This window comes from Mytilus galloprovincialis, chromosome 2 (genome assembly GCF_965363235.1).
Source record: "Mytilus galloprovincialis chromosome 2, xbMytGall1.hap1.1, whole genome shotgun sequence".
NCBI classification, from domain to species: Eukaryota; Metazoa; Mollusca; class Bivalvia; order Mytilida; family Mytilidae; genus Mytilus; species Mytilus galloprovincialis.
The window spans coordinates 103,907,843-104,151,010 of NC_134839.1; the positions used below are offsets into that span (position 1 = coordinate 103,907,843).

General features: G+C 32.6%; 10 protein-coding genes across 21 annotated transcripts in view; 6 read left to right on the forward strand and 4 right to left on the reverse strand.

The window, feature by feature from the left end:
• The window catches only part of LOC143065205 (uncharacterized), an 8,041-nt gene extending 7,595 nt beyond the window's left edge, over nucleotides 1-446 (forward strand). The window contains exon 7 of the mRNA XM_076238625.1: nucleotides 258-446. Within this exon, the coding sequence (XP_076094740.1) occupies nucleotides 258-353 (96 nt within the window). The 3' untranslated portion in view covers nucleotides 354-446. The remainder of the gene's footprint in view (nucleotides 1-257) is intronic.
• A 1,676-nt stretch (nucleotides 447-2,122) lies between these two features.
• On the reverse strand, nucleotides 2,123-7,462 carry LOC143062591 (uncharacterized). The gene is made up of 8 exons (XM_076234255.1): nucleotides 6,982-7,462; nucleotides 6,228-6,390; nucleotides 5,556-5,756; nucleotides 4,942-5,142; nucleotides 4,243-4,640; nucleotides 3,632-3,886; nucleotides 3,124-3,222; nucleotides 2,123-2,626 (listed from the first exon to the last, which is right to left on the reverse strand). The coding sequence occupies exons 1-8, from the start codon at nucleotides 7,450-7,452 to the stop codon at nucleotides 2,123-2,125; spliced, it is 2,292 nt and encodes a 763-aa protein (XP_076090370.1). The 5' UTR covers nucleotides 7,453-7,462.
• A 10,268-nt stretch (nucleotides 7,463-17,730) lies between these two features.
• LOC143065206 (uncharacterized) lies at nucleotides 17,731-27,147 on the forward strand. The gene is made up of 7 exons (XM_076238626.1): nucleotides 17,731-18,029; nucleotides 22,154-22,244; nucleotides 22,935-23,053; nucleotides 23,510-23,594; nucleotides 25,153-25,250; nucleotides 25,803-25,929; nucleotides 26,925-27,147. The coding sequence occupies exons 1-7, from the start codon at nucleotides 17,863-17,865 to the stop codon at nucleotides 26,982-26,984; spliced, it is 747 nt and encodes a 248-aa protein (XP_076094741.1). The 5' UTR covers nucleotides 17,731-17,862; the 3' UTR covers nucleotides 26,985-27,147.
• A 5,853-nt stretch (nucleotides 27,148-33,000) lies between these two features.
• On the forward strand, nucleotides 33,001-38,258 carry LOC143065207 (partner of Y14 and mago-like). Its single transcript, XM_076238627.1, has 3 exons — nucleotides 33,001-33,168; nucleotides 34,735-34,831; nucleotides 37,698-38,258. The coding sequence occupies exons 1-3, from the start codon at nucleotides 33,111-33,113 to the stop codon at nucleotides 38,212-38,214; spliced, it is 672 nt and encodes a 223-aa protein (XP_076094742.1). The 5' UTR covers nucleotides 33,001-33,110; the 3' UTR covers nucleotides 38,215-38,258.
• Nucleotides 38,259-41,999: 3,741 nt separating this feature from the next.
• LOC143065208 (tRNA-queuosine alpha-mannosyltransferase-like) lies at nucleotides 42,000-59,470 on the reverse strand. Of its 4 annotated transcripts, none has more exons than XM_076238630.1 (11): nucleotides 58,850-59,234; nucleotides 55,891-56,088; nucleotides 54,464-54,631; nucleotides 53,720-53,883; nucleotides 51,618-51,855; nucleotides 50,922-51,031; nucleotides 48,426-48,570; nucleotides 47,686-47,756; nucleotides 44,535-44,626; nucleotides 43,034-43,219; nucleotides 42,000-42,293 (listed from the first exon to the last, which is right to left on the reverse strand). In XM_076238630.1, the coding sequence occupies exons 2-10, from the start codon at nucleotides 56,073-56,075 to the stop codon at nucleotides 43,103-43,105; spliced, it is 1,290 nt and encodes a 429-aa protein (XP_076094745.1). In that variant the 5' UTR covers nucleotides 56,076-56,088; nucleotides 58,850-59,234; the 3' UTR covers nucleotides 42,000-42,293; nucleotides 43,034-43,102. The 4 variants fall into 4 exon arrangements, with proteins under 4 accessions (XP_076094745.1, XP_076094746.1, XP_076094744.1 ...); XM_076238629.1 differs by lacking the exon at nucleotides 58,850-59,234 and adding an exon at nucleotides 59,397-59,470 and having other exon boundaries at nucleotides 42,001-42,293; nucleotides 55,891-56,084; XM_076238628.1 differs by lacking the exon at nucleotides 58,850-59,234 and adding an exon at nucleotides 59,339-59,458 and having other exon boundaries at nucleotides 42,001-42,293.
• A 21,684-nt stretch (nucleotides 59,471-81,154) lies between these two features.
• LOC143065210 (pre-mRNA-processing factor 40 homolog B-like) lies at nucleotides 81,155-134,155 on the reverse strand. Of its 6 annotated transcripts, none has more exons than XM_076238632.1 (26): nucleotides 134,097-134,155; nucleotides 129,009-129,065; nucleotides 127,882-127,990; nucleotides 127,104-127,208; nucleotides 123,449-123,531; nucleotides 122,960-123,070; nucleotides 122,507-122,627; nucleotides 120,892-120,910; nucleotides 119,861-120,040; nucleotides 114,683-114,791; nucleotides 114,165-114,302; nucleotides 110,228-110,319; nucleotides 109,345-109,453; nucleotides 105,825-105,975; nucleotides 105,464-105,597; nucleotides 104,786-104,900; nucleotides 104,387-104,478; nucleotides 102,702-102,818; nucleotides 99,100-99,156; nucleotides 90,260-90,340; nucleotides 88,552-88,728; nucleotides 88,009-88,126; nucleotides 87,527-87,577; nucleotides 85,587-85,657; nucleotides 84,656-84,742; nucleotides 81,155-81,843 (listed from the first exon to the last, which is right to left on the reverse strand). In XM_076238632.1, the coding sequence occupies exons 1-26, from the start codon at nucleotides 134,100-134,102 to the stop codon at nucleotides 81,748-81,750; spliced, it is 2,586 nt and encodes an 861-aa protein (XP_076094747.1). In that variant the 5' UTR covers nucleotides 134,103-134,155; the 3' UTR covers nucleotides 81,155-81,747. The 6 variants fall into 6 exon arrangements, with proteins under 6 accessions (XP_076094747.1, XP_076094750.1, XP_076094751.1 ...); XM_076238635.1 differs by lacking the exon at nucleotides 134,097-134,155 and adding an exon at nucleotides 131,890-132,115; XM_076238636.1 differs by lacking the exon at nucleotides 134,097-134,155 and adding an exon at nucleotides 131,324-131,348.
• LOC143065211 (uncharacterized) lies at nucleotides 130,223-178,513 on the forward strand. Of its 4 annotated transcripts, XM_076238639.1 has the most exons (14): nucleotides 130,223-130,558; nucleotides 130,890-131,036; nucleotides 157,385-157,461; nucleotides 158,603-158,698; nucleotides 162,805-162,903; nucleotides 167,098-167,196; nucleotides 169,256-169,455; nucleotides 170,253-170,610; nucleotides 170,846-171,037; nucleotides 171,441-171,706; nucleotides 172,597-172,846; nucleotides 174,139-174,523; nucleotides 175,115-175,165; nucleotides 177,570-178,513. In XM_076238639.1, exons 3-14 carry the CDS (start codon nucleotides 157,417-157,419, stop codon nucleotides 177,869-177,871), a joined length of 2,343 nt encoding a protein of 780 aa, XP_076094754.1. In that variant the 5' UTR covers nucleotides 130,223-130,558; nucleotides 130,890-131,036; nucleotides 157,385-157,416; the 3' UTR covers nucleotides 177,872-178,513. The 4 variants fall into 4 exon arrangements, with proteins under 4 accessions (XP_076094754.1, XP_076094756.1, XP_076094755.1 ...); XM_076238641.1 differs by lacking the exons at nucleotides 130,223-130,558; nucleotides 130,890-131,036 and adding an exon at nucleotides 146,269-146,308; XM_076238640.1 differs by lacking the exons at nucleotides 130,223-130,558; nucleotides 130,890-131,036 and adding an exon at nucleotides 150,618-150,675.
• Nucleotides 178,514-180,089: 1,576 nt separating this feature from the next.
• On the reverse strand, nucleotides 180,090-196,370 carry LOC143065212 (endoglucanase 4-like). Its single transcript, XM_076238643.1, has 12 exons — nucleotides 196,238-196,370; nucleotides 193,006-193,192; nucleotides 192,438-192,738; nucleotides 191,836-192,006; nucleotides 191,390-191,577; nucleotides 190,088-190,247; nucleotides 189,172-189,283; nucleotides 183,704-183,854; nucleotides 182,936-183,080; nucleotides 182,291-182,462; nucleotides 180,645-180,817; nucleotides 180,090-180,166 (listed from the first exon to the last, which is right to left on the reverse strand). Exons 1-12 carry the CDS (start codon nucleotides 196,315-196,317, stop codon nucleotides 180,108-180,110), a joined length of 1,899 nt encoding a protein of 632 aa, XP_076094758.1. The 5' UTR covers nucleotides 196,318-196,370; the 3' UTR covers nucleotides 180,090-180,107.
• Nucleotides 196,371-204,233: 7,863 nt separating this feature from the next.
• Nucleotides 204,234-206,765, forward strand: LOC143065214 (antistasin-like). Its single transcript, XM_076238644.1, has 3 exons — nucleotides 204,234-204,387; nucleotides 204,725-204,826; nucleotides 206,650-206,765. The coding sequence occupies exons 1-3, from the start codon at nucleotides 204,333-204,335 to the stop codon at nucleotides 206,730-206,732; spliced, it is 240 nt and encodes a 79-aa protein (XP_076094759.1). The 5' UTR covers nucleotides 204,234-204,332; the 3' UTR covers nucleotides 206,733-206,765.
• Nucleotides 206,766-216,910: 10,145 nt separating this feature from the next.
• Nucleotides 216,911-241,454, forward strand: LOC143065215 (neuropeptide CCHamide-1 receptor-like). Its single transcript, XM_076238645.1, has 4 exons — nucleotides 216,911-217,065; nucleotides 219,370-220,357; nucleotides 239,115-239,235; nucleotides 240,289-241,454. Exons 2-4 carry the CDS (start codon nucleotides 219,509-219,511, stop codon nucleotides 240,354-240,356), a joined length of 1,038 nt encoding a protein of 345 aa, XP_076094760.1. The 5' UTR covers nucleotides 216,911-217,065; nucleotides 219,370-219,508; the 3' UTR covers nucleotides 240,357-241,454.
• The last annotated feature ends 1,714 nt before the right edge of the window (nucleotides 241,455-243,168 follow it).

The following is a 243,168-nucleotide window of genomic DNA, read 5'->3' on the forward strand; positions in this document are numbered from 1 at the left end:
AACAAAGCTTGAAGATAAAAAATGAATAAAATAGGACTGTATATTCATGAGACAAGGTGATGGTATTGATGAAGTACTATATTTTATTCAGATAGTAAACGTCCAATATTAGTTCTTATTCAGATACAGGTACAGTTATACATATGTGGAGTGGTCCGTGCAATAATTGAGATTATGATAAATAAAATTCACTAATGTGTAAAATTTAAAAAAAAACTAACTATATAACTTTATATAATGTATGGTATTTCTTGTAGGCTGGGGTAGTTTATGTCTTTACATGTGGAAGAAAATCTGAATACGACGAAATTGACGAAAAACAAAGAATAAACCAACAACCACAACAAATCTAAATATATTGACTCATAGAATGTCGTTCTCTGTGTGAACTGTTTATTCTTGTTTATAAAATGACTACTGTGTGTAAATGACATAATAAAAGATAATAACGAAATTATGTGAATATTGTTCTATAATAGTCAATTTGAACATAACCCCAGATATGTTTACTGTACGTTTGTTTCATATACAAATCTCCATCTCGAATTACTGTCATGTTTTATGTTTTTCGTACGAAAATGTCAGTTCTATAAATGGTAATATGATGATGTTTAAGTGGAGAGAGAAGCCAGCTTGTACTTCAACTTTCACGTTGTGACGACTTATAATAACTTCTATTTTACGGATATTACAGGATAAGAAGAAATAAAATCCCCAAAAGTGGGTCATATTGAAATATATTTATCATAAGTCTGGTTCCAGTGCGTACAGTGTCAGTATAACACATTTCAAATGTTTTTTTTTCTATTCTCTGTCTAAATTTGTCATCTGCTATTTAAATATCTGCAAAAGAAACTTTTTTGGAATGTTTTATGATAACATAAAAATATAACTTCTTTATTATTCTACGCATCAGTTTTTTTCCTTTTCTACAAACTAAATTCAATCGAATTATATTGAATGCATGTCTATCCTCTTCTCGATACTATAGATCAGACAACAGTTACATTGTATCTGCAAATGAATGTGGAGATATATAGTGAATATATTATATGTAAGGTGTGACCGAGGCTTAAAATGTAAATTAGCACGTTTCTTGCATAACATTGAAGTTAAAAGAAAATTCAAAACATTTGGTGAAAAAAGTAAGTGAATAACCTTTTATCATGTTTATGCTTTTACCAACAAATATAAAAATTACAACAATATAAACTTGTTAACAGTGAATTTACGTGTTGGAAACCAAAATCACAACAGAAAAATATTAATATTACACCAAAAGGAGTAGTTATATCACATAAATGAAGAAATGAGTCTATCGTGTAACTGTGGTTACCATTTACAGTACAATATTTGACACATAATGACATGTTATTAAGCTGGTATTCGGCCAACTTCTACACTTTGTTCATAGTTTGAGTGTAGCGTAATACAAACGGATTCCATTTAGAATTAAATGTTTGGTTGTTTGAACTCATTTGAAAGTACCAAACATATCAATCTTCGCAGTTAAGCATAAACAAAATGTCATACTGCTATCGGCAACAGGGTAGACAAAAAGGGTATAAAGATGAAACATATATTAATATGGTGATATATCATAAACGTACGTTCCTGTTACAAAAAACAACACGACGCTGGCGGTTATTTTTCTAACCTTTGAAAATCAAATTTAAGAAGTATTTTTCAGTACAATTTATTTATTATTATACAGAATAAAAAATATATGGAAGTTTTTACTCTTGAGCACCATTTTATTGGCCACGAAGAGAAAAAAATAAAGAAATTTTTGCTTAATAACCCAATATTTTTTTATCGACATGGAAACATGAGATACTAAGTATCGCACCCCAATAAATACATGTTTCAATATATTCTTGTATATGCACACTGGGTTTGTTGAAATAAGTTGCTATTTCAAACTGATTGGTTACATTAAGCTGACATTTTAACAATTATAAAGAATAGCAATCCTTAATTATCATTTTTACGGGGTTTACCAGTCCATTCAATCGTCAATAACGTATTTGACTTTCATGTTTTCATCTGAAAGGCATTGGTCGAACGGTCATTTAAGTATTAATTTGCACATAGACGGCTAACTCGAATAATTCAGCGCCCTCTATCGGTCAGCATCCTCTCGGTTCCAGTCCATCAAACCCTCTCTTAAAACATTACATGCATAATTAAATTTGAAATCTTCCTTTTTCGAGCTACAGGTGGTATTATCTGAATTACAACTGGTATTTGTGTTGCCAGCAGGATTTCCTTCTAAAAGATGTTCGAAATGCTTGTACTGGCAAGTGTCTTTATGCTTTTGTCGGCACCTTCCATCTATGGCAAATGTTTTCGGACAGCCAGGGTATCCACATTTAATTCTATTGTCATTTTCAGGCTGATCTTTTCCAACTTGATCAAACTTGAACTCTTCGGTTGCAATGAAATCCTTAACAATGTCATTGGCAAGCTTATCCAGAAAGTATTTTTTTTCTGTATCGTCTTTTCCAACTATTGCATCAAAGTCATCTAATGATGTTAGCCCAAGAATCTGCAGTGCTGCTAACAGAATGTGACCTTTCGTTACAAACCTTAAAAACTCCCGACAATCATTCACTGCATTCTTAACCTACAAATAATAAAAAAATAAATAAAGATGCAATCAGGAGGAAAATTTTGACCCATTTCTTTAAATACATGTATGCATGAAAAATTTGTCGTCATTAAGCAATTATCTAGACTGTTAAGAAAGGCTGTATAATACCATATATGTTGTAGGGGTGTTTTAAAGTATTTTCTCGAGCATTTACACTGAATCTACTTCTTTATTATTTTTCTCCATAGCATAGCTAAACTACATTTCATAATGCATGCCAATAAGTCGATATTATATTATATTCAAGCACATTTCGTTTTTATTCGTATGTCATGGTATGGTAATGAAAACTACAGAATGTGAAATTTTTTCGTTTAAGTAATTTCACATTGATAACAAATTTTGCAGTCGTATAAAAATGGATATGAACTAATTATTTGTGATTTGATAATATCATGACAATGCATATATCAATAAATCAAGTTAATAAACAAAAATAAAAATAACCACACACTGATTAATGTACGAACCTCTGAATTAACGCCACGTCTGTCGAATTGATTCCTCAGCTGAAACAGAGTTCCCTTTTCTCCTGATGAAGATCCTTTATACAAAAGGTTGTATGATTCCTGAAAAAAAGATAATCATGAAATAAATTCTCATATTGTTAGTTTCTGAAAAAACACATAGACATATATTTGTTTACTTTTAATATAATTAGATTTATCTTTTGAACAATTGAATGGTATTTCTTACATGTACATTGTACCTGTTAATTAGCAATTACAATTTAATAAAGTTCATAAATGTAGATTACAATTAAAAGATATTATTTTTATGGTTGAAAGTACATCTCTTTTATGTTTATATTAATAAAATCAAAAATACTTGCAATGGTTGTTCCAAAATTAAACTGTTCAAGCAATCTTTCTTGAATAATCATCACTGTCAAATTTTAACAAGTGCCTTTCTTCCCCCCTACATTTAATTAATTCTGGAAAAGCCTTAATACAATTTCATAGTTTGACTTGCACCTACCTGTAAAGATATAACATGACCGTGCCAATCTTCACTTTTCCAAGTAAAGCCATCCAACCTATCTTCAGCTGTGATAGCATCAAGCCTTGCACGACTAGCTGCTTCTCCCCTCTCAACACTAAGAGCGTCACCACCAAGTAAAATAGGCATCATTTTACCGTCTTTTGTTCTTGGTACATACTGTTGAAGGTGCTCAACCACTTGTATCATCTGCTCTGTTATGTTTTCATCTTTTTCTAGTATACCCAAGGGAATCTGAAATGAAATTATGACAAATATGTAATAAAAGAAGTGTTATTGGTATTACAACCTTTAAAAGAAATGTCAGTACTAAAAATCAAATTGAATTTAATTCACAGAAGCAGATATAAACAAGTTTTGGTAAGATGACCTATAGTTGTTAAATTCTGTGTCATTTGGTCTCATGTTGAAAGTTGTCTCATTGGCAATCATACCACATCTTCTTTCCAATATGTCAAAAATAAAATTACATATATCATGTTTATATATAAATGCATATTCATTTAAAGTTTTTACCCCTGTATAATCATGCTGTTTAATCAATGTCCTTTATTTTAATGCATACATATACTTGAATTACATGTACTTACAACATTACTCTTTTCTGCTGACAACTTTGAATATGGGTGCTGTATGTGGAACTCAACTAAGTCTTGGCTATCTTTAAGTGTTGGTACAAATTCAACTAATGCTCTTTTGATCAATGTTCTGAAATTTGAATGCAATGCTTCATAGTCTTCATGGTTTGGTATAAAGGCTTCATTGTGAATAGACAAAATGTCTGCTTGTGGATGGAGAGCATCTTTGGTGTTGTCCGTAATTCTATGTTGAACTGCTATTGAATGGACAAGATTGTGAGTTTTGTTGCTGGTTTCCAGTGTTTTATGTCTAGTCTTTTGTCGACAATTTAAGTTGTCCATCACTATTTCAAAGGAGGTGTTTCCAGAAATTGCTTCATCAGCAGTTGTAGTGAATGGTGAATCCATATCTGAAAAAGAATAATTGTTTTATATATTTCAACTCTATATTATTAGAAATGGAGTTTCATAAAAATGACAATATAGATTGAATAGTTTATGTACCTTTAATCATGTCTATGTCATCTGTTTAAGGAAATTAAAAAAAAAATAAAAAAAATAAAGTAATATGGATATAATCAATCATTGAAGAAGAAAATTTCTTTGCCAATTCATTTACAGTTGTTAAGCATATTTTGATAAAGATCAATTTGTAGAAATTCAAATTATATATATATATAGTAAACAGGTGGAAAAACCAAAATATCATACCTGGACTAGTGTTATCCTGGAGTATAAAATTTCCTGGAGTTTTCTGTAAGGACGTATCCATGTGTACGTCACTGTCAGCTGCAGAGGTTGAAATTGGTTCAGCTGTGTAGATAACTGGTGATTCCTCAATGCATGTATACGGTGTATTAGGAGTCACTAGCTCGTTGTCTGTTTCAACTGTGTGGGCATAACAGTGATCACCTTCAAAGTGATAAAAAAAGTAATATGTTTAAAAAATCAAAAGTGAGTTCATGTAACTGACTTTAAAATGCTTAGTTTTTACAGCACATTTCAGTCAGTATGTATCTAATGATATCTTTGGTTAGCTTGCTTGTTAGCTGAACCGTGAAGTCATTGTTAGGTAAGGTAAACTTCCCTCCTTTAATAGTAGCTTAGTCCTACAGAGAGATAGATTTTTTATCTGTTGGGCTAGTCTACTATTAAAGGAGGGAAGTTTACCTTACCTAACAATGACTTCACGGTTCAACTAACAGGCAAGCTAACCAAAGATATTACCATTAGCTACATACTGACTGAAATGTGCTGTAAGTCAAAAATTAATGCAAGCATGCGTTATTTACTATTGAGAATCCCAAAAAATCCAAATATCATACCTGGACTAGTGTTATCCTGGAGTATAAAGTTTCCTGGAGTTTTCTGTAAGGATGTATCCATGTGTACCTCACTGTCAGCTGCAGAGGTTGAAATTGGTTCAGCTGTGTAGATAACTGGTGATTCCTCACTGCATGTATACGGTGTACTAGGAGTCACTAGCTCGTTGTCTGTTTCAACTGTGTGGGCATAACAGTGATCACCTTCAAAGTGATAAAAAAAGTAATATATTTAAAAAATCAAAAGTGAATTCATGTAACTGACTTAAAAATACTTAAGTACCTTGATCAAAAATTAATGCAAGCATGCATTATTTACTATAGTGAAACACTGAATAGGTGGCATAAATATATTAAAGATCTATTTAATTAATTATATAAAAAAAAATAGCAAAAATTTCTAAATATGATTTTAACCCATCTTTTTTGTTAAATTGCCCATTTTTTTTTTGGAAATCTAAATAACTGACAGATTGAAGTTTGAAGTTAAAAAAAATCATTCAGTACACACATGACACATATGATTTATATATTGGGTAAAAATAATGAACATAATGAATTAAAAAGAAACATTAATTTCAACATAAATGTATTTCATTCTTCTCAATTTTATGACTAATTAAAAATATTCATAATGACGAATGACTTGAAACATTTTAATATTTGAATGCTTACTTGATGATAAGTCTTGTCTGCTAGTGTCCTGGTTGTGTTGATCAGAAACTGCCTTTGCCCAGTTCTTAACAGGGATATCAAAGGATTCACATATCTGATCTATCCGACTTAGTGTGGACTTGTAAGAGGTGGAAAAGCCTGCTCTGTTAAATGTACTGTACACCTATAGAAAATACATGTAAATAGTTTATTAATTAAAACAGTTTATCCTACATGTATATCCATTTTAACAAGAATGCATCTACATACATGTATATGAATATATTTTTTTTTTTTTAAATTTAATAACTATGGGCAATACTGTATAAGACAGCTGCTACATGTAACTGTTAATATGATACATATACTTTATTCAGTATAGGTTTGTCTCACTGTTGAAGGCTTTTTGGTAACCTAGGTTTACCATTTCTCATCATCAGGGCATTGGTAAATTAGTATTATATAAAATTGAACATCTCCTTTCTTCTATAATAAAACATTTTATGTAGGTTCTCGCAATTTGAAAGTAATAATCATACATGTACAGTACCTACTAGTTGTCTCATTGGCAATCATATCAATCTTTTTTTTTTAATAACACTGTTATTCTTTTTCCAAACTTCATTCAAATAATGTACACAGTCATGAATCTTTATTGTACATGTACACTGTATATAAATGAAAATGTTATCTAAATTTGGTCAAATGTTGAATACATTATATATATATTTAATACATGTAAGTATACATGTACATTAATTAAAAACATAATTACCCTTGTCCTAACATGTCCTCTAAACATAAATACACTATTTATGGACTGAACAGCATTCATCTGATGGTTTCTGTTGAACAGTAAAACTGCCATACTGGAAACCACTCTTGGTGTTTCTTTTTTCTTTTTAAGGCTGCCGGCCACTATGTTCAGGATCTCAAGTGTAAGTGGACAGTTTCTTTCCAACTCTTGATTGGCCGACTTCCAAGAAAATCTTGAAATGTTGCTTCCTCTGAAAGTTGACTCTTTGTTTTTACATAATGCCTGCACCTCTCGAGAAATATTCTTCTTGACAGTATTGACAAGTTCCTTTTTAGCATCTTCTATTGTCAACAGATGATTCAGTGCTGTTTTGTATTGCTTTTGGACAATGGAACGACATGCCAATTTACCAGGTCCTTTTAAGTCTGTTTTCCTTGAGCTGCCCTTAAACTGTAAATGTACCTGAAATTGAAACGCAAATATAAACATTGCTTCATATACATCATAGTAAAGTAATCGTTATTTAAAGTCAGGTTTCATATACATAATATACAAAATGTACACTACATTAACCAGAAACATGCCTAATCTAAATCAATTTTTATGCATATATGAAATAAATGAATCATGGAAGGGACACACATCTTGTATGAACAAAATATACATGTACTGATGTACAAAATTTAAACATTCTAGAAGCTAGCCTGCATATTGAACTCAATGTAAAATGTAGTCATGTTAAGTCTATAATTTTGAAATTACATCAAACTCATCTTTTCATAAGGGAAATCAATATGAATATATATTCTTTTTATTAACAGATTTTAACATGTGCACACACATGTGCATTGTACAGACAGTACAAGTACATGTACATATGTATATATATATATCAAATACAATATTGAATTATTTTATTTAGAAAATAAAGGGTTGAAGTCTTACCTTAGGCTTAACTTTAGGACCAGGTGACTGTGTAACTTGTGGTGTTGGTTTCTCATCTAGAGATTTACATGTAGATGTAAACTGGAGCCTCCTCCTATTCTTCTTTGGGGTCTTTGTTGATGCTTTTCTTTTAGCTTTTGGTGTACAACCAGACTTTGATGGCGTGAAAATATTCCTTTGCCTCTTCCTTGCTGTTGAGCCTAAACATGCTAAAGCTGGTGTTAGTGATGGAAGTGGTAGTTCTGTATCTTCGTTTATCTGTTCATCAGCATCAAATTGTTCTCTACTGACTGACAAATTTGTACTCAAATTAATAAAATTTGTTGATGTTGATGCTTTTAACTTGTCACATAAGTTTCTACATTTGTTCAAACTCACATATGTGGCTTTCAGACTGTTAAAACACTGACTGCAAACGAAAAAACTTGTCTCATCATATCCGATAGCATTCCTGAGCTTCACCTCGTCTACTTCGTAACAAAAAGCCAATGTTTTAATTAGATCAACGTCTTTATGTTGTTTTCCTACACTTCTTCTTCGTTCCTCTTTAAGATTTTCTACATTGAAAACATGCGTACAATGTACACAACACGTTTCTGAATGCTCCATTGATCATGTTGGTAAATATTCCTTTCGCTCCGCCTTTTTTTTGCGCCAATTTTGATTAATTCTATACCCACAATTCATAGCGTTATTTAAATTTCCGGTTGAAGGATTTAATAGGTGAATGCATCCAGGCGTTAATGTAGCGATCGATAGTGAGTCGGAATATAACGACTGGATTATTCGGGTTAATAGACGGCTGCTGTTGTCCGAAGTACTACCCAATAGTAAAAACGTATTTCCAAGAGGAACATCTAGTTTAAAATTCAATATCAGCACTCCTGATTTCTTTCAATCAGACAGGAGGTGATATTCCAAAAAAGTTCTAAAAGCCTAGTGAAATTCAAATATAACAAAGTTTGAATAATTTGATAAAGGAAATTATCAACAGTTTCCCAGTTGTTAATAGCATCAAAATGTCAAGGATTTCCAAATTTCGGTTGAAGACAATTTAAAAAATAAAATTGAAAACTGTTTAAGTAAACTTTCCATCGAAGAATTGAATAAGACTTCGGTTAACAGTGACACCTGGTGTATGCATATTTCGGTAAAGTATTAAGAACAAAATGTACACCCCATATTGAAAAGCTGATAACTCTCCCTCGTCCATCTTGTTCGATGACTATGGACAACGAGGATAATCATGTTGATTGGTATAGAAAGCTACACCAGACCACACAATGAGATGTTACAATGATAGTGAACATGCATTTAGCGTGGCAATATTCTTTTACAGGAAATCAAAAATAACTTTCCCATATTTGAACCCGGCACACCATAACAGACATTTCGTCACATACTTAGCAAGAACAACAAATGTACTTATTATTTTTTTTTCGTTCTGCTAAATATTTCCAAGTAGAAGTAAAGTAAGCAACAATCAATCAGCATATTTATCTTGTTAAGCAGAAATACGCACACAGAAAATTTGATACCCTATAACAGTTATGAATAAATTGAGCAGAATCAGTCAAAGATCTACCATCACGTGGCATTTTACAGGAGTATGAAGAAAGATTGGTCAATTGTGAGTTCAAAAAATAAATAAGATATATAGTACGACATGTCTTCCCGATGGTCGTTTACGTAAGCTATATAAAAAAAGAAGATGTGGTTTGATTACCAATGAGACAACTCTTCATAAGAAATCAAATGACACCAACATTAACAAAGTAACTATTGGTCACCGTACGGCCTTCAACAATGAGCAAAGCACATTTAAAAAGATCGAATAGTCGGCTACAATAATCACCGAAATAACACATGTAAAACAATTCACACAAAAGCACTAATGGCCTAATCAATGTACAAAAAATGAACGAAAAACAAATATGTAACACAGCAACAAACGACAACCACTGCATTACAGGCGCCGGACTTGGGACAGGCACATATATACTGAATATGTTGGGGTTAAACATCTTAGTGAGATCCCCACCCTCCTTTTATCTGTGAAATCGGTGTAACAGTACAACATGAAATACATCTAACAAAAACACAGAATAGACGTGGCCGGGTACTTGTGTATCCCAATAACAAAAAGACACCAAGTACATATCTAAGAATACTCGCAATTTCTGGAAGCTAGTTCACATCCAATAACAACTATAATAAAACAAATCAGGCATCTAAGACTAAATAATTCATCAGTGCACATCCAAAATCCAAAGAATTTAGTGCAAAGACTTCATAAACCGTCAGAGAAAAACATGACATTGTGTAATGCCAAGATACACAAAATATGTAGTTTGCTTTTGATTTACTGATAATAAAATCAATATTAATACCAATGAAAATAATATTTAAAGATCTAATTACAGTGTTGAATTGGTAACCTTTTAGAATACGTTTATTTCAAGTATTGATAAGTTTACTAGAATCGTTTCTAAATTTCCAGGCACGGTAAACAACATTTTCGTAAAAATGAGGATGTGCTATCCTGTTTAGCATGTACATATATCGGTTAAAGAAAACAACTGAGGGTATCAGTCAGATCATGGAAGTAATATTACTTCCATGGTCAGATTTAATGTATGACATATGCATAGGTAATTGTCATGAATAAACATGTAATATTTGACACTGAACGTCATTCATCCATCAACCATACAAACTGTGATTACTAGTCATAGGACAAAAGTGAGCTCCCATTAAAAAAATGTCCCATCATTTCAACTAAAATCGATATTTTTCAAAAAATGATTACCAAGTAACTCTATGAGCGATGTTTATAAAATAAGATGCAAAAATGTCTGAAGTTTAATTGTTTATTTGGCTATAAATTTGGTGAGGTGCGTTTTTATTATCTAATTGGTTAAACACAAATGCAAATTTTTACAATTTTAATTTGGTTAAAATACGTAGCAAACTTTTCAAGAACTATTTTTCTTTTTGCTCACCTCGTCATAAATTTGACATAAGAATGACTTATATCATGGCCAAATAAACAATAAAGCTTCAGACATTTCTGCATCTTTTGGTATCTATTTTATAAAAATCGCTGATACAGTTACTTGGTAATAACTTTTTGAAAAATATTGATTTTAGTTGAAATGATAGGGCATTTTTTTAGTAGGAACTCACTTTTGTCCAACGACTAGTATATCTTTCAAAAAATTATAAAGCAATGTTTCGGGGTTGTTTTTTTTTTTTATCAAATATAATGTGTATGGTTATTAATACTTTTTTCCCACCCCCCGAATTATATACGATATAAAGGCAAAGTAAAAGGGCACTATTTCGAATTTTGTTGAAAGTGTTTACGCATTTAGAACGTGTTGAGTATCGTCTAAATAGCGACAAATATATACACAGTTATAGTCAAATAAAAAGTTGTGAAATATGTCTATAAATAAATGAAATATTTCAAAAGCAGCAAAGAGTATGATTTTTTTCTATTTGAATTACCAATTTATCAAAAATGCGTCCATATAATTTAGTTTAAAAAAAATAATTGTACTCTGTTTTAAACTGTTGAGATGTACCTTGATTTAATTTCATACAATTGTCTATGAACATTTAGGTTATCCTTCAACGTATTCACGTCAAGAGAATTTTTATACAATGTAGAATCATCTGTATATAAATCTTTACACAAAGAGGCAACACATATGATAGTTTAGTTGGATTAAAAGAGGGTTTCGGATATAGCCTTGTTATACGCCAGATTTTATGTCTCAAATTCATAATTCATTCATTCATGTGTTTTCAATCTGAACTTTTTTTTAGGTTTGTTTAAATATAAAGACTCGAACCAGTCGGGATTATTTCTAGAGATTTCCAACTTTTTCAGCGTAGAGCAAATTGCGTTTACTGTGTTTTATCATTTGAAAAAGTGAAAAAAGAACAATGTTGTACGTACATATGACAAAGTGAAAAAAAGAACAATGTACATACATTGTATATTTGACAAAGAAAATAAGAACAATGTTGTGTATGACAAAAAGCAAAAAGTGCAATGTTAAATTATTAAGAACAAAAAGTACAATGTTGTATATGACAGAAAGAAAAAAAAGAACAATGTTGTTTATGGCAAATAGGGGGAAAGAACAATGTATTACTTTGGGATATCATAAGGCATATTTTGTTAACAGTGAAAAACAAAAAGGTAAAACATGCTACACAGAAGAACAAGTGATCAGTATGCTGGAGTTTCTTATTGACAACATATTTGTTGAGTTTGGAGGTAGACTTTTTCAACAAATTGTCGGCATCCCTATGGCAAAAAAAAATGTGCGCCTCTCCTTGCTGACCTTTTCCTTTTTTCATATGAATCGGAGTTCCTTCAGACACTTGTCAAAAGCAAGAGGATCAAAGAAACCAGATAATTTAATTTTACTTTCAGATATATTGATGATGTTCTTTCCATAAACAATCCGAACTTTTCTGATTAGGTCCCATTAATATATCCCCAGAACTAGAAATTAAGGAAACAACAGACACAGCTTCCTTCGCCTCATTTTTAGACTTATATCTCGAATTTGACTTACACAGTCATCTTAGTACCAGAATCTATGACAAACGAGACGATTTTAATTTTGAAATTATAAATTTCCCCAACCTTAGTAGCAATATATCAACTTCACCTACATATAGAATATACATTTCCAAACTTATTCGATATTCAAGAGCTTGAAGCTCCTACTCAGACTTTGTAAAACGTCATCAGTGTCTGAGCAGAAAGTTGATGAACCAGGGGTATTGTCAAAGAACGTCTCGTCCTTTTTCTAAAAAAAAAAGTGCATCGGAAGGTACCAAGACCTTGTTGATAAATATTCCGTATCAACTTCGATAAATATTCCGTATCAACTTCACAAATAATACATGATGGTCTTGATGTATAGATTCTGCGTACTGACGGTTCATCATCTTAACAACGTGTTACATTGTTTTTTATTTGTCTTTGTTCTATTATTTATATTACTTTTACTGTTGGATTGTTTTCTGTGATATCCATTAACGTGGATCGGTACTTATACATCCCGTCAATGTGTTTGTATTATCTTTCATTTTTGCTGGTGTGTTTTCTATATGCGACTTTTTGTGTTTCGTTGGTTCTTATAACGTGACTCTGCACTTTAAAAGATCCTGTCAGTATGTTATTGTTCTATAATATGTCATTATGTTTTATTATACTTCACGTTAAAATGCCATATTTTGATTGGCTAATACGAGGGTGTCATTTTACTCTATCACATAGCTGAGAGGGTGACAATTTTTTTGAATGTTACCCTCTCGTCTAAACCAATCAAAAATCGACTATTTAAAGGACAATGGATTGATTTACATCAAGTAGATGAATACAATGCTTAAGTTTTACGTTTTGGATCAAATTTTATTATTTAACTGTCAAAATAAAAAAAAAAAACACATCTTGTTGTTTATTTCTAATACTTGTAACGTTGTAATGTACGTGACGTCATAGAAAATCCTTTTGATATAAAATTAATCTGTAAAAGACAAAAATGGTAGGACGTTCAGTATAATAAATTAAATAACACATAGCTGAGAGGGTGATAGAGCAGATTGGTACCCCTTGAAAAAGCATTGTCAACCTTGGCTTCGCCGCGGTTGACAATGTTTTCTCGGGGTACCAATCTGCTCTATCACCCTCTCAGCTATGTGTTATTTATATAATATTTCTATTATGAGTCCATATAACCCCCCTTGGAAATTCCTGACTACGGGCCTGAAGTTCACGCATCATTGTAAATATAACTGAATTTGATGAGACTCGTTCAAAGTTAAAGGTTTAGCGCTATACAACCAGGTTGAATCCACTATTTTCTACATTTGAAAATGCCTGTTCCAAGTTAGGAATATGGCAGTTGTTGTCCATTCGTTTTTTATGTGTTATGTCATTTGATTTTGCCATGTGATTAGGGACTTTCCGATTTGATTTTCCTTTTGTAATTTTCCTTTTTTGTATATAACAAAGAGGGAAAAGTACACAAACAGAAAAAAAGTTATATTGGTTTTATCTGATTGCTTTTATTAAACTGATGAAATGACTATTTATTTATCAGCTCATCAAACAAATGAGATACACACAGTATTGATCGTACTACTGACCTTGACTTATCGCGATACACAACATATTTTATCAATCAACCTTGAGGGTTTTCATTTCATAGATTTGATCTTGATAATAAGCCCTTCTTTTCTGTTTGATATCTTCTCCAAACAAAAATCATCGGACAATTCTTTCTTACGTATGCATGGCATTACGGTGTCTATTGGTTTAAAAGACTATTTTTACAAATTACATATAGAAGAAGAAGATGCTTTATTTCCATAAAATGGGCTCACAAGGAGCATAATATAATATCATTATACTATTATTCTTTTACAAATATAATAAACACTACAGTATACATATTTACAAACACAAATAAGAAACAACAGTTAACATATATTAGTACATATATATAGTATATATAAAACATTCGTCTCAGGCACACCTCTAGAAAGTTACAAAAATTAATACTGTGGGAAGGCTAAATATATCTAGCTGAACTGCAGGAGGCACCAAGGGACGGTGCTATATGGCATGGTGGGTGCATTTAAAATGTGTATTGGGACATTAATGATATGGTAAGATATTGTAAGAAGTTGCACATAACTGGTATGTCATCCTCGTGCCTGGTGCAGAGGAGTCGGTACTATTTAAAGTGTGACAACTGCAAGAGGCACCAAGGGACAATGCTAATTGACATGCCAAAGTGCACATATTATGAAAAAGATAAAATATTTCTAGTTTAATCAAAAATATCACAAACCGAGAGGTAATAGAACTTATACGATGTGTCCTGTACCCCACCATGCCAACCTCGTGCCTAGTGCAGAAAGCCTGATTAAAATATTTATCTTTCAAGTTATTTGAGGTGCACCTGAGACATATTCTGTCTTGTCGGAAAGTACCCTGATAGCGACCTTGTTTAATTCTTAGTCTGTGAGAAGAAATACGCAATCTAGTTAAATTTGTCCTCTGTTCAGGTGATTGTAATAAAGTAAGATATCTTTCAAGACCAAAATGAGTCTTAAAAGTGCTATAGCTACAAAGCTTCCCATCAGCACAATTGTGCATTTGGTTTATCCACTGTATTTCATAGTGCTGATACAAAAACTATTTAATTAAAATTTTGAATCTAAAGTTGCTTGCAAAGGCTAGACTGTCAACCCCATTAACTTTTTTTTTCAAATAATTTAAAGATACATACCAAGAGGGAATTTTTGATTCAAATAATAGCTTTGACTCTAAATATGCATCTTTTAGTAAGGGAAAGGATGAACCCAAATTTTCAAGTCGGTGCCAGTATCTGATCATAGATTTAATGATATCAAAATGTAAAGGAAATCTCCAAAGTTTTGAAAGAGTGGCAAGGTAATATGCTCTTTTCTCCACACCTAGTTATAATTTACCAAATATCATAAAAATTATGACGATTTAATAAAAAAAATATTTGATGAAGCAACACATGTTAATAGTGATTTTATGTCTTTTGATGATAAACAGAAATTAGTGTTTTTATTTACAGATCATAATAAGATTCGTAGCTTTGCCAAAGCCTGTAATCTTATTTTAAATAGACGTAGAAATGTTTTATACTGTAAATAATGTTAATGTCAATATGTTTTATAATAGATGCATTCTTTATATAATTTTTAATGTTATAGTCTCTTGTAATTCTGTACAGAATGGCTCTCTTTTAATATTTATGTATTTTTACATTTAATGTAATGTTGTATTATATATTATTGCATTGAGAGATGAGACTTAAATAAAATATTGAATTGAAATATGTAATCTGTCTGAAAGAAGTTTTGGATAGGCTTGATCAACTGTAGAAGTCTGAGAATTTATTTTTTTTTTCAAGGGAAAAAAAATAAATTCCGAACTATACAAAATAATGGGTTTAATTGTATGATCAAATACTTGGAGGCTGTTTTTAATATTTGGATTCAGTGACAAAAAGTCCTTTTGTAGCTTGTAGTATGCTTTCAATGCCTTATTGTACAATTCCTTCTGAGCAAAGGAAAAAGATCCTGATGCACTAAATGTTATACCTAAATATTTACAATGTTGAACACAATCTATCAACATGTCATTAAAATAAAAATTATGTTTTATATGCCTGCCTGCTTTGTTAAATACCATCACCTTAGTTTTTTTTAGATTAATTTTCATACACTAATCTTTACAATAGTTATTTAATTGATCAAGTTTACACTGAAGCCCCTTTTCCGAGGCAGAAAAAATGACAATATCGACAGCATATAATAAACAATGAACTGGCTTTGAGTTAACCAAGACTGGATCAGGTGACTTTTCTAGATAATCAGGGAGGTCTTTTATTAAAATTTTCATAAAACATGAAAATTTCAGTCTTCTTTACAATTTCAAAATATGCTTTAATACATAAATCAAACTCGTTAATGCATGGGATTCAAAGTGTAGACTTTGATCAAACATATTGAATATAAAGAGCGAGACATGGAAGAGCCCGCATTGTATATAACCTAGGTAATAATTAAGATATATTTTGTTTTATTTTTAAAATGTCCTGAATATGCTACATGTAATATAAGAAAATTATATTTATAATACAAAAGCATTTCTTTCAGTTATTTGTCAACAAAGAATGTAAAGGAATTACTAATTTAGGAAATTTTAATTTTCATGTATCCCAGTAGTGTAAACAACTGTTTTAAAGAAACTGTCAACATTTATAACTTTATAATTACATTAGATGTATGTTTCATTATAATACTTTATTCTGATTGGCAATTGCATTACTCAATAATTACATTAGATGTATGTTTCATTATAATATTTTATTCTGATTGGCTAACTGCACATCACGTGTTATTCCGTAAGCAGTTGCATTGCTCAATACAACTTTTCACTCATGATATTACGTGCTCCAACAATAAAGTGCACAGGTGAATTAAATAATAAAATATATAGAATTCGTGTTTTCATGATCATAGCTAAAAAATGTAATTATAAGTATTGAATGCCTCTTTGTAACTTTATAGGGTTGTAAAAGCGTTGACCGTGCGTACATTTTTAGAATGAAGCGCTTCCGTGCTTCATACAAAATATACTTCGGTCAACGCTTTTACACCACAATAAATTTTCAAAAAGAAGCATTCAATTCTTAAATAAAACTTTTCATTCATGATAACACGTGGTCCCACAATAAAGTGCACATGTGAATTAGATAAATCAATTATAAAATCGTGTTAAACTTTTCATGATCATAGCTAAACATGTAACTATAAGTATTGAATGCTTCTTTTTGTAACTTCATATGGTTGTAAAAGCGTTGACCGTGCGCACATTTTTACTGGAATGAAGCGCTTTATACAAAAATGTACTTCGGTCAACGCTTTTACACTCCAATGAAGTTACAAAAAGAAGCATTCAATTCTTAAAATAACTAAACATGGTGCCAGCATCGGCAATACAATCTGAACGCAAATTACTGTTCCAAACACCTGATTTCTGCACTTGGCTGAAATTTCGTATTTTAGCAGTTGATAAATCGAGCTATATCTTTACAGTCTGGGTAATTATGATAAATATAGTTTATGCATGTCACAGGTATATATATATATATAGTGAAACAATATTCACTTCTCATATCAATTAAAGATAAATTTTGCTTTATCAAATCACATGTCAAACATCACGTTAATCTATTAAAATGGACATTTTAGGGAAAACTAAATATTCATAATTGCAAAAATGAATGTCAAATTGAGCTATCTTCAAAGGAAAAATTCTTTAATGCATTAAACGTTTGCTGAGAAGTGGAACAACTGCAACTTTCGTTATCCGTAAATTGTATGAAGATGACTGACTATTCATTATTTTGCCTTTTATTGATTGTTTCACTATTGACAGCAAGATGTTATGGGTTTACTTGTGTTAAGGTAAACTCATGTAAATGTAAACTAGATGATGGGACTGTCATCGACTTATCACCGCTGGGGTTGACGAGCGGAAACCCGAAGTAAGTTGAAATTAATCCTGCAGTAAGTTTTGATACGACTGACAACTTGATATTTTTTCATGTATCCGATTACCATTTCTTCAAATGGTATTTCGTTAGAGAGTTTTGAAGACAAAATATTTTGAAATCAATAACACAAAAATTAAGCAACGTGATAGCAGGTCCATGCTAAAAGATCAAATTGCTCCTCACCCGATGGTTGGCCGGATTGCTTTATTTGTTATAGTTCTGAATAAGTACGAAAAAGTTGTCTTTTACATTCAGCACACAAAAATAAACCAAAGAGGACAGCAGAAAACTGGCGAGTGGACTACTGTCTACAATTTTATAATTGACACATGTGATATGACTTTTCTGAATCTTTTTCTGAAAATAAATCAAAGGAAATAATTTTTTTTATAAAGAATGGAAATGGGGAACATGTCAAAGAGACAACAACCCGACCAAAGAGCAAAACACAAAAAAAGCTCAGTGAAAATGGAGTTTGTCAGCTTATTGTTTTTGTTGTGATTCTATCCGGTTACAAACATGTTCATCGTCAATACCAAAAGGCGAAAAACATCATTAGGGACCTGTTATAAAATGACATCCGTGAAATAGATTTGAAAAAATCGCTAAGTTTTCTTTTTACAGCGGATGGCAGTAAGGGCATTCCGGTGTATTGTTATTGCCTAGATTTTGATTACGTAATATTCGTTTGTATAAACATGCTGAATACGCAGAAATCATCGAGTGCAAAATAACAATCCTTATATTATCGCTTATTATTAATTCATTTCTTCATTGAATACTCGTCAAATGCTTTTTAAAGAAGACAAATTTATAACATTAAAATGTTTTGTTATAAATATATATATACATATAAGTTAAAAAAAAAACACATATTATTATCTTTGCACACGCATGCGGGAGAATAACTCAAGAACGTTTGCAATCTTAAGGAACAATAACTCTGCATGGGAGATTAAACTTTTTTTGCGGGAAAATATGAAAGCCTTCTCAAATCCAATCTATTAGAAAAATCGAATTATTACAGAAGAGTGTCCACCATGTACTTGCACCGCACTATATTAATATAGTAGAATAGAATGATAAACAAATGCATGATCATTATATATACATGTAACTACTATTATTGTATAGCAATATAATATTTCCCACAGAAAGTAACCAAAAGTTAGCGTGCAATAAATTCTAATATTGCACTAGTGCAATAAATCTTCAAAATTCATGACGTCATCAACGACAAATTCTTAGTTTAAACCAATTTTTACTTTTAAATATTATATTGCTATACAATAAAAGGGTTATTGCATGAATATTGGGGAATATTGTCCCTCGTAGAACATATATTGCACTCGCAAGCTCGTGCAATATAAAATTCTACTCGGGACAATATTCCCCAATATTCATGCAATAACCCTATAGTATAATATACAAATTTTAATATAATATATAACAATAAACCAGAATATACTGATTTGTATAACTACAATATACTAGTAATAGTCATTACGGTGAGGATGAATTCCCTGTCATTAATTTATCACCCACGCACTAACTTGTCTCAGAAAAAAAATATATATCTGTACATTAACCTCACGTTCAGGTATAGAGATGTGATTTTATTTACTGGGACAACAGTCTATGGAAAGAGCGAATCGATAAAAACGTTTCTTATATCACATAGCGATATTGTCTCATATAAACGAGTTGCATTGATATCAATTGTAAATATGCAGACATTCCATGCGGAAAATGTTGTTTTCGGCAACGAAAAATTAAAAAAATACGAACTTTAAAACTTACTGCTCAAATATGCACAACAATTGAGTATAAATATGCATTCAGACGTTAGTTAAAAGCAAAAGTTTATGTCCTTGTAAAATTTGATGTGCTGTATTTTTCTTATATACATAAATAAACAAATGCTATTAATTCTAGTATCAATGCGATACTTTTAAAATATCATAGCAGTATTTTTGTTATATCAACATTAGTACTTATTAGTATTAATATTAGACTGCTGTACCCATTTTTTGACAATTTTACCTATTATGTCTGTTTTGTTAACGCATCGTTGTAAATAGAACAGAATTTGATGAGAATGTCATACACGCGAGAGGTTTAGCGCTATAAAACCAGGTTCAATCCACCATTTTCAAAATTTGAAAATGCCAGTGCCAAGTCAGAAATATGACAGTTGTTGTCCTTCCTTTGGTGTGTTTTATCATTTGATTTTGACATTTGATAAGGGACTTTCTGTTTTTGAATTTTCCTCGGAGTTCAGTATTTTAGTGATTTTACTTCTCAGTAGTATTGTATGTAAATATAAGCAGTTTTTAGACCATTGCTAATTTTTTTAATGTCAAATGATGCTATTCAACCATTTTTAGCTAAAACTTTATATCAAATGTTTTATCGAAGAAGATATTGTGTATAGTAATATTTTAGTACATTTAAGTTCTAAATGTTTTATAATATGTGTTATATTTTTAAAGTGTCTCATAAGTCAGTAATTTTAATTGTAATCTTTTAATTTTTAATTGCATATTATGTAATTATGTATTCATTGTGTTTTATATTGGTATGTGACACTATAATAAATTATCCTGATTCTGATTTTGATTCTTAAATTCAAATTGTTTTTGGTATCATCTTTCAAATTTCTTAATTGGTTTTGGAAGCAAAAATAATCAAATAAGGGTTTTATAAACAATGTCGTAATAAAATGGCTAAGTATCAAAATTATTGTTCACACAATTATATAACATCTAGCAAATTTTATAATGAACGTATCGAAATAATATATATCCGATATTCTCCCAACGCACGCATGGAAAACTTTCTTTTTTGGTAACAATGAAACTAACTTGTGCCAAAGATGAATCATACTGTCCTCGTTCAGATTGATTCGACAAAATCTGATCTGTACTTTTGAATCTCGTTTTTTATACAAATTAGACCGTTGGTTTTCCTATTTGAATGGTTTAGTTTAATACTAGTAATTTTTTTGGGTTCTATATATCGTGGTGTTCGCAATGAGACAAGGCTCCGTGTTTAAGCCCGTACTTTGACTGTGTTCTCGGGCCAAAAGGAAGAAGTTTATTTGCAAGGCCTCTGAAAATTGAGTAGAATTAAGAATGGAAAAATAGTACTAGAGTACTGAACACCGGATGATCGTAAGTTGTTGTGGATGATCACAAGCACTTGTCCTAGAAAATAATCATATATGACCTGAAACTGAGGTTAATGTACCGAGATATATTTTTCTGAGACAAGTTCGAGTGTAAATGGTGAATAAATGACAGGCAATTCAACCTCGTCGTAATAACTATTACATTGTATAGTGATACAAATCAGAATACTCTGGTTTGTTGTCATATGTTAATTTATATAATCTAACATGTTCGAAATAATAAGTTCATGTAAGCGTTAATTTTGTTACAGGTACTAAATTCTAGTAATATTGATCATCAAACATTAAACCGGTCATGGACTAAGTTTGTAAATTATGTTTGCAGTTTTCTTGACATGCATTGTGACGTGTTATCGTATTCATTTTATATTAGAAAACTATAGCAGTTATATTAGAAAAGTATTGCATTCATAAATTTTTGATATTAAAAACACATCGCTATTATATAAGACAAACATCGCATTGATATAATAAAATATAGCAGTATCTTTGACTTATAGGTGATTTTGGCAAATGAAAAAATCGTGCATTTATGTTTCATTTATTCAACAATTCAATTTTCTCGTATAAATACACCTTGCTTGTTATTATATAAAATAATTCATGGAAATTATACAGCAGACCTATATGTCACCCTGTTTTACGAAAAGAGTCATTACTTTATACCGAAAAATCTGCCTTTCTTCGTACAAATGCTAACATTCGTCTGAAATTTCCCACAATGCAACTCGTTGATATGAGACAATATCGCTCGTTGATGTTGATATAAGAAATGTTTATATTGATTCGCTTCTTCCATAGACAGGACAAGTGCTTGTCGGACCATCCAGGAGAACTTGCGGTCATCCGATGTTCAGTACTTCAGTACTTTTATTTCTTTTGTGTTTAAGTTAAATTATCTTTGCATTTGTTTTAATTATTACAGATATAAAGATGTTCCTGACGCCGGCGCCGGTGACGTATTTTCGTACAACCCTTGTTACAGTTTTACAGAAAATGCGTGTAATGATGTTTCAGTAAGTTCTACAGTAATCACCATTTAAAGCGAATCGTGACTGGGAAAATTATTTCAATAAGGCATGATAGTATTAACGGGTGTTATTCGGTAAATCGAGAAAAAAAGATCCCGAAAGAATATCTAACGGTGGTCAGAGACATATATAGAATCATGTCTATGCGGTGGTCAAATATTACAATTGGATCGTGAAAGCTCTGGTATAGGATCGTGAAGGAAATCTTATCGAGAAGACATATATGCAAGGTCAATTTCTAATATAATTTAATGAATATTACGGAAAAAAATACCAAAAAATAAAACTGTCTGTCAAAATGGTTCAACATTATGATCAGTATCTGAGAAAAATGAAGATTTAAAAGAAAAACTACAAAAGGCAGATTCAGTGCTACTCGACATTTCAATGACATTAAATATGTAAACAAACAAGATTTTTTTTCATAAAGCAAATGACTAAACAACTTTTCTTTGAAAAATGTCATTTAATTTTAATGTTCAAATGGTTTCTTAAGTAAGTTTATGTTAGCATAATCGAAAAATTTTCAAAAAATGAAAATAAAATATTTACAAAAAAAATATTTTTTGGATCGTGAAAGACCGCGTACCACTTTTTGAAGATCGTGATAAGGGTCATGAAAGATTTGATGCTACGAAAACGTTAATTTGAATATACCAATAACCCTTTTTCTAGGTATGTCAGATACGGAATGGTGCTGGGTTCAGTGCAGGAACACAAGATAGTGCCAAATTTCAGTATGATGAGCAAAACGGCCTGGCTATTGTGTATTCAGCAACGAGTGATGTTTTGAGGTCAGTATATTGTGTTATTAAATTCAATATGAAAAAGGTGATAAATGTACATGTGATAGAGGACGAAGTGCATATCACTAGTATTGGCATTAATACTATAAGTTATCGGATATCAGGCATTTTGGTAAATCGTATCATTTAAGATATTTAAATATAGGGAAGTCCCGGAAAAAAAGAAACTGTCAAGAATTACTGTACAGGAAATCGGCTAGAATTCTGCGACTTAACTATATGCAAACCGAATGAATAGAACGGGACCTTTTCTTGAAAATTTATATTTAAGCTGATTTAACATAGATATGACTTTTTTTTTTATTTTCCTTAACAATCAATTTTAAAATTCTTTGATTAGCATTTTGTAATGATCATATAACGAAGATTCTTTGGGTATCAATCAATACCATAACGGCATTCTTTGCCAAGTCAACAAATACAATTATTAAAGTTTATTTACAGAACTACATATACTTATCTCCAATGTGAACCTGATCAGGAGGGGGCATTAAGTGTGCTGGGTGAAATTGTACCTGATGGTAACTATGTAAGTGTTTTAACATTTAAGAATTGAAATCTCTTTTTTGTAAATTTATTGGGGTGTAAAAGCGTTGACCAAAGTATATTTTGTATGAAGCGCTTCCGCGCTTCATACTTACAATGTGCGCACGGTCAACGCTTTTACAACCCTATAAAGTTACAAAAAAAGCATTCAATACTTATAATTACATTTTTACCTATAGGATCATGAAAACACGCCTTTTATCAAGTTTTTATTTTATTTACCTGTGCACTTTATTGTGGGACCTCGTGTCATCATGAATGAGAAGTTTTATTGAGTGATACAACTGCTTAAGAGTAACACATGATGTCCAGTTAGCCAATCAGAATAACGTATTGTAATGAAACATACATCTAATGTAATTATTCTAATATGTTATACAATGACATAACATATACGTATTGCAATTATGTTTACATAGCCTAGCTGTTAGTGGAACGTACAGGTTCATGCTCATCCTTTGTAACTTTTTCGTCCGATGGTTGTTCCTTATAAAAAAAGCACTTGGCGAAACGAGTTCAAACACGACAGAAATGTTATTGAAATTATTAATGTTCAGTCCGAAGTTTTATTCGAGTTATATATTGCACTAACTGTGTTCTGGCCAGTAATTTAATTTGCCGGTAATTTAATTTTGATTTGAAAATTTTGTAGATTGAGGTTCTGTTTGGTAGTTTGGTTTGGAATTGGGTCTCTTTAAACACTTACTCCCCTACAATTAAAAAAACAAGTTTTCATATGACTACTTGAACGTTATACACGAACTCTAAACCAAACGTGACCCCATTGAACTATATTTCTTTTGTTCTTTCTACGTGAGTTCTATCCTATTTCTACCAATTTGCATTACAGTTATGTTTTCGATTACTTTAACCTTAAAACGTAAATATTTAACAGCAGATACAACGCTAAAACAAACATCATAAGTCAGAGCTCGAGAAATAGAGAAAATCATGGTCCAACTAAAATAAACTAAATAAATACTATTAAAAAAAAGGCTCAGAAAACAAAAGATTGGTCACCACAAATTTTAGTTAAACCATGCATGGGGTTAACAGAAATAATACAGCAGCAAACAGTGTCAGTCTCAATAGTTATACCAGGATTATAATTTAGTATGCCAGACGTGGCGGTTTCGTGAGTTATGGATCAGCTTTTCAACTGAACTATATAATGATAAGGTCTGTCTACCGGATGTTGTTACATATTTATATACATTGAAGGAAGCTCAACTATCGTTAAAAAGTAGCCATTCTCTTTAGCCGCAAAGTTAAGTTTGCGTATGGTCATCATTGAAGATTTGTATTTAAAAGTAAGGGAGGTCATCACAAATGCAGCAGAACTTGAAGTTAAAAGGCTTATTTTTCTCTTCTGGGGATGCCTTGCATGACATGCATCTTTTTGACATAAAGTTAATTATAAAGTGTTTCGTGAAATCACTAAAACTAATTGTTCATATGGTGTATAGTTTTTTACTTAATTTGATTCATAATTAGATTATGTATAAGGGATCATTTGAAACTACTTTCTTTATTGTTTTCAGTATCTGTATTTGGCTAGCAAATATGCATGTCCAACTAAAGACACATCCGGTTCTAGTGGTGGTGGTGGTCTGTCGGGTGGATCCATTCTTCTGATTATGTAATTACTATAGTATACAATCGAAATATTAAGTTAATTTTTGTATATTTAAGCTTCCATGCATTTTAAGTCGAATCAAAGATAGAGCTCTTCAGGTTTGGTTCGCAAAAACTGAGGCACTCGAAAACAAACGGACAAAATGGAAAAACGCTGAAAATTACCGAAGATGCTATCTCACACAACGGATGAACTTTTCAGATCTTTAGATTGATTCCACATGAACCGTTATGCAAAAAAACGGTATATTTTACATTTGAAATTGTCCTGTCAGTTGTTAGTTTTTGTGACAACGCAATTATATTCGAATCTTAACCTGTTTAAAATGGAGGAATGTCTAGATATTCGAGCAAAATATGGGATATTTATATTAAAAATTCAGATATATTGACGATAAAGTCATGATATAAAACATAAAAGGCCTGTATTTACACCTATCAATTATTCAAGCACTCCTCGTGATCTAAGTCAAGAACAGGCTCTAATTCATTTCTAATATACCAAAATATATATCAAGCTTTCAACGCTATGAAATGATTCCATTACCAATTTCAGAGTTGTTGTGTTATTATTTGTTTACCTTATTGGAGGGTTAGCATTCCAAACAGCTGTGAAAAAAGCAGAGGGCACAGATAGAATACCTAACTTAGGTTTCTGGGTGACATTACCAGGCTTGATTAAGGTAAGTATCATTTATATTACTTCGTTTGCATTGCTTTATGGTTAATTATATGCCTTTCTGTTCAAGCAAATATTGAAAAGAAGCTGCCCAATTTTGTTATGCAGGTATATCTCAAGCCTGTCAACACAATTATATGACCTACCGAATTAGACTTATCACCAGATTTGAAGTAACATGAGCATCACAGTGGCTGCCACATGTGGAGCAGAGATCGGTTTACCAGGGTACCTGAGATTAGATACCCACAGGTTCGATGGGGTTCGTGTTAGTTGGTTCGTGTTGCACAGTCTTTTGTTTTTATGTTGTGTTTTGTGTTCTGATGTCTGTTTGTATGTAGATCTAATTCTTTTTTAGACATAGAGTTGTCAGTTTATTTTCGACTGATGAGTTTGAATGTTCTTTTAGTATCTTTCGCCTCTCTTTTATATATAGCTGGTTTCGAGCTAAATTCAATATTATTCCAAAAACTTTCGCTGCAATGTTTTACCTTTGTATATAACTGGGTTTGTGCCGCTAATTATATTATGCACGAAAGTTTATAACATACTTTAATGTCTATGTGCATTACCGCTGTTGGTATTATGCATGCAAGTTTTGAGCATACTTTAGAGCATGTATACTTGTATTCATACCACAGGGTTGGTGCCGCTGGTGGTATCATCAAGCAAGTCTATAGAATACTTTAATGAATGTATTGTATTCATACCAATGGGTGGGTGTCGTTGATTGTATTTTCCACGCAAGTTTATACCATACATGCCGCTATAAATGTATAATGTTATAGTTTATAATTATCATACATCGATCGTAAATATAAAATATGATAAGATTTGATAAGAATGACAAAAGAGTAATGAACAAAAAGACATATTCACACTTTCTAAACGATATCGCCATTTGATTGTATTAATAAGTCCTCATAGTTAATATGAAAATATATGATTTTGTTGCATTAGTTTTTTTCGTCAAAAAATAATTTTGTTATTATTTTTCAGGAAGGATTTTCGTTTACCTTCAATACAGCAAAATTAAAGGCTGGATATAGTTCGATATGAGATACTATGAATGAATATGTCGATTATGGAATAAACATTTGAAAGCAATATTTTTAAAATGTGGCTAATTATACATGGAGATGTATTAGACTATTGCTATTGGCGGATCCTGTTGTATGAACATTCAATATAAAATATATTTGTTATAAAATAAACATGTTTTGAATGATTTTTCTCCATTTCAAAATATAAAACCGGAATACGACAAGACCCCGTTATTTTAACAACAAAATTTAATCAAATCCAAAGCTCGACTATCATTTCGGAATTTGATGAATGGATTTATTTGCAAATAAAATGCAAATTCAGAAATAACACATACTAAAGCGATATAAATATTTATCATAATTATGTTTAGTAGTAAATACAGTAGTGATAAATAGCCTGCTGTTTAATCAATATCGCGCAACTTTGATGCGCACCCTTTATCATACCCTTTATCACACCCTTTAGCACACCCCTACCCGGCCTTTATCGCACCCTTTATCACACCCCTAAAAAAAAAATTTTGCAACTTTTTAATTAACTCCGTTTAATTTATGCAAGCTTCGGATGAGTAATTGAGCAGTTCTTTTAAAGCTTTTAAAACAAGACAAAAGAAGAACTGAAGGTAACCCAGGTGCTAGGGATCAGTAAGCAGTTCATAGTATACTCTCCGGTTGAAATATATGATAAAGCGTATAAAACATGGCAAAATCCGTATCACATGCCGTATCACCCACGACCAATATCATCCCTCGGGCCTAAAGGCCCTTTGGCTGATATTGGTATCTCGGGATGATACGGCATATGATACTGATTTTGCCATGTATTATTTTCTATTTATAACCAGCTTTTTGTACAAGAACAACACAATAAGTCGCATATTTTTCCATGCTGGTTCACACTTGTTACACTGACAAGGTCAACCTACCCAGTTTGACTCCAAGCCTACTATAGTATGTACTCTTACTCCTTGATGCCACGTGTGCTCAGTAAAGAAGCAGCGAATACCAATGTTCAAGTCTTTTGTCTTCTTACTAGATTCGCAGAGAATAATACACGACAAATGAAACTCTGGTGTATCAAAAATCGATTCGGCAATTACCACTTTAAATGCAAGAAAAAATGGTAAATATTTGATTCAAATGAACTCACCGTATGCATTTTAATTCTCATAAATTTTAAGGAAATCTCAAGGAATTGAAGGAATTTATTGACTAACTACTGTATTTCAGAAAAACCTTGATATTGAAAATTTAACTTTAACATGTTATTGAAAGTAATAATTGCGTGATAGCTAGTTTTATAGGAGTAATCATCATCGTGAACGCTTCAGACCCCATTCTTGTAATGACCAACACACTTTGAGTATCGAAAAAGAGATACACCCAAAATAAATCATGTAAATAAAACATTTGAAGGCAATATAAGAAAACCAAATCAAGAAATCGGCAATTATTATTTGGATGGATTCTACTTCAAATTGCACTAATTCTATTTTGCTATATGATGTTGATTTTGTCATCCAATCTTACTCCTTTTCCTTGATTACTCGCTTTGGTCGAAGTTTTTGTACTGCAGTCTTTTCCTTGGTAGTTCTCTTTTGGCGGTTTTTGACCTGCAGTAAAGATTTTCAAGATTTATGTGTGCATAAAAGAAGCCAGTAATTACACGATGAATTTAAGTAAGTTTTGTCAAGGATTTGTAAACTATACAAATCCTTGGTTTTGTGTCCTTTATGATATCCGATTTTTATATTAAATAAAGTTATGTAATGATTTACTTACGTTGTTTAAACAAAACACATTACATCATGTACAATGTACTGTTAGTAAGAAAGATCGAATGGAACTACGCCTTCAAAGCTAGAAATAAAAAATAGCGGACCTCTTTCTGTTACATCCGTCGAAAGATCAGTATTGTAGGGTTGTTGCATGAACATTGGGGAATATTGTCCCGATGAGAATTTTATATTGCACGAGCTTGCGAGTGCAATATATGTTCTACGAGGGACAATATTCCCTTATATTATTAATTCGTATATTTTAACAAATTTGATTCGTTTAGAGATAGTCACATGTTAAACTATATTTTCGAAGGAAGAGAGAAAACGGCGGATAGCAAAAAGCATATTGACCGGCAAAAAGCATATTGCACGGTTATTTTTAGAATATCTAAAAACCGATATATACTTTGTGACGTCATGTAATGAATTTCAGGATGTTGTTTAACGTTTTGAAACAAATGATATCTGTGATCGATTATTTGACGAAAAAAAATCTTCAAATACATAAGATATAAAAAAAAAAAAAGAGCAAATGAAATAACAACTAATATGTTGTTATTGTCAAGGAGACAATGTAATATCTATAAACTTCCAACAAACCTAAATGACGATTTTGATACAAACATGGTCGAAAATTAATAATATAACAAATATAGCCTTTGTATGAGGTCAATACAGGATATATCGACCCAAAGAAGTATATCGACCTCGGACTTCGTCAATATACTTCTTTCAGGTCAATATTATAGTATTAATGAATGGGTGTTTTTATAATGGCCCGGTCATATGTCCAAGGTCTGTAATAATGGTCGAGGAAGTCTTTAATGGCCAAAGGCAACGCAGAGGGCTATTACAGACATCCGAGACCATTATTACTGACCGGGGACATATAACAGGGCCATTATAAAAACACACATTTCTTAATACATTTATTAACCAACTCATTTATTAACCAACTGAACAAAAGTGTATGTGTTGCTGCTAACTTGATGTACTGTCTTACTCTTTTAATGACAGTTTAGTTTGAACAAAATAATTTGTACTTCACCATTATAAAGCTTTAAATATACCAAATATCCAAGATATTAAGTTGAAAGAGATATGTGTTAAAAAACAGGATGAACAGTGATCCCTTTATATGGTTCTTTAATGTTGGTTGCTGGTTACTAAATAAAATAAAATACAAAAAGGTATTATACTCTTTACAACTTAGTTTTATTAACTTTATTAAAAACCCTAACAGGGCTTAATACAGACAAACTGGGCATTAATACAGGGCCATTACAGAAAAACAGGGCCATTACAGAAAAAACAGGGCCATTACAGAAAAACAGGGCCATTACAGAAAAAACAGGGCCATTACAAAAAAACAGGGCCATTACAGAAATAAACAGGGCCATTACAGAAAAACAGGGTCATGACAGAAAATATGTAATTTTTAATAAACAGTCCCTTTTGGCTATAATGCACTTAGTTGGTTAATAAAAGGATGTATCGACCTCATATGAGACAAAGGCTATATTTGTATAATATTCATGCAATAACCCTTTTATTGTATATATAGCAATATAATATTTGAAAGTAAAAATAAATTAATTGATTTAAACTAAGATTTTGTCGTTGATGACGTCATGAATTTTGAAGATTTATTGCACTAGTGCAATATTATAGTGCTATTAACTGGCTGTTTCTGTATTGGCACTGGTATAAGAGTCAAGGTTTGCTGTATTGGCCTCGAGACCCGTAGGGTCGAGGGCCAATACAGCTGACCGAGAATCTATACCAGTGCCAATACAGAAACAGCCAGTTCATAACACTTTTATTAAATGTTTTCAGTGTTCCACATGCTGATATATACCCGTATTAGGGCTTATTTGCTCATATCATTTAATAATGGAATTTATTGCCACGCTAACTTTTGGTTACTTTCTGTGGGAAATATTATATTGCAATGCAACAATACGTTATACTGTTCTATGTTTGTCCGTCGTAAGACAGACGTCAGTTCAAAACATATCCTCTGAAAACTAGAATGCGAAATGGAAACACTATGGAGAATCAAATCATCACGGTACATCTCCTGTGTAATCACAGGACCTATTTGTACTATGTAGTATTGGGATTTATTTTATTTTAATCCGATTAGGGACTATCCGAACAAACAATTCCCAATATAACACTGTCTGATCGGAACGTAAACGTCACGGCATTGATGAGATGTTGTTACCATTGAAACTAAATGCCGCAAAATAAGTTAAAATCTTCTTTTCTGAAACTACTATCAATCAACTTAGTCGTGTAAGGAATAATATATGAACGATCATCATCATGAAGTCAAATGATCTGAAATTTAGTTATGATCTAACAATAGTATGGCAACCAATACATTGAAAAACTGTTGTGGTCATTTAATATTCCGAGGCCTGTTGTTCATAATGATAACGTAAAATGTTGGTTAACCCAAAATAAACTATTATGGCCAAATTGTGAACTTTTGATCGACATTTAAATAGCTTATAGTACCAACTAACGACAGGAGTCATTTTATGCCAATTACTTGGGGTTTTTTTCTTCGGCAGGTGGGTATCAATAGCGCCAAGTCTTATTTTTCAAATGTATCAATTGCTCCAATATTCAGTACTTAATTGCGCCAATTTACCTATACACATATAAGTTATCCTACATATTGATATATGATATATTAAATGCTTGGCGCAATGATACCAAGTAATTTTAAAACACGTGGCGCAAACATAGCATTAGAGACTTGAAAAAGTTGTGGCGCAAACGGATTTCTCCCGACTAACAACTATACGTATAATATAAAGTATGCCACTGATGTCAATACAAACAATATTAGTTTCAGGAATAACCTTGCGGAAGCAAATTTTTTGTTCTTCCCTGACTGGGATTCGAACTCGTGCTACTGTACTGAGATATCGTGGCACCAAATCGCTTTGCATAATGCCCGACCGGCTAGACCACTCAACCACTTAGGCTCTACAAAAATAAAGCTTTCGGTGGACGTGTGCTACTCTTCCTGGCGTCAGTTTTTATCTAGCGTCGTAACAAATCCTGTTAGTTAAAACCATGTTACCAATTATAGCTTTGCTGTTACTTTTTATCGTTTTCATGATGTTGTAGAAAAGAATTATGCGCTTTGTGTGATGGTCCTTTTGATTCTGTTGACAGTTTTTACTTTTTAACTTTTAACATTATACTTCCACAAAATCTTATCAGACTAAAGTTGTCCTATTTAATTAAAAGGAGTAGGTCCAGTAAGACCCCTTTTTGGCCCCAAAATATAGCAGTTTTACAAAATTGTTAAAATGTAAACTTTTAGTTATTTATTAGACAGAATTAATTCTGCTACATAAATATAGGCTGTTTTTGACAATACAATGCACATATATCGGGTGGTGGCACCATTAAGTCATGCTAAATTACTAAAATCTTCACAATTCTAGCATTTTAGTTAAATTTTTTACGGTTTCCGGGTAAAACGAAAGTGGTCGCATTCGTGTTCATCCTTAATATTGAAATGGAAGTTGTATTTGATGATACTACATAACATATATAAAGGTTGAGGATAAACACGGATGCGGCCACTTTCATTTTTGACAAAAACCATCTGAAATGTGACATTTGCGGTATATTTGGTAGATTTTTCATATTTGAGCTTGAATTGGATCGTTTTTAATGCCTAAATCATTTTAAAATCTTACACATACACTAATTGAATCAAATGAAATAGACACTTAAGTGATTAAAAAGTGGTCAAAATCTTTCGTCAGATGAACCTGAAATTTGAGGCCAAAATCGGTCCTTACCGGACCTACTCCTTTATGGTCGTACTGTAAATCTGAATGCAAATATGTTTGCTGAAATTCATTTAAAGCCTTTTTTAATGAGAAAGGTAAATATGCTAGATATACTTACTGGAGGTGTGATGACTTTTCAGTAAATATTCATTCAAAGTTAAAAGAGAAAGTGTCAAACTGGAGAGGAACAAAACATTATCTAAAATGACAAAGGTTAATGAAACATAAATTTGAAAATACATGTGGGAGAAAGGAGAAGATGGATGGAGAGAAGTGAGGAAATGGATATTCAAAAGTCTACCCCTCAGGCCTGTGCCCTCGTATGCATGTACTGGTAGATTCCTCCGTTATTCGGAGACCTCTCTCATTAACAGGAAATTAAAATGTGAAAAACGGAAAATTACGGTGTGGTTTTAAAATTATAATAAAGCACATGGGAGATAACTTCAAATTTTTTATTAAAAAAAAATCGTGAGTGTTGTGGAACTGAAATCATTTAATAAATATCCAGGGCATACACATTTTTAGTATTTAGTCATGACAGAAAAGGAAACATACATAGAGAGAACAGGTGTTGTAAAAGACGAAGCGACAGGTAATAATTGAAAAGAATTTTCGAGGATTTTTTACCCGGTTTTGTCGGTTCATTGCAAATTTGACTTCAGAACCAAGTGAAGTCTACGTCAGATTTTGTCTAGGGATGTCTATGTGCAGTTAAATTTGTACAAAATATTCCATAAGAAATTAACATCTTACTTTTTAAACTTTGTAAGTGTTAGGTACATATTTTGCAAAAATTACAATAATATTCCACAAAAGTCAAAAGAAGCAGTCTCACCAATTTGTGAAGGTTTGTGGTCTAGTGGTTAAGACCGATGGCTACAGGGCTGAAGGGCCCAGGTTCGATTCTGATTCAGAGCCGTGGAAATGTCAGTATAATAAATAAGCTTTATTTAACATCTAACATTTAAGTCGGGAAGGTTTACAAACAGATCTAAGGACAACGTAAGCTCTATTGAGCTTTTAACCGATATTTCAGTACATCACAAGGGTGATTTTCACACTTCCACACATTTTTCTGGTACCCAGACCTAGTTTAAACTAGAATGGGTACTTTGGGGGCCTTGGTTAGTCAAAGTTGTTCCCTGCTTTGACCTGTGATCAATCTTCTGAAATCTCTCCAGTTTGTCTGTTTCCGCCAAGTGGCCAGGTGATTCTCTCAAGTACTTTGGCTACCTCTACCATAATAACAAGACTTCCAGGTGTCCTAGCACTCCCTTTGTGTTGGGTGGGGATTGATTGTACTTTGCTTTGGTTACCAGGCTGGAGGTCAAGTTCAATAATGACGATTTTGACTTTTACCGTTCAGGAGTTATGGTTCTTGAAAGATTGAAAAATGGTGTTTCCAGCTGTGTCCGTGCATTTACGCATGAACTGTTTTACCAAAGCTTCCCAAATTTTAATATGTTGTTACTGATGACAAAATAGAGGTCAAGTTCAACATTGTTCAATAATGACGATTTTGACTTTTACCGTTCAGGAGTTATGGTTCTTGAAAGATTGAAAAATGGTGTTTCCAGTCGTGTCCGTGCATTTTCTCATGAACCATTCAACCAAAGCTTTTGAAATTTTTATATATATGTTGTTACTGATTGCAAATTAGAGGTCAAGTTCAATAATGACGATTTTGACTTTTACCGTTCAAGAGTTATGGTTCTTGAAAGATTGTGAAATGGCGTTTCCATTCACGTTGTTGCATTTACTCATGAACCATTCAATCTAAGCTTTTCAAATTTTAAGATGTTGATACTGATGACAAAATGGAGGTCAAATTTGATATTGACGATTTTCACTTTCACCATTCATCAGTAATGGTTCCTGTGATATTGCCAGGACACAAATAAATATTAATAAATCCGGTTTGCTATCGTTGTGACAGCCTCTTGTTTTATACTTAATCTGAGTTGCCATTTATTATTGTCGGTCTGAGTTGACTCTGGGCCTACTTGTATCAAACCCCTATTCACCAAAGGCTGTGGAGGGATGTCCTATAGTCGTTTACTGTCTGGGACTAATGAATACCTGTATGCTGATGTTCTGGCATATGGTGCAAGAAATTGTGTTGAGTTTCCTCTAAACTGTCTTTAACTCTTTATTGCAGGTGAATTGTTCATTCCTGCATCAAGGCGTCCAGATGGTACATGGAGAAAGCCACGTAAAGTGAAAGATGGATATATTCCACAAGATGAAGTCCCAACGTAAGGCTTACATTTGAAAGTCACATTTAACATGTTTAATTTGCATCAATAAAATCTGTGTTAATATTCTTCTTGGACCATTTTAAGAAGACATAGAAACATTGTAACAAGTACTTTACTTCATATCATTTAATGTCATGAATGTAGTATATCTATGTATTTTAATACATGTAGTCTCTTATAATTCTGTATAGAATGGCTCTCATTTTATGTAATGTTGTTTAATAATTCATAAAAATTTTGAATGTACTGATTTATGTTGATAGATAACTTTGATAAAACATTGAATTGGTGAAAAATTGTGCGACACATACATGATATAGAACATAATAATCAAAAGTGTCTCCTTTGTAAATTTTCAATTTGTTCAGTCTAGAAAAAAGCTTGGCTTTGATTATGTTCATACTGTACAAATGCACAAGATAATTGAGAAAAGGACCAATTTTGCTAATTTTGTCTGTAGTAAGGAAGCTTGTTTAGAATCAGATATGGGAGATAATATAATAGTCCATGAATGGTACTAATACAGCTGACTGAAATGTATAGAGATGTATATGTCCAGCTGTCTGCCACACTGGTTTTAGGAAGTAATTGAGTTGTTTGAATTGAGTGTATTGTACCCATAACCACAGGTTTAGATTTGTTTGTCTTATTTGTTCTTAATGAACAAGAGTAATCATGTTTATGGTCCTTGATGGTTTAAAAAAATCAAAGTTTTTCATTTTCACAGATCATATTTAGAAATTTATTTTACTCTCAAATAACATGCATTTTTTTCATCTATTGGAAATAGATGTTTGTGGTTTTCAGGATGATGAGCCCCTACACAAAAATGATTGAACAATGTTGAAATTTCACAGTACCAAAATTTATCCATGTGTCATGTGACTTCTTTTTCAAAAAGAAGGCCATGTGCATATTATGGTATATAGAAGAACTGTGTATTTTGTCTTCTTTGAATATACATTGTTCTTAATGTTATCAATTAAAGGTTAAAATACTGAACATTATCTGAATACATTCATGACACTGACCAGGGGCGTAGCTAGAACGAATCGATGTGCAAGCAACGATCGCCGAGCAGAGCGATGCGAAAAAAATTTGGGACACTTTTATGCAGAAAAATGGGTTTTTTTTTTGGTTTTCGGTGATAGGACGGTTAAAAGATGAGGCCTATATGTAGAAAGGACTCATAAAAAAATTATGAATGTAAAACTATTCAATAAATCTTCTGAATAGAGTAATACATAAACAACACATTTGTGATACAGAATTTACTCAAAATTGTCCAAAATCTGCTCTTAGGGTCTAGACAGAAACAAAATTCTCTATTACTTTGTCATATTCACACTGAAATCCCGATGAATATGCAGTAATGATAGTAACTGTTCATTGTTGGTCGTACATTTGTTTTCAACATACGAAGTACACTGTAGCACTCGTGATATGTTATAAACCAGTGAACGTGTTCAGCATGGAGCGACCTCCCAAGTGGTTCTCATTTGGGGTCTAAGCGTGATGCGGGATTGCCGATTTTTTGTAAGCGTGACACGTGAAAGTCAAATTATTGTGCCGTGAAAACAAGCAATGAAGTCTAGCGGGACACAGGAAATTACAAAAAATGATAATTGCTTATATATAGTGTAAGCGGGATACGGGAATCTGACAAAACAGTAAGCGGGATCTGGGATCAGAACCCCCCAATGAGACCCCCTCCCAATTTAATTCGTCAGAATTACATGCAAGGTCAGTTTCGTATGTCTCAGACAATGTTGAGATTTGTTCGTTTGTTATATTTCCTACAACACGATGTGTAAGCAACACGAAGCAGATACAGCGCAAAGAAGCGATTTTCTGATAATAGTAGACGCGACTCCACTCTCCAGTCCCCTAATATGGTCTACTCTATAAATGCAAAAAATAATGAGACTTTCCAATACTGTTTTGGCGTGTTTGCAGGGTGATTGGCTCCGGTAGTCTGTCTACCACATCGCCTCGGCATATTTTCAGCGATATCGAAGGGTTCTGATAATTCTAATGCCGATTTGTACATCTCATTCCAAACTGATGAAACGTACACTGTAAAATGTGCTCCAAAACAACATGTCTTAGACTGAGTATTACAAATTCATATCTTGTAAAAGATACAAGTTACTGTCCGATTTTGTCATAATCTCCAATGAAACTTTTATTTTGAAACCAAATGCCGTTATTTAATGACATTTCATCAATTAAAAAAGTCACAACATAGGTGTTTCCTTTAACATTCAATTTATTAATTTTTTATTTTGCCATTTTTTTATTTTTGCATGCCAAATCGATGTGCACGCAACTGCGTGTTAGCGTATAGGGAGCTACCCGCTGCTGACTATCTTTCAATCATCTTGATAACATGTACATGATGTACTGGTATTGAAAAAAAAAAGTTCAGCATTGTCAAGTTTTCAAAGATTGAATATTGATCATGGGAGATAACTGTTACAATAGTAGCAAAACATTGAAATGCACTTATCTGCCCCTGCCAGTGTGAGGTTTACCATTAAGTTTTTGGCCATGAATACTATTAAAGTTAATAGACAATCATGTGATGCTTAATGAATATCAAGTATTTAAAACATCTGATATTGATTTTTCATCCTTTCAGCACTTGTTGATGATACACTGCTAGCTATATATATAGCCTGTAGTTGAACATGGACAGTAACACATTTTCATTTAAAAATATGCCAATGGACGTTTAGCCACAAGCAATCAATCAATTCGAATAAAAATTCATTGAATTATTAAACCGGCCTAAAGAAGGAAAGAAATAGTTGAATTATTATAGAGACAAACAAAAATTATATACCATATTTCTTTTTTTCAGGTATGAAAATAAAGGTGTTCAATGGATGAAGAGTAAACCTTCATTACCACCTGGCATGAATCCTGGACAGGAACCACCTAAAACACATGTACAGGAAGACACATCCACCATGTCAAAGTCAGCGAAGAAAAACATGAAAAGAAAAGAGAAAAAGAAACAAGGCCAAGGTGAAGGACAGAGCAGCCAAGTAGATCACCTAGCAGACTCATTAGCTAAAACAGACATAAAAACAAAAACAAAAAAATCTGATACAACAAAAAAATCAGATTTAACAAAAAAGTCAGAATTAATATCTGTGAAAACAGTCGAGCCTGAATCAAGTGAAAATGACAAAGCCTGTATTGAGAAAAAGTTGCGTAATGTGAAAAAGAAGCTCAAACAAGTTGAGGATTTAGAAGCCAAGATAAACTCGGGTGACTTGAAAGAACCTGAGAAGGAGCAGTTGGAAAAAATAGCCAAAAAATCATCATTGTTAGCAGAAATTCAAGATTTACAATTAGACTTAAAAGCATTATAATCAGAGTTAAATGAAATAAAAATGAACTTATATAATTGCATCTATGACCTTTGTCTAATGGTTTGTTTATATTCATATTTTATTTTTTTTAACTCAATTTTATGTGGCCGGAGCTCCAAGTGAGTTGGTGTACATCTAGGATAGTAAGTTGCCTTTTAAGTCCCCTACAGACAAAGTTAAAGGGAACTATAGTTTTGCTCTATGTCCATCTGTCAGTATCCATCCAAAAGTCTGGCAAATCAATTTATCACACTTTTTCCTTCATCCTTGAAGAATATGATTTGATATTTGGTATATAGTTTTTTTTTATGACCAGTTATTGATCAAGTTTGAATTTTGTTCTGGTCTGATAATTTTGCACAGAGCCCAAAAGGTCAAGTGAGCTTTTCTCATTACTTGGCATCTGTTGTCTTCAATTAATAGATTTAAGAAATTATGGTATGAGTGCAAATGAGACAACTCTCTGTCCATGTCACAATTTGTAAAAGTAAACCATTATAGGTCAAAGTACTGTCTTCAAGACGGAGCCATGACTCACACCAAACAGCAAGCTATAAAGGGCTCCAAAAATTACTACCTGTAATGTTAAACCATTCAAACAAGAAAACCAACAGTCTAATCTATATGTAAAAAACAAGAAACGCTTACAACAATGTATGAATCATATCAACAAACAAGAACCACTAAACATCAGGTTCCTGACTTAAGACAGGTGCAAACTAATGCAGCAGGTTTAAACATTTTAATAGGTACCAAGCTTCACCCTTACCTGAAAAAATAGTGTAACATCACAACATTAAAACAAATTAAACCAAACTTGACTACAATCATCATTGGGGTATCTAGTTTAAAAAATGTGTCTGATGACCCAGCCTGCCAACCAACATGGCCTACATGGCTATAAAAAGAACAAGGGGGTAAAATGCAGTTTGGCTATTATCTTTGAAACTAAAGCAATTAGAACAAATCTGACAATGGGTTTAAAAATATCTGACCTGAAATTTTCATACGTTAACTGGCTGGTGGGTTGCTGCCACTGAATTGGTAATTTTAAGGAAATTTTGCAGTTTTTGTCTCGATTGACAGAGTCAAAAAGCTAGTCATTGGTATGCTGTATCAGTGGCATCAACAATGTATTATATGTTGTTATAAGGTCTAAGGTATAATATATACTTTTGCTTAGTTTGCATGTACTAGTTTGTGATTAGGTCAGTTTATGGGGAACCACTATTAGTAAGTTAATGATAATTAATATGCAGTTGTATAAGCATTGGCATATCTCATTTCCATGGAGATTATTTGGCCAATTCCCTCATTCATGGTCTATTGACTTTGAAATTTTTGCTTTGTTTTTGTTGAGCCTGCTACTTTTGTCGCAGAAAGCTCGACACAGGGAAAGTGATCCAGCGGCGGCGTTAGCTAACTTCTTAAAAAGCTTTATATTTTAGAAAGTGGAAGACCTGGATGCTTTATACTTTGTATTATGTATATGGATGCTTCATGTTACGAAGTTTCTGTCAGTCACATGTCCAATGTCCTTGACATAATTTTCATGGTTCAGAGACTAATTGAAAAAAAAGTTAAGATTTTTTGTAATGTTGAATTCTCTCTTATAAGTAATAGGATAACTATATTTGGTATGTGCGTACCTTGCAATGTCCTCATGCCTGTCAGACAGTTATGAATTTATCACTTGACCTTGACTTCATTTCATGGATTAGTGAATAAGGTTAAATTTTGGTGGTCAAGTCCATATCTCAGAAACTATAAGCAATAGGTCTACTATATTCGGCGTATGGAAGGACTGTAAGGTGCACATGTCCAACTGGCAAGTGTCATCTGACCTTGACCTCATCATGGTTCAGTGGTTATATATAGTTAAGTTTTTGTGTTTTGGTCCGTTTTTCTTATACTGTATGCAATATGTCTACTATATTTGATGTATTGGATGATTGTAAGTTGTACATGTCTTGCTGGAAGGTGACATCTGGCCTTGACCTCATTTTCATGGTTCAGTGGTCAAAGTTCAGTGTTTTCGAGTTTTTGTCTTTTTTTCTAATACTATATGCAATAGGTCAACTTTTTTTGGTGTATGGAAATATTTTATGATCTATATGTCAGTCGCACAGGTTTTATTTGACCTTGACCTCATTTTCAGGGTTCATTGCTCAGTGTTAAAGTTTTCGTGTTATGGTCTGTTTTTCTTTTAAACTATAAGCAATAGGTCAACTATATTTGTTGTATGGAAGAATTGTTAGCTGTACCTGCCTGCCTGTCATGGTTAATCTGACCTTAACCTCATTTTCATGGTTCATTGGTAATTTTTTTTATTTTCTTGGTTAATGTTAAGTTTATGCGACAGTTGTAACAAAGTTTTATATTTAGGACTATCAACATAATATCAATGATATAAAGTAAAGAAGGCGAGACATTTCAGTGTGTGAACTCTTGTCCTGTATTAGTTTGTGATTAGGTCAGTTTATGGGAAACACTAGGGGTAAGTTAATGATAATTGGTATGCAGTTGTATAAGCATTTGCATATCTCATTTCCATGGAGATTATTTGGCCCAGCCCCCTCAGTCATAGTCTATTTACTTTGAACTTTTGCTTAGTTTTCATGTATTAGTTTGTGATTAGGTCAGTTATGGGAAACCACTAGTGGTAGGTCAATGATATTTGGTATGCAGTTGTATTAGGATTGGTATATTTCATTACCATGAAGATTATTTGACCCTGCCCCCTCAGTAATGGTTTATTGACTTGGAAATTTTGCTTAGTTTACATGTATTAGTGTGTGTTTCGGTTTGTTTAAAAGGAACTTCTTATGTTAAGTCAATGGTATTTGGTATGCAGTTGTATAAGCATTGGCACATCTCATTTCCATGGAGATTGTTTAGCCATGTACCTTTAGTTATGGTTAATTGAATTTGAATATTTGCAAAACTTACATGTAAAAGTGTCGCTATTTAATTTCAATATTTTAATTATCAAAATTACAAAAAAGCGAGACATATCACTGTGATAACAGTTTATTTGTTATTTTCTTGAATATTAATATAGATTGAGGTGAACTGTAAACAGTAATAATGTTCAGCAAAAAGTAAAATCACAAAAATACTGAACTTAGAGGAAAATCAATTCAGAAAGTCCATAATAACATGGCAAAATCAAATAACAAAACGAATGGACAAAAACTGTCATATTCCTGACTTGTAAGAACTACAAATAAGTCAACATGACCAAAATTGTTAATTGACCCCATCAGGAGTTACTGTCCATATTTTAATACAAAAATCTTCTCCTCTATACTACTTCAGCAAATTTAAACAAACTTGGCCACAATCACCATTTGGGTATCTAGTTTGATTTTCTTATTTTGTTGCTCACCTCACAGTTCTTGTAAAATTATAAGAACATTTAAAATAAAAATTATTGAAGTTATTGGGCTTGGACAGACAAAATATGAGGAGCAGCTCGATACATTAGATTGCTGTTCATCTATTTTATTTGTTCTGTTCAATGCATGTTGCTTGGTTTATCACATAAATCAAAGGATGACTGGCTAAAATTGATTCAAAATAGTTCATTGGTTTCAGAGAAGATTGAAAGTTTTTTAAGATCAAATAGTGTTTATAGAATGGAAACCAAATCATTAAAAACATTCCATTATGCTATATTGCACATATACTTTTTTTTATTGTATGTAAAAAAAAAAAAAATAGTAAATCAACATAATTTTATTTAAAAAATACAAAGTATATATGTCAATAATGGCCATCATTTGTATGGTATATAGTATTAAACAGTTCTTTATCATGTTTATATAATGTTTAAGCATCATATTTTTTTTAATTAAGGAAACTTTGACTCAAGCAGTGTTTGTTATGATCCAATATCTAGTACAACAATTGGTATGTTACTGCGTGTCCTGTCTAAAGAATCATGGTGACCAGATTTTAGAATGAACCATTTCAACCTGCACATCAGGATAAGCATCTCATATTTAACATTTTTGTTCAACCTTGTTTTTACGATTGCCAGATAAACTTGACCTTGAAATCTTGCAGCATCACTGAACCTAAAAAAATAAAGATTAGTTGTTTAAAAACAATATATAAACTTTTGTATTGCATTTGAATTTGGTTTACTATTTTTAATTTTTTGCCTCCCAGTTTACATTTTTTTACAACAACATCTATAATACCAATAGCCTTGGTTGGCTATACTTTGTGGATTAGATCCATGGTCAGGTCAGACTAAAGACTTCAAAAGGTTGTGTCTTCTGCTTCAATCATATTCATGCATTTAAAAGCAAAAGCAACAAATAGTCTTACTGCAGACTATTTAATTATGAACTAGTACATGAAAAATCCGGATAAGTCACTGGAAATCTATGATTTTTTTTAATGAAGTATTTACATTAGTAACATATCAGACAGTACGAATGTGTTGCTATTCTATAAAATGACCAGTCTTTGTTACCTTTAAGGGAGTTCAGATAATGGTATACAGTAAATTCACAAATTATTGTGTGCATTTATTATTGTGACTTTGTCATTTTAGTCTTAAATGCGATTTTATTTTTTGCGATATTGAGAAAAATCCTGTTTAACTGATATATATACAAAATTTCAAAATGTGAGTTTTAATTATTGCCATTATAACCTTGTCACATTTTTCCCAATAATAAAAACTGCAATAATTTCTGAATTTACAGTATACAATGAATTAAAGTCTTTCAGTAATGATGATTTTCCTAAGGATTTATTCATAATACTTTTTATGTATGTATTATTCAATAACTTCAGAAATATTTACCTTCTATCTCATGTTGAGGATACTCTTGGATTGATATTTGTTGTCAAGATAAACCATATTTTCATGTTTTCAAGTGACATCCTCAGTTTGTGCACTATCTAACTTCTCTCTGTCATTGTTTTGAATTTTGAGAAGATTGATATAATTTTGAGCCATATTTGTCCACAAATATTTTTCTACTTGTACCTACAAATAGAAAATATTCATTTTATAAAACTTTGAGTTTAAATATTAAAAACAATGCAAACATTCATTAGTATTTTACTGATGTGTATATTTTGTTTCTAGTATCTAAATATTACACATTACAAGCATGGTTGACGTGTTTATTCTTGTTATAAAACTTTCATATACATTGAGTAGCGTCAAATACTTATCAGACCAGACTTAAATGTATATTTGCATAATTCCAATTATCAAATGTTTAGGAAAAACAAATATAGACAGCAACTTAAAACAACCACTTAGTTACTGGCCATTTGACAACATAGCTCTGCACGACATCTTTAAAGTGATGTCATAAGAAAGATATAGTTTCAGGACCATTTTGACTAGATCAAATAAAATTTGGCAATGAATAGATAAACACATTTATCCTGCAATTGGGTGTCCTACTATACAGATACAGCCCTACAGATATCGCTATGCTGTATCTGTGTACTATACAGATATCGATTTAAAGCTCCGCCCACTGCCGGACTGAGTATTGTTTGAACCTGTGTGACCTCAGAATGTGTATTCCAGTTGCATTCCAATGACGATGACAATTGTCGATTTCAAAACTTGAATGTGTACGAGTGTGTTACAAAATCAACCATGTCAATTTCAGCATGCATGTTTAGTGAATATCAAGTCTGAAGCGTAGGACAACTTGTACACTTCTGTTTCAAATTTGGCAATGTTTTGTTATTTGTTTTTATTGTTGAAATTGGTTGTTATGTTAAAATAGATAATTATTCACCTTGAGCGATGTATTATTGTTGACCATTCGAGATTCTTTTTTGCGAACCCGTCTTCAGCGTAATGTGTGATTTTGATATTACTACGCGGGCCTCAAGGGATTACAAATCGAAAATAAATGTTAAATATGTTAGTTTTTGTGTCTTTCAAAACACAAACAATATACAGAATTAATTGCAGGATAAAGACAATAACTGTTTAGTGTCTTTAAATATCAGCTGTATTTGTACTCGGCTCGAAACAGGTGTAGTAGCTCGCTAAAAGCTCGCATACACCTTGTTTCCTAGCCTCGTACAAATACAGCTGATATTTAAAGATACTAAACAGTTATTGTCTATATACACTGTATGTATACAACCAAATGAGTTCACAAAACAAGTATATGTTGGATGCAAATGTATACTCTGAAAGTAATTATATGATCAAAAGACAGTACCTGTATAATAGATTATTAATTTGACTGAAACACTTCTATCTTTATCTACCCTAGTTGTGTAATGGACTCACAAATGTCATTCAATAATGCACTTTTAAATATTACCTGACATATATGGTCTCTGGCTAAAGCAGGGAATTTACAAAACCGTCTTAACGATTTAATTAGTTGTTTACTGGTATTATACAAGTAAAGATCTACAATATAAAAAAATTGTATATACCATTTTATGAATATAAATGGCCTTGCCTTTAATTGTTTTTGTTGTGTTGTTACATCACTTTCCCAGGTAAAAGAGAGACTATGTCCAAAGTCTTGAACCTATAACTAAGTGGATGATGTTGGTTGCTGGGTATTACAATTGTTTTTCTTTAACTGTTTTGTAAAGAGATCAGGCAGTTCTTTTTCTTTTACTGTTTTGTAAAGAGATCAGGCAGTTCTTTTTCTTTTACTGTTTTGTAAAGAGATCAGGCAGTTCTTTTTCTTTTACTGTTTTGTAAAGAGATCAGACAGTTCTTTTTCTTTCTTGTTGAGTTGTTTTGTAAAAAGATCAGGCAGTTCTTTTTCTTTTACTGTTTTGTAAAGAGATCAGGCAGTTCTTTTTCTTTCTTGTTGAGTTGTTTTGTAAAAAGATCAGGCAGTTCTTTTTCTTTTACTGTTTTGTAAAGAGATCAGGCAGTTCTTTTTCTTTCTTGTTGAGTTGTTTTGTAAAGAGATCAGGCAGTTCTTTTTCTTTCTTGTTGAGTTGTTTTGTAAAAAGATCAGGCAGTTCTTTTTCTTTCTTGTTGAGTTGTTTTGTAAAGAGATCAGGCAGTTCTTTTTCTTTCTTGTTGAGTTGTTTTGTAAAGAGATCAGGCAGTTCTTTTTCTTTTACTGTTTTGTAAAGAGATCAGGCAGTTCTTTTTCTTTTACTGTTTTGTAAAGAGATCAGGCAGTTCTTTTTCTTTTACTGTTTTGTAAAGAGATCAGACAGTTCTTTTTCTTTCTTGTTGAGTTGTTTTGTAAAAAGATCAGGCAGTTCTTTTTCTTTTACTGTTTTGTAAAGAGATCAGGCAGTTCTTTTTCTTTCTTGTTGAGTTGTTTTGTAAAAAGATCAGGCAGTTCTTTTTCTTTTACTGTTTTGTAAAGAGATCAGGCAGTTCTTTTTCTTTCTTGTTGAGTTGTTTTGTAAAGAGATCAGGCAGTTCTTTTTCTTTCTTGTTGAGTTGTTTTGTAAAAAGATCAGGCAGTTCTTTTTCTTTCTTGTTGAGTTGTTTTGTAAAGAGATCAGGCAGTTCTTTTTCTTTCTTGTTGAGTTGTTTTGTAAAGAGATCAGGCAGTTCTTTTTCTTTTACTGTTTTGTAAAGAGATCAGGCAGTTCTTTTTCTTTCTTGTTGAGTTGTTTTGTAAAGAGATCAGGCAGTTCTTTTTCTTTTACTGTTTTGTAAAGAGATCAGACAGTTCTTTTTCTTTCTTGTTGAGTTGTTTTGTAAAGAGATCAGGCAGTTCTTTTTCTTTTACTGTTTTGTAAAAAGATCAGGCAGTTCTTTTTCTTTTACTGTTTTGTAAAGAGATCAGGCAGTTCTTTTTCTTTCTTGTTGAGTTGTTTTGTAAAAAGATCAGGCAGTTCTTTTTCTTTTACTGTTTTGTAAAGAGATCAGACAGTTCTTTTTCTTTCTTGTTGAGTTGTTTTGTAAAGAGATCAGGCAGTTCTTTTTCTTTTACTGTTTTGTAAAGAGATCAGGCAGTTCTTTTTCTTTTACTGTTTTGTAAAGAGATCAGGCAGTTCTTTTTCTTTTACTGTTTTGTAAAGAGATCAGACAGTTCTTTTTCTTTCTTGTTGAGTTGTTTTGTAAAAAGATCAGGCAGTTCTTTTTCTTTTACTGTTTTGTAAAGAGATCAGGCAGTTCTTTTTCTTTCTTGTTGAGTTGTTTTGTAAAGAGATCAGGCAGTTCTTTTTCTTTCTTGTTGAGTTGTTTTGTAAAAAGATCAGGCAGTTCTTTTTCTTTCTTGTTGAGTTGTTTTGTAAAAAGATCAGACAGTTCTTTTTCTTTCTTGTTGAGTTGTTTTGTAAAAAGATCAGGCAGTTCTTTTTCTTTCTTGTTGAGTTGTTTTGTAAAAAGATCAGGCAGTTCTTTTTCTTTCTTGTTGAGTTGTTTTGTAAAAAGATCAGGCAGTTCTTTTTCTTTTACTGTTTTGTAAAGAGATCAGACAGTTCTTTTTCTTTCTTGTTGAGTTGTTTTGTAAAGAGATCAGGCAGTTCTTTTTCTTTTACTGTTTTGTAAAGAGATCAGGCAGTTCTTTTTCTTTTACTGTTTTGTAAAGAGATCAGACAGTTCTTTTTCTTTCTTGTTGAGTTATTTTGTAAAGAGATCAGACAGTTCTTTTTCTTTCTTGTTGAGTTGTTTTGTAAAAAGATCAGGCAGTTCTTTTTCTTTTACTGTTTTGTAAAGAGATCAGACAGTTCTTTTTCTTTCTTGTTGAGTTGTTTTGTAAAGAGATCAGGCAGTTCTTTTTCTTTCTTGTTGAGTTGTTTTGTAAAGAGATCAGGCAGTTCTTTTTCTTTCTTGTTGAGTTGTTTTGTAAAAAGATCAGGCAGTTCTTTTTCTTTCTTGTTGAGTTGTTTTGTTAAAAGATCAGGCAGTTCTTTTTCTTTCTTGTTGAGTTGTTTTGTAAAAAGATCAGGCAGTTCTTTTTCTTTCTTGTTGAGTTGTTTTGTAAAGAGATCAGGCAGTTCTTTTTCTTTCTTGTTGAGTTGTTTTGTAAAGAGATCAGGCAGTTCTTTTTCTTTCTTGTTGAGTTGTTTTGTAAAAAGATCAGACAGTTCTTTTTCTTTCTTGTTGAGTTGTTTTGTAAAAAGATCAGGCAGTTCTTTTTCTTTCTTGTTGAGTTGTTTTGTAAAAAGATCAGGCAGTTCTTTTTCTTTCTTGTTGATTTGTTTTACATTTTGTTATGTTTTGGTCTTTTATATCTTCCTATACAGTAAATATGTGTTTTGATCATAGTTGAAGGCAATACTATGACTGATAGATGCATTCATGCACATAATAGGCTTTGTTGAATAGTTGTCTCATTTGCAATTATAGCATATTGTCTTATTTTAATATCAATCCACATTGATCATTGTACAAGGGATAAAATAACGTTTATCTGAATTGAAAAATCATTTGCGAATGAAACATAGGATTCAAGCAGAAGTACTGCTGTTATCAGGTTATCTGAAATGAGCTTAAGAACGTGACATATATATGCTCTGATTAGTTTAAAAACAATATACCTGGGAATATTTCAGGATAAACAAGTCTATTTGGACACATTGGGTAGCAACCATAATATACAGCTTCTAACCTATCATAAAAATATCAATACTGATCCATTAAAAACTTTCATTAAATTTTCACTACAGGTACATGTATATCTGTATAGTGCATATTGTAACATGTTTAAATAACACTTTATTGCACAAGCATAAACATTCAATATCTATAATAACATATATTACATGATACAACACAAGGACAGATAGCAGAGAGTAAATGATATGACAAATGAAAAGTTATGAAACTATATGCAGGGGTGGATCCAGCCATTTTAAAAAGGGGGTTCCTAACCCAGGACAAACGGGGGGTTCCAACTACATGTCCCCATTCAAATGAATTGATCGTCCAAAAAAAACAGGGGTTCCAACCCCGGGACACCCCACTAGATCCGCGCCTGATATGTTATCTTATATTCCATTCAGTTTTTATATAAATTACAAATATTGTTATTTGATAGTGGGAGACTTATAGTCAATTTTACATTTATTTGAAAAGTTCAAGATTGCTTTTTGATTGAATTTATTGCTGTCCAGTATACATTTAAAACAGTATCTGTTTCAGCATGTAAGCTAATACTACATTCTCCAAATAAGGTTTTATTTAGACAGTACTTCATCTATGATTTTTTTAATCGCCTCCCCATGTTTTATTTATACAGAAACAATTGATATCATGGAAATGTTCTCAGTATACTTACATGGAAACTCCAAAGAATTCATGTACTGCAGTTGATACTACTACATCAGCTGACTTCAGTATGTCAATATAGTCTTTTCTGCTCTCCTGGTAGCCCCAATTCACTATATGTCTTTGTAACTTCTCTTTAGCACTATCAAATACCTCTAAATTCATAAAATACAATGTTAAATACCTCAAAATTCATAAAAATGCAATGTTAAATACCTCAAAATTCACAAAATTCAATGTAAAATACCTCTAAATTCATAAAATGCAATGTTAAATACCTCAAAATTCATAAAATTCAATGTTAAATACCTCTAAATTCATAAAATGCAATGTTAAATACCTCAAAATTCATAAAATTCAATGTTAAATAACTCAAAATTCATAAAATACAATGTTTAAAACATCTTAATTCATATATTTAGATATCCCCAGACTCAGTCCAAATCAGAAAAATTCTACCACAAAGTGTAATGTGAAAAGCAACATTTTTTTCATTATTTAAAAATATTTAATTGAAATTTGGGAATTTGACATATTTTTAAAAGAGCGTAGGTAATTCCTTACAAGTAGTCAAATATAAGATGTATTTAATCCAGAGAAACTTGAATGAGTCGAATTTGGAGCTCAATGTTGTGAGAGTTACATCATAGACGATGTGATGTCAACGTCAGCTAGGATAGTAGTCCCATTCAACAATGTGGCAGCCTAGGGTTGATAAAATTGTTAGTGGATTTAAAATTTAATTACAGGCATCATGGATAATCTACCGAATTTGATATTTTACAAGGAACAACCATGACACTATGGAAAACATGCTTGAAGTTCCCTGGTGTAATGGGTAGACATCCCCAGGTATGTAGGTTAGTAACAACCCAGGGCTATGGGTTTTATTAACCAATCAAAATCATAAAAGGTTTAATTTAAGATTTAAATTATTTAATTAGCAAAACAGTGAAATTTATATTTTACACCTCAGTTATCACACTGGTTCAAACTAGATTTTCGTTAGTATAAACTCTTGCATTAAATTTACTCACTATATTATTTCGCTCTTTTTATTGGATATAGACTTTTCCTTTGTTGTTAATTGTTTATTTATACTATTGCAAAGAGTTTTCTTTACATTTTTGAATTTGATATTAGTTGAAAAAGATGACATTTGCTAAGTTGATATTTACTTCTATTCTTCCTAGACCAGTTGATCATATGAAAACTGGAGCTAAAGTTAATAAAGTTAATACTGAGTTAAAAAGATTGTGTAAAAGAAATAATTTATTATATTGTAATTTGTATAGGAGTTTCTTACTCGACAATATTACAGATTCTTCCTTATTTGCTCCGAGAGATGGGCTTCATTTAAATTTTGCTGGTACAGAACTTTTCAGAAAAAAGATAATCAATATTATTAAGCATCAGAGTATATAAATTGTAGTGTGTTACAATTGTGTTTTTTATTTACTTCATACATGTATATTGTTTACTATAATTATTCTTTTTTCTCTTTTCAGAGAACTTGCATCCTGAATATGATGCTGGTTTTCCTCTAACTACTCAAGATCTACATATATTTTGAGTTGGTTTGCTGTTTTGTCCTTTCATTATCTATACACATTTTGAAAGGATGGAGCTTATTTGAAGTGAGAAAAAAGAGTGATGATAGTATGTCTGGTTTTTATCATCATTAACTGTTTTGATAGTTATTATTTTATCTTTAATTTTTTTGGCGGCCTTGCAGGCTTGGTGAATGTTTGCCAAAAAATTTGGTTATATATCTATGTTTATGTATTTTCATTTGTGTATTTAATTATTTATGATATATTGTATTTTGTAATATATTGAAAAAATATTTATATCAGGCAATACAAATTATACCTATTGACTTCCTTTTATATCACCCACTTGATAATTGGTTTAATTTAAGATTTAAATTATTTAATTAGCAAAACAACGAAATTTATATTTTACACCTCAGTAATCACACTGGTTCAAACTAGATTTTCGTTAGTATAAACTCTTGCATTAAATTTACTCACTATATTATTTCGCTCTTTTTATTGGATATAGACTTTTCCTTTGTTGTTAATTGTTTATTTATACTATTGCAAAGAGTTTTCTTTACATTTTTGAATTTGATATTACGTTGAAATTACCCACCCTCCCTCCTTCTTAATTTTTTTTTCCTTTTATAAATTTATAGCGGCGGATGTTTGCCAAAAAATTTGGTTATATATCTATGTTTATGTATTTTCATTTGTGTATTTAATTATTTATGATATATTGTATTTTGTAATATATTGAAAAAATATTTATATCAGGCAATACAAATTATACCTATTGACTTCCTTTTATTTCACCCACTTGATAATTATATATTAAGCGGGGAATAAGACATTTAACATATCTTCTGAGATCATTAGCAACCAAATTTACAAAATCAGTTGATAGAGAGTTGATAAAGTGAAAACTATAAGGGCTGAGTGCATCCTTCATCTGTTGCACTTACTACCTGGTATATCTGTAAACCGTTCACCAAGTACAGACAAATCAAATCCACTTCCACTTTCAGATAATGATGTTACAACCTCAAAGAAGGTATCTGGATCTTTGTCATGCTCCCTGCAAAATATTCATAAATGTCCTTAAATTTGTGGGGAAATACAGGTACAAACCTTACAAATTAAAGTTAGTTTATAACTGCTAAAAGCAATGACATAGTATTTGGTTAAACCAAACAAAATGTAATGAACGCCCCATCAATTAGATAACAGAAGGACTCTGCAATTTGACTAAAACCATGTCATCAGGAACAAAAAATAAAATCAATTTTTTTAGTCACCATTATACACTTATAAAGCAAATTTTTGTATATGTATTTTTGATCACTTAACTAGAAGATATTGTATAAATCTAAACTTAGGCTTTTTCAGCATAATCAAGGACATTTATAACAAATAAGCCATGTGAGTTTTGACACTAAAATATTATGATGCCTTTAAAGTATTTCCATACAAGTTCATAATCAATTGACACCTTTTAAGATGAACAAATAACCCCTAAATTGAATTTACTAAGTTTCTGAGATGCAGAAAATCCACAACTGAAACGAGATCACAAGATCAATAGAACAGAAAAAGAAGTTAGAGTTATAGGACATTTGGAGCCATTTAACCAAATGTAAAATATATTATAAATATGTATTTACCATCTGTGTGCCCAAACAATATGAAGTGGCCTCACATGGCTGCTATGCTTTGCTATGGGTGGACAGGGGTCTCCTGCACATGTCCGGTTGCCTTCCTTATCCTTTGTGTCGGAGTCCTGTGATTTTATCAGCCGATCACCAATTTGACATTGGCTGTCTGATAATATATTATCAGAGTTGTTCATATAAGCAGATGGTTCAGGCTTTAAACCTTCTATAGATTGATTACCATTCCTGTCTGAATAAGACAATAAATATCAAGAAAGATGAACAAAATAAGCAGTTGACATAAACATATTGCATTTAATTTAAAACATAAAGATTTTGGTTTGATCAGCCTGGAATTGAAAGTTTTCAAACGATGTCTTTTAAAAAAAAATGTTCTCATTGGTCAAAGCTCATGTATGAGGGTAGTATTAATGCCCTTCCGTCAGGCGTCAAACAACCATTTTCAGCTACCGTTTGCGTCAAATTGATTAAAATTTTACCATGATTTGTCAAAATATCCTTATCGGGATTCGTCAGAAGTCTCAAATAATTATCCTTACAGTTATTTTTGGACAAAAAATATTCGTCAAAATCATTCAATTTTTTTATCGTCTAAAAGAAAGTGCATATTTTATCGTCATGCACCAAAAATTACCCTTAATGTCATTTGTCAAGATTATTCGTCATGCAGGTACCCCATTACCACCCTCATGTATGTGCTGCCATATTGGTCTTATTCAGTGTTCTTCTCATATTACCACAAGAGTGCACACGCTGAAATGTCTCGCCTTCTATACTAATCATTGATATTATGTTGATAGTCCTAAGTATAAAGCTTAGTTTTATTACAACTGTCTCATAAACTTAACATTAACCAAGATAACTAAACAAAGATCAATGAACCTTGAAAATGAGGTCAAGGTCAGATGAACCATGCCAGGCAGACATGTACAGCTAACAATGTTTCTATACAACATATATAGTTGACCAATTACTTATAGTTTAAGAAAAATAGACCAAAACACAAAAACTTAACACTGTGCAATGAACCGTGAAAATGAGGTCACCGTCAAATAAAACCTGCGCGACTGACATAAAGATCATAAAATATTTCCATACACCAAATATAGTTGACCTATGGCATACAGTATTAGATAAAAAGACCAAAACTCAAAAACTTAACTTTGACCACTGAACAATGAAAATGAGGTCAAGGTCAGATGACATCTGCCCGCTAGACATGAACACCTTACCATCATTCCATACAACAAATATAGTAGACCTATTGCATATAGTATGAGAAAAACAGACCAAAACACAAAAATTTAACTATAACCACTGAACCATGAAAATGAGGTCAAGGTCAGATGACACCTGCCAGTTGGACATGTACACCTTACAGTCCTTCCATACACCGAATATACTAGCCCTATTGCTTATAGTATCTGAGATATGGACTTGACCACCAAAACTTAACCTTGATCACTGATCCATGAAATGAGGTCGAGGTCAAGTGAAAACTGTCTGACAGACATGAGGACCTTGCAAGGTACGCACATACCAAATATAGTTATCCTATAACTTAAAATAAGAGAGAATTCAACATTAAAAAAAATTTGAACTTTTTTTTCAAGTGGTCACTGAACCATGAAAATGAGGTCAAGGACATTGGACATGTGACTGACGGAAACTTCATAACATGAAGCATCTATATACAAAGTATGAAGCATCCAGGTCTTCCACCTTCTGAAATATAAAGCTTTTAAGAAGTGAGCTAACACCGCCGCCGCCACCGCCGCCGCCGCCGTAGCCGCCGCCGGATCACTATCCCTATGTCGAGCTTTCTGCAACAAAAGTTGCAGGCTCGACAAAAACTTAAGTACAGACTAGAGTTTTTATAAACATTTAATATTTAGAATTACAAAATGTCAATTTTGGCTGTTCTTGTGTTGCAGTAAAAATAATACAAATGCTATTCTGGAATACATGTAGTAAGTAATGAGTGAAGATATAATTGACTTTTTTTAGACATAATATTACCTGTAAAGTACAATACCTGACATTACACTACTATAAAGATAAAAAAAAAAGTACAAGTCCTGACATTATATTACCTGGAAGGTCCAAAGGAAAGTACAAGACCTGACATTTTGGTCTAATGACATCTTCTAATGTCTTGGGTCTGTGATCAGGTATCAAGTTCAGAAAGGACTTAATCGATGATAAAAATGATTCCATGTTGTATTTGGAATTAAAAACCACAGTATCAGCTACCATACTGTAATATAAAGTGAAAGTTTGCTATGATTTGTTTAATCTGTTTTGAACAAATTAGGTAAAATTTTTCCTTTTTAGTGTTAAAAAGACACATGATTTGTAGTAAAAGAAGCTATTACAAAACATAAAATAAATTTCCTTAAAGCATTTAAACTGTCAAAGCATTTAAACTGTCAATCGTGATTTATCTGACAGAGGTCTTAAGTAATAATCTGTTACCTTTATTTTACAAAAGAATTATACATCAAACGTGATTTGTTTTTATTGTCGTGAAGAAAATGTACTTTTTATTGTCATGCACCAAAAATGACCATTTATGTCATATGGCAAGGTTTTTTTATCATTATTCATCCTTAAGGTAACCTCAATAACGACCCTCCTATTTATAACATTAGTATAAATATTCTTCAAGTTTCAATCTTTTTATTGTGGGATAACAACTTACCATCAGTTATAACCATATTAGATATCTCAATCTTGCTGCTTTTTCATTGAATAACAACTTATCATGATATAAGTTCAATTACCACCATATATAAGAAATCTCAATCTTGCTGCTTACTCATTGGATGATAACTTACCATGATATTATCTGATTATAACCATACTGGAAGTCTCGGTCTTGCTGCTTTTTGATTGGATAAACCAACTGATTTTCATGGAAATACAGTATCTTTGTGAGTCTCTGCAAATCTGGTCGTAAGGCAATAAGTTCTGCTAGATTTAATACTGAACTGGCAAACAGAGTCCTGCAAAATGATAAGTAGGTAAAATTGAAAACATGGAGAAATGTCTCACCTGCTCTAATGACCATGATTGGTTTACTTTGAGTAGTTTCAAGGATAAAGGTTTTTACATAAGTGTACACTTTATAACAGTAACCAAGTTAATGAGTCATGGATACATGATTTTGTTATTACCAATATTTGATAATGGCAATTCTAATATGACATTCTTCTAACGCATTGGATACAAAGCAATGTTCTTATTCCAATAAAACATGGGCTGCACTTGATTGACATCACAAACGAAATTGCAACGTCAGACGAACTTTGAACAACAACAGAGATCAAAATGGACATTTTTGTTGGTGTTGCTAGCTGGGAAGTTAAGTAAAAAGATTCTAAAAGTAAGTTTAAACCTTTCTGTTCTTTTTTTATAGATAAACTGTTGATTTTCTATAACTTTTTGGTACATCAAATCAAAATGGCGACATTTCGAGAGTGTATTATAGCTCTGGTTTGAAGTACCAAAGTTCAAAATATTTCTATTTGAATCGAAATAATTCTATCATGCCATGCTCTATGCTCATTTAAACATGGGTAGGCATTATATTTGTAAACATTTAATACTGAGCATTGATATTGACAAATATAATGCCTACCCATGTTAAAATGAGCATAGAGTATGGCATAAAATGAACTAGCTATCAGTAACTGTAAATTATATTTCCAGATCAATACTTTGATTAATATGATTTTTATTAATTTTAGTTTCCTGTGTATAATTTGGAGTTTAGTATGACATCAATCATCACTGAACTTGTATATATATTTGTTTAGGGGCCAGCTGAAGAATGCCTCCGGGTGGGGGAGTTTCTCGCTGCATTAAAGACCTAAATTGGTGACCTTCTGCTGAACATTGTCTGTTCTATGGTCGGGTTGTTGTCTCTTTGACACATTCCCCATTTCCATTCTTAATTTTATTAGAGTCGAACTGATGAGTCAAGTCTTTTTCAACTGTTTTAAATGTTCATGATGTTAGGGTGAGGGTTTGGTTTCTGTAAATATGTTTAACTCTACCACATCCCTAATGTGTCTGTTATATGATGAATTGAATATTGTAAAAGTATAGTAACCCAACAAAACAATGAATATATTGAAAATGCTAACTGCTTCCAATGATTTTAATTTGCTTGCAAAGCCTTAAACATGTTAAATATGTTAAAGAACATGACTTAATTTGTTTAATAACTGAATATCAGTTTAAATCACATTGATAATCAAACCTGTATTTATGAGAATAAGAAATTTGTTGACTGAGGTATAAAGCACTAGTTCTTGCTCTCCAGTGCCATTTCTTGGCAGGCATTGTCATCACATCACAGTCACTGATCTTAGACTGAAGTAAATCTACCATCTGTTTGTGTGATCCACCATAAAATGGTTCAACAATAAGTATCTCTGCCTTCATTATTAGTATCTATCTAAAATAAAAAGATAGTTTAAATTTGCATGATTTGCTGTATTCCAATTATTGTCACACCTATATAATATAGTGTCCTAAGGTCCAGTTAGCCTTATACAGTCAGGGGACTTATTAAAATAAATGATTTTTAATCACTTATTTGAGTAGCAAATTCGATGTTTTGTCACAAATTGTGATTTGTAGTTTTACCAAAATTTTAAACATGTAGGTTTAGATAATATCTTTTCATTAGTAAAATTGTAAAAAAATGAACTTTTTGCTTCTTTTAAGTAGCAAGGTTAATGCCTTTGATGCTATCATTTAGCTGCAAATTCTTTTTTAGTTTAAAAAAGGCACTGGCTACGGTTACATGGAAATGTAAGTAACAATAATAAAAATATTATTGTTACATTGGGGACTAAATGCTGGAATGCATGGTTGGATAAGGAACCAATTAATTAGGAATGTAACAATAATTATTGAGGCTACATTTACATTGCGTTATTGTTACATGAAAAACAGCAATGTTCGATGGGACTAGTAATATGTACTAAATAATAAAAGTTGAAGACATTATCTAATATTTACAATACATACAAGTATAACATACAATTTTTTAATTTTTTTATAGTACGTCCTCCATGGATTCTGAAATCGGACTAGGATATCTCTTAAACTGAGTTTTACTATGCGTAGTGTTGTGCGTTTGTTTTTTCTACATTGGCTAGAGGTATAGGGGAGGGTTGAGATCTCATAAACATGTTTAACCCTGCCGCAATTTTGCGCCTTTCTCAAGTCAGGAGCCTTTGCATGGCCTTTGTTAGTCTTGTATGATTTTTTAATGTTAGTTTCTTGTGTTAAATTCGGAGTTTAGTATGACGTCCATTATCACTGAACTAGTATACATATTTGTTTAGGGGCCAGCTGAAGGATGCCTCCGACGGGTGCGGGAGTTTCTCGCTACATTGAAGACCCATTGGTGACCTTCGGCTGTTGTCTGCTCTATGTTCAGGTTGTTGTCGCTTTGACACATTCCCCATTTCCATTCTCAATTTTATACATGTATACAGAAGTTCACAGTGTTAGTTCACAGTTAGCAAACTTTGCTTTTGATGTATCAACTTTTGGTAAGTGCGTTTGTATAGTGTATGAAATTTGTGTCTTGATATTGTTTCAGTTTCGTTTCAAACGCATCCCATGCAAGTTTTAAATTTTTTACCCAAACAAAATTAGTAATAGGAATCTCTTCATCTTTTGTTCAAAGTATAATGACAGTAATACGAGTAGGTGTGCAGTTAAATACTTAACAGTGAACAGTTTTCTCAGCCCGAGTTTTCAACAACAAACCATTGAACTATATTTTTCGCCTTTGGCACTACTAATTTGAAGTAGTATCTTTAAGAACATCAAATCCATTAATACCTAAAACTATTTAAACACCATTTGTTAAATAATAATATTTATTATTTATTATTATAACAAGTATTATTTAGTAGACATGAATGAATTTAAGCAACAAAACTATATACTAGAAGATTTAAGTTTAATAAATCAAGCGTACATTGCTGTTTTTCATGTAACAATAACGCAATGTAACCGTAGCCTCAATAATTATTGTTACATTTGTAATTAATCGGTTCCTTACCCAATTTGGCATTCCGGCAATTAGACTCCAATGTAACAATTATATTTTTATTATTGTTACATTTCCATGTAACCATAGCCAGTGCCTAAAAAAAATGCTATAATAATGGCTTTACATAATGAACTGATACTTTCTAAACAGATTTTTCCCAGCAGTGGCAGTATTTTTCCTGTAAAGTTCAAGGTTTCATCAATTCTACTGTTCACAATAAAAATTTCACTGTTCTAGGGTGTTGAAATTAGTGGGAGTTATTAAAATAATGATGCTTAAAGAAGTGATTTTTGGGAAGGAAATTGAGGTATGATACTTCATTTTTTTAATCAAGTGATTTTTATGTCATTAACCCAGATTCCAAGGTCGTCATATCAACACAGATGTTGGTTCTGATAATTATAGCAACATAATTAGTATGTGGATCATTAGTATTCTATACATGTATTTAAAGCTACAATGAAATTAAATCACTTCTTCTAGTGATAATTGTGTACTACTTTTAAAATAGGTGATTATTAAAGAAAGACAACTCTTACTTCCAACCTTCATGGACATAATGTTACTTGAATCAGTGATTTAGAAAAATCACTCATTTAAGTAAGTCCCTGACTGTTTTAGTTTCATAGAAGAAATTGGAAAAAAGATGGGATTGTATGAGCTATGTCAAGTGAGCTTAGAAAGTCCTCAAAACATAGTAACCAATGTAATCATTACTCCAATGAGGGTAACAAAACAAGATACCTATATTCATGATATTCACTCTGGAATCATGTGGATGTTTTGTGCCATATGTATGTATGTTCCGTATCTCCCTCCTTTAGTAGGAGCACCACCATGGGTTATGGTGTAAAAAGGAAGACATTTAACACACTGTATTGGTACAGATTTAATGTGAGCATTTGCCTATCCAGTCTCCCAGCCTGGCCGTGACGGGTCTTACAACCAGAAAGTTAACCTTCCCCAAAACAATAAGTACAATGTAATAAAGCATACGAACACACCCACTCACCTGACTCGCTCATCCTCAAAAATATAAAAAATGCATAATATAAAAAAACATTATATACAAAATAAGGGATAAGGTCACCCCGGATGCCGCACAAATGCCTAGACAACGAACGGGAAACCGGAGAGGACATACTTGGAATCCAAACCTATACCGCTAAATGCCCAGCTGTATTCCTGGTAGAGGAAAGCCGAAAATCCTATGATAAAGGATCTCGGAAAGAAACTACCGATCCATTAGGGGAACAGCTAAAACCCTCAGACATCAAATAGATTGGTCTGATAGTTTCCCACATAGAAACTACTAATGGATCCCATCTGACTACATGTCTCAAACAAACCTGAAAATATCTGCAGAAACCTTTCTCAACAAAAAAATATAATCCAAATCATAAAATATACGATGTAAGGATAATAATATTTATCCATGAAATCAATTTGACAAAACAATTTCAATGATGTTGATGGATTGTCTCTGCAAAAATTTTCACGTCCGCTCTCATCGGCATGCTCGACTCGAGACTCGAGATTGATCATACATCTAAACGAAAGGTACAGATAATCAAGACTTGTTTTAAAATATTCATCAGGTTTCAAGTCCAAAAAGTAATACTGCTTTCCTTACTTTTTATGCTTCGCTATTAAGGTTGGCTTAACACATGTACATTATCTAGAAAGCATACCAGGCTATTACAAATAGCATGAGAGATAACCAACTAAAAAATAAGAAATGGTGGATCCTAGGAATACTAGGGAGTGAAACGCGTTTTTTAGAAGTATTTTCTGAAAATCTCCTATCTTCTGTTTGTAAGCCTCCAATAAATAGAAGCACCTCCACATTGAGTTTAACCCTTTACTGAAAGATACTGTACAGCAAATACCCATAAAGGGCCTTTTATAAATCATAAGATATCACATAAGTAAGTAAAGTAAGTAAATTTTATTACATATCTAAAACATAACTGTAATAGTTTAAGCTTTAAATCTTGTAAATATATTTCGGAAAAGGGCGAAAGATACCAGAGGGACTGTCAAACTCATTGATTGAAATAAACTGTCAGACAACGCAATGGCTAATGAATAAATACACAATCAGAAAAATAAAAGTACACAAGACACAACATAGAAAACTAAAGACTAAGCAAAACGAACCCCACCAAAAACTCGGGGTGATCTCAGGTGCCCCGGAAGGGTAAGCAAATTATGCTCCACATGTGGCTACCGTCGTGTTGCTCATGTTATACAAACCCGGCAATTTAGTTTAATTCGCTAGGTCATATACTCGTGGTGAAAAAGGAAATGGGTTGTAGTTACGACATAAGGAACTTATCGGATATAATATGTGAAATGGTTATTCCATAACGGTCAACCAACTCGTGATGGTGTCTGTAAAATTTACTACGGTAGGATTTCAACTTCACTATTTGGAATTCTTGGTTTGATAGCTTCCTTGTGAGCAGCAACCATCTAACAAGGAAATCATGATAGGAAATACGTTGTACACGCCTGGGAATATCATATCAATTGGGAGATATATATTCCGTATGCAGGCGCTGCTGGAATGTTGCCAAATAGAAATGGAAAGTATACAATTGGGAAGCTGAATTCATCTCTTTTGTCGTAAAGTATTTTTTAACCGACTCTCATTGTCAATTTCTAGATGTAAGCAAGGATTTGTATAGTTAACTATACAAATCCTTGATGTAAGTCAATATATGAGGCAGACTTATAACTGTATCTGTTGTATCCTTTATCTCTAGTTCGATGGGATAGATGCGTTCAACATAGTCACCAAATTTTGAGTTATATAGTGAGAGAACATCATCTATATAGCGGAAAGTAAAGTTTAAAGATATAGCTAACTTCTTATCTTTCTTCCTTAGAAGTTGCTGTATGAAGTCAGTCTCATGATAATAAATCAAATCAAATCAAATCAAATATTTTATTGTCATATAAACTTTACAGTTTGTGACCAACATATATTAATACAATAAACACAATAAACATATATACATACATATTAAACATACAAAATATCAACAGCATTAAAATTTATAACAACAAACAAGTTGTTAAGAGTCCCCTGCCCTCAGTTCTAATGACTTTTTCAAGAAGGATCCTAACTTATTTGTTTGTAAAGGCGATGATGGATTTAGTAAATAATGAATTTTTTCTTCTTCATTTAAATTATTAAAGTTATTATTTTCTGTACATATGTGATGAAAAAATTCATTTCTTAGAGTTTTATTATACTCACAATATAGTAAAAAATGTTTCTCATCCTCTAGTATTTTACATTTATGGCAAAGACGTTCCTCTCTTGGGATTTTAAAATATCTCCCCTTTTCAATCAAGAGGGAGTGATCACTTATTCTAAATTTAGTGATTAATCTCCTTATCTGAAAATTAGATGTATTTAGATAATATTCTAGTTTGTAATCTTTTTTAAGTTTTTTATAGAGAAAAAATTTACTTTTATCATCGATGTTTTGAAATTTATTTTGAATTAAATCTTCATATCTATTTTTCATTTTTAACTTTATATCGTTTTTTATTTTATTTACATCTTTTATGTCCTTACAAGTAGAAAGAATATTAAGGTCAACGTTAGTCTCTTTAACAATATTTTTAGCATATGTATACCATGAGTAAGTTCCTGTCAAATCTAGAGACTGTGCTAGAGAAAAAGCTTCCTTTAACAATGGATTAATATTATTATTATATAGTCTAGCTAAATATAAAAGGGTTTGTGTTTTAATAAAACATTCTATAGGCAATCTTCCTAATTCAACTCTTGCTCCTAAATTGGATGCATTTTTTCTTATCCCTAGAGTAGATTTACAAAATTTAAGATGCATATTTTCTATGGGGGTTTTGTCTATAAAATCAAGTTGATTAATTTCTTTTCCTGAAGTTAAGGCTCTGCTTTTGGCTCGATGAAAAGAAATATATGTATCCAAATATGTTACTTCTGAATTATAGGTCATAATTGGTTTTACTAAAGAATCAAAAAGATTATTTGCTACTTTTATAGGTAGATTATTCAATGATTTAGTATATGATTTTATTGCAAAAAATACTTTTTTTGCTTTTTTTGTCAGCTCTAAAGTACTTTGTGATAAATTTCCATTACATTTTATCAACATTCCCAAAAATGAATATTCTGTTACACTCTCTATGGCTTTATTCTCATAGTAAATATGTGATGTTTCACTTTTATGTTTTGACTGACTAAAAATCATGGATTTAGTTTTGTTTGTATTCAAAGAGAGTTGCCATTTGTTACAATATAATTTAACGTTATTTAAACTGTTTTGTAGACCCTCTTTTGATTCTGACAGGATTAAAAGATCATCCGCAAAAAGAAGGCATCCTACCTTACTATTTATAAGTTTAAGGGGACTTGAATCATTTCCCTCAAAATTTTTTACAATATCATTTATAAAGACATTAAATAAAGTGGGACTTAGTGTGTCTCCCTGTTTAACCCCTCTAGCAATATTAAAATATTCTGATACATAATCTTTATATTTTAAAGATGATTTAGTATTTAAGTATTGTTGTTTTATAACTCTATAAAAAGACTTGCCAACTCCCATTTTACATAATTTATAAAGTAAAGCAGTTCTCCATACTGAATCAAAAGCCTTTTTCAGATCTATGAAGCAGGCATAAATCTTTTTTTTCTCTTTATGTAAATATTTATTAATCAAGGACTTTAATAAAAAGATGCTATCAGCTGTTCTGTGATTTTCTCTGAAACCAAACTGACAATCACTTAATTGTTTGTCAACAATCTTGATTAGCCTATTATTTAATATGGCATTAAAAATTTTTGGTAGATTACTTATAAGAGAAATGCCTCTATAATTATTAGGGTCTAACTTGTCACCTTTTTTATGTAAAGGGATCATGAAAGATAATTTCCAAGAATCTGGATAATTACCTGTCTTTAAAATCAAATTAAAAACTTTTACAATAGAATTAATTATCACAGGTTGTGAGTGTTTGAGTATTTCATTCACAATTCTATCTGGACCTGCTGATTTGTTTACTTTAAGGTTTGAAATGACCAGTTTTACTTCAGCAAATGTAATTGGTGCATCAGTTTCCATATTCAATTCAATATTATCTTCTATAATGTTTAGTTCATGTTCCAGTTTATTTACAAAGGATTTATCATATGAGGCTGGTGTACCCTGATCCTGAAAATGTTTTATGATTTTATTTTCATTCATTAAAATTTCAGGAATATCTTCTTCAATATTTGGTTTCTTTTTTATTGCCTTTAGAACATTCCAGTATTCTTTTGGATTATTTTTTAAATTATCTGAAAGTGATTTATAAAGTTTTTGGTGATATTCAAATTTTTTCTGTTTAATCATTTTTTTTAGTTTTTTACATAATTCAAAATATTTAGATTTTAAACTTTTGTCATTTAAGTTATTCTTGATTTTATTTCCTAAATAGTTTATTTGTCTTTTTGTTTCATATACTACATTATCTGACCATACTTGTTTAATTTTTTTCTTTTTCTTTTTTGTTGGTTTAGATATGACTTTACATGTATTTTCTGCAATAGTTTGTAAAATTTTGTTTAGTTTTTCAGTTGCACCATCAACGCCTAGTTTATTGCTATCAAAATGTTCCATCTCTAAATCTAAAATTTCCTTTTTAACATAGAAACAAGTCGACAAGAAGAGGACATAATTGGTTCTCATTGGAATGCCGACAATCTGTTGAAAAACACGTCCCCAGACGTAACAAATATGTTGTCAATCACGTACTAATAATTAAGCATCTTGATAATGTCAGTTTCAGAGAATTTTGAATCAGAGTGATTCTTTACAAAGAAGGATTTATACCTCCCCTAGAAAAAATCAACGCCACTGTAAAACCTACTTAACAACTGTGTGTGACTGTACCAGCCTAAAGGAAGTTTCTGCTACGGGGATATTAAATGGACATCACCTTCAAACATAACCTTGTCACCAACCAACAAGCTATTTTTGATACTGCTGACTGGTCATGGTCAAAGAAGAATTTTGACCAGGCAAGCGCCAGGCAAAAATGATTGATCATGAGAAAAAAAGTACCCATGCATGCCTGGCCCAAGAAATCCTCGCTAAAAATTCCGGTTGACCTCCTACAGCACTCATTATTAGTCGAAGATTTGATTTCATTCAACAAACTAAATATTTAGCTGTCATGTTATTTGCTCTATGGAATGTCTGCAAACTTTCAACGGAGGCAATTTCTTGGCATACCCCATCTGCACCAGTGGCTGCTTATCATCTTTATAACACTACTCCGTGACATAGTATAAGTATAAAAAAAATAGTCGTGATGTCCCATTGCAGTTCAGCAAGGACTAGTTCGATCAATCTTTCAAATGTACTGTGAGCACAGCAGACAAAAAAAGCATGACTCTTTATTGATACAAGCCTCATCCAGCAGCAAAATCTGTGTTAAAACGATCATCATGATTCATTTCCACCTGCCAGTAACCTGAACACAAGTCTAAAGTTGAAAACCAGGTATTGCCTGCTGTTGCTCACCAGGATTAAATATGTCATTAATCATTGCGACAACTTCTGACAAATATTTACTCTTTGAGAAAATCTAGTCTAAGCATCTCTTCAGCTTTCACTGATGTCTACACATATAGTGTTTTCAACTTTAACTCTGAAACATATTATAGCACAACACCAGCATATGGAAGTACTTTAACCTTTTCTTGTGAGGGATATCATGATACTCTTATTGGACATTTACCCAAATTAAACAGTCCAATAAACTCATCATTAATACCAGGATAAAACAGTTGGTTGGCCGTTATGGAATAATCGTTTCACAGATGATATCGGATATGTTCAATATGTAGTAACTACAATACCCTTCCCTTTTCACGAATGTGACCTACCGAGTTAGACTATTTACCGGCTTTGTAATAACATAAGCGTGTTGGTTAGTCTTTAGTTTTCTATGTTGTGTCTTCTGTACTATTATTTGTCTGTTTGTCTTTATTATTTTTAGCCATGGCGTTGTCAGTTTATTTTCAATCTATGAGTTTGACTGTCATTTTGGTATCTTTCGTCCCTCTTGTATTTCCGCCAGACGCGCATTTCGTCTACAAAAGACTCATCGGTGACGCTCGAAACCGAAAGAGTTAAAAAGGCCAAAATGTCCCCAATTGTTTGATTGAGTTTTCTAGCAACTGTCGAAATTGTTGTACTTTTTATTTCCGTACACTTTCCAAATGGCGAATTTGCAATTGCAATCATCCCTTCGTAAATTTTACGGACGCCATCACGAGTTGGTTGACCGTTATGAAATAACCGTTTCACAAATGATATCGGATATGTTCCTTACGTCGTAACTACAATCCCCTTCCATTTCATGAATGTGACCTACCGAATAAGACTATTTACCGGATTTGTTATCACATAAGCAACACGACGGGTGCCACATGTGGAGCAGGATCTGCTTAGCCTTCCGGAGCACCTGAGATCACCCCTAGTTTTTGGTGGGATTCGTGTTGTTTATTCTTTAGTTTTCTATGTTGTGTCATGTGTACTATTGTTTGTCTGTTTGTCTTTTTCATTGTTAGCCATGGCGTTGTCAGTTTATTTTTGATTTATGAGTTTGACTGTCCCTATGGTATCTTTCGTCTCTCTTTTACAACATTTTTTTGTATTGCTTCAATTGATTCCAAAGATAGTTTATGAGTTTGACTGTCCCTTTGGCATCTTTCGTCCCTCTTTTAATTATCTCTATAGAGCTTATCACTACTCGAGGATTTCTTTCGTTAGGAACATTGTTGTGTTGAATGGTTGAAAGCAAATGTAGCTAAACGAACAGCTTCGTTTAAATGTGTAGTCTGCAGAAAAATTTTGTTGCCAGGCTTATTTGCTCTATTCTAAGTCTTGTTTCAATTATAATTTATTAATGAATTTCATGAATTAAGATTTAACGTCTTTCACGTAGCGCTAGTTGGTATGTGAAGATATAAAGTTTCCTCAATGCCAGTCTCATTTTAGGCAAAATTTCCTAGGCTGTTTGTTTCCGTTCACGAGACAGACCACGATATAGCTCGGTTGGCTGGCTTCTAAAAGTACACCAATAATTACTTTTTAGTCCAATCAAGCTATCTTTGATACTAACTGACCATATATATATATATCTTTATTTCCTCCAATAATGAAGAGCATTAGTTAGATCGATGGTTAAAGTAAAGTTTGAAGATAGGACAGTAAATTTACATACAATATATCACAATTAACCTTTGCACATAAACGCGAAGAATGCGTAACAAGAGAATAAAATTAAATGTTTATCAGCCTAAGAAAGTAGCAATGTTCACACAGTAGAATCTTATACACAACTAATTGTCTAATATGTAGAAATTGTTCTATTCAGCTATTCAAGTCGCTAACATCCATTATATGTTGGTGATGCAGGCCTTTTGAAACATAGTCCGTTCATCTTCGTTTAGATCAAAGTCTGTATGACATGATAAGATGCATGCTAAAAAGTCTTTGTCAGTTAAACTATGTAAATAGGAACTGAATTCGATTGGACCTATATCTATTTAATCACACCAAAACTTGTCCCTTTTTGACTGGAAAATTTCACAAGAGAGTACGATGTGAATAGTTATATCACCGAAAAACCTTCCGCACTTGTCATACAGAAAAAACGGTTCTTCATATGGACGGGTTAAGGTACATAGATTGACAGTACGGCACTGTTCTATAAGTAATGGATGTTTTCGGCTAAAATTCCAAACAGGATGAACACCTTTTGAAAGTGTATGTATACGACTGAAGAATTTAAAATCTTTGTCTATTTGTGTCCTGAAACGCAACAACGATTCCTCGGTTTCTTGGACGGCAACTTTAACTTTCTTCTTCCATTGAATGTAAGTTGGGAAATGACCTGTACTCAGGTAAGTATCAAAGTCTGACAATCTATAGTTGACCAAAATTCTATGTATATCAGGAATAAATCCAAGCTGGTGTTTCACACAGTTATATTTAAATTCCATAGCTCGGGTAAGAAATATCTGCTTTGGAAGCATTGAGTCTTTCATTAATACTAACTTTCCAAGAAATAATAATTTCCGTTCATCTATGTATGACTCGGCGGACTTCCATCCAATCAACGCATTTACCATATCAGATCTAGTTTGCCTTGGTAGTCCCTGTATTGATTTACACACATATCGCTGTGCACGTTTTAGTAATAAAATCTCGGTGTTGGTAATTTCGGTCCACAATTCACATCCGAAAAAAACTTTCGTGAAACATACCTGACGAACTATACGGTTACAAGTGTCAATACTGATAACAGAAGGATGTAAACCTGATTTGATCAACCCTAATGCTGAAGATCTTAATGTTCTGCAGGCTTGAAGTGTTCTGTCCATATAATTAAGGTTACTGTTAAATAGGACTCCTACGTGCCTAGCGGAAATTTCCAATTGTATGCTGCTGTTGTACAGTAGAATATCCGTATGTTGTTTTGATTTGGAAAAATTAAGTTGAATGCTTTTTAGTGGATTAAACTTAAATTTCCAATCAATGCTATAATTTTTGCATATTGTTACCATCGTCTGCATGTTACAACAGTTAGTACTGATCAAAGCGATATCATCTGCTTGAACGGGTGATGAAATATGAATGTCAGTTATGAGTATGCCACGTCTACAGTCGGAAAGCTCTTCTAACAAGTCATTAATGTATAACAAATACAATTTAGATGATAAGCTGCTCCCTTGGCGAACACCACGATAAACTGGGAAGAAACGTGAGATTTGTCCGTTGTAAAGAACTGCACTTTAAGCGTCCGAGTACATATTAGCTATAAGCTACCATAATTTTCCAGTTACTCCATATTCAAGCAGTTTGTACAACAACCCGTTGTGCCAAACCGTGTCAAATGCTTTTATTGAATCAAGTAAAACAACTATAATGTTTCCAAGTCTTTCAATATGGTGATAAATGGATTAATGGATATTGAATGATGTATGTAAATGTAACAGGGTCGATTCTTGGGTCAAGTAATAATAAACTCTGTTTAGGGTTCGGATGATTTATTACCAGTAGTAAAAAAATAAACTCTGAAACAACAATATTACAATTATAAATAACGGATCTAGTATAAAACTCAAGTACCCTAAGTTATACATTATCCCATATATTTATGGTAAAATACAATGCACTTTAATACTGTGTACTATATAGCGAATACACATAATAGACATTCAGTGAGATGATGTTACGTGTACTTTTAAATCTCATTGTTATACACTACACAAGAATGTAACCCTTGATCGTAAATAATATACTATATAGTGTTTACTGTTTTACTATGTGTACGGTACAAAACTAAAGTTAAAACTGCGAACATAACATTAAACTGATCGGAACATAATATATTGTTTGTTCTTTACATACAATTACATTACAACAATAATTAAAATGTAGATACTATTCTCATAAAGACTAATTAAGCCAATATATTAAATATGCTTAAAACCGCATATTTAAAGGGAAATAATCCATAACGTCTTGTTTACAACATTACATAGTTAAAAATAGATTGACTCTTACCACTTGTGGAGTGAGTTCTTACTGGCAAGGACAAGGCACAGTTCACAATGTATACTCTGTATATAATTACATCAATGGAGTCCTAAAACCAAAATGCAATCATAAACATTCGGACTCATAAAATATTAAAATATACGATATGACAAAATAACTCCAGTTCATTTATAGTTATACTTCTATCATTACAATGTATAATATAAGTGTACTAATAAATATCCACTTTAACACTTTTCCTTATTTTGTCTAATATGCCGCCATTTATGAAATATAAATTATCTGTATCAATAATCAAATAGCTAAGCAAATATATTGTTCTATCGTGACAAATTAACGGTAGATAATAAAATACATGTAGCACGAAGCTAAATAAAAGATTCTCGGGTACATCTATCATACTTATGTAATAAACAAACTTTACAAGGAGAACGCAATCATATAATACAAACTTTGCTAAATTTGTCATTTACATGTGCAAATATTAATAATATAATAAAGAAGTTAACTTACATCAATATGTAATATGTTGTGTCCACAATGAATGAAAACATAACAGGTAATAATTCGGGACACACAATATCGTGCGACTGCAATTTTCAAATTCCCGTTCAAATCTACCTGGTCAATACAAAATATAAATTGACCGCGAAATCACAATGACCAATCAGATACGTAATTTAAAGTAAGAACCTTTTGAATATTCATGAACTAAATATAAAAAGTAAAGTGTAGATTTGATTTAAATAATAATATTCCTTTATCAAAATTCAAGTTAAACGTTTATAATAAATACAATTAATTACAGAACTTTAAAGATATTTTTACTATTATTTTATAGGCTAAAAATGACACTACTACATTCTCCCCTATGTTGAAGAAAATGACTTCCATGTCATTGTGTCTTTCTCCCCTCTTATGACCTTGTCGTCCTCGTCAAGCTGTTTACATTTCAACTGTTCTCAATAATCTTGATGATAGCCCTCGATAGTTCAATCTCTAGACCTCTAAAACGTCCTGTTTCTGCCTGACTTTCTAACCAATGTACTTTAGCTAACCAATCTGGTTTAGTTGTAGCCTGCTTTGCTGTAGTTACATAATCTTGCAGGTACTTCGGTGGTTTTCGATTTCTATGAGGTCTAGCAAGTGTGGTAGGTTCTGGTATGTGACGTGGTGGTGTAGGTAAGTATCTACGTCTTCTTTCCCTAACTGGTTGTACTCTTGTAGTTTCATCATGTGTGGGTTCATCTGCCATTTCATCTAGAGATGGATCCTCCGTCAACGCACTGCCATTATCTGATTCTAAAGTGTCATCTTCAATATTCTGACCAGTCGCTGCAGGTTCAACATCCTCTGTTCCAGGGTTAGGTTCTTCAGCAATTACTATGTCTGAAGGTAAAGCGTCCTCTACTAAACCATTAACCTGGCTACTACCAACGGCATCAAGATCGTCACCCGTGTCGCTGATAGTTACATCATCTACCCTAGGTCTTTCCACCATATCTACTTCACTGTCAGTGTTGCTAGGTGTACTCCTCCCTGTCTCTATTATCCAATACCCCTGCTCCGACTCCTCATCTGATTCCGATGCAGACATCTTTTCAATGCTGTTCCCAACAGACTTCGTCGGTGGCCGTCCAGACCTCAGCGGTTTACGCCTCTGTCTAGGTGCAGGAGCTATCTCAGACTCAACAGTCTTTGGCAGAAATCCAATTGGAAGTAGAAGATTGCGATGAAGTGTCTTCTTCCTTCCAGTTCCGTTTTCTTTCTTGACCTCATACACAGGTATCTCTTTGTTAGGCTGATTAACAATCTGGTATGGATCTTCTTCCCACTTGTCAGCTAGCTTATGTTTCCCGTCGAAGGCCAAGATCTTTACTAGGACTCTATCGCCGGTTTGTAAGATGGCTGATCTAGCTTTCTTGTTATAGTTGTGTTTTTGTCTATCTTTCCCTATTCTCGAGTGTTTTGTTGCCAACTCGTATGCCTCTTTCAATCTTTTCTGTACGGTTTCAATGTACTTCGTCACTGGTTGCTTTTGTTCATTACCAGGAAGGTTGAAGGCGATGTCAATCGGTAATCGTGGTTCTCTACCAAACATAAGGAAGTACGGCGAGTATCTGGTAGTTGTCTGTCTGGTGCAGTTGTAAGCATGTACCAATCCAGCAATGTGTGCTTTCCAATCTTTCTTCTGTGTTGTTTCCAGTGTACCTAACATACTCAGTAATGTTCGATTGAAACGCTCTGTAGTTCCGTTGCCCATAGGATGGTAAGGTGTAGTACGTGATTTCTGCATGCCTGTGATGTTACATAGTTCTTTAATGATGTTCGATTCAAAATTGGCACCTTGGTCACTGTGAATACGTTCTGGCAATCCGTAATGTACTACAAAGTGGTTGAAAAATGCTTCGGCAGTAGTTTTTGCTGTTTGGTTCTTCGTTGGAATCGCTAAGGCATACCGTGTAAAGTGATCGGTGATGACAAGAACATTTTCAAAACCTCCTTTGGATCTTTCCAGTGATAAGTAGTCCATGCATACTAGTTCAAGTGGTTGGTATGTTTCAATGCTAACTAGTGGTGCCCTTTCATTAGTTGGTGTTTTCCTCCTTATACATCTGTTGCATTGTGTAATCCACTGATCTACATCTCTTGTCATCCCATACCATACAAATCTATCTCTGATAAGTGACAGTGTCTTATCTCGCCCTTGATGGCCCATGTCATCGTGAAGTGCTTTCATTACTTTCGGAAGGCAAGTTTGTGGTAAAACAAGTTGCTTAACTGTTGTGCCATCAAGTATAGCTTCTCTGAATAGAATTCCATCTTTAAGTTGTAATTTGTCGAAGTTATTGATGAACCATGTATTCTCTGGTGATCGTTCAAGTTGTTCCTTAGTTGGCTTGCGGTGTTCGGATACCCAATAAATCCATTCTTTAATTCTGTAATCGCTCTTTTGTTCTGATTTGATGTCAACCAAATGCTGTGCTGGTAACGATGTATCATCAACAGTTGCAAGAGTATTCATCGACAAAGTATCGACGAAAGGTTGAGCATGCTGAAGATTGCAGATGGCTTTGACAGAAGTTGCATCTAAGTTGGATGGTGAACGTCCAAGTAACTCGGGTAATCTTGATAAAGAATCAGCATCGGCATTCTTGGAACCTGGTCTGTACATGATGTTAAAGTTGTACGATGCTAATGCTGCAATCCAACGGTGTCCAGTTGCATCTAGTTTGGCTGATGTTAGCACGTATGTTAGAGGATTGTTGTCTGTCAATACTGTAAAGGTGTTTCCATATAAGTAGTCGTGGAATTTCTCGGTGACAGCCCATTTTAATGCCAAAAATTCTAATTTATGTACAGGATAATTTCGCTCTGTCTTACTGAGTCCTCTACTGGCGTAAGCAATGACACGCTTCTTGTTTTCCTGTTCTTGGTATAATACCGCTCCTAAGCCTTGCATGGATGCATCAGTATGTAACTCAAACTGTTTATTGTATCGTGGAAATCCAAGTATAGGTGGTGAAGCTAGTGCTGTTTTAAGTGTTTGGAAAGCTTGTTCTTGAAGATCTCCCCATATCCATGATTGACTGTTTGGATCTCGGGGTTTTGGTTTGCGTTTCTTTGACGAGCTTTTCGGTGGAGGCATTAAGTCGGTGAGTGGTCGTGCTATTTTCGAAAAATCTTTAACGAACTTTCTGTAGTATCCTACAAATCCAAGGAAACGACGGACTTCTTCTGGTGTTGTCGGACGTGGCCAGTTGGTTACCTTGTCTATCTTTGCTGGATCTGGTTGTATTCCATCTTTGGAGACGATGTGACCTATATATTTAACTTTCTCTTGAAGGAATGAGCATTTCTTTGGTGATAATTTAAGGTTGCTTTCTCTTAATCTCTGTAATACCTTCTCTAATCTTACTAGATGTTCCTCATACGTATCGGAGAATATAATAAGATCGTCCAGATAGATAAAGCAGATATCAAGATGTAGGTCTCCTAGTATCTCTTCCATTAGTCTCTGATACGTTGCTGGACTGTTGACTAATCCAAACGGCAAGCGGTTAAATTCGTAAAAGCCTAGTGGGCCGACAGTGAAAGCTGTTCTCTGCTTATGGGACTCTTCTACTTCTACCTGATGGTACCCGCTCTTCATATCCAGTACAGTATATAGCGTGTTACCTCCTAGAGCGTCTAGTATCTTCTCGCTGCGTGGCAAAGCGTAGGAATCCTTCACGGACCTTTGATTAAGTTGTCTGTAATCAATACACATTCTGAGTTTCCCATCCTTCTTTCGACAAAGTACCACATTAGATGACCAAGGTGAGTGTGAACGTCGTATTATTCCAGCTGTAAGTAGTTGTTGTAGATGTGTACGAACTTCATCAAACATGGCTGGTGGTATACGCCTATGTCTCTGCTTGAACGGTGTATCATCAGTAAGATCAATTTTATGACGAACTGCATCTGTATGACCAATGTCGGTGTCTGACATACTAAAAACATCTCTATACTGTCTAAGTAGTTGTTTACCTTTCTCTAACTGTTCTTCACTGAGTACGTCTGTTGGTAAGTGAACGTCATTCAAAACATCATAAGTTGTATCATCTGGTGTATCTATATCAGCAATGGAGACGGGTTGCAGCTCACAAAGGATAGCGTTCGGTGAAACTGTTATGGTTCTCGTTGTAACATTACTGATATGTACAGGTATTAATCTGTTGTCTCTGTATTGGTAGTTGACAAGAGTTGGAGCTATGTCTAAGTCTTCAGGTACTGCTGCCTTGTGTGTTGGTTGAAGTATTCCACATACAGGATGGTACGGCAACTCATGGTCCATATAGCCTTGAAGCATAACATCTTTATTCGGTGGAATGCGAACAGTCTTTCCCTCTGCGCATTTAATCAATGCTAACCTGTTGTTTCTCTTGTTGAGTTCTTTCTCTCTGAGTAAAAGGCATCGAAACGTCATATACCATGGTGTAATCAAGTTGGCGTTTTGCAAAAACCGATGACCAAAACGTTGTTTCACATCATCCATAGCTCTATGCAATACGTTGGTACCGAGTAGCAAAGGTACAGCCTTGTTGTAGTTGCTATCAGGAACTACCAGTAGTAAGCAAGGTTGTGGTAAATCTGATGGTGATGCTCCAGGTAATTCTAAATCGACAGTGATGTAACCATGATACGGTAAGTTCTCTCCATCAGCACATTCAATGTGTAAAATACGGTTAAGTGTCTGTATAGTATGATCAGGTAAGTAGTTTCGATGAAATGACTCGCTGACAGTGCTTACTGTGGAACCTGTATCTAATAAAGCTGTAGCTGGAATACCATGTATCTTAACAGTGACTTCGTTGGTGTTACCTATTAGTTGGTCAGTGACATCTTGTGTTGACTGTTGCTGTTGGTATGCATATGTTCTATCTTCAGCGTTGATCTGCTGGAAGGTATAGGCTTGTCGTGAATGGTCTAATCGTATACGGCAACCAATGGCTATGTGATCAAGTCCTCCGCATCGATAACATACGATAGGATCTCTTGGAATAGGATTAGCAGTAGGTGAGTAGTTTGGTTTGGCTTGGTTGTCAAAGTCGTTGTCCCAGTAGGGTCGTTGTCTACGTCTACGACGATGGCGTTTCTTCTTTGGACCATACTGTTCCATGACTAATTGGAAGAATGTAGTAGCCCCTTACTTAATAAATGCCAACAACAAAACCGAAAATGAAAAACAAAATACTTTCACTTCCTTAAGCCTATGTCTATCAAAGGTGTGTCAAAAAAATTGTAATACAACTATAAACTACATAACCACCACACTAGAGTATCATAATTACAGTAAATCAAAATGGTAAATTTTAATCAATAACTAATACTCAATTCTATAATTACTAAAATACACACAAATTAAATCAAATACACATGAGTGTGTATTGATAAATAAGTACTACCAAATATTAAAATGATTGAGCATCATATGCAAATGAGTGCACCTCAATCAAATTTTATTTATAAGTGAATAATTAAAAATAATTCAAGTCACTTATTTCTAATGTATTTAATCAAACTATAGATTTTCAACCTCTGTCTAAGTTCAACACAGAGTAAAGGTACTATATACTATAACTGTATACGATAGTGTTGCTTTCTGTATAAAATGTACTTTTAATGTGTAAAAATATAAGTCAATAAATTCTACAAGTACATCTGCACTCTCCTTTTAATGTAAACAATCAATCACCAAGTGATGCTAATGTCCAATGAACAAAACAAAAAAATTTTAAATTCAATGTTCGAATGTAAAATGTTCAAGTGTGAAAGGTCAATATGTAGGACGTTAACAAAAAAAAATTCAAAGTCCAAAAGTGGATGAATGAATGAACAATGTCAATGTGTAAAAATGTTTAAGTGTAACTAAGTTCAAGTTGAACTGTGGAATACCAATAACACTACATGTATGTATGTATGTATAATATGCTATCTATCAATGTATGTTGCTGTAATAAGTGTTGATGTTGCAATACGATAGAGTAATCGACCAATGTATGCTATCTAATTAAAGTCTTATTTATGTAAACAAATTAATGTATGTGTAAAATGTTTTTTTTTTCAAAGTGTGTAAGCAAACTATTTCAGTATACAATTATAATATATATATAAGTAAAAAGCCTACCTTATAAAGCTAAGTTACTTTTCCAATTCCAATCACAATAATATGAATACATTTAAACAACAAAAGTTCTATTTTCAATTTAGAAAATCAAAAAGTCTAAGTTACTAAAAGTAACTTCCGGTTTCACAAATCTTCATAACTGGAACACGGTATAAAATGTTAATGTAAATAAACACATGTGGACATCAACGGATGTAAACAATGGCACGTGCATCTTCGGACATCTGCGCATTGTTGGTAAACAAACATCACGTGGTCTCGTCTGTCGTCTGCTTCGGTGGTCACACACACACACTGGTACCCTAATTCGACTGTGCCATCAATCCATTAAACTACGTTGGGCGCCATTTTGTAACAGGGTCGATTCTTGGGTCAAGTAATAATAAACTCTGTTTAGGGTTCGGATGATTTATTACCAGTAGTAAAAAAATAAACTCTGAAACAACAATATTACAATTATAAATAACGGATCTAGTATAAAACTCAAGTACCCTAAGTTATACATTATCCCATATATTTATGGTAAAATACAATGCACTTTAATACTGTGTACTATATAGCGAATACACATAATAGACATTCAGTGAGATGATGTTACGTGTACTTTTAAATCTCATTGTTATACACTACACAAGAATGTAACCCTTGATCGTAAATAATATACTATATAGTGTTTACTGTTTTACTATGTGTACGGTACAAAACTAAAGTTAAAACTGCGAACATAACATTAAACTGATCGGAACATAATATATTGTTTGTTCTTTACATACAATTACATTACAACAATAATTAAAATGTAGATACTATTCTCATAAAGACTAATTAAGCCAATATATTAAATATGCTTAAAACCGCATATTTAAAGGGAAATAATCCATAACGTCTTGTTTACAACATTACATAGTTAAAAATAGATTGACTCTTACCACTTGTGGAGTGAGTTCTTACTGGCAAGGACAAGGCACAGTTCACAATGTATACTCTGTATATAATTACATCAATGGAGTCCTAAAACCAAAATGCAATCATAAACATTCGGACTCATAAAATATTAAAATATACGATATGACAAAATAACTCCAGTTCATTTATAGTTATACTTCTATCATTACAATGTATAATATAAGTGTACTAATAAATATCCACTTTAACACTTTTCCTTATTTTGTCTAATATGCCGCCATTTATGAAATATAAATTATCTGTATCAATAATCAAATAGCTAAGCAAATATATTGTTCTATCGTGACAAATTAACGGTAGATAATAAAATACATGTAGCACGAAGCTAAATAAAAGATTCTCGGGTACATCTATCATACTTATGTAATAAACAAACTTTACAAGGAGAACGCAATCATATAATACAAACTTTGCTAAATTTGTCATTTACATGTGCAAATATTAATAATATAATAAAGAAGTTAACTTACATCAATATGTAATATGTTGTGTCCACAATGAATGAAAACATAACAGGTAATAATTCGGGACACACAATATCGTGCGACTGCAATTTTCAAATTCCCGTTCAAATCTACCTGGTCAATACAAAATATAAATTGACCGCGAAATCACAATGACCAATCAGATACGTAATTTAAAGTAAGAACCTTTTGAATATTCATGAACTAAATATAAAAAGTAAAGTGTAGATTTGATTTAAATAATAATATTCCTTTATCAAAATTCAAGTTAAACGTTTATAATAAATACAATTAATTACAGAACTTTAAAGATATTTTTACTATTATTTTATAGGCTAAAAATGACACTACTACATAAACACGATAGACACTGTTGATATGCCGTTTGTTGTGGGTTTGGAAAGCCGGGTTAAACCGCTTATCTATCTTATCCCAATTTGCTATTCGAAAGATGTATCGGTTATGTGAGCGCTGCTTATAGTAATATTGTTTTACTAACGAGTTTGTAATGACAATGTCGTGGTCTGAAAGTCCTGGTAGTTGAATTGACAAGGGACGAGTTGTTTGTGAATACCAGATCCAACAGATTTCCCTCTCTGGTTGGTTTGTCGTGGATTTGGACAAGGCCATGTTCAACAGATATAGGCCCATAAGTGCTTGTTGTACTTCTTTGTTTGGAGCCTCTGTTTTTATTTCCATATATACCAGTCAATGTCTGGGCAGTTGAAATCTCCAGCGATAATAATGTGTTTAGGTTTTTTTCTATTGATCTTTAAGATTTGTTATGTCTTTTTATATTGCTAATAGGCATGTAATATGATGCGATGAAAAGGTCTTTGCTGTTTTTGGGACCTTTCAATTTCGCAGTTTGTGACAGGTTCAATGAATTTAGTTGAAATGCGATCTTTGTTTATACCTTGGAATACTCCGCCCCAAAGAGTGCATCTATAATTTCTGTAGATTTTAAAATTATCTGGGAAGACATCAGATGATTTTGTTTCGTCTTTCTTCATTGGCTTTCCTGGTTTTATTAATGTGAGCCAAAATTCAGTGCCACAAATGATGTCTGGTTTAATGTAGTGTATTGAAGCTTATAGTTCAGCCTTTGAATCCACGATTCTGCGACAGTTTACCATCATAATACGTAGGTTGCCTTTGGGTGGTATTTCAAGTACATTTGAATTGGTGACTTTGGTGGAGTTTGTACTTTGTATAAGGTTACTGTTCTTTTTATTGTTTCTACTATGACGCATTTAAATGGATTTTGGGCTACTAGTGTGCACTTGGTTACATACTGAGGAGTTAAATGCGCTGTCTATTGAAAAATCGTTTTTTGAGAGTGGTGAGAACATGTTAGTTGTGTACAGTCCAAAAATTGTGGTAGGTAAACGAGTCTAAATTTTAGCACATAAACTGCACATTTGATCTATGTAGTAATTCATAGTCCTGACTACAATAGTTATCAAAAGTACCAGGATTATAATTTAGTACGCCAGACGCACGTTTCGTCTACATAAGACTCATCAGTGACGCTCATATCAAAATAGTTATAAAGCCAAACAAGTACAAAGTTGAAGAGCATTGAGGATCCAAAATTCCAAAAAGTCGATACAAGATCTGTGATGCCAAATATTACAGTCATTAAAGCATACGCTTTTACATGACCATGTGACAAATCTGTCACACAAACCGAAAAGACTTATGGCGATATTTCTGTTTTGAGGGCCAGGATTTTGTTGGATGTCTCCTGCTATTAGTAGAACTGGATTTAGTATACATCTTTTCAGATGATTTGTCCAGGTCTGTGTATAGATGTATATTGGTGACAGATTTGGTTTCCATACATCATATTTGTGTCAGCATGTTGGCTTACTGCTCTTATATAAGGTGGAAGACTAAAAGCGTTTTCTTTTTTATCCTTTCCTTTGTTATTAGATGCTTGTGACAAAGTATTTTCCATTTCAAATCCAAGGAAAAAGGATGAGAACGAACTGGAGACCGTAGTTACGCAATTGATGTCAGAGATTGAACTTCTATAGAAGCGACAAGAGTAATATTGATCATCAACAGTAAGAATAAAATGACAGATCTGATACAACATACACCTGATGAAACTATAGCATATAGACTATTGGAAAGGAATCAGAGAAGACAGAAACATCAGAAAATATGTTGGAGATGCGGATAACTTGGCCATATTGCTATTGGATATAAAGTAAGACTGGATAACTCTATGAAATTTGATCGAGCCATGAATTATCAACTAGTCACAAATGATTATCAACCAACACCAACTACATGCAACAAAGAAGAGAGATTATGCGGACCAGCAAATGAAGTTTCAATCAGCATAAACGGAATTGATACACAAGCATTGCTGGATACAGGATCATCGGTTTCAACAATCAGTGAGTCATTTTACAACAGACACATGAGATTTAAACCGATTGAATCACAGTTTGCACTTCCCGTAGACTTACCTGAAGATATCAATGCCTTATCTTGGTAACATCGAAGTAGACCTTCAACTACATGGAATATCTTCTATAAGTTCATTATATCCAGGCATATTTCTAGAAATACCGGACAGCGAATACAACACAACTGTACCATTTTTGACAGGAACAAACATCATGTCAGGAATAATGCAGGGGGTTGAACAGAACACTGAATCAAGGTATTTACAAGAAGCTAATCTACATATTCCATGGTATTTGGCGTTCCGATTCATGAATCTTAGAAACAAGGAATTGGAAAAATGTCATAACCGATTAGCAGTTGTGAAATCCGCCGAAACACACTCGATTACAAGACCAGCTAACTCACAAGTTGTAATCAATCGATATTTGGACAAACAGCTTCAACAACAAATGTGTGCTATACTACAACCAGCTTTTAATTCAGCTTTACCAGAAGATTTAGAAATCATGCCAACAGTATTTACTTACGATTGTCACCAACGAGGAAATATGCCCGTACACATATCAAACGTCACAACAAGAATCGTAACACTACAACCACAAGCTCTCATTTGCGAAATTCAACCAGTTGACATTGAAGATATTGTTACACCGGAGGACAAAGAATTTAAAGATATCATGAAGGACATTAAATAACCAATTGATGACTTAACAAATGATGACTATGAGAGAGGAAAAGAGATCATACATAGATACCAAGATATATTTTCTACTGGAGACGACGGTATTGGGCACACTTCAGCAGCATGTCACCATATTGACTTGATAGCCAATGTTTCCTTTAAGCAGCGTCACAGACGAATACCACCATCTATGCTAAATGTATGTCACCATTTACAACAACTGTTATCAGCAGGAGTGATAAGATCCCATTCACCCAGTCACCGATTGTGGTATTTGTATGTATAAAGGATAGAAAGCTTAGAATGTGTGTAAACTACCGTCAGCTTAACCTAAAGACCATCATGCGCTTCCCCGTATTGAAGAGATTATGGATTCATTAGGAGGCAACACAGTGCTAGATATGAAGAGCGGAAACCATCAAGTAGAGATCGAGGAGGAACATAAACAATGCAATGCCTTCACCGTTGGACTGATAGGATTTTTCGAGTTCAACAGACTTCCATTTGGACTCTCCAACGCACCAGCTACGTACCGAAGACTCATGGAAGAATGCTTAGGTGATTTACACACAGGTATGTGTTACATTTACCTAGACGATCTTATTATCTTCTCGAAGTCCATAGATGAACACCTTGTACACCTAGAAAGAATTTTCCAGCGACTTTGTGATGTAAATGGAGGATCTAATTAACATAAAAGTTTCATCCAAATCTGATATACCATGCATTCCCTTGAGGTTAAAAGTGATATAAATTGAGGGTATTTTTGGTGATATCTGAGAATTGATCTTAATAGATCAAAATCAATAAATAGGATTCTTCATGCCATGAAACAATATCCAAGTAAGTTACCCACCAATACTATGTATTTTTTTTATCATACTGTTACAGTAAGTTTATTCGTTAGATACCAATTTCCTTGGTTTTCATGGCTCAATTAATTTCTTGGTTCAACAAAATACAACAATTGTTATCCAAATCAGCAAATGGAAGGATCATCATATATCTACATTGTGCCAAGTCAAGAATATGACAATTGTTTTTTTTTAATGTGTTAGAGCTTTTGATTTAGCAAATTGTTACAGAAATTTCCATTTAAACTATCCTTGTAGTTCAGTATTTTTGTAGCATTTTTTATGTAACGTTTTTCTTTAAAGTATCTTGTTTACGATCCATTTAACAAGAGATGAACAAGTAGGTGAAAATTACCACAAATCAGTATAAAACAACGTAAGAGTATTTCAAGAATCTTTGTTTCTGATGGCTTCATACCGACCGTGCGAAAGCTGTATAGCCAGTCAAGGTTGTTAATATCTTCCATTTGTATGACTTCACTTTCTTCACTTGATTTTTTTCACAAAACTTTCCCCAAGAATTAAAGAACCAAAGAACATGTAACTTTTGTTTAAACCACGAAAATTTATACCCACAAATAAAAGTATTTTCACAGGATATAAATCTAAATGACTGATGAGTAATATGCTCCATACTACATGTTTCTAGTGCATGGTACAATAAAAGTGTCTGAAATACTGTTCTGTTTTATTCAATTTTGAAGTATAGAAATCGTATTTAATGAATAAAAAATAATCAAATTGTCATATAAAACATGTATAATTTTTAAGACTCAACTATTTTATTATTTTATTGCCTTTCAAATTATTGTTTATTTACATGATTGACAAGAACAATTTCTAATAGATTCCTCAAGAGTTTTTTGCCTGCAACTGGTTCTGTTGGTGTAAAATTGTAATGTTGACTACCAAAATAACAATGTTCCATTTCAACATTTGACAAGTTTACAATACTGATATTTAGAAACAGACGGTAGTCTCACCTTCCACATTCCTTGCACAAAATACTAAAAATGAAGTCAACTATTTTTAATAGTTGGTGGTGTAAAAAAATTAGAGTTATTTGTTAAATCCTGAGATCTTTACATAACGTGATTATACAGATTTTTCTGTATGATACAAATTCTTAATTTAAACCCATTTACAAGCTGTACACAATATATGAAATATGAAATGACATCAACAAAACAAACCTAATACATTTATGATAATTTAATGACAATATGTGATTGATGATGATGATGTACATATAACTGTCTCATCTATATTCAATAGATATTAATCTGAACACAATTAAGATAAATTCTAAAATCATTGCCACTGTTTTTCAGACTTCTTGCCATATACTGTGGCACATCATTGAAATTGTTCAAGCATCAGCCTCTAACTGTTGTAACAAAAGTCTTCTCTTCTTCTCTAACTCTCCTTCACTGAGATCACTACCTGATGACGCCCAATCATTGGCCTGAAAAAACAAATATTATTACTTGCATACTATTAGAATAACAATGGCAGTTAATTTGCCTTCAATTTTCAGATTTATTAGGTGTGCTTAATATTGACTTACAAACTAGAAATAGAAAGTAAGCATTAATGAATAGAACTAAGCTTCAAGACTATATAAAGAGATAAATTTTCTCATTGTGAAATTTAATATTCCTGTAGCAGCACGCAAGCAGTGCATGGAATACATATCTCTCAGTAAAACCAATATTTTTAACTTTTTATTCCTATCATAAATTCCTTTCTATTGATTCAAGGGTTCTTAGCACCAAAATTGAGGTCCTCTCTTTAAAAGTTTTACATAAACAGTTATGATGTTATTCATTTTAAAGGGAATACTAGCATCTGTGTCATAGATGACTACTGTTATGTTCATTTTAAAGGGAATACTAGCATCTGTGTCATAGGTGACTATTGTTATGTTCATTTTAAAAGGAATACTAGCATCTGTGTCATAGATGACTATTGTTATGTTCATTTTAAAGGGAATACTAGCATCTGTGTCATAGGTGACTACTGTTATGTTCATTTTAAAGGAAATACTAGCATCTGTGTCATAGATGACTATTGTTATGTTCATTTTAAAGGGAATACTAGCATCTGTGTCATAGATGACTATTGTTATGTTCATTTTAAAGGAATACTAGCATCTGTGTCATAGGTGACTACTGTTATGTTCATTTTAAAGGAATACTAGCATCTGTGTCATAGATGACTATTGTTATGTTCATTTTAAAGGGAATACTAGCATCTGTGTCATAGGTGACTATTGTTATGTTCATTTTAAAGGAATACTAGCATCTGTGTCATAGATGACTATTGTTATGTTCATTTTAAAGGGAATACTAGCATCTGTGTCATAGATGACTATTGTTATGTTCATTTTAAAGGAATACTAGCATCTGTGTCATAGATGACTATTGTTATGTTCATTTTAAAGGGAATACTAGCATCTGTGTCATAGATGACTATTGTTATGTTCATTTTAAAGGGAATACTAGCATCTGTGTCATAGATGACTATTGTTATGTTCATTTTAAAGGAATACTAGCATCTGTGTCATAGATGACTATTGTTATGTTCATTTTAAAGGGAATACTAGCATCTGTGTCATAGATGACTATTGTTATGTTCATTTTAAAGGGAATACTAGCATCTGTGTCATAGATGACTATTGTTATGTTCATTTTAAAGGAATACTAGCATCTGTGTCATAGATGACTATTGTTATGTTCATTTTAAAGGAATACTAGCATCTGTGTCATAGATGACTATTGTTATGTTCATTTTAAAGGAATACTAGCATCTGTGTCATAGATGACTATTGTTATGTTCATTTTAAAGGAATACTAGCATCTGTGTCATAGATGACTATTGTTATGTTCATTTTAAAGGGAATACTAGCATCTGTGTCATAGATGACTATTGTTATGTTCATTTTAAAGGAATACTAGCATCTGTGTCATAGATGACTATTGTTATGTTCATTTTAAAGGGAATACTAGCATCTGTGTCATAGATGACTATTGTTATGTTCATTTTAAAGGAATACTAGCATCTGTGTCATAGATGACTATTGTTATGTTCATTTTAAAGGAATACTAGCATCTGTGTCATAGATGACTATTGTTATGTTCATTTTAAAGGGAATACTAGCATCTGTGTCATAGATGACTATTGTTATGTTCATTTTGGCATTGCTGTACATCTTGTCCTATCTGCTTTTTTGAAAATAACTTATGTATATAAAAATAACAAGATGAGGTATGATTGCCAGCGAGACAACTATCCACCAATGTTCAAATAAAGTGGATGTAAGCAATTATAGGTACATTACTAGTACATGATAGTTATCAAAATATCAAAGAGTGTAAGGCTGAAAATAAAAAATAAAATGTAACATTTCTTAAACTGTTGTCAAAATCATCCAATCAATATTTCAGTATAGTAAAGTACACATGATATCTAATAATTCACACAGTGACAATTCTACTAAATATGATAACTAATAATTCACACAGTGACAATTCTACTAAATATGATAACTAATAATTCACACAGTGACAATTCTACATGAAAGATGGAAGCACAAAAAGTCTCAGTAGGACAAAAACAATCCTATAAATTCCAAAACGGAAAAAAGGGGTATAGTTTGATGACAAACAATTGTACTACTTATGAATATTTTTGAACATACAGTATCAGAGGAGGAGTTATTATGCTACAAAAGGCTTTTAAAAATTCAACATCCTATATCAAACATCTTCTTATCAAACTGTCATTATATTATGGTCCACTTAAGATGATGACAAACAAAACCACTTAGTATGAACTTTTTAGGTAAAAATGTCACTGAGGAGTTGCATTCATTTAATAGGCCTAAAATAGTCAAATTCTAATAATTATGGCAAAATAGAAGGTCAAAATGAAAATTAAGATATTCTTAACACTTTCAGGCAAATCATCTGATAGGTGTAGCATTCACATGGTTTCATTATGCTACACTAGGCTAATATATTGCCAAAGTCCCATAAGTCTTGCCAAGGTGATTGATCTACATGTATAACTATGGACATTTGGTATGATTGTCAATGAGGCTACTATTCACCATAAGGAACATGTTGCTATCCTGTTTTAAGATAGAATTTAAAACAGCATATCCTTTCAAAAAGATAGGTCAACAAGAAACTGCCTGCTTCTAAGATATATCTATAGTAAATAGAGACTTTTCTACTGAGGACAAAGTAAAGACTTAAATATGAATATCTTGCAACCTTTTCTTTTCGTGTTTCCTGCTCATTTTTGTCTTTTTTCTTTTTCTTTGAATGTTCTTCACCACCACTCAAACTTGATTTAGATGGCTACAAATATTATAAATATGTCAAAGCAGAAGAGCCATCAATTAAATTTGCAACCTCAACGTTGAAAAAATTAACATGGAAGGGAGAAAAAAATAAAAAGCCTTTGAAATTCAGATTCTAATCATGTGACATAATTAATTAGTGCTAACCTGTAATGATGTATGATGTGACCCAAAGAGGTGACTGGGGGTATAGAAATATTTTCATATAGCCTGCTTCTACTAACTGTTATTCAATAATAGTTAGGTTAGGACATCTTATGTCAATTTGTTAATCTGTCAATGCCCCAATGCATTTTAATGTCAAACTATTAATATGTTTATCTATCATATTGTCTTCTTGTCAATGGATCAACTTATCAATATTTAAATTACAATATTTACTGTTGGGTGTATTAATAAACTAAGTCATTACTTGAGGACTGTCAAGACACCACATGTAAGATAGATATAAGATAGTACGGCATACTATGAAGGCAAAATCAGATAAACGGAACTTAATAACAAACTGCTTAATGAATTTTAAATGAAATTAACCAGTCAGCTGATTATTGTTATTATACAGAGCTGTTCAAGGAAACAACTTACTGTAAATATAGAACACTAATGTCTTTATATTATACAGAATTGTCAATAGTATAGCTGTCAATGTAACTGTAAACATAGAAAACTAATGTCTTTATATTATACAGAATTGTCAATAGTATAGCTGTCAATGTAACTGTTGGTGTACTACAAGCAAAAGTTCACATTTTAGTTTAATACAAAGAATATTCTTTCTCCCATTAATAATACAACAAACTAATTAGTGAATCTACAGAACACACTAGGATGTTATAACTTACAGATCTCGATACATGTTTCTTCTTTTTAGACTTCTTTTTGTGTTTCTTTTTACTGTCATCCCTTTCATGATCTATAAGTATAAAAAGAGAAAATCTTTCCAAAATGTACACTTTTACATGTTTGATTGTCACTTATTGTTCCTGTTTTATGTTAATTATTATTGTCCTGCTTTCATGAACAAATTCATTACAGGACACCTAATGCCATTCATTAAATCCACTCTAGGTTGATGGTCACCTTTACTTTTCACCTCTTACATTGATATTATACAGAGAACATTGTTGGAAGTGTACTGATTGATATTTTATTCTTAGAAATAAATTTTGTTTTTTTAGTTGTAATTGACTTTGAGCTAGCTTTCAGTTACTGTGAGTACTCTAAGATCTGTACTACATCTTTTTTGTTTTTGTTTGTTATGAATGTTTAAATATCCTGCCGTGTTCGGTCTGTGTTTTTATTAGATGTTTGTCTGCTTTGTATCAATCTGATGAGATAAGCTCTTTTCAACTGATTTATCTTATTTGTTATTTTGTGCTGCTGTCATACAGAAGTCCAAGGTTACGGGTAGGGCCAGCAAACATGTTTCACCACATTTTGTAAGTGCCTGTCCCAAGTCAGGAGCCTGTAATTGAGTGGTCGATGTCTGTTGTTATTTATCATTTATTATTTAGTACAGTTTGTTCTTGTTTTGGTCTGTTGCACAACTTTCCCATGTTAAGTGGGAGGATTGAGGCCCACTAACATAGATCATAAATGTTTTTGTTCCTTGTTTTGAACATATATCTGGCAGTAACATTTCTCATTATGAGTTTTATATTTATCATTTCTGACCCTTTATTAGCTTGCTAAGCAGTAAGGATTTGCTCATTGTTGAAGGCTGTACAGTAACCTATAATTGCTAATGAACTCCTAAATCATTTGATTTCTGATGGAGAGCTGACTCAGTGGCAATCGCATCACATCTTCTTATTTTTATATTCATCCCAAATTTTATATTCAAACATTTTGGACAGGAAACATTATTTGATTCTAGCCACTACATGTATAGGATGGAGACCCATATTTCAAAACATGCAAATAACCATTATATAAGCAACAGGAAATTGAACAGTTTGGATAAAAACACAAATTATTTCACTGTCTTTTATCCACATCTTTTCTGACATTTAATCATTTTTATTACTTACATTTGAAAGAGATACGGACAAGATCTGGTAAGGATTTCAGTTAATTAAAAAATAAAAACAATAAACTAAGTTAACTACTAATATATGTCCAATACCTTTGAACTGTACAAATAAACTAGCAAAATTCTAAAAAAACAAAAAACAAAATAATCTGGCTCTTGAGCAAATGATGTACTTTTTAAACGAAATAAAAAACTCATTTCTCTAAAAAGGAAATAATTTTTTGACAATCCAATGTTAAGAAAATTTTCATTCAAATAGATGATATTTAATTTTACTTTTATAAACAATGAAATGTTATAAAGATGTCCTTTACTAAATAAACTTGTAAAATAAAACCCTGTGGAACCTAAACCGTGCAAAAACCTGAAACCTGTGGACACTAAATTCTGACAAACATTACAATTGTGAATAAAATAATCATAGATACATGTACCAGGATTGAAATTTTGTAAGACGCATGGTTTTTCTACATAAGACTCATCTGTGTTGCTTGAATCTAAAATAGTTTAAAAGGCCAAATAAAGTACAAAATTGAAGAGCTTTGAGGACCAAAAATTCCTAAAAGTTTTGTTGAATACAGTTGTTCTAAAAACATTTTTTTAAGAATCCTAATACCTGTTTGTAACATTGAAAGTAAACATAGTTTCTAATCTCAATCAGCTGGAGGATCTGGATAAAATTCAGTAAATACTGTGTAGCTTAACAAAACAAATCCCAACAATCATGCTTTGTTCCTGTTCTGTACTCACATTTAACACTGCTTTGAGAGACACAAACGTCTTCTCTCCTGCCCATGTATCCTAAATTTCATCACATGTAGTAAGTACAAATAACCATGCAAAAACAAAAGTTTGATGAAATATATCTTTCACCATGAAGTCATATATTTAAACTCATGCAGGGCAATCTTGTCAAATTAAATTGAAAGAGTATCATAATATTACTACTTTGTTCCATGGAGACTACTTTTATGGTTAATTTCAGAGTTTTGTCTTTACATTATAAAGAACATAGAATTCAATGTAAATAACACTTGACCAATAAAATACCAGGGTCAACAACAAAAGACTACATCTGTTCCTTAAGGAAGTTCTTTTTAAAGGTTAGTTTATGTAGTTAATGTGAACTATAATTGAAAACTGGATGCAAAGCACAATAAAATTGACAAAAAAACAATAAACATACTAAAACATGATTCAGAGGTGTAACTTGAATTTGTAAAATAATTTACCTGATTCAGAGACATTACTAGGTGACCTTGATCGGGATTCTGATCTGTGTTTTCTTTCTTTTTTCTTCTTTCTGTGTCTACTGGAAGATGCTACTGTTTCTGCTTCAGACTCACTTTGCTGAAATTCAAATCAGTGCATTGGTATCTAAAGCAGTACAGAATTATAAGGTAATATTCCATGTTTCTATGTTTACCCACTGGATATACACCCACCAGATTGACCCTTTCAGGTACCTTTCCACATTTAACAACTAGTTGTTATGATTTCAGTAGCTGATCATGTCATTTACATACATACATTTAAACTAATTCTCATAAATAAATTGCCCATCTTTTTTTTTATTGTTTTGGAGAATGAGAAAAAAGTAATAATTATTATCAACATAACAAAGCCTTTTGAAATAGGGTACAATTTAAACGCTAGCATTTATGTTCTTTCTTTCTGGTTTAGAACTTATGCATGATTTACTCACTGATTTGGATTTTGACTGTGAACGTCTAGTTTTGTGTTTTTTTTCTAGAATTTATGCATGATTTACTCACTGATTTGGATTTTGACCGTGAACGTCTAGTTTTATGTTTTTTTGTTTTTTTCTTCCTTGAATGGTGATGACTACATGATTCCTCCAGAATTTGTTGATATTCTCTAAACAATCGTATCCTTTCAGACTCCACTGTTACAGCTTGATAGGCAGAGTCCTTCTCTAATTTTTCTCTAACCTACACAAAAAATTATGTTATTAATTAACAACTTTTAATACCAATGCTTAGTGTTAAGGTAAGGGTTTTCTCTAACCTACAAAAAAAATTATGTTATTAATGAACAAGTTTAAATACTAATGCTCTTATCCAATGCAACTTCAACCTAAATATTGTAATTAATCATGAGGTAAACTGAAGTTATTATCAGACACATGAAAAATTTTGTAAGTTTTGGTAAACAAAGTTCCATAACTCTGATGAAAATAATCATAACAGAAAGGTTACTAGTCTTTATGGAATCTTATATTGTATACAAACTCGAAAAGGATAAATACAAGCATATTGGAGTTGCAACAAGACAAGTTCAAAGAGACAGAGGACAACATTATATTAGAATATCTGTCTAAAACTGGCATATAAACATTACATTTTTATTTTACGAAAATGTTTCTACCAAGCAGTTATTTATTTTTGGAGGTAACACACCTTCTGAGAGAATTTTGCTTATCGCCAATTAACATAAAAAATGTGGTGCACACTGAATAACATGCATAGCAGGTTATTAAAAGTATGCACCACATTTTTAACTTTATTTATCACAGACAGAAAAAAATATTTGTCATTCCTTAAGTAGAAATTGTTCAAGATTTGCAACTGAAATGAAGGGAAGTTAATTAAGTAATTTCGTTATAAATATAAAGGTTCTTTTCAGGATATGTATTAGAAGTAAGTTATGAAATTCAGTAACAATAACAAAGGAGTAGGTTCAGTAAGACCCCTTTTTGGCCCAAAAATATAGCAGTTTTACAAAATTGTGAAAATGTAATCTGTTAGCTATTTACTGGAAAGTAAAATGCTTCTGCTCCATAAATATGGGCTGTTTTTGACAATACAATGCACATATATCATGTCCTAGCATCATTAAGTCATGCTAAATTACTGAAATCTTCACAATTTTAACATTTAAGTTAAATTTTAGACAGTTTCTGTCTTAAATGAAAGTGGCCACATTTGTGATCATTCATAATATTGAAATTGAGGATGAACACGGATGCGGCCACTTTCAATTTTGACAAAAACCATCTGAAAAGTTTTTTGGCATATTTGATAGATTTTTCATATTAAAGCTTGAATCAGATCGTGTTTTAATGTTAAAATCTTTCACATACACTAATTGAATCAATAGACATTAAGTGTTTAAAAAATGTCCAAAATCTTTCGTTAGATGAACCTGAAATTTGAGGCCAAAATCGGCCCTTACCGGACCTACTCCTTTCAAATACTTCATCTCTTTTGATGAAAACATTCTTCAGTTTTAACAGCTCACAAGTACATTTACGTAAAGTTGGTTTGTGAACTTTCTTTATATGCATGTGTGGGGTAAATTACAATTAGACAACCCAAAAACATAACTTAACCAAAATACAGATTAAAATTATTGCTTCTGCAATTTTTTTGTCGTATTTTACAACAGAAAAAGAAATGATACAGAACAGAAACATGTGTAGTTTTATATGGGTTCACAATGCATTGTATGATTACTACTCACATCTTCCCATCTTGAAGTTTCATCAATCTGTGCTGGGCCAGATTTCAACAGGTTTCTAAATGAACTCTCTATTTTTCTCAACTGTTAAAAAAATAAATGAATAATTAAATCAACGCTATTAATAAACAAGTTAAAGTGATTTAACTATCATTAAGTAATTGATTTGCATTTACATAACTGGTATACAACACTGTTAGATATCAGAAATGGGTTTGTACCTTTTTCACTTCTATGTTCATATCAATATCTCTCTGATTTAATCTTTCAAAATGTCAAGTAACCATCAGATTAATTCTTTTTGAAACAGCTATCAACAGGTTTAGTTGTACATTTGGCATACACTTGTATTATCTATTTTTGTAATGTCTAGTATTGAACAAAATATGGTGGATAATTGGTATAATATATATTTCCTCAGATAGAATTTTCTTATACTTTGCCAGAATATAGAATTTTCCTGGCTTCTTACAAAAATATAATAATCAAAGAGCTGATAGCTCTGAAGTGGAAGAAGGTGAATAAAAGGTAACTTGAATTACCATAAAAGCAGCCCCACTAACCCAGGCTGCTTTGTTCCATTATCGTTATAATGTATTTTTTTTCTTCAAACAAGAAAAGGTCATAAGTACATGGATTTCCCATCCGTACAATCATTTTCTATGTTCAGTTGACTATGAAAATTAGGTAAAATCTTTAATTTGGCAGTAAAATTAAGAAGATCATATCATAAGGAACACATGTGTACTAAGTTTCAAGTTGATTGGATTTCAACTTCATCAAAAACTACCTCGACCATAAACTTTATAACCAGAAGCAGGACGGACGGACAGACTAGAAAACATATTGCCCACAAATGGAGCTTAATCAAAGAGCTGAATAGCTCTGAGGGGAAAGACGGCCCTTGTTTCTATTTTATTATGTTTTTGGAAAGGGGGGGGTATCTTTTGATAGTTTACATATGAAGAATGAAAAAGAGAAACGCTAGAACATGTAGAAAGGTTGACAATATTGAAATCAATTGTTGTTTATGTAATTTCATTTCCTTAGTTTAGGATTCAATTTGGACCAATGGAAGTGATCTGCATCTTCTAAATCTAAACATTTGATTAAAGTTGATAGTTAATTATCTAAAACTCAACTGAATTCTGTCATTTCACAACAACTACAATATTTTTTGAAATCTTGATTGTGTACCACTGAACTGCAGGCTAGGGCCATTTTCCATTTTTTGTGACAGTACTCTTGGATTTTAAAGTTTTTTCTTTAGAAAGTGTGGACTGAAAAATCTATTCAGTTTTAAATTTCCATTGTTAAAGTTCTTAGTTACAACTCTCATCACAGGGAAACAGGTACTAATAAAAAAAACCAATATGAGTGATGTAAACTGTGTGAAGCTTGTTTCCAAATCATAATTTTGAAATATTTGTAAATATAAATATGTTAAAACTATAAAAATGCAAATTTTTTTTTTTTTTTTTTTTACCATTACAATGATTATGTAGGTACACAAAAATTTAGTTTTAATAGAAGACTACTAATCCAATGAAATGTCACATTTGAAGTGTTTAAATACTTTAACTTTTATTTTAGTGGATAATTACTCATCAATTGAGGTGCTCCTGAATTGGAGGAAGATTCTCAGAATTTTTACAGAAACAAGTGGTCTCACTAATTAACAACAAAAAGAATTTTAGCGACAAGAAGCGACAAGAAGAATATGTTTTTCTTGTCGCTAAATAGTCTTCTTGACGCTTCTTGTCGCTTTTTGACGCTTCTTGTCTCTAATTAGTGAGACCCGAAAAAAGTAATAAAATCGTTTCTTTCCCCTGTGTCATGTAACCCCACGATCTTTGTTTATTTTGAAAGTTGTTGACCTACAAATTAAAGTATTGCATGTTGATGTTTAAATCATCTACAGTAAACAATATTATGTTTAGATTTAACAAATACAAATTTGTGATTAGTGCACGATCTCTAAGAATGATTTTAAATAACCAGTGAACTGGTGAAGGATATCCCTGCTTCTTCCAAGAATGACGTCACTATAAAATACAATGTAGGTTGGATATATTTAGAATATCTCGTCATACTAATTTTTCCGGATTGTTAAATAAACGTAAATAGTGTAAAGGAGAGTTCAAGATACGATAATTTCGTGAGAAACAGAAGGGAAATGTGTAAAAAAGTGTTTAAAGTCAAACTATTCATTTCTGGGTCTCCTTCTCTTCAATCTAAGTAAGATTTGTTGGGGGTTTTCCCACACTATAACATGTATAAAAACAAAATGAATGATGTGAGGGAGTGTCACTCTGGTCAACCCCATAGGGGATGGACGGCTTGAAGCCGTCTTTCCCCAAAAAAGTAAGGCGTTACATACCCGCCAACTTTTGAAAGTTCCCAATTCCCATATGGGTTTTTCCTGCACAAATTTTTTTTTAAAGGTTACAATTTTTAGCGATGTATTTTGCACGATCTGGATTGTCTAGAAAAAGTGTCATATTTGTATGATTAATTTACATGCCTTTTTCTTAAGTCTGTTTGCATGATTCTAGTTTTAATTCGGTAGAAAAAATATACATAAAGCTAGCAGACCAGGCAGGGTTTATTTTCCAGAGTAAGAATATTAGATGCTTGTTGAAATTTCCAATTTTAAATTATGCACAAAGATGGACCTTTAACAGGTTGGGAACAACACTCCAAATGAGATTAACCTACCTGGAAGATCAGTATAACCCACTGTAAAAAATGAGCACCAAAAAAGTCATTTATATTCATATTATTTGATGAAACTTTTCCCCAAGAACTATGCATCTATTAAGTACTGAATAGTCAAAACATGTCAAAAGAATTTTCTGTTGTTTCTAAACTTATATCTTTTTTAATAATTTGACCCCTCATTTAGAAAAGTTGTTCCAAATATGAATTTTCCCACTTTTGAGTTTAATAAAAATCTTCAAAATGTACTTTATTTTTTTTCAACAGTAAAATGACCCCTTGTTTTAGGGACAGTCCCTCATTTAAGGGACACCACTCATAATTGGGGTGGGGGTGGGGTGGGGGGTCCAAACCTAAATACAAAAATAAAATATGTTACAACCAGTATTATGTCAATAAATTGTCAATAAATTAGTGAAAAAATACTATTTACTATCTTTATCATGTTTTTGGTAGTACAGTAGACTCCAGCCAATGGGATACCCAGATTGTCAGCTAAAAATATCTGATTACACGATATATACACAATATATTGTATGATGTGACTCTGTACTTATGTATCTTGTCATACTTTGAATGACAAAATTATTTTATGATGTGACTCTGTACCTATGTATCTTGTCATACTTTGAATGACAAAATTATTTTATTCATTAATATTACTTTTACTGTTAACCAACTTTTTTTGTGATATACATTTTACGTGACTCTGTACTTATGTATCACGTCATACTTTGAACCACACTATTATTTTATTTATTATTATTACTTTAACTGCTAAGTCAGTGTTTGTTATATCTATTTTGCGTGACACAGTATTTATGCATCCCGTCATACTTTGAACGACAAAATTATTTCATGTCTACCTGTGCGAATTTCAAACGCGCAATTTTACACCAGTACCCATACCCTCCTTCCTTGATGGGTGCATTTTACATAGACAAATATAATCGTATAATATAATCAAAATGAGGATGTTAATTTGATGTATGCCTTTTTGTGCTTCTTCGTTACATTTGTTGTTTTTATAGTGATTAAGATGATAACACAATGTTGACTGCTGTACCCCTATTTTTGACATTTTTACCTATTATGTCTGTTTGTTTTGTTCGCGCATCGGTGACTATATAATGGAATTTGATGCGACTGTCATACAAGTGAGAGGTTTAGCTAGCTATAAAACCAGGTTCAATCCACCATTTTCTACATTTGAAAATGCCTGTACCAAGTCAGGAATATGACAGTTCTTGTCCATTCGTTTTTGATGCGTTTTGTTATTTGATTTTGCCATGTGATTATGGACTTTCCGAATTGATTTTCCTCTGAGTTCAGTATTTTTGTGATTTTACTTTTCAACAAGACGATGAATGTATATTCATTAAATATTCTACAATAATAAGTAGATCTATTGCTTAATATGTGAAAGGGCTGGAGGATTGATGGAGTGATTTTTATCAATAACATCACCACGATGTTTGTGAAATAAAATTATCAGCTGATTATGTAGCTAATGAATAAATTTGTTTCCACTTGCAGTTTTTAAATCCTATATTTATTAAAATCAATTAAATGTCCTGAAGTATTTATGTAAATTATTATCTTCCATCCATAGTTTGTCTTTACTTGTTTAGTAAACAAATTATTTACATTTTCACACAGGTAAACTAATTTGGCTATAAATAGATTAAAGCATGTCTGTGTAGAATCTCTTATCAAAAATCGTAATTTTTATAATTTTATTTCTTTAAATAATCAAATTTAAATTTATGAAAATATTCATGATTGATAAAATAGTATTGCTTGAAGTTTACGCTTTCAGAGACTATTTATGTTTAGGTCATGGTTCTTCACATAGTTGTAAACAAACCAATATGGCCGACACACGTGATTACCTTTGCACATGTGAAAAAAATATTTCTGACAAAAGTCAGATTTCTCTTGTCAAAAGGAATTTATATTTATATTGCAATACATTCTTCAGAAGGAGGTACATTGGGTTTCAATTATATTTCTTTTTCTATGAGCTTAGATTTTAATCACATTCTCCAAACAGCAACGTATTGCTCTTGTAAACTGAGTCTTGAATAATTTTATAAATAGATTCAAACCATTTGGAGTAGAAGGGCATCTAATTCACATGACAAAGGAAAACAATGAATTAAGACAACAATTTAATAAGAAATATATCCTTTTTATTTACAAACAAGAATGTGTCCAAAGTACACGGATGCCCCACTTGCATTATTATTTTACATGTTCAATAGACCGTGAAATTGGGTAAACAATCTAATTGGCATTAAATTAGAAAGATCACACCATAGGGAACATGTGTACTAAGTTTCAAGTTGATTGGACTAAAACTTCATCAAAAACTACCTTGACCAAAAACTTTAACCTGAAACTCACACTTTAATTTTCTATGTTCAGTGGTCCGTGAAATTGGGGTCAAAAATTTAACTTGGCTGTAAAATTAAAAAGATCATATCATAAGGAACATGTGTACTAAGTTTCAAGTTGATTGGACTTCAGCTTCATCAAAAACTACCTTGACCAAAACCTTTAACCTGAAACTCACACTTTCATTTTCTATGTTCAGTGGACCGTGAAATTGGGGTCAAAACTCTAATTTGGCATTTAAATTAGAAAGATCATATCATAGGGCACATGTATACTAAGTTTCAAGTTGATTGGACTTCAACTTCATCAAAAACTACCTTGACCAAAAACTTTAACCTGAAGCCAAAAACTTTAACCTGAAATTTGCACTATCATTTTCTATGTTCAGTGAACCGTAAAATTGGGGTCAAAACTCTAATTTGGCATTTAAATTAGAAAGATCATATCATAGGGCACATGTATACTAAGTTTCAAGTTGATTGGACTTCAACTTCATCAAAAATTACCTTGACCAAAAACTTTAACCTGAAGCCAAAAACTTTAACCTGAAATTTGCACTATCATTTTCTATGTTCAGTGAACCGTAAAATTGGGGTCAAAACTCTAATTTGGCATTTAAATTAGAAAGATCATATCATAGGGCACATGTATACTAAGTTTCAAGTTGATTGGACTTCAACTTCATCAAAAACTACCTCGACCAAAAACTTTAACCTGAAGCGGGACAGACGGACGAACGGACGAACGAACGGACGAACGAACGGACGAACGAACGGACGAACGGACGCACAGACCAGAAAACATAATGCCCCTCTACTATCGTAGGTGGGGCATAAAAAACAAAATCTTCTTGTCTGCAGGATTGCAAATTCGTAACTTCAAGGGCGAACTTGTAAACAGGGCGAGTTGTCCCGATACCAAATTCACGCATGCGTAATACAAATATCTACAGTTAAAACATCCTGTGACAAGTAAACAAATAACGTTCATGTGGATGAGATGAAATCTGATAATTTACCTAAATAAAAGGGTCATATTTACGATAGTGATTGTTTTTCAATCCTAATTTACAAATTAAATGATTCAGATGCCTAATCATGTGTAAAAATCGATGTCAGGAATCTTAAGTTGTTATGAGATTGTAATACACGAAACGAATGCGGCATACGGAGGCTCAATGCCAAAGATCAGCCCCTTAAGTCTTCAGAAGACTTGACGTCTTCTTCCACTAAAAAATTTCAGCCTGTGTGCATTTTTTCAGGCTACAGGTGCTTCGAAACTGCCAAAATTAACATAGATTGTTTATGAAAAAACACTTATTTGTAAATAATGATAGAAATTTGAAATAGAATATGGAAATATATATTGAAAAATATGCTTTTTAAAATAAAAATAAACAAGAATGTGTCCACAGTACACAGATGCCCCACTCACACTATCATTTTCTATGTTTAAAGGACTGTGAAATTGGAATAAATTCTCTAATTTGGCATTAAAATTAGAATGATCTTATCAAAGGGAACATGTATACTAAGTTTCAAGTTGATTGGACTTCTACTTTATCAAAAACTACCTTGACCAAAAACTTTAACCTGAAATTTGCACTATCATTTTCTATGTTCAGTGAACCGTAAAATTGGGGTCAAAACTCTAATTTGGCATTTAAATTAAAAAGATCATATCATAGGGCACATGTATACTAAGTTTCAAGTTGATTGGACTTCAACTTCATCAAAAACTACCTTGACCAAAAACTTTAACCTGAAGCCAAAAACTTTAACCTGAAATTTGCACTATCATTTTCTATGTTCAGTGAACCGTAAAATTGGGGTCAAAACTCTAATTTGGCATTTAAATTAGAAAGATCATATCATAGGGCACATGTATACTAAGTTTCAAGTTGATTGGACTTCAACTTCATCAAAAACTACCTTGACCAAAAACTTTAACCTGAAATTTGCACTATCATTTTCTATGTTCAGTGAACCGTAAAATTGGGGTCAAAACTCTAATTTGGCATTTAAATTAGAAAGATCATATCATAGGGCACATGTATACTAAGTTTCAAGTTGATTGGACTTCAACTTCATCAAAAACTACCTTGACCAAAAACTTTAACCTGAAGCCAAAAACTTTAACCTGAAATTTGCACTATCATTTTCTATGTTCAGTGAACCGTATAATTGGGGTCAAAACTCTAATTTGGCATTTAAATTAGAAAGATCATATCATAGGGCACATGTATACTAAGTTTCAAGTTGATTGGACTTCAACTTCATCAAAAACTACCTTGACCAAAAACTTTAACCTGAAGCCAAAAACTTTAACCTGAAATTTGCACTATCATTTTCTATGTTCAGTGAACCGTAAAATTGGGGTCAAAACTCTAATTTGGCATTTAAATTAGAAAGATCATATCATAGGGCACATGTATACTAAGTTTCAAGTTGATTGGACTTCAACTTCATCAAAAACTACCTTGACCAAAAACTTTAACCTGAAATTTGCACTATCATTTTCTATGTTCAGTGAACCGTAAAATTGGGGTCAAAACTCTAATTTGGCATTTAAATTAGAAAGATCATATCATAGGGCACATGTATACTAAGTTTCAAGTTGATTGGACTTCAACTTCATCAAAAACTACCTTGACCAAAAACTTTAACCTGAAGCCAAAAACTTTAACCTGAAATTTGCACTATCATTTTCTATGTTCAGTGAACCGTAAAATTGGGGTCAAAACTCTAATTTGGCATTTAAATTAGAAAGATCATATCATAGGGCACATGTATACTAAGTTTCAAGTCGATTGGACTTCAACTTCATCAAAAACTACCTCGACCAAAAACTTTAACCTGAAGCGGGACAGACGGACGAACGAACGGACGAACGAACGGACGAACGAACGGACGAACGGACGCACAGACCAGAAAACATAATGCCCCTCTACTATCGTAGGTGAGGCATAAAAAATGTTGTTACCAACCTTGTTTTCTTGCTACAAGTAAAAATTGAAAATTTCTCTATTATCTCCCCTTAAACAGATCTGTTGACAAATTGATTTTTAAAAAAACACAAATATTAGATTTTTGATAAATACGTCTGTATGATGAAATAAATCACTTCTTTATTCCAGAAAACAATCTAAACCAAATAATGCCAATCTGTTTCAAAATTTGCAGATTTGAGTAAAGAATTTTACCTATTGTGCACTGATATTTTATAATCCAAGATCCTAGATCTACAGTTAATCTACCTAACTTGAAAAACTGACATTACATCAAATTTAAAACTGTAAGAAAACATAATAGGGTTACTACTGTAAATTCAAAAATTATTGCAATGTTTTTATTTCCACGAAAAATGTGACAGGGTTATAATACTAATAATTTTAACCTGCATTATTAATTTTTTTTTACAGAAATTAAACAGGATTTTCTCAATATTGAAAAAATTCAAATTGCATTTTAGTCTAAAGTGACTATATCGCAATAATAAATGCACACAATTATTTCTGAATTAACAGTATATCAAATGTAATGCACACTTTAAAATATGCCAACTTGAATCAAAATTTACTAACTCATACTAACTGACACAGTTAGTTTGGTATATTTCAGATGTGGCATAGTTTTATGAAATATATTGGGTCAAAAGATGTAATCTGCCAGTTTAAAAAACCTATAGAATCAAGTTTTTCAAGCTAGAGATACATAGATATAACCCACCTTTCTTGCTTCTTCTTTCAGTCTTTCTTTCTCTCGTGCCTCTGCTTTTTCTATAAGCTATAATTACACAAAATATTAATAAAGAATAATGCTTCCATGTTTATTAGGTTTACTTAAACTATACTCACCAAAATTGTGACCATTTTTTTTGGATTGTGATTAAATAGTTGACACAGCATAGGTTTCTGACACAGAATGAATGTAGTCTAATGAACTTAAACATTTTTTTTTTGCTTTTGAGCAATTCACTTTGCTGTTGAATATTAATCCTCTCAAAAAAAAATGTTTGAAGAAATTTTCTTTTTATTTCTGAAATCTGAAAAATTGAACACCCCCCTTCCCTAATTAATTTTCATCTCCCCCTTTCCCTTATGCCAAAAATGACCTCAATTCAAATTTCTAATGGAGTTTGCAACAATTTACACTACTCATTTAAATACATCATAAAATATTAAAATATAAAATTTAAAATAGTAACTTCTAAAAAAATAAATGGGGAATGTGTCCAAAGGGACACAGATGATGCCCTCACTAGCATATAACGTTAAAAAGGGACATAACTCAAGAACTGTAAGAGTGAAGCTACCAAAAATTGAACTTGAACTGAGTTTAGAGGTACTAAGAATTAAATAAACATTTCATTTAATTTGGTTGAGACAAACTTAAGTTAAGGTGGTACCTAACACTACAGGGAGATAACTCTGTAAAATCAGCTGAACGTTTTAATTATGTTGCGTTGTTAAGAGAATTTTAAGCTTCTCAATGATCAAAACTAGTGTTTGTCAAACTGCTATATAACCAGTGTAATTTTTCTAATAAAATGGTTGGTTCAAATTTTTTGAAATTTTTATATTTTTGTCAAAGGGTCAAAATGAATACTTTGTCAAAATTTAATGAAAATTAAACGAGCCAAATTGATTTTAGTGAAAGTGTTAGGTACCACCTTAAGAGAACAGAAACGAAAAAAATCTTCCAATTTTTTCACTTGTAAAGGGGCATAACCCTAGAATGGTAATCAAAGTGCTTGTAGTCACTGAATGGCAAATATTGTTTTAATTTATCAGTTGGTAGTAAAAGTGAATATTGCATTATATATTGTATATAGCATTGATTTAAGTTGATTCAATTACTATTCTGGACAAAGAAAGATAACTCCAATTTTCAAAGAATAATAATCATGGCTAAAAATAAACAAAAAGCTTCATCAGCAACATTTTATTTTGGCAATTTTCCAATGAAGTTCATTAAACTAAAGTTACTGGCAAATTTCCAATGGAATTTATTAATATAAAGTTTTTTGAAAATTTCCAATATACATCATCTAAAAGCAGTTTAGGTGAGATATTCAAATGAGTTTCAACTATAGTGCCTAACAAGATTTTGTGAGGTAGACGAAATTGACTTTAAAACGATCGTATTGACTTTTGATATCCAGAAATGGGCAGATCGGACATATTTTGACTTTATTTACTTACTTCTTAAGTTTGTGATTAATTGTAATTAACATATTCCAATGAGACTGAAAAATGCTTTTTTTTTGTTATGATAAATAATAATTTTACCTGCCGTAGTCGTGCGTAAAATATATTTGGGCATTTCTCTTAAAAAATGACTTGTTTAATGGAACAAAACGTCTTATTTGTAAACTTTCTCTTTTATCTCCACAATAGGCTTTTAAAAAATAATCTTTCAACTGTGTATTCAGAAAATTTTGTGAAAATAGAAGAAGTGGCAACTCTTACCTTTCATACCTTAACTTTCATTGATAAAAGATAATATTGACTCGTCCAGTGTCCAGTTTGAAGGTCATTTTAGTTACCGTACACATTCATGCACGTTCTAATTAATCAATAGTCATGTATGAAAAGCATAAACAAGTTTGTAGGTAAACTAATAACAACCTAATCCAATCAAATTGCCTACGATTCAATAACAATGACCAGTCCACAGCATAAAAATGTATAGGGGTAAACTGGGTAGGGAGAAAATGTCAGATATTTTAAGTTCATTATTTTGCAACAACGAATAAAAATTTGTTATCCAATAGATTTGCTATAATTTCATAAACATGTCATTCTGTATTGGTATAGTTTTTGGATCTTTTATTTGCGTATTTAAGGCTGTAAAAAGTTTGGCCTTCAAAAGTCAACATAATCATTGACTTTATACAGAAAATTCGCCTTTTTAAAACATTGAATGTATCACAAATAATACGCGACATCAAAGTAAAATCATTTCTTAAAACACTGCAAAAAAAATAATTCTGATTAATACAGTGGTATTGTCATAAATTGCGCTGGAGTGAACAGTGGTACAACAAACGACGAATTCCCTCACACAATGTTATCACACACTATACCAATCTTACACTGGTTTTAAATTATGTTTTGTACTTAAGTAATTGTCCATTAACCTGGAAACCGTTTCCCATCCTTTTTTGCATTTTATTCCTTAACAGTTTGAGCCATAACCCCCAAAGACAATTCTTACCATCCCTTTGTGGTATTTCAATATTTCCAATATCCAAAATCTAAATGCATGGTTAGATTCAGCATATCAAAGAACCCCAAGAATTCAATTTTTGATGAAATCAAATAAAGTTTTATTTTGGACCCTTTAGACCTCACTGTGGACCAATTTGATAACCGGGCCCACATATCATAAATCTAAATACATGGTTAGATTCAGCATATAGAAGAACCCCCATAAATTCAATTTTTGTTGAAATCAAACAAAGTTTAATTTTGGACCCAAATTTTTACGGCCCATAATCAAAAAACTAAGTACATGTTTAGATTCAGCATATCAAAGAACCCAAAGAATTCAATTTTTGGTTAAAATTAAACTAAGTTTAATTTTGGACCCTTTGGACCTTAATGTAGACCAATTTGAAAACAGGACCAAAAATTAAGAATCTAAATACACGGTTAGATTCGGCATTTCAAAGAACCCCATAGTTCAATTTTTGATGAAATCAAACAAAGTTTAATTTTGGACCCTTTTGGCCCCTTATTCCTAAACTGTTGGAATCAAAACTCCCCATATCAATCCCAACCTTCCTTTCGTGGTCATAAACCTTGTGTTTAAATTTCATAGATTTCTATTAACTTATACTACAGGTATTGAGTGAAAACCAAATAAAATGCTTATTTGGGCCCTTTTTTAGCCCTTACCGTAATTCCTAAACTGTTGGTACCAAAACTCCCAAAATCAATCCCAACTTTCCTTTTGTTGTCATAAACTTTGTGTTTAAATTTCATAGATTTCTATTAACTTATAGTTATAGTGCGAAAACCAAATGTCTTCGGATGATGACGACGCCAATTTCATACCAATATACGACCGCATTTTTGCGGTCCTATAAAAAATACTTTGAATTCTTCTCAAATTCAAAGATTACAACATAGGTATTGTTTACATGAATTTTCTAGTCTGTTATATAGAACTTTTGACAGATGTCGTTATTAAAAAAATGTTAAAAAAAAAACACAAGCTTATAGTTACAGTGGCTACAGCATGCCTGCGATAAAATTCATTGCAACCAAGAAAGGATTTATCAGTAAATCAGTCATTTCTCAATATTTTCCCCATTAAAAACTTACACTGTTATATGTGAGTTTGATATTGCCAGAATCCAAACCAATTGCTCGTTTATCCTCAGCTATAACATAGGCCAGATCTTCAAATGATGTGGTGAGATCAATGCTAAAACCTTTGTCCTAAAGTGATAAACAGAAACAACAACCGTTACAATAATGCTATGTGTTTTAAAAAATACTACTGAAACTTTATTGAAGATGAACATACAAAGATTGCATTCTTAACCAATCAAGGTAACTTTCAACAATATTGTAGAGGTCAATCCTTTAAGACAGCATGTTCATCTTGTATAAATTCTATGATCAAAATATGCTTCACTTATACTTATCTGACCTATCAGAAAACAACGGCATAGATCTTTGAACCATGAACAGATGAAAATGAGGTCAGGTCATTTCTTTTCTTCAATAAAACAGTTACAAGTAAAAAGTGCAAAAAATGTCATCTACACTATATTATCGGGTTATTGCATGAATATTCCTCAATATTCATGCAATAACCCTTTTATTGTAAAGCAATATAATATTTGAAAGTAACAATTGGTTTAAACTAAGATTTTGTCGTTGATGACATCAAGAATTTTGAAGATTAATTGCACTAGTGCAATATTGGAATTTATTACACGCTAACTTTTGGTTACTTTCTGTGGGAAATATTATATTGCTATGCAATAAAAAGAATTATTTTGAAAATCAAAAAGTTATTAATAATAAAATCTTTGAAGTTAAGGAAATTAGTGATAACAACTGCTCTAGTTTTAGTGACATTAGTCCGAGATTACTCTGACGTCCAACGGCTGTTTTGCCAGACAAGCTGGGGCCGTGGGACATCAGAGCTCGTCCCATATCAAAAAGTGGATATTTGCCCACCCATAATAGATGCGCTGATTCGTCGCTTCTGGCGCTGACTGACGGCCTTGGAATTATATAAATCGGGCATTAATCGGTTCATTTTTCATTTATCTCTTCATTTATGTAAGTTTCACCTACCTGCCAACCTTTATTTTCACATAATTAGACAGTTTTCACAGTGACCCATCGATTTCAGCATTTTGCCTTTCATTTTCAAAGATTATCACGTGACCACGAGAAAACAGTGATGATTTATGCAAATGACCATAATGTAACACCTCGTTCATTTACGATGCAAATTATCTAAATGTCCAAGAGCTTCCGATTGTAACGTGGTCGGAACTAAATGCTTCATGCCGATCTCCTGTAAAGGAGGTGAAAATCGTGGTTGGCTACTAAATGTTAAACATCGATCTCCCATAAAGGAGGTGAAAAAATATAAATATTTGCATATTTTGAGTCTCGAGACCACAAACTCTCTCGTAACTTGACGTCCATTTGAAAGTGAAAGTCAAAATGCCGAATGGATCTCTGTGAAAACTGTTAAAATATGGAAAAATAAAGGTTGGCAGGTAAGTGAAACTTACATAAATGAAGAGATAAATGAAAAATGAACAGATTGATGCCCGATTTATATAATTCCAAGGCCGTCAGTCGGCGCCAGAAGCGACGAAGCAGCGCATCTATTTTGGGTGGGCAAATATCCACTTTTTGATATGGGATGAGCTCTGACGTCCCACGGCCCCAGCTTGTCTGGCAAAACAGCTGTTGGACGTCAGAGTAATCTCGGACTATAGTGACATGTACATTACTACTAATACTGATAGATATCTTACTCGTAATATTTCTTTAACAACTTTCTTTTCATCATGAAATCGTGCTTTCAAATCTTCAACATAAAACTTAAATAAATCTAAAGGCGTTGAACCTGCAAATAATAACAAATAAAATACAATATCATCCATACCAGTCAAACAATTAGTGTAGTAGTTGTTACGTTTCAAATCTATGAATTCAATACTTATCAATAGATTTTATTTGTACTACTTCTGAATGTTTAATGATGTGTCAAAAAAGGGTTATTTTACAATGGTAACCCTAAGATGTAATTAGTTAAAAGTACTTTTCTAATGTTATACATGTATTAGATATAAATCTTAGTTTCTAATTAAAATTTATTCAATGAAATTCGATTTAAACCTTCACAATAAATATGTTTTACAATATGTTTATACCTGGTTGTCCCAACATATTTGTAAATCTGACATCTTGTGTAATGATAGGATACAGGTCCATCCACAGAGACATGGAATTTAGTTTGCCCTGTTCATGTAACTCATCCAGTAAGACCTACAAATGTGGAAAATATACATTTAACATTATTTGAATACATATTTCAGCTCTTGAAACAAAATCAAATCCAGATTTCAGTGTTTTACTTTGCAACAAATAGATTATTTCTATAAGCAATAAAGGCCTATTCTATACACGTAATGATATAACTTGTGCATATTAATAAGATAACATATGACAAATATATATATAGAATTCAGGTATTAAAACAGTATGGGATGATTTCTTTTGTGCTTTAATCAAAGCAATTTATTTTATTAAAAAAAAACTTGAAACGGGTCTATAGAAATTTGTCTACTGTTGAGACTATGACATCCTATAAATAAAATTGAGAACGAAAATGGGGAATGTGTCAAAGAGACAACAACCCGACCAAAGAGCAGATAAATGTCTTTTTAAACATCTCCTTTTATTCGTGAATTCAAAATGCTAAAAATTTTACTGCTCTCCATCAGGACTACCAGTAAAGGAAAATTACTAATTAAGATCCATATGCTTCTATTTCAAAAAGAAAGTGCAAAGGGATCAGAATCCTGCTATCCTAATTGAATCATACTAACCAGAAAACCTTCCCTATTTTTCCTTTGTTGTCGTTTCATCCTGCGTCTTTCACGTTCTTTTTCATCATCATATTCTTGTTCCAACATTCTTATATGTTCCTCAAAAGCTATTAATGCATCTTCTTTATCCATATCTAAGAGAAAATTATTCATTAATAGTCTGAAGAACCATTTTAATCAAGATTTATTTTCTTTGCACCCTAAGCTTTTCTAGATCTGGTGATGAAAAAAGTATTTAGATTCCAGAAAACAGAAAGTAGGCTGTACTTCTAACCACCATTGTGCTATTGAACACAACTAGATGAATACTGGGATATTAAACAAAATCTAATAATTATAGCACCAGTGTTCTGATACTTACTATGTAAATCTGGGTCATCTGTAAACCGGGGATTATCTAGTAACATCTGCTGTGCTTCAGACCATGTAGTACAGTATGTTAAATTAGGCATGCTGTCTAAAATCTCAGCAAACACTTTGGTATTTCTTTTTCTTAAAGTTTTGGCTTCTTCCTGAAAAGAACGTTTTAATTGTAACTATTAGTTGAAAATTAGAAATTGTAGATGAAAATTAGATAAAAAAAGGTTATTTGGACTGCATTCAGATTGATACAATGACAGATTACAAGCGATCTGATTTTAATAATGACCACTGACATACAACACAGAAGAAATTCTTCACATCAGGTCAATAACATGGTGTAAGATTTTTTAAGTAGTTTTTCTACCTTTGTTGTTGGCATTCAATGGAAATTTTGCTTTTCACCTTGTTAATACCTATAAAACATGTTATTTACTATTTCTTATGATAGAACAAACATGAAAAGAAAACTTAACCTATAAATCATTTGTATGTGCCTGTTCCATGTCAAGAGCCTGTAATTCAGTGTTTACTATTTCCTGCTGTAAATCATAATCGTTTTATGTTTATTACTTAAATTAGGCTGTTGGTTTTCTAGTTTGAATTGTATAACATTTTTTTTTATCTTTCTTGAGTCAAAACCTAACAAAACTTTGTAATATACATGTAGTTCATCCAAAGATAATCCTGAATGTCTGTATTATAGATAATGATACTAGAGCAACATACAAATAAACATACATCTACCACCACAGGAATCTCAGATTATTATTGCCATGGCAGTGTTCTCCCCAGGCCGTTTTAGCACAGCGCTTTTCAGCGCTATTGCAATTCCCCGCTGTCCTATTGCACTGACCGCGTGGCTATCCAACGCAACCACGTCGCTATATTTTTTTCCGTATTTTCAAATTTCTCGCTTAATTTTTCACTTCGGATCATGTGATCGACTGGTTTACAATTTTTGAATGAATTATTTCCGTTGTGTTAAAGTAACTCTGCGGTATCAGTCTAATAAATTTTACAAAATGGTGTTTTTGACAGATCAAAATAAACAAATATTTCAACATTGACATCTATTTTTATAATTTAAAGAAAATATAGAGGCATATATGAATGAAATGAGATGAAATGAATTGACCGCATTAGCCGACGTCACTCACAAACTTGTTTTACGAACTTTGAACAAACAATGATTTTAAAAACGATCAAACACAGGGGTTTGTTCCAAATTATTTTCCGGGTTTACTATCCATACAAACCCTGAAAATGAGCAAGTCTGTTAGGTATTAATTATCTCCTATTCGAACTTATAATTTTTTAGTCAGAAATTCTACCATTTGATAACAATTTTGAGAGGATATGATTAGAAAAACAAACCCCAAGCTGATACGACTTGAGAAATTTACTTTCTCGATGTCCAGCTTGGATGAAGCCATTTAAATATTATAAAACGTTTAGGTCATAAAAATGAGAAATCTTTATGCAAAAAAATGTTAATTCCTGTCAAACGTTGTAAGGTTAACAGTACACTGCTACAGTTGGTTACAAAACCAAACAGAAACTGATAATGACTTTATTGTTAGTCCTACATGTTCTGGTGTAGATCCATCATGGAAAAAGACTTCTCCTTCAGTTATATACATAGATAGTATGAGGATTTAATATATGAATTTACAATGCCATGGAGAAAAAAAAACTCTTCTTCTATATCCAGACAATATTGACACGTCGTTAACAAACAAAGCCTCATTAATGGGTACACTGTAACTTCCATGAGCATGACAAGGACATCATAACAAGAGGAAAAATCAACAGCATGATATAATAAAAACACATAACTAATAAATTATAAACAAACCGCGCGCCGCGATAAAGTTACTGGGAATCGTCGAAAATTACGCGTTTACCACAGCGCTATCCAAAAATCCTGGGGAGAACACTGCATGGTATCAAAAATTTAATATATTATTGTCATGAATTTAAAGACTTAAGTTTTTTGCAGTTCAACATTAAAGGAAGTATAATTATATCACAAGTTATGGGATAACCAATAACTTAATGCTATTTATCAAGCAACTATGATTTATAGTTGGTGAGAAAATTTGATAAAATGTGCATGTCATTCTAAAGATACAAGTTTTCCAAAAAAAGTAGAACATCAAAGGAACTTAACTTTCACAAGGAACGTCATAACCAAATGAAGTTTTATGTTCTATATCAAGAATCTATCATATGTATTTGCTGAGAAAAATAATGTGACAGATTTGATAAAAACAAAGGAAGGGACAAAGGTATTAACCCTTTATATTCCCCTTCTTTTAGAGAACATCCCCTCCAAAGTGCAAAGGGATAAAAAAAATATGCAATAAATTCTAGCAATTCTAACCTTATGTTCTGTACTTACAGATCGGTGCAGATTGAACACTAAACAACAACAAATCATGCTCAATGAGTTTAGGTCTTGCAATTTTGTCAGAGTAATGACTATAACAGCATTTTACAATAACAGGCCAAAAATAATTTGAACTGCTTAATTTTAAGGAAAACTTTCATTGGTACAGCAAACATCCCTGTTGCAACTAGTGAAAATGTATATTTAGACCTGCACCAATCTGTAAGCTATCCATAGCCTTACCCACCACCCATAGGAGCAAATGTATATTTAGACCTACACCAATCTGTAAGCTATCCATAGTCTTACCCACCACCCACAGGAGCAAATGTATATTTAGACCTACACCAATCTGTAAGCTATCCATAGTCTTACCCACCACCCATAGGATAAAACGCCCCTAATGCAATATCATGAATAAGGACGATGTAATAATGGAAAAGACAAATATTTCAGATAAACTACAAAGTATTACTATTCCTCCAAACATAGTATCTATTTTTTCTTCTTTCAGAATAACTATCAAATAAAATATTCCCTTTTATTCATGATTTACAAAATCAAAAGGTCAAATTTATTTCCTCATTGATTTCTTACCCCTAATATTTCCTGAGAAAAGTTTATGTGAAATATAATAGTCAATGTGTTTAATTCATATTTTTCTAATCATAATTCTAAAATTTCACTAAATTCAATAGTGAATAAGAGGTATGAATGCAAGCTATGTGATCAATTGAGATAACACAATATCCTTGTGAATATGATATGTGCAACCATTAATACATTCAAATTTTTTTGTCTACTCAACGTACACATCAACCATCGATACATGTATAACCATACTTTTAAATCATTCCTCTATTCAACAGCGAATAAGACCTGTACAGTATTTTTTGTAGAAGTAAAATGACATGATTAGTGAAAGCAGTAAATGCAATGTTAATCTACTAATGCTGATTTGACTACATTTTACTAAAATAAAATACAGGTGGCTACAGAATAAGTATCTATATGAAAAAGAAACAACAGCAACATTAGTATAATGTTTAGTAGCAGTGTATATTAGTAAGTGTAATACATATTATATGTGTGTGATTTTAATGAAATTATATGTGTATGATTTTGTCACCTTTTCTCTCTTAGCAAGCATATGTATGACATCATCAAATAGATCCCTTCGATCTCTGTCAGGTACATTGGCCCAAACATCCAGGTGACCAAACATGTCATCGGCTTTCCTGCAAGACACAAACAAAAATATGATCAGATATAAAGTACACATAAAGATGCCATTTTTTATTCATCAATGATTATATAAAGTTGGTCAAATGTCATTACAATTCACTCAAATACATACATACATAAACATAGGCTTATGTATCAGTATTTAAATGATTATTGTTTTATCGGTTATTATGAACAGATATAAATAAATTCCAACCTAACTTTTCAATCAGGAAACATTTAACACCGAAACCTTGAAACCATGTGACAATATTGCTTCAGTGATTCTTACATTATATGAAGTTTGGTGTAATATAGTCTAACACAAAAGCTTTTGAAAATTCTATTTGAAAAAATAAATTAAGGTCATGTCTGTCATATTTTTTTTGGTAATTTATTTTGTTATAAATTATGCAGTTGATTTTCTCATTTGATTTGTTTCGCATTCCTTTAAAACCCTACTATAAGGTATGAATTTATCTCATTGTTGAAGGCCATACTTTCTTACATCCACTTATTTGTACTTTGATGGATAGTTGTCTCATTGGCAATCATAGCACATTTCCTTTACTTTAAATATGGCAGGTTTAGGACAGACAACACTTTATAAAGTCAATTAGAGAGCATCATTAAATGCTGTGCCAGAAACAAATACAAAAATGTCTTTATCATCATACCTTCAATATATTCTAAATTTCCCAAAGTAGCAATTGTTTATTTATATGAAATCAATAATAAGAAAGAGTGTTTTGAGTGAAATGTATTTGACTGTTAAACTAATAATTTACCAATATTTAATGTTTGAGTTCATCTTATCACAACTCAGTAAGAACTGCTCTAAATCTTCTTTGTTTTGTTTAGCTCTAAGTCTCTGTTCCTCCTAAACAAATGACAAAAAAAATAAAATTAATTTATCATCAACATATAACAATATTTTGATTCATATTCACAGTTCTCAATATAGATTATCATTTTTGTCAGTGATTCCTTTTAACATGTTTTACGAGCACTACTGGTCATTTCTTCTAAAAGAGATAAAAAAAACTACCTCGACAAAAACTTTAACCTGAAGCGGGACAGACGGACAGACGAACAGACTAGAAAACATAATTCCCATAAATGGGGCATAAAAATTTATTGTTGAAAGAGAAAACTTTAACCTGAAGCCGGACAGAAGGACGGACGAATGAACGAACAGACTAGAAAACATAATTCCCATAAATGGGGCATAAAAATTTATTGACGAAAATGAAAGTATGTGTTTGGCCAAAATGAAAGTAGGGTAGAGATTAGAGGGAGGCAGGACTTATTAGGGACGTCGGGATTTGGTGTTTTTAAGCTTGGGATTTCAGGATTGATCTTTACGGGATGCGGGAACATTTTTTTTAAATTTTGGGATGTCAGGATATGAATTTCGTTAAAATACGCACCTCAAGATTTCATGTTTTTAAGCCCGGGATTTCGGGATCAGGGCCCCTCAGACCACCCCTCAAATGAGCCTTAGTCATTTATACAAGATTTACATGTAAATCCTACCATTGGCATGTTAATAGGGCTCTCAAAAGGAAAAGCACTGACAGATTGTCCTAGAAGCACATTTTATTAGAATAATAATGGTCTATAAGCAGTTTCATTTATTTCATGTTTGAAGCGGTGCAAATTTTTAATTCAATTTGACTTTTACCAAAAAATGCATTGTAGCAAAGGGGAAGAATAATTGTGGTATAAGGCCAGAAACACGAAAAATAATTGAATTTAACAGAAAGGAAACACATAATGGACTTTGGAAAAAAGGGAGAGGGCTTTTGATACCTTATATGAAATTCTCCAGTCATAATATCTTTTACAAAAATTCATCCTACAACAGTTTACAAGCTGTATATGCCTGCGATTTCGAGGGTGTGTTCTAGTTTATTTTGACTTAAAGCAGTGTAATCATCGTAGCATGAATTTTTAGTTCAGATGTTCACCATTATCATAAGTCTTTAAGTTTTAAATACATCAAAAATCAATTCTGTGACCCTATTATCATCTTATATCAATATGAAAAAAATCATGTAGAAACAGCATATAAATTTTGAAGAACAAGAATGTGTCCCCAGTACATGAATGCCCCACTCGCCAGGGTTTAAGCTAGGATTTTGAGGGCTTTAGTCACTTTTGCATGCTATTAAAATCAACATTTTATGTGTAACAGAAAGGGACCAAGGATGTATATTACTAGCTTCATCTTTGACTTTGTCAGATTTTAAAGGACTTAGACATGATTGGCAGCTATTGTATGATTTGACTGAATTGGCTCTTATTATGAAAGATTCTGACATGGGATCCGAAAAATTTGGTTCACAATTTCTCTTCAGTTTGTTCCAGAGGACATTTCTGATCAACTTGCAATGATTATTTCACTGCATAATCATTATCCTTATAAAATGTCTAAATCGATATTTGGAATTCATTTGTATGAAGTTGGAAATGAATAAAATCCTTTTTGGAACAATTATAATTACTGTAAAATAGTGTAAGGAGGTTGTAAACAAATCAAGAATAGATCATGTTTTCTACTTTCGGTTTTAAAATGAAATGAAAACGGGAAGTGACATGTGGATAATAAATTCATAACGAGTCCGGATTCATCAGGAAATTATAATTTTTCGATTTAAATTCCTTTAGTAAGAGATATAAATAGATACTTTCACGCATGCGTAGCACGCAGTATAGGAAGCACCTGTTTGACTCGTGAAAATTTGAATAAAATTCTATATTTCAAATGGAAATTGTCGAAAGTTTTTGATGACAATTTATATCAAATATGACGAAAATGTGTTCGAATGACTAATCTACGACCAACGAACTTCAAATTGTGACCCTTTGAGAAATATTGAAATTCAAATGTGTACTGTCCGGGGGAAACAATTTTGATCAAATGACGGATGAAATGCCGACTGACTGATCTTCCTAGGAAAAATGATTACGATGGTCAATTATGAGGTTTAATTAACGGATTAGTGACCCATCCGATGGAGATAAGCAGATTAGTTGTAATCACAACTTCTAACACCTGTTGCAAATTTTAATTACCTGGGGGGGTCATAAACTTGTTAAAAACATAAAGAGAGGTAGATTTATAGTACAGTAGACTCCACCTAATCGGATATCGGTTAATCGAATATATCGGCTATTGTAATATTATTTCAAAACACCGAACCATTCCCTATACATTTCAGTCAAAATACATCGGGTAATCGAATATCGGTTATTAGAATATATCGGCTAATTGGATAGGAATATTCATGGAAAATGTGTGAAAACCATGTACAATCGAATATTTTGAAATAATTTCATATTTTTTTTGACAGGAAATGAAGCCGGAAGTTACGCCATTACGAAGTTTAAGAAAACTTACGTACAGAAATGTTTCGTTTTATTAATAAAAACGATCTTTCATAGTCAAATAAAACATATTTTTTCTTATTGTCTTGTTTATTTTATGAATTTGATATTATATTCTGCCCAAAATGTGTTTGTTATGTGTTTATCCAAATGTGATCGTTGTCATTTACTTCACAAGCAATGACACGACAAAATGATAAACTGTGCGTGATGTTCATCAATGTTTATTAAATATGAATGAAATGTACCTCTTTCTCAACAATTTATTAAAATATATATAGAAGTCCCGTGTAAAAAACAAGAATATCGTGTGTCAATAGCATGTCCCAGGTGAAATAGAATTATGTAACTTGTACACACGTACGCCATTTTCCTAATTTACATAATATTCAGCCTTTTTATTTTGAACCACGACAGATAAGATAGAAAAGCAAAATTAATTTTACAATTTTATAATCATAAACATAGTTGTATTACTTGAAATTGGTAATGGATTTCATAAATAAAAAACTGTAGAAAATTAGACCCGAGTACGATTACAGGTAGAAGTTTATAGTCCGCATGAATTCGTAGCTATTAATAGAATTTACCTGTGGCCTACTTCCGAGAATTCATAGCTATTTTTAGCTTTTACCTGTTTTAACACACAAATGAAACAAATCACGCAAAAACAACAAGTCACATTATTTAAATGGTACATATTTTATTCAGATAATCAACACATAATTAATAATTAATAATCAATAGACTGACAGATAAACAAAATACATTATTATCAACTGATTGATCTGTTACTCAATCAACCGAATTATCCGAACTTGTACCTGAAAAAACAATGAGATTAGTTACAAATTTCCATTAATAAAGCAGCTATAATAGCTATTGGTATCTTAGGGTTGTGTCTGTCAATTTGAAAAAAAACTTGGAGGAATATACGTTCATCGGCTAATTGAATATATCGGACAATCGGATATTTTTAGCTGACATTTTGGGTATCCGATTGGCCGGAGTCTACTGTATTTTGATACAAAAATATATTTACACTTTCAAAATTTAAGTGACGAAATTGATTTGAAATACTTTCGTCAATGTGAAAATTGTTTAGTAAATTAAGAAAGTGACTCGCACTATCATTTTCTATGTTCAGTGTACTATCATAGGTGGGGCATAAAAAATTCTTAACACTATGGACAATACAGGCTTGAATTGAAAAGTTGCTATTCACGGAAGTCCATTAATTTTTGTGTGTACTTAACAAGAATAATATCATACTTGCTATTAACATTATTCAGATATTAATATTAGACAACTGTGATTGTAAAGATTTGTAAATACCTTCTCTTCTCTTGCCCTTTTTGTCTTGTATTCATTAAATGCTTGTTTCCTTTCGTTCAGCTGTTTGAGAGCTCCGTACCTAGGGTCATTAACTATCACTTTCAGAGCTTGTTCCCATGATGCAGTAGATGACACACCCTATTATAATACATACTAATCATTATCTTTTTATCAATGACAATGAATAATTAAAAAATATCAGCCTTCCAAGGTCGATTTTTACACTATGATATTTTCATGACTGGTATGTTGATATTATTGATAAATTTGAGAACACATTAAACACATACTCCTGTGACATATATTTAAAGTTTGCACTGTAATCATTCAACTTGGTCTGAAAGTAAGAGATCACCTCTGCATTCATATAAAACATTAGATGAACATAATCATTGATGAAGAATTTTTAAAACTTCTGGTTTTACAAAGAAATTACAAATTTTTTTTTCTATGAATTATATACATTTTGAAATAATGAATTAGAACATTTATACCCTGACATGTCTGCAATATTTTACCTTATCACGCAGCAGATTTTTGAATGCTTCCATTGCCTCTTTTTTATTTCTAAATACAAGTGGAGCTTGTTCTTTCTTCACTGGTCTTTCTTCTTCACTTTCACTGGAACTGAAAAACACAACAAATATTAAAAATGATTCTCTGAAGTGATATTGGTTTTTTTTTTTTAAATCACTGAATAAAAGTGCTTGTAAGCACAGAATGGTAAATATTGCTTCAATTTATGTGTGGTATGTAAAATTAAAGATTGCATTCTCAATAAAACATTGATTCAACTACAATTCTGAACAATGAGAGATAAGTTCAATTTTTAAAGATGACTGAAACAATGACATCATTTATACTTTTAGAACAGATTTTAGATTCTTGTACCTGGCAAAAGTTATGTAATTTTCTTGACAGATTTAACATTATTTTGTGACTTGAAATATATATCTGAGCATATATTACATTGATAAATTTCTTGAAATCTTTATGGATAGCATGTAATTATGGATTATCGTTGATCATCTAGATCTCAAAGAGATTGATTTTCTCGCTTGAGCCGGTACGGCGAAAGTGAGAAAAGAAATCAAGTTCAGATGACCAATGATAATCAGTTTATTGCTATTTTACCTATGACCACGTTGTCAATTTCATGTCAATTTCACTAGCAATGCCACTTGCCTCCTTAGTTTCTAGCGATAATTTTCCATCTCAAGCGAGTAGCATGATATGAAAAATTATTACGAAAAAGATCAAAGGAAAAATGCAAAAAATAGCAAGAAAGAATGCTATGATCAATGCACTATATTTTGTGTATAAAAAAGGTAGTGATAATAAGTCTTGGAAGATTTAGATATCAACTCCGTAACATAGGGTTTTAGTTGCATTTTTCTTTACCCAAAAAATGGAAAGAAATTTAACACTATCTCTATAAAATTGAGAATGGAAATGGGGAAAGTGCCAAAGAGACAACAACCTGACCATAGAGCAGACAACAGCAGAAGGTCACCAACAGGTCTTCAATGCAACGAGAAATTCTCGCACCGGGAGGCGTCCTTCAGCTGCCCCCTAAACAAATATATACTGGTTCAGTGATAATGAACACCATACTAAACTCCAAATTGTACACAAGAAACTAAAAGTTAAAATAATACAAGACTAACAAAGGCCAGAGGCTCCTGACTTGGGACAGGCACAAAAATGCGGCGGGGTTAAACATGTTTGTGAGATCTCAACCCTCCCCCTATACCTCTAGCCAATTCAGAAAAGTAAACGCATAACAATACGCACATTAAAATTCAGTTCAAAAGAAGTCCGAGTCCGATGTCAGAAGATGTAACCAAAGAAAATAAACAAAATGACAATAATACATAAATAAAATCAGACTACTAGCAGTTAACTGACAAGCCAGCTCTGGACTTCAATCAAACTGATTGAAAAATTATGTCTTCATCATATGAATATCAGACACAATCCTCCCAGTATCATACCATCATAACATATATGAGAAGAGCATAACCTGTGTCATGCCAACAACTGGTTTAATAATAATAAATGTGTTTAGTTCCGATGCAAAGACCCTATAAGTGAATCAATATTAACGCCAAAATATGCAATCTTTAATGACCTGACAACAGTATCGTAACTATATCCCTTCTTAATAAGTCTATTTAAAGGTTTTGTTAGCTTCTGAGGTGAATACTGACATTTTTGTGCTTTATAAAGAATATTTCCATAAAATATTGGATGTGAAATACCTGTATAGAAACCTTGCATCAATTCAGTACAAAGCCTGGTATAAGACTTGATTACAGAATCTATTAGACACTCTAATGGCAGTTTAGCCATTCAATCTGGTTGACTAATTTGCAAAATCAAACTTTTTGTATAAATTGTTTATTTGCACTTGTTGTGAATATGAATGGAATATTCGCCTCTTGATGTTAAGTAAGCAACAATTGATCAGTAAAATGAAATTGCTCAAGTACCAGGTCAACTGAAACAATCAAAGCGCTGTAATCGCTGAGGGCAGTTAACCAAAAACCTGGCAAACGCAATTATGTGCAGTGGCGGATCCAGAAATTTTCATAAGTGGGGGCCCATTGCCTGCCTAACAGGGGACCTGCTCCAGTCATGCTTCAGTGATTCCCTATATAATCAACCAAATTTTTTCTCAAAAATGGAAAGGGGGGGCCACTGAAAAACCCTCTAAATCCGCCTTTGATGTGGCATTAAACATTCATATATTGTACATTTATGTTTATCTAATGAATTAATTATTAAGGCAAATAATTTATATGTTATCAAGGTTTCAATAGCAATGAATATATAAATGTATATTTTTTATGGTGAGTCTGCAGTGGTACAAGTTCACAATGATTGTAGTTGTTCTAGTTGGTAGTTAACGTTGGTTTTAGTTGACTGTTAGTAGTACTTGTTGACTTAGTACGAACATGTAATAGTATGAATGGACTGGTTTCCCTGTAAAGAAAACTGAGTATGTGTTCTATAGTACAATAGTTATGCGACACAAATCAGACAAATGTTCACTACTACAAGGATCAAAGGTGAGGTCTGACTGACCTGGCCATAGTAAATATAAATGATTTGTTATATTGTCCCATACATGAATATATATGGTTTAGGGGTGGGGATCTCGACGATTTTCAAGTTCTCAAACAGGAAGGGGTAGGGTGACCCCAGGGACTTCCCCTATATTTCATTTGATTTGTTATATTGTTCCATACATGAATATATATGGTTTAGGGGTGGGGATCTCGAGGGTTTTCAAGTTCTCAAACTGGAAGGGATAGGATGACCCCAGGGACTTCCCCTATATTTCATTTGATTTGTTATATTGTCCCATACATGAATATATATGGTTTAGGGGTGGGGATCTCATCGGTTTCCAAGTTCTCAAACAGGAGGGGGTAGGGGGACTCCCCCTATATTTCATTTAATTAGTTATATTGACCCATACATGAATATATATTGTTTAGGGGTGGGGATCTCGACCGTTTCGTAAGTTCCCAAACAGGAGGGGGTGGGTCACCCCATGGACTCCCCTTATATTTCATTTGATTAGTTATATATAGTCCCATACATGAATGTATATGGTTGAGAGGTCATCCGTTTCAAAGTAATATCAAACAGGAGGGGGTAGAGTGGCCCAAAGGACGTCACCTATATATCATATGATTTGCCTACATTCAGGTAGTTATTTGTGAAAATAAAGTAAGAATCTTCCAGCTACTTTAACCAGGAACATATATATGTTAGATATACTGTTTCCAGCTTTAACTGATCCTTCAAAATTGAGAAAAAAAAAATACCCCTTCAAAATTGCAGTAATATGTTTACACTTTAAAAGCATCTTAAAATAGATATAGGAAGATGTGGTGTGAGTGCCAATGAGACAACTCTCCATACAAATAACAATTTAAAAAGTAAACCATTATAGGTTAAAGTACGGCCTTCAACACGGAGCCTTGGCTCACACCGAACAACAAGCTATAAAGGGCCCCAAAATTACTAGTGTAAAACCATTCAAACGTGAAAACCAACGGTCTAATCTATATAAACAAAACGAGAAACGAGAAACACATATATATTACATAAACAAACGACAACTACTGTACATCAGATTCCTGACTTAGGACAGGTGCAAACATTTACATGCATTATCAACATTCATCACTGATAAAGAAAATTTAAACTGTGACCAGGAACATATATGTTGTTAAATATATACTGTTCCCAGTTGTCACATTGTATTGGACTTTGACATTAAAATTTGTCAAAAGTAATTTTGAGTTTCTGTTTAAAATATTTTCTGCTTTTTCTTTCTTTTACATATATCTTTTGGTTTTCAATTCTAGTGTTTATATTCATTTACCATGCATAGATGTATTTTGTCACCTGCCTGGATTCGCCAAAAACCCGGAATTACCCTTATCCGCTTCCGGAATCGGATACAAAATTGTAATTGTCTTTTCACGGCAGCCATTGTCATTGTGTTCCAATGTTGTTTTTGTCAGTCAGATACGATTTTACTCGTATTAACACATTTTTTGTCGGCGATTTTCTGTATATAGCTAGCGATTGAACAAAATTGACATCGCTGTCATGAATAATAATGATTAAAATAAGTTTTGAGATCGTTGATTTGGAGACTTTGGCGAAAAGGTTTGCAAAGCTATTTTTTATTTTCTTTCAAGTGGAACTGAGACTACTGTAAGTATAACTGTGATATAGTTGTCTCAGAGTGGAAGGCCTGTCGGGCGAGGCTTGTAACCAATTCAAAAGTGGAAGGTAGCGGACCTCGGACCACCGCTAATTTGAACCCCTGCCTCCAAATTGAAAAGATACGAATTTCGTCTTCTAATTTGAAATTGCCGCCAACAGCATGAACAGTTGAACTTATTATATAATAGACTACTGACGTAGTTGTACTACGTATTGACGACAAACAATATTCCTACGACTTTTGCCTTTTGGGAAATCTTAACTACTTGTCTTAAAAGATTTTCGGCGACTAAATATTTCGTACAATTATTTTTTGACATCTTAGCCAAAAGCACAGGCGATAATAAACTACATTAGAATTCCTAATGAGCACTACTTCCTATGTGCAACTCCAAAACTTTTGGGAAAATCGACGATCATTTAACGTTTTTATGGTAATATTTTTTATATTCTAGAATAAAAAGTATTAAAAAAGTGTTCAATTAGTTATATATAACATAGTAGCCAGCTAGATAATAACAATGGCAAGTATTTCAGCATTTTTTGGGTAGACCACAAATCTAGGGTGCTCGCATAATGCAGATTAACTGCATAAAAATCAGAAATAATCTTTTCCTGCATATTACACATTTACAACCAAAAAATCCTCGTATTATCCCCTAGCATTTCTAAGAGTAGGTGAAACTTTTTTTTATTACTGTCTCAGGTCTGGTGTTCAGTTAAAAGAGTGTCATTTCTGAATAAAACTCACATATTTTTTTTTTCTAATAAAATCTGAGAGTTGTAATTAGGTCATAATAAGGTAATGTAGAACAAAACTATCACAGCAAAAACAATGAGAAAAGATCTCAATGACGCCCAGGGTACTGTAAACTATAAAACACCTATTTAAAGATTATGCATAATGAACTGAAATAGAAATGGTGTCTAAGAAAAGTGCTCCCTACCTTTCTGCCGTGTCAGCATCTGCTGGCTGTGTTATTCCTGAGTTAGGGGGAGGTAACTCAATAGATGCTAGAGTAGCTTCCATGGCTGCCTGGATGGCAGATGATGGTTTTGATGGTTGGTTTGGTGCAGTTGTTGATTTTGATGATGAATCTGTTGATGTGGTATCATGGCCTGTATTTCTATCAAAAATATAATAACACTGAATTCTTCTCATTTTCAATAAAAAAAAATTTAGCTTTTTAATCTTATGTATTTTTAAGGCTATTATTTTTTTTCTTTACAAAATACTGTTTCATTTAAATTCAATTGATAAATTCAGCTTCAATGGTACAAAACATAACAAAAATCAATAATATGCATGTAATTCAGAGTTCAATTCTAACTTTTTAGTAATTTGCATGTAATTTCATAGGTCTATGCTGATAAATGAGAAATTTGCATGTAATTTCAGAGGTCAATGCTATTTAATGAGTAATATATTTGTAGTTTTAGAGGTAAATGCTGTTTAAAGAGTAAAATACATTTGTATTTGTAATCTCAGAGGTTAATGCTGTTTAATGGTAATATATTTGTTTATAGATCAATGCTGTTTAACCCGTCATATGCATGTCAATTTTTGCAACATTTCACATCAAATTGGGTTTCAGTATTTCGACTAAGTTGAGGCGAGACAAAGAACTTCAAATCGGTGGAAGTTAATTCAAAAAACGGTATCGACAGCAGTTGCAACATATACATTAACTTTGAGACTCACCTTAACTTCCAAAATAACTCTGTTAACCTAAATCCTTACCACACATCCTTGAAATACTAGAAATATCAGAAGAATATTTCTGTAATCACACTCTGATTTATAATGCTTGTTCAATAACAATATTTTTTAATTTTATCTATAACTTTATTTGTTTTTGTTTATGTGTCATGTGTCTTCTTTGTAAGTATTCTAATAATAGTTGAAAATATCACTTGACTTTGTTAATAAATAAACTGAAATTAAAATAATCTAAATATTTTTTAAATAAATACTCACTTGTCTTGTTTGCTCATAGCTAAAAAATAAATAATAATGTCAGTATAACTCATAAAGAACATTAAAGAACCTTAGTGAGCACGCTCACATACCCCACGTCCCCACATTGTCATTGGAGAAATTAAATAAGTATAAGAAAAAATATTGAATAATAATTTCCTGTCAATATACATAGTATGTCCTTATTATCTACAAAGTTTCATGAAATTCTGTTGTGTGTTTTCAGAGGAGTTGCGATGACAAACTGTTGCAGAAGTACATTGAAGCAAATAAGTTCAAAGGGGCATAACTCCTAGAAAAAAATTGAACCGTAATTTCCCGTTGATATGCACAACTACATAGTATGTCCTTATTATCTACAAAGTTTCTTGAAATTCTGTTGTGTGGTTTGAGAGGAGTTGCGATGACAAACTGTTGCAGTAGTACATTAAAGTAAATAAGTTCAAAGGGGCGTAACTCCTAGATAAAAAATTGAATCGCAATTTCCCGTCGATATGCACAACTGCATAGTATGTCCTTATTATCTGAAAAGGTTTCGTGAAATTCTGTTGTGTGGTTTGAGAGGAGTTGCGATGACAAACTGTTGCAGTAATACATTAAAGTAAATAAGTTCAAAGGGGCGTAGCTCCTAGAAAAAAAATTGTATCGCAATTTCCCGTCGATATGCACAACTACATAGTATGTCCTTATTATCTGAAAAGGTTTCGTGAAATTCTGTTGTGTGGTTTGAGAGGAGTTGCGATGACAAACTGTTGCAGTAATACATTAAAGTAAATAAGTTCAAAGGGGCGTAACTCCTAGAAAAAAAATGGAATCGCAATTTCCCGTCGATATGCACAACTACATAGTATGTCCTTATTATCTGAAAAGGTTTCGTGAAATTCTGTTGTGTGGTTTGAGAGGAGTTGCGATGACAAGAAACAGGACTGACGGACGGACTGACGGACGGACGACTGACTGACGGACGGACGGGTCAAAAACATTATACCCTCCACAACTTCGTTGCGTGGGGTATAATAAACAATTTGAATTGGGGAAAAGCTTTATAACAATGGTATGATAATTAAAAGAACAGAATTCAAATGTTCCTTGATGTTCTACATATTTTATCTTCCAAGGACAAATGAAGGACAATGACTCCAATTTATATTTTTGATTTTTTTCAAATTATTCATAAATATCCCACAAGAAATGTTATATATGGTCACTTACAATGTAATTTTAATACCATATAATTTCCATTTAGGAACTAAACTCATTAAAAAATTGGTGGTCAGTACAAATTATCATATTGGTCCAAGACCTAGTTAATATAAATTCCATACAATACTAGCAAAACTGTAGGGATGAAGATGCTAACAATGATTTGCAATTTTTCAAATAAATTACGTTTCAAAGGGGCATAATTTCTATAAATAAGTGAATGGTACCAATTTTAGACTTATCTTAGATACTGGTGATATAAACGTTTGATAAGATTACATTCATATCAAACTGCTGATTCTTTTGTGCAAGTATATAAATCTATGAATGAGTGGACAAATCACTGTACATAAGGCCAAGAAAGTTACTTTCACAGAAATTTTAAATTGTACCTCAAATTAGTGTGTTTTACCTTCTAATTCTTCCAATTCTTTTGGTTTAGTCCATCTGGATTCTTTTGTTTCTGTATTGTGGTAATATACTTTTCCTGTATCAGATTTATATACCTTCCACGGACACTGTGATAGCTTGAGCTGAAAAGTACATAGAGTCATATGAAGAGTTAACTGATATTTTATCCTAGTCCTTACTGTTGGGCATCACTTATAATTAATTTGCCATGTTTACTTTATAAACCGCTTAGTGAAATAATAATTTATTTCTTCAAATAAAAAGTCAGAAAACATTTTACTGATTAATAAGGAGTTGAATGTACCTATATTAAGTTATACCAACACTAAAACCTTGTCTTTCATTTTTCACAGAAAGCACAAACAATGAGTTACAAAATATTGGACAGCATTTATAAAGACATGCTTTTGTTTAATTTAATTTCAAGTTTTTTAAAGTCTACTATTAATCATACCTCTGCCTTTGTTTTAAGATCGTCTGGTTTCTCCCAGCTGGAATGTTTTGTCACAGAGTTATAATAGTAAGTCCTGCCATCTGGTGCCTTGTGTTCTGACCACACACTTTTCTAAATTTAAAAGCACATCAACATGTTATTAACAAGCCAACATTTGCATTCTTTTGGTCTGATATAAAAATAGCGTTATTAACAAAAAGATGATTAGTCACTAAACTTCAATTCCAAAGTATTCAGACCAAATTAATTTCACCAAATATCAGTTGTTCTTTTCACAAAACATCTTTATGACTATAAATTGATATTGTAAGTTACATTAAAATGTTTATTAACTATTTTTCTCATAAAACTTTTGGAGACAAAATTTGAAAAGTGATGTTTCTGAAATAAAAAATAAATAAAAAGCACTTCACAACTGTACTAAAACTTTCACAGAATTTGAATATAAATACAATCATGATAAGTATAGCAGGGATAAATTTAGTTTACCTTTTCCTGTTTGCCGTCACCAGACAAAGGAGAATTAGATGCTGAACCTGTCTGTGCTACAGCTGCCACGGCGGGATTTACTCCTGCAAGTAAAAAACACCAAAAACCAGATGATAAACATATTAAAAACTCCATTTCATGTAGAATATGTTTATTGCGTCCTCACAGGGTGTTAACCATGTTAACTCCTGTCACAATTTGTAAAGTCAATAAGCAACTAATTTTCATGGACACCATTTTGTGTTTTGCCTTTCCTAGTCCTGTGAAAGTTTGTCATTCTCAAACTTTTTCTTGATGTAGTTGAATATAGAAAGATCTAAGCTTTACATATTCAGGATGATTAATATATAGTTATTGTTAACAATTGAATGCTTCTTATTGTAACTTCATTGGGTTGTAAAAGCGTTGACCGAAGTACATTTTGTATGAAGAGCAGAAGCGCTTCATTCTAAAAATGTGTGCACGGTCAATGCTTTTACAACCCTATGAAGTTACAAAAAGAAGCATTCAATACTTATAATTACATTTTTGGAAAATGACGCAGTCATTGTTCCATAACTGCCGACCTGAACTTCATTACATTGCTCTGCCTACCGCGCTTGGTTTCGTATTTCCTATTTTCCAAACAAACTGGAACCTGCTTGTGTTATCATTATGCATCATTGTGTAGTATTAAACCAGCCAGGACCCAGTTTACACTGGTTTTTGCTTGTATTCCACTACACTCGAACAAAGTGTTGTAGTTTGACGGGAACCAGTTTTAGAATTTGTAAACTACAAAACGTAATCGGTTATTGTTCATTCCGTTTTGGTGTTTCATACCGACTTATATGGTTTGAATAAGCTTAAGACCATTTAAAAATTAATGTGATAGGTATATTAAAGATTGTTTTACAAAAGGATTGAACTGTTTTACTTTCAAAGTCGTACTATAGGGATATCTGTCATATACGGATTTCCACTCTCACCGGTTAATTTCTTCTTTTACACGTGCTTTGGAAACTTCCTGTTTAATCGCAAGTTTTAAAATTGTTTTTGAGTGAATTAAACTTATTTTAACAATCATGAAGCGTTCCAGAATCATTTTAAAGCAGTTTCTTCTTCTCTTTGATGATGGAAAATAGGTTTTCTCAAGAAAATACCGCAAACGATTGCAGAGGAATTGAAACGTACAAGTCAAGTCGGCACCTGGTTAAATTGGCATCTAGTCAAATCGGCACCTATTCGACGTCAATTCGGCATCCAATAATATTTGATATAATATTTTCTATTCAATTAATTAATTACTGTTACCAAGTACATAGTGAATATGTTGTTGTGTATTTCTGTAAACCACGAAACGAAAGTGAATATGTAGTGTATAAAGGTAAACAACGAAGCCCTTACCAAAGCTGTTGTTTTAACAATTAGACAATTTGTGTAATTGTAAAAACAAGTCAATTATTAAAATAAAATGGAAAACTATGAGTCCCTTTCAATAAATCAAACTTTCATGCCAAATAATTAGCAAATTTAAGGTGTTTGTTTTTCAGTAAAGTTTAAACAGCATTAAACCAACAATCCTGTAAAATGCTCAACTGGTTAAAATAATGCAGAAAAATACACAATATCTCATGTATTAGTCCAAATAATTATGACGTCTGGCAAGGCTATTTTATTATTTTTCTGGGACGCCTTCCTACGACGTTCAGGTGCCAATTTAACTAGGTGCCAGTTTGACTAGAATTCTTTGACAAATGTTTGAAACTATCTGAGTTTCATTAGACCTTTGATAGCAGTAACAAAAAGATTATTTACTTAATATTTTGTGGGAGAAGGGGGTTCAGACTGTGTGGCATCAGGTCTGTTTGTGCCCAATACATTTTCGCACCCTACACGTTCGCACATTCACACTCTACTCATTCACGCCCAATTTTAATTCAAATTCAAGTTGAATAATTGGAAAATTATGGTTGTTGTTTTAAATTGCTTTGGTGTAAATACTGAATGTATTTATAGCTTGGTATGAGTAAAACATTGAAGATTTTAAAGGAAAAAACACAAAAGATAATTGTTTTTAACAGCTTGGTCCCATTGATCTGAAACAACGAAACAATAAAACATAGAAACCAAAATATAGCAATCCACTAATATAACCAAAACATGATAAAATTTATTCAACACGCAGAAACAAACATAGTCAGAATCTCACTTCATTTTGAAACAAGTCAATGAAACAAGTTATAGCAATACACTAACCAAAACATGATTAAGAGTTATTCAACACAAAATAAAACGTTGACAAAATACCACTTTATTTAGAAAGGATTATTATTATTTTTAGCAATACCTTATCCAAAACATAATTAAGATTTATTCAACACAAAAAAAAAATTGCTGTCTCACTTTATTTTGAGACAATGACAACAATTATACTTATGAGGCCCCTCATGGGGGGGTCCTAGTAATCACATAATCACCATTTTTTTGCCAATATAATCACATAATCATTAAATATTTGCTTATCTTTAATAATCAAATAATCATAAACTAAAAATACAGTCCTAGGTAATCAAATAATCATGAAATATTTGGCTTAATAATCAAATAATCATTAAAAAAACGGCCAAGTAATCACATAATCAAAAACCCCATGAGGGCCCTCACTTATAAGAAAACACTTGCTTACATAGTTATTAAACACAAAACCAATTAAGATTGGGTGTGAACATGTAGGGTGTGAAAGTGAGAGGGGTGAAAATGAGTGGGCGCAAACGTGAATGGAAGCGAACAGACTCAGATTCAGACTATGTACCAGTGAGAAATATACAAGCCTTTCTACGGTATTTATTTGTACAATTCAGCTAGTCTTGACCTATTCATTTGTCTTAAAAAACCAGCCAGTTGTCACCTTCACTTCACGCACACACACATATACGAATATCAATTATATGCTTACGATACATGTTGCATTGTTAAACTAATTACGGTATGTGAAAATCAAGACTTGCATAAAAACTATCCCAATATTAGAGACAGTGGCGTCATTTTTCTTCAGAGCTTTCAGCTCTTTGATTTAGCTAGGTCATGAAAACATGATTTTTATCAAGATTTATTTAATTCACCTGTGCACTTTATTGTGGGACATCGTGTCATCATGAATGATAAGTTTTATTGTGTAATGCAATTGACTAAGGAATAATGTGAGTTGCGCTGTTAGCCAATCAGAATAACGTATTATAATGAAACAAACATCTAATGTAATTATTTGTACTTGAAAAAAGTTCCAGAAAAAAAATCGCTTATATATAATCACGAATCAGTTGTTTGTTTACATTATTTACTTTTGCATACATATGACATGTTTATGTGTTATAAATTAATCATCACACCGACATATGAAAAATAACATCAAAATATATTGTTACATGAAATGACATTTACAGTACCAATTTTACTACATCAGCTGCCATTTAGACATTTATTGTCTTTTTAGTGATGCTGCAAGACATTCTATTGGAAAATCCAAAACCTACAACAACGTTAAAGAGCTAATCAAACCAAAAAGGACTGACTAGAAATCAGAGATTTTTATGAGAGAGATAAATTTAAAATAAAAGAGATTGGGAAATTTGACTACAGTACTTTTTAAAGAAAATGATAATATAAACAATACCTGCTGGAGGAAACATAGGTGGCATGCCTGGTGGCATCCCTCCAGGTGGAAATCCTCCTGGTGGCATTCCACCTGGTGGCATTCCTCCAGGTGGAACTGGGAAACCTAAGATAAAACAAAAATAATGTTTTAAAATTAAATCTATAGGGTAGTATGTAGTCTTATTGTTTGTTTTTTATATCTTTAAATGTTTTATTTTAACAATTGTGTTTGCTTCTTCTATAATGCTACAGTTATTCATAAGGTGTAATGTATCAAATCTATAATAACAAATTCTGTATCTAATGTTTTGGAGAAGTATTTTATCTTTGTGTAGATAAAGGTTGTGCAATTTTTTGAGACAAAGCATTTATTGTGTATTATAACTAATGTGTAACTCTATAATTAACACATGACGTACAAGTAATACAATGTAATAGTGTGTTGATATTGAGATAACACTAGTATGTTACAAATTCGAATAGGGAAATGATTTAAAGGCATTGTTTCACAGAAGCCTTTTTTCAGTGACAAATGTTTTTGACACAAATTCTTCATTTTTTCAAATTCTGCACATACACATGATACACTACATACATGATATAGTTTGAAGAAGAGACTTTTTCAATCTCATTTCAAATTTTTGACGGAACAAAAAAGGAAGAAAAGGTTAAAGCAAGGAAGACGATGACAGTTCATGCAGTACATAATTTATAGTAATGGACATCCTAAACAGCATGATAACTAATTACTTAGTACACTACCTGTTAGGATGATAACTAATTACTTAGTACACTACCTGTTGGTGGCATGACAGGTGGCATTATTGGAGGGGCATTCATATCAGGCCCTCCTGGTCCCATTGGTGACATAAATCTTGGTGGTCCTCCAGGCATGCCAGGTGGCATCTAACAATTAAAATACATAACATTTACTTGTTAATAATATATAAACAAAACAGTCAATTGTAAGAGCTGTAAAACAAATACCTCACAAATGTGTTCTACAGCCAGTTACCTGTAAATGTACTTATTTAAAAATAAGTTGAATACAAAAAATATGTGCATGTTTTTTTTTCCAAAAAAGGCAAGTAAAATGAGTTACAAACAACTTGACACAAAAGCCAGTGTTGAGAAAAGCTACTGGCTATTGATTTAATTTAAGAGAATTCAAGCCACCCGTAAAACATCAAATTACATTTTACCAATCCATTGCCAATTTCTTTATTTTGGGTTCTATTGTAATATAAATTTAGGAATCAAATCAACATTTAGCCTTAACATGCTTACAGCATAAAAAGTATGGAATATGATGCTATATGATACATGTATATCATTTGACTTTTGTTATTTTTATGTTGACAAAACACTTTATAACCATGATAACAGTGGACCCAAACACACCCGAGCGTTAAAGGTGAACTGATATGCTGTTGATTAGATTATTAATTTACATATCTCCTGGATTTTGTTCTTTCTTGTTGACAGTCGACAGACATGACAGAGATGCTAACTTATTTTTAAATAGATAACATTTTGTATCTTTCTAAGGACCTTTTTAAATGTTATCCTTATTTTTTTTTTAAGCATTTGTTTTGTCCCATTCTAACCAAAACTTACCTGTTTTATATACTAGACATGCTCGAGTTCCACATAATTGTATTTGAATGATTGTTAAATAGTAACTAAAACTAAATGACACTTTGATGTTAATTATATATACAATGTATAATGTTAATGGAGTTAAAACAAGTCACTTGTGAGTCTAAACACATTGCAACTAAGAGGTAGTTTTGTATTTCTTGAACTGCAGGAACAATAAAAAAATTGTCTCACAAACCTAATGTCCTATGGCTGTTTAAATATAATGGAGTAATGTCATATACAATACATAAAAAATCCAATTTTTCATAGTTTAAGTTCTTACCCCAAAAGGTGACCTTGTAGCTGGATTTGGTGGTCCTGTTGGATAATCAGGTGGTTGCTATAATCAAATTATTCAAATACATGTTTTATTAAGTTTGGTGCAGTGACTACTTATTACAATTTTCTAAACTTTGCATACATGTAAAAAAAAATCAATGCAGTTAAAAGGTGTTTAACATTAAAACCACCAGTAAAATTTTTAAAAAGAAAAATTTATAAAAATAGAAACAGAAAATTAAAAAAATATGAAAAATGCATATTCATAATATTCTACAACCATGACAGAAAGAACAAAGACAAAGGTTACTGTCAGTATAAGAAGTTGAATGTAAACTCTGAAGGCAAGTTTTAAATTAATAAGGTGTTTCAAATTATTCATACATCATACTTCAGTGTCCTGCCTAGAAAATTATTCATGCATGGTCATGATGGTGGATCCATGGTGAATTTAAGGTCATAATTATTTTATTTGGACTATACTCAGAGTAGTTTTTGAGGTGTACATATAAGAGGCAGTGTTCCAGCTAGGATTTCAAAAGGGCAGGGTGCCAATCCTGAAAAAGGGCATGTTTTAATAAAGATATTAATCAAACATTGTGTTTATTCGTTAAAATCACTGGTTGTACAAGAACAACATCATAAGCCCATATAGAACTCTATCTTTTTACTTTTTAGGCTGAAAAACTTGTCAAGCAGCTTGTCACACAAGTTTTTAGATCATTGCTTGGCACAGTTGAGCTTTATATATGCAGTATTTTTTGAAAGGTGACCAGCTTCATTCTGTTTCTATGGTCTGACAAACTTTACCAGTTTCCCCTTTCTACCTCTGCTGTGCTTAATGGCAATACAGCACAAAACAGCTGTGCTCAGTAAATGCACAATGTTAGGATATAGCAACAGTGAAAATTTGTATTAAAAATAAAGAATACAGAAAAAGATGACCAAGGCACCCTACCAACACTGCTACTAAGACCCTCTTTAACTTTTCCCATAACTCAAAATACCCAAACATATATATAGTGTTAAGCAAGAAGTATGAAGACATTATATTTTAGAATATTTTAAGTGGGTTACTCAATGCTAGAAAAAAATATAGATTGAGTTATCTTTCTTTATTCAGGTGTGCTCCTTTTTTGGAGGATTATAAACAGAACGTAGAAGATGTAAATATGATCAACAAAATGGCAGCTGATTTTGTTATTTTCGTATCAAAAATGAGGGCAGTCAATGACAAATACGTCTGAATTTGCTATTTATTTCACAGAAAACAAGTAAAACGATGTTTCCACAAGTTGTTAATGGTTTTCAACTTTCTGTCATTAAGTTTTCTCTATGAAACTATGGTAAACATTGCAAACAGTACCCAAGTTGTCGTATGCACATTTCTTCAAATATAGTTGCCGACTGAACGATTCTATTTAAATGAATTGATACTGATGATCATTAATGACCCATCTGATAAACGGATTACCTATAACAACAGATTAGGACACCAGTTGTCAACCGTCGATTAGCTTGGGGTTGAAAACAAAGTCATACACTTTTCACCAGGTAAAATTTAGTAATTAGCGGATCACATATATATATCAATACAAACAAAAGAATATACAGTTGATCTTCAAAAAAAGGCAGGGCGACTGGAAACTGTAAAAAGGGCACAGGGCGGCACTCAGAAAAGGGTGGGCGCCATGCCCTCTGAAAACGGCCTAACCGGAACACTGAGAGGATAGTAATGACCTTTAACGTCAGGCGTAAAACAGTCATTTTCAGCTACCGTTAGCGTCAAACTGGTAAAATTTTTACCGTGTTTCGTTGAAATATCCTCATCATGATTCTTCAGAGGTCTCAAATAATATTAAATTATATATTCTTAAATTTTCAGAAAAAATTGACATCTACAGAATAATCTGGATGATAATAGGACTCAGATTGTGTAATCATGACATGACTAGCAGACTCACAGGTTTGTGAGACAGTGATACCAGGGTGCATCAAATTATACAGGAAAGTAGCTGAACTTGTGTAACAGGTCAGGAATAACCACCAATTGATGGATTATACCTCTATTGATGTATAAACAATCAATTGACATATATAATGGTATAGACCAACTGGTGTATAATTCTTTGTTTTTCAAAATAAATTATTCCACCAAAATGGAGCATGGTTTTCTTAAAAACATATTATGGTATGAAAACTTGTCAAACATTCTTAGTTTAGTATAGTGACATAACATATTGCATTTAATCAATAATTGTATTTGCAGTTATAATTACTTTTATTGTTATCTTGTCAATTCTTGATTGGCAAATTTACCTGTAATCACCTGTCAATGGACATCAATACTGTCTGCAGTCATGTGATCATGAGTAGAACTCCACAGGTGAATGAAGCTCTTTATTAATACTTGACTTTCATTATTAAAAGTCAATCATGGTCAAAAGTACAAATGTTTCAACAAAAGAATTGTTGTTTACATGCATTCTTTAATAGTTATCCCACAAGGACACGGTGTGTCAGTGTAAGATCACCCCAATGGCCGGCATGCATAACAAAGAAACTCAAACTACGGTGATCTGGTAGGGGTGATCCATCTCAGATCACCCCTGTAAGAACAAAGGAGCTGGGATGTAACAAGAGTTACATCCCAGCTCCTTTGTTCTAACAGCTGGATCACCCATACCAATGGAATGACATGAGCCAGTCCTTCTCCCATTTTGCTGCTGATGTGAGGTCTTCATGCAGTTTTTGTGTGTCTTCTTTGTTTCGTATTGTTTTATAAATTATACTATCATCTGCAAATAATCTGAGGGTGCTGTGTTTGATGTATTCATTAAAGTCATTTATATATACAATGACCAGGATCAAACCCAAAACTGTACCTTGGGGAACACCAGATGTTACGTTAATTTTGTTTGACTGGACGCCATCAATGATGACTGTTTGTGTGCGGGATTTGAGAAAATCTTCTATCCATTTTAGAGTGTTGTGATCAATGCCATAATGTTTCAGTTTGTAGAGGTCTTCTGTGAGGAACTTTGTCGAAGGCTTTGGCAAAGTCCATCACAATTATGGCAGTTTGGATGTTATTGTTGTATCTTTTGCTAGTTGAAGTTCTTGGATGAATGATACCTGAATGAAATTATGATATTCCTGACCTGTTTAATGATTGAATGCAGGATATTTAACTTATCATACGGGTGATAGTAAAGGAATTCGCTATAGTTTTTGTTTGATAACGAAACCAGTTTTCTTTTAAAACTAAAGACATACGAATTATTAATGATTGGAATAACCTACCAGTCGAAGTTATTTCATCAAAAACTGTGGAAGCCTTTAAAATTAGTATAGACCGTCATTGGGAGTCAGTCATGTATCAGTTAAGAAATTGATGAGGACACAAATAGTTTTCTATATAACTTTTTAATTGTGTGAAATATTGCGGGTTGCACTAATGACAGGACGACTGCCCGGATAGTGACAGGACGGTTGACCCGACGACATATAAATAGTCATAACTTTTTTGTTATTCAGTAGATTTGTTTAATATTTGTAGACCTTAAAGATATTAAAATATATTTTAGGAAAATCAAACAAAATAAGTGAAAAAAATATTTATAAGCAAATAAAGTTGACTGGACGGTATTCACAATCGCCGTTAAACGCTATACATATATTCAACTGGTCGGCAACAAGTGTTAATATCTCTTTTGTTTTACAATATTTGTCAACAAAATTCCGGAATTTGTGAGAATAATAAATATTAGATACGAAAATATAAATTTATAGTAAAAAAAAAATATTAGATACGAAAATATAAATTTATAGTAAAAAAAAAAGTTTTTCTGCTAAAAAAGTTGACCGGACGGTATTTACATTGGCCGATATATGCTTTAAATATATTGAAATGATCAACACAAATGTTAATATCTCTTTTGTTTTACAATATTCGTCCATGAAATTCTGGAATCTATGAGATTTATAAATATTTTATACGAAAATATAAACTTTTAAGATAAACAAAAATGTTTTTCTGCCAAAACAATTAACCGGACGGTGTTGTGTGTGACATTCGCCGATGTACACGTTGATTATACATGTATGTTAATAAAAAAAATTAAGGATTAACATTATTTAAGCAGCTGATTAAAGTCATGAAACTTAATTGAGAAATCTGCGACATCAATAAATATATGATATGTAAATATAAACTTTCTTGATTTCATGGACAAATATGGTAAAATAAAAGATATATTCAATTAACATTTGTGTCGATCATTTCAATATATTTAAAGCATATATATCGGCGAAAGTGAATTCCGTCCGGTCAACTTTTTTTGAAGAAAAACATTTTTATGTACATGTAACCTACTATAAAGTTTATATTTTCATATCGATCAAGTATTTATTGATCTCGTAGATTTCTTAGTTTCGTGTAAAAAATATTGTAAAACAAATAAGATATTAACACTTTTTTTTTATCAGTTCAATATAACTAACGCGTACATCGGCGAATGTGAATACCGTCCGGTCAACTTTTTATGGAGAAAAACATTTGTTTTTACTTTGAAATTTATATTTGCGTATCTAATATTTATTATTCTCACAGATTCCGGAATTTTGTTGACAAATATTGTAAAACAAAAGAGATATTAACACTTGTTGCCGACCAGTTGAATATATGTATAGCGTTTAACGGCGAGTGTGAATACCGTCCGGTCAACTTTATACACTCAAAAATATTTGTTTTCACTTATTTTGTTTGATTTTCATAATATATATTTTAATATCTTTAAGGTCTACAAATATTAAATAAATCTACTGAATAACAAAAAAGTTATGACTATTTATATCTCGTCCGGTCAACTGTCCTGTCACTATCCGGGCAATCGTCCTGTCATTAGTGCTTCCCAAATATTGCACCAAATCATGCAGGATTGGTGATTGTATCAGTTTTGAAAGTGTACCAAAATATGGTGGGCTAAAAAGGATAGGATCCTTCCATATGAGCCCTACAACGATCTTACAGGTATTTTACAGGTATGTGAAAACAAAAGTATTTTTCATAAAATGAAAACACGCAACCTACCGCCATCTTGAATTCGGAAGTCCACAAAAAATTATAATTTTGGAAGTAATACCGGATACATTTCCGGAATCTATGTCAATCCGAAGATGTCAGACCACCACTGATTATATAATATCCCTATCTGTTCAACCAAATTTTTCAATTTTCACAGCTTTCTAATTTAGATATTTTTATCTTAAGTTTAACTTTATAGAAATCATGAATTGTAAATGCATCAGCTTCTACATGTAAAAATCTAACATAAAGCCCTCTAACTTAAAAGGCTTAAAAAAAATGAACTTCAATGGGAGGCTAATGGATAACGCCGTGTATTAGATTTGCTTCCCCTTCTTACGTCATCCCTTGCTTAGTTAGCATGTGGTTTAAGCAAAGAGCATGTTCCAGCTTATTGATTCTATGTTTGGTATAACTGTATACAATTACATTTTTTTAAGAAAGCACCTGTCGCCAAACACTAATGATTAGTCGTCAATTAAGTGGGTAGCGGCGTATATAAATGTTAAAAGAAGATTTTTTTTAATATAAAAGCTGAATATTCAATAGTATATAAAGTGTAAAAGAGAGACGAAAGATACCAGAGGGAAAGTCAAACTCATAGATCGAAAGCAAAATGACAATACCATGGCTAAACAATAATACGACGAACAGACAATCAACAGCATACAAGACACAACAACGAAAACGAAAGACTAAGCAACACGAACCCGTGTAATAAATTCTATAATCAACTGGAGGTGTTCATCTGGAAAAATTGGAATTTACAGAACATAGATGAGATGAGATGAATAAAAACTGGAAAAAAATAAATGGAATGAGTAAGAAAACAAGAATGTGTCCCAAGTACACGGATGCCCCACTCGCGCTATCATTTTCTATGTTCAGTGGACCGTGAAACTAATTTGGGATAAAATCTCTAATTTGGCATTAAAATTAGAAAGATCATATCTTGGGAACATTTGTACTAAGTTTCAAGTTGATTGGACTTCAACTTCATCACAAAATACCTTGACCAAAAACTTTAACCTGAAGCGGGACGAACGAACGGACGGACGAACGATCGAACGGACCAAAGACTAGAAAACATAATGCCCCTCTACTATCGTAGGTGGGGCATAAACATTTAGAGTAACAGATACATAAACGTAATCAGCAACAATATCAGGATCTTGGATAGACTCATTGACAACATTGTAGGCAAAGAAAAAAAAAGAATTATCCGGCGAAGAAATCTGAAAGACTGCACTTAACCAGTAAAAGCAGCAGCATAAACAACCATGGCAAGACCTTCAGTGGAATATGTGGTCAATAAAAATTAAACAAACAGAACACCAAACTGTGTAATACACATGGTTAAGCAACTACAGTAGTACAGCCTGGGCCAATATACTAGTATATAGACAGACAACAATACATAATCCCCAACAGTAGACAGCTTAATTAATTACCAAGAAAGAACAAAAACTGACACATATGGACAGTCATTCTTTCCAAAGACCATCCTGATCAGAAAATGGAATCAACTCACCATTTTCTACATTTGAAAATGCCTGTATCAAGTCAGGAATATGACAGTTGTTTTGTGATTTTACTTTTTTTCCCCATCATAAACAACCTCGGCCAACACGGCAGAGGGATTCACAGCTGCTCTGAAAGAAGGCTGTGAAAGGAAGTAAATAGCAGAGCATGTACATAGTTTTAATTGTAAATTGGTGAATATTTGAAAAGTAAATAGCTTTGAGGAGAATAGCTGTATGACCCGACACTGCACAAAGTTTTCGCAGGACCATACACATTCATATATGATTTCGGATCCTTACTAGGAAGAAGAAAAAACCACAAAGGAGCGTCAGAATCATAAACAATACCAAAACCTGACTATGTACCAGTACCAACTAAAATATAAACACTCGTATTGAATTGAAGAAAAAATATTACAGTATATAATACTTATAGTAGACTTCTAATAAAAGTGATAGTATACATATGATTTCACATATGGTTACACTGAGAGTGACAGAGGATGATATGAATCTTCAAGTATCCATCTTTTCAAAAATTTTACATAACTAATAATTGATATTTCCCTGGACGATTCGATGGATTTCAGTTCACATTTACAGAATATAAGTGGACTTATTACGTCGTGTCCAGAATAGTTTAGGAATGTTACTACAACAGAACATTCAAAATTATCTCCTCATTACGCCAGTTAGTTTTTCACAATCGTAACAGTGGAAGCCATTGTAGGAATGACGCGCTGCCAATTTTGCTCTTGAAAACCGATAAATTCATCCGCTTAGCATTTTATACGATCCTTATACACGCCTGGTAAACCATCTAATCTCAATCTCAACCAAATGGTTGAGACGGAAAAAAGTATTCTGGCACTTCCTGTTGAGTTTTCTGGTTCAAAATATTCAAAATAAACACAAGGTAGGTCGAATTTTCGTCGATTTACTGAAAATCAATGACTTTTTTGTAAAATCGGAGAATGTCATGCCATAGATAAATAATAAGTGTAACTAATATGTCTCTTCTTGGTTTAAAATATTTTAAATTGAAGTCACAATCACTTTTCTCCTACGGATTATAATGTTTACATGCATTCTTTAAATCCGATGGAACTGCTATGATATTAATGACTTAGCAAGAAAATATGTCAATTATTTGTGTTTTTTTTTTAGGCTTTACGATAACCACGTCTGTAAATTGCACAAATATTTGTTTGTCAAGCCTACTCTGAGCAGAAAAATAAAAAAAATATAAATGGTTGAGATATAAAGGTATTGGTTGAGTCTTTCTGTCACAATGTTGAGACTTTCTGGTTGCGCTGTACTATTCAAGTTTACCTTTTTTTTTACGGTTAACCTGATTCATGTTTTCTGTCTGTGGTAACATAAACTCTAAATACAGATACGATTTTAAGCATTGCCGATAGAAAAATGCAATATAAAAAAGAAGATGTGGTATGAATGCCAATGAGACAACTATCCACAAAAGACCAAAATGACACAGACATTAACAAATGGTTATTTATTAATATGATTTGGATGAATTCGATTCCTAACGGACATTACTTAATGCCGAAAATGCGTACATTTATAAAGAAATAAAATAGTTAAAAACTAAACAATCGAACAGGACCCCTTTTCTATGTTTATTTTTTCGTACACATTATTTCAGGTGGTGATAATTTAAATGTGAGTAAAAGATGTCATTTTTGTCATTATAATACATATCACAAAAAAAATATGATTCGATTTCAAAATTGCTTTGTAAGTATTATAAGTGACGTCCAACTTACGCTGCATTCGAAACGTTTTACGTCCTAACGTCAATTCTAATTCGAATTACAATGCACGTCAAATTCGCTTTACTGTCCAAACGACGTTAACTTTTAATTCGTATTGACAAAAGCGTATTTCTAATGCGAATTAGCTAATTCAAATTAGCAAATTCGAATCAATTCGAATTAACAAAGAGGAGTGTGTGAACGCGACTAGCGAATTCGATTCGCATTCGTTTCGAATTCAATTCGAATTAAATTTACGTGTGAACGAGGCATTAGTGTATTCACAGGTGTTGTATTGAAATAATTAAAACTTAGATGTTTGTTCAGAACTGCATTCAGGACACATCCTTAATATTTGGTAGTATTCAGCAACATTTATATTATAACCCGGGCCCCGTCACACTAGGCCGTGATCGCACTACGATCTCTAAAAAAATAATGCTATTGACGATCGTAGTGCAGTATGGTCGTGTTACGGTCTTGATGAGGTCTTGGTGATCGTGTTGAGAGTAGCAAACTTTAAACATGTTCAAAAACAATCGTGATGCGTTCGTGGCGAAATCAGGTCGCAGTTCTGTTCTAGTCGTAGATTTTTTTAGCCGTGGAACTGTCAGGATCAGTTCCAGGTTGAACTGTGTAAATCAGTTCTAGGTAGAACTTACCAATGACCAAATCAGTTCTAGGTAGAACTTACCAATGACCAAATCAGTTCTAGGTAGAACTTACCAATGACTTAATCAGTTCTTGGTTAGAACTGTTCTAGCTAGAACTGTCTTAAAAGTGTCAGGAGATAGTTCCACATTTGTCCGCTAGAACAGTTCTCCTTCAGATTATGACAGTTAGAGGTAAACATCTCCTTTGCAATTATCTATTTTAAATGAAAATAACTTTTGATGAAATGAATGAATTTAATGATTATCCAGTTCTGAATATTAATTCAGTTTTCTTTTTAAATATTTTAAAACTGGATTCGACGTAGCTAAATTGTGGGAGAAAGTTAGTTTGAACTCTGGCCTGGTCAACTTAAATTCTAAAAAAAAAAAAATGTGTGTGTCTATGCTAAGCATGCGATATCTGCTAAAAACTGTGTGATACCGTGCTTTTTGTCCGCGATTTGCTTTTTGTCCGCTTTTGCTTTTTGTCCGATTATTTTGCTTTTTGTCCGATACTTTTGCTTTTTGTCCGTTGCTTTTTGTCCGTTTTGCTTTTTGTCCGATAATTTTGCTTTTTGTCCGATACTTTTGCTTTTTGTCCGTTGCTTTTTGTCCGTTTTGCTTTTTGTCCGATAATTTTTCTTTTTGTCCGACACTTTTGCTTTTTGTCCGTTGCTTTTTGTCCGTTGCTTTTTGTCCGTTTTGCTTTTTAGCTCACCTGGACCATAGGACTAAGTGAGCTTTTCTCATTTTCTCATTATTCGTCGTCGTCATTAATTTTTACAAAAATCTACTGTGGTCACACCTTACCAGATATCTCGAACGAACGCCGAAAGGATAAACAAAAGTTTTCCATTTACAAAATTTGCATCCGTTACGGACGTGTAATATGCCGGAAAATGGGGTGGAAGAGGAATAAGAAAAAATAATGTCAGAATAAAACGCCAATAAATTTGCCTGAACATGATTAAGAAGTTGAGCCAAAAATATTCATGATACTAAAGAAAACTAACATACCAATAATTGCTTTTTCTTACGCGATTTGTTTTCAATTTGTATGTATCCGTTTTATTATCAATGTTCTTTCTGTGGTACGATTGATTGCCAATGATACAACTCTCCACAAGAGAACAAAATGACACATAAAGTAACAACTAGAGGTCGCCGTACGGCCTTCAAATATAAGCAAACCCATACTGCATAGACAGCTATAAAAGGCCCCGAAATGACAATGTAAAACAATTGTAACGAGAAAACTAACAGCCTTATTAATATAAAAAAAAATGAACGAAAAACAAATATGTTACACATAAATAAATAAATAAATTCTAGCCCTGGAGATGTCAATTACAACATTATTGCAAAACTGCATCTCAAACGCTAGACGTAATCTCCGGCGTTATAACTTTAATACCAGTACTTAAAAAAACACAGCTATTTACTATTTAGACTCTATTACAACCAAAGGCCTGATACACTAAATTCATTGGATGTTGGATGTGTACGGATTGATAGTTTAGTCTTAGATGCATGATTTTTTTATTAGTTGTTAGTGGCTTTGAACTAGCTGTCAGATAACTGCGAGTACTCTCAGATCTGTTCCTAGTGTCTTTTTGTTGTCGGGATGTTCAAGAACCCGGCCACGTCCAATTGTATTTTTGTCCATCTGATGAGTTAAACCTTTTTCAACTGATTTTGATAGTTCGTTCTTATGTTGTACTGTTATATATACCACTGTCCCAGGTAAGGGGGAGGGTTGGGATCCCGCTAACATGTTTAACCCCTCCACATTATTTATGTATGTGCCTGTCCCAAGTCAGGAGCCTGTAATTCAGTGGTTTTCGTTTGTTTATGTGTTACATATTGAATCATATTTGTTTTTCGTTAATTTTTTTTCCTTTTGTATATATATAAATAAGGCCTTTAGTTTTCTCGTTTAAATTGTTTCACATTGTCATATCAGGGCCTTTTAAAGCTGACTATGCGGTATGGGCTTTGTTCATTGTTGAAGGCCGTACGGTGACCTATAGTTGTTAATGTCTGTGTCATGATGGTCTCTTGTGGACAGTTGTCCCATTGGCAGTCATACCACATCTTCTTTTTTATAGTTGAAAGTTTCATTCACCAGAAGATCTCAACATTGTTCCAGAATATCTCAACCGATACCAGAAAATCTCAACATGACATACTGCGTATTGTTATGCGTTTACTTTACTACATTGGTTAGAGGTATAGGGGGAGGGTTGAGATCTCACAAACATGTTTAACCCCGCCGCATTTTTGCGCCTGTCCCAAGTCAGGAGCCTCTGGCCTTTGTTAGTCTTGTATTATTTTAATTTTAGTTTCTTGTGTACAATTTGGAAATTAGTATGGCGTTCATTATCACTGGACTAGTATATATTTGTTTAGGGGCCAGCTGAAGGACGCCTCCGGGTGCGGGAATTTCTCGCTACATTGAAGACCTGTTGGTGACCCTCTGCGGTTGTTTTTTATTTGGTCGGGTTGTTGTCTCTTTGACACATTCCCCATTTCCATTCTCAATTTTATTTATAACATATTTAGCTTAATGAAATTATATTAGTAAAGAAAAAGAACAAACTGTAATTTTATGTTTATAATGTTTTAGAAAAATACTAATTTTTACTAATGATATATATGCTAGTTTATCAATGATATCACTGTCATTTTGTCAATAACTGACTGCGCTGGCCACATTTACCTGCTGGAGAAAAGTCATTACGATGTCATTTTAAATCATATTCATTTGTGTTATACACGAGATAAACCGTAATTCTAATATCTATGGCATGACATTCTCCGATTTTACAAAAGACGCATTGATTTTCAGTAAATTGACGAAAAGTCGACATACCCTGTGTTTATTTTGAATATTTTGAACAAGAAAAGCTCAACAGGAAGTGCCAGAATACTTTTTTCCGTCTCAACATTTGGTTGAGATTAGATGGTTTACCAGGCGTGGATTCATTAGATAGGTATTTCACTTGACCCATATATTTCATCTTTTGGTACTGTGATTTTTTATGTTATAAAGTCAACCTGTAGGTTTTATATATAAAAATGATAGAATCTGAAGCGAGATGATGTATCAAATATTCTTGCTTTGTACGTTTTCAAGACAGACTATTCAACTCAAACAAGCCCTAAAATAAAAAAGTTCACTCGATTTTCTCTTTTCGATACAACTGTTACCCATTTTTTAGAATATTTTTTGAGTCACATAATGGAAGGGCAGACACGAAAATTACTGAACAAATAGATTGATATGTTCTCCGTCCGTGGTATTTTTTTTCCAAAAAATCGGAGGTTATGTATTTTATACATCCAACTTGATAGATATCCATGTCGTCGACTTGATATTTAATTGTTATGCTTAAGTATGTAATAGATAACTTGAAACCTTATGCAAATGGTGTTTTTATAATAGAACACTGCGTAATTGAGAAGAAAAATGTCATTTTATTTGTTTCTATTAACTTTTAAACTTTTTGTTAGTATAGTAAACATTACAGTAAGCATTTATCGCCTTAAAGCGCTTCGATTCTTTTGTTCTATTTCAACCGGGTTTCCGCCTGAGAACAGAACAACGAGCGAAACAATTAAAGTAATAGTACCTGACTAACTGACATCGTTAAAATTTTGAAAAATTGCAAGGAATGATCAAGCTACATCCTTTATTACGTAAACAAATAACCGATACTATTATAGCTGTAACAGCATACAAAGAACCAACATATCTTTATTGACAAATTTAAGTACGTTTCGACAATAAAATTATCGACATGTTAAATGTAGGTTTTCTTATGGGCACCAATTGTGCCCTTTTAAAAACTGATTTGTTCCTGTACTGTATTGAGTTACAGTTTATGACCAAACTAAATAAAACTCCATAAAAATTCTATTTGACTGACAAATTTAACAACACTTACCGTTATCTTTATTATATATTTTCGTTAAATAATCAAATATTCTCTAAGCATAATACCGAAATTACCCAAAGGAAAATCAAAAATTAACAACAATAAAGTCCTTTCCTAGATTAAGATATATCAGTTTCACACGACAAACTCTACAAAAAAAAATAAAGGACAAAAGGACGATTTTCCTTCCCCATTGTTAACTGATTGTTCTGTTTAGGACGGTCATATTCCTTTGGTTCCGTCTAACGGTGCTTATATATCCCAACCTGTGCGCTCTGCCGGTGTCTGTGATGACGATGTTGACTACAATTAGCTTAATCTATATATAACTGGTAAATTATTAAGTCAAGGATGCTTAACCGCAAATTGATTAAAGCCTTTACTTAATTCATCCACTGGTACACATATATTCATATTGTTTGAAAGTTTTGCTGTAGAAAACGGAAAAGCACATCCTAATTTTTGCGGCGATGTTGTTTTTCCGTTTGATATAAGTTTTCCACATCTACAACCAATTTTAAACTGTCAAACTAAATCTTTGTGCCTATGGACATGATGGAGGAATTTAGTAAAAGTTTTAAGTAATTTTGTGTGTAATATCGAATCCCTGACCCAATAATTTACCAGTACAAACATTACACTCATTAAAATCCTAAAACGTCACCACAGATACGGGCATAGTGAACGAGTAGGGATATATAAATACCGTAAGACGGTGCAAAGGGAAAATACTTGTCCGAAAAAAGGAAACTTAAAAATAGGGAAAGACAAATCGTCACTTTTATCGTATTTTTGGTGTGTAGAGTTTCTCTTGTAAAACAGATATCTAAATCTAGGGAATGGACAGTTATTGTTGTTAATATTTGATTTATTTAAATTATCTCGTTCGATTTAATTTTTGCTGTTTATTGGGAGAATTCTTTATAACAAGTTAACGAAAAATATGATGAGATAACGATAAGCGTTGTTGAATCTATCAATTAAATGGACCCTTTGTACTGAGTTTGGCCATAAACGGTGATTAATTACACTACAAGATCAAATCTGCAATTAAAGAGTAGCAATTGGTGCCAATATTAATACATACAACTATACTAATGATCGAAACGCACAAAAATGTTGTTAAGTAGAAGAGGAGTAGGTCCCGTAAAGGCCGATTCTGGCCTCAAATTTCAGGTTTATCTAACGAAAGATTTGGGACACTCTTTAAACACTTAAGTGTCTATTTCAGTTGATTCAATTAGTTTATGTGAACATTTTAAACTGATTTAGTCATTAAAAACGCTACGATTCAGGCTTAAATATGTAAAATCTATCAAATATGGTAAAAATTGTCTCTTTGCAGATGTTTTTTTTGTCAAAAATGAAAGTGGCCGCGCTCGTGTTCATCCTCAACCTTTATATGTGTTATGTATTATCATCAACTTACATTTCAATATTTAGAATGAACACAAATGCGGCCACTTTCATTTAAGACGAAAACCGTCTAAAATTTAACTAAAATGCTAAAATTTTGAAGGTTTCAGTAATTTAGCATGACTTAATGATGCTAGTACCTGATATATGTGCATTGTAGTGTCAAAAAACAACCCATATTTATGTAGCAGAAGCATTCTACTTTCCAATAAAGAACTACAAGTTTACATTTTAACAATTTTGTAAAACTGCTTTATTTTGGGGCCAAAACGGGTCTCACTGGACCTACTCATTTACTGCTTGAATCATCTCATCATATACATCCAGTAAGTATATCTATCATAATTCCCTTTCTTATCACAGAAAAAAAGACTGTATATAAGTTGCAACAAATAAATATGTAATGAGATTTCCAAACGACCAATTAGCTAGATAGGAACACGTTTGTTTCATATGATTGTGTTGAGGAGCAATAAAAAGAGTCAAAATTGTCAACAGAATTAAACGGACAAAAGAACTTGTTACACTAACAGTAATTTATTCCACTTTTTTCATATGTTTATTAGAAAAGTTGATTAGACTTTTTTTGTAAGTTCTTTGATACCAATTAAGTAGTAAAACACTTAGTTTAGGTCGAGATAAAACGATATTTAAAGTGGCATCATCTGTCAAATTCAGATTCATCGACTTGTCTTCAATTTTGTCAATTTTACCTATCATGTCTGTTTTGTTCATGCATCGTTGTAGATATAATGAAATTTGATGCGACTGTCATACAAGTGAGAGGTTTAGCGCTATAGAACAAACTTCAATCCACTAATTTATACGTTTGAAAATGCCTGTACCAAGTTAGGAATATGACAGTTGTTGTTCATTCGTTTGATGTGTTTTATCATTTGATTTTGCCATTTGATTAGGGTCTTTCCGTTTTGAATTTTTCTCGGAGTTCAGTAATTTTGTGATTTTCCTTTTTTCTTATATTTAATTTAAAACATACAAAAACGTATATCCAAATTCTAAAGTTTAAAATAAACAATTCAATATGCATGGGCTTTCAGGATTTGTGTATTTTAGTCTAGATGGCATCTGATGAACTATATAGGGGACATTCAAAGACTTCCGGCCGTTGAATAACCCAATATAAACATAAATATAGATATGAAAAGATAGCGAACTCGTGGAATTGGATTTATTTATAGGTCTGTTTAATATTATCATATTTTTTTTTCAAATAATCATTCAGCATCGTTTTACTTGTATTAGAATGAGTTTTTGTGGATCGAATCAGTTAATAAAATGGATTAACCCTGTTTCACTTTCAATTTGTTGACATTCTTGTCCTTTTAATAACTGAACACGAATAATTAATGCTTACTCCATCTCTAACTAAGGGGCTAAATTGACGGTTACTTGAATACAGATTCAAAGAGGTCGATCGAAATCATTCACTTGTAAGTGAATAACTAATCGGCGATGTTTCTAAGCTTATCTTGGCAAAATTGAACCAAATTGATTGCTAAATGCGAATTAATATTTCACTGTATCACTTTATAAAGAAATGATTGCACAAATAATTTTTTTTCAATTTTTTTTTATCTCGTAGCTATATATAATGCTCCTTTGACATTTTTTTTTGTAGTCAAGGAGTAGTTCAGAGGAGTGATGTTAATGGGTTACTTTTAAATGATTTTAACTTTTTTTTTAGGTTTCGTATGAAAAAAAATATATCAACCCATGACAATATTGGAGTATTTATACCAGTATTGTCATGTACTTTTATTCTGGTATTGTTCCGGTATTGGTGCATTTTTAATTTTTTTCGCCAATGATCCCTTAATAATAAGATTACCGATAACGTTTTCACCCATATGAAACCAAGTTTAACACGCACAGTTTGTTTTCATTAATTTAAGGTAGATTATAGGTATATATTTCTTGAGATATAATTTTTCTTAAACTTTACCAAAATGAAGATTTTACTATGCTAGCTTTTTCAAAAATATAACAAAAAGTATGGGTCACCGTGCTATTTTCTAAGCTATGAGTCGTTGAAAATTGCCTAAATGTGATTAGATTGTTCATGAAAAAAACACATTTGTGTGCATGAGATAGAATTTTGAAATAAATTGTGAGAAGAAAGGTTTTATAATATGTTTTAAGAAAAGAAAAAGGAAAAATGATGTCACCGAACTTCTTTTCTTGCTACAAGTAGATATTTAAAAAAATCCCTATCAGTCCAATATAGATTGTTTTTTTTACTAAAAGAGGTATCTCCCATGAAATATTTGATACTGGGATTGAACAATCCAAGATGGCGGTATAACATGAAGCTACCTTAATATGCTGTAAGTCACCGGACTATACTTTAGGTACACACTTAAATGTTTATAAAGATCAATAACCATGAAGTTCCATGGCTTCTTTTGGTTTTGATTTTCATCTGTCGTCTGTGGCTGTCCCATTCCCATCAAATTATGTAATTGAATTTTGGTACATATTCTATAAAACAGAAATCACTCTGCACAGTTGATTTAGAAATAGTTCGTTGAAACAGATTTTCATTACTTTGTTTCAAACAAACCTGGGTTATCTACAGATAATACTTGAGTATTTCTTTCAAATTTCTACATTTCTTTATAATTTGTTGAAATCTCGGCTCCCTCTCCCGCGGTTGAAATTAGTTGTTTGTTCAGTGTTTAATAAGAAAAAAACCCGTGCGCATTAAAATAAAATGCGTGAGTTGCAGATTCAGAAAATAAAATTTGAAACTTTCATATGAATTGCGTTTAAAGATTGACATGTTAACAAAATAATCGAATTTAAATATCTGTTAAGAACCGGAACGTTATCAAATATTTACCTGATATACTCGACCATATCATAATCATTCAAGATTGAAAATATACCAAAAAGGTAAGTTGATATTTATTGCTTTTGAGACATATCTCCAATAAAGGGAATATTGGTTTTTATAACAATAGCTTATTTAGACAAAAAAAAAAACAAAACAAGTATGACAATAATCTAATACACTCAATCAGTACCAATATATATTTACAAATGTTGAAAGTTGTCTCTATATGACGAAATGGAATACATTTGTGTTAATAATTGTCTCGTAGTTTCAAATAATATTATCGCAAAACTGTTAGTAGATGTTCAACGTTGGAAGAAACAGTCTTCCTTGTCCATTAAAAATGTATTGAACTAAAGATATATGCACACTGATATTTCTGTGAATTGAAAATCACAAGATTTGTGCGAAAATGAAAACACCATGGTGGGACTGTTACATTAAACAGTCGACACCAATGTCTCGCCTTCCTCGACTTTCATCACAGGTGAGACAAAACCTGTTTAAGGGCTGCTTTTTGTCTTTACATCTATCTACCTGATAGCTGCATTTATACCTTTTCCAAAAAAAAAAAAAAAAAAAAAAAATGGCACAGCCACTTTTTTTTATGTTGCGGTGTGTTTTTACACCAAGATACTAGTACTCTAAACTAACAACTGCCTAATAGTTCTTACTGCCATAGAGAATCAGTCATCACACCGCTTAAATAATCGATCTGAGTGAATTTAAAGGGGCATTGGCTGTCAATTTAGGTTCATTTTAACTAAAATTCTCATATTTAATTTATAACATAGTTTACATGTTACCTTAAGTTTTTATATAACGTAATCTGCAAGTAAAATGAAGTTTCTTTTGAATGAAAAAAAAACATTATGGTATAATATACTAGGATAATTTAACCTGAAAGTAATCTATGGTGGGTATCGATCAAATAAGTTATACACAACTGTGTTTGAAACATCACTTAAAGTATAAATATATACATGCATGATATGCTGTAATATTAGCAGTTATAAAATACTAGAATAGCGTTATGTAAAAGTATGGTAATATTTCATGGGTACTAATCAAATAATTTATACAAAATTTAGTTTGAAATGTGTTATATGTATACGCAAATTAATCTGCTTCAGTATTTCAAATTATCTTAAAATTCTATTTACTTAAAATATATGATGGCACATGAATACGTATAGGGTATAGACTAAGTTTATTTTTTTTTGTCAATTAAAGGTCGTCAACAATTTGAAATTTAAATTAAAGTTACATTGATACAATGATTTTTAATTTGTTTATTTTTCAAGTCCATGGTTACATACACATACGGAAGTTATATCACATATCATAAAAGTTAGAGTTCTGCACCAAAACTACATCAAAGTTTTTGTATTATTATATGTATTTTCATTTCTGTTATCAAAGCATGAAGAAATGATCACAACCAAAGTTTTAGAATGCGTACCTCATAAAAACCTGTAATGGGAAACATAGGTGTTTGACTTTCTTGTCTTAATCAATATTTCAATTCGAATTGAAATAGTGTGCCATGAAGATGATAGAGATATGAAATAAGAACAACTTGATAAGATTATTTCAAAACAAAAAAAACATTGTAATATGGTTAACTATTTATATAAAAAATCTATAGTAAAGATTAAATGATAAACATGGAGTTATTGTAGGTAAACATGTAAACAATGCAGCTAGTGTCTGGATTTAGCGAAAAGAAATACTTTAAGCTATTTCACGACACAATTTCATTTACTGATGTATGTCAACTCTGCATTGGTAACATTAAAATATGTAGTGGATAAATAAACAAAATAATTTTAAATTCCAATAGACATTCGATACATTTCCACAGTTGATTAGATCATTTGGATAAAACTAGTCACAAAAATGGTAGAGGCTAATATACGTGTGACGGAAGTTTCTGTTATTCCAGAGCTCTCGTGTCTGATTTAAAAAAAACCCTATTTGTCTCAAAATACAAATATACAATTGAACAGCAATGTGTACACCACTTACAATAATTATCTTCAAAAGAAAGGACTCCACATGAGAATTTCAATAATACGCGAAAAAGTAAAGTTTAAAATCAAGCTGTACATCTAATATTAAACTTCTTACTCTACGGGAGCACATCATGAGTTCATCGAAAATGTATTTATGTTGCTTTTTTATTTAGTTTTATATTTTGTATTTTGTGATGTTTTATTTTACTGGCGAGCCCTTTTCTCTCTATTATCTTGTAAATATGCACAAAAGTATTGCATTTTCATTACAAGTTTTCAGATTAAAGTTTGTACAACATTCCTGAAAGGAATTGATTGACCAGTACCTTATTGAACAAGAACAAATAAACCCTTAGAATGTGCATAAAGAGAGCAGTGGTATATTTACCACATACCTTTATAATAAATACAAGAATCTGCACGGTTTGCACAACTCACAGCTGTAGACGACAATACATCTGAGTATCATTTCTCAAACAGATAATAAAGAGTTTCTGTATGTTCGATATGATAAATTAAGAAATTCAAAATTTGCAATAATCCTTAATTAATACAAATATATTAGTATTGAGGTATCATTTTTAATGAACCCAAGAAGTAAACGTCAATGAAGAATGATTGCCCCAAAATTAGTCACAGTAAATGGATAAACAGTTTAAATTACCCGTTTTTATTGATAAAATTATAATTATCGAGTTGTTTTGTTTTTGTTTTATAAAATCACTCCCACTCTGACACTCGATTTGAACACGTCATATTATGTTCTTCTTTTTTTTTGAATTGGTACTTTTAATATCCTACCTCTTTCCCTGTGAGAATCTGCTATGACAACAACCGTTTTGATATTTTAAAGATGCATCATTTATCCCAGATATTATTGTTCAAATGTATGAATTTCACAATTTACGGAATTCATTAGCAACCAATTTGTCTGTACATAAATTTACTGTACATAAGAATTCTTGATAAATTGGCATATAAGTAAACAATATAAGTAGACAACTAAAGTAGTTGAAAGTCAAAGATGGATTTAGTTATAGGGGCAGTAGCTATTTGAAACAAAGAAACATATGATTTTCTTTTATTCAATCTTAGTGAAATGATAATTCGCTTGTAGCAGCGACAAAATGGCATTATACCAAAGATGTCGTAACAGTATTTTGGACCCATTACACATATGGTATAGATTCTGATGATGCATCAAATTGAGGGGCTGGATATTCCGCAATTGCGCAGAATCTTGTTCAATGTATGCTCCAGAAACGGGATGCAAAGGACATATTTCTACTGGCGCAAACGTGCACATTTTGCTCCCTGCGATGTCTAAGAAGGAGCAACTTCGGGAGAGGAAGGGTCATAATAGGAGCTGCTATCTCTAATGACCGTAAAACGGAATTGGTTCTTGTTCATGTAATTAACTGGCTCAAAGTCACCTTATTCATGTTATTAACCGAAAGAGGGAGTAATTCCAGCAGAACAATGAGATGCCTCACACAGCGCTTTTAAAAATGGACTACCTTGAACAGAATATCATCAATGTGTTACCTTGACCTTCCAAATCGCATTGAATCCTTTTGAAAATACTTCGGATCAACTGGATAAAGCCTTGCCTAAGTTCCTTGAGCAGCTTTGATAAACGTTGCACCAGGAATGGCGACCAATTCAACGCAAAAACATGAGAACATTGATAGTATCCATGCCGATACGGAGAAGTCTAAGCAGAGAGAGGTGATCATTTACTTTAATGGCAACGATAGTAACCCCAACTGTGATGAATTGACTTTTAATCATCAATCTCGAATTGAATTGTTTCCCTTTTCTCTTTCAAGCACGTTTTGACTAAATATCTTTATTAGCAATTGTAATTCCTTTCCAAAGACATGTGTTAAAATTCCTAAAATCCATTATATATTTCTGTTTATGCAGAATATATATACACAATAACATGAAAGAGTTACGATTTTTGACATTTTTTTGTAGCAATTTCATCTTAAAACAAGTCTAAAAAATCAATCATTTCCTCCTGATAATGGATATGTTTATAGATCATTCTTTAAAAAAAGGTGATTTTAATTGTTTTCTCGTAATTTTCCGATATTGATTCATTTTTTTATCGCCATTAACCCCCTAATAATCAGATCACTGATAACTTTCCAACCATATGAAACATGTTATAGTAGCATGCAATAAAATTCCTGTGTTCAAAATTTGAAACTTTCATATAAATATGTTTAATAAAATTAACGGTTCCAATATTTTAAAGTTTGACATACTTATTATATTTTCTATACTAGTAAAAAAAACTATAATTGTTCAATCGAATTTAAATATCTGTTAACCACCGGGAAGTTGTCAGATACTTACCTGATATACTCAACCATATCATTAAACATTAGGAATATACCGAAAAGGTAAGGCAGTATTACCATTGAGAAAGCAAATAGTTTATACCAATAGCTAATCTACATCTAGAAAAAAAAACAAATGTATTCTTACAAAAAAAAAATACTGAATCAGTATTATTATATATAAAATGGAAAACGCTGAGTAGCCGTAAGAACATCTTAAATAATTCAAAATAATCGACCAATTGTCATGTCTAAGGGAACTTAAAATCTGTACAGAGAGACTTGAAAACGTCATGCTAACAGTAAATATTTAGAGTACAGGCTCCAGACAAACACCCACCCATCAATAAAACAGTGTGGTTAATAAAAACGGAATTATAACATTTGCTCTATAACAACTTATTGAACATCAAGGGAGCAATAGTTATATAACATAATCTGCAAATAAATTTAACTTTTTTGTGTATCAATCCAATGATTTATATTAAAGGTTTAACACATCAGTTATAGTATAAACACAGTGTTTTAATATAAGCAGTTATTATATACTAAATAAGAGCTTTGCAATTATCTTTCATGGGTATCATCAAATACTTTATACAAAATTTGGTTGAATTTTTTTTATATACATTTGTAATTTAAGAAAACTATTCTGCTTCAATATTTTTAATCATCCTGTGAAATTGAAGTTAATCAACTAAAAGTAAACAGGGGAACCGTTATGTGTAGTATTACAGGGTATGCACAAAGGTATATTTTTCTGTCAATTAAAGGTAGTCAAAAGTTTGAAATTCAAATTAGAATAATATTTATACAATTAATTTGCTATTCCATGGAAGTGTGGTGCCATATTTTAATTGATAGAATTTTACACAAAAGTCATTAAAGCTTCATCAAAGATAAAAATGTATATTTACATATTTATCCTTCAATTGGATGTCTTACTATACAGATACACCCCTACAGATATCGCTATGCTGTATCTGTATACTATACAGATATCTCTTTAAAGCTCCGCCCACTACCGGACTATGTTTGTGTATTGCTGTTGACGAGTGTTCTATGAACCTGCGTGACCTCAGCATGTGTATTGCAGTTGCATTCCAATGATGTATTGTTTGACCTTATGCGAATTAACGATTTTTTTTTTGTTTTCAAATATTTCGTTAGAGCAATAATAATAAAACCAATTTTCTGATAACAGACAAACATGAACACCAGTATTTTCTACGACGACAATCATCGATTTCAAAACTTGAATGTGTATGATTGTGTAACGAGGTCAACCATGTCAATTTCAGCATGAATGTTAAGTTCAGTTCAAAATTTCGAAGCGAGGACAACTCGTAAACTTCTGTTTTAAATTGGACAATGTTTTGTCATTAGTTTTTATTGTTGAAATTAGTTGTTATGTTAAATAGATAATTATTCATCTTGAGCGAAGTATTATTGTTGACCATTCGAGATTCTTAAGTTATTTTGCGCGAACCAGTCGTCAGCTGAATTTGTGATTTTAATAATACTACTCGGGCCTGAAGGGATTTAAAATCGAAAATAAATACCAAAAAATAGTTTGTGTGTCTTTCAAAGCAAAAACACTATACATAATTAATAGCAGGATAAAGTCAATAACTGTTTAGTGTCTTTAAATATCAGCTGTTTTTGTACTCGACTCGAAACAGGAGTAAAAGCTCGATAAAGCTCGCATTACACATGTTTCTTACCCTCGTATAAATATAGCTGATATTTAAACACAATAAACTGTTATAGTCTAAGTAATCTCCTCCTCGCAGTATAAAGACGAGATCGGGTCCGAAGTTTTAGAATGCTAATTATCTCATAAAAACATCCAAATATTTGATAACTACTCGTAGTAACATATCTGTTTAAACCATGTTGGTGATATAGATCAGGAACAAAATAGAGCAATTTGATCAGATTAATTCAAAAAGAACAAAACATTTTAATCTAATTATATATTTATATCAATACGCTATAGTCAAGATTAAATGATTAAAAGTTATATTTGATAAACATTAGGATAATTCAGCTTGTGTCTGGTGTTGCGGACAGAAATAGCCTAAACTATGTCATGGCACAATTATATTTATTGGTTTATGTCAATTATGCATTGGTAACATTAAAGTATATACAGGATAAATAAATAAAAAGAAAGCACTTATATTATATGAAGTTCTACTTTACAGTCAAGTCTTTCGTCCTTCATAATTTTGAATATTATTTGTCCAGAAGTAGTGCGTTTTCATTTCACGTTTTCAGAATCAGGTTTGTGAATGGACTGAAAAAATGAAAATGTCCAGATTTTAAATAACTGTTAACCATGTGACATTTATCATATAAATTAGGTCATGAAGTTAACGTTTTTGTTGAATGCATTGCTGGCTCAAAAATAATTAGTTACAATGAAAGGATAAACGGTTTAAATAACCCGTTGTTAACGACTATACTATAATTATCCTGTTATTATTTGAGGTTTTGTTGATGTTTAAACTAATATTTCCTCTTTGGCACACAATTTGAATATGTCACAATACTTTTTTTATTTAATTTACTGGAATTTTCAATTTGCTTTCCTCTCCCCCAGTCAGGATCGAGCATAATGTCAAGGACAATGATCCCTTTGTCATTTTCAACATTGCTCATTAGTCCCAAATATTGTTTTTGTTAGGTATGAATTACCTGTTCATATAGTTAATGTATCACCGTACATAATAATCCTAAATAATTATAATAATAGACTATTTGAAAGACAAATATGATAAAGCAATAACAAGTGAAGAGCTTGACTGTATGAACAAAATTAATTTAGGCAAATTCATATAATTCACTGAAAAAGTAGGAACACTTTTTTTCATGAATTTCAAATTCAAGAACATATTCTGAGTATTTTCCTTCATATTAAGAAAGTATTTCACAGGGATATTTTATTGGAGTGAAGTAAAATTTTTACAAGCAATCTGAAAGTTGGCACATGTTGCAAATTTGAAACCTCCGGAAAAAATTAGCAGTAGCACATTATGCCCATTAGAACCCTGATATTTCTCATACTTTATGTTTTTTCAACTAATTGATTTTAGAGTTTATACCAAATTGTTGCAAAGAAATTAAAAGAATATTCCTCTCATAAACATAAATATTGTTATAAAAAAGTAAGATCACAAAAATACTGAACTCTGCGGAAAATTTAAAACGGAAATTCCCTTATCAAATAGCGAAATCAAAAGCTGAAATATGTCAAAAATGCATATGGATAACAACTGTCATATTCCTGGTTTGGTTCAGGCACTTTCTTATGTTGAAAACAAAACGATTGTTGTCAGATGTTGAAATCTTGTTTTATGATACGAAATTCTAAATGTTGACGGGCGGACAGACAACGATTGATAGAGATCACCATGGACAAGTGGTTGATTGTGATGTATCACAAAATATCAAATGGCGACGGGAAAGGTCATAAAAACTATTTTTTGTCCATATAATCCCAAGAATATGACGCTTTCAATGATTTTGCAATGACACATGTACGATATTGGATATTAATGTTTTATTAATATTATAATTAAATGTGTTGAACCGACTGCTTGCTGATTAAATTGACTTGAACGATAATTGCTATAACTATTCTTAATAAAGTAGTCATACTTTTGCATCACTTTATGCTAAAACTATAATTTACTACTGAAGTAACACGTTCAAAATATCATTTACCTTTTACAAACTTTGGGAATTTAATTTATGCATGTTTGATTTGAATTTATTTGCTCAACTTTAATTCAAAATCATATTATCTTCCCATCCATAACTAAGCATGCACTTTAAGTTTGATATGTTTTATATTATATTACATATACATTATATATCAAAACATGATTGAGATGTGAGGCATACACATCAGTATGACAGAAACCTAGCAACAAATGAAACAACTTGTGTTTGCAAAAAGGCTAATATCTATATTGTGTGTCAAATAACTGTCGACCGTCAGGCTTCCTAGTTATACAATCAAATGAATTACAAAATAAAGCGAAGCAAATGACTAGAATGATTAGATTGATTAAAGTTCAATTACGTATTGATTACTACTTTCGTAGCGTTCTGTGGTTTTTCATGGAGTTCGGTTGATTGACATTTACTTTGTTACGGGTTTTATCTTGGGGTTCTATGGGTCTATCTTTACTAAGTTCTGTGGTTTTATTTTTTTTTTAGTTCTATGGGTTTACCCTTTGTGCGTATTGTGGTTTAATCTTGGAATTCAACTTAACTACGTTCTTTGGTTTTATCGAGAAGCTCTGTTTGTTTACCTTTAATACGTTCTAAGGTTTTATCCTTGAGTTCTGTGGGTTTAACTATACTACGCTCTGTTCATCTTAGAGTTCTGTGAGTTTACATTTACTACGTTTTGTGGTTTCATCTTTACGTTGTGTGGTTCTTATCTTACGGTAGTTGGCACATGACATATGCAGTGAACTTTTTATAATGAGTGCCTTCGTCTTTAGAGACATATGTTTTTCAGACGGTATGTGAACGTCTAATTGACTTTATTTTTGTGCCGATTTTTTGCTATTTCATCAACGTATACCAACGCAAACATATTGGAAATCTAAATCCACACAGCGTGAAGAAAAATTACCTTCTAAGATAGTTTTATGTTCCATATATGTGACAAGTCTATTAAGCAAAAATAGAAGCGTTTAAAGTAAAACTGAGTACCTACTGATTTTGAAATACTTTCTCAAGGTAATATCACCTATCGAACTCCACTTATCTTTTGATACTAAGTAGCATATTTACCTGAAGATATCAGGATATTGGCATTTAGTAAAATCTTAACCGGAATTTGTGACACAATTAGAATTCGAAAATTTATAAAATATAAACAACATGTCGAAATATTTAGGCTTGAAATGAATATATTTTTGGATAAGTCAATGCAAGCACACGAGGTGTATAGTGTCTTATACGATTACAGGTTTGTAATATTTAACAACCATATTATATCAGTGTGTAAACACGTTAGTTATGAGCTTTGACAGTTAAGTAGTTAGAACATTTTTCTGAGTAAGTGTTAAAATATTTCAAACAAATATTCTTTACTGTGGTTAGCATTCATTAGTCGTCAGTATCTATAGATTAACAACTTGTGGTTATATTGATAATTTAGAATCTTCCTTGAAGGTGGCGCACAAATTCGCAGCTAAATAATTCGATTGATGTGTCATTTTTATACAAGAGTTATGTTCCTTTGAACTATGAGTCTATGTTCAATTTCATCAAGTCAATATGTTGATTGCCTACCTTAAATATGGTTATAATTTTATCTTATACATGTAGTTCTTTTTTATTGAATTCAAAATCGTTACAAAATCTGTAATGTACTAGATACTCGTATTTTTCATTAGTTTATCAAAGACATTTATGTATATCTATTATTTCTTTTATTTGTTTTGAAATATTTAAAACTAATATATACCAATATAAAAAATTATGTAGTTATCTTAAAAATATGTTTTTGTTATCTCGTGTTGATACGTCAAACATAAGCAAGGTCAAATCTGCCTTCATCATCACTATCATTTGTAGAGCGTTGAAACAAACTGCCCTAAATCACAGATCACAGGCACTCGCTTCAGAATAAAAATGTCCTTTATTATTCCTTAATATACCATTAAGATATATAGATGGAAATATCCCGAAACAAGTGACTATGTCACAGAAAAAGCATCTTCCAAGTATTCATGAAATTGCTCTCTATTAAAGCCATACCCTGGAAATTATTAAAAAACACATTTTTCCTACTTTTAATTTGAGGTACAATATGCCGGTGAAAAACATTAAAATACGCTGTTTCAAGTTGTGTTATGCATAAAAAAATGTCCAACAGCATTCGTCCTTCTACTCGTAAAGGCATTTGTTTCTAAGATCGATATGGTGTACACCATTATGCCAGAACTCAAATGAAGCAGAAAGCTGGTGTAACTTATCTAAAAAACAACTACAACTTTTCTGAGAACAGAACTAAATATCATTTTCTCATAATGATTGAGTTTTAGAAAATTTTTATCTTACTTTAATCACAGAGGGGGAAAGCAAACATTTTTTAATATAAGCCTAATTAACATTAAAACAATTTTCCAGTAACAAATAAAGTTACCTTATTGAAATATAAGGACTTTGTTAGCTAAATCTATTAATTTTATTAGATATTATGAATTTTTATGACAATAAAGAAAGATGCTATACTAAGTGTTGCTAACACGCATATCGATAAACGATCGTATTTCAACTTTACTACGATTAAAGCAATTTTTATTTTTATTTTTACATTGTTTACTGTGAACCTATTCAACAGTGTATCAGAGCATCATGATTCTGTCGTTCAATCACTTTAGTAACTAGGACGTTGATTACTTTACCCATTGTTCTGAAGTCCAAATATTTAAAAAAAAAAAAAAAAAAAAAAAAACAAATTCACGATGTTATATTGTAAAAGGGTAAAAGACTTATTGTAGCATGTGAATTGTTTGCATGTAATTATTTCGTTTAGTTTATAACCGGGAGCAAACAAAATTTGAGTCTCCTAACATACCGATTGTTGCTGATTTTATAACTAATCAACATACCAAAAAATGTTTTGCTCTACTTCATATTTTGTCAAAATCAGTATCGGAAATTACAACAACATCTACCACATGTACCAATAAACGAAATAAGTTGTATGTAAAACTTTTTAAGCATTTTGATTATTCTACAGATGATGAGACAACTGAGTTGATGTAATCAAATATGGGACTGAACAAGGTAGAAATATCTGAACTTTCGAGTGAACAAGTAAGTTTATTGTGACTTGTGTTATGTTTCTCAACATTAGTTTGACCAACTATTAGCTATAGCTGTGTTTTATATGAATTTGAACAGTTATGGTGTTATAATAGTTCATTAAGAACAAAACTTGACTTTTCTATTGTAATCCCGTGTGTGTTACAGTATAGCTTATAAATAAATGTACTCACTAAAAGAATAAAATGACATTATCAATTTATAGTTTGCTACATTTCCATATAACGGAAATTGTTACTTTTTGTCTAAAAGGGAATCTTGCATGTGAGTATATTTTATGTGTGACAAGCTCTCCATTAGGTGTGTTATACTTAAAAATCATCAGTTTAAAAACTAGGAAAAAAAGGTTATACTAATGTCTGTTCTATTTGCTGTACTATGAAGTTCGTCGAGTCATTACTGCAATGCACAGCAATATTGTTTCATTTCTGTACTATGATGTTTTGATATTCAATAATATTTGAAAAACATAAGAAAAGGAAACAAGATAAAAATTCAAAACAAAAGGAAAATGTCATCAACATAAAAAAAGCATTGTCGTAACCACTGAATAGTGTCCATCTGACAGGTTCCAATTCATTGCTTGATTTTTCCAACGATCCTTCTCCTCCCCTCACACACAAATCACGTTACAGTGAACATTTTGATCCCCACAATAAGCTCAATGATAAATTATCTGTTCAAATTCTTCATGTAAGGGTTTCTTTCGTAAATAGTTAAACAAAAAGTTGTGTTTTTTCTTGAAGGAGATAACCTGCAGTGTAAAGGTGTGGTGTAAAAGTGAATTGACTGCTCATGCTTTTCTACAAGACTCCTAAGAAATTTTCATTTTTTTCGTTAGTTTGTTCCGGATTGGAGATCATTTAACTCTTTTATTGGTTTTATAGCTTGAAATAGACCCGGTTTTTTTTAACTTCATGTTCTTTTATAGCTTCATCACAGTATAGGTTTTGTTTATTGGTAAATGCAATACGATGACCTGTAATTGTGACATACATTTTATTCCGTCTTAAAAAAAAAGTTTTCTCACAAGCAAACATAACAAATATGATCTTTTACAAATGCCCTTTTTTCTGCTTGATTGTTTTATAACTGTCTTTTGATATATACAAGGGTATATTTTTTAATTCAGTTATCACAAAAGTTGATTGAATGTGTAAGAAAGAAGGATATAAAAAATGCAGCAGCATTTATAGAAAATGGCGCCGACTCCAATTATGCTGATGAGGTAAACATTTAATATTTCCTTAATACAATAAACTTGTGAGAAAGTTGTTTATAGTTCTGTTACATTAACAAGTTAAGAAATCTATATAGACATAAAAACTCAACGTGACAATGATTCGGACTCAGCAGTCAAAACATGCATACAACAAAACTGACTAAAACAATTCAAGTAACGTAACTGATTAATCTAAGTATGGCGCGAAAAAAGGTAAATTTCCTCAATAGTTATCCCACGATGACGCGGTGTGTCAGTGTAAGATCATCCCGATGGCCGGAGTGGGATAACTATTTTACATCCCGGCTATTTTAGATAAGACGAAAAACCATTTACAATTCATAAAATCTAGTTTTGAACGCCACACAACCATTATAATATACTTTCTATATTACTATATGATGTATACCCCTTATGACCCCCGAACACGATGAGTAGATTTCAAACAATGTAAACTCGCCCCACTGGCCAATCGGCCCACACTTTATCGCCACTTTATAAAAAATCGCCCCACTCTTGTTTACCGACTCGCCCCACTTTTGAAAAAGTGTAGAATCAAATTGAACAATCAGTCTGACAACTCACTTATCAACGAAAAGGGTTTAAACCCCTCTGAATAAAGGTCTGCCAACTCGCCCCACTTATAAAAATATCATGCTTCCTTTAAGTATGTTAAATTACTGATAGGTCGTATCCAGTCGTCCTGGTGTAGTGGTATGTGTCTTGGCTTGATATGCTATAGGTCTTGAGTTCGAATCCCAGCATATACACTGGATTTTTTCTACGTAAATTCTGATAGATAGTCTTTTCCGTATAATTGATTATAAGTTTTATAGTGGATTTGACATTCCCGCCTAAATGTTATAGAACAAAGGAAAGCATGCATTACAAGGAAACTCAAACTGGGGTGATCTGGTAGGTACGATCCGGCTCAGATCACCCCTGTTAGAACAAAGGAGCTGGGATGTAACAAGTCAGGAGCCTCTGGCCTTTGTTTGTCTTGTATGATTGTTAATTTTAGTTTCTTGTGTATAATTCGGAGTTTAGTATGACGTCAATTATCACTGTACTAGTATACATATTTTTTGAACACCCATTGGTGGCCTTGGCCTGTTATCTGCTCTATGGTCGGGTTGTTGTCGATTTGACACATTCCTCATTTCATTTCTCAATTTTATACCGTTGTTTTCCCGATAGAATGGTTTTAAACTAGTAATGTTTGGGGCCCTTTATAGCTTGCTGTTCGGTGTGATCCAAGGCGTTGTGTTTAAGACCATACTTTGACATATAATGGTTTATTTTTATCAATTGTGACTTGGATAGAGAGTTGTCTCATTGGCACTCATACAACATCTTTTATATATCTTATAACTATATAAAGATTTGCTGATCTTACATTCAATACTTTTGTATATTACAATGAAGCAAGTTAATTGTATACAAAAAAAGATAAAACCATGTTTAATCAACCGTTTTCTACAAAAGGAAATGCATGTACAAAAAAAAAAAAAAAAAAAAAAAAATACTAAAACAAACCCAAACAGAATATCAGTTTTTAAAAAAGGTAACTAGACTATAAATTTACATAGTAATTGTTTAATTTCATATTCATAGAGTACATTATCGTATTGAATGACAATTATTTCCAAAACCTATCGCACATCAAACATTTACCCCTAATTATAAATGTAAAAGTGAAGGTATAATGTCCAATGTATACTAGTACAGATATCTGATAAGGACATTCTCAAACGCCATAAAACACAATGATTAGTTTTACAGAATGAACAAAGAGGATATATTTCTTGCGTTTATGAACGGTATATACATACAAACATTTCTGTTTTTTTTATCGGGATGATAAGGCTTTTGTGAAATCATAACCTGTTAACTTTTTATATCTATAATCAGTTTTGTTTTTTCTTTCATTTTACATTTGTTTTTATTTAGAAAAAGTTGAAAACTGTGCTAGGCTTCATTTTGTAATATTATGTTTTACTTACTTTACTTATCACAATGTTGGCATTTTAGTTTATTTTATTTGATTTATAATATTGCATGTTTTGGCCTTTTAAATTGTATTTGTTTTATTGTAAATACAATGTTTTAAAATCGTAAGTAGGGCTGGGTATAGATATTTGTTTTTAATTGTATTGTGTGCAGAACATGCATATTTACTGAAATATTGATATGGGACTCTTGAATAAAATAATCTTTGTCTTATCTTATTTATTTGTTAAAAATATATTCCAGTTCAAAATATTATTCAAGAGTTTAAACATTTCAGCAACGACGACCTCGAGTTCTTGTATGCAATTATGCATGCTATTGTCAATTATAATTTATTGCAGTTATATATTTTCCTTTTGAAAAATAGGTTTGGTCCTGTTCTGTTCTACACCTTTCTTTAACTATTTATTGCTTGTAAATGTAACAATTGTAGGAATTGTTATCAAAGTAGCCGTTATATACATATTTTACCCAATCAATATTTAATTGCAGGACTAGATTAGAAAGGTATAAGACTTCTATATGTCTCTTTGTAACTCACTGTTTTGCACAAACACTTCTGAAGCTTGCAATAAAACAATCCTTCTGGATTCTTATTTGTTGCTGTCCTCTTTCTAGACGTGTCATTTTTTATATTTTCGTTGTTTCTTTGCTGATATCTCACCAAATGCTTGTGAGTACGATATTTAATAAGTATTCAAGTTTTCTATTAAAAACTGACTGTTTTTATTTCAATTGTATGTAAATAAAGGCAACAGTAGTATACCGCTGTTGGAAATTCATAAATTGGTTGAGAAAACAAAAAATACAAATCCGGGATGCAAACTAAAACTGAGGGAAACGCATCAAACAAAAGAGAACTACGACACAACAGAAACACATCATTAAAATGTAACACACACAGAAACGAACTATAATATAACAATGGACATTTTCCTGACTTGGTACAGGACATTTTAAGAAAACAAATGGTGGGTGTAACCTGGTTTTGTGGCCTGTCAAACCTCCCGCTTTAATGACAATGTTAAATATAACATTAAAATGACAAAATTACATGACAGGACTACAATGCAAATAAATGGGAGAAAATATAGGACAGAGAAACACACGAATAATAGCTAACAAAAGGTACTAGGTTTAAAAATTAAAAAAAAAACGGACGCGCGCTTCGTTCACAAAGCCGTTTTTGTCAAAATTATGAAGGAAAAATACTGAACCCCAAAAATACCCGTACCTACATATTTGTAGATTTCCACGTGCCTCCTTAGTTTCTAGCAATACTATTCCGTCTCAAGCGAGTAGCATGATATGAAAAAATATCAAAAAAAAAAAATAAATCAAAAGAAAAATGCACAAAATTGCCAGAAAATATATATGTATACAACTTTTACCTAGGTTTCTTATTATAAAACAAAAAAAAAAAATCCACGAAATATTTCCACGTGTTACAGATGTAGATACTTTCAACAGTTTAAGATGAGATCAAGATTCGGCATTTTTCTGTAGGTTCTCATAATAAGATTTTGATGTTTTTTCCTATTTAACAGGCAGGGATCCCTTTTTGAGTTTATGATTATAAATATGGATGCATACCTGTTCCAAGCAAAAATTAATCTGTTCATCAATCGAAACCTTTAGAAAATTAAAAACAATCGGATACTTTCCACTGTGGAGTGGAGAACATTTACAAAGGCATGCGCACAACTTAATTCCTGAACAAATATAAAAAAAAAAATAAATAAACCAAGAAATCTACATTATATTGAGAATTAGTAAACAGTATGTAAGTAGTTAATAAAGTAGTTGATAAATGAACTTATTTTAATACCTCTTAATATGGTCGTTTATTGCCCTACTACTATATCTTGATTATGAAATTTTCCTTTGTGGAACTGATATCCGTAACTGCAATTATTATTATTTCATAACGGTAGTTTCGGACATTAGCTTTTAACCTAGCTGGTATTGGATGGTATACATGCATGAGAAGTGAGTTTAATAAACAGTGTTTGAGCTTTTGATTTTGCCATTTAACTGTGGACTTTCCTCTTTGAATTTGCCTCTGAGTTCAGTATATGTTGTGATTTTACTCTTCGTTACAGGCTGGGTGTACACCTTTACATTATGCTGCACTTGAAGGCTATGTTGACCTTGTAGTCCAAATGATTCAAAATGGTGGAAACGTTAGAAAAGTGGATATGGTAAGAATTTGCCTGATATAATAAACTCATCAGAGATACAAAAATTGAAATTTTCTATGTGCGCAAGACGCGCGTTTCGTCTACAAAGTACTCATCAGTGACGCTCGAATAAAAAAATATATAAAAAAGACAAAATAAAGTGCTAAGTCGAAGAGCATTGAGGACCACAATTTCCTAAACGTTTTGCCAAATACAGGTAAGGTAATCTATAATCTCTACCTGAGTTAGAATTGCCTTGGTTTTTCAAAAAAATCCTAGTTTTGTAAACATTAATATATAGTTTTGACCATATCAATGATAATTTATATCAAGTACTGACTACTTGACTGGTGATATCCTCGATGGAAAAACCTCCACCAGCAGTGGCATCGCCACAGTGGTAGTAAATAAACTCATCATAGAAACCAGGATTGAAAATTTGAATTTTCGCCAGACGCTCGTTTCGCCTACACAAGACTCATTAGTGACGCTCGAATCAAAAAAGATAAAAAGGCCAAATAAAAATGATACTTTGAATAAATATAGATTGAAATATTTAACACTCGGAACATCGGAACATGAAAATGTAAACATGTGGCAGTTTTGCTTGAATATGTAAATATAAAAAAGAAGATGTGGTATGATTGCCAATGAGACAACTATCCACAAAAGACCAAAATGACACAGACATTAACAACTGTAGGTCACCGTACGGCCTTCAACAATGAGCAAAGCCCATACCGCATAGTCTGCTATAAAGGGCCCGATAAGACAATGTAAAACAATCCAAACGAGAAAACTAACGGCCTTGTTTATGTAAAAAAAAATGAACGAAAAACAAATATGTAACACATAAACAAACGACAACCACTGAATTACAGGGACTTGGGACAGGCACATACATAAATAATGTGGCGGTGTTAAACATGTTAGCGGGATCCCAACCCTCCCCTAATTTTGGACAGTGGTATAACAGTACAACATAAGAACGAACTATAAAAATCAGTTGAAAAAGGCTTAACTCATCAGATGGACAAAAATACAAGTGGACATGGCCCGGTACTTATACATCCCGACACAAAAAGACACAATGAACAGATCTGAGAGTACTCGCAGTTATCTGACAGCTAGTTCAAAGCCACTAACAACTAATAAAAAAATAATGCAACTAAGACTAAACTATCAATCCGTAAACATCCAACACCCAATGGATTTAGTGTAAAGACGTCATAAACAGCCAGAGAAAAACATGACCTTGTGCAATACCAAGTTACAGGTATCGACAGATTGTAGATCCATGAATATGCATATGCATATAACATACTACTAATATTTAGTTAGCTTTTAATTTACTGATAACAAAATCAATATTTATACCAATAAAAACAATATTCAATGATCTTATTACAGTGTTGCATAGGTAACCTTTTAGAATAAGTTTATTTAAAGTAGAGACAAGTTTACATGGATCATTTCGAAATTTCCGGGCACGGTTAACAACATTTCCGTAAAAATGAGGATGTGCTATCCCGTTTGAAATAAGTTTTCTACAGGTACAACCAAACTTCAGAACCAAATCTTTATATCTATTGAAAAATTTAGTAAAGGTTTTAAGTAATTTATGGTAACGATATCCCTGGTTTAATAATTTACCAGTAATACATAGGTTGCGTTCGTTAAAATCAAAAAACGTCACAACAGACACGGGCATAGCGAACAAGTTGTGAAATATAAACACCGTAAGATGGTGCCAAAGGAACATCACCATCTAAAATGGAAAATTAACAATAGGGAACGAAAAGTCGTCTCTTTTGTCGTAAATTAGTGTGGAGTTTCCTGTTTAAAACCGAAATATCTAAATCCAGGAAAGGACAGTTATTACCGAATAAATTTGATTTATTTAAAGTAAGTTCCTTGGGGTAAATTTCCGCAGTATATTGAGAAAATTCTTGATTATATAACGAAAAAATATCATCAAGATAACGGTAAGTGTTGTTGAATTTATCAATTAAATGCAATTTCGACGGGTCTTTACTGAGTTTAGTCATGAACTGTGATTCGTAACAGTACAAAAACAAGTCTGCTATTAAAGGGGCACAATTAGTTGCGTTCGTTAAAATAAAAAAACGTCACAACAGGCACGGTCATAGCGAACAAGTTGTGAAATATAAACACCGTAAGATGGTGCCAAAGGAACCTACAACCTTTGTTGCCGAAACGTACATAAATATTATCAAGGAGAAAATTAACAGCTTTAATCATCTCATCACACCTCCAGTAAGTATATTTAGCATATTTATCTTTCTCATTAGAGAAGAAGGCTTTAAATGAATTGCAGCAAATATATCTCTACCAAACGACCATTTAATTAAATAGGAAAACTTTTGTTTAATAAGATAGTGTGGAAGTGTAGTGTAAGGAGTAGAAAAATCAAAACTATTAACAGAATCAAAAGGACCATCAAAAGCACGTAATTTATCTAAAACATCCAAAGAATTTTTTACACTCCAAAAATGGTTTATACCACTATGTTCATATATTTTATTACAATAGTTTATGATAATCTCTTTAATAGTAGTTAATGAACTAGTTAAAAGCACAGAAAGATTAGTTGTAGAACACTTACTAGAGGCAGAGATGAAACGATATTTAAATGGTTTTTTGTGTAGTTTAGGTAGCCAATACATAGTAGGGACCTTCAAATGTTCAGAAGAAGCCTTAAGCTTTGATGTGGTTGTGATATGCTTGTTTACTATATGACTCTCTGTAGAGCGGATGGACTTGAATGTAGATGAATTTAAAATTTCATTCTTAAGAACGTCCGTGTAGTATTTACGGCATACCACCACCACATTGTTGGCTGCTTTGTCGGCCGGTACAAACACAAACCGCTTTGAAAGTATTTGAAGTTTATTTCTTATTCTAAAAATGGGTGTATTATGTACTCTATTATTTACTTCTAAATTATTTTCCAAATGTGATATTCTCTTATCTACTACATTCATACATTTATTTAAATAAGAATCAAGAGATTTTTTATCAGATTTTTCCCGTTTACACCATTTTTTAAAAAAACGAGGAAAGAGCATCTTTGGTGACTTGACGACACTCTTTCCAATCTATTTTAGTTGGTGGACGATATTTTGGTCCTTTTTTCAAAAAGTTTTTAACTCTCTGTCCTGGACGATATTGAGGTCCCCTGAAATAACATGGCCATAGGGAACATATCTAAACTTCGACGATTCACAGTTTCAAGTTAAGGGAGTATTACTATCTATATTGACGTCTGATGTAACCGATGTATAATTAAAAATTAAACTTCTGCTGGGTTTTTTGTATGTGTATGAAATTATAGGTGGTTCTATATTATCAAAATAGGGAGGTATAAAGTTTTGAACGGTAGAGTCATTAAATATACTAGATAAGTTGATAAAATCAATACCTCTGCTAATATATTTAATTTTCAAAAAATGACCTTTATGATCTTCAGGTTTGTCGATACGCGGGAACAGCCTATGGTGTCAAAAAGCTGTAATCATACGAGAATATTCATACATTGGGCTGAAGAATGAGATGGTGTCACACTCTTTGAAAATATCGTCTAATTTACTAATGAGTATTTGACCCAGTTTACATAATAATTGATGCCTACCATTATTTTTAAATATAGATAGATTATCAAGTGTTGATAGTAAAATTCATTTTTAAAAAAATTGTATAACAACTGGAACAAACCAGGACATTACGGTTTCATTTTGCCTATTTGAGATTTTTTTATTATTAAAAATATTAAAATTTCAGATCAGAAATCCGACGACAAACCACTGTGACCATGAATTATCAGGTCATTTAATGAGGATAACAGTGTACTCTAGTAAACCAATCTGGTTACTTTCTGAGAGAGAAATTTTGCATTTTTTTGATATTTATCTTAAAACAACCAAAACTGTCTACTTTACACTTTTGAATTGTAGATGTTAAACACCAAAACAGAGGTATTCGAAATTTCAAATAAATAACATTTGCTGGTCCTAGGAAAGTTATAGAACTTGACAGAAGCGTTATGTTAGGAAATTAACATGCGCTGAAGTTCCAATTGATACACTGAAAATAGAAACTTCCTTTTAGAAATGTTAAAGATTTACAACCACATAAATCATTGCCTAGCGTGCAATTGGAATTGGGTTTTTAAAGTGACCGACTGATATTTTTTAGAATGGTGAAACTGCAATCCATAAAGCGGCACGTAAAGGAAACATTGAAGTTATAGTGGCGATAGTTGCACACGGAGGAGATATAGACATATTGAATATGGTGAGATACTGAAACAGGTAACTCTTTGTGAGTTACAATGTTTAAAATGATGATTCTTATACGAACAAGTTCCGTAGCAATCAATTTATGTATATATATATCCTTTTTGTGGAATTACTTTCATGACCATTGTATTTTATACGGCTACTTGAATTCACATACACATACAAACATGCAAATATTATTTCCAAAACAAAATTGAAAAAAAAGGTAGAAAAATGAGTTTAAGAGTCAAAAGGATTACAAGCCATTTTAAGAGTCAATTGACGCAATAACTGAAAAGAATAACATTGCAATGATCCTTACTGATTAAAAACCACTTTTACTGGATTGCGCACCATTTCAATCTTTCTTTTTTGAATTTGAGATTTCAAAGACTTACGAAAGTTATTTTGTAAATTCAAACATGTAAGTTAACAAGTGTGTTGAAGACCCATTGCATGACTTGGGTTGTTTTCTACCCTTGGTCGGGTTATTTTCTCAATTTTAAGTTTGAAGGTTCCTACACAAACTCCATACCAGCAAACAGAAGCAAACATATACCTTTGTTCAAATCTTTTCAAATTTCAAAACAATATGCTTTGACCATATTCTTCCTCATCTGATGAGAGCTTTCTTAATCACATTGACATTTTATGTGTTTTACTGGTATACCCTGCCGACATGGTAACTTGGAAAATTCTGGACATAAAAATCAGGATAAAAAGAAAGTAAAATCACAAAGTTACAGAACTCCGAGGAAAATAAAAAAACGGAAAGTACCTAAGCAAATGGCAAAATCAAATAATAGAACACATCAAATGAATGAATGGACAACTGTCATATTCCTGACTTGGTCCAGAAAAGACTCCGAATAAAGTGAAAATAGTTTGACCAACATAATTCAAATACTGGGAACATTAGTAGAATAATCTCTCGGAATCTGGTTGAAAAATTCATTACAGTGAGCATACATTCACTGCATTATTTTGTCTTTTGTAGTTGCCCTATAAAATATATATATCGGATCTTTTCATTGTTTCTGGCTGTAGAGGCTCTATAGGCTTGTTTTAACTCCGTTTTTCTACCATTTGTTATCTGTTATTTTTTCTTCTTCAATTAAACGTAATTTGAACTCGCTTCACTGCAACTTAACGTTACTATAAATCTTGCAAACAAGAAAAAATTGTACATGTTTCTGATCGACGTAACTAATTTCACATATTTGCTAATTCAGAACGTGTTTGCAACAAACGACCGGTATATATATGGGAACTTCCCATATTAAGCTCACCTTCATGCTAACTTCCTGTACTAATATTGAGCATACTTCATAAAGCAGTTTTCCATGAAGAATGAAAAAAAACCTTGAATAACCATTTCAATAGCATTAACGGTACCAATTCTCCTGCACCAGATGCGCATTTCGACAATACATGTCCCTTCAGTGATGCTCGTGGCCAAACTATTTGAAATCCAAAGCTTATATAAAAGATTATTCAAATTACATACCGCTATACATGTGCACTCATGCCAAATCATCTTATATCTATGTAAAGATTATCTCCTGAAATAATATAGTGTAGTGACTATAATGAACTCATCTATCTAATCGAGTTTGCTTAAAATGAATTAGCACATACAGTTTAGGTTTGCCTTAAATTTTGACTTACACGTTTAGAAATTGACAATAAGGATAAGTTGAGAAAAAAAAATTACGACCAAATCTTTATTTTATTGTCCTTGTCATTTAGGTTATCATGTTCTTGTGTTAAAGTACATATTTGGTGAGTCAATCGTTTCCCAACAGACTTTTACTTTTGTTTGTTCTTATTTTGTTTGTTAAATCCTTGTCACATTTTAGAGAGTGCTGAGTGCTCACAAACAATATACCGGTACATAGAAGAATATGTTTTATGGTCACCAATGACACGAACTACACACTTGAGCAAATGGCAAAAACAGACTTCTTCCGCAATTCTAAACAAATCATTGGGATATAAGTCATACTGCGTTCATGTTTATTATATTATAAATTATAAGCAATACATTATAACACATGCATAGTGTCTTTCAACAGCATGGTCAGAGTGGCCTTGAGCTTGCCGTAATCAGAAAGGATGCAAATGCAGTTCGACTGTTTTGTAAACTAGGAGCAGAAGCTGCTCTACAGGATTGGGTTTGGACAATGGGTGATACGAGCATGCTCGCTAAAAAGGAAAAATGGGTTTTAGATCTACTTGTTTTACAGAGCAGTAGGTACCCAGGATATAAGTATGGGTAAGCATTTTAAAAAGATGCATCATTCTATATGTTGCAAATTAACTTATACTGAATTGTTAACGACGAGCTGTTATGTAAATACTTTTCTTTTTGCATACTTTATTGTGTTTATCACATAATTTTCCAAATCCTTGCCGATACTATCACAAAGCGTTCATATGAATCGACGTTTTGACCTATGATATGGTGTCGACAAAGGATGAATTTAAAAGTGACTATGATCTGTAACCGTCTCAAAATGCTTTATCTTTATTGCAAAATTCGTGTAGCAAATTACATCAAGGCACTTCTAATCGAAATTTATTTTTTGAGTGAATGTTGTCTTCCGTTCATGTCGTTTTTGTAAAAATAATCTGTATATAACTTTCCTCTTCGCGTTTGTTATAACTACCTCATCATTAAGTTTGACATTCATACAAAATGATTGATTGATTGATTGTTGTTGTTTTAACCCCACTTTTAAGCGCCACTTCTGGACTTTTTCATGGCGGAAGAAGCCGGAGTGCTTTGCTCGGAGAAAACTAAAAATGAAATGAAAATCCAAAGGTATATATTGACCATGGACATATTACACATCATTAGCTGGGCCAGATCTGTAAATTACTTTTAATAATAAAAAAAAAGAGTTAAAATGCTTGATCAAGAGAAAAAAAGTTCTGTAGCTTACCGCAAAATTCATTGACGAAAACTTATGACCGTATATTTAATTCATAAAACATCTTAAATTTTAAAAATCCTTCTTATTTTACTAATCAATATGAAAATAAATGAAGTAATTTTCTTTTTTCTTTTAGTGCAATATCTTTCAAAGTATTACAAGTTCAACCAGGAACAGACGATATCAAAATAGGATCTCTTGGAATATCGATGCAACCATACAATATTTTGAACAGTTTTTACTTATATTGTGGTAAAATGCATCCAGAATATTCAAACGCGCGTGATCTTTTGCAACAGCATGAAAGTTTGTTTAGTGACGTTGTGGAACTGATTGTTTGGGGTAAAAAGCCTAATTCTCTAAAATTACAGATCACAGTACCTGGTATCCCGAGTTGCAGCGAGCGCTTGTCGTTGTTTTCTATGGACGGTTCGGTAAATGGGACTATTGATGGATTCGACAAAATTGAAACTGATGACCCAGACGTCTCAAATGTAAGTTAGCTTTGTCTATTTATCTAACAATGTAATTTTTCTATCTATATTAAACAAGCAAAGATTTGAAATTTGTCGATAGAAATTCCATTTATTATTGCATTTTTAAAACAATGTCCAGATGTTAAAACTTTCATAGCAGCAAAATGTTTCCTTTTTGAAAGGCTATGGACTGTTTATAATAGTATATACAATTATCTGACCTCCAAATCATCAAGCATTATTTACATTCCAGTACACAAATGTATCTCTTACAATTACCTTTGGAAAGAAAGACACAGTAATGTTTGCCATAATCACAACAGAAGTACCAGAAACATTCACGGTAACAGATGATGCTGTGTGTATACAACCTGTAATGGAACCAGATGCAAAGATAGATATACCTCAAGGAACATTTGAAGGTCTTGGTCATTTACAAGTTAATGTAAGGAAAAAATCCACTGTAATGTTCATATCATTTAAATATCCGGGGTTTAACCCTTTATAAGAGCACTCTGATTCACCGTTTCGTGTCATTTTATCAATTAAGGCTGCCTAAAAAAGTGATTGTATCTGATTTGTACCAAATTAAAAAAAAAATAAAAAAAACATTACACAATTTTTCCAAATGAGTCAAAAGTAAAACTAAATCTAATAAAAATATTGATTAAATAAGCATGTTGAAAAGTTTCGAAACACCAAATCTAATAAGGATATTTATTAAATAAGCATGTTAAAAAGTTTCGTGAAATCAATTTGGTTTATGGAAGCAAAAGACTAAACTAAGACAAATCTTTATTAAAATTGGATGAACATAATTTCCTTTTTATAAGAATATTTAAAACTAGGTTTCAGAAACCAAAGCTTTGATTATTGATGAAAAAGATGTAGACGAACCACTACTGATTACCAATGTATTGGATTTAACAATGTCAGATGGTAAACAGCCCAAGAAAACTGTCAAAATGCAAATGCCAGTGCACACTCAGACCGATACAGATGTTATCATCCTTGGCTGTCATAAGGAATACCCAGAGGAGGATGATGACTGGGAAATTATAGAAACAGATAACCAAAAGAAATTTGTGGCATTCGACGTCAACCATTTTTCTTTGTAAGATTTTATTTTAATTTTGCAATCATGTCGTCCTTAGTTTATATTATCTGATATGTACTGTACAGAAGCTCTAAAGCTTTAAAAGGCTGTGGTATGAAAAAATTTAACACAATTGAGAAAAAAGCAGCGGCTTGATGCATTGTAAAAGAATATAAAAAAAACAATGACATACAGCTACTAACAACAATTTCTGAAGTACAGACTCCTCACTTGGGACAGACACGTTTAAAATGACGCGCGTCTCGTCTACATAAAACTCATGAAATGCACCAGATCACAACCATCAAAACAAACTATCAAAATCAGTTCCATAGGGTCTGCCAAGTAAGTTAGATTAGTGCGAATCGCAACAGAAAAACAATCAAATAGACAAAACACTAAGTACCGATATGAGAGTACGTGTAGTGAATTAAATTCAAAGGAAACAGTAGTTTATCGGTATTCGAAAACAGATATATCTATATATATCAAGGTTTAAATCAAAACCTCATTCAATCGCATGCTTTCTAATGGGAGAGAGACCAGGTCTTTCACAGGGCAAAAAGTGAAATATCAAAAATACTGAAATCCGAGAAAATTAGAAACAGAGGGCCCATAATCAAGCGTCTCCTTCTATGTATGCATATCCTTCCATACTTAGATATAATGTCACAATTTGGAATAGATCACAGTCGGTATATTAAAGACAGTTAACAGCCTATTCAAATAAGAAATAAGCTATATTTTCAAGAGCATATTACTAAAATTTGTTCTCAGATTTACTTTATGACTAGTATTCTAAGAAAAAGTAGAAATATTGTCAACAACACAAATAACGTTTTTGTGGCACCATTTAGTTTTGACGACTTTCTTTGTCATTAAAACGTTGTAATTTTAATTGGTTTTAGTTATGTTGCCGGCTCTAGAAGATATTCGGAGAAAGCGGTCAAATTGGCCACTCAAGCAATTAAGAAAGAGCGCAAGATTGAATTGTTTGCAATGGTTAAGTTTGAAACAGACAGAGTTTTCACCCTGATTATTGAATGCATTCTGAAGACATCGGGCAGGAAACGACGTAAACAATGGAAAGCAAAAGGATTTGAAACTCAGTCCGTGGAATACTTCGATTGTATTGTACCGGTGTACCAACAGTTTAAGGTACTGTGATATCTAGAAGTCGGATTAATATGGGAAGATTATGCTTGTACTCAAATATTAGTGGTTTCGTTATACTTTTTGAAATGGGTTATTGATTTCTTGTTGCCATTTGGTAATATTTGTAGACTTTCATGCATCAAATTTCCTTATCGTTGCTATTATATATTAACTTGTTTAATATTGACTGGTCAATATCGTAAAATATATGACAAGAACTATGCTACTATGTTTTGAAAGCTCATTTTGTGATTTCGACTTGAAGATAAGAAGTAATACTAATTATATTACAGTCATCGCTCATTTATCTCTATTATTTTGTATCTTCTTTAAGATAGTCGCACCATTATTCTCACAATTTTAATCCTTTATTGGTTAACTCAAAAGTTACTACTGCTTTCAGAATTCATCAATATTGTGTTATCATAGAAAGAAAAATATTCGACTTTTGCAAGTTTCATTGGAATATAAAACAAATCTCGAATCAAATGTGTTTACTCTTGGGGATAAATTTATTAAACTATGGGTAGCATTAATCGATATAGCATGGCTTTTGCAATTATGTACACATATAAGAATTTATACTGGTGATGTTTTACGCAATAATTAAGCAGAAACTAACATAAAAGAATAAAGAAAATTTTGAAAAATTAAAATGTCACATTTTCTCATTTATTACAAGATGAAAAGCAATGTGACTTATAATAAACAACTAGTAGGAAAATGAAGTCCTTTGACGTCATACACGCGAAATTGCTTCTTTAAAATTGTATTACGATGATGACTGCTGTATCCATATTTTGACTATTTTATTTATTATGTCTGTTTAGTTTACATCATTGTAAAGATAATGGAATTTGATGAGACTGTCGTACAAAGTGAGGGGTGTAGCGCTATTAAACCAAGTTTAATCCACCATTTTCTACGTTTGAAAATGCCTGTACCAAGTCAGGTATATGACAGTTGTTGTCCATTCGTTTTTTATGTGTTTTGTCATTTGATTTTGCCATGTGATTAGGCACTTGCCTATTTGAGTTCAGTAATTTTGTGATTCTACTTTTCAATTTAAAAGGCTTTTTCCTTATTCAGAATTTACAGTCTGATTTAGACTAACAGTTTCAAAAAACCGATATTTGTTTTCAATTGAATAGATCTTTATGCGAAATATATCATATTTGCTTTTGAGACAAAGAGACCATTCCAAAACGATTATGTACACGGATTTTTCTCTTAGGGGGGATAACTTCGAGTCCAGATTTTGGTTTGAACGAAGTTTATTCTTTTACTTTTTCTAGATAACGTTCTCAGGAGATCTGCCTATTCAAGAAGGAACAGAAGGTGACAAAATTATTATATTTAATCCAAACAAAAAGAAAAACCACAGGACTTTCAACTTAATTGATCATTACAAACTGCCTACTGGTGAGGTAACATTTGATTCACACAAACTGCCTAGTGGTGATGTCAGAATCGACAAAATTATCGAAGTGGACACAAAGTCAAACGAGAAAGTAGACCCGAATAAAGTGCCTGAAGTAACACCAAAATCTGGTATTTGTAGTTGTTGTCCATGGTCAAAGACCACTGCAATTAAAAATGAATTAGTAGAGGAGGAACAAAAGCCGCAGACTGAATATCTAACAACGTTACCAATTGCTGTCAAAATAACTGAAGTAGAAAGTGAGTTAAATTATTAAATTACTAACACGTATAAATAATGTGAACCATGTGACTGTTTTTAGCTGTTGCGTGGTTTGCATTTACGTAGTCCAATTGCTTTCAAGTCGTCTTTCGGTTTTTATCAAATACCCAGTTATTTGCAAAAACGATATTCAGAAATCTTTTTGAAAGTTTAAAATGAATCAAAACGATTTCTTTTTTTGTGTGTTTTTTTTTTTGCATTTGTGTCTATATGAACTACCACTTATGAAAATAGTAATATAAAGGTTTTACCTCACGACTTTGGACAATTGACGTCGCTGTGTATTTATACATCCCACACAGATAAGCCAGCATCCCTTGTGACTTCTCAAATAAAGCTTATAAAACTGAAAACGTTTCTCATTTTCCTATGCAATTTAGTTTTCAAACATGTGTAAACCAAGAATATGACAGTTTTACGAATAAATGTTTATTGAATATTTATTTTTTTACGTTCATGATTTTGTACAACTAAAAATAAATGGTAGTATCTTGTGAAGCAGGATTACAATGAATATTAATTGTATAGTTGCAAGTGTATACTATTCTGAACTATTGACTATATTTTAGTTCCAGAGGAACTGTTAAGAGAGACGAAACTTGATCCAAATGACCCTGAATGTAAGTGGTAGATACATAATCCAAATTAAACTTCCTCTGTTAACACAATTACAGCAATATTTATGAGCAATATTTCCATTCGAAGAAAGGATAAACGAACCTATGAAAGTTAAAACACAAAATTACACTACACAGCATGCTGTCTCAAGTTAAGGCTTGCATTATTTGCCAGATTCAGGTAATAAATTTCGACAGCAATCATGATGTTTGAATTCAAAAGTTTCAATGACACCGAATTCAGTTCATTCGAGAAGAGTTACCGATCGAGGGGTTTGAATGTTCTGTCAAAGCCTCTTTTTTTAAAAAAGATTTTAGCCCTGAAACGTTTGCATTTTACTGGTATGTGTCTGTTTCGAAACTTGACTTTTTTTGTAGTTTGGTATCAGATTTATTATTTTATATCTAAGTTAAATTCATGTTACTTTACTGTTTACCTCATTTTTCACTGCATACCATTGTCATTCTGTTTGTTCTCAATCTTACAAAAAATAAATTTTGGTTTTAAGTAATCAAATGATATATAACTTCTCAGTGCTAATTATAAAGCGTTGTTTCATCATTAACAATCTTAATTTGAGCTAATTCCATAATAAATGACAGGTAATTAGACACTATTTACATATCAAGAAGAAATGATGCCATCATATAAAAAAGAAGATGTGCTATGATTGCCAATGAGACAACTATCCACAAAAGACCAAAATGGCACAGACATAAACAACTATAGGTCACCGTACCATCATGGTGGTTATTGCTTTGATTAAACAATTTAGTAAAAACAGAGTTATTTACTTTTACATTCATGAAGTCTGAATTTCACAAATCCCCTTCCTTGACGTGGTATTTTATGTCTTTTTAATTACACCAAATATCAAAAGAAATGGGCATGATATTTACATTAAGTAATACCAAATAGCAACATGATAGCATAACAACAACTTATAAAAATGCACATATTATGCAACGTCTCTACGAAGAGTAAACTAGAGGCTCTAAAGAGCCTGTGTCGCTCACCTTGGACTATGTGAATATGAAACAAAGGACACAGATGGATTCATGACAAAATTGTGTTTTGGTGATGGTGATCTGTTTGTACATCTTACTTTACTGAACATTCTTTCTGCTTACAATTATTTCTATCTATAATGAACTTGGCCCAGTAGTTTCAGTGGAAAATGTTAGTAAAAATTAACAAATTTTATGAAAATTGTTAAAAATTGACTATAAAGGACAATAACTCCTTAGGGGGTCAATTGACCATTTCAGTCATGTTGACTTATTTGTAAATCTTACTTTGCTGTACATTAATGCTGTTTAAAGTTTATCTCTATCTATAATAATATTCAAGATAATAACCCAAAACAGTAAAATTTCCTTAAAATTACCAATTCAGAGGCAGCAACCTAACAACGGGTTGTCCGATCCATCTGAAGATTCCAGAGCAGATAGATCTTGACCTGATAAACAATTTTACATCATGTCAGATTTGCTCTAAATGCTTTGGTTTTTGATTTATAAGCCAAAAACTGCATTTTACCCCTATGTTCTATTTTTAGCCATGGCGGCCATCTTGGTTGGTAAGCGGGGTCACCGGACACATTTTTTAAACTAGATACCCCAATGATGATTGTGGCCAAGTTTGGTTAAATTTGGCCCAGTAGTTTCAGAGGAGAAGATTTTTGTAAAAGTTAACGACGGACGACGACGGACGACAGACGCCAAGTGATGAGAAAAGCTCACTTGGCCCTTTGGGCCAGGTGAGCTAAAAAGGGATTTAATATAAGTTTTGGCAAATATCACTTCGTATAGGGTACAATACTAACACAAACCCCACCGAGGGTGAAATATAAACATAATCTATCAGATACAAAATACACAAAAATTGATACATACTTCCAATTAAAATTAAGGACACTTTTATAACAGTTATCAAAGGTACCAGGATTATAATTTAGTACGCCAGATGGGCGTTTCGTCTACATAAGACTCATCAGTGACGCTCATATCAAAATATGTATAAAAAAGAGCATTGAGGATCCAAGATTCTCCCAAAAAATTGCCAAATACGGCTTAGATAATCTATGCCTGGGATAAGAAAATCCTTAGTTTTTCGATAATTTCAAAGTTTTGTAAAACGGGAAATTAATAAAAATGACCACATTATTGATATTCATGTTAACACCGAAGTATTGACTACTGGGCTGGTGATATCCTCGCGGACGAAACGTCCACTAGCAATGGCAGGCATTGTGAAGTGTAAGTATACCTCAAATATCATTAGAATGTATTTGACTATATGTCAACTCCTGATTTTAATGCAGACATATTTCATATAAATGTGATAACAAATAGTTCAAGAAGATTAAAAAAATATATAAATACAAAACCTTTAATTTTGTTTCAGGTCCAATTAGATGTACAGTCCTCCGTTTTGCATCACTCAAAAAGCTTGGTGACAATTTAACTGAGCAAGAGTGTTTCAGATTAGGTGTTAACTTAAACATGTCAGTGGACATACTGAACAGTCTAATGAAGGAAGCAAACTTCAAGGAAAACATGTTTCAAAAGTGGCGACCAAAACGTCCTTACGAAAGCCTGGTAGAAAGCTTAAAGAAAGCTCTGGAAAGAATTGACAGACAAGATATTGGAAGCATGGTGCAAGAGGCGTTTGATAATGAAGCGGAGTTCAGATTCAAAAGTATCTGAACAAAATGTAAAGAATCATTGAAAAACACGAATTGTTTGAATGGAACTGTCAATGATAGCTTGAAGCAGATTTTTTTTATGGTTAAATAATAATCAAAATGTCTATCAAAACATATAAGGAATAGTAAAATACAAAATTCAAAGATACCAAGACTGTTAATTTGTTCCCGTGTTGAAAATATATAAGAACGTAAAACAAGCAAGGACAATCAGTCTATCAATCATGTCGCATGAATGAAATTCATGTTATATTTGCCACTGAATCTAAAACACAACTCAAACATCATCATCATTGACTTATTTATATAAAACGGAGAAGGCGCTGAAATTAAAAAAAAAGAAAATAGCTGATCATGCAATATATTATTTTATCTTACCTCCTATACATTTCTAGGAATATGATTGGTTAAAAGCGTCCTTGTGGAAACCGTGTATATTTAATATTAGGTTAGTTAGGAGGCGGGGCTTATTTCATACACGGTAAGTAGTGGAGTTACGTCCCTTTATAATCCATATAAGGTAATAAGGAGGCGGGGCTTATTTCATACACGGTTAGTAGTGATGTTACGTCCCTTTAGAAACACAAAACAGTACTGAGAAAAAATCTTAAAGGTTTCAACAGACGATGAAAGTAACGATAAAGTTAAATAAATTTTATAAAACACATTAAAATCTAACAAATTGTCATTGTTGGCATCTGTTTTTGTAGGATCAAAGGAAGTAGTTTCTTAATCATGTTTATGTTAAAAAGTAAAATCCCAAAAATACTGAACTCAGAGGAAATCATTTCGGAAAGTCTATAATCACATGGCAAAATCAAATAACAAAACCCATAAAAAACGAATGGACAAGAAATGTCATAACTGTATTGAAGACTTGTTCATTTTGATAGGTCACTAGTCTGAATTTTACACGTTCAGATAGTCGGTAAGATAAATTCGTTACATAGTGTACTAGTTACGTAATACGGTATATATGGGGTCAGTAAATTCCATATGGGGATTATGGAATTTACTGACCCCATATATACCGTATTAGGTCACTAGCACACTATGTAACTAATAATATGCATATTACAACTTAGAAATATCGTCTTGTTTGACATATCTGAATATTTTATTTTCGCAGGATATTTTTTTTCTATCTCAACAATGTAACGTTGTTAAAAATGTGCTAATTACATGATAGGCTCCTTAGTATTGATATTTCAAAAGAAAACTTGCTTTTGATCCAGCGAGTGAAACAAGACCTAATGATGTTTGATTTTTGTAGAATTGTGTAACTGGTTTTTGGCGTACGCCCCAAATATGCTTTTATTAAACAGTTTGAAATATACACAACAGGTATCACCAGCCCAATAGTCTGTAATACTTGGTTGATATGCAAATTCATTTGCACGGTTATTGTGAATCTACTATGTATAAATTATAGTGTAACTAAAAGAAATAGAAATAGTCCTTCACAGGCAAACATGAACATAGCTAGATATAGAACAATCTTTGTGAATAATTGATTGTCATATTCTTCAATTTCATTTTTAAAATGATCAAAACTGATGACACCTATCTTGGCAAAATGCCCGTTCGTTGTTCCAATTTATAAATAACCTTTGTTGAAATTTTTAAAACAACTGGGTCGATGCTGTTGGACATTGTTAACTCCCCGAAGGTATAACCAGCCTAGTAGTCCAGACGTCCGAATTGACATCAACTGCCATTGATTTGGCTATTTGCTATATAATACTATATATAAAATTATAAACTATCCGAAACAATATAGTTTTTCTACCCCATGGCATACATGGCGTTAGCAAAATCTAACTACACTGGTTTGGACTTTTATTTTCAACTCTTAAATCCGACGGTTCGACATTTGTTTTGTAGGTATAAAAGAATATATTTGTTATAACCCTTTTCTCGTGTCTCTGTATCTATGCAACTTATAAAAACTAAACTTAGGGAATTTAAGGCTTAGTATACTTAGTCTGAAATGGCACTTGTGTCTGTATAAGACTGATCACTGGTGTTTAAAAAAGACAAGTCCGAAAAGTAATAAACAAATCCATGTTATTTTGGACCATTTTACTTTTCTGACGACCTTGTTAACAGAAATAAAAAAAAAATGCTTTTACTTCGAAACTATTAATTAAAACAGTAGCATAGTACACTGTTGTTCATTACGTATACTTGAATGTAATTTTAAAGCTGACAAGTCAGCAATGAGCACAATTTTTATTTTAACATTTTGCTGAAGGAGATGGTGGCAATTGGTTATTCACAGCAAAGTGGTAAAGACCTGAAAAAAGATAGAATGACGATGTTATAGTCGGTCAATATATGTAAATATCAATGCTTTGTCATACTGATAAAATAGTGAAGGTTAAGGTACAGTAATTGGGCTTGTCACAGATTTTGGTTAATGTATTTATATAAAATTTTTGTTCATTATCATATAACTATAACTGAAAATTCAAAAGAAAGAAAGCATTTATCTCTTTTTTTCTGAAATATTACTAAATGATTTCGTTCAAAATAAATGAACATTTGCATAGAAAGCAAATAAAACCGGCAGAGTCATCGCGTTGTTAGCCGTTATACCTATGTTTTGTTTTCAATTTTGAAGTCTTGTATTCTGTAGAAAAATTCCATGCTTTTAAATGCATTATACAAGGTGGTTGTGATAAGCATTATCCAAATATTAAAAGATATAAAGGCAAGCGAACCCCTATCTCCCTCCCAGACAAAAGTAGTTCTACAATGTAACCGCTACACACCTGCATTAGCTGAATGGAATCCTGCATTATAATCACAGGCTACTTCATTCTTGACGTAATCTTGTCTGTTGTCTTGATAATCGTCATTACGTCCTGGGCCACCAACCATTGCACCATCAAGTTGATGAGGACTATCCTGACCGTCACTTACACACCCACTCTGAGTGCAAGATCTAAAAGGAAACAAAATCAAAAAGATTTCAAGTTGGGTTGACCTGTAATTACAGATTTTAAAAATGCGTTTTATAGAGGTTTGGTTTCAAAATAAACGTATGACACTTGCTTCTGGAATAAACGTCATAAGGTACGATCAAGATAAATGTATAAAACACTTCGGATCATCAACATCGAATTTTTCCAAACCATCTTAGATGAAGTTTGACTGCGCCAGGTGTAACCTTACTTTCTTTTTAAAACTGTTATACGATAATGACTGATGTACCCATATTTTGACTATTTTATTTATTGTGTCAGTTTAGTTAACGCATCAATGTAAATATAACAGAATTTGATGAGACTGTCATCAAAGTGAGAGGGTTAGCGCTATAGAACCAGGTTTAATCCACCATTTTCTACATATGAAAATGCCTGTACCAAGTCAGGAATATGGCAGTTCTTGTCCATTCGTTTTTGATGCGTTTTTTTTATTTGATTTTGCCATGTGATTATGGACTTTCCGATTCGATTTTCCTCTAAGTTCAGTATTTTTGTGATTTTACTTTTTTCAATAAAATGAAATACTAATTATGGTCAAAATATCGAAGCATTTGTTACTGGTCTAATTATACCCGCAGTGACCAACAGTATAACTGCAGTAGTACCGAACCATTCTTAGTAAACAAACGTATGCTCCCAACTTCGTGAGCGCAGTACACATTTCTTGAGTATACGTAATATCAGTATGTTAATATTGTTTAGTCAAAGTGATCTTCTGAATATGGAAAAGGAAAATCAACAAATGTATGCTTGCATAGTGTATCTTGATCAAATTATTTAGATCTTTTGAAAACCACGGGACAGGTATTTGGAATTAATGAAATCTGTCAACGTTATTACATACTTCTTATCTTACTTGTAAAATGTCATACACTATTTTCAGTTACTATAAAACTGCGATAACCTAAGTTGAGAAACTGGATGATTTTGGACAAGATTGATAAGTCAAAATGATCTCCTAGACCAATATAGAAAGGGAAATGTATTATAGAATAAAATTGAGAATGGAAATGGGGAATGTGCCAAAGAGACAACAACCCGACCATAGAAAAGAAAAACAACAGCAGAAGGTCACCAACAGGTCTTCAATGAAGGTATGCTTACAAAGTATACAATATGCAAAACATTATTTTCAGTGACTTATTGTTTTTCATTATTTTAAGCCCTCAGCTCTACTTATACGCTCCTCTGTCATGCAGTTTCTTTGGGAAATTATTATCTAGTTTCGTCCTTAAATTATTTTCGAAGCCTTTTATACTTACGTTCTTCTATGATGAGGTTAATTTGTGAAATTATTATTAAATAATATTATACGTACGCTCTTCTGTGATAAGGTTTCTTTGGGAAATTATTATCGGATCCTATTATACTTACGCTCCTCTGTGATGAGATCTCTTTGGGAAATTATTATCGAATCCTATTATACTTACGCTCCTCTGTGGTGAGGTTTCTTTGGGAAATTGTTACCGAAACCTATCTCGTAGCTCATGTGTTTGTTGTTATCACCAAGAATATAATTCATCTGTGACATGGCAAATTTTTTGTAGGAATCACCACCAATACCATCAGCAGCGGCTGTGACAGCAACGAAAGCAGCATTGGCTATAAAATTAAAGTCCAGTCTTCAATTCAGTGAATACATCTAACGATAATGTAACCAATCAACCAGCACAGTTTCATTTTAAATAGTAGTTTCATACGTAATCAGTTTTAGGCTTAAACAAAAATACTCAATGTAAATGGTAAATCATGATTTCAATATTTTACTACAACTCGAAAATTGTTTGATCCTTCAGTTTGGCTATCAGTGCAGAAAGGTTATGCTTTTTGACAACTATTAGGTTTCCGACGTAGAAAATAAAGAATTATAAAAGCATGCATACAATATTTCAATTAAGAAGATTTCATTCATTTTTTAACATTTTACTGAAATAATTTAGAGTATTAGTTATGATCATTGTATATAAGAAAAAGTTAAGTAATCATCACTTTGTGTGCTAAATTGAAATAAAAATAAAGTAGAGGTAAAAAGGGTGAAAGTTAACAAAATTAGTTAACAGACAATAATTGTTTACCAGCATATCTGTTAGCTCCCCACTGATCTCTCCATGCCAGACCACATGGTGTATATGGTACAGATCCACCCGGCATATACGATTTTACAAAGGCCTCAACAGATGTCTTATATTGAGCTTCTTGTGTGGCCTCCCATAGCAAAAGCTGAAATAAATGTGTTTTACAAAAAAAAGACATTATACTAGTATTATTTATAGAATGATGTAAGGTACTAGCCCACATTAATGAGACAACAGCCAATAGAGATTTTAACTTGTAATCTTTTCCGTTACCGTTTTCCTCAAGGGTGTAATACATAAGCCTATACATAGTCTTCAAGAATTCATTTCTTACTTTCGAATATTTCTCCAGGCATCTAAACCGTTATTGGAATTAAAGTCCAAATTTATTTTCCATGCAGAATTCATAAATTTCACGATCCTGAAGATTTCCCCTTGAAGAATATCTGTATTATTTGTTTTTACATTATATCTGGTTAAAGTAATAAGAGTCTCATAGTTTCCATTGTACCCCATAAACCTGATAGATTTAACATATGGAGGTAAAAAAAACTTTAAAATAGAGACTAAATGGACATATGAAACTATTTTCATCTTGATAACAGATCAGTAACAAATTAACACGCTGATAATGCAGCATTGCATCTGAGCCAAACTGATGACCAACTAAGATAATCTTATAACTTTATATGCCAATGAGAATAGTCTTTATAGTTATCACATGGCATGCATCATCCTTAAACTTCCTTCATTGATGATAAAACCTACCTGACAGCCTACATTCTGGTCGTCCCAGGAATATCCCCATGCAGTTCCACTATTGAACCAACCTTTAGCATCGCTTAGATACTTGGCATCTTGAGTAGCCTTGTACAGTTCTACAGCGGCTTCACACATATTATCTTTCCAACTGGAGGATCTATTGAAGTGAAAAGCGAAATGTTGATATTTCTTTGAAAACTGTTAATTAAAACGTATACATACATTCATGTGGAACACTGTAGGAATGTTAACCAGTATGTTCTTAAGCAAATGTATCAACTAATTTGGCTTTTTACAAAGATATGGCAACAAATGTAGTTTCTGATAAAAACATTCATAATGATTGCCTAACAATGATCAACAATGCAATTAAAAAACAATTTTGATGTGCAAATTAAAATATATATATAAAACATTATAAATGTGAAAACAAATAAACACAGCATTTCGGAAAACGGATTCTAATCTACAGGCGTATAAAAGTTTTATATACATATCATGTGATTAAGGTAGACAAAGAAACCTTGTAGATATTACACATCTCACTAATCCTGTAATTGTTTTCGTTTTTCTTATTTAAACCATCACGCTATAAGATATAAAATTGAGAATGGAAATGGGGAATGTGTCAAAGAGACAACAACCCGACCAAATAAAAAACAACAGCAGAGGGTCACCAACAGGTCTTCAATGTAGCGAGAAATTCCCGCACCCGGAGGCGTCCTTCAGCTGGCCCCTAAACAAATATATACTAGTCCAGTGATAATGAACGCCATACTAATTTCCAAATTGTACACAAGAAACTAAAATTAAAATAATACAAGACTAACAAAGGCCAGAGGCTCCTGACTTGGGACAGGCGCAAAAATGCGGCGGGGTTAAACATGTTTGTGAGATCTCAACCCTCCCCCTATACCTCTAACCAATGTAGTAAAGTAAACGCATAACAATACGCACATTAAAATTCAGTTCAAGAGAAATCCGAGTCTGATGTCAGAAGACGTAACCAAAGAAAATAAACAAAATGACAATAATACATAAATAACAACAGACTACTAGCAGTTAACTGACATGCCAGCTCCAGACTTCAATTAAACTGACTGAAAGATTATGATTTCATCATAAGAACATCAGACACAATCCGTCCCGTTAGGGGTTTAGTATCATACCATCATAACATATATGAGAAGAACATAACCCGTGTCATGCCAACAACTGTTTTTAGAATAAATGTGTTTAGTTCCGATGCAAAGACCTTATCAGTGACTCAATATTAACGCCAAAATATGCAATCTTTAATGACTTGACAACAGTATCGTAATTATATCCCTTCTTAATAAGTCTATTCAAAGGTTTTGTAAGTTTCTGAGGTGAATACTGACACCTTTGTGCTTTATAAAGAATATTACCATAAAAAATTGGATGTGAAATACCTGAACGTATTAGAAGTCTGCATGTTGAGCTATATTTACGAATGATGTCTTTATACCGATGATAAAATTTAGTAAATGTTTTGACTAGTTTGTGATATCGAAAACCCTGGTGTAATAATTTTTCAGTAATACATAAATTTCTCTCGTTAAAATCTAAAACATTGTTACATACACGAGCGAATCGTACAAGTTGAGATATATAAACACCATAAGATGGTGACAAGGGAACGTCACCAACTAAAAACGGATAATTAACGATAGGAAATGAAAAATCATCCCTTTTATCATAAATTTTAGTATTCAGCTTTCCATTAGTGATATAGATATCAAGATCGAGAAAAGGGCAGTGGTCATTGTTAGTATTAGCTTTATTTAAAGTAAGTTCAACAGGATAAATTTCATTAATATACATACTGAAGTCGTCATTATTGAGAGCCAAAATGTCATCCAAATATCTAAAAGTATTATTAAATTTGTTTATCAGATGTTGTTTCGATGGGTCTTTGCTTATTTTTGTCATAAATTGTAACTCATAACAATACAAAAACAGGTCCGCAAAAAGTGGTGCACAGTTAGTCCCCATTGGAATTCCGATAATCTGACGATATACGGAATTTCCAAAGCGAACAAAAATGTTATCTAGTAAAAATTCAAGGGCATATATAGTATCAAAGCATGTCCAATTAACATAGTTTTTTTGTTTATTGCTACTAAAAAATGACCTAAAAGAGTTTGAACATATATATTCACATTCTGATTTTTTGAATGCCCATTTAATTAGGTGTGTGAATTTTTTCTTAATGAGAATGTGAGGCAATGTGGTATACAGGGTAGAAAAATCAAAACTTTGAACAGATTCAAAATCACCAATATAAGCATGCAATTTATCAAGTACTTCCAACGAGTTCTTGACACTCCAAAAGTAATTTATTCCACTATTTTCGAAGGCCTTATTTGAACAATTTATTATCAGGTTTTTAATTGTACCAAGTGTGCTGGTAAGAAGAATAGACAATTTAGTAGTTGAGCAATGGCTTGAAGACGAAATAAATCTATATTTGTAAGGGGTTTTGTGTAGCTTCGGAAGCCAATACATAGTTGGGACTTTCATTGTATTTGGCTCTGCTTGTAAAGCGGTGGCTAAAAGTTTATGTTTGTTACAGATTTCGTTTTCTGAAAATGAAGTCAGTTGGAATGTTGGTGAATTGGTGATTTCCTTTTTCAGAACCTCAATGTAAAATTTACGTCAAACAATAATAATATTATTAGCAGCTTTATCTGCCGGGACAAAAACAAATTCCTTGGCTAGTTCTTTTAGTTTATGTTTGATACGAGAAATAGGTTTATTGTGGTTATTGTTTATAGTAAAATGTTCTTTAAAATGTTGAATACGTATATCAACTATCTTCATTACTGAATTAAAAAAAGAATCCAAAGATTTTTTGTCAGCTTTTTCCCGTTTTATCCATTTCATACAGTAAGTATGGAGTGAGTCGTGGATGATATTACGACACTCATTCCAATTAATAATTGACGGGGGACGATATTTAGGTCCTTTACTGAGGAATGATTTTAACTCTCGGTCTTGAACGATGTTAAGATCTCCTGTAATAACATGGGAAATGGGTGCATAAATATATTCGGAATTACTGCAATTACATGAAGTAGGTGTATTTTCACTGATATTAACATCTTTACACAATTGACTATAATTAGACACAAATTTCCGGGTAGATTTCTTGTAAATATAACAAATGAGAGGTAGCTCAGTATTGTCAAAATATCCAGGAATTTGTTCTTTAACAGAATGGTCGTTAAATATACCGGCAATATTTACAAAATCAAAGCCTTTATTGACATACTTAATTTTAATAAAATGTTTTTTATGATCTTCAGGGCGATCAATTTTGGGAAATAATTTAGAATAACAATATGCCATAATAATTTGTACAATTTCATACTTAGGACTGCTATATGAAATTGTGTTGCAATCCTCCAAAATTTTATTTAACTTATTAACCGGTAACGAACAGAGTTTTGTTAACAGATAATGTCTGCCGTTGTTTTTTGAAATAGAAATTAGGTCCGAAATATTGGTATGATTGGCCCGAAATTTTCTTTGATTGCGATTTGTTCTACGACCGTGAGAACGTTTTTTACGAACAGTTTTAGAAACTATATCCAAAATGTTAACGGAATTGGTTGTAGATATATTACCAATTCCCATGATATTATCATTTAGACCGAGAGGGTAAACTGTCTGTAATTTTTTAATCCAATTTAATTCAATTATTTTCCGTGATCGTACAAACTTTGAATGCGATTCACCAGGCTGCTTATTTACTACTTCTAAAGGTTGAACTGCTAAATATTTAAAAGGATGGTTGTGTTCTTAAGGTGTTGGTAAATAATACTTTTGAATTTATTGGGTCTTTTAAAACGATACAGATGTTCTTGAGTGCGTTTAGATAAATATCGTCCAGTTTCTCCTACGTACTGAATACCACACCCCGGTTTGTTTCATGTGAGTAAATAAATAATACTGTTTGTTTTTCAAGTTATATCAGTTTCAAAATTTAAAGAAAATGTGCGACCATTAAACGTGGACCTTACCGTATTTTTGGTGGAAAGACGGGGACATGTAAGTCATTTTTTGGCATGACACTTATCGATAGAAGGGTAACCACGATTTTTATTGTTAAAAATGTTAGCGATGGTAGTATTTTTAGATAACCGATTTTGAAGATTGAGACGTGTGGATACCCTTTGAACAAGTTTAGTATTTAGTAATTGTCCATTTCTAAGCTTCATAATTGTTTTGTTAGTGAATTATATAATAAAGGAGCAAAGATTGGCGTCCAGAATATGAACCAGCATACAATAATTGAAGTTATATAAAATGGATAAATTTGTTCGGCTAAAAATGTCAAACGCTATCAGTATTAAATAGTAGAATGGGGCTGAATATTGAAATACTACTTTTTGATAAATATTCCTAAAGTAATGAATTAGAGCAGTTCTCGCTCGGACACACACTCCATAATCTAGTATATTATAAGAGCATAAACCTGAAACACGGGGAAGCACTCTACTGCCTCCACACGGCACTAAAGACAAACTCTGTAAAAAATAAAATTGAGAATGGAAATGGGGAATGTGTCAAAGAGACAACAACCCGACCAAATAAAAAACAACAGCAGAGGGTCACCAACAGGTCTTCAATGTAGCGAGAAATTCCCGCACCCGGAGGCGTCCTTCAGCTGGCCCCTAAACAAATATATACTAGTCCAGTGATAATGAACGCCATACTAATTTCCAAATTGTACACAAGAAACTAAAATTAAAATAATACAAGACTAACAAAGGCCAGAGGCTCCTGACTTGGGACAGGCGCAAAAATGCGGCGGGGTTAAACATGTTTGTGAGATCTCAACCCTCCCCCTATACCTCTAACCAATGTAGTAAAGTAAACGCATAACAATACGCACATTAAAATTCAGTTCAAGAGAAATCCGAGTCTGATGTCAGAAGATGTAACCAAAGAAAATAAACAAAATGACAATAATACATAAATAACAACAGACTACTAGCAGTTAACTGACATGCCAGCTCCAGACTTCAATTAAACTGACTGAAAGATTATGATTTCATCATATGAACATCAGATAACATGGTTTTATTCTATGTTTCTTCTCTCAGAAGTTTTATAATTATGAAAGTGACGTTCTGAAATTATTGTTTCTTTCAAAAATAGATGTTTTTGTTTGTTTTGTATCATGATCGATGAATATATAGCCAAATGTTAAATTGATCCACGAACTAATAAACATAGATTTTACATGCTAACACATATACATGTATACTGAGTTAAAAATTTCTGATAATTTACAAATCTTAATAATCATTTTTTTGTATTCCGTTTTCATATCATGAAAAATTGTTAACAAAGTAGACTAATATAAATGTTTTCAAATATATTCCAGATCAATTTTAAGTTGATGATAAGTAAGCTGAAAGTAAGGTTACATCATATATGATTACCCATAGAAATCTTTTGCTTGTGGAACGCTGTTGGAATAGATACCAGGATGGGCCTTGGCAAATGTATACAAAGATTTGGCATTTTCCAAACATTTGCCAGCGAATGTAGCATCTAAAAAATAAATTTTACAATACACTTAAATCTGATCAGTGAAGAATCTAAACTTTCTATCACTATTATATATATATCATTATCATTTGATACAGGTTTATTCATAAATATTCTTATTCGGAAAGATTTAATTAACTTATTTCTGAAATGTTAATGTTATTTTCACCTATTTGAAAAAGTAAAGTAATGAAAATTATGTTAATATATTAACTATTATAATAACAAAATGATAGTAAATAATGTGCTAGGGGAAATATATTTTATTGCCAAGTGGCTCATATGTATTCTACATGTACCGTCGATTTCAGTGACGGATGATATGTTAATCTGCAGTTAAGGGAAAACGGTACTATTACATTTTCCCAGCATTAGGTTGGCCTATTGTGTACCCAAGACAGGTGAAGGAAGTAAACTTAGGAGCGCCGTGATTGGATGTAAGGGTACAATATATTTTTTTATTTATCTATGAATAACTGCAGTGTCTATATTTACAATATAAATTTTAAAACCTTTTGAAATATTTTCTAGAGAATTATTCGAAAAGGCTTTCAAAATTTTATACATTTGCTGCAAAATGACGGTGGGCATGGATAACATAAACAAGCTCCGTTGGAAATTGGTCATGATACTATTTGGCTTCAATTTTTAAAATAGAGTAATAAAGTACTAACACCACACATAACTGTTTTATCCAGGTTTTTATTATAAAAAGTGGTAAAATTAGAAAATGTTAGTATTGTCGCCTATGGCAGAATAAATAGTACCGTTTTCCCTTAAGTTGGGAAAAAAACATTAGTTACTTACCCTTGTCTTTGAAAACAATATATCCGGATGCCAACGCAGCAACTGTTGTTCCAGCAACGTCACTTCCTGGGGCTCCTGCTGTTATTTTGAACGCAGGTCTGTTCATATGCATGTCTTCAGGTCTTCCCCAGAAACCGTGGTCTGCATGTCCATCGCCTACCTGTCCAAATAATATAAATACAAATTATGAAATTTTATATGCTTAAAAAAAGTACCATTTGTGAAAAAATGTGATTCTCTTATAAAAGACTGGCATGTACCTCGAATGTATACTGATCGTGAATAATAATAATAAAAAAAGAGTAAAAAACAACAGATCCTGGCGATATATCATATACGACAATATAATTTAACACTCTATATCAATAATAATTGATGAATATCTCAAGATACATCCATGGACTCATATATCCCCTGGTACAGCTTTATTGAATATAATGTGCTATGATTGCCAATTAGACAAATCTCAACAAGAGACCAAATGACACAGAAACTAACAACACTAGGTCACCGTTCTGTGTTTGTTTGATGTCATCAGATAAGGTAGTAATGACAATAAAGTGAACAGGCCAAAATGATCTTAACTGGAATTCAACTGGTTTATGGATGGATTCTGAGCGAATTGTTTATGAATTCATAAAATCATATTTGATATTTATTTTTGTCATTCTATTTGTGTTCTTAATAGTTCAACTCAGATACTAACGTCAACACTATATCAGTCTTCACGATTAACCTTTGAATCCACAAGCCCGAACTCAATTTTACAACATTTTTAACTGAATTCTGTTGGCTTGTAGAGAAGAATTTCACAAGCCTGAAAGCAATTTTACAAGCATTGGCCGTAGAACTTGTGGTTAAGCGTGAAGACTGCTATAGAATCATATTCAAAACAGTGTGGCTGTGGCCATTGATTGACAACCTTAATTATCCCATTGACTGGGACAGATTAGGTGAACGTTTATCTGTAACGACCACTGCTCACTACTTACTTATTATAGAATTTTAACTGTGGGGTAACCAAAGGTTCTTAACGTCGTGTTATTCCTGATTAATTTTTCGAATAACTTCATTTAGGTGTTGAGAACCTTTGGTGACCCCACAGTCTAAGTGTCTTTAACAAGTACATAGTGAGCAGTGGTCGTTACAGACAAACGTTCACATAATATGTCCCAGTCAATGGGATAATCTAGGTCGTCAATCAATGGCCACAGCCACACTGTTTTGAATATGATTCTATTTATCCTGACGATATTAGTTTTGTTTCGGATACTGAGCTAACAATACAAGCTGTTAACTTACCTGTACCCAGTACTGCTGTTTACTTGGTTCCCAACATTTCATAAAATATTCCAATGGCCACTTTACCATATCATACATCATATCTAGTTGACCTGCACCTTCATAAGCGTCTTTGAATTTCTCTAATCCCCAAGTAAGCACATGAGACGACCATGCCATAGGGAGGTTAAATTTAACATGATCTCCAGCTATAAAATAAAACAATATAATGTTAAAGTTACAACTACCTTTCTCTCTGATTTCTCACTCTTTATAAATTTAATTTTTGATTTGAATATACGCATGTTTTGCAGTGTAATGCTATGCTTGTTATACCTTTCGAACGTGTTAAAACTTTTCGTGATTGTAAATAAAGGCAACAGTATTATACCGCTGTTCAAAAGTCATAAATCAGTTGAGAGAAAACAAATCCGAATTACAAACTAAAACCGAGGTAAATAACTTACCGTCATACCATCCACCTGAGAGATCGTGACCGTCGCCATTATCATTCACTGCGGAATCACTACGCCATGGGATAGGGTTGTTGCCAGGTAATCTGCCAGATCTCTGAGCATCATAAAACTTTATAGAAAGTGACATTGCCTTTCCGTAATCGTATTTCATTTTTGAGCCAGCTAAAAAAATATAATACAATCAAAATTTACAGCGAGAAAGCAGTTTGGTGTTCAGTCGGATAAAACAATATTTATAGTTTTCTTAATTGCACTTCCTTTATGTTCAAGTCCTTTTGGCCATTTTTTTCATTAGTAAGGGTCGTGGTATCAGAAAAGTTTGTTAAATTATAAACCCAAAGTAACGGGTATGAATTCCTACATACATGAAATAGTTTTGTGAGTGCTGGTGAAATTTTTGATAATTCAAAGCCTTCAAAGCACGAGAATGGTATCAAATTATGCCAATTACGATGCGAGCGTCCCTAATGTAATTGGGAACGATTTTACATTTTTCTACTAGTAATCTTTGGGTGACAGTGAAAAGAATTTGGAGTACAATTATCGTTTTTTTAGTAATCGACAAATTGGAACGGTCTTCCTATTCTACTTACCGACACCTTTAGCTGGTGCTGGTGTTATGGGATTTCCTGTTCCAGTTCCAGTTCCAGTTCCGGTTCCAGTTCCTGTGCCGGTCCCGGTCCCGGTTCCTGTTCCTGTTGTCGTTCCTGTTCCTGTACCCGCATCCACGCCCTCTATCGTTACAGTGGCGGTTGGGGCGGAAGTTCCAGGAGCACGTCCATTAAAATCAACCTTTAATTCACCTCCTGCATCAATGTGTTTATCATAATCTTTGTTTGTAAGAACAAACTCTGTATGATCACTGCTACTGGAAACCAAATTTGCTGTCCAGGTCTTAAATTTTCAAAATGTATAAATTAAGATGAAAGTATACGACGAGGAACATATTACTATTTAGGGCAAAACGAAGCATTTATAGTTCAATTTGGTGGTACAATTGCATTTTGATTTTCAATAAACACGCTAGTTTTTTTTACTCGTTCTATAATATTAATGATATTTTAATCTTATATAGTGTCTTTAATTCTTCATGTACTGATATTACAACTTCACGACATACGTCACTCGATTTAAAAAAAAAAAAACACCACACAACCGTACCTCTAACTTGTCTACAGCACCACTGAATTTCAAATGTGCTGTCCAGCCATCTACTGCTTGACTTGGACTAAGAGTAAAATGTCCATGGAAGCCTCCATTCCATGTATCGGTGATATATACACCTTGACTTTCACCCCTTGTTGATGATACAAACGCCAGGAAAGCTACAATTAACAAAGTCCTCATCCTGGAAAATATATAAATTAATTTTATTACCATTACTCAATGTCGACACAAATAGTTGCAAGTTTTCTATTGTCCTTACTTATTTCTGTAGGTATCGTATGTAAAAGTCCTCGATGTCAATGTAATGATTGAAACTGAAGCACTGATGTAAACTCTTATTGTCGTCGACAAGTACCTATTACGTCTTTCAATAAAGAAAAGTTGGACCACAAGAAAAGAAACATGTATTTCATTGGCGGATCCACAAGGGGGAGGGGGTTCCGGGGGTTGGAACCCCCCTTTTTTGGGAACATATACTTGGACCCCCCTTTACTCTGGGTTGGGAACCCCTCTTTTTAAAATGGCTGGATCTGCACCTGTATTTATTAACATGAACGAACAGGCTACCAAAGGGCAACCCGGCTTTTGAAGGGATTTTTTAAGAAAGAAACGGGCACTCAAAACGGCAGACTGCATAAGTAACTCCTAAAACCATACCATGACTTACACAAAGCATACTTTTACATATAAAATAAACACTCGATAATTGATCAATATTCTACAATAACTATAACACAGGGAAATGTCTCTGTGTACATTGGAACACAATTGACCAATAAAAATGATTGTTCTTTCAACTTATATTAACACGATAGCTATGTCATAGGGTAATGTCGCTGTATAACTGCGGAATACAATTGACCAATAAAAAGGAAAGCTACTTTAACCAATGTTAACGCGATAGCTATGCTAAGGGAAATGTCGCTGTATAACTGTGGAATATAATTGACCATAAAAAAGGAAAGCTACTTTGACCAATCTTAACACGATAGCTGCGCATAGGGAAATGTCGCTGTATAACTGTGGAATATAATTGAAAAAAAATAGAAAGTAGGAAAGCGGTTATGCAAACGGTCTCAGGAAAGTTGCATTTACATTGTGTTATGGTGTTACAAAAAATCCCAACAATTATCAAACCCAAAACTCTCAAAAGAACTGTCATATCGAGATGACAGTAGTGTATATGTATGGCCAAACCTCACATGATGACAAACAATCTTATTAAATATGAACGATTTCTGTCAAAAAGTTAACGTGGAGTTGATTTCAGAATTTGTAACTGAGAACCAACAGTAAAAAGAAAGTTAACTATATCTACAAACAATCCTACAAAGAATAGAATATCAAAACGGTTGTGAAGGAGTTGCGTTCACAAGGTGCATGCTTATGTTACAATCATAAAACACGATTGTTTTCGTTTCATAAAATACGTTTAATAAAATTGACACTGTTTCTGCCTCATCAAAATAAATCGTTTCTTTGTATGAAATAGGAATGCTTTTACAAAACAGAATGTACTCAAGAACTGAAGTATTGTATACTCAGATGACCTTGACTTTGATAAGTTTGATCAAGTTCCTTTTAGAAATTTTAGTTATGCCCCAAAATGACTTCAAAATAGCAAAATTTAGCGCCGAATTCCATTTATAACATGTTAAAAATTGTTTGAAAAAGTATATGATCTGGTCGATCGTTGGTGTAACATAGCAAGTAATAAACCGAAATCTAAATGACCACACAGAATACTAATGTAACTATTCTCTGGAAGAAAATACCAGTTTTCGACACAAAAGGAGTTTAATTATTTGTATAAAGTGACTGTATTGGTTTTATGTAATTTGAATGCATCAGTTCTCAAAAGTAATCTAGGGACATACACTCTGATTATAAAAATAAAATATGTCAGTCTCTCCAAGTATAAGTGTGTTAATGATTATTCTGTTGATCTCCGTATACAAATTAAAAAATCATAACCAGCGCACAAGTTCAGAAACTGGAATTATACAGTTATGTCATATACATATTAAGATAAGACCGTTTTAAAAGTAATACGGTAGGTCAAATTTTAGTATGAATAAATTATATTTATATTTATGCAAGACGTCATCACTACGTACGACTACCCTCACGACTTGGTTGTAATGACCGTGGACATTAAGGAGTGCAGTATATTTTTCAATTAATGCATAATTGTGACTGGACGGGAAGCAATCACCAACCAATCAATTAACAATCAACAATTGATCAATCAACCAATCAATCAATATTTATGAAATAAAATCAAAACACAACACTGGCAAAACCAAAAACATATTTGGAGTATTACTAGTATCAACAACTCAAATATGATTTGGCGCATTAATGTCATTAACTCCTCTAATAATCATAATATCTCACTAAAATGGAGTTTTTGATGTATAGAAAGTCTTGCATCACTTTCTATTGTATTGCATTAGCTGCACATTTTTGGATTTCATAGAATAGATAAGGCACATGTCAACTGATGATTTGACAGTAAATAGTAGCCATTGCAAAGAAACTCATTATAAATAAACGTTTTGGTTTGAGAATAATAAGAATTATATTACTTTTTTCAGTTGTTTAAGAAAGAATTTATCCAAGCCAAAGATTTGTTGGAAATTTTAGGCTTTACTATTACAGGGGTAGAATAGAATAGCCACAGACAAGGCACAATTATCTCCCTTTCGCTTTTTATAAACTATGTTAAGTATTAACCTATTTGTTGTCATTTTTACATGGTCTTAGTCGTTTTTACTCAGAACCACATAGAAACAATAAAAACATTAAAATAGTTAGGAAAACCTCGAATGATTTGTTAGATAATATGGTTATATTAAGTTGATTGGTGAATTCCCTATATGTTTTTTTTCTCACTTTTTTGTGATTTTTGTAGTTGCTAATGATCGTTTAAGTCTACATGTTAATTTGATCATAAATTTCTAAACAAGGGACGATTTACAGCGTGACTATTATTTCGACACCTTTATTATTGTTGGTTACTCTTTGTTGAACTAACTAATAAAATGTAATTCGGTTATTTGTGTTGTTGTTTTGTTGTCTCGTTGAAGTATTACCCAATCTCTTTTAAAACAGCAATATACAACTAGAATTGCCGCAATATACAATTAATCAAATTGTTAACTTGAACCATCATATATATACTATACCAATCTGTAAGACGCTGACTATAATAACAGTTACCTACCTGTCGGTCTCGTAGTTTTGTCCACAATAGCTACTGAGACGAAGTTGACGTCTTATTATTAAACAATTTCTTATCAGCATGGTCCCATTTCGTGAACGTAGGTCACTAGGTTCTTAAGTATTAATCTTTGTCATATACCGGTAAATAACAGTCAATTTATGTAATTTTATAAGTCAAGGCAAAACCTGCCTAATTTCAAAGGAATTTGTTATAGCACTGAATATACTTCTGGGCAAATACTAATGCTACATACACAAGAGTACCAAGTACAGTTCAATTAGTTATTGCATAGATCTTTTTTAATAGAATTCTGTACCATTTCTCAATTTGTATAACATCAATTCATTGAAAACAAATGAAATTGATAAGTATACATGTACCAGTGTCTATCTTTTCGGCACATAGACATTTTGATAACCGTATATTTTTACAAATATTAGAAACAATCATTGAATGATCATTTGTTTTTTTTTTTTTCATCTTTTATTTTTGTTACGGTCTAGTCATTCGTCTGACTTGCATCCTGACTGCAAATCGGCAATGTAACTACAAAAAAAACCTGGCCAACAGGATTAGACTAAAAGAGTTGCTGTCTGATTGCCAATGAGACAAATATACACCAGAGATCAATCTACGAAGAAGTACCCTAACTGTTGGTCATCGTACGGGCAACAATGAGCAAACGCATAATAATAAGCTGCGTAATGACCCGGTGTGATCAAATATGAAAGTCCGGTGTTTACTTAAAACAAATCAAAGGGAATACTAACAGCCTAGATTTTACTTAAAGCAATTGAAACGAAAAGACCAATGTGTTTTTACTTTAAACAATTCAAACGAAAAGACCAATGTGTTTTTACTTAAAATAATTCAAACTAGCAGACCAATGTAGTTTTACTTCAAACAATTCAAACGAGAAGACCAACGTGTTTTTACTGAAAACAATTCAAACGAGAAGACCAACGTGTTTTTAATTAAAACCATTCAAAATAGATGACCAACGTGTTTGTACTAAGAACAATTCAAAAGTGAAGACCGTTTTGTATTCAAAATAAAAATACCCACGGCATGGTTTTTATTTCAAAACAAATATGTCACCAAAAGACTTCGGCTTTGTGACTCGGATAGGCACATAAAATCAGCTGGATTACAAGTTTGTGACTTGTGATAGACACATAAAACAGAGAATTACAGGGTTGTGACTTGGGATGGACACATAAAGACAGCTGAACAACAGGTTTGTGACTTGTGATAGACACATAAAACAGAGAATTACAGGGTTGTGACTTGGGATGGACACATAAAGACAGCTGAACAACAGGTTTGTGACTTGGGATAGACACATAAAACAGAGAATTACAGGGTTGTGACTTGGGATGGACACATAAAGACAGCTGAACAACAGGTTTGTGACTTGGGATATACACCAAAGACAGCTGAATAACATGTTTGTGACTTTGGATGGACACCCAAAGACAACTGAATTACAGACTTGCAACCAAAGATAGGCACATACAGCTGAGTTCATTTCTGCATATTTTCATAAAATTAAGATGATATATCAAACTTTGGTTCCCATTGTATTCAGATACTTTGAAGCAATTGCGATGTACGTGAATGATAAAGACTCAATAAAAACATTTTTTTCAGACTTCATGATATTACTGTATTAGTGGTTTTCATACACAGAATGTTTTTATCGAAAATAATCGACTTCAGAAGGGTAATATTTCAATTGGAAGTAATATATATGTTCAGTGCAAAAACTGTATTTAAAAACATATTGTTAAAATGAATTTTTTAAAAGTATTTTCTTACTGAAAGATTCAACTGTTCACTATAAGTCCACTATCGTTTAAAATAATAAGAGCACCCTAAAAATAATTCAACAAATTGATAAAAAAAAAAGCTTAAGAAAATTGTCAAAACAAAATTAGTACATTTGAAGAATAAATTGAAATAAACAAAAGATACAAAATAGCAATTTGGTAGAATCTAACCATTCAAACAATAAGACTTTGGTCGAGAATAGTTAATAATCGTGTGTCGTTGAGAATGAAGTACAGGCACAACTTATAATAACAAACCAAATGTGAAAACTAATCTTCTACAGGATAAATGACAACTGGTCTCCATTTATGACACTGTCGCTTTCTATGTACCGTGTTTGTGACATTGATAAACTTACAGGAAACTTTGTAGCAGATGTTAGATAAAAGTGAATATTTGAAAATGCGTGCTATGATAACTTGATTTTAGTTATGTATGATCAATGTTTTATTGGAAACATTTGTGTAAACTTAATGACAGTGGTAATCTATTTTCTTATATATTCGATACATTTAGGTTTATGTATATTCACTAACAAAAACGCCAAAGGCCTCTGATGAAATAAAAGTTAAAGAAAAATCCCAAATAATTGATTGAAATAGTTCAAACGTAAATCATAAACAAAAATATCTTATGGGAGTTCAAGTGTAGTGGTGCTGTCACAGCAACCATTGAAGACTAATTGGTTCTCTGTTACAACAATGCTCGAAGACTGAGGTAAAATTTAACAACAATCATCGAAGAGTTATTGGTTCCGTTGCAGCATTCATCGAAGACTTAGTGGTTCTGTTAAAACACTCATTGGCGACTTAGTTTTTCTGTTAAAACACTCATTGACAACTTAGTTTTTTTGTTACAACTTCATCGAATACTTTGTGATCCTGTTACAACACTCATTGAAGACTTAGTGGTTCCGTTACAACAATCATTGAAGACTTTTTTTTGTATTTTTCAAGACGAAACATGTGAAATTACATAATTATACAGTATTAGACACAAAAAGTACACTTGCAAGATCGATCAAATCCTAATGGTATAATAAGATATAAATATTACAACTGATTTTGTTAATTATTTCGAACCCAATTGTACCTTACCACAAATAATAACAGATTCACCTGATAGTTACATGTCCATTTAAACTTTTGGCAGTTCTATTGTCCCATCTAACAAATACAACAGGTATTGTTCTCTGTGTAGTTTATTCACTTGGACCTTTAAATTTCTTCTAAGAGAAATCTATCACTCATGGATTAATTTACCTGAGTAAAAAGTTTATCTGCTAAATTGATGGAAATAAAATGTTTAACATTAAAAAAAAAAACTGCATGTCATTTTGTGTTTATTTAAGAATTCCAAATTGTATGTCGAAGGAGATTAAAATTTTAATTCACTTAGTTGAGAAAAGGAAAATCTTTACTATTTAGCTAACTGAGAAACATAACAAATATTTTTATTGCAATTAACATGAAATTATACATGAAAAGTAATTAAAATTTTAGTTGACAATCATAAGTCATGTCGCGAGGGGTCTTAAGTTTACGACAAAAGTTATGACAAATCGTAACTTGGGACACTTTCGAAAACATATCTTCCGACTATGACATGTCCTAAGACCATCATAAGACATGTCTTAGTCATAAGATACTTTCGATAACCAGGCCCCTGGATACTAACTATAAGTAATTTAACATACTTAAAGGAAGTAAGATAGTTTTATAAGTGGGGCGAGTTGGCAGACCTTTATTCAGTAGGGGTTTTAACACTTTTCGTAAATAAATGAGTTTTCAGATTGATTGTGTAATTTAATATTACACTTTTTCAAAAGTGGGTCGAGTCGGTAAACAAGAGTGGGGCGATTTTTTATAAAATGGCGATCTAGTGTGGGCCGTTTGGCCAGTGGGGCGATTTCACATTGTTTCATATTTAATCATCGTGGTCGGGGATCATAAAGGGTATACACTATAAACTAAATTTTATGACTTGTAAATGGTTTTTCGTCTAATCTAAAACAGCTGGGATGTAAAATAGTTATCCCATTCGGACTTGGTGTATCAGTGTTAGATCAGGTGATCTTACACTGACACACCGCGTCCTCATGGATAGCTATTACAGAGAACAATACCTGTTGTATGTTTTCAATGGGACAATAGAACTGCCAAAAGTTTAAATGGACAGGTAACTATCAGGGGAATCTGTGGTAAGGTATTATTGGGATCGCAATAAAAGCTGTTTCTAATAATTGCCACTTTTTTTTTTTTTTTTTTTTTTGGTGCAGAGGTTAAGAAACATACAGATATTTTTCTATATTAATCCAATATTTTAAATATTCCACCCCACCATATTTTGTGGGCAATATGCGCTTACATCTAGATTTGTATATATAGCATTTAAACAACAAGAAGATATTATTAACTGTTTTACTGTTGGCAAAATCCTCAGACACACCTAAAATGACCTCTGTTGCACTGAAAGGCAAGACGATGTCATAATTTCTAATCCAATTTATAATGAATAGCCAGAAGTTTTGTGTGACATTTCCAGAAAATGTGAAAAATATTTTCTCTAATTTCTGAACAAAATGTATAGACTTCAGTTTCTTTTAATTTATATTTCAACCAAAAAAAATCATTGAAGACTTTGTGGTGATGTTACAACACTCATCGAAGACATAAGTGGTTCTTTAAACACTCATCGAAGATTTTGTGCTGCCTGTTCATGTTAACTTGTCAATAATTGAACTCCTTTTCATCCTTTTTGAAGGGTTATGTTGTTATTTGTTTTTCTTCAACTAATGGATTTTGATTGTTTCCTTCCATTTTGTCCTGTTTTAAACTAAGATATTTGTTACTAAATTAACCATTAATTTTATGGAAAAACAGAGAGATGAATATTGCTTCCTAACATATCTTTAGATTTTTCATTCCATATCTGATTCACAATAAATGTAGTGTCTTTAGTTTCCTTGAAAAAAGTAAAATAACAAAAATACTGAACTCAGAGGAAAATCAATTCGGAAAGTCTATAATCACATGGCAAAATCAAATAACAAAACGCATCAAAAACGAATGGACAAGAACTGTCATATTCCTGACTTGGTACAGGCATTTTCAAATGTAGAAAATGGTGGATTGAACCTGGTTTTATAGCTAGCTAAACCTCTAACTTGTATGACAGTCGCATCAAATTCCATTATATTATCACCGATGCGTGAACAAAACAAACAGACACAATAGGTAAAAAGGTAAAAAATAGGGGTACAGCAGTCAACATTGTGTTATCATCTAAATCACTATAAAAACAACAAATGTAACGAAGAAGCACAAAAGGCATACATCAAATTTAACATCCTCATTTTGTTTATATTATACGATTTAATTTATCTATGTCAAATGCACCCATAAAGGATGGAGGGTTTTAAGTACTGGTGTAAAATTGCGCGTTTGAAATTCGCACAGGTAGACATGAAATAATTTTGTCGTTCAAAGTATGACGGGATACATAAATACAATCACGTAAAATAGATATAACAAAAACAGACTTAACAGTAAAGGAAATAATAACAAATAAAATAATAGTGTGGTTCAAAGTATGATGAGATACATAACTACAGAGTCACGTCAAATGTGTATCACTGAAAACAGACATAACAGTAAAAGTAATATTAATAAATAAAATAATTTTGTCATTCAAAGTATGACAAGATACATAGGTACAGAGTCACATCATAAAATAATTTTGTCGTTCAAAGTATGATGGGATACATAAGCACAGAGTTACATCAAAAGAATATAACAAAAAACAGACTTAATAGTAAAAGTGATATTAACAAAGACAAATAAAAGAATAGAACAAGGACAAATGAAAGTACTATAAAACACGTAGTTAAGATGATAAACAACATAAGTAAGCAGAATCTATACATCAAGACCATCGTGTATTATTTGTGAAGTTGATACAGAATATTTACCAACAAGGTCTTGGTACCTTCCGATGAACTTTTTTAGAAAAAGGACGAGACGTTCTTTGACATATCCCTGGTTCATCAACTTTCTACTCAGACACTGATGACGTATTACAAAGTCTGAGTAGGAGCTGCAAGCTCTTGAATATCGAATAAGTTGGGAAATATATATCCCATATGCAGGTGAAGTTGGTATATTGCTACTAAGGTGGGGGAAATGATTTATAATTTCAAAATTAAAATCGTCTTGTTTGTCATAGATTCTGGTACTGAGATGACTGTGTAAGTCAAATTCGAGATGTAAGTCTAAAAGTGAGGCGGAGGAAGCCGTGTCCGTTGTTTCTTTAATCTCTAGTTCTGGGAGATATATTAATGGAACACAATCAGAAAAGTTCGGATTGTTTATAGAAAGAACATCATCAATATATCTGAAAGTGAAATTAAATAATCTGGCTTCTTTGATCTTCTTGTTTTTTGACAAGTGTCTGGAGGAATCCGATTCATATGAAAATAACAAGAGGTCGGCAAGAAAAGGCGCACAGTTTGTTCCCATAGGAATGCCGACAATTTGTTGGAAAAGTCTACCTCCAAACTCAACAAATATGTTGTCGATAAGAAACTCCAGCATACTGACCACTTGTTCTTCTGTGTAGCATGTTTTACCTTTTTGTTTGTCACTATTAACGAAATTTGCCTTATGAAATCCCAAAGTAATAAATTTTTAGCGTATGCTACCATTTTTATGTTGAAAGGCATTGTGGATTATTTCTTTTAGGCGATTTTTCAATTTCACATGGGGAATGGTGGTATACAGGGTATACCGCTATAATATATATTTGAAGCCCGCTTTCTATTAAAGAGGGTCGAAAGATACCAGAGGGACATTTAAACTCATAGATCGAAAATAAACTAACAACTCCATGGCTAAAAAAAGAAAAAGACAAACAAATTATCAATAGTACATAAGACACAACATAAAAGACTAAAGACAGCAACACGAACCCACTACAAGCTGGGGGTGATCTCACGTGCTCTGGAAGGGTACGCAGATCCTGCTCCAAATGTGGCACCCGTTGTGTTACTTATAGAAACGAATGTTAAATAGAGCGTTTGGCAGAATTTTCATTATAACGTTGTTTGTAAGGAAGCACACTTGTGCATTTTGGTGTCCAGTGGAGCGAAGGATGCTCACGTCTTCGTTACTTGTTTAAATTCTACAAGTAGCATACGACAGACTGGTGCTGGTCCAAGAATTATCTGTGTTGGTGTTATTCGATATATCCTGAATTTCCAAGTGAATTGTTAGTAACTATAATTAATAGTATTAATATAATATTTAATTGGAAAATACAATTTGAGTAGGCTTACAGTGCTATTTAGTGCCTGGTATACATGATCCCTTTGACGCATTCCCCCATTTCCATTCTCAATTTTATTATAGACAGATATATCGCTTAAGACCGTATGTTGACCGCTAGATGGCGCTTCTTTTTCTTGTGTTGTCTTATTGTTGTCTCATTGACGTATACCGGTTGGTTCATATTTTTTTTCTTAAAATGTCCTTGTACCAAGTCAGGAAAATTGCCATTGTAATATTATAGTTTGTTTCTGTGTGTGTTACATTTTGATGTTGTGTGTTCTGTTGTGTCGTAGTTTTGAGTCCTCAATGCTCTTCAACTTGTACTTGTTTGGCGTTATAACTATTTTGATCTGAGCGTCACTGGTAAGTCTTATGTAGACGAAACGCGCGTCTGGCGAATTTAATTATAATCCTGGTACCTTTGATAACTAATTCTCTTATAGTTGATGTGTTTCCCTCACCTTAGTCTGTAACCCGGATTAGTTTTTTCTCTATCAATTTATGAATTTCGAACAGCGGTATACTACTGTTGCCTTTACTGAGCATAATTATTATAGAAAATGTATCAACGATATTTAGACACAATAATATCAATTATAAAGCTTAGCTATTGGAATTAAAGGGTCATTTAGTATAAAATCTGGCACAAATATAAAATATAAAATTTCAATCATGGTATATGATGAGTTTATTATAAATTGATTTGTTTAAAACTGTATACGTAATTTGAACCCTACTTTCAAAGTAAACAATTCGCTGAAATCAATCGTTGTAAGGCGAATAAACTAAACATTCTAGTAATCAGGCAAAATACATTCCAGTAATCAAAACGCGGTCTGGCATATCAGGAAAAAATATCTCATTAAAATGTAATATATATTTTCAGGTATCAATGTTCAGGTTCACATCATCACGCAAAGCACAACCAAACTGTCAGAAAGATGGACGGAAAATATTACATATGTTTACTTATTATTGGCATCCTCATTAATTATGGTAAGAAAATCATGATTAAATTTAATTAAATGACAAAATATTCAAGTATACCCGTTCTACTTTTCATTAATCAGTGTACGGTTATATAGATGGGTTTAAAAACAAAAGTATGGTATTCATCAGAAATAAAAGACATTTTTAGAATATTTTATGATTAATAGTTTTAACTCCTGGTTTAGAAAGGATAATACGAACTAAAAAAAAAGTAGATGTATTGATTTTCTGAATAATAAGATGTGTTTTAAACCAATTGTTTATAACAACAATGAGAGCACACCACTTCTAAAGTCTGGCAATTATTCCGATATTAGTTGAAATTAATCAATGATTTTTATAGGAACCACTGAAAGAAGCGGGGATTGCAATCGTGTCAGATGTAGAAGAATTTGTCCTGGTAGCATGTTCCAAGCCGATGACAATGGGTGTATTCTTTGTCGTTGTAAGGTTTTCTCTGCTAGTTTAGGATGTGTGTGCTGGTTTCTTGTATTTTTGTGTTTGTTATAAAAGAAAATTCGGTAAACTATCCTATAGCTTCGAACGATATACAATTGGATTTTGTGTGTCGACTGATACGTCGACTTTTATAAATCGATTTTTAAATTAAAGGATCATAACAACATGCAGAATTAACATTCAAAATCAAACAATAAACCGGCATATTAGAAATAATTGCAATTTACAGTTATCATATTAGCATGTAAACATTAAACCCAAGTTCAAACCCCAATTTCATTTAATAAGTAGTAAACGATAATCTCTCAGGCTGAAATGTCAATCTGCACACAGATACAGAGTTTCTGTTGTGACGTTTCTGATTTAAACGAACGTAATCTATGTATTATTGGTAAATTATTTAAGCTAACTTCGTTTTCACAAATTATTCAAAACCTTAAACTCAATTCTCCAATAGATGATAAAGATTTGGTTTTGCAGTTTTTGCTATTTCAAAGGGGATAGCATATCCTCATGTTTATGGAGATGTTGTTTACCGTGCCCGGAAATTTAGAAACGATCATTGTAAACTTATCGATATTTTAAATAAACTATAGTTGTTTATTTCTGTGTCATTTTGGTCTCTTGTGGAGAGTTGTCTCATTGGCAATCATACCACATCTTCTTTTTTTTATAATTATTCTAAAATGTTACAAACATCATTCATTTGAATATTGGTTTTATTGGTATTAATATTGATTATGTAATCAGTAAATTAAAAGCACACATTCATGGATACAATCTGTCGATACCTTTATCTTGGCATTACATAAGGTCATGTTGTTCTCTTACTGTTTATGATGTCTTTACACAAAATACATTGGATGTCGGATATATACTGATTGATAATTTAGTCTTAGATGCATGATTGTATTAGTTGTTAGTGGCTTTGAACTAGCTGTCAGTAACTGCGAGTACTCTTAGATCTATACTTAGTGTCTTTTTGTTGTTGAGATTTACAAGAACCCGGCCACGTTCACTCAGTATATATGTGCCTGTTCCATGTCAGGTGCCTGTAATACAGTGGTTGTCGTTTATTGCTGTGTTACATATTTTTTTCCGTTCATTTTTATGGCTCGGAACGAAGTTGGGAAATATAGGGAAAACCCGGTGATTACGCGCATGCTTCTTAAACAAGCCGATCATTTTCATCTTTTCTGTCCCTTCGGAAGACTAAAATAATTACAAGAACTATTTCAGTTGTGAACCATTGCTGATATGACTAAATCATGTAATGAACGATATCACCGGCCGCGCGGAGACCGGGGACTCTACTGTAAGTTAAAAGATATACAGCTCGACAATATATTGTTCTTACCTTAACTCACAAAATGTATACCTCCATTAGATTTTAAGACACCCACCTAAATTAATTAAATGTAATCTCCTTAAAAAACACAAGAAACGCACCTCCAGAACTATAATTACTTTCACTAAGTAATACATTCTTGTAATATTCTTTATCGTGGAATTTCCTATAAAATTACATTCATTCATGGACATAGAAAAGAGGTGAAAGGCGGGACTTTAGTTAAAATATACATTTTAGAAACATATTCGCTATCATCTATGAAACGGACGTTCCGTAACTTGTGATGGCGTCCATACTATTTTCGAAGGGATGATTATAAATTCATCAACTAAATGTAGCATGCATTGAACTGTTCTATATAATATGTATTTTCTTTTATGTTTACTAGTATAAACAGTTCTGAAAAGAACGACTGTTGCCTTTTGAGTTTGCTTAACCCTGTTTTGTTCTCGTTTTAGGTTGTACGTCTCCAGGACCAAACTGTATTAACACAAGACCACACACATCCTTAAAGGATTTACTCAGATTGAATAAAGGATAAACTTAATGAAATAAAGAATTCTATAAAAACATATGTAATTTGTTATTTTTAAATATCCAAACCTCACGAGAAGTATTCATTTATCTTTTCGTTTTTATTATTTACATTCGAAATTTGGGACGCGAAGATTGTTGTCTTCGTCTTGAAATAGGATCAATGATTAAAAAGGGAAACAATATGTCTTTATGAAAATTTTGCTTTTTCCAATCACTATGTGTAATTAAAAAGTCTGTATTTGTTCACTTCTTCACAAGATATTGTATTGTTTATCGTAGAGTATATGTGTGTATATTGTTGAGGAGGACGAGAACCGTGGGAAGCGCGAGATTTACTAAGCCATTCGACAGTTTCGTTCCAAATGCAACAATTGTTCATTTTTGCCGACATAGACCTAAAATTATATATTTATACTACGGGTTACAACTGCTACAATTATAGTTATGCAATGACAACTTATTTTTCCACCAATTAAACGAACCCCAAATGGTGAAAATACTACTTGACATGAAAAAGACATTGCACGAAATGTCACTTTGTTACTATAATTGGTAAATAAAGACCATCTGGAGTGCGGCTCTAGCTGCCATATAAATAACGTTCTGAAATTGAATAACCATTCACTATTTATATGTAGGAAGATGTGGAATGAGTACCAATGAGACAACTCTCCATCAAAGTAACAATTTATAAAAGTAAACCATTAAAGGTCAAGGTACGGCCTTCGACACGGAAAATTGGCTATTGACATGACTGGTATGGGACTATGCCTGTTCCAAATTAGGATTCTGTAATTCATTTGCTGTCGTTGGTTATTTTGTCATAAATCTAGCCGTTGGCCTTCTTTTGTTTGAATTACATTTTGTTAGGTCGGGATTTCTTTATATATTTTAAGACCATGACCGAGAGTGACTGTTTAGAAGTTTATATACAAACTTTTTGAGAAAAAAACCCAGACCTAATGATCGCTTTACTTGCTAGAATGGGTTCCTGCTATATATTCTTGAAAAACAGCTAATAAGAAAGTGGTCACTGGCAATGTATTTGAAGAGGCTTACTTTTGGTTTTATCCCCCAGTATAAAATGCCATTGCTTTGATTTCCGATGCCCAGCCAATGATGATTAGTGATCATATAGCTGTATTACGTTTGGTGGCTTCTTTGACGGAGAAAGGCAATACACCATTCATACTTAGTGTGAACAGTGCCTTCTTTGACGGAGAAAGGCAATACAACATTCATACTTAGTGTGAACAGTGCCTTCTTTGACGGAGAAAGGCAATACAACATTCATACTTAGTGTGAACAGTGCCTTCTTTAACGGAGAAAGGCAATACAACATTCATACTTAGTGTGAACAGTGCCTTCTTTGACGGAGAAAGGCAATACAACATTCATACTTAGTGTGAACATTGCCTTCTTTAACGGAGAAAGGCAATACAACATTCATACTTAGTGTGAACAGTGCCTTCTTTGACGGAGAAAGGCAATACAACATTCATACTTAGTGTGAACAGTGCCTTCTTTAACGGAGAAAGGCAATACAACATTCATACTTAGTGTGAACAGTGCCTTCTTTAACGGGGAAAGGCAATACAACATTCATACTTAGTGTGAACAGTGCCTTCTTTCGGAGACATTTTTTTAGACTGGAACCGAAACATGCACGATTAATTTCATTGATTTCATGCTTTTGGGGTTATCTTTGGAGCCAGAAACATCCATCATGACTGAATAATGTCATCTTCCTGTTGATTAAGAGATTGAGGTAATTGATATCCTCAACATTATCCGTCATTATAGCTTGGCATTGTTAACTGATCAAATTCGTCTGTAACTGTTAATAATTCTGTTTGATTAGAGTTACTAATTATTTTGAAGTATGATTTAATAAGATTTCTAAAATTTACAGGAAACATTTGCATCTTACTAGTGGATAAAAATTATTGCAGTTATCTCATGTATCTTGAATCAATACTTTTTCTCGGATTTAATTCGGATTGTTTTCTCTCTCAAAAATGATATTCGGTTTAATACTCAATACACCAACTTCAATGATTTGAAAATAATAATAATAAAAAAGAACACGTTACAACAGTTTCTTCGTTATGTTTTGGGTTTGACGGCTTCAAATCCATATTTTTTTTTTACTTTTCAAGCATTTGTAAAACTTTTTTTCTGTAAAAACCCAATCAAAATTTTTTAAAAACAAAATCAGTGACCTATGATTATGTCTGTTCGTTGGCAACAGCATATCAATTTTCTAAAAACAAAATATAATTCGGTTTTTACATTTAAATCTAGGTAATTCCAAGGAAGTTTTTTATCTGCATTTACGTCAGTCTTATATTATATAAAACAGCACTGTAAAAACATATCAGATAACATTAGATTACACACACACACACAAATCTATGGATGCTTCTTAACCAATGAAATAAAAGATCATACTTTTGTCAGGATGATTTCCTAGAAGTTCTATTGATTTCTGGGAATATGTCAAAATGTTTAAACTTGTGCACGTTACTTCAGCAGACCAATATGTGTTATAAGTAATTTGTTTATGTAAAATGTACCGGTATATACAGACATCAGCTAAATGTCCAATGCATAAGGGCTTACTAAGAGTTCATAAAAAGTGTCATGCGTCACAATAACAGTTGAGGCGTTAAAGATCTCATAAAAGAGACAGCAACCCAACAACATAAATAGCCAACTCATTTGTAAATCATCACAACAAAACTAAAACATGTTTCTTTATCACTTGACATGGTCTAAATCACCTTTTTAAAAACTAGAGGAAAACATGATTTCAAATTAGAGATATTACTTTTACTATTCAATCATTAATATAGCCGTAGTATTAATACTTAACTTTACGAATTCAAGTATAGTACTGTTCTGTATTATACCATATTTTGTATTTATGTTCACTAATTAAGGAGGATAATAAACATATATATAATATATGGACTGCGCTCTGATATTGATCGACTCCAGCCATTCATAAAAATGCCATAATATGAGAACATATATAACCAACCGCTAATGATCCAAATATTCATATCATATGGAACACATACCAACATGAAATTCAATCAAAATTTTAAATTCAAAATCATTCAATCAATAAAACCTTATGTTTCTCTTTATTGACGAAGGACAAAATAATTACCACATTTTCACCAGACAACAACAAATGAAGGGACTTGGCTATTTATTTCTTTTTGGTAAAAACACGCGTGATGAGAAGGGTTATGTTTACTACCTGCTAATCATCTTTTTGATAACGTTCAGTGAAAATATGTTATTTTTAGTTACTGTTTTAAAATAAGAAAAGAATTAATGACAATAAAATTGAGAATGAAAATGAGGAGTGTGTCAAGAATACAACAACCCGACCAAAGAGCAAAAAACAGTCTATGAGTAAAGCGGTAGAGTTCATATAAATGTGACAATTCTATATCAGGCTGTTACGTGTACATGTAACTTCCGACGGAATTCCGCCAGTAGCGTAGAAACAAACATCTTTTGTATTATGACAAACGAGAAACCACCACACTGGTTAAAAGTATGTTATTTTTATACATTTTAAGTGATTAATAAGATAAAATATAATAATAATAAAAAGTTAGTTATTGAATATGACACGAAGTGGTATCGAATAAAAGCTGAGGAGGTCAGTTAAATTAATTACTTTATCTTTTACAAATCATATAAAGACGTTAAGTGAGTGAAAGATACCTCCATTTCAAAATCAATATATTGTTGTTTTATTCACGTACAATAGCAAATATTTCATGCATATTGTGGTCTATAACAAATTATTAACTAGAGATGTCAAAAATTTAGACTTGCAACGATACAATAAGTTGGTCCTGCATATTGGGTCGACTCAGTATCTTAGATAGGGGAGGGAGGATTTTACTTGCTATAGACCATCTAAAGATCCACCAAAGAGCTGTTTCAAAATACTTTATTGTACATTGAGCATGGAATCCCCCTACATGAGGATCGAAGTTATCGCCACAATTAATGGACGCGTATCTATATACCACACACAGCCTTACTAACACCTCTATAAGGAGAGACGTCAGGGTTGTTATATCTATATATACCAAGATCAAGAGTCATTAATAATCTTGAAATGAATAACTCAAGAAACTAGTCATAAATACAGAATTTTTTAAAGTTGTTTTGGGTTATCAAAATGTTATTAGTACGCTTCATTATTTATTCAATTAAGCTCAAACAAACTTGGCAAAGCAGACCCTAACAAGATATTTCGCTGCTGGTCTCGAGAACAAATCAGTAAATTTTTATCTTTCTTCAACACTTGCATACATGACAACTCGACAACATTTCAAACTGAAATATTATGATCGTTGAATGAAAACCACAAGTATAATTGTATTATAGACATGTTGGCTACAACACTGACTGTTTTGTCTTATTTGCTATATTTTTATATTTGAACTTGCTCGAACATGGTTTTTGAAATCTACAATAGCTTATTCCATTATTTTTAAGGTCTTTCCTATCCGTAAGGAAAGACCTTATTGTTTTTCTAATGTTTTTTTCTCTTTTTCTTTTTTTTTCTTCGAACATTTTTTTTTTACATGGCCTCGTCCCGTTTCTGTTGATGTTATCAAGACCAAATATGGACCATCGATAGACCTCATCATGAAGTATTACCAGATGACCCTGTTAAGGATTTCATCGTTCCCTTTAGAAGTTATCTCCCTTTTATTGAATTTTTCCAGCATGACCCGCCGTCTTTGTTTTTAAAGATACCATAACCTTATTTGTACAATAGGTAGATTTCATCATGATGTATTACCATATGAGGCTGCATAGGATTTCATCTTCCCCTTTGAGAGTTATATCCCCTTAAAGCAATTTCTTTTATTTGCATTTTTTTTTCAAAAAGTATTAGAGATAGAATTCAATTGAAAATAACAGAATGATCAAGAACAGATGGCAATGCTTATAAACATAAACAATAAATTTGTTACTTACCTTTATAAGGAGTTATTTCCCTTTAAAAATTATAAGTAATTTTTGAAAAATTCTATTTCGAGAACGTGAAGCCATAGAGACTTGGAACCTTCATCAATAATCTTTAATTCATGTGACCTTTGCTATGCACCCAAGGTCAAAGGTCACTGAGTACAAATAAAACAATTACGCTGCAATTTCAAGTTTAAATATAAAGAAAACGATAAGACTTTGCTGCATACATACAGCGTATAAAATGTTCCTCTCGACGAGCTATACATTTTATACAATAAGCCCAAAAATGTCCGACCTCCTGTTCAAAAGTTACAACGGGGTGATTCTTAAAGCCTCGGTCACACCTTACCGGATAACACGAACGGACGCCTAACGGAACGGACGCCTAACGGATGAAAATAAAAGTTGTCCGTTGACAAAATCGTTATCCGTTGGGAGTCCGTTGATGTACTGACTGGATAAAACGGACGTGTAACGAATGCATAACGGACACACACCGGATATGCAACGTAAGAGAAACGGAAACGTACCGGACAAAACGGATGTCGAACGTACATCCAACGGACGAGTACCGCATAAAACGGACACCTAACGGAAGAGTACCGGATAAAACGGATTAACAAGATATACGGAAAAATTAAAGTCTACAATAATAATACATGTAAATCGCATAAATATTCAAAATGTTTCTGTGTAACTGGTTTTGGTTTGTTCTTCAAAATGCCGCCAAAGGGCAATGTCTGGACTGAATAAGAGCTGCTTGATTGTGATGACGTGCCTTTACTCTAAGATCGATTATGTATAATAAAAAGAATTCATAAACCTTAGAAATCTGACATACCAATAATTGTCATTTCTGACGCGAAATTTTCAATTGGCATTTATCCGTTTCAGATTCGTTCATCATCCGTTTTATCCGTTATATGTTCGGTAGAAGTCCGTTTCTCATTCGTTAACCATCCGTTTTATCCGTTGAACGTCTGTTAGAAGTCCGTTGGTGAATTTATCTTCCAGACCTACAACGGATGTATAACGGACACATAACGGATACAAAACGGAAACGAAACGGACGAGTACCGTACAAAACGGACGTCTAACGGACGTTCAACGGACATTTTATCCGTTATCAGTGATTCAAGACCTTCAATTTGAGGTCAATGTCAGGTCATGATGAAATTTCACCTTGACCTTCACAGTTCTTTTTCTATAATGTTGTCCTTCAACTGTAGATCATTTATCATTTAATAGGTTTGAGATATCTATTGTCCTTTTACAGATAATGCAGTTTGAAATTTTACGAGCGACGGACATGTAATTCTGAATCAACAACAGCTTACCACTTAAAATGTTTAAGAAATTGAAGAGGTTAACATAGTTATATGTTTGAACAAATACCAAAAACATTCCATGGGAAAAAACACCAAAAAAACAATTTGAAATTTTCATGTTTTGCATTCACTTTGTAAGTTTCATAACTTCTATTTATGTAGTGATGTGCACAACTTATTTGCGGACCTGTTTTTGTATTGCTATGAGTTACAATTTATGACAAAAATCAGCAAAGACCCATCGAAACAACTTCTGATACACAAATTTAATAATACTTTTAGATATTTGGATGATACTTTGAAGAAATCTATCCTGTTGAACTAACTTTAAATAAAGCTAATATTAACAATGACCACTGCCCTTTCCTCGATCTTGATATCTATATCATTAACGGAAAGCTTAATACTAAAATTTATGATAAAAGAGATGGTTTCTTATTTCCTATCGTTAATTATCCATTTTTAGATGGTGACGTTCCCTTGTCACCATCTTACGGTGTTTATATATCTCAACTTGTAAGATTCGCTCGTGTATGTAACAATGTTTTAGATTTTAATGAGAGAAATTTATGTATTACTGAAAAATTATTACACTAGGGTTTTCGATATCACAAACTAGTCAAAACATTTTCTAAATTTTATCATAGGTATAAGGACATCATTCGTAAATATAGCTTAACATGCAGACTTCTTATACGTTCAGGTATTTCACATCCAATATTTTATGGAAATATTCTTTATAAAGCACAAAAATGTCAGTATTCACCTCAAATGCTAACAAACCCTTTAAATAGACTTATTAAGAAGGGATATAGTTACGATACTGTTGTCAGGTCATTAAATATTGCATATTTTGGCGTTAACATTGATTCCCTTATAGGGTCTTTGCATCGGAACTAAACACATTTATTTATAAACCAGTTGTTGGCGTGTCACGGGTTATGTTCTTCTCATATATGTTTTTTCTTCCGCCAAATTTTTTTCCTTCGCTGTTTTTTTTGTTTTGCAAGATGTCGCTTAGATATTTGGAATATGATATCAAAGTTTATACGCTTTTGAAACTGACACTGCGAAACCAAATACTTTCCCATATAAGAGTTATCTCCCCGAACACTGTTTTTCTTGTTATCTCTAAGGCTTCGCAACCGTATAAGAAACCGACGAATTTTTTTTTTTTTGCAAATTGCTCGTTACATCCTCAGGATATTCTGTTTTATTTTGACCGAAGCCGTATAGAGATTCCATATGAGAGTTATTTCCCCTTTTGTATTTAAAATTTTGAAATGTATTTTTAACTGGAAAACCATAAGTGATAGAGGCCTAGGGTCTGTTGAGTTGAAGTCCTTGGTCCAAAATAAATAAAATGGGGTCAAGGTCAGAGGTCAAGGTCATTTTCAAAATTTAGATTTTGGCTTGTTATCTCTCATTTTCATAAATCTTATAAGGTATCGACAAAATATTTTCACACAATTGTTAGTCGCGACATGACGTTACACATAAATTTTAGTCGAAAGGGTACGTAAGCATTTGATGCGAGTATTCCCCCCTTTTAAATCTAATATCAGTCATATGGTAATATAACTCATTAACAATATAACGTAGAGACCTAGAGTCTTTTGATTTGATATCATTAGTTGATGACCTTGAACTCAAGGTCATATGTTAATTTAACGTTCTAGATTTTGACCTTTGCTTTTACCTCATATGTATTCATGTTAAAGCTATTAGACATTTTGCATTAGGTTGCAAGCAATATGACGTTGAAAAAGCTAACCGGAAGGGACCTGTTGTAAACCGGAAGTAACTAATTTTTGGTAATAAATTATTGTTAAAGTATGTAAAACCATATATTTTTGGAATCAGCGTCAAGTAAACTATAAGACAGTACCAGAAGTTACATATTTTGAACCGGAAGTAGAAAATAATCTCCCTTATTTATATCTTTTTGTGTAGAAACCTTATATTTTTAGAATCAGCGTACAATATGTTGTCATTTGACGCTGAAATTAATACTTTAAAACCAAATTTTAATATTTTCATATCAAAATAGATCCTTACTGGTGAAAAGACCTTCAATTGTTCTCTGAACAATTGGTTTTTAATTTTGTTTATTTTCTTTGGTTACATCTTCTGACATCAGACTCGGACTTCTCTTGAACTGAATTTTAATGTGCGTATTGTTATGCGTTTACTTTTCTGCATTGGCTAGAGGTATAGGGTAGGGTTGAGATCTCATAAACATGTTTAACCCCGCCGCAATTTTGCGCCTGTCCCAAGTTAGGAGCCTCTGGCCTTTGTTAGTCTTGTATTATTTTTAATTTAAGTTTCTTGTGTACAACTTGTAGTTTAGTATGGCCTTCATTATCACTGAATTAGTATACATATTTGTTTAGGGGCCAGCTGAAGGACGCCTCTGGGTGCGGGAATTTTTCGCTGCATTGAAGATCTGTTAGTGACCTTCTGCTGTTGTCTGCTCTATGGTCGGGTTGTTGTTTCTTTGACACATTCCCCACTTCCATTCTCAATTTTATTAATATTGCATCATTTGTGGCACCTTGTCAAATGGGGTCATCTGATATATTAAATTGAAGGTCTCAATAAACTCTACTTAAACATGAAAATTTTAATCTCTTTTTCATCCCAGGGGGAAGGGTGGGGTCATTTAGTTCAAAAATTCAAATTTCTCAGATGGTGAGGTTTTCGCATATCAAATGAAAGATCATAAATCGTACATTTCAAATTTGAAATTGACGTCCCCTAAAAATTGGTTGGATGGGGTCATTGAGAGCAAAAAATAAATATTCTTTTACGATAGGGTTGTTGTATACCAAATGAAAGGTCATGATGTGTACATTTGATATATCAAATTCCCGACTCCAAATATAAGTTGGATAGGGTTATTAAGTGCAAATATCAAACTTTCTAGAACATGGTGTTGTCGCATATCAAATGAAAGCTCTGTGTGCCCTGTGTTACATATATCATACTTCCGATTTCAAAAATGTAGGCGGATGAGGTCATTAAGTGTAAAAAGCTAAAAGTTTCAGAAGGTATGCTTGTCGTATATCAAACGAAAGGTAGTACAAAGTACATTACGAAAACATCACTTTTACAAGAGAGACCTTTCAATTGTTTACAAACAATTGAGATACTAGTTTTAATTGTAATTGCTCCAATACTACAATGGATCTCAAATCTTGGACACAGGCGCTTTGGGGAATGAACTCCTCTTTTTTCTAAATATTTTGTTTCAGTGTTTTAATGTTTGTTAAGTATTTCTTTTTAATATCTTAACTTCTAGTTATGTGTTCTTGCTATCATCCATACGATTTTACAATAACAGTAGTTTATATATGTTGCCCCTCTAGTTCATATTTCTGGAGTATCATATTTGCTAGATGTATAGAGAAGGGCTGAGATCTGAGAAAAACATGTTTAACCCCGTCGCATTTTTTATAACTGTTCAAAGTCAGGAACTTCGATCTTTTGTTAGTCCTGTTTTGTTTTTTTTTTTAATTTGCACGAAATAATAGAAATAGCGTAAAGCAAGCAACAATCAATCATTAGACATAACATAAAAATATCAAATATTCCACAAATCTCATCAAAAACAGGGTAACTCTCATATTGTAACTGACATATCCACTTTAGAGTAAGTGCTGTATTATCGATCACACAAATTATGTTGGGTAATTATCTAATTTTGATGTCTATTTATGTAATTATTGTATAATAATAAGAAATTTTGTTAATTTATTACAAAATGTTGTGCCAATTTTTAATAGCATATCACAGATAAAATTCTTCAAGAGTTAGCAAAAACCTGAAGATATGATAAAACATGTAAATGAAGTATTGCACGCCGGTGTTTTCTTTTCTGGGAGGATGCAAATACTGATAAAAATACGTCAGAGATGATTCTTATCAGATTTCAAAATTTAACATGATATAAATGGTCGAATGGAAAAATTTAAACACATAGCAGAAGTAAGTGAGGTAAGAAATGTTATTTTATTATAGCTTATTAAATAATGGTTTGATATTGTTGATGATCTAACTTTTGAAGTTTTTATGAAACTTTAATCGGGAACAGATTAAGAACCTCACTTATTCTTAGTCAAAATTAGGGTTTATTGAGAATAAAGATATAATAGAAGCTATAAATAATCCGTGACTCTTTAATTTCCCTAGCAAGCACAGTTTGTTTTTGTACGCGTGTAATCATCTAGTGCACATGCTGAAAAGAGTTTCCCCTATCTTGACCCATACCGAACATCAGTACATTAATAATTCCCCCTTTCATCCTAAATTCATTTATTGGTTTCTTATTTACATTTTTCTTTAAAAGTATTTTGCACTTGAACTGATTTTTTTTTTGGCACAGCCAGTCATATTTTCAAAAGAAGTATTTAGCCTTACTTGAAATTTCTATAAATTCCGTTGCCTAGTCATTTCACTCGTTGGACTTATTGTGATGCCGCCCTAAACAGTCGTTAATGTGGGCAGTGTTCTAATTGCAAATATTCCCATATATATATATATATACCTTCTCAATTTATTTCCTAATGTTATATGCAAAAAGCAAGCAGGGGGTGATAGTACACCGTTGAAAATCTGGGTCATGATTTTGAGATACAGTTAAGTAATTTGGTCTAGTGAAAAATTGCAAACAATTAGTATGTGTAAAGCTGTCAAACTGAATTCAAGTCCCCTCAACATAAGTTTTGAAGCAGATAAAGTATTTTTTAACAGCAAGTTTCATTAAGATAATGTTAATGTCAGCTTTTCCCTAATTTCGGGACCTTTATTTGTTGACAGATTATTTGATTATGTTGATGGTTTGATTGACTGCCGTTGACATTTTAATCACTTTAATGCATGATTGTTGAAATGATATGGATAAAAACATTTTGTGCAATTCATTGCAGTCGATTGCTTACGCAGTTTGGAATATTGCATATGCAATCCTTCTACTATTGTGCATTAAAAATTAAAACATGGAAGTTGAGATCACAAATTATCATTGCATAACAGTTGTAGTTCTGTGCTTATTATGACCTAATTGTGTTGTTCTCTGCTTGTTGACTGTCATAATATATTATGTTATTTTGCTATAGCATTATGTTTGCTTCTGCAATAAAATATTCATATATTCATTTATTAACAAACAAAGGATTACTGGATTTCATGTGTCGTCAACAGCAATGAATTAATGGACTATACTTGATATTAACATTATATTAAAAATTCCATTCAGAACTATTTTCCTCGTAAATGTGACAGCAATTATATGCCTATAATTTTATTGGAGTAAATAGTAAACGATTGTAACCTGTTTTAAAGCAGAAAACATAAATATGGCCATTGTTTTTCTTTTTTGAATTGTGTCTCATTTTGTCATATCTGGGTCGTTAATGAAGGCCTTACGTACGTTCATCTATAATGTATATATAGATAACTTTGAGGTACGATTTTGCATTATTGAAGGCCTTACGAAGTCCTACAGCTGTTTACATTTCCTTCCAGGTGAATAGCGTCTCATTGGCAATCAGACCTCATTTCGTTTTCACGAGTCGTAAACTTTTACACAGACACGTATTAGTATGAAAAAGAGCCGACGTGGCCACACTTAATAATATTTGTGTTTGCCCAAACCCTACCCAAAAGTTGAAATTGTAGGTAGGTAGTTAGGCATTTGTTTTTTGTTAGACAAAGAAAATTAAAGCGTCAAATGTGTTTAAGTCTCCATGCCTATCTGAACAAAAAACAACTTTTCCACATCAGGACAATAAAAGATTTTGAGTAGGCAGCTATTGTTTGGTTAGGTAGGGTTAGGGCAACAAATAATCTTTTCGTGGCCTGGGATATACGCGAGCGAGACAACAAGCCAACGACAAAACAAATGATTTGATAGAGGGAAGCATAAGTCTTCAACAAAAGAAAGGTGTCTACTCAATATGTCATGCAGAGTTGATGTTTTGTCTCTTGGTAAAACAATTTAGTGCTCTGTTTTTTACTTTAAGAGCACAACTCAAAAAAGAGCTAGGAAGTTTCCTCTTCATGAATAGTATCGTCCAAAACCCAATTGTAGATTGTGGAATACAACAGTTGATTATGCACATATATATTTTTACAAATTTTGGAGATAGATTATAATTAATTCGCTGATTATCAACCATGCCTGAATAATCTGAAAGCCAACATTAATCAATCGATCATACACGCGAAAATGTTATAAAGCAACAAGTACGTTAAATAATAGCAATGTTTTAACGAACAAATGTTTATTATACATTTCAGGTTACTGAATATGAAAGATATGCGATTTTCTTCAAACCATTGTCAATGCGTAGTTTATCATAACAGCCACTTATGTGTTTAATTGAAGTTTAAAGGAGAAGTAAAGGAGGATTTTGTGTTTTAACCATTCTATAAGAAAATGATGTCGAACTTCACCGACTTGATCAGTAATTATACGGATTATTTTGGACCATTTCAGACTGGATTATTTGGAACTTGGTTGATTATTATAATTATAACTTCAATAATAGGAAATGTGATGGTTATAATTGTAATACTTCGAGACAGTAACATGAGAGCAGCTAAAAATGGCACCAATTTATTTTTATTCAACTTAGCTATTTCTGATATGATGGTCGGAATTTGCATGGCACCGGTGTCTTTGAATACACTTATTTACGAAAAATGGCAGTTTCCACAATGGTTTTGTAGTATGAATAGTTTTCTAAATTCTGTATTTTTGTCGTTATCCATTCATACTCTGATGTATATTAGCATCCACAAATATTTCTCATTGAAAAGGCACTCAAATGGAGACCGAACATTTATTTCTCGAAAAATATGTGTGTTAATGATAGTTGCAGCTTGGTTATGGGGGATCATGTTAGGAGTCGCTGCGGTATCTGGACTCAGTAAAGCAGTCTATAGACAAAAGAAACTTCAATGTGGTCCGATGTACCCATATGTCAACATCCCAAAAGATTCAATTCTGTTTTTCGCTAATTTTACAATAAATATCTTGCTACCAATTGTGATCATGGGAATTACATATAGAAAAATATTTACAATTCTCCATCAGTCTGCTATCTTTCGACGGAATTCCGCCACTAGCACAGAAGATATTTTTTCTGATGACAAACGTGTTATTATCACTCTGATTCTTGTGTTGGGAGTATTCATTGTATGCTGGTTACCTTATGTTGTTTATATATTCTTGGCTTTGATGTTAGAGGACAAAAATGATATTCCATCATACATAAATCCGTTGGTAAGTAAGCTATGTAATGATAATTGTGTAAATAAAAAAAAAACAATGGCACTCGAACAACAATAGAACACTCTAATGACATCTATATGTCAACATTCCGATTTCCTTGATAGACAATTGTCCTAATTATACATGTTATTAACGGTGCGATTCTTAAGAGCGCTTTTACTAAGTGCAACGTTTTAAAAAGCTGTTGATAAGTACGAAGATTGATATATATATATATATATATATATAATTTTTTATGAGAATTTCTATGAAGATATAAAAAAAGATGTGGTTTGATTGCTAATGAGACAACCATTATCAATGAAATAGCATTAATAAGACAAACGTTTTTCGGATCTTCATTTTGGTTTCTATATATATATATATATATATATACTTATTGTACATATTGTAGTAATTCACACGTTTTGTAATTTTAGGTAAACAAATTCCCTTATTTACGAAGGCCCGTTTATTATTATATTGGAATTAAATAACTCTACTTGATATCAACCGATATTCAATTCACATTCGTTATGAAACCTATAACTCTCAATACATTTTTTATCACATATGAACGTTACAATATCTACTCAATCTTCTTGGAATGTTATTTTTAAATCTTTGTATTGAAGAAGAAACACAAGATATAAGTGCTATTGCATTAGCATGATGTACTGACACAAGAAAAGCTTTTTGGATCTAAATTATTGCTTATCATTATATGAAAACTTCACAAGTACTTCAAGTACAAAACTTCACAAATACTTCACGTACATACGTGTTGCTGCTTCAATGGCTCTTGTATTATTATGTTTAACGAAAGCTCACACAGTTTAAATTTTGAAACCAAGAATTCAACTAATAAATTTGAAAAGCAGATCCGATACGCAATATACATATTTTAACATTATAAAGTAGTCAAAAGAGGAAAGCTTTTTAGAGATACAGTTTTCAACAAACTTAGTCCTAACATTAAATTATCCATTAAACCTGTCAATTGTATAATATCAAATGAGATAAACAATCAATTTGACCTTTATTACAAACAGTGTCGGGTTCAGTATCTTTTCAAATGGGAATGAGGTCTTACGAATAACATAGGATTTCAACCTTCTATAAAGCGTCTATAATAAGGAATGTCAAACAATAAAACCAAAATGTATATTGCAATGGAAGGCTTTATTCAAACGTATGTCTAACTTATTAAAGCTATAATAAATTTACAACTACTTTTACAAAGCTAAATGAGTAAAAAACATTATGGAGAATGTGTCCATGGGACACAAATGATGCCTCCGCATGCATATAACATTATAAAGGGACATAACTCAAGAAGAGTAAAATGGAGGCTACCTAAATTATTAGTTTATGATCTGAATTTATTGGTAATAACCGTTGTGTTTAAGTTTCATAACATTTGAGTTAGGCAAATTCAAGTTCAGAGATTTCAGCAATTTATCCATTTGTAAAGGGACATACCTCTAGATCTGTTTGAGTGAATTCATTAAATTCAAATTTGATCTGTGTTATGTGGTAATTAATAAGCTTTGGTATAAGTTTAATAACATTTGGTTGAGGCAAACTAAAGTAAGAGAAAGGAAACGAAAAATTCAGCATTTTTTTCAATTTGTAAAGGGACAAAACTGTAGAACGACTAAAGTAACGCCACCAAAATTTAATAACTTGATCTGTATATTGTGTTAATACGCATTGTGTATAAGTTTCATAACATTTGATTGAGGCTATCTTAACTAAAAAAAAAAAACGGAAACAAAAAAATCATTTAAAAAAAAAAATTTCAATTGCAAAGGGGCATAACTCCATAACAGTTAAAGTGATGCCACCAACATTCAAACTTGATCTTTTAAGTGGTAATAACCACTGTGTATAAGTTTCATAACATTTATATGAGGCAAACTTATGTTGGAGAACGGATACCAACTTTGGGACGGACAAAGGTAAAGTTTAATGCCCCTTCCGCTACTGCGGGGGCATACAGATATATTTATCGTGTTGGTATTAATTCGGACACTTGGATTGTTGGCCTCAGAACGGAAATGACTTATTGGTTTAAGCAAGGGACATTTGATTCGGTGGGCTTAATACGGAAACTTGAATTATTGATTTCTGTTCGAATAATTGACCTATTGGTTCTAGAACTGTTCTAAGTACTGTCAGAATCAGTTGTAGGTAGAACTGACTAAATCAGTTCTAGGTAGAACTGTCAGGATCAGTTCTAGGGTAGAACTGTCTAAAACTGTTCTAGGTAGAACTGTCCAAATCAGTTTTAAACGTAGAACTGTCAGCAAAACTGACTAAACCAGTCAGGACTGTAGAACAGTTTCTTAAAACTTATAAATCAATTCTAGCCGTAGAATTTATAAATCAATTTTAGCCGTAGGATTTATAAATCAATTCTAGCCGTAGAATTTATAAATCGATTCTAGCCGCAGAACTGTTCTAGAAGTAGAACTGTCTAAAACTGTTCTAGGGTAGAACTGTCAGGATCAGTTCTAGGTAGAGCTGTCCAAATCAGTTCTAGGTAGAACTGACCAAATCAGTTCTAGGTAGAACTGTCTAAATCAGTTCTAGGTAGAACTGACCAAATCAGTTCTAGGTTAGAACTGTTCTAGCTAGAACTGATTAAAAGGTGTCAGGCTGACAGTTCTACGTACTGTCCTAGAACAGTTCTCCTGACATATTCTGACAGATTTAATGAGAGGTTAGAAGTGATTTCCACTGTAAGTCCACTATGGGCGTCAAGTTGGTTACCTATTCCCTATTCCCTATTCGTTACCTATTCCCTATTCCCTATTCGTTGCCTATTCGTTACCTATTCCCTATTCGTTACCTATTCGTTACCTATTCCCTATTCCCTATTCGTTACCTATTCGTTACCTATTCCCTATTCCCTATTCGTTGCCTATTCGTTACCTATTCCCTATTCCCTATTCGTTACCTATTCGTTACCTATTCCCTATTCGTTACCTATTCGTTACTTATTTGATTTTTAATATCCTTCCCCCTTTTTAATTATGGCATGGAATAGTTTAATATGGCTGCCGTTACCATGGAAACGGCACAATTGTGAAAAAAATGAGCTTTTGGTTTTTGGTGAAGTGTTTGGATATGCTTCAACTCAGAATCATCATATTTTAAAACAATGTAGGTGCCCACTATATACAGGTGTTGGATGATTTTGGCGATCATTGGAACTACTATGTTGCCATGGAAACTACACCAAAATTTTCAAAATTCTAAAAATGCTCAAAACTTCATGAAACTTCACAGTAATGATGAGCAACATTGGAGTTGGAATTTCCAAAATAGGTCTTGTTACCATGGAAACAATGCAAAAAGGTTAAAAATTTCAAAAATAAGAATTTTCCGCAAACTGGATGAAACTTTACAGGAATGGTAACTGGCATAGGCAGAGTTGGATTTTGAAGTTAGAATTTTCAAAATGGCCGCCGTAACTATGGAAACAGCAAAAATATCAAAAATTCAAAATGTTCAAACTTAATGAAACTTTGCAAAAATGTTACTAGACATCTGTAGATGCTCTCTTTGACTTTGGAATTGTCAAAATGGCTGTCGCTCACCTGGTAATAGGGGGAAGGGGTGCCTTCCGTTATTGCTAGCAATTACAAATCTAGTTGTTAATAGTCTTACATATGGTAATAGTTCTGAATTGGTTGAGGTAAAATGATCTTTTTATGACCTATTTATATGTGTTTGTGCTCAACCGACCCTTTTACTTCATGTTCGATACGCATTTGTTCCTTACTTGTTTTTTATACGTTCTACCTTTTAACTGCTTTATGTCCGTATGTTTGAAGATGGTTCGACGGGATGAAATCACCGTGTTAGCGCTTGCGTAAAAACGAAGATGTGGTATGATTGCCAATGAGACAACACTCCACATTAGACCAAAATGACACAGAAATTATCAACTATAGTTCACTGTACGGCCTTCAACAATGAGCATAGCCCAAACCGTGTAGTCACCTATAAAAGGCCCAGACATGACAACCTCATACAATTCAAACAACAAAACTGACGGCCGTATTTCATATACAAAAAAATAAACGGAAATATGTAACACAAAAACAAACGATAACTACTTAATTTCAGGCTCTTGTCTAGGGACAGGCACATACTTACATAATGTGGTAGAGTTAAACATGTAAGCAGGGTGTACATCGTTTCGGAGCATGCTATTACCTTGTTTAATTCTTTCAATCACTCACTTATAATTCGCTTATAATACGTGTATCTTACGTTGCACCTTTTAAAACATGATTTTCAATTGTTTTGTTGTCTCTGGTGGAAGATTTGGGCTCTTAGAGGTGATATAACTCTATAAGTGCATTTGTATCCGTTCCAGCGGTCGGATAATACCCTGTTAAATATTCGTTACTAATTCGCTTTTAAAAAGTTTGTTGTACGTTGCACCTTTTAGAAAAGGATTTCCAATTGTGTTCATATCTCTGGTGGTAATAATGTGTTCTTATAGATGAAATACCCGTATAAGCGCATATGTACTCGTTCCAGCGATCGGTTAATACCCTGTTACCTATTCGTTACCTATTCACTTATAGTACGTTTGTTGTACGTTGCACCTTTTAGAAAAGGATTTTCAATTAAATTCATATCTCTGATGGTAACAATATGTTCTTAGAGATGAAATGACCCCATTAGAGCGCATGTACCCGTTCCAGCGCTCGGTAAATAACCTGTTACCTATTCGTTACTTATTCGCTTTTAATGCGCGGGGTATACGGTGCACCTTGAAATAAATCGTTTTTTAATTGTGTTCAGGTCTCTGGTGGTAAGAATGTGTTCTTAGAGATGAAATGACCCTATTAGCGCGCATGTATCCGTTCCAGCGCTCGGTTAATACCCTGTTATCCATTCGTTACCTATTCGTTACCTATTCGCTTATAATACATTTTTTTTTATACGTTTCACCTGTTAGAAAAGGATTTTCAATTATGTCCATGTCTCAGGTGGTAACAATGTGTTCTTAGAGATGAAATTACCCTATTAGCGCTCATGTACCCGTTTCAGTGCTCGGTAAATAATCTTGTTACCTATTCGTTACCTATTTGCTTTTAATGCGCGGGATATACGCTGCAACTTGAAATAAATCGTGTTTTAATTGTGTTCATGTCTCAGGTGGTAACAATGTGTTCTTAGAGATGAAATGACCCCATTAGAGCGCATGTACCCGTTCCAGCGCTCAGTAAATAACCTGTTACCTATTCGTTACCTATTCGCTTTTAATGCGCGGAGTATACGGTGCACCTTGAAATAAATCGTTTTTTAATTGTGTTCAGGTCTCTGGTGGTAAGAATGTGTTCTTAGAGATGAAATGACCCTATTAGCGCGCATGTACCCGTTCCAGCGCTCGGTTAATACCCTGTTATCCATTCGTTACCTATTCGTTACCTATTCGCTTATAATACATTTTTTTATACGTTTCACCTGTTAGAAAAGGATTTTCAATTATGTCCATGTCTCAGGTGGTAACAATGTGTTCTTAGAGATGAAATTACCCTATTAGCGCTCATGTACCCGTTCCAGTGCTCGGTAAATAATCTTGTTACCTATTCGTTACCTATTCGCTTTTAATGCGCGGGGTATACGCTGCAACTTGAAATAAATCGTGTTTTAATTGTGTTCATGTCTCAGGTGGTAACAATGTGTTCTTAGAGATGAAATGACCCCATTAGAGCGCATGTACCCGTTCCAGCGCTCGGTAAATAACCTGTTACCTATTCGTTACTTATTCGCTTTTAATGCGCGGGGTATACGGTGCACCTTGAAATAAATCGTTTTTTAATTGTGTTCAGGTCTCTGGTGGTAAGAATGTGTTCTTAGAGATGAAATGACCCTATTAGCGCGCATGTACCCGTTCCAGCGCTCGGTTAATACCCTGTTACCTATTCGTTACCTATTCGTTACCTATTCGCTTATAATACATTTTTTTATACGTTGCACCTGTTAGAAAAGGATTTTCAATTATGTCCAGGTCTCAGACGGTAACAATGTGTTCTTAGAGATGAAATGACCCCATTAGAGCGCATGTACCCGTTCCAGCGCTCGGTAAATAACCTGTTACCTATTCGCTTTTAATGCGCGGGGTATACGGTGCACCTTGAAATAAATCGTTTTTTAATTGTGTTCATGTCTGGTGGTAACAATGTGTTCTTAGAGATGAAATTACCCTATTAGCGCGCATGTACCCGTTCCAGCGCTCGGTTAATACCCTGTTACCTATTCGTTACCTATTCGTTACCTATTCGCTTATAATACATTTTTTTATACGTTTCACCTGTTAGAAAAGGATTTTCAATTATGTCCATGTCTCAGGTGGTAACAATGTGTTCTTAGAGATGAAATGACCCCATTAGAGCGCATGTACCCGTTCCAGCGCTCGGTAAATAACCTGTTACCTATTCGTTACCTATTCGCTTTTAATGCGCGGGGTATACGCTGCACCTTGAAATAAATCGTGTTTTAATTGTGTTCATGTCTGGTGGTAACAATGTGTTCTTAGAGATGAAATGACCCCATTAGAGCGCATGTACCCGTTCCAGCGCTCGGTAAATAACCTGTTACCTATTCGTTACTTATTCGCTTTTAATGCGCGGGGTATACGGTGCACCTTGAAATAAATCGTTTTTTAATTGTGTTCAGGTCTCTGGTGGTAAGAATGTGTTCTTAGAGATGAAATTACCCTATTAGCGCGCATGTACCCGTTCCAGCGCTCGGCTAATACCCTGTTACCTATTCGTTACCTATTCGTTACCTATTCGCTGATAATACATTTTTTTATACGTTTCACCTGTTAGAAAAGGATTTTCAATTATGTCCATGTCTCAGGTGGTAACAATGTGTTCTTAGAGATGAAATGACCCCATTAGAGCGCATGTACCCGTTCCAGCGCTCGGTAAATAACCTGTTACCTATTCGTTACCTATTCGCTTTTAATGCGCGGGTTATACGCTGCAACTTGAAATAAATCGTGTTTTAATTGTGTTCATGTCTGGTGGTAACAATGTGTTCTTAGAGATGAAATGACCCCATTAGAGTGCATGTACCCGTTCCAGCGCTCGGTAAATAACCTGTTACCTATTCGTTACCTATTCGCTTTTAATGCGCGGGGTATACGGTGCACCTTGAAATAAATCGTTTTTTAATTGTGTTCAGGTCTCTGGTGGTAAGAATGTGTTCTTAGAGATGAAATGACCCTATTAGCGCGCATGTACCCGTTCCAGCGCTCGGTTAATACCCTGTTACCTATTCGTTACCTATTCGCATATAATACATTTTTTCATACGTTTCAACTGTTAGAAAAGGATTTTCAATTATGTCCATGTCTCAGGTGGTAACAATGTGTTCTTAGAGATGAAATTACCCTATTAGCGCTCATGTACCCGTTCCACCAGTGACATGAACACAATTAAAAAAGGTTTATTTCAAGGTGCAACGTATACCTCGTGCATTCAAAGCAAATAAGGAACGAATAAGAAGCAGGGTATTAACTGAGCGCTGGAACGACTACATATGCGCTAATAGGGGTATTTCATCTAAAAGAACACATTATTACCACCAGAGATATGAACTGAATTAAAAATCCTTTTCTAAAAGATGCAACGTACAACAAACGTAATATAAGTGAATAGGTAACGAATAGGTAACAGGGTATTTATCGAGCGCTGGAACGGGTACATGCACGCTAATAGGGTCATTTCATCTCTAAGAACACATTGTTACCACCAGAGACATGGAGACAATTAAAAATCCTTTTCTAAAAGGTGCAACATACAACAAAAGTATTATAAGTGAATAGGTAACGAATAGGTAACGAATAGGTAACAGGGTATTCAGCGAGCGCTGGAACGGGTACATGCGCGCTAATAGGGTAATTTCATCTCTAAGAACACATTGTTACCACAAGAGACATGGAGACAATTAAAAATCCTTTTCTAAAAGGTGCAACATACAACAAACGTATTATAAGTGAATAGGTAACGAATAGGTAACGAATAGGTAATAGGGTATTAAACGAGCGCTGGAACGGGTTCATGCGCTCTAATAGGGTCATTTCATCTCTAAGAACACATTGTTACCACCAGAGACATGAACACAATTAAAAAACGATTTATTTCAAGGTGCAACGTATACCTCGTGCATTAAAAGCAAATAAGGAACGAATAAGAAGCAGGGTATTAACTGAGCGCTGGAACGAGTACATACGCGCAAATAGGGGTATTTCATCTAAAAGAACACATTATTACCACCAGAGATATGAACTGAATTAAAAATCCTTTTCTAAAAGGTGCAACGTACAACAAACGTATTATAAGTGAATAGGTAACGAATAGGTAACATGGTATTTATCGAGCGCTGGAACGGGTACATGCGCGCTAATAGGGTCATTTCATCTCTAAGAACACATTGTTACCACCAGAGACACGGACACCATTGAAAATCCTTTTCTGAAAGGTGCAACGTACAACAAACCTATTATAAGTGAATAGGTAACGAATAGGTAACAGGGTATTTACCGAGCGCTGGAACGGTTACATGCGCGCTAATAGGGTAATTTCATATCTAAGAACACATTGTTACCACAAAAGACATGGAGACAATTAAAAATCCTTTTCTAAAAGGTGCAACATACAACAAACGTATTATAAGTGAATAGGTAACGAATAGGTAACAGGGTATTAAACGAGCGCTGGAACGGGTTCATGCGCTCTAATAGGGTCATTTCATCTCTAAGAACACATTGTTACCACCAGAGACCTGAACACAATTAAAAAAACGATTTATTTCCAGGTGCAACGTATACCTCGTGCATTAAAAGCAAATAAGGAACGAATAAGTAGCAGGGTATTAACTGAGCGCTGGAACGAGTACATACGCGCTAATAGGGGTATTTCATCTAAAAGAACACATTATTACCACCAGAGATATGAACTGAATTAAAAATCCTTTTCTAAAAGGTGCAACGTACAACAAACGTATTATAAGTGAATAGGTAACGAATAGGTAACATGGTATTTATCGAGCGCTGGAACGGGTACATGCGCTTATAGGGTCATTTCATCTCTAAGAACACATTGTTACCACCAGAGACACGGACACCATTGAAAATCCTTTTTTGAAAGGTGCAACGTACAACAAACGTATTATAAGTGAATAGGTAACAAATAGGTAACGAATAGGTAACAGGGTATTAAGCGAGCGCTGGAACGGTTTCATGCGCTTCAATAGAGTCATTTCATCTCTAAGAACACATTGTTACCACCAGAGACATGAACACAATTAAAAAAACGATTTATTTCAAGGTGCAACGTATACCTCGTGCATTAAAAGCAAATAAGGAACGAATAAGTAGCAGGGTATTAACTGAGGCTGGAACGAGTACATACGCGCTAATAGTGGTATTTCATCTAAAAGAACACATTATTACCACCAGAGATATGAACTGAATTAAAAATCCTTTTCTAAAAGGTGCAACGTACAACAAACGTATTATAAGTGAATAGGTAACGAATAGGTAACAGGGTATTTATCGAGCGCTGGAACGGGTACATACGCGCTAATAGGATCATTTCATCTCTAAGAACACATTGTTACCACCAGAGACACGGACACCATTGAAAATCCTTTTTTTGAAAGGTGCAACGTACAACAAACGTATTATAAGTGAATAGGTAACGAATAGGTAACAGGGTATAAAGCGAGCGCTGGAACGGGTACATGCGTGCTAATAGAGTCATTTCATCTCTAAGAACACATTGTTACCACCAGAGACATGGGCACAATTGAAAAACGATTTATTTCAAGGTGCAGCGTATAACCCGCGCATTAAAAGCGAATAGGGAACTCATCAGTAACAGGGTATTATCCGAGCGCTGGAACGAGTGCATACGCGCTAATAGGGGTATTTCATCTAAAAGAACACATTATTACCACCAGAGATATGAACTGAATTAAAAATCCTTTTCTAACAGGTGCAACGTATAAAAAAATGTATTATAAGCGAATAGGTAACGAATAGGTAACAGGGTATTAACCGAGCGCTGGAACAGGTACATGAGCGCTAATAGGGTAATTTCATCTCTAAGAACACATTGTTACCACCTGAGACATGGACATAATTGAAAATCCTTTTCTAACAGGTGAAACGTATAAAAAAATGTATTATAAGCGAATAGGTAACGAATAGGTAACGAATAGGTAACGAATAGGTAACAGGGTATTAACCGAGCGCTGGAACGGGTACATGCGCCCTAATAGGGTCATTTCATCTCTAAGGACACATTCTTACCACTAGAGACCTGAACACAATTAAAAAACGATTTATTTCAAAGTGCACCGTATACCACGCGCATTGAAAGCGAATAAGTAACGAATAGGTAACAGGTTATTTACCGAGCGCTGGAACGGGTACATGCGCTTTAATGGGGTCATTTCATCTCTAAGAACACATTGTTACTACCAGACATGAACACAATTAAAACACGATTTATTTCAAGGTGCAGCGTATACCCCGCGCATTAAAAGCGAATAGGTAACGAATAGGTAACAGGTTATTTACCGACCGCTGGAACGGGTACATGCGCTCTAATGGGGTCATTTCATCTCTAAGAACACATTGTTACCACCTGAGACATGGACATAATTGAAAATCCTTTTCTAACAGGTGAAACGTATAAAAAAATGTATTATAAGCGAATAGGTAACGAATAGGTAACGAATAGGTAACAGGGTATTAGCCGAGCGCTGGAACGGGTACATGCGCGCTAATAGGGTCATTTCATCTCTAAGAACACATTCTTACTACCAGAGACCTGAACACAATTAAAAAACGATTTATTTCAAGGTGCACCGTATACCCTGCGCATTAAAAGCGAATAAGTAACGAATAGGTAACAGGTTATTTACCGAGCGCTGGAACGGGTACATGCGCTCTAATGGGGTCATTTCATCTCTAAGAACACATTGTTACCACCAGACATGAACACAATTAAAACACGATTTATTTCAAGGTGCAGCGTAAACCCCGCGCATTAAAAGCGAATAGGTAACGAATAGGTAACAGGTTATTTACCGAGCGCTGGAACGGGTACATGCGCTCTAATGGGGTCATTTCATCTCTAAGAACACATTGTTACCACCTGAGACATGGACATAATTGAAAATTCTTTTCTAACAGGTGAAACGTATAAAAAAAATGTATTATAAGCGAATAGGTAACGAATAGGTAACGAATAGGTAACAGGGTATTAACCGAGCGCTGGGACGGGTACATGCGCGCTAATAGGGTAATTTCATCTCTAAGAACACATTCTTACCACCAGAGACCTGAACACAATTAAAAAACGATTTATTTCAAGGTGCACCGTATACCCCGCGCATTAAAAGCGAATAGGTAACGAATAGGTAACAGGTCATTTACCGAGCGCTGGAACGGGTACATGCGCTCTAATGGGGTCATTTCATCTCTAAGAACACATTGTTACCACCTGAGACATGAACACAATTAAAACACGATTTATTTCAAGTTGCAGCGTATACCCCGCGCATTAAAAGCGAATAGGTAACGAATAGGTAACAAGATTATTTACCCAGCACTGGAACGGGTACATGAGCGCTAATAGGGTAATTTCATCTCTAAGAACACATTGTTACCACCTGAGACATGGACATAATTGAAAATCCTTTTCTAACAGGTGAAACGTATAAAAAAATGTATTATAAGCGAATAGGTAACGAATAGGTAACGAATAGGTAACAGGGTATTAACCGAGCGCTGGAACGGGTACATGCGCGCTAATAGGGTCATTTCATCTCTAAGAACACATTCTTACTACCAGAGACCTGAACACAATTAAAAAACGATTTATTTCAAGGTGCACCGTATACCCCGCGCATTAAAAGCGAATAGGTAATGAATAGGTAACAGGTTATTTACCGAGCGCTGCAACGGGTACATGCGCTCTAATGGGGTCATTTCATCTCTAAGAATACATTGTTACCATCAGAGATATGAATTTAATTGAAAATCCTTTTCTAAAAGGTGCAACGTACAACAAACGTACTATAAGTGAATAGGTAACGAATAGGTAACGAATAGGTAACAGGGTATTAACCGATCGCTGGAACGAGTACATATGCGCTTATAGGGGTATTTCATCTATAAGAACACATTATTACAACCAGAGATATGAACACAATTGGAAATCCTTTTCTAAAAGGTGCAACGTACAACAAACTTTTTAAAAGCGAATTAGTAACGAATATTTAACAGGGTATTATCCGACCGCTGGAACGGATACAAATGCACTTATAGAGTTATATCACCTCTAAGAGCCCAAATCTTCCACCAGAGACAACAAAACAATTGAAAATCATGTTTTAAAAGGTGCAACGTAAGATACACGTATTATAAGCGAATTATAAGCGAGTGATGGAACGAATTAAACAAGGTAATAGCATGCTCCGAAACGATGTACACCCTGCTTACATGTTTAACTCTACCACATTATGTAAGTATGTGCCTGTCCCTAGACAAGAGCCTGAAATTAAGTAGTTATCGTTTGTTTTTGTGTTACATATTTCCGTTTATTTTTTTGTATATGAAATACAGCCGTCAGTTTTGTTGTTTGAATTGTATGAGGTTGTCATGTCTGGGCCTTTTATAGGTGACTACACGGTTTGGGCTATGCTCATTGTTGAAGGCCGTACAGTGAACTATAGTTGATAATTTCTGTGTCATTTTGGTCTAATGTGGAGTGTTGTCTCATTGGCAATCATACCACATCTTCGTTTTTACGCAAGCGCTAACACGGTGATTTCATCCCGTCGAACCAAGATCCATCTTCAAACATACGGACATAAAGCAGTTAAAAGGTAGAAGGTATAAAAAACAAGTAAGGAACAAATGCGTATCGAACATGAAGTAAAAGGGTCGGTTGAGCACAAACACATATAAATAGGTCATAAAAAGATCATTTTACCTCAACCAATTCAGAACTATTACCATATGTAAGACTATTAACAACTAGATTTGTAATTGCTAGCAATAACGGAAGGCACCCCTTCCCCCTATTACCAGGTGAGCGACAGCCATTTTGACAATTCCAAAGTCAAAGAGAGCATCTACAGATGTCTAGTAACATTTTTGCAAAGTTTCATTAAGTTTGAACTTTTTGAATTTTTGATATTTTTGCTGTTTCCATGGTTACGGCGGCCATTTTGAAAATTCTAACTTCAAAATCCAACTCTGCCTATGCCAGTTACCATTCCTGTAAAGTTTCATCCAGTTTGCGGAAAATTCTTATTTTTGAAATTTTTGACCTTTTTGCATTGTTTCCATGGTAACAAGACCTATTTTGGAAATTCCAACTCCAATGTTGCTCATCATTACTGTGAAGTTTCATGAAGTTTTGAGCATTTTTAGAATTTTGAAAATTTTGGTGTAGTTTCCATGGCAACATAGTAGTTCCAATGATCGCCAAAATCATCCAACACCTGTATATAGTGGGCACCTACATTGTTTTAAAATATGATGATTCTGAGTTGAAGCATATCCAAACAGTTCACCAAAAACCAAAAGCTCATTTTTTTCACAATTGTGCCGTTTCCATGGTAACGGCAGCCATATTAAACTATTCCATGCCATAATTAAAAAGGGGGAAGGATATTAAAAATCAAATAAGTAACGAATAGGTAACGAATAGGGAATAGGGAATAGGTAACGAATAGGTAACGAATAGGGAATAGGTAACGAATAGGCAACGAATAGGGAATAGGGAATAGGTAACGAATAGGTAACGAATAGGGAATAGGGAATAGGTAACGAATAGGTAACGAATAGGGAATAGGGAATAGGTAACGAATAGGCAACGAATAGGGAATAGGGAATAGGTAACGAATAGGGAATAGGGAATAGGTAACCAACTTGACGCCCATAAGTCCACTTGCATTGCTCGGAAGGACACAAGACTTAATGTTCTCATAACGGACGCTTGACGCATTGGTCTCAGTACCAACACTTGGATGTGTATGTCTCTATACGGATTACTTAACTGTTTATCTCAGCAATGTACAACAGATTGTCTGAGGGCTTAAACTTGACTTGTTGAATTTCAGTACGGATTCTGATTCTGAATGGACAATGAAGCACTATTTTATGAGTCGGGGAGTTGTAATTATAATATTATTGATATATATATCCCCTCTACGTAAAGAAATGCCATAGGTTACGTTACAATTACAATTTCCACTAGTTTAGAATTGTGTTTATTATAAAACATACATTTCAATGGTATGACTTTAAATAGTTTTATAGTATCAACTTATTTCGAGTATACATTTTTTGGAAAAAGAATAGTTGTCTCAGTCTTGCGAAATCTGTAATTGCCTTTATTGATAACATTTTGTTTGTGTATAATGATAACATTTATTGTATATATATATACTGATCAGCATCCTATTTACCTTGACATTTTAACAAAACGACGTCCTACATTGTATATCATTAGTGCAAACATCTCTAAATAAATAATTCAACAAGTACGTCAACTAAAATAATAATAAACAAACACGAATTAAGAAGTTATTTAAAATGGGACTAGGAAACAAATTCATTTTACTATATCCCCAAACTGCGCACAATCCATATTTATGTAAATTTACCTTTTACCGATGTTATAAGGGGGCGGAGTCTGGTCTGCATAGAATTTAAATAATACCTTTTTTTTTTCTTTTTTTTTAATATTGCACGGTTTCTTTATGAATACAGTCTTGTAGCTGCTCATCGTATTAGCTACACAGATCTCTTCATATTTCTCTTGGTATATAACAGTATTTACATCGACTTTTAATTTTAGAGCATTACTAAATGTTTTCCTCGATTTTTTCATAATTAGCTGCATTGGTAATCGTATGTTTCGTGTACATATAACATTCATTAGTCATATTGTTTATGTTGTTATACTCTGTAATACCGACTAAACTCAATTAAATGCCTTTGCCCGTTTTGATTCACCGCCTATCAAAAAATGACATTTCACGCTTACAAAACGATGGAAGTATTTTTTTTTGTATTCCCAATTTTGCTAAGATCAGTATGGAACAAATGGATTTAAACTATTTGTGAACCTACTTGTAGTGATAGGTATAACTAAGTGTGGTTCTGAAATTGAGACTATTATTCTACATGTTTATAATTTTACGTAACGTCTCGGTTTTGAATGGAGAACTTAAATAAATAATAATAAAATAATTATAAACAAGCTGTATTAAGATTCGGCATAGTATATAAAACAAGGAAATACCATCTTTAAAGCGACATAAACGGTACAATAACAATACAATATAAAGAAAAAACCAAAACAAGCATGTAATTATAAGTGTCATGAAAGTATAAACTGAAGCACTATAATTAAGCATGGTTAATAAACAGATTTATCAGTGTATTAAGATAAGGTTTTAAAGCTATAATATCAGAGATTATATGTACAATTCAAATTTTTCATATATGCCTTTTCCTGATTTTTTCTTATCGATTGGTATTATATTTGCTGCAAAAAATGCCTCGTTAAATGGTCAAAACTATATAAAATAAATGTGTGAAAAATTTGCCAATTTATCAAATTTTGTAAGAGAGCAATCATTGCGCTTTAAAACATTCAGTTGTTGACTTTACGACAAATATTTGTTCATGTGTTGATTTGAATACATTGGATAATTAATAGCAACACCTTAAAGTTGAAAATCTCACCACATGATATTTTAGTTGACTGTATGTCAAAACACTCACTCACTCATCCTCTTCGTGCCTGTCAGCACATAAGGCCTCAACCAGTACTCGCCACATTTGCTTGTCTTTCGCCTTCTTCTCAATCTCCTTCCAGGTTTTCCCAAGGTCTTTCATCTTTGATTGTACCATTCTGCGCGAGGTCTCTTTTGGCCTCCCTCCGTCTACCATCATCTGTCCATCGCAAAGCAATCTTTGTGATATCCTCATTTCTTTTCCTCAATACATGGCCAATCCAACGCCATCTCTTCCTTTTAAAAACCGTCTCAATACAGCACTGATTGGTTTTATGGTAAAGGTCTTTGTAAGAAACAGTATTGGGCTAGAATATCTTACAGATTTTCCTCCAGCAGGTGTTATGGAATGAGGAGATCTTTTTCATGTCTAATTGGATAATCCTCCAGCATTCTGTCCCATATAGAAGGACTGACTTCACGTTGCTGGTGTATATTCTTATCTTTGTTTTCAGACTGATTGACCTTCTCTTCCATATGGGCTGTAATTGGCAGAATGCATATCTGGCTTTGCTTATTCTGGCTCTTATATCTTTTGCTGTTCCATTGGTGTTACTTAGCATGCTTCCAAGATATGTAAAGTCCTCAACCTCTAATATGATGTTATTCCCCCAAGTACACTGGTTGTATCGTGTTTCTGTTGATGTTCATAAGCTTTGTCTTCTTCTCATTATAGTCAGTCCTATACTTTGTGCTGTTTCTTTCAGTCTGGTGGTTTTGTTTTTCAAGTTGTTCCTTTTCTGGAAAGTAGACAGATATCATCAGCAAAATCCAAATCCTCAAGAAAAGAATTCATGGTCCATCTGATGCCTGTGATTTCATTTCCCAATGTTGTTCTCATACACCAATTTTTTGCTGTAATGAATAAGATATGAGATATTACACACCCTTGTCGTACTCCAGATGTTACTTGGAACCATTCTGAAAAATATGATGAATACGTCCTCTACCTGATCTAAATCTTGTCTACTCTTTTCTCAGTATTTCATCTATAGCATCATCTATCCTATTTAAAAGTACTCTCAGTAGTATCTTGCTTGGTACTGACAGCAAAGTTATACCACGCCAGTTGTTGCAGTCACTTTGGTCTCCTTTCTTGAGTTGTTTGATTATAAGACCCTTTGCCCAATCATTGGGAATAGTGTCATGCCTCCAGATGTGTATAAACAGTTCATAAAACATGATTGTGCTAGTTTCTAGGTCTGCTTTAAGCATTTCAGCTATTATTGTATCTAAGTCAGGTGATTTCCCGTTCTTCAGTCTGAGTATTGTCTTCCTGATCTTATCTCTTGATACTTCCCCAATATCTATGTCTAGTTCCATTCCAAACTGTTCTATAACTGGAACATCTCCCTGGTGTTCTGCGTTCAATGTTTCTTTAAAGTGTTCTGTCCGCCTTTCCAGTTGTTGACTTACTTTACCATCCTTGGACTTATATGGTACAATGGAGCTTGTGTGTTTACCACTTAGTTCTTTCGTGATTTTATAAACAGTGCTTAGTTCTCCTTTAGAAGCAGCTGTCTCTGCTTCTTTACCAAGTGTCTCTAGGTATATTGCCTTATCTGCTTTTGCTCTACATTTTACTTCTTTGTCTTTGACTGACTATTCTTTCCTAAGGGTAGCTTGGATTCGTTCTGATTTTGTGCTGTTTAGTTTTGTCTTTATGTCTTTTCTCTGCTAATGCTAATCCAGGCCTCACGGTCATAAAACTTTCGAGTATGATTTTTGTACTCAGACTCAAAAATCAACCAATCAAATTGCTGGATTTCATGTTTCGAGCATGATTTTTGTGCTCCGAGCACTGAGCATAGTGTTATGCCTTCAAGGCCTATTGTCATCACTTATCCATTTCTTCCTTTCACGTTTTCGGAGTCCTAGAGTGTTTCTAGATGTTTCTTTAAACACATTTTAAATCCTACTCCTTCCCTGTTGTAAGCTTTCTACAGTGCTTGACTCATTTTCTTGAAGGTTTTCTAACACTTGAGATCTGTTTCTGAACTCGATTTTAAATTTCTTCAGAATTTCAGGTGGTTTTAGTTTGACTGTGTCGAATATTTCCCTCCTGTTGGTTCTATTCTTTACTGCTTTTCTTAGCTTCAGTCTAATTTTACCACAAATCACTACCACAGTCTGCTCCTCATATCTCTCACGTCACAAAGTGAGTTTTTCCATCTACCGTTTATTATCAAATGATTTATCTGGTTTTTGTCACGACCATTTGGGGAGTTCCAAGTGATTTTATGGATGTTTTTGTGTAGGAAAAGTGTACCTCCAATAACAAGGTCGTTATCTCCACAAAAGTCGACAAGTAGTTCTCCATTTTCGTTTATAGTGCCAAGTCCATGTTTGCCCATTACTCCTTCTCTATCAAAGTATGTCAATAGTTATCAAAAGTACCAGGATTATAATTAAGTACGCCAGACGCGCGTTTTGTCTACATGATATAATAAAGAAGATGTGGTATGATTGCCAATGAGACAACTATCCACAAAAGACCAAAATAAGACTCATCAGTGACGCTCATATCAAAATATTTATAAAGCCAAACTAGTACAAAGTTCAAGAGGATATAGGATCAAAAATTCCAAAAAGTTGTGCCAAGTACGGCTAAGGTAATCTATGCCTGGGATAGGAAAATCGTTAGTTTTTCGAAAAATTCAAAGTTTAGTAAACAGGAAATTTATAAAAATGACCACATTATTGATATTCATGTCAACACGTGTCAAAACAGTCTTTTTCATAACTGTTTTTATTCACCACTACAATTGCTTGAAATTTATCGGGATTTTCAAAAATACAGTTAAATTCAAAATAATCTATTACATGCATGCAATGCTACCATTATTCAGAATTTAGGTATCCGAATTTTGTGGAATTAATGTCTAATAGATATTTATGTCTTTTTCAGGCTTACTGTTCTGGATTTACAAACAGTATATGTAACCCGGTTATATACGCCTTCCGATTTAAAGACTTCAGAAAAGGATACAAACAGATTTTACAAAGGTCGTCCTGTATGAGTACCAGAGGTATATGTCATGTAAACATTGCACCTGGTTTAAATATTGCATACGTCTAGGGAAACTATAATAGACCCCGAAATCACAATTCAAACGAGAAACTAACGGTCTAATTAATGTATAAAAAATTAACGAAACAAAAATATGTTACACAGCAACAAACGACGACCACTGAATTATAGGGTCCTGACTCGGGACAGGCACATAAATACATAATGTGATGGGGGTTGAATATGTTAGATGAAATCCTACATCCCAACCTCTAGCCTGGGTCAGTTGTGTATCAGTGTAACATAAGTACGAACTATAAAAATCAGTTTAAAAAGTCGTAACTCATCAGAAGGATACATATAAAAATACATCTAACAAAAACAGATTGGACGTGGGCGGGTACTTGTGTATCCCAACAACAAAAGACTCTTAAAACAAATCTGAGAGTGTTCATAGCTACTGAAAGCTAGTTTAAAGCTAATCAGAATTAATATATAAAAAAAACAAGCATCTAAGACTAAATTTCAATTTCAACAGTCAAAACAAGAGATGACCTTGCGCAATACCAAGATACAGGAATCGACAGATTGTAGATCCATGAAAATGCATATGTATATAACAATAATATATGGTTCGATTTTAATTAACTGATAACAATATCAATATAAATAAAAACAATATTCATTGATCTAATTACCAATGCTTAATTAGTTACCTTTTAGAAAAAGTTTATTTCATTGATCGATAAGTTTACCAGGGACGATAAACAACATCTCCGTAAAAATGAGGATGTGCTGTCCTGTTTGAAATAAGTCTTCTACAGGTTCAACTAAACCTTAAAACCAAATCTTTATATCTATGAGAGTTGTGAAAAAAACACCATAAAATTGTGCCAAAGGAACATTACCATCCACAAAAGAAAAATTAACGATAGGGAACGAAAAATCGACCCTTTTGTCGCAAATTTTAGTCAAGAGTTTACCTTGTAAGATACACAATTTATTTGTTGTCTTAGCTAATGACCATTTAAATGATGATGTTATACTGATTTGGTTATTAATGTGCTTTCAGATTTAAGAATGATTGAACTTAGGGAATCTAGAAGACCCTCACAGAACTTGATATGTGTAGGAACGTAACTGCAATAAAAGAATAAAATTATAGACTAAATGAAAATTATCATTTTTTTTACAATTATTGTAATAGAAAAAGAGATAGTTATTATTGAAATTTGAATCTTGTTATATTCATATTTTCTTTCGCTTATTAAATCTAAACAAGTGGTGACAAAACCATGACCAGAGATCAGATTCAATTGTAAAATAATCATGCTCAAATTATAATAAATTAGAAATTAGTACACATGTATCATTATTAAAGAATTTTAGTCAATGACTATGTAAGAAAGTATACGTGACTAGTTGTATTATTAAACCGTCAGCAGCACAAATAGAAAAATTATAAATGCTGGTTTTCGTAGCCAACATTTCAAAACTAATCATTCATCTGATATTGACTGATATTTTGTTATGTTTTGAAGCTGTGCTATTTGATAGTGCTATCTGATCAACTTTTCTGTAATTTATTTAACAAAGATAATCAGTGATATAATAAACATCTGTAACATGTTATGATGAGTAAGACATGTTATGAAGATGTTGGATGTTTTAAGGTTACATAATGACGACTGTGTTTTGCCTTCTTCACAGAACGATGTATGTTTCAGATACACTTACAAGCCAAAGGTCAAACACATCTTGTGCAGTACAAATTCTTCACAGTTTTAAATGGTATAATCAGCCACTGTCAGGGTTGTAACATAAACATTTTTACAGTTCAGTTGGTAGCTTTGAAATAATTATTAAACCAAGGTTCAAACTGCCTCATGAATTTGATCTTTAGTTAGATTGTTTTGCTTTGTAAGGAGGTCCCTTTGTTCAATTAGCTTTTAAATATAGAAAAGCAGTGATGATGCACCAAAAATGTATAAATGTTATTTTTAACGTCCTTTATGTACTTTTACACATACATTGTATTAGGCATTACACAAATTTATGATTTTCCCTAATTGCTTATTAGTATTTATTCTGAATACGTTCGAAGTGTGATGAATGTATATGAGTCTTTATTCTAAATCCATTAGATGTATACTTAGTCTTAAATAACATGACTTATTTATTACTTGTCATTCATTTTTACGCTCAGTTCAGTTCATACAATAAACGAGTACTCTTAGACTAGTACTTTATGTCTTTATGTTAATTGTTAATTGAATCTGACGAGTCAAGCCATTTCCAACTGAATTATCTTCGTGTGATCTTATGTTGAGCTGATACACCACTGTCCCAGTATAGTTGTAGGGTTGAGCGATCAGATACATTTTGAACAACTCCGCCACATTCTATATATCTGTCTTGTGCGCGTCTGGCGTATAAAATTATAATCCTGGTACCTTTGATAACTACATGTATTTGTCATCAACCAGGAGCTTCTAATTTAGTGGTAGTGTGTTGCTTTACAATTTGATGTGTTCTTTTCGGTTTCCATGCTTACTCACGTGTCTTGAAAGCATCGTTTGTTAATACAACTTGTACGTGACCTAACCTATATTTATTAATACGTTTGTTCTTTGGTTGTTTAAAGTCCTTGTCGATTAGCAATTATTTAACATCTAACTTTTATATAATTTATTAAGACATTCATCGCAGCAAGATGGGCCTTTCCTTGACATGGCTTTATAAAAGGGTTCTTGAACATGCAAAGAATTTATTACTTAAAAAAGATAAAAAAAAAATACTTCATTTTTTTTTATATAAATAAGGCCGTTAGTTTTCTCGTTTGAATTGTTTTACATTGTCATTTCGGAGCCTTTTATAGCTGACTATGCGGTGTGCGTATTGTTATGCGTTTACTTTTCTGCATTGGCTAGAGGTATAGGGGGAGGGTTGAGATCTCACAAACATGTTTAACCCCGCCGCATTTTTGCGCCTGTCCCAAGTCAGGAGCCTCTGGCCTTTGTTAGTATTTTAACTTTTAGTTTCTTGTGTACAATTTGGAGTTTAGTATGGTGTTCATTATCACTGAACCCGTATATATTTGTTTAGGGGCCAGCTGAAGGACGCCTCCGGGTGCGAGAATTTCTCGTTGCATTGAAGACCTGTTGGTGACCTTCTGCTGTTGTCTGCTCTATGGTCGGGTTGTTGGCACATTCCCATTTCCATTCTCAATTTTATTTGATCATTGTTGAAGGCCGTACGGTGACCTATAGCTGTTAATTAATGTGTCATTTTGGTCTCTTGTGGACAGTTGTCTCATTGGCAGTCATACCACATCTTCTTTTTTTTTATTAAAAATTCTCTTGAAACCACTCATTTGCCTCCAAGTTCCCATATCTAATTCATCTCGAAAGATGTCATGGTACTACAGTAAAACAATATGTTGAACAGAGGAGTATAAACATTTTAAAAATTGAAATAAATAAGACAACGAAAGCGATACAATACAATCAACAATTTGAAACTACTCTGATAAAAAAAAAATAGCGCCAAGGAAGTCAACAAACTCTTATTAAACTGCATATAAATACTGTTATATAAAAATAAGGAGATGTGGCATTACTATAATTCCCAATGAGACAACCATCCATCAAATTTCAAATGAAGTGGATATAAGCATTGTAGGCAATCATACATCCTTCAACAATGATGAGTTCCAATATCGTATGGTAGGCTATAGAAGATCCCGAAATTAAATATATTGAACAATTCTATTGAGAAAACTAACGGCCTAATTTATATCAAAATAGTTAACGTAAAACAAATATGACACACATGGACAAACAACAACCATTTGAAAACGGATTATGACTTAGGACAGGTGCGTGAATAATGTGGTGGGGCAACACATACTTGAAAGCGCTAACTCTTCTCATAAAAAAAACAAACAAAAAAA

Excerpts from the sequence above, each read along its gene's own strand:
- LOC143065208 (XM_076238630.1), bottom strand. The coding sequence starts at position 56,075 with ATGAAGGCAGAGATACTTATTGTTGAACCATTTTATGGTGGATCACAC. Across the intron at positions 51,856-53,719 it reads CTTTCCTTTGGACCTTCCAG|ACAGGAATGGTAATCAATCT; the intron begins GTAATATAATGT and ends TGTCTTATTCAG. Across the intron at positions 51,032-51,617 it reads ATTGTTTGGGCACACAGATG|GGAGCATGACAAAGATCCAG; the intron begins GTAAATACATAT and ends AATATTTTGCAG.
- LOC143065215 (XM_076238645.1), top strand. The coding sequence starts at position 219,509 with ATGATGTCGAACTTCACCGACTTGATCAGTAATTATACGGATTATTTT. Across the intron at positions 220,358-239,114 it reads CATCATACATAAATCCGTTG|GCTTACTGTTCTGGATTTAC; the intron begins GTAAGTAAGCTA and ends TGTCTTTTTCAG. Across the intron at positions 239,236-240,288 it reads GTCCTGTATGAGTACCAGAG|ATTTAAGAATGATTGAACTT; the intron begins GTATATGTCATG and ends ATGTGCTTTCAG.
- LOC143065207 (XM_076238627.1), top strand. The coding sequence starts at position 33,111 with ATGACAGAAAAGGAAACATACATAGAGAGAACAGGTGTTGTAAAAGAC. Across the intron at positions 33,169-34,734 it reads TGTAAAAGACGAAGCGACAG|GTGAATTGTTCATTCCTGCA; the intron begins GTAATAATTGAA and ends TCTTTATTGCAG. Across the intron at positions 34,832-37,697 it reads CCACAAGATGAAGTCCCAAC|GTATGAAAATAAAGGTGTTC; the intron begins GTAAGGCTTACA and ends TCTTTTTTTCAG.
- LOC143065212 (XM_076238643.1), bottom strand. The coding sequence starts at position 196,317 with ATGCTGATAAGAAATTGTTTAATAATAAGACGTCAACTTCGTCTCAGT. Across the intron at positions 189,284-190,087 it reads TATTGTTTTCAAAGACAAGG|ATGCTACATTCGCTGGCAAA; the intron begins GTAAGTAACTAA and ends TTTATTTTTTAG. Across the intron at positions 180,818-182,290 it reads AAACCTCACCACAGAGGAGC|ATCTTGCACTCAGAGTGGGT; the intron begins GTAAGTATAATA and ends GTTTCCTTTTAG.
- LOC143065206 (XM_076238626.1), top strand. The coding sequence starts at position 17,863 with ATGAAGATGACTGACTATTCATTATTTTGCCTTTTATTGATTGTTTCA. Across the intron at positions 22,245-22,934 it reads ATGCGTGTAATGATGTTTCA|GTATGTCAGATACGGAATGG; the intron begins GTAAGTTCTACA and ends CCCTTTTTCTAG. Across the intron at positions 23,054-23,509 it reads GCAACGAGTGATGTTTTGAG|AACTACATATACTTATCTCC; the intron begins GTCAGTATATTG and ends GTTTATTTACAG.
- LOC143065214 (XM_076238644.1), top strand. The coding sequence starts at position 204,333 with ATGGACGGAAAATATTACATATGTTTACTTATTATTGGCATCCTCATT. Across the intron at positions 204,388-204,724 it reads TGGCATCCTCATTAATTATG|GAACCACTGAAAGAAGCGGG; the intron begins GTAAGAAAATCA and ends TGATTTTTATAG. Across the intron at positions 204,827-206,649 it reads TGGGTGTATTCTTTGTCGTT|GTTGTACGTCTCCAGGACCA; the intron begins GTAAGGTTTTCT and ends TTCTCGTTTTAG.
- LOC143065210 (XM_076238632.1), bottom strand. Across the intron at positions 99,157-102,701 it reads TCAAACTCACATATAACAGT|CTTATAGAAAAAGCAGAGGC; the intron begins GTAAGTTTTTAA and ends GTGTAATTATAG. Across the intron at positions 84,743-85,586 it reads AGAAACATGTATCGAGATCT|CCATCTAAATCAAGTTTGAG; the intron begins GTAAGTTATAAC and ends TAATATTTGTAG.
- LOC143065211 (XM_076238639.1), top strand. The coding sequence starts at position 157,417 with ATGGGACTGAACAAGGTAGAAATATCTGAACTTTCGAGTGAACAA. Across the intron at positions 157,462-158,602 it reads CTGAACTTTCGAGTGAACAA|TTATCACAAAAGTTGATTGA; the intron begins GTAAGTTTATTG and ends TTTTTAATTCAG. Across the intron at positions 167,197-169,255 it reads ATATAGACATATTGAATATG|CATGGTCAGAGTGGCCTTGA; the intron begins GTGAGATACTGA and ends GTCTTTCAACAG.
- LOC143062591 (XM_076234255.1), bottom strand. The coding sequence starts at position 7,452 with ATGTTTATATTTGCGTTTCAATTTCAGGTACATTTACAGTTTAAGGGC. Across the intron at positions 6,391-6,981 it reads GAGGACATGTTAGGACAAGG|GTGTACAGTACATTTAACAG; the intron begins GTAATTATGTTT and ends TATTTTCTATAG. Across the intron at positions 5,143-5,555 it reads CCAGGATAACACTAGTCCAG|GTGATCACTGTTATGCCCAC; the intron begins GTATGATATTTG and ends ATCACTTTGAAG.